This window comes from Mauremys reevesii, linkage group 2 (genome assembly GCF_016161935.1).
Source record: "Mauremys reevesii isolate NIE-2019 linkage group 2, ASM1616193v1, whole genome shotgun sequence".
Classification (NCBI taxonomy): domain Eukaryota; kingdom Metazoa; phylum Chordata; order Testudines; family Geoemydidae; genus Mauremys; species Mauremys reevesii.
In genome coordinates, this window is record NC_052624.1 from 262,992,588 (window position 1) to 263,280,945 (window position 288,358).

At 42.8% G+C, this 288,358-nt stretch overlaps 3 protein-coding genes, 1 long non-coding RNA gene and 1 pseudogene across 5 annotated transcripts; 3 read left to right on the plus strand and 2 right to left on the minus strand.

The window, feature by feature from the left end:
* Window positions 1-65,588: 65,588 nt before the first annotated feature.
* On the minus strand, window positions 65,589-80,983 carry LOC120396497. The gene is made up of 3 exons (XR_005593183.1): window positions 80,863-80,983; window positions 70,448-70,620; window positions 65,589-65,749 (listed from the first exon to the last, which is right to left on the minus strand). It is a non-coding gene; the product is annotated as an uncharacterized LOC120396497 (long non-coding RNA).
* A 14,492-nt stretch (window positions 80,984-95,475) lies between these two features.
* On the minus strand, window positions 95,476-167,012 carry TNFRSF11B (TNF receptor superfamily member 11b). 2 transcript variants are annotated; one of them, XM_039521440.1, is made up of 5 exons: window positions 166,946-167,012; window positions 107,419-107,788; window positions 99,811-100,005; window positions 98,660-98,884; window positions 95,476-96,539 (listed from the first exon to the last, which is right to left on the minus strand). In XM_039521440.1, the coding sequence occupies exons 1-5, from the start codon at window positions 166,952-166,954 to the stop codon at window positions 96,151-96,153; spliced, it is 1,188 nt and encodes a 395-aa protein (XP_039377374.1). In that variant the 5' UTR covers window positions 166,955-167,012; the 3' UTR covers window positions 95,476-96,150. The 2 variants fall into 2 exon arrangements, with proteins under 2 accessions (XP_039377374.1, XP_039377373.1); XM_039521439.1 differs by lacking the exon at window positions 166,946-167,012 and adding an exon at window positions 121,896-122,111.
* A 13,859-nt stretch (window positions 167,013-180,871) lies between these two features.
* Window positions 180,872-206,803, plus strand: COLEC10 (collectin subfamily member 10). The gene is made up of 6 exons (XM_039521259.1): window positions 180,872-181,125; window positions 193,698-193,769; window positions 196,211-196,282; window positions 201,054-201,107; window positions 202,237-202,332; window positions 203,777-206,803. Exons 1-6 carry the CDS (start codon window positions 180,978-180,980, stop codon window positions 204,163-204,165), a joined length of 831 nt encoding a protein of 276 aa, XP_039377193.1. The 5' UTR covers window positions 180,872-180,977; the 3' UTR covers window positions 204,166-206,803.
* Window positions 206,804-228,148: 21,345 nt separating this feature from the next.
* On the plus strand, window positions 228,149-242,455 carry MAL2 (mal, T cell differentiation protein 2). The gene is made up of 4 exons (XM_039521497.1): window positions 228,149-228,396; window positions 231,535-231,705; window positions 238,829-238,978; window positions 241,238-242,455. Exons 1-4 carry the CDS (start codon window positions 228,265-228,267, stop codon window positions 241,307-241,309), a joined length of 525 nt encoding a protein of 174 aa, XP_039377431.1. The 5' UTR covers window positions 228,149-228,264; the 3' UTR covers window positions 241,310-242,455.
* A 3,020-nt stretch (window positions 242,456-245,475) lies between these two features.
* LOC120397330 lies at window positions 245,476-248,561 on the plus strand (annotated as a pseudogene).
* Window positions 248,562-288,358: the final 39,797 nt, after the last annotated feature.

The following is a 288,358-nucleotide window of genomic DNA, read 5'->3' on the forward strand; positions in this document are numbered from 1 at the left end:
GCTGTGTTTTTAATCAATAGTCTCCATGCTTATCTGAGTCTGTACCCTCCATACATACTGATTACAACCTATGACATACCACATAAAAGACTAATAAATAACTTGCTGAAGGTCATATTTATTCAAACGGAAGGAATCAGATCAAGGATGACTAGTTTGGATAGGCAATAATATTATTGATACTTTCTTCTTCGCTGTGTACGTTACAAGGAATCCTATTTTTGAAGCATTCCTCCTTCCCCCACCCGCAAACTGCTGAATCCATTAATGATTTTCTAGTCTACTGTTTAAACATCAATATTTCCTCTAACCCACAGCTTCATGAAAATGCAGCTTACCAGAAGTTATTTTTATCTACCTGTTTTTAAGCGAGTTATTTTATATCTGAATTACATGCTAGAAAGGGTGAATAGTTAAGAGAGAAAATACCCGGAACATCTGTCCTCTTTAACATCCAAAGTTTAAGGTGTGGATCAGTTAAATTTAAAAAAAATATTTTAACACAAGCTCCCTCTTTTCTTCATTTGAACTGGATGGCCCAGGGTCAGATTTGTGAGGTTAGCACAGCTGGGATCACATTTTCAGAAGAAATCAGTATCGTGGGTGCTCTTTGAAAATACGAGTCACAATGGGTTGTCTGAGATAGGAAGGTATGTGGAGCTTATTCTAGAAAAGACCAAAGCAATATTGGTTGATAGGCAGAAACTTCTTAAGAGGGTGATCTCTCTGGCCGTTATCGATGGGCTGTGCACAACCCATTGAGAAGGAGTTTCTGTTTTGTTTTGTTTAAAATCTATTGTCTATAAAAGATATCAGGAGACAGATAAACTCTTAGGCACTGGGGAATTCTGTTACTATTTCCATGTATGCTACAGTAACAGATACAAATCATTTTATTTAATCTTTTATATTGTTAGTGTGTGTGAAAAGTATGTTTAGCCATTCATGTGTAATGTGCGTCAGACATTCTTATGTACAAATATAAAATTGGAAAAAAAACAAAAAAATGGAAACAAATAAATATTCGAAGTTTTCAGGCAATGAATAAACCAAAAAACACTACAACCCCCCAGCTCAGTTTATCCCCACCCACCATCAATCATCCTGTGCTAGGCAATATTCTCTCTTAAAGACAGATAAATTCAGGCCTTAATGGACATCAAGTGGGAGCAAGTTCCACTGACAGGAACCCCTGACAGAGAACACTCTGGCCTCTGCTCTCTGGGCTTCAACTCTGATGAAATCAAGCAACACCAATCCTGCCAACTGCAATGGACACTGCTGAGGAAGTGGGAGAAGTTCCCTAACAGCCAGTGCAATGATAGGCAGGCAGCCTAAAGTCATTTTCTATTATGTTTCTACAAGAGCTCCCTCTGGTGGTCACAGTGCTATTTTACTTATAGAATTCAAAAGCTGTCAAATAAATGATCCAACTTGGGTGCTTTCTGAATAGAACAGTACAAAAGTCAGCCTTGGTCTACCGCTAAAAGGTTTGCTGGCAAAATGATGTTGGTTGGGAGTGTGAAAAAAAATCATGCCCCTAACTGACATAGCTATGTCAGCATAGTTTAGCGTAGACACAGTTAAACTGGCAAAAAAGTACTTATTTCATCTGGGGAACTAGTATGAACTGTGCCAGCACAAGAATTCTTGCTGCTATAAGCTGTGTACTCACAAGCGGGGCCGCCTCCCAGTGCAAATGTACCAGTATATCTGTACTGACAAACCATTTAAAGTGTAGACAAGGCCTCAGGTTGTTTCACGGGCCCGGGCCGCCGGGAGGGGGGAGGCCCCCAAGGGGGGCCCCGGGGCTCCCGCCCCCGCCCCTCCTGGAGCCCGCATCACTCGCTGCTCCTGGAGCCAGCAGCGCGTCCGCCGCCCTCCGCGAGCCCCGCGCCGCCCCGCTGCCGTCGCGGGCCGGGGGGGGGCTGGCTGGGGGCAGGGGGGCGCTCGGGCGCTCGGCGCGGAGCTCCCGGCCCCCCCGCCCCCTCCTGAGCGGGCGGGCGGGAGCGGGGCCCCGCCGCGCCCACGCGGCCGCGCGGCGCGGCTTGCGGGGAGGCTGAGAGAGAGGAGGGAGCCGGGAGGTGGAGGTTGGGGCGGGGCGGGCGGGGCGGGGGCCCCGCCGCGGCGCCCTTCGGGCGGGCGGGCGCGCGGGGCGGGCCCTTCCCTTCCCGCCGCCCCCGCCCGCAACCACAAGACGGTGGGGGCCCCCTGCCGCCGAAGACCCGGGGCCCCCGGAATCCTCTGGGCGGCCCTGGGTTGTTTAATGCTTTTTGGGTAGTTGTGAACATCCTGAACTGTAGCCAGAGGCGGAGAGGAAGCCAGTGCAAAATTCAGAATATTAAGACAATAACCAGCATCTCACAGCCTCCACCAGTGCCCTCATTTCATATTAACAAGACTGATGGCAAGATGGAACCCTGCAGGTCCTGCAAGAGATCAGAACCTTGGGGGTGGGGGGAGATGAACAATTGCTTGTTAACAGTCTGTCTGTTCTCCATGAAAGAAAGGAACGGACTCGCTGTCAAGTAACCCCATCCATCCTTGCCTGGTCTTGCAAAAGAATCAGCAGGGCCTTGTGGACAGCTTTATTAAAGGCTTTTGAAAGATCCAGTAGAATCAGCATGGACTAAACTGCTTGGACCAGGAATTTCCTTTAGCAAAGGTTTGGATAGCGCATTGCATGATGGGGTGCCAATCCCCAAGTAGGGCCCTTACATGTGACTACAACACCACTAATAATGGACACTATAACTTTTCCCCATTGCCAAATATCAACCATCAAATGTATCATTGTGATCTGTACTATATGCAGACTTGAAACCTAAGTGATAAGGACTATAGCAGTTGGAGAAATCCAGATGCCCCTGGAGATGGCCATTCACGATCATCGTGATAAACTTCCCCAGAAGGGGAGCTTATAGGCAGGGGCGGCTCTAGGTATTTTGCCGCCCCAAGCACTGCAGGCAGGCTGCCTTCGGCGGCTTACCTGCGGGAGGTCCGCCGAAGCCGTGGGACCAGCGGACCCTCTGCAGGCATGCCACCAAAGGCAGCCTGCCTGCCGCCCTCGCGGCGACCAGCAGAGCGCCCCCCGTGGCTTGCCGCCCCAGACACGTGTTTGGCGTGCTGGTGCCTGGAGCCGCCCCTGCTTATAGGCTGATGACATAAAGAAATGGTTTCTTGAGGAAGAACCTAATCAATTACTTGTTTTAAAGCAGCAGGCTCCTTGTTCACACTGGAGAATCATCAGGAGTCCTCAATAGTGAGGAAAAAGGCTACCCACTGGATTGCACCAATACTGAGGAGCAAGGGTAAAAGCCTGGCTCCACAGAATCAATGGGAATTTTGTCATTGACTTAAATGGAGCCAGGATTTCTCCCCACAATTTGTCTCACAGGAAATCATGCCTACTCTACCAGGTCAAATCTAACAAAAGAAAATGGCATATTTGCCTTCTCCTATCGTGATGCTGTGCAATAGTACGGAGCAGACTGTCACAGTTCTGACAAATCTTAGCTGTAAAGCAGCTGGAAAACTGTTTACAAGAAAGAACTCATGTGTCTCTGAAAGGAGAGAGTCCAGATTAATTGGCTTGCACGTTACTTGAAGGAGTTCTGCTACTTGAGACTTTGCCAGTGCTATGATGCAGGGAATGAATCACATCTTAGGCTGTGCCTGCATTATCACTATTCGGAGAATCCCCCACATTTGCACTATCGACCATGCAGATCCCGTGGTGATAGTGGAAGTCTAGATTAGGAACAGGCATTTTAACCATGTTACCTAGACTAGCTCTGAGCAGGCTTAGAGGACATTGTGGTTAAAAATGCCTGTGCCCAGCCTATACTAGTGTGACCTACATCAATGGAAGTCAATTTACCTACCAAATTACAGAATTCCTCTATCTGACTTAAAGCATTTTCACAAATCATGAATTCATATCCTTGCGAGAGGCTACAGCTGGATTTTCTACAGGAACCTAATACTAGTCTTTACCATAAGACAGTTAACTCTCTCTCTCTCTCTCTCTCTCACACACACACACACACACACACACACACACTTCCTAGTTTCAATTTTTTTTTCTGAATAACACTCCAAAAATAAACCATACTAATATCACTAATTAGAAATTTGTTATTTTCCTTTAAAATAAAAGTAGTATAATACAGGGCCTACACCTTTATATATAGATATATGAACTTCACAAAATAAGTGCAGGGATTGGAACGTCTGACAATCGGAGATCATCTGCTTTCACGTAGGATCATTCTGGGTATTATATTAGATAAAACTTTTAATTGTACCGTATAACCAATTGTTTCAGCTCCACAATATTGATAGGGTGACCAGATGTCCCGATTTTATAGGGACAGTCCCAGTATTTGGGGCTTTTTTTTTATATGGGCTCATATTACCCCCCACCCCCATCCTGATTTTTCACACTTGCTATCTGGTCACCCTAAATATTGAGCACATACATAACTTCTAAATAAGAAAAAGCTGACAGCTTCTGTAGCTGTTAGGCTCACATGGTGTCTTTGGTTCAATGATGTAATACATCTCTCAAAGACATTGGCCTCCAGGCTACGATTCTTCCTTCATGGCGTTTTCCCAGTCTGAACCCCACTGACTTCTGTAAAATTACTGGAAACTGTATCGAGATCCATCCAACACACACATTCATTCTGGGTAACCCCTGGCAGCTCTCTTTCCTCTGCAGGGCTGGGCTGGATCTGACTGGTTCTCTATCAATCAGGGCACAGGGCCATACCCCGTGTCTCAACAATATATGTATTTACACAAATACATCTGCCTTACTTACTTAATTCTAAGCTTGCTTCTTAGAATAACAAGAGTAAGGCTGCAATCTTTCAGGCAAGTAGCAAACTTCCCTATCCCCTTAACTATAACTCATTGTTATATGAAAAAAACACTTATTTTCCTTCTTGGGACTAACATACAGGATAAATACCAGATACAGCAATGTCCAACTAACCTGTAAAATTACAGGAAACTGTATTGAACTACAACCGGGTTACCCTGGGCAGCTCTATCTTCTCCCTGCACAGCTGGGCTGAATCTGACTGGTGCTCATCCTGGCTACCAGTTTTGTACCCCTGATAAAACTCGCTAATGCTTGGTTAGAAGCTTTCAGCTTCTAACTAAGGATGCGCGTATGTACATGCAGGAATGTCTTCCCTCTGCACAGCTTTCCATGCCAGCTTCAGAACAGCTGCTGAGCATGGTTAACAACATCCCGCACCCACTCTAGTGTGCTGAAATAGCACTACTTGTTTGCAGGCATTTAAGCCTCTATATTGCTACCTTGTCTGGGAATGTTTCTATATCAACTCAGAGCAAGTAGAAACAGCAGCTGTAATTACAGAAATAATGGTTTTGGCCAAACACCAGAAAATAAGAAAAAAAAAGGGGGGCTGCCCCAGCGATAGTGCAACATTGAAATATTTGTTTAAAAAAATAAAACGAACATTAATGTATTCAAAGCTTTAGCTTCCATTCACAGCAAAAAGTGTCTGTGCCGCAGTTGGTCAGATTCAGAGGACATCTTCTGCTACCAACACTCTCAGCTTTCCCTTGCTGCCCCATTTGTTTTCAGGCCTTCTGCAAACAACACTCACCGCTTTCAAAGATGATGTGGTGCACGTGTCTATGTGGGGGCTAGTGCATTGACAGGCATTAACCAAAAGTTGATTACAAGATGTGATGGAGGTTGTGGGGCCCAGAATTCATACATATATTTTTTAGCACAGTAAAAATTGCTTGGAGGGAAATTGATTAAAAGGTGTGAAACCAGAGGCTGGATAAGCTGGGTTCTGAGCAGACAAGAATGTGCAGAATATGATCCCTCAGCTAGGCAGTTAAAAGATGGCTATTAATCATCATGAAAGGCCTTTGTAGCCTCAATAGGATATCTTAGTGCTGGTCCACATATATTTTTTGCACATTTTAATGATGTCCCTTTGAAATTGGTCTAGTTAAAGTGGTAAAACCCCCAAGTGTGTGCACTGTTATTCCAGTAAAGTCAGGGGAATAAGCTATCCTGGTGTAAGACGTCCTTATACGGCGCTGCATATAGAATCCACGCTATGGTGACTGTACAGATTAAATTGTATCAATAAAAAATAAAAATCATATCACCTAACTGAAATAGTTAAATAGGTACAAAAACTGTATGTAGGCCTTAAAGCAAGAAGTCCAGATCCTGCTGTGTGTGTAATTAACTGGAGACAACTGGGTTGGAAAACGGGAATAACCCTGGGCAGTGTAGGCTCAACAAGAAAGATCTCTGGACAGAGCACAGAGAGCCTCTCTCTAGACCGCAAGCGATGTTGGCAGGCTGAACAAGGAGTGCTCAGAGAGATGGGATTACTTTCAAGAGGGGAAAGCTATTTTGCTTTCTTTTTAACTCTGCAACTGAGCTGCAAATGCCTTGTTTGGTTTCTGAGAAGTGTAAATGCAAAAGCCTTTTCTTTCTTTTGTTAGTTTGTTTCCATTCCACTTTCTCTGTTTTTAATAAAGCTTAGCTGTTTTAAGATGGCTGTTGTATGGTTGTTTCATGCAGACATTTTGTCAGAGGCTGGCTGGCTGTTTAAGGCAAGCGGGGCTCAGCCTTGCCTGTGACCTACCAGCTAGCCCCAGCTGATGGCGATATGGTAATTTAATGATAATTGGTGACCCCAGCTGTGAAAGGGTCGGGAAAAGAATGTAAACAGAGTGAAGAGTGCAATTAGGAAGGGAGAGACCAAGGAGACAGTTCTCTGTCTGGGAAAGTCAGGCTGGATAAGACATACAAGGAGCAGGTCAGGCTCCTGTGCGGGTGGCACTGAGACAGGGCTTGCGTGGGTTGGGGAGATCCCTGAGGTAAACTGCCCGCAGCTCTGGGGAAGAAATCCTGCTGGACAAGAATCAGCAGAGCAGGAACTCTGCAAGGCCCAGGAGTAGACAGGCCCTTTGCCTAGTTTGAAGACAGACAGTCTTGGTTTCCTAATGTTAGTCCATTATCTGGTACAGTAACTCCTCACTTAAAATCATCCCTGTTAATGTTGTTTTGTTGCTGATCAACTTGGGAACATGCTACATTTAAAGTTGTGCAATGTGCCCTTCTAACATTATTTGGCAGCCACATGCTTTGTCTACTGCTTGCAGGAAGAGCAGCCCATTGCAGCTAGCTGGTGGGGGCTTGGAACCAGGGTGGACCAGCAGCCCCCTATCAGCTCCCCGCTCCCCTAAGTTCCCCGTGCAGCAGCTGCCTGCAGTTCAGCTGTGTCCCTCCCTGCACTGCCATGTGCTGCTCCTGCCTTCTGCCTTGGAGCTGCTCCCCAAGACCCCTGCTTGCTGTGCCAGGGGGGAGGAAAGGAAGAGGGGGGTTAATGTCAGGGTGTCCCCATCTCCCCTGCTCCTGCACCCCACTTACCCCATCTTCCATAGAGCAGGGCTCAGGATGGAGGGAGCTTGCAGCAGCTGCGGTCTCAGCAAGCTGATCTAATTAACAAGGCAATGTACTTAAGGGAAATGCGCATATCTCCCTCCATTCCTGCTGCTTTGCAGAGTGAGAGAATTAACCCTTGAGGGCTCAGCCAATTGCTAATTCATCATTTAGCAATAAGGGAAATATCCCACCCTCTGACTCCTTCACCTCAGCCAAGCTTCACAATCATCACCACTGTGTACCAGTATTAAATTGTTTGTTTAAAACTTATAGTGTGTGTGTGTGTGTGTGTGTAGTCTTTTGTCAGGTGAAAAAAAATTTCTCTGGAACCTAACCCCCTCATTTACATTAATTCTTATGGGGAAATTGGATTCGCTTAACATTGTTTCGCTTAAAGTTGCATTTTTCAGGAACATAATTACAACGTTAAGTGAGGAGCTACTGTACGGAGACAAAACCAGATGTGGTTTTGTCTGGTATCAGACGTGGGATGGCCTAATAAAGATCACGCCACTCTCCCTCCCTCCTCCCCCACAGCATAACCTCGCACACATCATGCACGCAAGGTTATGCCGGTGGGGGCGGGGCAGCACGCCCTTTAAGATGGTATCCTCCATTTGATGTGACCTCGCACACATGTACTTGTGAAGACACATTGAGGCGGTGGGGTCACATCGTTAGGAAGTACCAGAATGTCCAGTATTCTGTGACTGTGCAAGTGGCCATCCTACCCAGGAGGGGAAGCAAAGTAGAAGACAGTGTGGCCCAAAAGTGGCAGAAGAGTTTTAGTTTGAAGATATATTTGGATCTTTTCTTACCTTAGAAGGAGTTTGAACTTTTATGTGACTGACCTGAAGGCCAGGCTACAGAAAACCCAGACAGAGTGTAACAGGGTTCAAGACCTGCCCCTCTTCCTGGGGCCCGCTTGCTCTCCCCAGTAAGGCTCAGAGAGGCTTCAGGGTTGTGCAACACCCGTGTCTTTATTTACTTAAGGTTGTCCCACCACCAGTGTCCATCTAGATACAAGCTTTACAGGCAGAGTCAGCCTTCAGCTAGGATGCCTCCAGCTCCCTCCCTGACTGACTTTTTCCTTGCTGCCGCCTGCCTTCTGGCTCCCTCCCAGCCTTTATAGCCCTTGGCTTGTCAGAGCAGCAGGTGTTGCCAGTCCTCAGGCCAGCATCAGGCCTTTTCCAGCAGCCACAGTTTGCTTCCCTTGATTAGAGCTGACCAGGGCAGGGGCTAATTAGATGCTTTTGCACCAGCCCCCTACTACACAGAGAACTGGAAGAAGAAACAGGCTGGGAAAGGCCATTACAGGGCCAATAAAATGGCCACTAGGAGGTACCAGAGACAAGGGCCCGTTGCAATGCCTCTAGGCCCAAGAGGGTGCCCTTGAGGAGAGGTTTCACTATGACACATCCCCAGAGGAAAGAAAGAAAGAATGCTGTGTCTCTTAAGGAAAAGTGCTGGGGGGTAAAAATTTTCAGAAACATACATCTCTCACTTAGTTACGGTCAAGGGCCAGGGAAAAAGATGTCTGCTCCCACATGTTGTGGGAGATGTGTTACCATCACATACCTCAAAAAGTAGTTATCAATGGGGAATTCTCATTGAATGAGGGTATATTCAGTGGAGTTCCACAGGGATCAGTTACAGGCTGACCCTATTCAACATTTTCCTCAATGATATGGAAGTAAATATAAAATCACAGTTGATATAGTTTGTATATAACAAAGATTGGCAGCATGGTAAATAACAATGAGGACTGGGCAGTCATACAGAGCAATCTTTAACACTTGATAAGCTGGGCTCATTCAAAAAAAAATGCATGTTAATATAGCCAAATACAAGATCAGATTGAGGAACAAGGAATACAGGTCATACCTACAGACTAGGGGACTGTATCTTGGAAAGTAGTAACTCTGAAAACGATTTAGGGGTGATAGTGGACAAGCAACTGAACATGAGCTCCCACCAGTGCAAAGCTGTGGCAAAATCGGCTAATGCAATTCTTGGATGTATGAACAAGGGAGTAGTGAGTTGGTACTGGAGGGTGGTTTTACTTCTGTACAAGGCATTGGTGAGATACTGAAGACAAGTCTGGTGTCCACCTTTTAAAAAGCATGTTGAGAAATTGGAGAAGGGGCCAAAAAGAGCCACATAAATTATTTAAGAGTGGGAGAAAATGTCTTGTAGTGACAGAGACTTAAAGAGCTGAATCTGTTTAGCTTATCAAAAAGAAGATTGAAAGGTAACCTGATTATAGTGTATAAGTATCTTCAGGGGGAGAAAATACAGGGTACTAATTGGCTCTTTAATCTAGCAGAGAACGGCAGAACAAAAACCTGTGGCTGGAAGCTAACCCAGACAAATTCAAATTAGAAATTAGCCACAGTTTCTTTTTTTAAACAGTGAGGGTGATTTACCATGGGAACAAAGTACCAAGGTGGATTCTCCATCTCTTGATGTCTTCAAAACAAGACTGGATGCCTTTCTGGAAGACAAAGAAGTTACTGGGCTTATTTAGAAGGGAAAATGGGCGTAGTTCTATGGACTGATCTACTGGAATCAGACTAGATGATCTAATGTTCTCTTCTGGCCTTCAGCTATGCATCTATGAAGGAGGGGAGCCAAAAGCTCAAGCAAGAGATAAGAGTTGTTGGTGGTGGTGGTCCCATAAGGGCAGTGACACTGTAGTCTAGTGGACGACAATGTTATCCCTCCAAGGGTTCTCCTTAGCGGGACAAACATCTGAGACTACATCACACTCGTGCCCTGCTTACTCCAATGACTCGCATTCTACAGGTGCTAACTCAAGACCTTAGTCTCGGCTGTAAGGCTCTGTCTACAGTGCCTTGCAGTTTGGACTACTGGGGCGTGATAGCAGCGTGCACCAGAGAGCCACGGTGTAACTCCCCCGTGTGTATGCTGTGGGCTTGAACAGTTCCTAGTTCACATTAATGTAGTCCTGGTTGAAGAGGACTATGCTAACGCAAACTGGGAACTTTTTAGTAAGCCCCTGCAGTGTGCGCACAGGCATAGGCGCCAACTTCTGCTGGCACCAGTAGGTGCTCAACCCCTCTCTGCCCCCGGTCCTGCCCCGACTCCACCTCTGCCCCGCCACGTCCCCATTCCAACCCCTTCCCCAAAGTCCCCGCCCCAACTCCGCCCCTATTCCAACCCCTTCCCCAAATCCCTGCTCCAGCTCCGCCTCTTCCCCGAGCGCGCTGCGCTCCTGCTCCTCCCCCCACCCTCCCAGAGCTTGTTACACCACGAAACAGCTGTTTTGCAGCAGCAAGAGCTGGGAGGTAGGCGGAGAAGTGGGGATGCGGCACGCTCAGGGAGGAGGCGGAGGTGAGTTGGAGTGAGGGGGCAGGGAGGGGAGCTGGGCTGCCAGTGGGTGCAGAGCACCCATCAATTTTTCCCCACAGAGTCGGCACCTATGCGCACAGGGGAGTTACAGACAACACTTTGGTGTGCAGTGCTATTCACATCCCTGTCGTCTGAACTATGGGGCAGTGTAGAGATTCTAATATTGCTGGCCCAACCTTGACAACTAAGAGAGACTATATCTTCATTTATGACCCCCTCCTCTGGGATAATGCAGCTGCCAATGCCTTCTGTGGAACTGGGAGAGCTGGAGACAAGGTGTTCTCAACTGATGCCTACAGACTCTGGAATGACCTACCTGAGGAGATGAGCTCTCCCAACTGCCTTTGGAGTGACCCTCAAGACTCAGGTTTTTGTAAAAGTCCTTTTTGTGACCGAAAGGTGATAAACCTGAATAGATATTGCAAGCAACGCTGCTATATCATGGATAGGTGACGTGTAGGTTCCACTATGGATACCTCTGTGCAAATGTGAAGCACTGTATTAGAGAGACAAGGTGGGTAAGGTAATATCTTTTATTGGACCAACTTCTGTTACAGAGTTCTTCTTCAGGTCAAGGCAATTGGATCCATAGCGATAGGCACCCTAGACATAGATCACAGAGTTCTGGGGTTCACTTGAATCCAATCTACCTTCCACATTCCCCCAATCAGAGTGAGGCAAGCTGTGAGCTCAGTCTGAAGGAAATGATAATCAGATCAACCTTTTACTGGGGTCTTTACACATTGTGAAAAATACAGGGCACTAGACTTTTACTCTGTTTTCCTAGTCAGGGTCCAGCATTCACAAAGCCCCTGGGAAACAGAAGTTTTTTAAAAGTCAGGTTTCAGAGGGTTAGCCGTGTTAGTCTGTCTCAGTAAAAACAATGAGGAGTCCTTGTGGCACCTTAGAGACTAACAAATTTATTTGGGCATAAGCTTTTGTGGGATATAACCCACTTCATCAGATGCATAGAGTGAAAAATACAGTAAGCAGGTATAAATATACAGCACATGAAAAGATGGGAGTTGCCTTACCAAGTGGGCGTCAGTGCTAATGAGGCCAATTCAATTAGGGGGGAAATGGCCCATTCCCAACAGTTGACAAGAAGGGGTGAATATCAAATGGAGGGGAAGAATTACTTTTTGTAATGCTAACGAGGCCACTGCTATGGGCCACAGTATGCCAACATTTTTATGGCTGACTTAGAACAGCGCTTCCTCCGCTCTCATCCCCTAGCGCCCCTACTGCACTTGCACTACATTGATGACATCTTCATCATCTGGACCCATGGGAAGTAGGCCCTTGAGAAATTCCACTTGGATTTCAATAAATTTCCACCCCACCATCAACCTCAGCCTGGACCAGTACACAAGAGATCCACTTTCTTGACACTACAGTACAAATAAGCGATGGTCACATAACCACCACTCTATATTGGAAACCTACCAACCACTATACTTACCTACATGCCTCCATCTTTCATCAGAACCACATCACACGATCCATGTTCTACAGCCAAGCCCTCAGATACAGCCACATTTGCTCCAGTCCTTCAGACAGAGACAAACACCTACAGGATCTCTATCAGGAATTCTTAAAACTACAATACCCACCTGGGGAAGTGAAGAAACAGATTGACAGAGCCAGAAGGGTACCCAGAAGTCACCTACTACAGGATAGACACAACAAAGTAAGTAACACAACGCCACTAGCCATCACCTACAGCCCCCAACTAAAACCTCTCCAGTGCATCATCAAGGTTCTACAACCTATCCTTAAAGATGATCCCTCACTCTCACAGACCTTGGGAGACAGGCCATTCCTCGCTTACAGACAGCTCCCCAACCTGAAGCAAATACTCACCAGCAACTACACACCACACAACAGAAACACTAACCCAGGAACCTACTCCTACAACAAACCTCGTTGCCAACTCTGTCTGCATATCTATTCAAGGGACACCATCATAGGACCCAACCACATCAGCCACACCATCAAGGGCTCGTTCACCTGCACATCTATCAATGTGATATATGCCATCATGTGCCAGAAATGCCCCTCTGCCATGTTCGTTGGCCAAACCGGACAGTATCTATGAAAAAGAATAAATGGACACAAATCAGATGTCAAGAATTATAACATTCAAAAACCAGTCAGAGAACACTTCAACCTCCCTAGACACTCAATTACAGACTTAAAAGTGGCAATTCTTCAACAAAAAAAACTTCAAAAAAAGACTCCAACGAGAAACTGCAGAACTGGAATTAATTTGCAAACTTGGCACCATCAAATTAGGCCTGAATAAAGACAGAGTGGCTGGGTCACTACAAAAAGTAATTTTCCCTCTGTTGATATTCACCCCTTCTTGTCAACTGTTGGAAATGGACACTTCCACCCTAACTGAATTGGCCACATTAGCACTGACTCCCCACCTAGTAAGGCAACTCCCATCTTTTCATGTGCTGTATATTTATACCTGCTTACCATCTTTTTCACTCCATGCATCTGATGAAGTGGGTTATATCCCACAAAAGCTTATGCCCAAATAAATTTGTTAGTCTCTAAGGTACCACAAGGACTCCTTGTTGTTTTTAAAAGTCAGATTCACAAGAAAAAGTAACTTGCACAAGTGAAATTTTAGCAGTGATAGGCCTAGTCCAGGAGATGGCAGTCATACTGCATGCTGCTGCTATCTTAATTGAAAAATGAATCAAAGTAAGAAAAACTGGCCACATACAATAGGTGGAAATCTGCTTACACAAATCTGTAGACTGACTCCTTCAAGGTGCTGTTTTGTTTAATTTGTATCTGAATCAAATACTCACATTTCCAGGTCATAAGTGGGTTTTTCATGATCTGAAAACCAACCCTGTTGCTGTCTTAGCTGGATTATTTCAGTGACTGTAATGCAAAAATATCGGAATATCCAAGCATTTAACCTGGCAAACAGATGTGAGGCCACGTACTCAGAGCGACTGCAGTCTAGAAGATAGACTGTGATATACTCAGAATCTATTGTCGAAACTAATGAACCTGGCTGGATAGGACACATATCTGTTTATTCCAACAGGGTCTTCTATATCCCTGCTGAAGCCCTGAGGTTTTTTCCATAACTTGCCACCATCCTTTAGGGAAAGGAGAACCAGCCAGTACTCCCTTCAAAGCCAGCATGAAGGCAAGCCACTCCCAATATCCTCCAGCCCCTGGACTGGAGAAAGCTGCAGAACAATGCTGAATGTTAGGTGGGTCATTTCAACCTCCAAAAGCTAGTGGAAAAGGTAAAGCATACCCCATTCTGCAAAAAGTGAGAGTCTGAATTGGAAACATCTAGTTAAGAGTTCTTGTTTAAAGTTATCTCAGACCAGCCCCTTCACAGGGGCACAGGGAGATGGAGGTCTCAAGACAACACAAGAAATGCCATTCCCTACCCATGCAGTTGCTGGTCAGAGGCATAATGAGGAATGTAATCCATGTTCCCTCCTTTCATGAATAGTAGGGCTGTGAAAGGGGCAGGGAACGGGGGTTGGGGCATCCCTAGCTGAGACGCATCTTCCACCACACAGCTGGCAGAGAGTTGCCAATAGCAATGCCGATAGCATCTCTTCACTTGCCCCTCCTTTTTTTAATCGTATCAGACATATAGGTGAATCCGTCTATTGGCTCCCCTTTCTTTATCACGTCAAACATAAGCTGACTGAATTCACTTTCAAGGCCCTTCTTGGTCTATCGCCAATCTATGAGCAACTCTCATTCGCTATTGAGCTGTTGACACTCACCTCTGATCAGCCCATAATACCAGCCTCGATTACTCACTTGTTAAATTTCCAATAAAAGCACATATTCGCTTTCTCCTGTGCTGCCCCATATGCTTGGAAAGAGCTCCATGTAAACATCAGCAAAGTTACCTCCTTATCCTCCTTCAAATACTTCCTCAGAACTCCCCTTTTCTGTGATGCCTACAATAAACTCGACAACAGTTAAACCGCATGTGTGTAAAGAAGACTGCTTATCATGCTGACTAATATAATCTTATTGTTTCCTTGTGTTCCTCGGGTTATCTATCTCCATCTGTTATCTCTTATATTAGATTGTAAGCTCTGTGGGGGCAGGGATGGTCTTTTTGTTCTGAGTTTGTATAGGCCTAGTACAATGGGCTCCATGACTAGGGGTCATAGGCACAACAATAATAAAATAAAATAATAATAATAATTTGTAATAATGTTCTCCAAACTTCCCATTATAAGACCCTGTGTTCAGTTGCTTATAACTTCGTCAAATTTAAGTGGTTTGGGCTGAGATTTTTCATGCCAGTTGTCTGCCTCAGGTTGAATTAAAAAAAAAAAAATCACCAAAAAATGGTTTAGCTGTTTCTGAAGACAATATTAGGGGAAATACTTTGTTTTGCCAATGTTAATGAATTGGTTATAGGAATACTTTTTAAGAAGCTCTGGAGCCTCCATGTCTGCCGTTTGCTGTTTCCATGAACATTTGCCCTATTCTGGCCAATTTATAAGCCTTTGGAAAAATCTCAGTTCTCACATGCTCAGGAAAAACTTGTTGCAGTTTGGCAGCTAAATTCTCCAAAGATTCCATCTGCACTGAGCATGCTCCATCCCCTCACAGCTCCTACATGGTGATGGGACTACATATGCACCATCCCCATAGAGTGACTGGAGTATGCTCCATCCCAGGGTTGCAGGGGCTAAGCAGGACTTTCCCTTCAGTTGCTGCTCCAAGCAGCTTAGAGCTGGACACAGGAAATGAGAGCAGGGAGACCCTCTCCTGTGTTCTGAATGCAGGGGCACCATTTAGGGAAGTCAGGGGCAGGTGCCTGCCCCCTTTCCCCTGCCCCCCGAGTTTTGTACTACAGGGGTGCCAGGTTTTGGTAGGAGTAGCCCCCTGCCCTCCTAAAATGGAGCCCCTGTAGGCCAGCTCCATGGTGCAGCATGTCGGGCTCATGCTGCCAGACCCTGCACCCCTTCTTTGGGGAGTGGCACTGGCAGGGGCTGTGCTCTGCAATGTGGGAGTTGATCGTGGTGCTGCAGGTGCTGGATGGTGGTGGGTGGGAAGGGCAGAACGGCTGTGCAGCTGGCTCCTGTTGAGCTAGGTGCAGCTGCTGGAGGTAGGAGACTGGCTGCACAAAGTGCCTGGGGGGTAGGGGGCATGGGGAGGGGAGTGCAGGGGTTAGTGGGAAAGGAGGCACAGAAAGGGTTAAGGGAGAAGAGGTGCAGGAGGGATTAGGGGAGAAGGGGTGCAGGAGGGGAGTGCAGAGGTTAGTGGGGAAGGAGGCAAAGAAGGGGGATTAGGGGAGAAGGGGGCTCAGGAGGGTACTGCAGGGGTTAGGTGAGAAGGGACACATGAGCCTCAGCATAGGCGCTAGGAGGATAAGGTGTGCATAAGTGGGGCCATGTGATGAAGCATACATGAAATGTGCTAGGTCAGTGGTTCTCAAACTTTTTTACTGGCGGCCCCTTTCACATAGCAAACCTCTGAATGCCAGCCACACTTTTCAATATATATAACACCATTATAAATGCTGGAGGCAAAGCGGGGTTTGGGGTGGAGGCTGACAGCTAGTGACCCCCCATTAATAACCTCATAACTCCCTGAGGGTTCCCGACCCCCTGCTAGGTGCTGCACAGATCTGCTAGAAGGACTGCGTGGGGGTTAGCTCAGGATGGAGCTCTTGCTTTCCCCAGATCTGCTGTCTGGCCGTGCCCCACTGGCTCTGCTCACACTCCCTAACTTGTGTGCAGGGCTGAGCCCTGGCAGAGCGCTGAGGAAGAGAGGGCACCTGGGGTTAAGGTCTCATTAAAGTTGCTAATCACCAGTTGTACTGACGAGAGGGTGTTTGCAATTTAAACAGACTCATCCCTGGCCAGGGTTTCTCCGTTGACAAGCCAGGGTGCTGAGCTGCAGAGCCGTGGCTATTAGGAGGCCTGGCTGAACATGGCCTTGACACACACCTATGGGGCACTGCTCAGGCCACTCACAGGGTCGGTGCCATCCTGGGGCCTTTGCCGCACACAGCGCTGACCTCTGCCCCTTGGCTGTTGGGAAACCTTTGACCCTGGCACAGCTGCATGGCAGTGGCAAGGAGAAAAGGCCTCCCAGAGTCCCACGTGGCAGCGAGCGCTCCCTGGCACTCACGTGCGCTCAGCTCCATGGAGCTGGGGAGTCCCAGTCTGCAATTCCAGCTGAGGGGTCTGGAGAGTCAAGTTTTTCACAGCTACTGATGAAATGTTGGCTCCTGTCACTTACACGTGGATTTCAAATGACGCGGACAGCTTTTATTTGACCCTGTTCTATTATGTAACAACCTTTTGACTGCACTGAATAGCTCACTGGGCAGGTGAAGGAGGAACTCAGGGAAGTACTGCTCTGTTGTGACCATTCCCCAGCCAGTTGGAACCGCCACATGCCACTATGCTGCCCACAATAGCTGTGGCCGGGACAGCACCCCCATCGCCTGCATGAAAGCACAGGGCCCTGATGCCTGAGCTAACGGAGAATCTCTGCTGTCTGTTAGCAGCGTAGGGCCCATGACAGCCAGGGGAACCACAAAAAGGTCCTGTGTGCACATACACACCAGCCTGTTCATTACACACTTGCCAAAGAGTCAAAGTTTGCCCTCATAACTAGCTGTTCAGATCTTACTTCTGACATCAGCATAAGAAATCTCTGTGCACCAAGTGCTTCCACCCTGTAACTTCCACAGTCTTTGCTTGGGCTTGTCTGAGATGGGATATTGGGACCTGTCATTCCCAAATCTAGAATTCTCCCTCAAGAGCAATTGGCCCCTCAGTGACTGCGGCACCCCCTCCTCATTTGAGGCTTTATCCTGGTCAGGGGAACTGAAATGGACTCCTCCCATTCTCAAAGCATAGGTTCCTCCCTACCACCAACTGAGCTGAATGAGGGTCTTAATGGTTTAATGGCAAGACACCGTTGAACAGTTCTGACTCCACCTCAAGGCTCAGGAGTGGAATATCTTGCTGTATCATCTTCTAATTGTTCTAAATTTACATATAAACTTAAAATATGGCTTTAATTGGTATTTTTCCTCTCTCTTTATCTAGGAACTAGATACAGTGCTCCTGTCAGCTAATTTCTAAATTATTATCTGCAAATTATATATATATATATATATATATATAGAGAGAGAGAGAGAGAGAGAGAGAGAGAGAGAGTTATCAGATGCCTAAGTAGCCCCTGGAATCACAGTTAAAGTTGCCCCCCCAAATCTGAAATGGCACCCCATCTCAGTGTCCCCCCACTATCCTTCACTGACATCTAGGTAGCATGGAGTAGGAACCTGTCTGACTCCTGCGCAGAGAGGACAAGAGCCAGACCTGGGAGGCAGGATGAGTAAATTGGGACAAATAACCTGAGGGGAGGATGACTGAGGGCTGGCAAGGTTTGGGGGAGAAGAGAAAGACAGAGACTGATGAGGCAAGGAGCCTGGAGCCTGGTAGCCAGAAGGGAAACAGGAGTGGTGGTGATGGGGAGAAAGACTTAGATCAGATGAGGAGACTGAGTGTGGGGAAAAGGGTCAACTTGGAACCCATGTAGGTGAGGGGAAATAGATTGAATGAGGAGTTGGATGTGGGGTAAGACTGGGAAAGGAGACTGAGACAAGGCACTGGGATGATAGATGGAGACTGCGGTCATATGAGCAGCCCAATTGTGGGAGAGAGTTGAGATTTGGAAGAACACAGAGCGCCTGAGAAGCCAAGATGGGGTGGGGGCAGAAGACTGGGACAGGGAGTCAGGGTTGGGTGGGGATGAGGATGGAGAACAAGGGCCAGTTGGACAAGGAAGTTGGGATGAGGAGGCTGTGGAGGGAGACTGGGATCTAATGTATATATGGGTGGAGGGAGACTGAAATTAGCTGGACAAGGAGCCTGGGGATAAGGAGCCAGGGAGTCTGGGACCAGGTGAGGAGACTGATATTGTATGAGGAACTGAGGGGTAGGAGAGACTGAAACTGGCTAGGCAGGAGTACTGGGATAAGAAGCCGGGGGGCTGGGAAGAGACAAGGGCAGGAATGGACTTGAGGGGATGGGTGGAAGGGGCCAGGTTAGGGGTGGTGAAAGGAAGAGAACAGGAAAAGAAAAGTCTGTGACTGCTAGTACACATTCCCCTCCAGAGCCTGGAATGGAACCCAAAATTCCTGAGTCTCAACATCCCCCTGCTGTTAGCAAATATCTGTGAAACCTACTACTAAAGTATATCTCCTAACCCCCTCTAGTGCTGGTGCACACAGTGGATGACAACCAATTATTGCTATCAGCTACTCTGTTAGCTCAAGTGGCAGAAGACTGTGCTGTGGAAGGTTCATGCTGGTGAACCTTGTGGGTGTTAATGCGGATTCCACATGATGGAATTTCTGTTTGCTTTTTAAAATCCTTGGAAATCACACACAAAAATATATTAAAATAATATTGCAAAGTCAAGCACTCAAAAGTTAAGGAATGCTAGAATTAAGGTCATCCATGCAACCTTAATTCCGTTCCCTTGTGTATATGCATTCTGATACCTGGAATGACTATCTATTCAATATTCACATATTTACATATACCATTCATTCCAAAGTACTTTAAAATAGATACAAAACCACACACATATATAAATAATTTCACAAACCACTCAAATTCATCATGCTTTTGTGTGGAATACAGTAGTTATTTAATAATGCATAGAGACAATACACAAGTTTAGATTAAGTTAAAATACTGTATCTAATTAAATTATGGGCAAATTTTAGGTAAACAGAACACACTTTGGCCAGGACATTAGGACTAGCAACCCCACTCTTGCAAAAAAGTGCTGTAGGATTATTAAATGGTCCACGTTCTCAAGATTTTGTTTTTATACCTTATTCAAAAGACAACAAAATTCCATAGCAGTGTTTTAATGGTGAACTTTAGTAGAGCACTCTGAGTCAACAGTATTGCTTGTAGCACTCTGCTGTTCTATAGAGGTCTCCCATTCATTATTGGTCAGACCCACCTCTGACAGAAAATCACATCCCTAGGTGCTATCTAGATGCACCCAAGTAACAATTTTTGTATATTAGTGAAACAGACATCTTACCTTTCTGGCATGGATATGTATCCTCTTCCTCAGTTTCTCCTCAAAAATGGTCTACTTCCATACAAGACCATGACTTTGATATCCGATTAATTAGTAGGAGTATTCCAATCTAAGGCAAACAAGAGTCCAAAACTCACATTTTTAGGGATGGTCATTGAGAAAATTGTGTCAGGGCAACTTTGCAAATTTTTTGATTCCTTGGGTTCTTTCGTCCTGAGTCAATTTGTTTATAGGCCTAAACACAGAGTAGAACCTGCAGTGGTTGCATTAGTTGATGATTTAACAATGGATGAAGATAAAGTGTCCAGGCTGAGATTTATAGATCCATCAGCAGCCTTTGACACAGGTGACTGTGACATTTTGTTGGCTTGTTTGCTAACACTGGTAATAGTGGATGGAGCTGTGCTTGAGTGACTGCATTGTTTGAGAGAACCCCGTAGCTATGGGTAGTTTTTCTGGCCTAAGGATTCTCTTTTATAGGCTGCCACTTGGGTCTGTATTTTTACCCCTCTTGTTCAATATGTGTATGAGGCTGCTAGAAGGGTTAGTGAGGAAACCTGAGCTGGAATGCATCCAATGCAATGATGATACTCAGGTGTACATCACCACCACATCTGACCCAGGCTAAACAGTGGAACAATCACCCAGTACCTTGATGAGCTTGGGGCCTGCATGAGAACAAACTGGCTGCAACTCACCCCAGAGGAAATAATCTTGACAGGCTGGGAAAGTAGTCAGAAAAGTTGGCAGAACTTGTGTTGGTATAGGTTGTCTGCCATTTGTAAAACAGCAGCAAGCCATGATCTAACACCCTGGAGTTGTTCAGCTGGATGCTCAAGTAGCAGCTGTGGCCAAGAAAGATTTCTCCATCACTTCTTGGCAAGCTAACCTCCTCCTTTTCTCTCTGATGTAGTTCTCATCACAATTATCCACGCCTCTGTTACCTCAAAATTATATCTAGGATTGACATATAAAGTGTATGTAACACATTCTATGCCTATGTAACACACACACCACCTGGGTGTGGTGTTCTGTCCCATCTAGTAGCACCAAGATCACTTTGAGAGAGAGTTAAAATGAGTCTGCTCTACAGCCTTAGCAAAGAACCAGTTGGCTTTTAGCTCATGCACTACACGCCAGACGTCTACCCCTTTCTAAGTGCTAATTTGCAGGTCCACTTAATGGATAGCAGCATTCTGCAGCATTAGCTTTGACTTCTTAATGGTCTGCAGCTGTAGGTGTAACACTGACAGACTCTGGTGGGTGTTACACCTACACCTGCAGACCATTAAGAAGTCAAAGCTAATGCTGCAGAATGCTGCTATCCATTAAGTGGCACTTAAAAAGGACAGAATAGAAACACCAGGTTTCAGTCCCACCTTAGTACTCTATTCTCCACATCTATTCCTTTTCTTGCTTCACCCTTCCTGAGGGTTCTTCTCTAGCCTCCCTCTTTTTGGGCCTTGCCACAGCTCCTCCTGGCCCGAGTACTTCCTCAGTTCCCTTAACAGAAAACCATACAGGAGACCTTCTCTTTCCTTCCTCTGTAGAGGGAAGGCTGCTCATTATATTCCCTGGCACTGCTTCCCAGCATGCAAAACACAAAGAACTATCCTATTTCTATTACATTTGCATAAGGGAGGTCCTGAGAAGCAGTCATGCCTTGCAAGGAAACTGCAGCAACCTGTGAATCATGGAGTTGAGCTTTGTGTTGCGTCCCCCAATGGGAGTGTGGAAGAGTAGGGGTAAGTTGGAGCCTATAGTTGAGGTGGCGGAGTGGTAGGGGTAGAGCCACGGGGTTCAGGTGGTGCACAGAAACACTAATGGCAAAGCCTGCCTGATAAAAGGGAACAGAGTCTGTGCTGGGACTAGGGTGCATCAATACGCAGTATCTTCACTCAAGTACAGTTTTAATGATTCCCCATTGGCAAACTACTAACTGCATAAAACTCTTTTGAAAATGAGATTTGGGCTTCTAGATCAGTTAGGTGTTGCAACACTGAGCACAGCCATGCTTAAATAGCTTGAAAAATCTGGGCCTTAGAGCTTTATAGGTGAAAACTATTAAACCTGGAAACCAACAAGCCCCAGTGCAGATCATGAAACACCAGTGCTGTGTGCTCCCACCAGGGAGCACAGCTGATTATCTAGGCTGCTGCATTCGCTATCAGTTTATGTTTCTGGATTGACTTTAGGGGGCAGATCCTCAGTTAGTGTAAACTGTCATAGCTCAGTTGAAGACTATTTACACCAGGCAGCTGAGGATGTAGATGAAGGTGTTGAGCATATGTAGAGTGGAGTTTGATGGGGGTTAGAACTGTATAGAGGAGAGGTATTTTGTAGGAAATAGGAGGCTCACTTCTATTGACTCTTGTGGCGGGAGGCAAGAGTAAGGTGCTGCTTTTGTAACATGCACCATCGGCACCATTTTTAATGTTTGTCGAACTCCAAATAACAAAACATAAAAGATGAAGAGCAAGGCTCAGCAGATAATACAAACACATGTCCCTAGCTGAAAATGCTGTTTGAATGGCATACAGATCTTCATTTAATCAGATCACACCCCAGAAATGAAAATTATGGAATACAAGAACTCAAGCAGCTACAAATGACACAGGACCATGATTACATAGTGCAAGGCAAAATCCAATAGATGGATATCAGTCTATGAAAAACACAGCAGGCATAAGGCCAAAGCCCTTTATTTTCTTATGGAGGATACAGACCCACTCGTTGTGCAGCTTAGACCTCGGAAGTGGTTTGGGATTGATTGTGGCTTCTTTGCCATGGCTTTGGATAAGGTCTTGGTCCGTGGGCTTAAATGACGCTCAGATTGCATTCTCCAAGAATTCATCATTTTCAGTGGCTCAGAGAACTGGTCCAAAAATGAAATCCTGTGGGTCAATTGATGTTTGAAGAAGCCATAATTTTAAATTAAAACAAGGAACATGCAGTAGCTATTAGAAACTGTTTTCCGTGAACATTATAATGTGAATTAGCAATAGAACAACGTTTTGATGATCCCCCAGCTAAGCCTGGAAGTGTGGGAGATGGTTTTAGATAGATATGTTATGTGGCCAGCTATTTCAGAAATAAGTTTAATACTGTAACTAGTGAAGTCTGAAGAGTGTGGGGGGGTGTAGTCGGTTTCAAGAGTAGTAGGCAAACTTGTATTTGTTTTGACTCAATCCCCTGAAATAAATGTGGATCAGATAGTTAAAATTCAATTATGCTAGCTTCCATATTTCAACTGCTAAAACAATCCCCACAGTGAGGAAGTAAGTTCTTCTAAATGCTTTCAAGTGGGTATTAGTGCTGGGCACCACCAAAGGATGTTATCATCTTGGTGACTTTCTTGGTTAACAGAATGGTTTCTCTTTTTCCCCCCTAACTCCCACAAAGAACAAATGGTACCTGATGCTCGTTAAAATCCAAGACACCCAAGTGCACTGGGGTGTCTGTGGTATTTTCTGACTGAAAACCTCTCAAATGCTTGAAATGTTATGGGAAAAAGCCAAACAGATTTCATTATGCTAGAACTCTGGGGAAGGGGGGAGAATTCTCCTCCACTATACCAGTGCAGTGTAACTGAAAGAAGAATTTGGCCCATCACGTGTGCAGGGTTCTCCTTTAGGACAAAATGGGGCTTGCACAGTGAGAGAGTGTGAAGCGGGGGGAGAGGGGAAGCAGCTCCCCTCTGCCCATCTCCCCTTAACCCTTCCCCTAAATGCTCTCATAGGTGCTGGGTTTAATCAGAATCTTTAGGAACCCTGGAGCACACGGACAAAGAAAAGGGAGCTGGAGGGAATGGTAACCAGCCAGCAGGGCTAGCCAGAACAGGCGGGGAGTGCAACCTACACTCTCTTAAGGAGTGGTGCATCCATCACACACACATCCCAGCATGGAAAAGAACTCAGGATTCTGTGCCAAAAACAGGGCAATAGCCCAAGGCATGGTAGAGCTTAATTATGAAACAATGAGCTAGAAGTACATTTTACTTACAAATGTAAATTTGTTGTGTCACAGAAATATTTTTGTATCATGTGATGATTCATTTAATTGTATTTGTTATTTAAACGCTTCAGAACTATTTAACAAATTGTCAAGTATCAGAGGGGTAGCCGTGTTAGTCTGGAGCTGTAAAAGCAGCAAAGAGTCCTGTGGCACCTTATAGACTAACAGAAGTATTGGAGTATGAGCTTTTGTGGGTAGTCATGCTCTGTTAGTCTAAAATTGTGAATGTTTTAAAGATGGGTATATCTGCCCATTTTTCTTGTGATAAAAAAATATTTATAACACACTGGCTCTATGGATGGTAGAGCTATCATGGGTCAGCTTGTTAGGTGTCATGGAGGATGTAATTGTTATATGATATAGCACTGCTTTTGATTAGGTCTGTGTTGTCAGTGAAACAAAGGTCTCAGCTCTCTCCGTCCCCAACCCCCCACCATTCTCCTTCAAGTTGGATTGAAAGGGAGCAACATCGAGTAGTAGCAATTCTCCAATTCTTTCAATCCTATTAATGAGAGTCTGAAAGAAAATTGATTTATGACATTTACAGGATTAAGGCTCTGTGACAGGGTTAAGAGCAGAACATGAGAATGGCCATACTGGGTCAGACCAGTTGTCCATCTAGTGCAGTATCTTTTCTTCTGACAGTGGCCATTTCTAGATGCTTCAAAAGGAATGAACAGAAAAGGGCAATCATCAAGCAATGTATCCCCTGTTGTTGAGTCCCAGAATCTGGCAGTCATTGGCTTAGGGACACCCAGAACATGGGTCTGTGTCCCTGACCATCCTGGGAAGTAGCCTTTGATGGACCTATCCTCCTTGAAATTATCTAATTCTTTTTTGAATCCAGTTATATTTTTGGCCTTCACAACATCCCAAGGCAATGAGTTCCACAGGTTGACTGTGTGTTGTGAGAAGTACGTCCTTTTATTTATTTTAAAATGTGCTGCCTATTAATTTAATTGGGTGACCCTTGGGTCTTGTGTTATGTGAAGGGGTTAAAAAACAAAACAAAAACAAACCAACCAACAAAAAAACCACACACACTTCTAAACTCACTTTCTCCACATCATTTATGATTTTATAGACCTATATAATATTCCCCCTTAGTTTTCTCTTTTCTCAGGTGAATGGTCCCAGTCTTTTAAATCTCTCCTCATATGGAAGCTGTTTCATACCCCTAATCATTTTTGTTGCCCTTCTCTGTACTTTATCATGTTCCAATACAGGGGTGTAGCCAGGGGTGGGCTGCAGCCCACCCACTTAGCATCCAGGCCCACCCAAATCTGAACAGGGGTATGCAGCAGCCACACACAGTGAAGCAGCAAAGGAAGCGCTGCAGAGACACATTAGTGCCCAAGCTGTTCTGCCTCCCCACCCTCCTCCGCCTGGCCATATCATCAGTCCGCTAACACGCGCACAGGGGGAAAGGAGGCGATGGGAGCCACCACCCCACGCACAGAGCCTGGGCCCTCCCTCATGCAGAACGCAGCATGGGCCGTTTGTGCTGGGAAATCAACCCCATGCTCAGTGACGGGTGGCCGCCACATCTCCCCACTGCCACTGGGCAGGGAATGGTTGGGCCCCCACCGGCAGCTGCTCCGAGGAGAGCAGGGGTATCAGGCATGCATGGGTGCTGTGCTGGGTCCCTGCCAGGTTTGACAATACACAGCCTCATAATTGTTTTCAGCTTTGTGAAACTGGCCTTTTTAAAGCACCAAGTATATGTATCACTAGTCTGGACTTTATTCATTTTGCACATTATAAATGTATCAAGTCACAATAACTTGTACCTAGGTTACCAAGCTGAGTATGCTCAGCAGCTAGCAGGAGGTACTCAGTACCTCACAAGATCAGGCCCTTTGTGAAGAATTAAGAGTTGCTCTAAAATGAGATGAGCAAGTTTCATGATTCCCCCTTACCTTCAAGCAATTGGATGTAATAATGCTGGGGTTACTACCTCAGTTTCCTCTCTCAGGCCCCTTAAGGACTCTACCACAAGTCCATTATTACCCCTATTCAGGGCCAGCTTATTATCCCACATAGTGCAAGTAGTCCTCAAAAGCTGCCAAACAGTCCATTTAGCTCCCACAAAGCTCATGTAGTCCACAAGACACCTAGTACCCAGTTCAACATCACACCTCATACCCCAACTCTGGCATCCTCAGTCTCACATGAGCCTTCCTTTGGTCCGTGCCTATTCTTTTATCAAAACAGCGACCCCAGCCCTCCCAGTTGGAGTCTTTCCCAGATTTCTAATCCTCTGCCTGCGAACGTTCAGCAGACTAGCCCCTTGGATGGTTTCCTGCCCTCAGCTTTTCCCAGGAACTCCCACCAGGGACCTCCCCTCAGTCACTGCTGTCTTTCTCTCATTAAGTAGACCCAGATGCCACTCTGCCTTCTTAATCAGGTCAACCTGGGATGCACTTGTGTTGGCACAGGGGAGCAGGATCCACCTCATTTAAAGACACCCTGTGACACCAAGGCTTACCTTGATTTGTGTGGATGGAATTCACTCTGGTTCAGAGTGACCACACAAGGCCCAAGAACTCAAAAGTAGAGCTTCAGTAGCACAGGACTTGAGAAGAACACGAGGATTGTGTGAGCTTTTGCACTGGAGTGACTCCATCTACATGTGTGGCTACATTTCATGCCTTCCTATTTTTTATCATATTTATCTTGCTTCAAATGCTAAGATAGAGCTGGTCCCCTCCAAATATGTTTGAATGCTCTTACTCATTTTTCCCCTAAGTAAACTTAAATATTTATTCAGGGCTGCTGCTGGTAATCACGGAGTCCTAAAAAGCTCTCTTTTTTTGAAATGGGAGCTAAATCATTCCTCAATTGTGGGAACATGTTTGATTTCCTCCAGTTAATGTTATCATTGAGAGCTGTCCAATCTGAGCAGTTTGGGAAAAGGATTTACAAGTGATAAAAGTGTGTGGGATGTGCTTCTAACTCATTTTTTCTCAAAAGTTCTCAAAGCACTCTATCATGCAATAAAGTCAGAATTAACGATTATAAAGTATGTAATTGTTGTACCCATTTTACAAATGGGAAAGCGATGCAGACAAAAGTTTAGTGACATGCCTGATGGCAAAGAAATAATTTTGTGCGAGTAAAAGGATAGTCTTTAGGTCCCTTTCCAGACAAGCTTTTAATCATGCGCTTTGCTCTAAGCACAAGTAGCCCTATGGACTTCAAAGGGATTACTCACCTGATTAAAGTTAAACATCTGCTTAAGTATTTTGCTGGATCAGGAGCCTCTATTTTTGTTGCCTACAGCCAGAATGAAATGCATTCCCTTGGCACTGAATAAATAAGAGTTGGTAGCAGAATAAGAACAGAACCAAGTTGTCCACACTTCCAATCTTTTGCTTTAAGTGAGATCACAGCCTTCTCCAAGGAGAATGGGAAAAGAGCGCAAATAAAAGGCAAGGAACTCACTGAGCATTTTGTCCTTATTTACTTATTCTGCTGCATTTTATACACACATCCCATACTTTAAGCACTTAGACATATCATTCCAGGGATTTAAACAAAACATTTCTTCCTCACTTGCAAGTTTTAGAGAAAATACAGAACAAATGTATGGTCTCTCCAAACCTCAGACAATTTACTTTGGCTACCGGTGCGCCCACAGAAAGTGTTTTTCAATTTATATATTTATACTTTCCTTACTTAGTATTGATTCTAAATGAAGAAGAAGCCATGCTTGACGGGAAACCTATGAGTAAGGACATATGAATTAAAGAGTTTGTTTTATCTACCCACTTTCCTTTTACTGTTGCCAAAAAAAGAGAAAAAAATCCTTTTTATAGTTAAGAGTAATGGTGCTCTGCATATAATTATTACAATATAGGTTTGCCAGAACCTTCCTTTTTTTAGGCTTTGAGTATTGAGAAACCATTAAATTATTATTCCGACACCATTTTATTATTCACTTTTCATTATTCCCACACAACATTCTTTCCAAGTTTTATTTTAATCATACATTCACCATATTCACAAAATGTTCTTGTATTATTTGTCTGATCTGCCATTTTAACAATATCTGGTCCATTTTATTTAAATGTGTTAGTTTTTATGACTGCTTCAGGAACAAAAAAACCAGAAGATAGTTCTGTGATATTAAATGAGTTGAGCACTTTTACTGATCAGATTATAATTGGTCAACATAGCCATATTTGTAAAAGATCTAATAATTTTATTTTACATCCATGTCTTATCAGTGGTCAAAGTAAAAAGGCAGCCATTTTATTCAATGGATAAGTTTAAAACGATATTTTTGTTATGTCTGTGGGGAATTATAACAACATCAAACCAGCACTCCAGATGCAGGTTGCACTATATAATTAGGTACTCTAGATAAACATTACTGGAGAAGTTAGAACGGAATGAACTTTTATGGAATGGAAAGAAAAGGAATTATGATCCAATGGGAAGAATGCAAATCTGACCATGGCCAAGTAACAATGTTTTCTTGATGACCGCATTACCCACTTGTTTTAGTAAATAAGATATGCTTATAAAAGAATGCCATTTTTAAAATAAAATGCTCACTATTTGTTTTCAGCTTTCACCTTTATGTATATTATTAGAAAGATAGAGGACTTGAATAATTGCAGTTACACTCTTCATCCATAGATTGTTGAGATGCTTCACAGGGTGGGTTATGCTTCAGCAATGCTATTAGCAATTTGTTAGTATTTTACCATTATAGAGAGAGGCCCTAGGCTGATGTAAGTACTGTGGACATATTTAACAGAAAGATAAGTAGGAACAGTGAATGGGGAAAAATTGCACTGCAGATTGCAGCAGGTGTTTACAGAGGTGCTAGAACAATTTGTATAGCAGGGGTGCTGACAGCCATTGAACCACACTGTAAACCCTGTATATAATGGAAACCACTTTGAGCCACGGGGTGCGGCAGCACCCCCTGCACCTATGGGTGTTTATATCTGTAACTATCATTTATTATTCAATAGAATATCTCAAGCATGGCTGGGGGTTTGACTGCAATGTAGTGTTGTGGGCCAGATGCTAAGTGGACAACAAAGGTGTTGCTCCAATGTTGGTTATGCAAAGATAAGAAAAACAAAGTAGATACTGTGGGACATGATCCAAAGTCCACTGAAGTCAATGGAAAGGCTTCCAGTAACTTCAGTGGGTTTTGGATTAGGCCCTGTGGTTTCATAATGCATGGTTAGGGAGCTCAGTACTATGCAGATGGTCAATAATGCAGTGTGTATGTATGTGTATATATATAATTATTTATTTCATATATATATGAAATAAATAAAGTTGTTTGCTGTCTCAGTGTGAATCCACATAGTTGCTCACCTGTTACTTTGGGTTTTGACTACTTCTTCCTGTACCAAAGAATAACCAGAATAAGGCTGGTTGAACTGACAGCCTGAATTGGGTCATCTTGTTTGAGGTGAGGATATCATCCTCTAGCATCAACACTCCCCCGTTATACACACAACCCTCCTCACCCCATTTGCTCAGTCTTGGTGCACATGTGCAGGCTTAGCCCCTTTTTCCTTCACTTCAGTTTGTGGAAAGTGATCCGTTTCTAAGATCAGCACAAAAGAAATCATGTTTGCAGGTGAAATTAGGCTACAATAGCGGGGCTGAGTTTGAAACAAGACTATGTATGAGGATTAGATGGTGCCAAAGTCTTATGAGTTGTTCTTGCATAATTGCAGCCCACAGTGCTAGAAATGCTGCAATATAGCCATGCTCAGAGGCTTTCTGAACCAGAAGTTAGACCCTTCTAGTTTAGGTTCTGATGCAGTACTTACATGAACTGTAAGGGAGAATTCGGATCCAGGCACTCAAATCCAGCACCCACAGATATTAAAGGAGTTCAGATTCTAGGTTCTTTAAGGGAGAATTGGTCCTGTCGAACCTGTTAGAGTTCTTTAGAAGAGTTAACAGATATCTATTTTAATAAGCAGTAGGATAGTCTGTACAGTACCAAAGTTACCCAGATACATTCAATCACAGGATTCACATTTTATATTAGAACTCCAATGAATCTACTCTTGGGGGAAAACAGCTCCAACACCTATGATCAGATGCAAAGTGCACAGCTGGATGTGCTGGCTGGTGGGCTGTTGGCCTGAGTATCTGGTTATAGCAAGCTGTATCAACACAGGGGCAGATGAGTTATCCCCTACATGTCAGTAATACATGCAAGATCAGGTATGTCATGCACAGTAAAAAGTTTAGCAATCACCAAAAACACACAGTGGAGCTTTCTTCTCTGTGGCAGCTTGGCGGTCTAGTCACAGGCCCCAGTGGTTGTTATGCCCCATCACACCTCTCCTGTGAGAAGGGCTTAGAAATGACTCTAGTGAAGAATGTGAGAAATTTTGGGTTCCTGAAAGCAAAGTACTCTGTTTCAAGAGCAGAAGCCTCTGAAGTTCTCATCCCATTTTCATCCTCTTGTTTCTGTCAGTCAGGAAGTGATGATTTATTTTTAAAAGTATTGTATTCACCTATTGGTCAAAAGTAACTGGGCCATCTTAATTATCACTTCAAAAAGTTTTTTTTCCTCCTGCTGATAGCTCATCTCAATTGATTAGACTTTTCCTGTTGTTATGCATACTTCCACCTTTTCATGTTCTCTGTATGTATAAATATCTCCTGTCTGTATGTTCCATTCTATGCATCCGAAGAAGTGAGCTATAGCTCACGAAAGCTCATGCTAAAATAAATTTGTTAGTCTTTAAGGTGCCACAAGTACTCCTGTTCTCTTTTCCCCCTAATTCATGCTCACGCAGGACATCTTTCATCACCAAGACAGACTCATCCATCACAATACATTGTGAGCACATTTAAAATGTACTTCCTTTGTAATTATAGTTCACTTTTTGAAACTTTATAATTAGTTTTTATTTCTGGTGCTCTGTGGCTACAGAATTCCACCTGCTCATGATCTGGGTTAGAGATCTTGTGGGAGAGTATTGTGAAGCAACTCTCGGTCTGGAAGGCAGCTAGCAGATCCACTGTCCTTTTAAATCATGTGTTTGGCTATGATCTTCTTAGTGACTGACTGAATAGCATCAGTTGAAGTTTAGGGTAGAAAAAAGGCAACCTGGTAGATACTTTATGAAGGACCTTTTTGAATATTTGTGTAAATTGTAACTATTAATCTTTTAAATAGAATGTATAAATATTTTGTGGAATGGCCACAATCCAAATGGTGATGGGATATACATAACCAGAGGTCAAGGAGAAATATCTTGGCACAGATTAAGAAGATAAGAGAGAGGCTGTTCCTCAGAGTGGGGAAAAAAGTAAATAGTGGGGTAACCCAGGGATCAGTACTGGGTCCAGTGTTATGTTGACACATTAATGATTTGTGGGAGAAAGTAGACAGCCAGTGAGTTAGTTTTTTGATGACTAAGTGGTTTTCATTAATGAAAACTATGGGGGCTTGTGAGAAACTCCAAATGGGTTTAAACACATGGGGTGACTGGGCAATATGATAGTAAATAACTTAGCTTGGATAAATTTTACTGCCAATGTGCTTTACATAGTGTCAGCTTCTCCTTTGTATATTGAAAGACACGTTCAGGGAAAAAGGCACAGGGTATAAAACAACCTTTTAAATTACTTAGACGATGTCTGTCCAGTCTAGAGCTAAACCAAACAATGCTTGGGTTTGTGCAAGAGAGAGAACATATTCTGATATATTCAACAGAGGTATATACTCACCTGGATAGCTATGTCCACTGCTGGAAGCAGAGTATTGAATTAGGCAAACTAATCAGCTGATCAGGCAAATCCTCATTCTAGACCAGCGGTCCACAAACTTTTGAGGGTTGTGTGCCCTCCCCCACTTATCCTGTCCTCACCCACTGCCTCCCTGGAGCTGGGGCTGGGATTGGGTCCGCAGCTCGGGGGAGAAGGGGAGGGATGTGGACAGGGGCTGAGGCTGGGGCAGCAGCTGGGGTGGGTCTGGGGCCAGGAGTGGGGCTGAGACTGGAGATGGGAATGGAGCCGCAGCCAGGCTGCAGTGCAGGGCCGCCCAGAGTGGGGGGTCAAGTGGGGCAATTTGCCCCAGACCCTGGGCCCTGCAGGGGCCCCCATGAGAATGTCTGAAGCTCCCCCCCGGCCCCGCCCCCGCCTTCCCCCATCCCCTGGTGCCTCAGCGCGCCGTGTCCAGGAGCGGCCCTGGACAGCGCTGCAGCTGCATGGCTCTGGCAGGACCTGAACTCCTCCCGCTCAGACCCGTGTGGTAATGGGGCAGGGCTGCAAGCTCCGTCGGGCCGAGCAGCAGGAGCTCAGGCCCCGCTGGAGCCATACCACTGCAGTGCTGTCCAGGACTGCTCCTGGACACGGCTCACTGAGGCTCGGGGGGAGGGGGGGTAAGTGGCATGGTAAGAGGCTGGGGCCGGGGGGGGGTTGGATAAATGGCAGGGAGTCACAGTTCAAACTGTTCCGCAACACATGGGGTACATAAGGAATTTTTCAATTAACTACCTGTGATGGTTTGGATCACAGAAACCCTCTGGGAGCTGCCACCAGATGTGCCCAGTCTACTTCTACCCCTGCTTTCCCTGCCAGCTCAGGACTCCAGCACCCTGTCTTGCTGAGGCAGACACTCCCGTCTGCTCCAACAAAGACCCAGGGTCTGAATTACTTGCCACAAAGCTGCAGGCTTACCTGAAAGCAGCTAACAGAAGTGTTCCTGTTTTTAGCACTCAGATGCCCAACTCCCAGTGGGGTCTAAACCCAAATAAATCCGTTTTACTCTGTCTAAAGCTTATACAGGGTAAACTCATAAATTGTTCTCCCTCTATAACACTGATAGATATGCACAGTTGTTTGCTCCCCCAGGTATTAATACATACTCTGAGTTAATTGACAAGTAAAAAGTGATTTTATTAAACACAAGATGTAGGATTTTAAGTGGTTCCAAGTAGTAACAGACAGAACAAAGTAAGTCACCAAGCCAAATAAAATAAAATGCGCAAATCTATGTCTAATCAAACTGAATACAGATACGATCATCACCAGTTCCAGAATGCTCCCTTTTACAGACTAATCTCCTTTTAGCTGGGTCCAGCAATCACTCACACCCCTTGCACACTGTCCTTTGTTCCAGTTTCTTTCAAGTATCCTGTGGGGTAGGGAGGCTCTCTCTTTAGCCAGCTGAAGACCACCATGCAGGGGTCTCCCAGGGGTTTAAATAGACTTTTTCTTGAGGGTGGAGACCCCCTCCTCACTCCTATGCACAGTCCAGCTCCAAGATGGAGTTTAGGAGTTACCTGGGCAAGTCACATGTCCATGCATGACTCACAGTTTTTACAGGTAGCATCCATTGTTTACATGTTACCTTTGTAACCCTTCTGCCAGGCCGAATTGATAGCAGCAAGGGCCAGGTTCAATACATAGGGGTCCCTTCCCTACAACGTAATGCAAAACCAGCTCGAGCCCCCACCCAGTGACCTGGGAAAATCTTACACACACCCCTGGGCGCCTCGAGGAGGCAATACTTCCCCTCTCGCAAGCACAGAGTCTTGGTGTAGCAGAAAAGGTTTACTTACATGAGATAAACAACAAGCATTAAATTGGGAAAACACCTCAATTAGAGTTCATAGACCAAACCGTGAGCAAAGACCCTCCCCAGGAAATTGGGCCATGTCCTTTTTCCTGGGCTCTTGAGTCCAGCAACCCCCAAATCACTCCAAGACTCCAAAGTCCAATACCCCAAATGTCCCTAGAGTCCAGCAACCCAAAGTTCACCCACAGTCCCAAAAGTCCCACAATCCAAAAGTCTCTGTCCTGGGTCAGTGCAGCCCCAGAGTTCGAGAGTCTATCTGCAGAGGTTCCTGTCCCCACCCCCAGCCTGGGTAGAAAGGGGCACCTTACGTGGTCCGGGGCCAACTGCCATGCCTCTCCGTGGGGTTCTGCTTCCGCCTTCTCCACGAACTGCTCTGCTCTACCAGCCACTCCACTCTGCTCCTCCAGCCATCCTTACAAACTGCTCCGCTCCGCCAGCTGCTCTGCTCCACCAGCCGTCTCATGATCCGCTCCAGCCATCCCTGCAAACTGCTCAGCTCCACTCACTCCGTGGGTGGCTCCACTCGCTCCGTGGGCCGCTCCACCCGTCCCACAGCTGCTCCGCTCTGCCAGCTGCTCTGGTCCACCAGCTGTCCCGTGATCTGCTCCAGCCATCCTCACAAACTGCTCGGCTCCACTCACTCCATGGCTCCACAAACTGCTCCACTCCGCTCTGCCAGCTGCTCTGCTCCGCAGTATAGCTTCAGGCTCCCCCACTAGTTAGCACAGTACTCAGTGCTCTCAGCTCAGCAATTCCAGCTCTTTAGTGATTTCAGCTCACAGTAGGGGAGCACCAGTGCTAGTGCACCATTAGCCCAAAGTGAGTTCAGCTCAGTAACCTGTATCTAGATTCTTAAGGGAATCAAAAATCAACTCTGATATTCCACAGTGGAGAGAGAAGTGGGTGGAACAGGTGCTTCTGGCTCACACAAGACACCTACACCACCAGGTACAGATACCTATCCCCAGCCTCTCTCTCAATTCACTGGGTTTTGGAACCCATGTCCCTTGTCTAGCAAGTGCTATTTAGTTGATAGTGAAACCCTTTATCATAAAACAGTTTCGTAGTTCCTCATTTACTTAATCAGGGTGACAACACTTTATTCCTCCTGCCCCAATAACAAAGAAATTGGGGATCTCACAGCTGCGAAAATAACCATCTCTGGCTGCCGTGGGCTATGCTAGGTGGGGTGCGTGTGCCAATGCAAATACCTGAAATTCCTTTCCACACTCCCCATAATTCACCACCAGATGTCAGGGTAGAGCTCATCCTGACTCTGCTTACACCTTGAACGTCCTCAAGTAGACTCTTGTGTGGACTGGAGCTTTCCAAGATCCATCGTCTTTTAAGTGTCTCTTGAGTAGGTACTTAACTTCAACATTCCTTTCTCCAGGAACTGACCAAATGCTCTACTAAGGTTATTTAGAAATCAAGCCAGTCCACAGCCAATATTTATAACTTTGAATACAAAAATGATACATGCATGCAGATAGGATTAATAGATTCAGTAGATCATAACCTTTATAGAGATATGTTACATAGCATATGTAGCATAGATAGATTCAGTAGATCATATTCTAGTTATGTCATATTCCCTTAAAGCATTATGGGGTACAGCATCACAGTACCTAACAAAATGAAAGATACCAAGGGAATTCATTTGTTTGCAGATATCATCACATAGTCAATGATCGTAGGGGTCAGAAAAATGAAATGTATATATCTTTCAGGATTTGAGAAGAGAAAGCAAAAGAAAGCTAGACAGACACAAGAAGAAAAGGGAAAAATAACTCTTCACAAATTTCTTCAGGCACAATCCAAGTCAAGTCAGTTGACTGAGTTGAGCGATGCTGACATTCAAGGCTCTTCAGAGGTGGGAAGTGAAAGTGGTGTTGTAAGAAAAAAAGAAAAGGCGGTGTGTGAGGTATCCAAAATATTACCACATTCGGAAAACAATGTTATGGTTGTTGCAGAGGAAGAGAAGGAAATCCAGCCTGTTTGGATAGACAATGGAGAACACAGTGGTAACACTGCTATAACTGAGAAACTAGTACAGTAGACTAGTCCTGCTGCTGTAGATGGGAATAACGAAGAAGAGTTGTGCAGTAATGACCCAGCCTCTTGGAAGTACCTAGATATAAAGAAAAGAGATCTTATTGTATTGAAGGGTCCACCACATAAGACCGAAAACTTTCCTCGTGATTCTTTTGGCAGGAAATTGCAGATAACAGTTTTTTCTAAACATCTGAGTAATGGTGAATATATTGAAAGAGACTGGATGGTGTGGGGTAAAGATGCTGCAGCATTATTTTGTTTTCCCTGCAGTCTCTACAGAAGTGAAACTCAAACTAACCAATTACATCATTCAAAATTTGTCAAAGGTGGAATTCCTGATAATTGGAAAAAGATTTACAAGAAAATCAAGAGTCATGAAGAAAATGCTTTACATTTGAGCAATTACATTAAGTGGAAGGAATTATTTCAGACAGTGATAAAAGAGGCATTGATACAGCATTACAGCATAGTACTAAATAGGAGGAGGAAAAATGTCTTAAAATATTAACTGCTGTTGTTGACATAATTCTTTTCCTAGCAAAGAATAATCTGCCATTTTGCGGTAGCCATTCTACAGTTGATTATGATGACTGTGGGCATTTCTTGTCAACACTGAAGCTTGTGGGCAGGTACAATACTGAGGTGAAACAACATCTAGAGATGGTAGTTCAATGCAGAGAGTCTGGTCGAAGAATGCAGGTTCACTACCTGTCATGGCGTAGTCAGAATGAGTTCTTGAAACTGTGTGGGGAGAAAGTTTTAAACTCTATTCTTGAAGAGGTAAGAAAAGACTGATATTTCAGCATTGTTGTTGATGGTATACCTGATGTTTCACACACAGAGCAGTTAGTTTTTATTCTCAGATATGTGATGCAAAAAAATGGAAATTGGGATGTGCATGAAAGATTTGTTAAACTAGTAGATTTTGAAAAGAAGACTGGCTCAGATATAGCAGAACAGATAAAGAGGTTTTAAAAAGAATGTGACTTGGAACTATCTTGGTGCAGAGGGCAGGGATATGACAATGCCTCTAACACGTCAGAAAAATTTCAGGGAGTAAAGACAAGAATTTTGGAAGAAAATGCCCAAGCCTATTTTTCTCCATGCTGTGCTCACACGCTGAACCTCTGCAGCACCCATACTATGAAACCGGTGTAGAGGTAAAAACATATTTTGGAAATGTTCAGAAACGCTATAAAGTATTTTCTCTTAGCCCTGCGAGATGGAAAATTTTGCAGACCACTACAAATATATCTCTTCACTCTGTATCTAAAACTAGGTGGAGTGCAAGAGTTGATGCTGTTCGCCCCCTAATCAAGAAGCACACAGGCGTGCTGGAAAGTTTAATTAAAATTGTAGAGGAGCTTCATTTACCTCCCGAAATCCAGGCAGATGTTGACTGTTTGATTAAGTGGCTCAAGTCATTTGAATTTGTACTTCTTACTACAATATGGTTTAAAGTGCTTCAGTGTATTGATGATAAGAACAGGGTCCTACAGAGCACCAGATTAACAATGGAAGAGGGAGCTAAACACATGAGCACCTTAGTCAAGGAAATTCAAACAATGAAAGATTCTTGGCCAATTCTCCTGAGTGTCTCCTGTCAGCTGGGTGTTAACCAGCACTCTCCCTGCTCGTGGTGCCCCCTGTTGGCGGTTGCCCTCATCAGTCAGGTCTTCAGTGACTCAGCTCTCTTCAAGGTAAAAGATCCAACAGGGCCTGTTCTTGTGTCCTCAGCAATGTCTTTAGCACTTTCTCTGGGCTCAGTCCTCAGCCCCTTCTGGGCTAGCTTTATATCTGTGTCTGCGCTGGTATAAAGCAGTGTCCCCAAAGGTTTCTGCTCTGCGATTCACGTGGGCTTCTAAACAAGCCTTATCCCCTTCTCAGGGTTTAGGGCAACCTGACAGTGACAGGTTGGGGGGTGGCTGGGGGAGAGATCTGTGCGCACCCTAGCTCCTGACCCAGGGACCCTATAAATAGCAGCCACGTGTTGTTTCCTGCAATGGTTGCTGCTGATCTCAGGGCTGAAGTTCTTCCTCATGGAATGCCAATATCACCAGTACCTGTCTTCTGTATCTCCCTTAAACTCCAGCAAAGAGCATCTTCCTTGCTTCTCTGGTCCCTGCCAGGAACTGACTAGCTCAGGCCTTGCAGCTCCTTTTATCTGAGCCTTCTAATCTCTGATTGGCTGTTTCCCTGCAGCCCCTTTAGGCAGGCCTGTAGAACCCACCTTTACTCCTCCTTTTCTGGGGCAGGGTGAGGAAGGAAGGTAAGGCCCCCAGCAGGGGACCTCAAAGGTCACACAAACAGAAAAGCCTACAGGGCCCAATATGTGGCTACAATTTCATTCTGCAAGTTTTACCACCATGGCCAGTTCAAGCAAACTCTGGGGCCCGTGCAAAGCCACTTGATACACACTCCTTCACTCAGGTGAGAAGCCCATGACCTCAGCTCCAAACTCTTATGCCACATTAGCTGACGACAGCAGGAAACAGTCCCACTGCCAGTGGAGTGGAGTTTGAATAAGCAGAATACAGATACTGTGCTCAGATCTGGGTTGTGTGTTTGGATAAGGAGTTATAAGTGAATAGAAGTTTCCATCATGTAACAGTAAAAGGAGAAACCTGGAATGTGTCTGAACCAGGGCCGTGATCATGAGGGAACAATATTGCAGTCTCCTAGGGTGCTCATTTAGTCATACAAATGTAGGGCTGGAAGGGACCTCAAGAGGTCATCTAGTCCATCCCCCTATGCTGAAGCAGGACCAATAACTGGCTGTAATGGTTCCCCCTTGGGAAGTGTGGCCTTATGGTCATGGCTGTAACTCTTGACTGCTAAGGTGGTTGTGGGGAGGGGAGCCCGGGCCCTCCTACTCTCCTGGACTCCAACCCAGAGTCCTTTGGACTGCACTCCATGTAGGGGCATTCCTGATAATGGTGGTCTGATACCCACAGGAGAAACAGGCCTCCAGGTTAGCCCCGGGCTGCTGGTTGGGAACTGGGCCTCTAGGGATGTCTTCCCCCAGATACTTGGCCCCCTCGTCCTTTCTGGCCTTTGGGTGGGGAAGTCCCTTGTGGACCTCAGGTTTTATGCTTGGGCTGAGGTTGGAAGGCCTAGGGCTTTTCCTGGGCTCCCAGACCTGGGGTTGAGGGCTGGCTAGGCCCCTGATAGGCTGGGTCTTGGGGAGCACCCAGTCTAGCTTCTGTCTCCCCTGGTTGGCTTCTCTCTTCTGTCAAGGGATCCCTCTGGAGTCAAGCAATGGCTCAAATGTGGGAGTTTGGCAGCTGAGACAGCTCTGATAGTTTTCTATTAGTCGCATGGCGTCAGTAAGTGACTCGGATTGATGTCTCGACACCCAGTCCCTGCCCCCCTTCGGGAGGATTTGGGCAAACTGCGCCACCAGGATGAGTTTGGTCACCTCTATTCCAGTCTGCCCTTCAGGCTTTAGCCACCTCCAACATATATCTTGCAGTTTCTGGGCAACAACCTGGGGTCAGGCTCCAGAGGGTACCTCTTCCTGTGGAACCTCTGGCAGAAGGTCTCCTCGGTAATGTCAAGGTAGTCCAAGATGGCTGTTCTGACCTGAGGGTAGTCTTGGGTAGTCTCTGCTTTCAGCCCTCGGTACACAGCCTGTGCTGGCCCAGGCAGGTAGGGTGCCAGCAGGATGGCCCACTGGTCAGGGGGCCATTGGGTAGATGTTGCCACCCTCTCAAATGTCATCAGAAAAGCCTCAGTGTCATCCTCAGGACCCATCTTTGCGAGCTTCATGGGTACCAGTGGGGCTCCTGGGCTCAGGCTCAGGCCCCCAGCGGAGAAGCACCAGGGGACTCTGGAGGCTGCATTAATGCCATGACTTGTTGAACTAACCTTTGCTACTGTTCTTGTCGCTGGGCCCCTAAATCCCAAACCAGTTGCTGCTGCTGCTGGTTGGCCATTTGTTACAGGAGCTGTTGCTGTTGGTGCTGTTGCACTGCCTGCTGCTGGTTCTCAGTCATCCACTTCAGCAACCCTTCTAGCTCCATCTCTGCTGGTCTATCAGTCCATGTTATTCTAAATCAGGCAGTTTGGTCACCTGGTTCAGTCAGTCTCCCCTTCTCTCAGGGGTCGGGCATTATGAATTGTCCACCAATTTGTAATGGTTCCCCCTGAGGGAGTGTGGCCTAATGGTCATGGCTGTTACTCCTGACTGCTAAGAGGGTTGTCGGGAGGGGACTCCGGGCCTTCCCATTCCCCTGGGCTCCAACCCAGGGTCCTTTGGGCTACTGGTGGTCTGGCAGCCAAGAAGGCTGTCTTCCCTGGGTCTCTTCCTCCGGTCCACCCCCCTTGGGGTCAGTTTAGTCCAAGGCTTTCCCCTGGAGGGGAAACCTAAACCACAATAGGTAAGAGGGGGTTAGCAATGTAAACAATCCACAGGATATGTCCCTCTCTGGCTGTTTCCAGGGTGGGTCCCTTCCTTCTTAAAGGGAGGGCCCCTTTGGGGCAGCTGTATCAGAGTCTTAGGTTTCCCTCTGCTCTGCTGGAGCCGTGGGCTGCAGCCTACAAGTCTGCTCACCTCCAGCTTTGCCATCCAAATGAGCTAATTCCCTGATGGTTAACTGCTCCAGCAGATGGAACATTTGCTGCAGGTGTGGCAGGGTGGGGCTGGCTGAGCCCCAAATGATCCCTCAATCCCTTGTTGCCTAGTGTGGGGTTTGTACACCCCATCACACTGGCAGGTGTCTGTCTAACCTGTTCTGAAAAAACCTGCACTGCCAGGAATTCCACACCATCCTTTTGAAGCCTGTTCTAGTGCTTAACAATAATAAAACTCTTTTATTTATTCCTTTTTGATTTTCAGATCATTAAAGAATGCCTGATAGAGCCATACTGGCCTCTTCCTATCTTTTCTTCAGATCAGAATAGTTGGCAGTTGTGCCTTTAATGTTGTCTCCTTGAGAAACTGCCAGCTCCCCTGCACTCCTTTTGCCCTAAGATTTTCTTCCCCTGGGACCTTACCTACCAGTTCGGAGTCTGTGTAAGTCTGCTTTTTATAAGTGCATTGTCCTTATAGTTCTGCTGCTCTCACTCTTCCCTTACAGTCATGAAATCTCTCTCTTCATGATCACTTTCACCCACATTGCCTTCCACTTTCAGATTTGCAACCAACTCCTCCCTGTTGGTCAGAATCAAGTCTAAAATGGCTGCCCCTCTGGTTACTTCCTCCAGTGCAGCAGGGTGTGGAGGAAAAGTAGCTTCATGAAGCTAAGTGTTAATGATAATGTCCAGTAACTTATTGGGATATATAGGGGACAACTTCCCTAATACATTCTAATAAGTTATTAGACATTATTAACACAACTCCTTGGACATACTTTTTTCCCCACACCCTAATTCAGTGGAATATAAGCAGAAGACATCACACTAGCACTGGCAGGCTTTTCCACACACACCCCCTTTCCTCCTCTCCCTTCCCCGTATGCACATGAACAGCTGCAAGCATGAGACCTGTCAGACACTTCCAATCTCCCCACATCATTTCTTTGTTTCCAGCCTTCCTCATGTACCGGCACCCTTTTCCCAGCCCATCTGATCTCTGCAGTTTGATGCCTCACTCCCGCATCTGTCTCCAAGACACACAATAATATGTTGCTTTCATCTGTAGTTGTTTCTTTTGCTCAGCCGCTAATGCAGTTAATGAAAGGGTATTTGTTAAAGATGCTTTTATTAACCCCGTCGCTGCTATTCCTTCCATGTACTTAGTCTGATTATTTAGAACAAATAGCAGGACATTCCCTGTAACAATAAGAATATTTTTTTCAATAGTGGTAAATCTACTGAACATCCAAAGTCACTGAAGGAGCTAAAGAAAGCAACCATTTCTGTTGTTTTCCCTTATATAGGTATCAATATATTTTAATTTGCTTCTTTCTATTAACTGTGTTTCCTTGACTGTTTCCACAGCAATCTCAATTGTAATTATGTAAGAGTTAACTTGTTCCCCATGCCTAACATAACCCACAATTAGTTGTCTTGTGTCCATAGTTCATGACTCAACTCTGTGGTTTTTGTATATCAAAGGGCTCGGTTACCAGATTTTTTTATACTGTAGTACTTATGCCTCTATTGACAGAGGGCAGAAAAACCTGAGCACAGCTGTTTCATTTGAGGGAGTAAAACAACCAGAAAACCAGACAGTTAATTTTATGAAGAATTAAAGATCATACTTGGGTGCAATCCAAAATACTGCATAATCTTTTAAGAGAAATTGTTTTCTTGAAGAACATATATATATAAAGTCACTTGGAAACTGAGTTCAGGCCTTTTCAGGAGCAAATATTATCTTAATACTTTATTCTTAGATGATAGGAATGGACTTGAACTAAGGAGGGATTGCCTTCTCCACTGACAGGCTAAGTGCTGTATCTAATGCAGCAGTTCGCAGACCATGTCTAAAGGTGTTATATCCTTGGGGCAGCCGGTGTAGGAAGCAATCACTTGAGGCCAGAGAGCAGGCAGCTAACCAAAACCTCCATTTTATTTACATATATACAGAGAGCTCCTCAACCGGTTGAAACCGGTTGAGCTAACCCATAATAATCTAACTCAGTTGCCATAGCAACAAAACCATGACAACCAAATACACAACATATTCCTCCCCCCCTAATAAGAACATCCCCTAAATAAAACACACACTAGACTAGAGAAGGAGGGTAGACTGCCTCCATTCCCGGCTAAACCCTGGGGATTATTTTGCCCCATAACCGTGGGTTCGCCCTAGCTAAAGATCCAGCCGATGAGGAGGTCTTCTGTCTCTAGGTGGATTACGGCGAACTACTGGTGTTGTTGCACCCGAAAGCACTAGGGGCTCAGGGTCCGCAGCACGAACAGGTGAGGAGGGGGTATCAGCTCGTGCTGGGCAAAGGGGTATCTCAGCCGCCGGCAGTAATGGAGGAGAACAGTCAGAAACAGGTGACTCGTGATTCGATCCCTCACCAGAAGAGGTGAAGTCAGACCCCTCAACTGCAGATGGGTCCTGAGGACTGGCATGACCTGGCAACAGCTGATCTACATGTCGCCGCCAGGTAAGATTCTCTGCAGTCCGGACTGTGTAGGAAACAGGTCCTGTTTGAGTGATGACTGTGGCCGGAACCCATTTAGCTCTGGAAGTATAATTCCGAGTCAAAACTGGCTGTCCCGGGCTAAAGGTTCGGTCTTTTGCTCTGGGTGCCCATCTGATGACTTGATATTGCTGCTGATGTTGCACAATTTGTCGGGGTTCAGAAGGTTTCAGCAGATCAAAGCAAGTGCGCAGCTGTCGTCCCATCATTAGAAAGGCCGGAGATGCGTGGGTCGTAGCATGAGGTGTGTTTCTGTAGGAAAGTAAAAAGGTATCCAGACGCTTTTGAATGGAGTGATGTCCTTGCTGATTTCAAAGCGTTTTCATTGTCTGCACAAATCTTTCAGCTAATCCGTTGGTGGACGGATGATATGGTGCTGACGTGATGTGGTGTATCCCATTTGCTTTCATAAAATTTTGAAACTCCTGAGAAACGAACTGTGGTCCGTTGTCGCTCACAAGTTGTTCTGGCAGACCAAAACGACTAAAGAGTCCTCGTAGTTTTTGGATAGTACTCTCTGCAGAAGTGGACTGCATTATAGAGACTTCTGGCCATTTAGAATGGGCATCTATTGCCACCAAGAACATGCTTCCTTCAAGGGGCCAGCAAAGTCAACGTGAATACGTTGCCACGGGTTTTCAGGCCAGTCCCATGGGTGTAGGGGTGCCCACTGGGGTGCATTCCTCACACCCTGACATGACATACAAGCTTTTGCCTTCTCTTCAATAGCGCTGTCCAGTCCAGGCCACCAAAAATAGCCGTGCAATTTCCTTCATGCGCACTAGTCCACAGTGACCGGAATGTAGCTGTTCTAACATCTGTGATCTCAGTGGTGGTGGAATAATGACACGTCTCCCCCACAACAAACAACCAGATTGGACCGATAACTCCGTCCGCTTGGACATGTAGGGAACAAGGTCGGATGAGACCGGAGAGGTTTGTCGAGATGTTCCATGCATCACCAGGTCCATAACGTGGGACAATACTGGGTCAACGCGAGTTGCCTTCTTTATCTGAGTAGCAGTGATGGGTGTATTCTCTACCTGTTCAAAGTAGAAGATTTCCTTGTGGGCACTATCGTGGTGTTTGACCGCAAAGGCAACCTTGAGAGGCCATCTGCATTGCCGTGTAGAATGGATTTCGATATTTGATTTCATATGTGTGTGCTGAAAGTAACAATGCCCAACGTTGCATACGACTAGCAGCTAATGGGGAATGCCTGTGTAAGGTCCAAAATTGATGTCAGAGGTCGATGGTCTGTGAGAAGAGTAAATTTTCGCCCAAACAGGTACTGATGAAACTTCCGAATTCCAAAAACAATTCCTAATGCCTCACGTTCGATTTGGGCGTAGTTAGTTTCTGCTTTGCTTAGTGTGTGAAGCAAAAGCAATAGGTCTCTCTTCTCCTGAAGGCATAATATGTGACACGACTGCTCCCACTCCATAAGGAGGCATCGCAGGCCAATTGCAGTGGTAAGGATGGATCAAAGTGCGTTAGAACTTCAGAATTTAGCAATGCATCCTTAGCTTTGTTAAACGCAACATCACAGGCTTCAGTCCACTTCCAGGCCTTGTTCTGCCCAAGGAGCTCATGAAGTGGTTTTAGCAGTGTGGCTAACTGTGAGATGAACTTTCCATAATAGTTCAGGAGTCCTAGAAACAGCGCAGCTGGCTTACATTTCGAGGTGGGGGAGCCTCCACAATAGCTTTAACTTTTGCAGGGGCCTTATGAAGACCTGCAGAATCAATGATGTGTCCCAAATATTCAACAGAGGGCTTGAAGAATTCACACTTGTCTTTGCGAACTCGTAGGCCATACTCTTCCAGTCTTTGTAGGGTAGTCTCTAAATTCTTTAAGTGATCCTCTTCATTTCTTCCAGTGACCAGGATATCATCCAGATAGCACTGAACTCCTGACAAGCCACACAAGATCTGGTCCATAGCCCTCTGGAACAGGGTGGGAGCAGATGTTATTCCGAAGGGTAGGCGACAGTATCGATAAAGCCCCTTATGAGTCACAATAGTCAACAGCTCTTGGGACTTTTCATCGACGTGCATCTGTAAATATGCTTGACTCAGATCAATCTTACTGAACTTTTGTCCCCCAGCCAGGCCTGCGAAGAGGTCATCGATGTGGGGAAGTGGGTATTGCTCTGCACACAACACTGGGTTGACAGTGACTTTAAAATCACCGCAAATCCGGAGAGAGCCATCTTTCTTCACGATTGGAACGATAGGAGTGGCCCATGAGCTATGGGTAACTGGTATTAGGACTCCATTGGTGACCAGGCGCTCCAGGTCTGCTTCAACTTTTGGCCTGATGGCATATGGCACAGTTCGGGCTTTCAGATATTTTGGTGGACTGCCAGGTTTAATGTTCAATGTCACAGTGATTCCCTTCATACTTCCCAAATCATCTCCAAAAACAGCAGCATGTTTCCTTAGTATAGGGGTTAGACTGGTTTCTTCTTTAGTCATCTGGTGCACTTCTGCCCAGTTCAGTTGAATCTTCCCAAGCCAAGACCTACCCATTAAGGCTGGGTAGTTACCTCTCACCACAAACAGTGGCAATTTAGCCAACTGTCCATTGAGCTCCACCTTAACATCAATAGTGCCCAGCATAGGCACAGCTTCTCCCGTATACGTCTTCAGAACAGTTTTTGTTGCCTTAAGCGGAAGATGCTGTAGCTTTTCTTTATACACAGTCTCGGAGATCAGTGAGACGGCTGCACCGGTGTCCAGTTCCATGCGTATACGTTTGCCATCCAATAACGGGGTTACCCAGTATTCATGTGAGCCCATTGCCAAAGACAAAACATGCAGTGGCACTTCCTCTTGCGATGAGGTGTCACCTTGATCATCCTGGGTCTGCTCTAGGGTATGCAGGGTTCCTCTTTTTGTCGGCCAGACCACAGGCCTCTTTTTCTTTTGTTTACAGGCACACTCAATGTGTCCCTTTTTGCCACAGTGTCGACACACCAGGTCCTTACACCAGCATTCTGATGCCTGGTGACCCGGCTTACAGCGGTAACATTCTTGACTCTGCACAGTTTTGTGGGTCGGTTCTTGTGACACTTTTGCACCCTAGGGGGTGCACCGATGTATTGTGCCTCCCTTGTAGCCAGTTCCATGGAGACAGCAATATCAACAGCCTTCTGTAAGGTAAGCTGAGCCTCTGTCAGTAGGCGCTTCCGTATAGCTTCACTGTACAGGCCACACACTAACCTGTCACGCAGGGCATCATGTAACATTTCTTTAAATTCACAGTGTTCTGCTAGCTTTTTTAAAATGGCTACAAATTGTATAACTGTTTCATCTTCCTTTCGGTCTCTTTTGTGGAACCTATATCTTTCAGCAATTACCAGTGGTTTTGGGGAGAAATGAGACCCCAGGATTTCCACAATGTCACTGTAAGATTTAGTCTCAGGCTTAACAGGGTGTAGTAAGCTGCGTAGCAGAGAGTAGGTTTTAGCCCCTACAACAGTTAAGAATATTGGCACCTTCTTCGCTTCTGTAATGTCATTTGCAATACCAAAAAGCTCAAAACGCTCAGTATACACATGCCACTGCTCTGTATTCTCATCAAAAGGCTCCAGGGGCCTGGTCAGAGTAGCCATGATTTTTAGTTTCACTTTCACAGTCAGTGCAAAGAAGCAGCTTTTTTCCTTTGTTTGGTCTTTACCTTGACTTCTACTTCCTTCTGTTACTGGAGCAGCACCGGAATCCCACCCTCGTCGCCAGTGTTATATCCTTGGGGCAGCCGGTGTAGGAAGCAATCACTTGAGGCCAGAGAGCAGGCAGCTAACCAAAACCTCCATTTTATTTACATATATACAGAGAGCTCCTCAACCGGTTGAAACCGGTTGAGCTAACCCATAATAATCTAACTCAGTTGCCATAGCAACAAAACCATGACAACCAAATACACAACAAAAGGGTCTGACAAAGGTGACTATGAAAATAAAAAGAACAGGAGTACTTGTGGCACCTTAGAGACTAACAAATTTATTTGAGCATAAGCTTTTGTGGGCTAAACCCCACTTCATCGGATGCATAGAATGGAACACACAGAAAGAAGATATTTATACATATAGACAGCATGAAAAGGTGGGAGTAGCCATACCAACTGTAAGAGGCCAATCAGTTGAGATGAGCTATCATCAGCAGGAGAGAGAAAAAAACCTTTGAAGTGATAATCGAGATGACTGATAGAAGGTCTGAGGATATTTTAACATGGGGAAATATATTCAATTAGTGTAATGACCCAACCATTCCCAGGCCTCTTACAGTTGGTATGGCTACTCCCACCTTTTCATGTTCTCTGTATGTATAAATATCTTCTGTGTGTTCCATTCTATGCATCCGATGAAGTAGGTTTTAGCCCACAAAAGCTTATGCTCAAATAAATTTGTTAGTCTCTAAGGTGCCACAAATACTCCTGTTCTTTTTGCAGATACAGACTAACACGGCTGCTACTCTGAAACCTATGGAAATAAAATTTCAGATCCCAGAGAGGGCATTCTGTTTTTCTGATCAATCAAAAGTATGTGAATACCCCCACCTACAGGTCAAAACCTGGAAGTGTTGTCATTACCATAGAAGACCACAATTTAGTACCCTTTTCTCATGCTGCATCAAATGCAGCACTGAGCCCATGCCACATTTATAGTTGAATTCTGTTCAGTCAGTTTTCAATCTAAGGTATATATGGTAGGGGTCTGCAGACCACAGGTTGAATTTTCAAAATAGCAAATGAAATTCAATATTGATAAATGCAAAGTAATGCACATTGGATTACATAATGCAAACTATATGTATAAAATGATGGAGTCTAAATTAGCTTACCACTCAAGAAAGAGGTCTTGGAGTCATTGTGGCTAGTTCTCTGAAACATCCACTCAGTGTGCAGTGGCAGTCAAAAAAGCAAACAGAATGTTGGGAATCATTAAGAAAGGGATAGATAATAGGACAGAAAATATCATATATCCTCTATATAACTCCATGGTACGCCCACATCTTGAATACTGTGTGCAGATGTGGTGGCCCCATCTCAAAAAAGATATATTGGAATCGGAAAAGGTTCAGAAAAGGGCAACAAAAATTATTAGGGAACAGCTTCTGTATGAGGAGAGATTAATAAGATTGGGACTTTTCAGCTTGGGAAAGAGATGACTAATGGGGAATATGATAGAGGTCTATAAAATCATGACTGGTGTAGAGAAAGTAAATAAAGAAGTGTTATTTACTCCTTCTCATAACACAAGAACTAGGGGTCACCAAATGAAATTAATAGGCATCAGGTTTAAAACAATTAAAAGGAAGTATTTCTTCACACAATGCACAGTCAACCTGTGGAACTCTTTGCCAAAGGATGTTGTGAAGGCCAAGACTATAACAGGGTTCAAAATAGAACTAGATAAATTCATAGAGGATAGGTCCATCAATGGCTATTAGCCAGGACGGGCAGGGATGGTGTCCCTAGTCTCTGTTTGCCAGAAGCTGGGAATGTGCGACAGAAAATGGATCACTTGATGATTACCTGCTCTGTACATTCCCTGTGGGGCACCTGGCATTGGCCACTGTCAGAAGATAGGATACTGAGCTAGATGGACCTTTGGTCTGACCCAGTATGGCCATTCTTATGTTCTGAACTGACCTTCATTCAAGCATCCACCTTTATGGAATGAGAGAAATAATTAGGACCTGATGTAAAGCATTGTGTAGATTTATTTACGTTTATTATTGTACATTTATTGAGATGTGAGATGACATACCTTCACCTTATTAGAGAGGGGGCTAATGATACAGTTCCACATGAGAAATTATTAGTTAAATTGGAGAAGATGGGGATTAATATGAGAATTGAAAGATGGATAAGGAGCTGGTTAAAGGGGAGACTACAACTGGTCATACTGAAAGGTGACTGTCATGCTGGAGGAAGGTTACTAGTGGAATTCCTCAAGGATTGGTCTTGGGACCAATCTTATTTAACATTTTTATTAATGACCTTGGCACAAAAAGTGGTAGTGAGCTAATAAAATTTTTGGATGACACAAAGTTGGGAGGTATTGCCAATATGGAGGGGAACCGGAATATGATACAAGATGATCTGGATGACCTTTTAAACTGGAGTATAGAAATGAGATGAAATTTAATAGTGCAAAGTGCAAGGTCATGCATATAGGGACTAACAACAAGAATTTGTGCTATAAATTGGGGACAGATCAGTTGGAAGTGAAAATATGGTCTCACAAGGCAATGTTTTCATACATAAAGGAAAAGTTACCATTTCAAAAATAAGCGATAGCAAATGGACATTTTTAATTCAGGCTGTTTTGTGATTTTTGCATTCAGGAAAAAACTTGCATCTGTTTTCCATATAGCAAAATTAAAAGTAGGACTTCTCCATAGAAAGAAGGCTGTAAGTGAAAGCATGAATTCAGATCACAGTATCATATAGTGTTACATGAAACTACTAACATCTGTTGAATCTTAATCCCACTGACTAAAATAAATGGGGATATCAGATGTTAAATTAACTTCAGAAGAAAAAATCTCTAAGAAATCTATTGCATATCAGTCATCCGACTTCCACATTTTAATACCAGGAGCAGAATTTCCTTGCAATATTTTCTATTCATTGTTCTTTTTCAGGGTGCATAAGAAACAAAATAATTGATTTTTCTGTTGGGAAGAGACAATAATCAAACCACCCAAATATAATGGTAGGAAAACTGTACAAACTCACATGCAATTCCTAGGTTTTTACAGAGTGTGGAAGGACATGCAGAATAAATCTGATACACTCCCGATGAACTGGAATGTATTTTCAGCAGATGTGTCAAGATAGTGTGTAGTAGAACCTAGCTCTTTGAAGATTTTTTGGTACTAAAATAGAGCTGGCTGCTTGATTGGTGGATGAATTTTAAAGCTGTGCTTCCTAGTTGTGAAATTAGGGCCTGGTCTACACAACAGAATTAGGCCAACATAAGCTGCCTTGCATTGACCTAGCTGTGGAAGTGTCTTCACTTAAATTTTGCCCCCACCGACGTAAATGCCTCTTTACACTGATTTAGTAACACCAGCTCTCTAAGTGGCATAGAGTCACAGTCGATGTAATTAGGTTGACACAGTGTCACTGTAGACACTGCGTTACTTACATCAACTGTTACTGGCTTTCAGGAGCTGTCCCACAATGTCCCACGCTGACAATACAATCGATACAAGTGCTCCTTGGGAGAACATGCACTGCCAACACAAGGAGCCACATGTGTGCACACACACAAGCAATTTAATAATGCAGTGGCTGTATGCCGATGCAGGTTAGGTTGACATAATTTTGTAGTGCCAACATAGCCTAGGAGTTTGCACATAGGATGAATTTTACCCCTTTGCAGATAGCCCCTGAAAAGGAGGCCTGTGCACTACTTGAGTGCATCAGTGTGAATTTAAGCACCTTATGTTAGTCATCTGGATATGAAAGTTTTGGTCCATACCTCTCTGTAATCCGGTTTCCTTATTTGGAAAATGGAGCTATCTACCTATATCACAAGGGTGTAGAGAGACTTAGTATCTGGAAAGCACTTTGAGATCCTAAGAGAGGGTACTTTCAGAGTGCAAGAGTATATTACAATAATCAACTTTTTCCACAGTTAGATGAACAGAACCCTTGGACCTTTGAATTTTGCCCATTACTAGGGGTAAGCATAGCAGAGGACTGCCAGTCAATGCCAAATAATGGCCAAATGGTTTGCTCTTTCCAAAGCCATAAACTGAAGTGAGCTCAATGCCTATGGATGCCTGGAGAAGCAACTTATAAAAATAGCAGGCTGTTTGTGCTTGATCATTACACTCTTCCATTTCATAGGTAGTTAATGCTACAAGCAGTGTCTCTCTGTAATTGTGGTAGTGCACAATCACTGCTCTCTGGTCTGGTGGGGTCATTTGGAAGGGGTCATAAGCATGCTGTCTGTTAGCATTTAGTCCCAATAGTTAAAAACAAAAAAACCCCAACAGCTGTGGTTGTCCTAAAAGTGTGTAATTTTTGTTAGTTCCCTCTGAAAGACTGACAATCCTGAAGATCTTTTGTTAACATCCCAGCTTTCTAGGTCTTTCAACTGAGTCTGGAAGCTAACAGAAACTTGCATGGTTTCTCTTTTGTATACCTCATTCTCCATATTTCTTGCCGCTCCAGATTAGATATTTTCTGCTGCATTCCCTGTTGCAAAGTGATGAAGCCTTCCAACTTCTCACTTACCCCTCTATTTAGATGTCTATGCTCGGCAGTCTGACTTTTAGCAATGATGCAACTTTATTATAATAATACATGCTAATTTATAGGCTTCCATGCCTGACAGTCACTGGGCAGCTTTAACTAAAATAACTAAAAATGAGTTTGCAATAAGCCAGGGCAAAATGCCTATAAAAACATATCCAGGGCCAACAACATAAAATCCCCAAGCAACTAAACAAAAAGGGAAACAAGAACGTCAGGAGCCTTGCCCACAAATGTACCAGGGCATATATGGAGGGACCACACATTCTGGAATCAACGGAGAAAGCCCAGACCTCCTGACCACTTCAGGTTAGAATACAAGATTGCCAGCTGTCCATCAGTGTCTAAATTGCCATGCAAGACACTGGGCCTTCGACTGTGTCATGTGACCATAGAAAAGAGCAGCAGTAAGTCACTTTCTTCTAGCCCTGAACAAGGAACTTCATTAGGAAAACAGTGTTATCCTTAAAGTTACTCTGTCTCCCTTTGCTTCACATTCAATATCAGAATGTGGGCAGAAGTCAACCAGAGCCATTCATGGTCCATGAGCTAGATAAGGACCTTAGCTCAATCAAACCAGGCACAGCAGCGAGGCATGATAACATCTTGCCAGAATTCCATAAGTATCTTGGACCAAAGGAGTCACAGTGGCTCACTAACTTCTATATATGCGTCATTAATGAGAAGAAGCTACCATGCCCTTGGGATCAAGCAAAGATTATTGCCATTCTTAACCTGGGCAAGGACCCCCACAACATGGCAAGTTACCACCCAATATCATTACTGTCAGTGTGCTTCAAGGTCCATTGATCCTCCAATGAATCGCTCCAGAGTTGGACAGTGTCTTGCAGGTTGAGCTGGCAGGGTCCAGGAAAGGACATAGCACCTGTGATCAAGTCGGGCCTTGACCACATTTATCAAAAATGGTTTTCAACAAAACCTAAAGACAGGAGACATATTCCTGGATTTGACCGCTGCTTATGACATGGTCTGACCCAGAGGCCTTCTGTGTAAACTCAAAGTTGCCTCACATTGGGTGGTCAAAGTAGTAGAGCATTTTCTCCAAAACAGGGGGTTCACAGTACACATGGGCGACTGTTGCAGTTCCTGGAAGTGTCACATTAACGGGTCTTCCTCAAGGTTCAGTTCTTTCACCAATACTGTTCAATGTGTACATCAATGACTCACCAGCAACACTATTGTGCAAGTTTATGTACGGCGATGTCATCTGCTGTAGCTATCAAGCTCATTCCTTCTCAGCAATTGACACGGTCTTGAAAGATGATATGAAGCTCATGACAGACTACTGTAATTGATGGCACCTGCACCAAGCTTTTCTAAGATGGTTTATAACATATTTCATCTGTATAACACAAGCGCAAGCCACAAGTAAAATATTTTCTTAAACGGTCAATGCCTGCAGCACGACCCAAACCCAGTTTACCTTGGCGTAAAATTGGATAGGTCATCAACATACCACAACCACTTGAGGAAGACAGCAGCCAAAGTTAGCACTCGGAACAACTTGTTCAGAAAGCTGGCCAGATCAATCTGGGGTATGAGCGCCTGGATGCTTAGAACATCAGTCCTTGCTCTGCTATTCAACAGCAGAGTATTGTGCTCCTGTCTGGTGTCACTTGTCTCATTTGAGGCTGGTTGATGTAGAGCTTAACAAAGCTATGCACATTTTTACTGGGACTTTACGTGCCATGGCTGGAAATATTAGTAACAAAGCACTTCCTCTTATTCACCGTGAAGGGGTCTCCATCATGATCTTTCCTCAACCACCTCCCTGTTCGTCTGTCTTCTAGATGCCCTTTACGGTCACCTATGCCACCCCAGGACATGACGGTGGAATCTGCCTGGCGTAACAAGTGGTCTCTCGTCAACAACCCAACCATCTATCCACCAGGTTTTGACCTGTGTAGCCTTTTATTTTATTTAAAGAGAATTTAGTAATGTAGTATTACACCACTGTAGGTTCGGCTCTGCAGTGGCTACAGTTTCAAGCTTAACAGAGTGAAAGTCACCTCTGCTACTTGCTTCAGATTTAGAGTCTTTAGGAACACATAAAGACCAAGGGTAGTGATCACACCAGGGGTGGGCAAACTACGGCCCGTGGGCTGCGTCCGGCACATCAGATGTTTTAATCTGGCTCTCGAGCTCCCGCCAGGGAGCAGGGTCTGGGTCTTGTCCTGCTCTGGTGCTCCAGGTATGGAGTGGGGTTGGGGGCTTGCCTCGCTCTGTGTGTGCCGTGGCTCCATGCAGCTCCTGGAAGCAGCGGCATGTCCCCCCTTTGGCTCCTATGTGTAGGGGCAGCCAGGGGGCTCCGCACACTGCCCCTGCCCCAAGTGCCACCCCCGCAGCTCCCATTGGCTGGGAACCATGGCCAATGGGAGCTCCAGGGGTGGCACCTGCGGACAGGGCAGCTCGCAGAACCACCTGGCTGGTGCCATGCCTCCACATAGGAGCCAGAGTGGGGACATGCCGCTGCTTCTGGGAGCTGAGGGGGCGGCATCTGCGGACGGGGCAGCACGCAGAGCCGACTGGCTGCGCCTCCGTGTAGAAGCCGGAATGGGGACATGACACTGCTTCTGGGAGCTGCTTGAGGTATGCGCCGCCCAGAGCCTAGACCTCGTCCTGACCCCAACCCCCTGCCCCAGCCCTGATCGCCCTCCTGCCCTCCGAATCCCTCGGTCCCAGGCCAGAGCACCCTCCTGAATCCCAAACCCCTCATCCCCAGCCCCACCCCAGAGCCCACAACCCCAGCCACAGCCCTCAGCCTCCCCTGAACCCCAACCCCCTGCCCCAGCCTGGAGACCCCTCCCGCACCCTGAACTCCTCATTTCTGGCCCACACCCCCAGCCAGAGCCCCCACCCCCTCCTACACCCCAACCCCCAATTTTGTGAGCATTCGTGGCCTGCCATACATTCGTGGCCTTTCCATACCCAAATGTGGCCCTTGGGCCAAAAAGTTTGCCCACCCCTGGGCCGCACATATATTTACAAATACAAGGTCTAGTCTGTTTTACAAGTGTTATTAAAGTCACAGTTAAAGTTATGAATAGCCAAATATACAGCAATTTTATACAGACCAATGCACAAGTTACAAAGATGGCTATACTCACATCACATAATCTGGACACCCTCTTTTTATAATGTGATTTTGACTATACTTCATTAGCATTTATGCATATAGTGCATCCTGTGGTTAGGGCATGTGTTAGAAAAATGTGACTACCGAGTATCTTGTAAGCAAAAACATTATTCTTACTGTTAATTTTTTGCATGATCACCCATTAGTACCTCCTTTTCCCTTAATCTTGTGGCACAGGGTCATTCCCTGGTCACTTACTTATGTCTAGCATTTCTTAAATCTATGGCCTACTATGGCTAAGCTAAAATCTTGCAGGCCTCAGCCTGTAGGCCTTGCGTTTCAGCCCTATTTACTTAGACACCTAATACATAATTATCCCTTCTAACTACTGATCAGTCTCATACTTCTATAATCCTATACTTTAACTCTATTAGCATACAATGGTTATATATGACATAACACGATAAAACACCCAATAAATGAACAATAAACTAATTGACTACACCTGCCACGACACTTGTGGTCATCCCTTTACCAGTTTCAAACAGAATAGGGCAATTGTGTAGCCAATCTCTTCAAACGGGATTTCTCTAACAACCCACAGTATAGATGTGGTCAACTTCAGACATGATGAGTGCCCACCAACTTACTTCGATGGCAGGCTGATGACGATGCTATCAAATGGCTGGGCACACTGTGCATACGCTGAGAGACTGGGCAACATCTGTTTAGATGCTTTCCCACACCCTTGCTGCCACATATTTAAAGCAACAGTACATGTACCCTAACAGATGGCCCAAGTGGTCCTATATTATTTGAGGTTAAATATGCTAATTGCAGAGTATGGGTTTTACTGACTCAGTCAGAAGAATTCATCAGGAAGAGCCACTGGGTTTAATAACAGAATGACGAGTCAGGGGGTTTGGATTCTGTTCCTGGTTCTGCCACAGATTTCTTGCCTGCATCAGTGTGTCACTGTCACTCAAACCCTTTGTGCCTCCATTCCTTAACCTACACAGTGAGGATAATAGTCCTTGCAATACTTATTTCAGAGGGTTTAATTCACTCTGATTTGTGAATCTCTGAGATGCAAAGTTTGAAGGTTCTACAAAGGTCCCTAGACACTTTGGTGTCCTATGCATCAGGTGCATTTTGGTGCCCCAGGCCTCGGGGGGGGGGGCAGGAGCAGTCTTGAGGAGCAGGGGGGAACTGCCCCCCAGCACAAGCTGGCAGAGTGGAGTGAGTTGGGGCCGGGTCGCTCCACTTCCTGCTGCCCGGTGATTGCAGGGCGGGCCCAACCCCGTACTCGCGGGGCGGCGGGAAGTGATCTGGCCCCAGCTCTGCTCACTTTGCTCACCGCCTCACTAGCCACTCATTCGCTAGCTGTCAGTCACCTTCTGCTGCCACCTGCCTCTCTGCTGTGACCGCTGCACATCAGTCTCTTAGTGGTTTTTAGGTGGAAATCTTGTTTTAAAAGAAAAGCTACTCAAGCAAATGTTAACACTAAGGAGGACAAGAAGATTCGTAGGCCAGTACAATGTTTAATGGCTACTTACTGAGTCAGCAATTAATGACTGCAAGAGAGATTTTGCATAGGGCAGGAAAAACCTTGGAGACAGCTCTGTAATCCAAAGGTAGCAAGAGCAGCTTTATTCAAAGATTTTGACAATGGTCTGCATGTAGTACTGCATACGGTGTGCACCACTGAGCATATAACAGAATCAGGAAATTCAGGCAGGGCTAGGGTGAGCAGGTGTCTTGTTTTCGACCAGAAAGTGGAAAGGGGGATTATAGAATCATAGAATATCAGGGTTGGAAGGAACTTCAGGAGGTCCTCTAGTCCAACCCCCTGCTCAAAGCAGGACCAATCCCCAACTAAATCATCCGAGCCAGGGCTTTGTCAAGCCTGACCTTAAAAACCTCTAAGGAAGGAGATTCCACCACCTCCCTAGCTAACCCATTCCAGTGCTTCACCACTCTCCTAGTGAAAAAGCTTTTCCTAATATCCAACCTAAATCTCCCCCATTGCAACTTGAGACCATTACTCCTTGTTCTCTCGTCTGGTACCACTGAGAACAGTCTAGATCCATCCTCTTTGGAACTCCCTTTCAGGTAGTTGAAAGCAGCTATCAAATCTCCCCTCATTCTTCTCTTCTGCAGACTAAACAATCCCAGTTCCCTCAGCCTCTTCTCATAAGTGATGTGCTCCAGCCCCCTAATCATTTTTGTTGCCCTCCGCTGGACTCTTTCCAATTTTTCCACATCCTTCTTGTAGTGTGGGGCCCAAAACTGGACACACTACTCCAGATGAGGCCTCACCAATGTCGAATAGAGGGGAATGATCACGTCCCTCGATCTGCTGGCAATGCCCCTACTTATACAGCCCAAAATGCCGTTAGCCTACTTGACAACAAGGGCACACTGTCGACTCATATCCAGCTTCTCGTCCACTGTAACTCCTAGGTCCTTTTCTGCAGAACTGCTGCCTAGGCATTCAGTCCCTAGTCTGTAGCAGTGCATGGAATTCTTCCGTCCTAAGTGCAGAACTCTGCACTTGTCCTTGTTGAACCTCATCAGATTTCTTTTGGCCCAATCCTCTAATTTGTCTAGGTCCCTCTGTATCCTAGCCCTACCCTCCAGCATATCTACCACTCCTCCCAGTTTAATGTCATCTGCAAACTTGCTGAGGGTGCAATCCATGCCATCCTCCAGATCATTAATGAAGATATTGAACAAAACCGGCCCCAAAACCGACCCTTGGGGCACTCTGCTTGATACCAGCTACCAACTAGACATGGAGCTGTTGATCACTACCCGTTGAGCCTGACAATCTAGCCAGCTTTTTATCCACCTTGTAGTCCATTCATCCAGTCCATACGTCTTTAACTTGCTGGCAAGAATATTGTGGGAGACCGTATCAAAAGCTTTGCTAAAGTCAAGGAATAACACGTCCACTGCTTTCCCCTCATCCACAGAGCCAGTTATCTCCTCATAGAAGGCAATTAGGTTAGTCAGGCATGACTTGCCCTTGGTGAATCCATGCTGACTGTTCCTGATCACTTTCCCCTCCTCTAAGTGCTTCAGAATTGATTCCTTGAGGACATGTTCCACCATTTTCCCAGGGACTGAGGTGAAGCTAACTGGCCTGTAGTTCCCCAGATCCTCCTTCTTCCCTTTTTTAAACATGGGCACTACATTAGCCTTTTTCCAGTCATCTGGGACCTCCCCCAATGGCCATCAGTTTTCAAAGATAATGGCCAATGGCTCTGCAGTCACATCCCCATGGATTTGTGCTCATCCAGCTTTTCTAAATAGTCCCGAACCACTTCTTTCTCCACAGAGGGCTGGTCACCTCCTCCCCATGCTATGCTGCCCAGTGCAGCAGTCTGGGAGCTGACCTTGTTTGTGAAGACAGAGGCAAAAAAAGCATTGAGTACATTAGCTTTTTTCACATCCTCTGTCACTAGGTTGCCTCCCTCATTCAGTAAGGGGCCCACACTTTCCTTGACTTTCTTCTTGTTGCTAACATACCTGAAGAAACCCTTCCTGTTACTCTTAACATCTCTTGCTAGCGATAACTCCTGATCTACTGAGCGGACACCCACAGTCCAGTTACTATGGGCGGAGGGGGGAGGCAGGAGGAACCAAGTCATCACATGCACCAGCCCCTACTCAGCCCCTCCTACCTGCATTGAGCAACTGCAGGTCCCAGCCCCGGCTCTGCAGGTGAGTCCCTCCTGAACCCACATAGGGAGGGGGGGAGAGAGGGCAAAAGCAGTGAGTGATGGAGGGAGGGGCCTTGGGGGGAAGGGGCAGGGCAGAAACAGGGCCTCAGGGGAAGAGGTGGGGCAGGGGCAGGGACAGGTCTTCAGGGGGAAGGGGTGGGGAAAGGAAGGTTCCAGCATTCCTGCTGGAATGTCCAGTTTTTAAATATTACGAAGTTGGCAACCCTAGGCAGGGCTCTAGGCTCTTTACTTCTGCACCACTGTCAAAGGCACCTGAGGCAGAAACACTTACAGAAGAATGCTGACTACTGGTATTCTGTGCAGTGTGGTTACAGCCGTGTTAGTTCCAGGATATTAGGGAGACAAGATGAGTGAGGTAATATCTTTTATTGGACCAATTTCTGGCGATAAGAAAGACAAGACAATGGCTGAATGTTGCCCTCGTTTATTAGTGCAACCTCTATTTGTTTTGTTTTTAAATGGGGTTGCATAGTTGTAACTCAGGACAAACGTTAATCCCAGTCTTGTTGCAAAAATGGTTTAAATATTTCTTCTGTAGCAAAGCCAGATGGAGAGAGAATTGTGGTGTGTTTTTTTTCTTGAGTACTTTGAAGGAAAAATCAAATTTTATTATAGATACCTTAGAGAATGATTACTTCAGCTTTTTATTGCTCCAGTTCACAATATATGAAACCAGCTCAACCATCTATCTAATCATACAAAGGCAATCAAAAGCACATTACATAGAATATATGATTCAACACAGTGCAATATAATACAATTCTAACAATCCAGAAAAAAAATAATTTGGATTCTCTGGCCTATCAGACTTTCCTGACCTATATGTAGCAAAGATTTGATTAGTGTTTAGTTCTCATCCAGCATTTGTTTCCCTGAGCCAGAAACAAAAACAATATTACGTTAGTGTTGGGAGGGAACAGAACTTACTTTGGTCTCTGCTTTTTCTTTTCAATTGAGTACAATACAGCAAAAACAAAGCAAGCTTAGAATCAGAGGAAACATGCTATAGGATAGGAAGGACCCATGTTCCAGTAACTTTATTAGTTGAATGGTAACTAATGTGTATGAAACTATTGTACAATTCTTGTATACAGTGTAGTGTAACAAAATGTAAATGAATGTTTTGAAAGTGCTGTTATTGTTTGCTGACAGACCTTGTTGAAGCCAATGGGTATGACAGGCATTCTTTCAAGCTCAACAGAAGGAACAATCAAGCCCCTTTATGTAGTGATAATAGGTAGAGGCTGTGGGGCTACCAGCTGAGGCAGGTCACTGCTAGTCCATGTGGACTTGGCAGTTTCCCTGGCTGCAAGCACAGGAGCTAGGATTGGGTACAGGATGTATGATGTGTGTCTAGGAGGTACCAGTAAGCCAGGAGAAGGAGTTGTGAGTTTCTGCCTGAAAGGAACAGCTTCTTGGCATAGAGCTTGCTAGAATGGCAGATTAGGGGCCTTCTGAGCAAGGATACCACCTACTGGTGGTAGTTTCTATTTTGTTCAGGGAAATAGGACCTTGTGTAGATGGGTTTTTGGTTGGTTTTTGTAAACAAACAAGATCACACTATGAATATCCCTGACTCATGTCACCAATTTTCCCGCCGAATGGAAACAACCCTGCAAGGCTCCAAATATTGGCTAACCACTAAAGGGACAATAACATGAAAACATAGATCCAAGCAGTTACGTGTTAAGTAAACTAATTCTATTGCATCTTAACATCCATCCTCATGAGTCTTGTAGAAATTCTTTACAAAAAAGAAGATAAAACCCCCTGATTAATGCTTTTCCTTGAACTGCAGCATCACTTGAACAACTATTAACTTCACACATTTGTGCCCCTAATTACCCTTGCTTGTATTTTTTTTTAAAGCTGAATAGAAACAAATGTATAGTTTACTTTCAGTAAATATGAACCTGAGACTTTATCTGATTTATATTGTGTGCGACCTATTTGTCATCCAATAAAGAAATGGCTTTAAAACATAAGGAAAATGGAAAGAGAATAGCTGTCAAATAACAAATGAAGATAATGTGAGTGTGTATCTGAGCCATTCTTAGTTTAAGGCCTGATTATACTTAGCTCCATGGGTAAAGAAGTGGGGAGGGTGCCAGGAGATCTAAGGAAGGAATGAAGTCTTTGCACACTGGAAAGCATTTATGACCTCTGTCATAAGTACACAGTTCTCCAAACAAAAGAACTTTCTGGATGCAGAGTTAAGGTTGAGGATTTAAACTTGAGAGAACTAGGGATTGTTTAATTACTATTTTAATGCCAACTGTCACTGTGCCTCAATGGGTCACAGCTGAAGATGCCACATTCAGGACAAACTAATGAGAAATAGGGCAGACTCGCCCCAAACTAGTGGTTATTCTTATATTATACCAAGCCAGTAACGAAAGTAAACTTCTGTCTCGCCACCCTGGTTAACAAGGAGCACAAAATGCATTCTCCTTAGGCATTCCAGCCTTTATTTCACCACCCAGACAGTAGACTTTATGATGAGTGGTTATTGAATCCCAATTTAATCAAACAAAGGATTCTTCTGATCTCAAGAGATCATCCACACAGCCAGGTCAATATATAACTCAGATCTTACCCAATAAAAGAAGAAGAGAGTTAATAATGGTTAATAGATCATATACATACAAATATTTGCAAAGTCCTTAGATCAGGTTTGTAGCAGTGAATGAATAAACTGCTAGCTGGTAAAGTCTCTCTGGTAACTTCCAAAAGATTGGAAGATCCTCAGTACATAGTTCAAAATGATCTTGTTAGTTGTAAATCCACAATCCAGAGAATCGGGGCAGGAAAGAGGCAAAATGGATATATCTCAGGGATCTTTTATACCCTTTGCCATGTGCCTGGAAATTTGCTGGCTCAAACAAAGCTCACAGCCCAGGTGCATGGAAAGTTACTGGCTCAAGATGGAGTTCAGGGTCACATGAGCATATCACACGCTTTGATGACTAACAGGGGCAGCCATTACCCATACACTTGCTAAGGCATTCACAGGAAGGCTTAATGGGCAGGATGAGTTTCTTCTATGGCCCATGGTTAGAGTGAAGTGTCCTTAATGGGCCATCAAGTTTGAAAAGTCCATTCACAATGGGCTGGCGAGACTGGAAGTAAACTACCTTGTGGTGTTACCCCAGGAACAAACACATTTGAGATACAGATACATAGCCAATATTCATAACTTCACATACAGTGACGATATATAGATTTGAACAGGATAATCCTATTTAGCAAATCATAACTTTTCCACTGACAGCTTACATGACATACTTTGTACAAGATTTGTTGCAATTGTATAACAGTGGCAATATCAATTTTATAAGTGGTCATATTCAACCATACAGAATCACACCAACCTTAACTCTGTCCCACAGTGGTTCTTTCTATATGTAATATGCAGGTAGGTTGTGTGCTGGTGAGAACTGTAGGGGATCTAATTAAAGCTGTGCTGTGCCTTTCTATAAAGGTAGAAAGCTGAAAGTCACACTTCAGTTAGTTTCAGAGAAGACAGGTGGTAGCAAATGTGGCTGCTCCAGGAAATGCTGAACTGCAGACCACATTTTACTAAAAACAAATCATTGATCCATGTGGTCTCTAAATATCCTGATTTCTTCATTCAAGATACTCCTGGAAAATTATATTCTTGAAACAAGAGCAGAGGTTGTGTAATCCTATTTAATGTAAAGCCTACATGCAGAATTTAAAACTTTATATTAAACTGACTAACCCACTAAAAAGGGAAATGAATTTTTATTTCCCCTGAAGCTAACCTTCAGGATTGAGGAAGAGTCATAAAGTTAATGGGGAAGGTGTTCCCTGTGTAATAGCAACAAAGCTATTCAGTTACACTGGCCCCACAAAGCCACCGGGTAATTTAAAATAATAGAACATCAAAAAACAGATTAGCCTGTTTCCCTGTAATTTACAAACATAAAAGGGAAGTGACATGGTAATTATAGACAAATCATAAACTTAATTTTTTAAAGTTGTTTCAGCATGTTTCTTTATTGCTATTAATGTGTCAAAAGGAAACACAGAACGTCAAGTCAAGGGTTTTGTTCAAATTTGAAACAGGCAGAGGAGAAGTTGTAGGCCAAGAGTAGCTGATGAACTATATGTAAGCAGCGTCTGCTGAATTCTTCTCTAACAGCTAGCTGGGAGGGAGAGAGACTTGAAGAGCAATCTGTATTTACATGAACACACAATCTGCTTAGATGTTCAGCAGATAGAGCAGTGTGTTGCTCAAAGTGATCAACTTTGGCTGGTGGTGTGTTACAAATCACCTTAGTACTGAATGCAGGGGTAGTGAAATGCGGTTACCAATGTTGGCATTATTGTGAATAAAGGGGAGCAGAACTGTACTTAACCTGTCCCAAATGAGGGGGTTGCCCTCACCTGAAAGGACCTCATTAAGCCAGGGCTCAAATGCCAGAGCTCTGTGAAAAGCAAAAGGCGGGTGGGGACATGAGTCCTAGGTAGGAGGTTGCAAGCCTTCCCCCAGGGTCCTCTCTAGATTGGTTTAACCTCATGGTACTTGCTTCTTCTCACCTTCTACCATAGCCTTGGTTTAGCAGCTTTCAGACCATAGCACAAAGCTGCTCAGAAACTATAATTATAAATACCCAGGTAAATATTTACTCAGGTATTTCTTCCTCCTCATCACTGAAATAATTTATTTCTGGGGAAATCTATGTGCCAATGGGCTGGGGTCTCATGGTAGGGATGATTCATTTTACCACCTGGAGAGAGTTTGTTATGGTGTCCATATGTCAGGGCAGTGAGATAATCCATTGTTTGAATATATTTATGCAGTTAAATGTTATATTGCAGTTATTGCATAAATTGCCTTTGTTGTTAGAACTAGTCATTCAACCCAGGAGGTCAAATTAGATTATCATGATGGGCCCTTCTGGCCTTAAAGTCTATGAGTTCAGCAAGACACAAAAGCCCGTGCCTGCCTCATTGCAGTCAGTGAGACAGTTCATGTGCTTAAAGAAGCACACGAATTGACAGCCATATCTGGCCCTCTTTCTACAAACCAAACTGCCATTGACATCAATGGGAGAGGGGAGTGTGTGTGTGTTCGGTGTCACAAGGGCAGGATATGGACTTTGACTTCTAACATGTTCTTTGTTGTTTTGCCAACACCCTTCATTTCATTGCTTCTGCTTTTCCTGCAGGCTTCACTACTGAACTGGTGTCAAAACTGATGTGGGGGAAAATGAAGCATCATAGTGGTCATTGCATAAGCAAAAGTTTGGTTCCTTTGCCCTCACTTTAAAATATATGTGCTTAAAGAAAGGCCCCGCTGTTCTCAAACTTGATAGCTGGAGACACCCATCTGCTCCTACTGTGTCCTGCATACTGATGTACATGAAGCTCTTGACAAAAAGCTTTAGTAGTGGCAGTCATAGTAGTACAAAAGGGTAGTGTGCACTTTAGGAAGCTACAATAAAATGACGCTTGGAACATTAAGAAAATAACTTCCTTTTTTGAGGTATTTTGATCAATCAGTTGCATTCAAAGTTACAGTGAAGCACTATAGGAAAGTTTTATATCCCTCAGTTAATAGCAATCCAGGTCACTCACTGCATCAAAGTTAGTTTCTCATTAGGTGCAGTTAGCTTATAGGTCTGATCCACTCTCATACCCTGGCAGAAATTCTAACATACTGAATTGTAGTTGAAGAAAATGCATTGATTTAAAAAAAAAAGTGTAAATGAGATGAAAAGTAAGCTAGAAAGGCACAGTGGCTTTAATTTGCCAAGCATGGCTTTTCTGTAAATGGATAATCCAAGTCACATATACCAAATACATTGGAGCTAATTCCTGTCATGCTGATCTTAAGCTTATTGATGTCAGTAGATCACTCCTGACTTGTATTAGTGTGAAAGGGGAAGCAGGTCTACTTCATATTGGAAGTTTATACTGTTAGTCAGGATGTGTTTAAGTAGCTATTCGGAGTAAGACCCTATGGTATGTGGATGAACAGCTGTAGAGGAAAACCAGTGCTGTTCATTTCCACGGGATTCTCAGTTATGTGTAGATGTGAGTTGTCATTCATAGAAGCAATGTCATTCTGTGTAAGTCTTATATGCAACACTATCTACATGGGTGCTTATCTCAGTTCCTCAGCACCAATGGGGGTTATGTAATGGGTTGGGTGACCAGACAGCAAATGTGAAAAATCGGGACAGGGAGCGGGGGGTAATAGGAGCTTATATAAGAAAAAGACCCAAAAATCGGGACTGTCCCTATAAAATCAGGACATCTGGTCACCCTAGTCATGGGAGAAATCATAGCCCCATTGAAGTCAATGCTAAGATTCCCATTGACTTCAGTGAGACCAGGATTTCACAGTATGGGCATACAGAGAAAAGACCCTGCTGCTGTGTCTTCATCAAGAGGCTGCTGGAGTGTTGCTTTCTTGAAACATGAAAAGAGACACAAGAATGGGGAGAGAGAACAGGTTGGCCACGTTAAAGCTGGTAAATGCAGATTCATTGCCTCCAGGGAGTCTGGTTTTGCACTATCGTCCATGAGTTTTGCTCTCCGAGCTGAGTGCCCCTATTTAAAGGAGCTTTACGTGGTGTAGTCTAGATTTTCACCTCCAGTGCACCTTCTTGTGTCAGAATGCAGTCACTCCCTTTGTCCATCCTGATTCCACAATGACCTGCTTTTTCCAATGCCTACCCCTCAGGCCAGGTCACCGCTCCGTCAGTTCCTCTTCTGGTGCTAACAGAAAAGTCCAAAACCAAGAAAGCCCAAAGTCTAATGGTCTCCAAGTCCATCCTTTGGTCTCTGTCTGAGATTCATAGATCTTGTCTCTTTACTCTTGATGCCTGTACTTTTCTCTCATGATCCAGGAGAGTGGTAGGGGAACCCAGGCCCACTCTCTCCTCTGGGTTTCAGCCCAGACACCCTGTTTTAGGTGCTAAGGACTGTTCTTTCAATCCCTCAACCACTTCCCTGGGCTGCTCCTACCTTTGCCCTGTTTGTCAATGTCTTCGCCAGATCTGCAGACTCTCTTATCCCCACCTTGGACTTGTAGTTCTTCACAACTTCTTCTCAGCCAGCTACAGAGGCACTTCTCCAGAGATGCTCACAGACGCTCTGACAGCAGTTGGGAGTAGTCCCTCTGTCTCTCAACTTAAGGGACCAGTATCTCCCTCCTCCAGCCAGGAGCTGGTCTTTCAGCCCTCCTTCTGGAGCTGGGGTTATATTTCAGGTAGTCTCTCTGCTGCCTGCTTTGGGACAAACAGTATCTCCCTCTTTGAAACAGGAGTTCCCTCCACATCCTCTTCCATGGAGCTGGGGGGAGTTGTTTAGGTCAGCTACAAAGCCTTAACCAGATTAATCTTCAGCTGAGCACCCTTTCCCAATTAGTTCCCCAGCTTAAAGGCTCAGCAGGCAGCCTTCCCTACTGATGTCTGTCCTACTGTCTGGTGGGAGGAGGCAACATATATGCTAGTCCCTGTCTCCCAGCTCATTCCCAATTGGCTGGGTGAGAGGGGAGTGTTGCCTTCCACTCTGCAAGGTGCCAGGTCCTAGGCCCATAAAAAAAGCAGTGACTGACTTTCTTCCAAAGACTACCGTACTTATTCCCAGGACCACCTCCTCTCCTCTATTACCTCTTATTTCCCAGGTCTTTGTATACACCAAAAAAACCCTCCCAAAATCTTAAAGGGCCATGCCACCTGACCAGGGGTGGGCTGACTGCTAGGCACCACTGCCATTAACGGGCAGACTACACCATAACATACAGACTGTGTATTATTGTGAGCATCATGACAAAAATAAAAGAATTGGCACATGCCTTGAGTCCTCCATATCCAAGGATGTCAGTTAGCCAAGGAGCTGAGAGCCAGTGCCAGGTTGTCAGCTCAGGCAAAGGTTTCACTGGTTTGGTTCACATGCAGGTTGACCTGGTTTCTGCCCGCAGAAGGTTCAAGTCTATTTGGAAATGGCACAAAAAATCAGTGCGGAAGTCACAGGAAGGAAGGAGAACAGAAAGAAGGAGGTAATGAAAATAGGCACATGTAGTTACATCATTAATTACAAGAAGGCTCTTTTAAATAAACAAAAAACGTTCTCTCTGTTTCCCACCCTGTACCTGGAGTCATTGGTCCAGATCATCCCCCTCATATCCTGTATGCGTTTTGAAGGTTCTCTCCACAATCCTAAGAACTAGGAATTTGGGGCCAGGATCTCAGCTGGTATAAGGCAACACAGCTCCACTGAGGTCAGTGGAGCTAGACCAGTTTACATTAGCTGAGGATCTGGCCCTGTGCGTTTATTGCAGATTAAGGAAACAAATTGCAGGCTGATGGCTTGCTTCTGTATCAGAAAAACATAACAGCAATTCAATAGTGGTCTTGCTATCTAAGGTGCTGCAACAGGTTTTTCATTTTACTGGATAGGCTTATGGAGCTGGGCAGATGGTGACCTGCAGTTTTCCAGGGAACAAACCCACTGCCAGTGATAGGAGTGATATAATGGCACCATGTGGAAAGAGCAAACTAGCAGGCAGTTCATTTGTTATAAGAACTGTCTGAAACACAGGAGTGACTGAGAAAATGTTATTAAAAGGAACATGCAGATAGAACCAGCATGAGACTGGGACAGGCACAAAGAATTAAGCAGCACTAAATTACATGAAGGCATCCCAATGAAACCAAAATTAATATCCCTACCAAGAGGCAGCCATGCTATTAAGTTTAATTAGGCCTAAATCAGTTCTTAGGGAGACATCCAGTTTAAAGGCTTCCCACTTAAAAAGCGTACTGTACATTTGAAACAGGTTGGTACAGTCAGACAAACCTGTATGATTTCTCATTGAAAGTACATGTAGATCTTGGATCTAGTTATTATTGCTTTCTGTTTTGAAGGGCTTGTCTTCACTGCAGAGTTAACTTGAATTATAACTCAAGTCCTGTTCATGTATAAAACCCCCTTAACTCATATTTGGTGATACTTTTATCCAGTGCTTAATTTGTAATGAAAAAGGTGCCAGGGCTCAAGCAATGAGGTGCTGCGGCTCAAGCAATTTTTTTTTAATTTCATAATGGATGTGGCAAGCCCAGAGGTGCCGGGGCTATGGGCTCAGCCCTGGCAAGTCCTGGCACAAATTAAGCACTGCTTTTAACTCAAGTTGACTGGCCTGTAGGAGAGTATAGGCTACAGCTTGAGTTATCTCAGCTCATCAGCTGCTGACACAAACAATCCATGTAGCCCAAATTCTGCACTGTGATCCCTTTTCACTTGAGCTAGACTAAGGCCATGTCTATACGACGACTTGTGTTGGCAAAACTTATGTCGCTAGGGGTGTGAAAAAACATCCCCCACCAAGCGACATAAGTTTTGCCAGTATAAGTGGTAGTGTGCACAGCGTTATGTTGCCAGGAGAGCTTCTTCTGCCAACATAGCTACCACTGCTTGTTTACGTGGTTTTATTATGTCGATGGGAGAGCTCTCTCCCATCAGCATAGAGCGGCTACACGAGCAATCTTACAGCAGTGCAGCTGCATTGGTACAGCTATCCTACTATAAGCTTGCCAGTATAGACATGACCTAACTTGAGAGGAGTTCACTGCAGAGCTAACTGGAGTTATCTATGACTGGGTTAACACAAGGCCTAAGAGAAGATGTGGCAAAACCAAAAGGAAAGATAAGTACAAGTGCAGTGCGGTCTGGTGGATAGAACTCTGAACTAAGGAGTCAGAAAGTGTGGGTGTTCTTCCTGGGTTTGCCACAGACCTGCTTTGTGAACCTTGCTCAAGTGACTTCACTTCTGTGCCTCTGTTTTTCCCTCCCATCCTTCACCATGTATATTTAGATTCCAAGCTCTTCAGGAAAGAAGCTGTTTCTCACTATTGTTTGTCAAGAGCACTATACAAACAAATAATTAAAGAACAAGAGATGCTGTACAAAATGGTCTCCTCCTGAAGATACAAGATATGTATCCCTTCTGGGAACATAAAGTAGTAGGTTCACCTGATGCCTAGGGCTGTGAAGAGAGAAGTAAATCTGTCTCATGGATGATTTCAATATTTGGTTTTGTTCCAATTGAGAACGAAAACCCAAAATTTCAAAATTCCCCATAAAAGGTCGGGAAGCCTTTATGAAAAGGCCAGGAGTTCTGGGGAAGTCCAGGCTGGCAGGCAAGCTACTGCGAAGCAGAGCAGGTGAGCTGCCAGGAAACCATGCAGGATTCCGAAACCTGGGTTCTGTTGGAACTTAGTCACAAATCAAACTGCCGCAATGAAGCGTTTAGACTGGGTGGGGCAAAATTGACAAATCCCAATGAAAAAGTGTTTTGTCAGAATTTTTTCTGACTTGCCCTACTTATTAAGGGTTCCCAGACTGTTCTGTGCAGTCATATGGTCTGAATTGCTATTGAAAGCACCTAGTGAGAGACGTGTTATCTTCACATACCTTTCTCATGGTAAGCTCAGTATGTTTCAGTCTAATCAAGGCTATTCTTATCAGGGCCTGTTTATCAAAAGTATTACTTAAGATCACAAAGGAACCCTGGTAGGACCTCTGACTTTCATATTCATTTTGCCTGATTACAGCATGCATTGCCTCTTAACAAACAGAGGGTTGAGCTAAAAGTTGTATATTGTCTATCTCTGTAATGTTTTCAGTATTTGTTATAATTGATTTCTTACTCGTTTTAGGTCTCATATTTTTGTTTGTTTTCTGTATAGACAGATTTTCCATGTCTAGCCTCCTAATTAGATAGAATCTGTATTTTACATATATGGACGCTCTTAATGACTGAATAACAGGCTTTCATGATGAATGATTTCATTCTTAATTTGTTTTTATCAGTATTTTATCTTAGTAAAATACAGAACAACAAAAGAGTAGTCTAAATATATAGACAAGTATATTTTTAAAAGTAAATAAGGCTTTTTCTTGGAAGAGAGACTCAGTGGATAACTATAAATTTAGGGAGTGTCTAAAAAAAACCAAACCCCAAGACAAACAGAACTGCAATCCTGCATATATCCAATAAACCACAAATTGCTCCAATTTAAACATACGGAGCTGAAGTCTGATTTCAATGCAATGCCTGTTAGAACTATATTAGTACTGTATTGAAGAATTATGGATTGAAAAGTTCAGCGATAACTCCAGCTGACCTGAAATTTCACATTAGTAAAAAAATGTAAAGCTTAAAATAAGATAGGTTAAATATGTCTGTCTGTCTTTGAGCAACTTTAGCTCATGTGTTAGGAAGGTAGACAGTGCTATCACAATAGCAGACATTGGGACTTCTGGGTTATGTAACAGGAAGGAAATAATATTTTTTTGTCCAATGAAAAAAAAAAAAGATTTGCCCACCCTGATGCTAAAAATGCAGCTGAGGCAAGTGCACTTCTGAACTAAACATAAATAAACACACTCGACACCACAATAAGATCTCTTTTCAAATCCATTTTATTATACAAAAACAGGTGACTCTTTGGTCAAGTACAAAGTTGAAAAGCCAGTGAAAGAGATAAGAATGGAGACAGTTCTTTTTTACTCAAGTCTCATTATGTTTTGCAGACATCTCTTCTGTTTCTAGTTCACTGATTAAAACAGTCACCAGTAAGTAGATTTTTGCTTCGACTTTCTGGAGTCAAAAATGAGAATTTTCAAAGGTGTCTAGACTGTAATTGGACACTTCATGGGTGTGAGCTTGAGAGGTGCCAAGTACCCACCGACTGGGTATTAAGGACGTTCAGCTCCTCTCAGGAATTTGTCCCTAGTTATTGTCAAAATATGTATAACTGAAGAAAGATATTGTTATGAGGAATTATTACAATTCAGTTAAATATAGTTCTGTGATCACGTCTTTTTTAACATCTTTCTTTTCTATTAAATCATTTCAAACTTCTTTATTCTGTCTTCTCTGGCTCTGTGTCCTCTGCACCTCCATGGTAAGTCTTGGCCTTGAACCTCTCCCCACCCCACCAGCGGTGCTGGAACAATTTTTATAGTGGGAGTGCTGAAGGTGGAAACCATGTACTTGGGGTTTTATTACTGATTCAAGCCGGGGGTGAAGCAGCACCCTGAGGGTAGGTCTATACTTACCGCGCGGGTCGATGCGGAGAGTTCGACTTCTCGGAGTTCGAACTATTGCGTCTAATCAAGATGCGATAGTTCGAACTCCCCACGCGCTCCGGTCGACTCCGGAACTCCACCACCGCAAACGGCGGTGGCAGAGTTGACCTTGGAGCCGCGGACTTCGATCCCGCGGCGTCAGGACGGGTAAGTCAGTCGAACTAAGGTAGTTCGACTTCAGCTACGCTATTTGCGTAGCTGAAGTCGCGTACCTTAGTTCGACCCCACCCCCGTAGTGTAGACCAGGCCTTAGTTCCAGCACCTGTGCCCTCTGCTTCAAAGCCCTCCCTCTCTTTTCAGTCCTCAGCCCCAGCCCCAGGATTTGATGAAAGTCTTTATCTTCCCCCATCCCCTTCACAATACATAGTATTGCCAGATATTGTGAAGGACCATTCCTGCTTTTTGTTACAATAAATAGATTTCCTGATTATCTGAGGGACAACTAAGCTCCCAGAACACCCGGGTTAGTCATATTTTAAAGTGAAGTACTGTATCTGGTAAATTCACACACATCTCATGTGGCTTCTAATTACTTACTTTCAGTGAGGCTGCTTGGTGAAGACAGGCAGAAGCGGCTGCTTTCTTCCTACTGCTTACTTTCTTTTTCACTGTGTCAGTAATTCTCAGCTCTGATTCCTTCCAGTCTTTTTTCCTTCCAAGTTCCAGTTCTGTCTGTGCAACTTCAAAGCAATCACTGGTCACTATGAAAACTAAGGAGACATCCCAAGTAGTGCTTTGAATCCTAACGCCAACAGGCGTTGGTACTTCTATACATGCAATGCACTGACAGCTGCTTAATACTATAGAGTCCTTTCACAACCAGCATAAAAAACCTTTTTCTAATAAGCATGTGTGAAAGTAGAATGAATTATATTGTAAAACTAAGAATGGATTAAAGAAATGTTGTATGTACCTTTAAGCAGAAATAAGAAATGTTGAAATATAGGTGCCAGGAAAAGAAACATTAGGCATAAACAATGGTGCTAATGGCGAAACATTAACAGAAGATGGGTAATAGTTAGTAAGGAAATAAGATATGCATGCCTAGCCCAGGTAAACTTATCTGATTCTGCTTCCTTTGTTATCTTGTTAAGTTCTCACCCTTTTATCTGTATAAATAAGATAGTTTGTGTCTTGCATGGTGCTCACATTATCTGGGTGTTATTAGCAGAGCGCTGTGCTAATAACACAGAGTGGTCTGACAAACTGTGAGTCCTGAGTCTAACTTTGACACATGAAAACATCTCATACATTCTGTTATACAGTACAGCACACCATGCATACGCTCTGCTTACATAGTACAACGCATCATTGTGATGGCATATACCATTATGTTCACCATTTTTACAGAATTATTACAAACTCGGTACAAAGTATGCCTTGTGAGGTATCATTTGAAAACTCAATCTGCTGAACATTATTGTCCTGGTAAAATATGTGTATCAACCTTGTATATAAAGTTATACGTTTCTACTGTGTAACGTGTTCCAGAGTTAGAAAGGCAGGACCAAACCAGTTCTTCAGAGGCATTAGTATCTGCAGACAGGTATCAATAAAGTCAAGCGGATTATCTCTTACTGCCTCACATCCACAAGGGACTGTCTGTCGACATGTTTCAGCAAGGATGTTTCTAGCACAAGAAATTTAATTATAAAGAGGGGAGACAATTGCTTGACCTCACTCTCCTCCTTCATCTCTGCTCATGACATCAACAACACTCAAAGAATGGAACTCAGGGTTGGGGAAGACCTGGCTGGGAGGCTTTTCAGACAGTACAGACTGCTGTATGCTTATGGTGAGAAAAACCGTTTGCTTTTAAATTCACTTAATTTGTTGAGTTAGGCAATTAGCTTGCATTTTATCTTTTTATTTCTTTTGTCACCAATCCTGACTTTTATGCCTCATTACCAGTATCCACTTAAAATCTTTTTCTTTCTGTAGTTGTTAAACTTGTTTTACCCTTTTATCTTAACCGGTGTGTTTGGATTAAAGTGTGTGGGCAATTCCATTTAGGATTATAAGGCTGGCGCATATCATTTTCCATTGATGAAATGACAGACTTTATATGAGCTTGCATTGTTCAGCAGTGTGTTGGACAGTAGAAGATGCACATTTCTGGGGGTAAGTCTGAGACTAGGGAGCTTGTTGGTATTGCGCTGCAGTTTAATTCATGAGTGGCTAGCTAGTAGCACTCAATATTGTGTAACTGGGAGCAAGTTACATGCTGGAGACTGTGTGTTAAGTGGCCAAGAGTGGCTGTTCACACAGTAATGCAGTGTAAGAGGCACCCTAAATTGGAGAATTGGGGTGACACAGCTATTCAATAGTCCAAATTATACCTGGGGTTATGTCACAACCATACATAAATATATTGCATATCCAGTCTTATTCTCCTATACTTTATCCCACTCTTTTCACCACCATTGCCTTTCCCCCCTCCCTTCTGAATCTTTGCCATCTTTCTCACATACCCAATGTCCCCCATCACTTTCAGCCCTCTTTTGCTCCCCAAAAGGCAAAGAAACATAATACCAGAGAGGCCCATTAAAAACCATTTAAGTTGTTCTTCAAGATAAGCCAGTTAAATAAGCTGCTATAAAAGAAAACAAGAGTACATTTTTTTTCCGGAACAGATGCCAATGAAGAGAGTTAATTCTTCAGATGAGAGGACACAACTTGCAAAGTTTGAATCCAGATCTGAACTTTCCCAGACTTGAGAGGATGAGGGGTGGGTCCAGGATGTTGGCCCAGTTGGTCATAGAAAAAGGGCCATATTATAAAGTTCAGATGCTGATCCCAACTTTCCCAAGATTCAGAAGGTGAACTAGATCTCTACTTAAAACCTTCACCTTTTAAAGCCTTTACTTTTTCCAAAACAGTTTCTGTTTAGCTCCAATGGGGTTCCTCTCCCAAGCACAAGTATGTTCTTATTCATAATTATATGAACACTCACAGGTCAATAACCAAGAAGATCATTGTTTAAGAAATAACTAGCTGCCCTTCCAGCCCAAGCTACACAGTTTATTTCCTTCAAATCTTTCCAGATTGGCCACAAAATTGACAGTTATGTATTATTTATTTGTAGCATGACAGGCGGCAGACAAAATCAGAGTCCTCATTATGCATTGTACGGAAGGAGATGGACCCTTTCCTGAAGAGCTTACAGTTTAATTGAAGACAAGACACAATAGGTGTAATACAGGGGTCCCCAACGCGGAGGCGTCGCCCCCGAATTTCTGCAGCCTTTCAGCGGCAACGCCTCTCAATGACGCCGCTTGTTGCCGACAAGTGATGTCATTGAGAGGTGTCGCCGCTGAAATGCCGCAGAAATTTGGCGGCATTTCGGCATGTGCTCCACCGCCGCCATGGTCCTTTGTCTGGCACCCGCCAGACAAAAAGGTTGGGGACCACTGGTGTAATACATAGGAAGGAATGTGAGTGTAATAATGATATGAGGACTTGCTTACAGAGACCTGTTATCTGTCCAATTCAGTGGTTCCAAATTATTTAGAGTAGCTTTTAAAAAAAAAAGTATATAATAAGCCCTCTTTCCATGGACACATTGCGCATTGTCAGTCATGCTGTTTGTACGGAGCACTATCCTGGGGGATTTCAATGGAGCAGACTTCAAATTAAGTCAATGTTTACCTCGTATGTACAGTTGCCTTTGTGAATGCTGAAACTGGGAAGGAAAAGAGTTAGCTTGACCATTTTCCCACCCCACAAATGCAGGTATGTTCCCTAGAGTGTGTTGGTTCTTCCCTAGTTTGTCTACTTTAGCTTTAAATGGTTCAAGTGATAGGGCTTCCAACATTTTCCTTGGAGACTATTTCTGAAAGTGTCCCAAAAATAATATGAATGCTGTCATAAACAGATAGTTAAGGATTAATGCCTCTTTTACCTGTAAAGCGTTAAGAAGTTCACCTAGCCTAGCTGACACCTGATCAGAGGAACCAACGGAGGAACAAAGTGTTTCAAAAGGAAGGAGGGAAGTTTTCCTTTGTTTAGTCAGTTTCAGTTTCAGCCAGAGTGAAAAAGATCAAGGAACCAGCCTCTTATCAGAGTAGTAAGTTTTAGAAAGGAATAAATAGATTTATGTTTATTTCTTTGTAACCTGTCTTGTGCAATTAGAGGAAGAATCAAATTGGGTATTTGGGTATTTTTTGTGTAACTAAGTTTTTGCCCAGGGGAACATCCTCTGTGTTTTGAATCTGTTGTCTGTGAGAGTAGCTGGTATGCTAATCTTTCCCAGAGGGTTTTCTTTTACCTTTCTTTTCTTTAATTAAAAGCCTTTTTCTTAATACCTGATTGATTTTTTCCTTGTTTTTAGATCCAAGGGGGTTGGATCTGGATCCACCAGGAGTTGGTGGTAGAAAGGAGGAGGGATGGTGAATTTCTCCTTGTTTTTAGATCCAAGGGGGTTGGATCTGGATCCACCAGGAGTTGGTGGTAGAAAGGAGGAGGGATGGTGAATTTCTCCTTGTTTTAAGATCCAAGAGGTTTGGATCTGTGTTCACCAGGAAATTGGTGAAGTCTCTCAAGGCTACCCAGGGAGGGGAAGGTTTTTGGGGGAAAGAGGATGTTCCAGACACTGAGAAATCTGGATGGTGGCAGCAAGACCAGATCTAAGCTGGTAGTTAAGCTTAGAGCTTCTCATGCAGGTCCCCCACATCTGTACCTTAAAGTTCAGAGTGGGGAAGGAACCTTGACAAATGCAAACTGCATTATGGCTGTTTTCCAAAGGCATGGTTACAGATGAATTTTTTTTCTGTTAAAAGTTAAGATGTAGTAGAGGTCTTTTTAAGGAGATTGACTTTTTGCATAATCTATCAAAGACTTGGATACGGCTGTACATGGAGGCAGTTTGCTGTCTTCCAGGCCTTTGCTTAAACTGCTATGAGTTCTGCCTTATTACTTCTGCCCCTATTCTCCAAGCGCTTTTGAAGAGCTCTTTGTGTCAGTCCTGGGTGTGTGTGGAATAGTTGCTTTCAGCTGGTTTTGTAACCCTTGGTCTTGAGGTCATCCAGATGCCAGGACAGTCCTTGGACCAAGTCTGCTGTGGCTTGTGATGGCAGCCCACAGCCACAGGAAATCTTTGGGCAACCAGGTGTAGTGGTCGCCTACTCAACCCCTCTTTTCCTCAGCACTGGGAATCCTCCAGCTGCCATATCTATTGGCTCTATGGCTGTTTTGGAGGTGGAGGCAATATCCATGTGGTAAATCACAGATGCATGTTTTTATATATGTTATGTATACGTAAAGTGATAAGTAACAATCAGCACGGATTTGCCAAGAACAAATCATGTCAAACCAACCTAATAGCTTTCTTTGACAGGGTAACAAGCCTTGTGGAGGGGCGGGGGGGAAGCTGTAGATGTGGAATATCTTGCCTTTAGTAAGGCTTTTGGTATTGTCTCACATGCCCTTCTCATAAACAAACTAGGGAAATACAACCAAGATGGAGCTACTATAAAGTGGGTGCATAAGTGTTTGGAAAACCATTCCCAAAGAGTAGTTATCAGTCAAGCTGGAAGGACATATTGAATGGGATCAGTTCTGGGTCCAGCTCTGTTCAATATCTAAATCATTGATGAAGATAATGGCATAGAGAGTACCCTTACAAAGTTTGCGGATGGTAACAAACTGGGAGAGGTTGCAAATGCTTTGGAGGATAGGCTTAAAATTCAAAATGATCTGGACAAACTGGAGAAATGGTCTTATGTAAATAGGATGAAATTCAATAAGGACATATGCAAAGTACTCCAATTAGGAAGGAACAATCTGTTGCACACATACAAAATGGGAAATGACTGCCTAGGAAGGAGTATTGTGGAAAGGGATCTGGGAGTCAGAGTGGATCACAAGCTAAATATGAGTCAGTGTAACACTTGCAAAAAAAAATCATTTGGGGATGTAGTAGCATGAGTGTTGTAAGCAAGACATGAGAAGTAATTCTGCCGCTTTACTCCAGGCTGATTAGGGTTCAACTCTAGTATTGTGTTCAGTTCTGTGTGACACACTTCAGGAAGGATGTGGACAAATTGGAGAAAGTCCAGAGAAGAGCAACAAAAATGATTAAAGATCTAGAAAACATGACCTATGACGGAAGATTGAAATAAGTGAGTTTGTTTATTCTGGAGATGAGAAGATCAAGAGGGGACATAACAGTTTTCAAGTACCTAAAAGGTTGTTACACGGTGGAGGGAGAAAATAATTCTCCTTAACCTCCGAGGATAGGGCTAGATGCAATGGGCTTAAATTGCAGCAAGGGCAGTCTAGGCTGGACAATAGGAAAAACTTCCTAACTGTCACGGTTGCTAAGCACTAGAATAAATTGCCCTGGGAGGTTGCCTCCATCTTTGGAGATTTTGTTAAGAACATTGCAGGTCACAGAACCTCATCCACCCTCTCCTATAATAGACCCCTGACCACTGATTGTGGAGTCTCCATCATTGGAGATTTTTAAGAGCAGGTTAGACAAACATCTGTCAGAGATGGTCTAGATAATACTTAGTCCTGCCATGAGTGCAGGGGACTGGACTAGATGACCTCTTGAGGTCCCTTCCAGTCCTATAATTCTATGTTAATATGATAGTGCCAAATAGCTTTCAAAGCAAAGTAAATGGGGTGACTGGAAGCTACAGGGCCAAAGTGCAGCCCTTACTCTTGCGAGTAGTCTAATCAGTCTTCAGACAGAACTCATGCAAGTAAGCCACACCTAACATCACACCTAACAGACTGAGCCCTACAGGCAAGATAGGCAGGGAGACACCTAGTTTGAGTATCTCAGGAGGGCTTCAGTGTGAACCAAGTAGCTGGCCATCAGGACTGAGGTGGCTGTGCACATACTCACATGTACATAGTTTCCTAAGGACTTTATCAATGGAAACTTGGTGCCTAGATAGTTTAGATACCTACAGGGTTAGGTGGCAGCTGAGCAGGGGTTTTGTGAATGCCAAGGGTGCCTAAATGTTGGATTTAGTCACCTAAGTGCCATTGTGAATCTACAAAAAGAACAGGCGTACTTGTGGCACCTTGGAGACTAATGAATTTATTTGAGCATAAGCTTTCGTGGGCTACAGCCCACTTCATCAGATGTATAGAATGGAACATATAGTAAGAAATATTTATACATACAGAGAACATGAAAAGGTGGAAGTAGCCATACCAACTGTAAGAGGCTAAATAATTAAGAAGAGGTATTATCAGCACGAGAAACAAAACTTTTGTGGTGATAATCAAGATGGCCCATTTTAGACAGTTGACAAGAAGGCGTGAGCATACTTAAAGCCTTTAGAAGTCCGGGTGTCACTGAAAGTTCATGGAATTTAGGCACCTAAGTCTCATTGCTAAAACTGAGTTAGCTACTTAGGCACCTAAGTGTCTTAGGCCTTGCAATGCTGAGAGAAGCAAGGCCTAAATACCTTTATAAATCTAGGCCTATGTCCTTATGTTAGATGAGAACACTCAGGCTGAAAATTTTCTCCAGGCATTAATTCACATAGATGGCAAGCCAGCTTCTGAATGCCCAGCCCCAATATTCCAGGGTTGAGCCTACAGGCCTAACCACAGAGGAAGGACAGAGAGCCCGTTGAATGGAACATTTCCAGGCTATGCTCAGCCAGCCAGACCCATTAACACGCATTGACAGAAGTGAAGAAATAGCGAACTTATATCACTAGAAGTAATAGCCTTGGAGGAAGTAACAGACCACAAAGCAACTGAAGAGTTGTAAAGCATCCATCTATGATAAGATAGATGCTGACGTGTTAAAAGCTGGAGAGGAAGTCACAAGCTTATTTGCAATAAATGGAGAGGGCTGACCCTCCTATCTACATCCTATCCAAGACGATAGTGCAAAACACTTTTCCAGGTGCAAACTGCTGCACCCACCTGTTGTCTCTCCACCCATCATCCTCTCTCACCCTGCAGCCCCTCCAATTCCAGGAGCTACAGCTTCCTTTTTGTGACTTGGCCCTCAAGCCAGGTCACTGTGGCCCTGCCCTTCTGGGGCATCAATGTCTTTCAGTGCAAATTGTCCCAGGCAGTCCATTAGCCACTGCCTGGTCTGTACCACTTTCCCAGTGGCTGGTAGGGGAACCCGGGCCCACCCTCAACTTCACATTCCAACTCTAGTTAGCAGCCAAGGTCTGTTCCATCCTGGACTTTGCTGCCTTTTCCTTGAGCCATTCTGTACCTTCTGATTCTCCTCTCTTCTCTGGGTTTGCCAGCGATACAACTCCCTCCTCCCAGGAAGTAACTGTAGGCTATTTGCCTCTACAGCCCCAAAACACATCTTCCATCTACCAGGGAGTAACTTCAGTCTACTTCCCTGCAGCCCCTTTCTGCTCTCAGCTCCTGAGCTTTATACAGGCCCCACCTGCTCCTGCCCGATGGAGCCTTATCTCTAATTAATCCCTGTTCCCTGGCTTCTCCTCCAGGTGCAGCCTGGAGAATAAATTGGCTCTCCTAGCCACCTTAACACCTTCAGACTTTGTGTGGGGTGGACCCTCCATCACAAGCATAAAAACAGAAGTGGGTCTTTGTATCAGTATGCAGAAGACCAAGACTGTGGAATAAGGGGAGAATGCACATGTGTGATTGATGGATAACAGTATGAAAGAGCGGATGCTTATCTATCTTGGATGTACAATATCTGCTAATGGGCAGCTCACTAAAGAAGGGAAGGCAAGAATCAGTAAAGCTAGTGGATCATTTTCCCATCTGTCAAACTTCTGTAAGAGTTAGATGATACATCTACACAGTAAAATGAGGTTGTACAACTCTATTGTCTTTCCAACACTATTGTACACCTCAGAAATGTGGCAGATGGCGGAAGTACACAACGGGAAGCTGAATGCTTTCCACCAGTGTTGTCTGCAAGTAATCTTGGGGGTTCATTAGAGAGGCTGTGTAATCTGTGCAGAAATGTTACACTGCATGGTCAACGGATTGCAGACTAATTAATATGACAGAGATGACTACAGTGGTTTGGCCATGTTATCAGGCTACCCCATGGCAGAAGCACAAATTACATCTTAGATTGGATTTCATCTGGAGAGAAGGAAGGTGTGGAGGACAAAGAATGACCTATGGCAGGATGATTGAAAAGGATGCTGCCATCATGGAGACAACTTATGATGGAGTCAAACATTTTGTTGTGGATAGACAGCAGTGGGGAAAAAATGGGTTTCCTCATGTGCTACTAGACACACCAGATTCTAAATCTAAACAAGTCTGTGGGATTATTCATGAGTGGAAAGTTTATTGTATTACTCACACCTCTTGTATGAAAGGCCATAAACCACCACTTTAAGAGACTGATATCTAGTGTGAAAAAGAGAAGTTTTAAAGTATCAGATAATTTCATATGACATCAAATAATAGTAGCCCTTTATTGTCTGTTGATTTTATTATACCCAGCAACATGACTCATTTCTGTCTGGAAAAATTAATGTATAACTCAGGTGAAAGAAGCAGAATGAGAGAGTGAATAGCTGACTTTTTTCTGTAAGGGTCATTCCAATGTGGTATTTTTGACCTCCTACCTAGTTTTGTAACTTTGGAGTAGACTTGTTCTAGATCTTGTTATGAAAACCACACTGGGTTAGAATGCAACTTGACAAGCTGGTCTGAATAAGAGGCAAGATGTAGCTACACTGTTCTAAGAGCAGACAAGAAAACAAAATTGCAACTTAGGGCTTGTCTACATTTTAATTTGAAAGTTAATTCAGACTAAGGTAGAGTGTGAAGTAAAAACTAATACCTATTACAGAATAACTCCATGTGTAGAAAAGCCCTCAGAGACGGTTCCATTTTTGTCATAGAGCAGGTGCTGCCCTTGTCAGTGACTAAGAGGGAGGAGGTAGAGATCCTCTCAATCCCTGTCCTTTACAATCCCCTTCCTTGTAGTAGGTGGTATCAGACAAGTAGCCCCTGACCTCCTCACCGCAGGTAGACTCACCATATGAACAGGTTTGTTCAGGAGCTATTGCTCCCCCTGCATGCAAAGTATGGTCTGTGATAATCTAGCCATATATAAATCCTAAGTATTGTTTGCCAAGTCATACAGTATATCATAATGAGAAAACACGTGCACCCAAGGCCCCATATTTACATTGCTCAGACTATTAGCAGAACAGTAAAGAAAGCAAAAAGATAAAGTTGAGAATGTTACTTTTATCATGATAAAAGTAGACTGGTGGAGGCCTGGGAAAGTTGGCTATTTAGGAACTTTAGGGGAGATTTGCTAAAGCACCTAAAGGAGTTAGACACCTGAATATACCACCCACTAGTTTCTTAAGCCATGCACTGTATGTAAATCACATGCAGCTTATTATATACTCATTTAATGGGAGAAACTCCTAGAAAATATCCAGACTACACATACAGAGTAAAGTGATATTTTACATGCTGCATCCCATTATTCCAGAGAAACAGATCTATTCATTCTTTTCAGAAGCTTCAATAAATGTATTGCTGATTATTTATAAATAAGGGGTTTCCTGAAATTTCAAGCCACAAGCAGCCCCTGAGTGAATTGGTACCATTCTGTTTATTGTAGTCGATTATAACAGGGCTCAATTTGGCCATTTGTGTTTAGAATGATAAATCCAAGCCACTCTGTTTTCATATTCAAATGAACCACAACTCTAAATCTTCTGGAACTCCAGGATAATGGTATTCGCAGCAATGCTCAAAAGAGAGTATTTAACTGTAGTCAAGAACATGTAATACATTAATTTTAAACACTTTTTCCCCCTCCTGGGGCATTGGGATTAATCTGCCATGTAAAAAGAAACAATTTCTGATAAGTCCCAAAAATACACAGGAAAAAGTGATTCACCATCTACAAGAAGGATTCAGCTTAATTAGTGATATCATTTCTCCTCCTTTCATAAAGAAACTAGTCACTAGTCTTTTTCCCCCCTGGAATTCCCCACTATTGTTACCAGTGATGAAGCTACTGTAGCAAGAGCTCTCAGGTGGTGACTGGAATTCTAGCCTCTGTCTTCTTATCTTGTCTACACAAGATGGTTAGATCACCTGTAACTCCTGGTGCCTTGTCTGCACCATTAGTGCTGCACCAGTAGGAGGAAAAGAGCTATTGTAGATTAGGCCATAGCACCTGATTTGTCTCTCATGCTGTTGTCAATTAAGAACAACTCCAGCAAGATTAGAATCAGGCTCACATAGAACGATTAAGTTTCAGCTTGCAGTGTATGCAGACAGAAAAGAGGAACCAAAACTAATAGAGGGAAAGTCTGCAGAGACCAGACTGAAACCCTCCACCTTGACATAACCCTTCAGAAATTCTGAATGCACAGTGAAGTGTCTGTCTATGATGAGTCAGAATTCCCCTTTAAAACAATCATTAACATTTGTCTATGAATAATGAGTAGAAAGCCAGTGAATCTGATATCTGAACTGTAGCAACATTTCTTTACTTACTTTTCAGTGTTCTAGACAGTGGTTCAATATGACTCCTATATGTAAGCAGGGGAACGGTCCCGCTATTGTGGGGAACTTTCCTGGCTTCTGCACTACCCCGGTGAAGTGGGCTAGTGAAAGGATCTGAGCCCTCGCTTCCACTTCCTTTACCCAGAGGCCTCCCTGCCCTCGAGGACTCCCCTTCCACTCTCCTGTCTGGCAGAGTCCTCGTAACCCCAACAAGGCTGGGCCCAGGATTCCTGGAGGGCTCAACCCCCAACCCTGCTGTGGTCACTCAGGACAGGGGTTGGGTGTCCCCACTCCAGGGTACTCTCTCTGCACTGGGCACCTTCCTGACCCACTGATCATTTCATACAATTTAAAGCAAATACAAGTTGTTTAATTAACAATTAAAAAGGAAAAATGGGACAGGTTAAAGGAAAACACATCACGCTGCTCTGTGGCATGGAACATCACAAACAGTCTCTAAAATGTCAGGGCAGTTCACAGTCTGTTCCCTGTAGGTCCCAGGCCTCCTTCTCAGGCCCTGGCTGTGCTGCAGGGACGCTGCGGGTCGGACACTTGCTCTGGCGGTGGCCACACGCTCTCAGGTTGTGGGTGGCAGGACCTTTCTTCCGAGCATCGCCCCCACCCTGTCAGGGTTACAATCCCCCCACGGTCTGGCCTGCAGAGCCTTTTGGCTGAGGCGTCTCCCTACGCTGGACCCACTGCCCAGGGTTCCCCCTCGCACTCCCCAGCTGCTCACCGCACCCAGCTCCGGACTGCTCCAGCTTCAGCTCCACTCCGCGTCAGTACGGCTACTGCTGCTACTCGGCCTTCAGCTCCCTGGGCTGCTTCTCTGGCTCTGGTTGCTGCAGCTCTGCTCCCAGGACAGGTCTGCTCTGCAGGCTGCTTCTGTGACTCTGCTCCCATCTCTGACCTGCTTCCTGGGCTGCTTGTCTGGCCCCTCTGGCTCTGGTTGCTGCAGCTCTCCTCAGGGCAGGTCTGCTCTCTCTAGGCTGTGCTCTGGCTTTTTGGGCTGCAGCTCTGCTCCCAGCAGCTTAGCTTGGGGCCCTGCTCTCTCCTTAGCTCAGCCTCACTCTGTCTGACTCAGGCAATTCCAGCTCACATGGGGGACAGGACCTCCCTGGCCCCCTGACTCCCTGATTAGCCTGTCCACCCTGTCAATCAGGCTGATCTAGAGCATTGGCCTCGCCCCTTTTAGTGCTGGGAGCTAGCCAACCAAAACACCCCCACTGAATGTTAGTAAGGGGGCAACAGTCCCCTTACATATATAACATGTTGAATGGCTGAGTAGGTTCCCAACATTTTAATTATGGCTTGAGTAATCCTATGCAGTACACTTACATTTAAAGTTAAATTGCAGCCATTTTGTTCAGCCCCACAGTCCAAGAGCTGCCCTCTCACCTCAAGTAAACTTTAAAAATAACATTTTTAATTCAAATTCTCATGTCTAAAAAGCTAGTCATCTTTCTACAAGCAGTGGCCTTTGTAACGCTGAGTTCTCAGACTGCCAATGGCAGAGATATAACACTTATTTACAGCCTGCTGTACTATGACTTATCAAGTATATTTTCCAGACCCAAAAGTATTACTTAAATCAATGAGAATTTGAGGGTTGCAAGGAATACAGGGTAAGATCCTTAAATTGTAATAAATCAATTTTTAAAAAACATTTAAACACTACCATTATGTGTGATTGTGAAATATATAGTTGAAGGAGGTTGGAAACTGGCTTACTCTTTGGTGCAGCTGACATCAACACTTTATATCCTCAAACTGCAAGATGTTCTAAAACCTCAGTGGTAACTAGCTCATTTTTCAAATCCAATTCTGATTTTATTCATGGCAAGAAGGACTGCTAACTTTTTCAGAGAACTGATCTGAATGTGAGGAGGAAAAGTGTTCTTCATTGCTTAGGACAGTGTTTCCCAAACTTGGGATGCTGCTTGTGTAGGGAAAGCCCCTGGTGGGCCGGGCCAGTTTGTTTACCTGCCGTGTCCGCAGGTTTGGCCGATTGCGGGTCCCACTGGCCACAGTTCGCTGCTCCAGGCAAATGCGAGCTGCTGGAAGTGGCGTGGGCTGAGGGACGTATTGGCCGCTGCTTCCAGCAGCTCCCATTGGCCTGGAGCAGGGAACCGCGGCCAGTGGGAGCCACGATCGGCTGAACCTGCGAACGCGGCAGGTAAGCAAACCAGCCCGGCCCGCCAGGGGCTTTCCCTACACAGGCAGCGTCCCAAGTTTGGGAAACACTGGCTTAGGGTAAGAACAGAGATAGGCCCCAAGCTACAGTGTTCGACTTTAGGCACAAGTTTCATCAAAATAAGACATTCACAGGACCTCAGTAACATGCATTCATGTGGAGAACATGTAAACATTTATATCACAAACAGGTCTACTCTCACCCTTCCTTGCCTTTATTAACACTAACAGACCATAAAGTTCAGCTCAAACCTGCTTTCCCATGTCTGTGTGCTTCTTCCTCTCTAAAAAGCCACTCTCCCATTTCTTTCTATATGGGTTGGATAATGAGCCATCTATTTCAATGAGTAACCGGAGCCCCCTTAATCCCTTCCTGACAGGGTCAACAGTTGCTAACAGGATAGGATGTTTCAAGCAAACACTGCCAGCTTGTTAAACCTTGCTGGGATTTTTTTTGGAAAACACCACACACTTGGCACATGAAAAAAAATTGCTCTTAAGAAGTATTTGTATGTACCCCAGAGATAGTTATCGCTTATATGGATGCAGTAAGGTGGTGAATTCCACTAGAGGCAGAGAAATCACCCCAAGCCTCCCTTCAGTTTTGACCAGAGGTTTCCTCCATCTCTGAATTAGGGTCATTTAAACTAATTTCCTTTTAAACAACAGTGAATATCTTCAGAGCCCAATATTAAAGCCAAATGTGCTCACACAAAAGAGGAACATAGCTGACTAGTAAATAAGAGCAAGAGATACTCCTTTTTTAATTAAATTCGAAATGCTGCACAAGTAAGCCACTTTGGAAGTGTGAATTTATTTCTGCACTAAATGTTTTGTTGGGAGTCTGAAGCAGAAAATTGAATAAGTGTTTTCAGTGCTGTATAAGCTTTGCCACAACTCTATCCTTGCCAGAGATTTGTCAGGCAACAGGATTGAGATTTTCTTATCAGATTTGTTGTTGCTCCAGAAAAACTAGAGCATATGTTCTATAGTAACTACACTGGGGAGTAGTATAGATTCTTAATAGAGGTGCATTTTCTTAGCTTAAGGCTTTTCCTAATCATTATCACTCACATAACCCAGGTATTTGGTTTGTCTGATTCTCTTTATTCTGTGTACTAAGCATGCTCCTCCAGTGCTGTGGTTTATACTGCAGAGAACTGCTTTAATCACTGTGTTATTACAGTGCTGCATTCAAAATTTGTTCAGTCTCTGCTTAAAGATCCAAGTATCAGTCCTGATGGAAAAAAGAGATTGGGTGCAAAGGCGTGCAACTACAGGGTAGCACAAAGTAGTAGCTCCGCCGCAAGTGTTCCCATCACAAGGTACTAACATGAATTTGGAGCTTTTTTGGGAATTGTGGGTGTGACCATCAAGAGGGCGGGGGGAGGCTAAAGCATATAGCACTCTTGGTGGCATTCTCCACTAGCAAACTCATAGTGGTGCAAATCCCTGACAGAGTTAACATTGCTCCTTGTGGTATTGATTTGTGTCTTGCAGCTTCTAACTCAGTGATGGCAGGATGCAGCAGGTATGGCGGGGGTTAGGGTGGGGTCAATGGTAGCACATCTACTGAGCCAGTCACACTGCCGGGGTGAGAAGGACAGGGGACAGGGAAGCTGGCATAAGGGTAGACACATTAGACGTAGATCTAGGAGTTTGGGCCGGTCTGTTCCTGCAGATCTCCTGCTTCCAGGAGGTTTTCAGGTTGCACCCACTCTCCATTTTGTGCTACCTTTAAGACTGCCTTTGGAAGTCATGGATTTATTCAAGTAAATTTTCACCTTCCACACATGGAATAGAACACATGGCCCTATGAGAAGAGTAGCTCCATATTGTGACTCACCAACTGTAACCAACATCTTGTCATTTTAATATCTCAATCTCAGTACTGAAGTATCTTTCCAAAATCCTATTATTTACTGGAGAGTGACTGATAGGAAAATATTGATCAATGTCTTTAAATTACATCCATATTTCCTTTATCTTTAAAGATACATAATCTATTTGGAAATCTTTTTAATGCCTTTTGAGCCCCAAGAAAGCAGACACAGACTTATTATGTGAGCAGAATCATTTTAATGGAACAAATAATACATAACCCGAACACTCAGTACTAACTGTGCTATTCATGGATTGTCATACAGCTTATTTTAGTTTTTGAAAAGGCAGCATCTCTTTGTGCATGTAGAAATATTGTCTGAGAATGTTTAATTGAAGGGCAAATCTCAGTTAATGGCAGTTGGTTCTGATTTTTGTTAATTGCTGTAAACAAAGGCTTTTCAGTACTTCCTCAGGCAGAACTTCTACATTTAAGCATCAGTCTTAGTCAGACTTCCCTCTCATCTCCCTCCCCCACCCCCTTTGTTTAGTCTGTGATACAAACTCCCTGCAGATTATGCTGTTGGATTGTGAGTTGCAAGTTTAATGCATTATGACAGGGAATCAATAATTTGTTATGAAAGCTTTCTGAAGGTACCTTGAGGAATTCTAAATGTGTGATACGTTCCCGATAAAGATATGCAGAAATGGTGCTTTTTTTAAAACTCTAAACCCAACAGTGCTTCTGGGATTATGTAGCCATGTAAAATTCCAGTATCCAACTGTAACCCACGTGCCTAATAGGGAGATAGCTCTTTATGAGCTCTATTGGGCAGGGATAGAAGTGAATGTGTCTGGGTGGTTGGTGCTAGGCAGCTGCACAATTAGCACTGCACATCCAGAAGTTTCTGGAATTCGATGTGGTAGTTTTGGGTATGCTCAGTAGGTTCCCTGTAGCTGGACTCAGACTCCCCCAGCTGCACCTCTTCCGCCCCCCCCTCCCCGGAGCCCAGAGCCCCACTGCAGTCGCCGGCTCCCGCTCCAAGCTAGTGCCCAGCCCCGGAGTGCCCCCAAGCCCTCCCCAGCCCCAGAGCGATGGGAGGGCGGGTGGCATGGCCACAGCCTCCCCAACCCCGGAGCACAGGAGGGCGGGCGGTGCAGCCTGAGCCAGGGCCACCTCACAGGGTCTGGAGCCGCGCGGAGCAAGTGGGAAGCGGGGGGAGGAGGGAGGAAGTGGGGTTTGCTGGGGCAGAGCATGGGTGGGGCCACAACTGGCTTCCCTCAGTCTATGTAGGGTGACCAGATGTCCCGGTTTTATGGAAACAGTCCCAATTTTGGGGTCTTTTTCTTTATATAGGCTCCTATTATCTCCCACCCCCATCCCGATTTTTCACAGTTGCTGTCTGGTCACCCTAATATGATTCCCACCGCCCATGCCATGAGGGCACGTAGTCAGGGCAGTTACTTTACAAAAGGCCATGCGCCCTGTGTGGGCTGGGAGAAGTTGAGCCACAAGAGCAGAAACCAGGAGTTTTCCTTAACTCTGAAGCATTTTGCAGCAGGTTAGTTATATTGTTAAGCCTCCCACAGGGAAGCCCTGGCAGAGTGAATTATAGAAAGAGAAAATTGGGAGGGAAAAATAATTTCTTTTATTTTAATTGTGTACTTTGAATGTTGTTTGGTTTTCACCAAACTATTTTAGTTAAAGTGTCTCAACTAATATGATCCACCAACATTTCTTTAAATGTGATCATGAGGAAGAGTCCTATATTTTGTTATTCTCAGTTTTGTATTTTTCTTGTAACAGAGTTTTTTTTAATCTATATACTTAACTGAGTGGTTGGTTAACCTGTCAGTTGACTGGCCAGCAGTGATTTCAGCAGAGGAGAGTCTGCCTGAATCCCAACTGAAGATTCCGACAAGCAAGTGGAGAGAAGATGTTGCTTTTTGACTCTGCTGAGTGTATAGATTTGGGTGATCAAAGACTTTAACTGAGACTCAGGTGAATTCAACCTAAGCTTTTGGGAACTCTGAGTTTCTTCTCAATGTGTTTCTGTGGGGACTGACCTGTTTTTTTATTTATGTTTATGTATAACTATGAAGAGAATGTATGTGGATTATAAAATAACCATGTTGTGTTGTAAACATTACATTGTTATTATTATTATTTATGTTTCTTCATCATAAGATTTATAAAGTTGATAATTAAATTCATTCCTTTTGGGTCTTGAATGCGGGGAGGTTGAGCTCTGTTATCCTGGAGCCTGTCCTCCTGTATAATATCATAAGGCCATAGAACTTCCCTGAAACAAGTCCTCTTTGAACTAGAGCATCTCTTTTAGAAAAATAGCCATGGTTGAGTTAAAAATTGCCTGTGATGGAGAAGCCATCACCACCATTGGTAAATTTTCCCAATGGTCAATTGCCTTCACTGTTACAAATGTATGCCTTATTTAAAATTAAATGCAAATTATAAACAAAGGGCCAGATTCTCTTCTGCATTCAGGCCCCTTTGTGGTGGACCAAAGAGGCCAGAAAATACCAGATTTTGGCGTCTGAGGCGTCCCTTGTTCTAGTGGATTCCCCAGCTGGCAAAGCTGGCTGTTATTTATGTGTAGAGGGTCATGGGGCAGAGCACTTCTGGGCTTCACACAGTCTCAACTGGCAAATGGTCCCCGCTGACCACAGCCAGCTGGCATCGTGTAGAGCATCCTCAGTGTAAAAACAGTCAAGCTAATTTGTGCACCTCCGACCCCAACATCTGCGCCCTCTTCTCTGCTGTTTCCCGACCATCTTTGACAGCTTTTGCTTCTCTTTCCCTGCAGAGGAGAGGAGCATCAAGTGGTACTGGCTAGAGTTGGCACTCCTTGTCAGCCGCAAACACGACGACTTTGTACAATAATCCAATCACTCTGTCAGCTTGAGTGTTATTTTGCAGTGTGAATGCTCTCACTTGAGCCATGCTATCTCTAGAGCAGTGGTTTTCAAATTTCATTGCACTGCAACCCTTTCTGACAACAAAAATGACTACACAACCCCATGCCATAGGGGGCCCCACGAAGCTAAGTTGCTTGGGCTTCAGCTTCAGCCCCATGTGGCGAAGCTCTGGCTTTGGCAGGGGACTGGCATTAGACTTGCTGGGGCCTAGGGCAGAAAGCCCAAGCCTGAACTCTAGCCAGGCCACCTGGGGACAAAGCCCGAGCCCTGCCACCCGGGGCTTCGGCTTCAGCCCCGCACGACAGGGCTTGGGCTTTGGCTTCAGCCCCACGTGTCAGGACTTGGGCTTTGGCTTTCGGCCCTGGACCCTAACGAGTCTAACACCAGCCTTAAAATGAACTCACGACCCACTTTGGGGTCCCAACCCTCAGTTTGAGAACCACTGCTCTAGAGGAATTAAGTCAATGCAGTGATGACATAGCCTATGTTGTAATTTCAACCCTTTTCGTATTAAGTCTAATTTAGCTCTTGTGGTTTCTGGACAGTATCATGCACACGAACAGCACTATACAAATAGTAAATCGTTGTCACCATTAATTAAAATAAAGCACACTTTTGCAGCTTTGCATTTCCGGGCAGAATTCTAGGCATCCAGAATGAAATATGATTTCATTGCTGGGAAATGTTTGTTTATTTTCACATTGAGTGAAGTCTTTTTTCCTTGATTAAGGAGGAAAGGGAAAATATTCTCTAGAACATGCCATATTCCACAGTTTTTGACCCACACCCTGTCCTCTTCATGTATATAATATTGCCAAAGCCACACTCTCTCATCATGTGGTTGCGTTTAAATAACCTCCTGGGTACCGAAGGTCATGATGATTAAAAAAACAACCTGCTAGTACGAAAGAACTTTTTTTAAACATGAAAAAATAAACAAGAGAAATCCCACGCAAACTTGCCATAAATACCAGGCATAATGATGACGAAAGTGGAATAAACTATTTTTATGTATTTGGGGTGACCAAACAGGCCTCACTCAAGTTCTGCTTTATTTTTCAACTTGAGAGCTCTGTGACCAGTCTAGACTTGTAAAATAAATAGTGTTATTGCACTCTTATCAATCATGAAACATAATCCTGTAGCCCCTACCCATATGAGTAGCCTCATTTAATCCACTTGGGCTACTCACATAAGTAAGGACTGAAGTATTGGTCCCGTATATTTTGTATCCATATTTATTTAGCAGTAGAGTTGTTAGTGTTGAATTAAGGTATGGAAGGACAAATTCAAAACCTTTCCTTACAGTTATTTCTCCAAAACTGTATTTTGGCATGGAAATTTCTCATCTTTGGCCTGAGGTCAAAGTTGGCTATTTTTAGAAGATTGGAAAAAATCCATTTAGGTATTTTAAAGTTAGGCAATCAAGCTTCCAAAAAAAGAATCTACTTTCCCCACCTCTCTGTGTTAGTTTATAGCTATATTTATATCTATATCTGCTTATAGGTAAGGCTAAGATTTTGTCACAGTTATTTTTAGTAGAAGTCACGGACAGGTCGTGTGCAATAAACAAAAATTCACGGAAGCCCATGACCTGTCCCCGACCTTTACTAAAAATACCCTGAAGGGGGGGGGGGGCAGACAGAGCTCTGCTGGGGCTTGCAGCTGCTCCAGCCCCATGGCTCCTCCTGTGGCAGGGGCTGACCCAACCCCAGCTGCTGCTCTAGTGGGCTGGGACTGCTGCTCCGGCAGCTTTACGACTGGCCACCGGTCAGCTGTTTCAGCAGCCCTGGAGCTGGCTGCAGGTCAGCTGTTCCAGTAGCCCCGTGGCTGGCCGCTGGTGAGCTGTTCCAGCAGCTGCTGCTTCAGCAGTCTGGGGCTGATAGCTGCTCCAGCCCTGCCCCAGAAGAAGTCCCGGAGGTCACAGAACCCATGACCTTTGTGACAGAATCGTAGCTTATTTATAGATATCTAGATATACCTAGATAATGAGTATGTGTAGGTGATAGCCCCCTACGATAAATTTCAAAGTCAAGAAATAAGTACATTTATCATGCACTGTTGATCACCTCACTGGATCTGACTGCTCCAGCTATCCAAATCGCTGAGCAACTCTCAGATAGCCGACATTATTTTTAAATCAACCTGCATTTATTATTTGTATTTCTGTAGCAGCTAAGAAACAGTCATGGGCCAGGACCCATTATGCTAACACTGTACAAACACTAAACAAAGTCAGTCCCTGCGCCAACATCTTGTTTCTACCTTCTCCCCCAGATACAGAATTTTCCTTCCACTCACCAAAATTTACCCCGTTCCAGAGGGCCAAAATTCAGGTCTGCACCAGTGACTGGTTTTCTATATCTAAAAATGTCAGTTCTTTGAAGAGCCAAGATATTGGGCCTTAAACTCACAACCTTTTTTTAGATCTAGAGAATATTGGTGGGACAGGTGGTAACTAAGGCCCAGATTCTCAAATATATTTAGGCTCCTCATGTCCATTGATTTAAATGGACATGAGGAGCCTAAAGACCTTTGAGGTTCTGAGTCTAAGGCACCTGCCTTTACAAGCTGAGGGATATGAAAAAACAATCCCATTAAAAACTGTTTAAATAGCTCTATAACAGTCCTGAAACCGCTTTCCTGTAACACGTGGCATATATAGAGTTCAAGAGGGTGTGGTGTGGTGTGGTAGAAAGGTTTGGCTGGAAGTTTTCTGGGATGACCAGCATAGCTCACTCCTGACTTCACCACTGAGTAATGTGCCTATCCCAAGTGCAGGCTGGTAAAACCTCAATACAGCTCTACCTCATCGGGCATTCCTCCACTCAGAGAAGAACCACAGAACCTGACCATGCTCTTAGAAGTCTGTATAGCAGGAATTCCCAACTCGCGGGGCATGGCCATAAGTAGGCGTGTCCATCTCTATGGCCTGTTCTAGACAGCTCCAGTGCTGGTCACTTCCTCTAACTGCGTCTGTGGACCTTGAGTCTCTGACCCTTTTCATCTACTAGGTGGTGCTACCTAGTGCAGCTTCCAACAGATTCTGTGGCAAGAGGCAAGAAACTGCACCTTATAGCACTGGGGAGGATGGGGATGGGGATGGGGATGAGCCATGTCAGGAGTAACTTTAAGCAGGGAGGGAACATCACTCAAAATGGAAAGGGGCAGAGGGGAAACAGAACCAAGGTGTAAATGCACTGTGACTTGTCCCCAAAATGGAGGGCAAAACTAAGAACAGAAGAACAAAAAAATGGTCATACTGGATCAGAGCACTGGTAGATTCCTACTTTTGTCCTATGACTGAAGAGGTGTTAATGGGCCACTCTACCCTGAATGGTCCCTTACAATATTTGCTAACTGCTTATGCTAAACAATCTGTTCCATCTTGCATTTGCTGTGAGGCTGGGACAGGAGTACCTTTCACATGAAGAGATCTATGTGGCTCAAAAGCTTGTCTCTCTCACCAACAGAAATTGGTCCAGTCAATAGATATTACCTTGTCTGCTTTGTCTCTCTGGACTGTAATTGCCAGGATGCCTCTGGAGTCTTTTTAAATTTGGCATTACAATGGCTATCCTCCAGTCATCTGGAACAGAGCCTGATTTAAGTGATTGGTTACATACCACAGTTAGTAGTTCTGCAATTTCATATTTGAGTTCCTTCAGAACTCTTGGGTGAATACCATCTGGTCCTGGTGACTTATTACTGTTTAATTTATCAATATGTTCCAAAACCTCCTCTGTTGACACTGCAGTCTGAGACAGTTCCTCAGATTTGTCACCTAAAAAGAATGGCTAAGGTGTGGGAATCTCCCTCACGTCTTCAGCCATGCAATGCAATGCAAAGAATTTATTTACCTTCTGTGCAACAGCCTTATCTTCCTTGAGTGCTCCTTTAGCACCTTGATTGTCCAGTGGCCCCACTGATTTTTTGACAGGCTTCCTGCTTCTGATGTACTTAAAAAAATTTTGCTGTTAGTTTTTATATCTTTTGCTAGTTGCTCTTCAAGTTATTTTCTGGGCTGCCTAATTATGCTTTTATATGTCTCTCTCTGTCTTCAGTGCTGTCCCCCTGCTATTTTCTCCATTGCCCCTCCCTCATTCCTAGTGTTGTGGGTCCTCAGTTGCCACCACTGTACCTCAGTCATTGCCCCTGCCCTGTCCCCCATCTCCTGTTCCTGTGTGGTTTCTCGGCTGCCTCCCACATCCCCATTCCCCAGTGCTGCCCCTTGTGATGTCTCATAGTGCTCTGTCTAACTGTCCCCTCATCCCACTCATGGAGGATAGTCCCATCAATGGCTATTAGCCAAGATGGTCAGGGACACAACCCCATGCTTTGCGTTTCCCTGAACCACTGACTTGCAGAAGCTGGGACTGGAAGACAGGGGATGCATCACTCAGTACATTACTCTGTTCTGTTCATTCTCGCTGAAGCATCTGACACCAGCCACTGTTGGAAGACAGGATACTAGGCTAGATGGACCTTTGTTGTTACCCAGTATGGGCCTTCTTATGACAGAGAGTGGGGCGAATGAGAGAACTGAGAAATGAGGGCGCAGCAAGCAGAAGAGAAGCAGAGAATGGGAAGAAAAGGAATGAGGTAAAATCAGGAATAAAAAATGAAAAGCAAACTGTATTCTTTCAACTTCATGCACCATCCCCACTAAGAGAGATTTTGCAGGGCAAATTATCCCCTCAGCTAGAGTGGGGCTGCACAGGTGTAACTGAGCATGACTGGAAGGCCCTGGGATTGGCACAGATGGAGCTCAGGGTTGTTTACCTTGTGTTTGCCTTGAAGGCTAGAGTGGTATGGTGTGTAACGGCACCCCTGCTTATAGGTCTGCTGGCATTTCCTTCTGCTTTTCTTCTCTCTCCCTGTCCTCTGACCTTGCTACTCCTTCCAACTTCCTCACTGTCAGTTTGCACTTCATTCATATTGCACCCTATATGTAGAAGGCTCTCCCACTATTGCTAGTGCACACCTTCTCTTTCCTCCTTCAAAACCTTCCTTGAAAACACAGTTTTCCTGAGCATCCTTTCCATTTATGTTCTTGCCTTATGCCTCCCTTATTATGCTGGGTCTTGTCTTTCTATGTCTTGTCTACTTTGGGCAGTACACTCCCTGCGGAAGGCAACAGCATGTCCTAGGCATTGTCCACTCATAATATTAAGTAGATTCCTTAGAGAATTAAGTTTAATTGATATAAACCGGGTTTAAACTGCTTTAAGAATGCCCTCACGAGTATGCACCTGTTTTAACTACATTGCGTAAATAATGCATCTTTAGTTAAACAGCTGCAACTTTGTATTTAGGCAAGGAGGAGATTTTTTTAAAGGCACAAATGGCAGTTAGATGCCTAGTTCCCATTGACTTTTAATGAGAGTTAAGTGCCTAACTGTTCTTTGTGCCTCTGAAAATCTCCCCAAGGTCATACTCTATGTTGTGCGAAGCATTGTGTACATTTCCAGTGCTATTTAAATTATAATAATCATTAATATTTCACTCTGCTATAGAAGTCCAACAGTACGCATTTTGAAGATGAATGTTGTTAAAATAAAATACCTGTTTAAGAAACAACTGAGTGTTCTGCTTGTCTATTAGTGCTTTTAAATTGACTTTGAAGATGTTTTTAATTGTATGGCAACTTGGCACTGTAACCGAAGTAGCAATTGCTGAATTGTTTCATGGATTAAATTGATCTGGATCAGGTTTCTTTAAGACAAATATTTATGGAGAATGTGTTGGATTTCACTTTATAATGCTGTAATGGCATGACTACTACACTGATTTTAATGCCTTTAATATCCAAACAAGCTTTTACACTTAGAAAAGTGTCTTGAAATGATATGAGGTCTCTTTTTCAAATCATCTGACTCTCTTTTTTGATGGTATTTTAAGTACTTTTATTATAGTTTAGTTCAAACAACTTCTGTTATACTATTCATTGTAAATCACGTACATGTTTTTAATGTGTAAGAGGAATCTTTTTTGATAAAAATGATGCCCATAACCCATATTTTCAAAGCAGAACTACACTAAATTAGATTTTAATCCATCTCATTCAGAATATCAAGGAGAATTTATTCCTGAATACTTGAACGTCAACAACAAACATTTTAAACACGCCTCAATTCTGAGTTCTCTAGAAAGAAATTTCTTCTGATGCATATTTCCAAATCTGTTGTACATTGCAGTAGCCTCTTTCCTGTTCTTTGCTTAATGTATATAAAGTTTTCATCACCTCTAGTGTAATAATAATTCTCATTTGGGACTAAATGCTGCTGTCCCTTTCCTTCCCCTGGCTCACCTCACCCTGAGTGAACAGGCTTTGTATACACAGTGTAGTTGTAGCTGTGTTGGTCCCAGGATATTAGAGACCTGAAGAAGAGCTCTGTGTGGTTCGCTAGCCAACAGAAGTTGGTCCAAGAAGCGATATTACCTCACCAACCTTGTCTCTTTGTATAGCTGGTTTAAAGGGGCAATCAGGCAAGCAACCCTCTCCAGTCCTTTGACCTAAAATAGCCCAAGCCGACTGGCTGCCACTGGTATAGCTCATGGGCTTTTAATAGCACCAGGGCCTTTGCACACTCCTTACTCACAAGGGTTAGGCCTGTGAAGCTGCATAGTTGTGGTGCCATATCTTCATGCTTCCCTTTGCATTGACATTGTGGAATGGGGCATTCCAATTCTTTGAGGCCAGTGTATCCTCCCTTCTTGAATTCTTAATCTGTGGTATGTTCAAAGGTTGTGAACTCTGCAAGGATTACTATGGTCCAAACTGAAATCAGGCTTCAATGGGGTTGTACCTGCTTGCGTTGTGTCAGATCTGTTTAAGCCTCACCATGAGCCTGATGCTCCACTTCCTCGTACCTTGTATAATCATTGACCCTTATGTAGTGAGTGCACAATGCTACCAGGTGAGAATACTGGTGTTATCTAATCCTTTTGCATTTGTGTTGTTCAGGTATCAGTGACTACACAAGACACAGGGCATTGGGGAAACAGGCCCCATATCTTCAAAACAGGGAGCAAAATCTACAGGAAAACATCTGTGTTGGGTTTGTCCATTTCAGATGAGAAAAACCACATAAACAGACAAAAGGTAAGCTGAAAAAATTAATTGTTTTATAAAATAAGATCCTAGAATCGTATCTGAACATCCAGTTTTTAAATATAGTACATTCACTTTCTCTCAGAATATTTAAATATTCAGGTCATTTATGGTATATTTCTCATACTATTTGAGTTAAAAACTTTGGATAAATTAAACGACACCTACCAAAAGATACCACAACTTATACACATAAAACTATGTAACAATTTAAAAAATATCCACAAAGTAAAGAAAGTAGGATCTCTTAGGAAATGCTACATAATTTCTGCTTAAAAATATACTTGATCATTTTAGTCTATCTTGAAAATATAGTTTGTATTTCATTTCTCTTTCTAAATTTAAGTCTCATATAATTTCCATTTAAGTTAATAAATATGTACAACAAAACCCTTTATATCAATGAATATAAATAGTAAATACTGTATTAGGCCTGGTCTAACATTCTTTGCTCACACAATGACTTCAGTGGTACTTTTCAATTTTGGATGCCAAAGGCTGAAGATCAGGACCTAAATGTCATCAAATGATTATAGCTTTTACAGAAATGACTTTATAATAAAAAAAAGCTCTAAGCTCTGAGAGCTTAGAGCCATTCCAGTCATACATTCCTATAAATAGTCACATACAATGTAGGGGAACAATGTTCTACGTTAATTACTGCTAACAGTAATTAGGGGGAAATAGTGGAGAATGCATGGAAAAATATCTTCAATTAGACGCATCGTTTTTTTACTGATTGGACTTGGTTCCCTATCATTTCAAAAAAGAGTTTTTGGTATAATTGGTACATTTTAAAACTGTGAAGCAACTTGACCACCTTCTTCAGACTTTGGATAGGTTTTTTGGGAAAGTGGTACGCTTTCAAATGCTTCAGCCCATGCGTTAGGGCCTTAATTGTGTCTTGATCAGAGTTTTTTATTCTCCATAGGTTAAGAAGCTTTAGAATTTGTTCTGTAGGTTTGCACAGCTTCATGGTGTGCTGAATATCTTCTTTTCTTACTTTCTTTCCCGGTAAACTCGCCATCAGAATGTTGAGATGTTCAAAGGTTAGATTAGCCTGGCCAATATATTTTAAAATGCTGTTTTCACAGAGATCAATATCTACACAAAACAAAAAGCAAGGAGGGACATTAATATGATTCATTACTATTTTATAATGGCTTAAAACAAACTCTAAAGTCAGAAAAGCACATGTACCCACTAAATGTTTCCTAGTTTTATTTCCAAATAACCCTTTTATCATTGCTGTTTTAAACCTCTCTTACAAAGCACTTAAGCACATGTGTAACTTTTTTTTCATATAAGTAGTCCCAAGTTACGCACATACTTGCTATCATACATTTATTTGTACAATTTTGTAATGTGCATTTTGTCAGATGTACAGTGCATGCGGCAGGGCTCTGTGTCTTACATTGCGCTACACAACTATTTTAGTCCTGATATACAGGAAATGCCTAGACATTTTAGCTATAACTGTCTCTGGTGCTTCAGTTTCAACATAGCACCAGGTCTAGCACAGACACGTTACAATGACATAAACAGACATAGATTAAAAACGGTTTCTCTAGGACACCATTTCAAATCCATTCCTTATAGAACAAAAGTCATTCAAATCTGATGGTTGCTGATGGTGGCTCATGTGAAAAGGGTTTGGTGGTTTTTCAGTGAAAACTCCAGCAACAAGTGTTAACATCACAAAAACTGCCATCATAATCTCACCTTTGACACCGATGGTGGCAGTTTCAGCAGAGAGGTGAAGGAATGAGTAGGGATCCTCTTTCCAAGAAGAGAAAAGCATGTTTGCAGGGGTATGTATGAGATTTTGACTTGCCAGTGCCCACACTATTCCTCTTTGTGACTATCTAAAGGGTTTAGGTCTCTCAAGCCAGCACCTATAGTGCCTTGCTTATACCTAGGGCCCTATCAGAGTCACGCTGCATTTTGGTCAATTTCACAGTCAGAGGATTTTAAAAATCATAAATGTCATGATTTCAGATATTTAAATCTGAAATTTCTCAGTGTTGTAACTGTAGGGGTCCTGGTGGTGGTGGTTGAAAGGTTATTGTAGGGGGATTGTGGTATTGCTACTCTTACTTCTGCTGCACTGCTGCTGGCAGCAGTGCTGCCTTCAGAGCTGGGTGGCCGGAGAGCGGCGGCTGCTGGCCGGAAGCCCAGCTTGGAAGGCAGCACCACTGCCAGCAGCAGTGCAGAAGTAAGGGTGGCATAGTATGGTAGTGCCACCCTTACTTCTGTGCTGCTGCCTTCAGAGCTGGACCCTGGGCCAGTAGCCAGCACTCTCTGGCCACCCAGCTCTGAAGGCAGTGCAGAAGTAAGGGTGGCAATATCACGACTCCCCTACAATAACCTTGCAACTTGCCTGCAACCCATTTTTGGGTCGGGACCCAGTTTGAGAAATGCTGGTCTCCCCTGTGAAATCTGTAGAATATAGGGTAAAAGCACACAAAAGACCAGATTTCACAGTGGAGACCAGATTTCACGGTCCATGATGCATTTTTCACAGCCATGAATTTGGTAGGGCCCTACTTATATCATATACTGTGAGCCCAAGTTTCCCCTGAACTGTACACACCCAGCTCCCACTGACTTCTATAGTTCTTGCTCTCATGTAAATGAGGGCAGTATGGACCCTGAGTATCACAATATTTCCTACTCTTATGGGCCCAAAGGGGCATTGATTTACACTCCGTACATATTACTCAATGGGGTCACATAGACTGCAAGTCTGTGCAGAATTTGATCCTTTCTGTTGAACATAAAGAGTTACGTTCTGCACACAGTCGCACCTACACAGCTCCCATTGGTGTCAATGTGAGCAGTGTGCTCACAAACCAGGGCAGAATTTGGCCCCAGGAGATTACAAAAGTGCTATTTGAAAAGTTACTTCTAACTGTGTTTGCTATGCTGTCTGAGGGCTGGTCTACACTGGGGGGGGGTTGATCTAAGATACGCAACTTCAGCTACGCTATTTGCGTAGCTGAAGTCGAAGTATCTTAGTTCGACTTACCTGGCCGTCCTCACGGCGGCATGTCGACCACCGCTGTTCCCCCATTGACTCTGCTTACTCCTTCTGCTGAGGTGGAGTATGGGTGTCGATTCGGGGATTGATTTATCACGTCTAGATGAGACACGATAAATCCATCCCCGATAGATCGATTACTACCTGCCGATCCAGCGGGTAGTGTAGACGTGGCCTGAATTACCTTGAATGATCTTCTTGACCATATCCTGTTCTTTGTTTTGCTGCTTCCATAATTTCAACAGTTGGAACATCTGTTCTTGAGAACTATGTTTTTGTTTAATCCTTTCTATATTTTCTGCATTAATCTTTGTCCCAGGCAAACCGTCCGTTAGTACATTCAGCCAGTTAGGAGTGAGTTTTTCAGGAACAGCAAACCTGAAAAGTGCTTCCTCGCATAGGGTTACATCTAAAAACAAATAAGAGAGAAAAAGATAAGTTAAGTTGTGGAAGTCAAGGCTAGGAGGGGCCAGCAGATCATCTAGCCAGTGTTTCCCAAACTTGGGACGCCGCTTGTTTAGGGAAAACCCCTGGTGGGCTGGGCCAGTTTGTTTACCTGCCGCATCCGCAGGTCCGTCCGATTGCAGCTCCCACTGGCTGCGGTTTGTTGTTCCAGGCCAATGGGAGCTGCTGGAAGCGGCATGGGCCAAGGGATGTAGTGGCCGCCGCTTCCAGCAGCTCCCATTGGCCTGAAGCAGCAATCCGCGGTCACTGGGAGCCGCGATCAGCCGAATCTGCAGACGCGGCAGGTAAACAAACCGGCCCGGCCCACCAGGGGCTTTCCCTAAACAAGCGGCGTCCCAAGTTTGGGAAACACTGATCTAGGCTGACTTCCTGCACATAACAGGACACTAATCCCCACCGAGTTACTCCTGCACTGACACCAATAACCTGGATAGACTAGAATGACAGCTTTCAGGAGAGACTACACTATTGTATGCCACAAGCACAGAACAGAAGGGACCAAGGTACACCAATGCATGAGGCCCCTGCAATGATAGTGAATTGATTTGGTAAAATAAACCAAGATGATCCAAGCAAGTGTCTGAATTCTTCTGAAATTGTTTGGCCCTGACAAAACATAGAGGGTCCAGAATTGTAAGAAAAACTATTTTAAAAACATGTTTAAATTAAGGTACTGGTCTTTATTTCATAGCACTATAGGCTTCTTACCCCTTCTATATCATCTAATTGACAGTCACTAGAATTTTACAGTTTGCCCATCACCATAGTATCTGAGCACCTAACAGGTTTAATTTTTACCATAGCCATTGCTAATCCCATTTTAATAGTGCTTGTTGGGATACTTACACTACACTTTGGCATTATACATACCTATTCCACATTTTTGAGCTGATGCGTCCGTGTTTTCATGACACACGTTGTCACGAACCGCATTGCCATTCAGTGCTATTTTATGACCCAGTGCACTGCAGTTTGTGTGTTTTTCGCAGGCTGCTTTGGATGAAGTTTCATTTGAGAAAAATCCTTCTGGACATCTCTGGCAAATGGTGTCACTCTCAGGGGTGCCTTTAGAAAAACAAAACCCACTACCTTTTACAAAAGATACATATTGTGTGTGAGTTTTTGTGCACCAGGAAAGAAAATATCAAAAAATAAACCATGACTTCAGATTTTCATGCTTTCTCGCTCCTACATGAACACTCGCTTGGAAGATATTTGTATAATTTTGAAAACTTTTCTCTCAAATTCAGATGCTTGTGCTACAGAAGTATGTTAAATAATGTTTTTAAAAACATGGGCTTCTCATCCTTGCATACATTTGTAAATTAGCTTCAGATAACTTGACTCTATTCAAATGTTTACAAAAGGTGTCTGTCTGACTTTCAGTTTTCCTCCATATTGATTTTTTCTGAGAATCAATTAACGGGCACAAAACATTGGTCCAAATTCTGCTCTGTTACATCTGTGCAGATAATCCCTAAAATAAATTACTCTGGTTGTAACTGAGTAGAATTCAGCCCATTTCTTTAAATCTGTTGCAAGCAGGTTCTTCTTTTTGTGCGTGTTCTGGAATATAATTTAAATACAGTCTACATCAGGGGTCGGCAACCTTTCAGAAGTCATGTGCCGAGTCTTCATTTATTCCCTCTAAGTTAAGGTTTCGCATGCCAGTAATACATTTTAATGTTTTTAGAAGGTCTCTTTCTATAAGTCTATAATATAACTAAACTATTGTTGTATGTAAAGTAAATAAGGTTTTTAAAATGTTTAAGAAGCTTCATTTAAAATTAAATTAAAATGCAGAGCCCCCCGGACTGGTGGCCAGGACCCGCAGTGTGAGTGCCACTGAAAATCAACTTGCGTGCCACCTTTGTCACGTGTGCCATAGGTTGCCTACCCTGGTCTATATATTGGCCTTTAAATTAAAACCATTCATCCATGGTGACTTTCCTCCCTTTCTTTATATATGCACATTTGTGGAAGCTTCTCAATACATATTTTTAATTTCTCAAATATGAAATTCCAAAGTTTTAACAAATTATGCCATTGCATAAACTAAATGAGTTTCCAAAGCCTTTAAAAGTAAGTTGTTGTTCAGTAACATGATAAATTCAAGATTACATATTGATCCCTCTTTCTTGGATTGATTATATTATTCTATACTTGCCTAAAATCTAATAAACATGTATGATCAGGAAAAGTATATAGACAGTATTTGCCCTAACTGCTATTATAAAGAATATATTTATTGTCCCACAGTTAAAGAACTGAGACAACATGGAACATTACTGCACCGCATTGACTGAAAGGGAGAAAATTAATGCATGAAACTTAAGCCAGGCAGCTACTACAAAGAGTCTATCAAAGGAAAATCCCGGCTCAAATCAAAGCTCATACAATATATCCCCAATTCAACAGTACATTCCTATTTGACAAAGCATTTAAGCATGCTCTTAACTTTAAGCACATGCTTAAGTCTCCTTGAAACCAATGGGACTTAAGTATGTGCCCAAAGTCAAGCACATGAGTAAATTCTTCATCGAATAAGGATGCACTTAAAGACATGGTCCCTTCTGACCTTTAAGTTTATTAGTCTATAGTCTATGATTCAATTCTTTGCTAGAATTGAGGACTATATTTGCATTTGAAAATGCCTCCATCTAGTGTATTTTAGGAGTACTTGCTGTTAAAAGCTAAATGCACAGAGGTTTGCGTTAAAATAAGCAAATTCACCTTTACTACAATTTTACATTTCTAAGACTCCCTTAGAAACAAAAGTATATGAATCTCTGAGTTTTCAAGTAGCCAAGAAATAAAGAGTTTATTTATATATACTCAAAAGCAGAACTTCTGCTTTCACTAGATAATGAGTAAAAACATGTGCAGGAGAGAAAGAGCTCTCCTTGTTCATATCTGAACTTCAAAAGTGATTCTGTACAATTACTTAAAATAAATTAATTTTGCAATAGACAACCCTCTAAAAGATAGTCACCGAATAATGGACCACAGAAGGTTACATACAGGTTTGCCTTTTTAATCTGCTAATATTATGCAATGACAGCTGCCAGAAACAATATGAAAGTCCAACTGACAGAGATCTGCACATTTCAGATGATCAGGCATCAACTACCATTGCTAAGAGAATTTCTGGTGGACTTTCCCCTACCACAGATATGCTGCTTTTTCAGGTTGTTCCTTCCAAAAAGATTAGCATCTCCATATTTTGGGAGATGGAGTTAGATTGTCCTCATTCCCAGAAATACCTGCGGGGGTGACAAAGTACATGGAAACTCCATGCAGAGTTTCTTCTGCATCTTCCTCTGAATGGGAAAGGAATAGGGTGGGTGATCTGGAAACCCAGCAGAGTCCTAGGTTCTACATGGTTAAAGCAGTATGGCACCTTTTGCACTGCTCCTCCAGCCTCCCTCCCTCACTTAGAATTTGTGCTGCCATTGACTGTCCCCTGGTGCCCGCTTGAGGGGAATAGCAGGTGCAAAGTGAGAGCCAACACTGCTTTGATCTGCATTAACTCCCAAGTGGATTTCTCTTAGGAAGTCTGCCACATTATTGGGCACCATAGTGCAGAGAGTGGCGAAAGCTTGGTTTGGATTTGACAGGATCAGATCTCAAAGATTGTTCTTGCAAAATGGTCCAAAATGGCAGAAACATTGTACGATCAGGTGATCTCATGTTATTTATGCCATTTTGAGGTGAAATGTCCTGAGAATAGATGTTACTGTGTTATTTCAGTTGCATCCATACCCAAACCAGAAAACAAGCCCCATGTAGTTTTGATCTGACCTAGAATCAAAATTATAATGGCTGATTTAGGTCAACAGACTAAATTCCTGTTCTTCTTTGCAATTTGAAGGTACTTTGCTTTGAGGTTCTAATCAGGGCCGCCCAGATGGTGCGGGCAAGTGGGACAATTTGCCCCAGGCCCTGGGCCCCACAGGGGCCCGCGAGCCCTGACCCGGTGGCGGTCCGGGCCTTCAGCAGCATTTCGGTGGTGGGGGGCCCTTCAGTGCTGCCGAAGACGCGGAGTGACTGAAGGGCCCCCCACCGCCGAAATGCTGCTGAAGACCTAGACTGCTGCTGGGTCAGTACAAGCGCCACAGCTCCCCCGTTTTGCTCCAGGCCCCCTGAATCCTCTGGGTGGCCCTGGTTCTAATTTTGGCCCAATACTAGTTCCTTATCAGTCCTTCGAAGGAACTCACATTCTAGTTAAAATGAGTTTCAAAAGTAAGAGGCATATGTTATTAAAACTACAAAATACCAAACCTTAGTAAATTACAAGAACTAAACAGACCAAAGAGCACCAGTGTGAGAAACAATCTGATCAGTTTACAAAATACTTTAAAATAAGACATTTCCAGTTGCCAGAATCAATTTTGTAGGAGAAAGAGGCTATATATGCTATAGTCCAAATATAGGAACAGTCCCAGAGAAGGGTGAGGCCCTTTTGTATCCAAGAGGAACAAATCATGTGCAATGAGCTCTCTTGGATGGCTGCTAAATTAACAGCGTCTAATAGTCTGACAGTAGGATCACTTCCCAGAATAAATATGCTTTGATGGTGTAGTATACCTAATATTTGGCCAGGAGGATGATCTCTGCTTTGATTCCCTTGCCACTGAAAGATGTATAGTGTCACCAATGCATGCCTCATAGCCTGGGTGCCAGGACTAAGATCAAGGAAGGAAAGTATACTTAATATACTTAATTTTATAGTGCTATACTTCAATGGATCTCAAAGCACTTTACAAAGATGGTTAATTGTCCTTTATCTGCAGTAACAGATATGGAAACTGAGGAGCAGAGAGATTAAGTGATTTGCCCAAGGTTACACTGAGGCAGTGGCAACTGGGAGCAGTAGTCAGATTCCGATTCTCCAGCCTGAGTCCCAGCCACTGGACCACATTGTTTCCATATGTGATTATGAGGCATATTTTTGATAGACTAAGGCCACACTCCACCCTCAGTTACACCAGTGCAAACACATTGTCTTCAGTGATGTTGCATAGACGTAACTGAGAAGTGGTTCACTGTCTTTGAGTTTTCCAGCGATTGCCTTGTCTTAAAAACCTGAAGATTATAAAAGTAATTGTGTTGCCTTTCTTGTTTGAGGCCTACTTGCTTTTTAGTTGATGCAGTCTGCTGTAGTTTGGGAACCCATCTCTCCAAAAGATTATGTGATTAGATCATTTGTCTTCTTCTCGAAGCCTAACACATTTGGCTTGGTCTTGGATTGATGACTTCAGTTTTGTTAGCCATTATTTTATTACCCTTTGATGGATACAGTAAGTAGGCTTCCCACACAACCTAGACTTCTTTTGTGGGTCTTCCAAATGGACATCCTTGTGTATTTTGTTTCAGTCCCCTTGAGTCTTGCTTCTAACCTAGCTGTAAAAGCCACTACACCAAACTTCTTATCTAGCAATGCTTTTGCAATCTGCGTACCAACGAATAGTGTAGCTCTAAAAGCTTCAGACAATACTTCATCAGATGCTGATGAGTGGAGACCTGGATTTAGTTCATTGGCTTCAGATTTGTCTTTAAAGTTTGGAAAACTGATCACATTCCAGAAGATTGGAAAAACAGCTGCATCACTCTTTTTTTTTTTTTTTCAAAAGAAGAGAACAATCAGCTTGCTCAAATGATAGGGGAATACTGTTGTTGTCTGTCCCAGGGCAGGTGTGTATGATCATACTACTGAACTGACTGAAATACTATCTCAACCAAAAAACGACGAGTATGGTTTCTTTACAGGTCAACCTACAGTCCATGCAATATACGGTCTGCAAAATGTTATTGAAAACGACTAGAGTGACCAAAGGAAGTTAACATGTCATTTATAGACTTTGTAACTGCTTTTGACCCAGTGTATCAATCAGAATTGTGGATACTGCTATACCGCTATGGAGGGCCTGAGGACTTAGTGGGCCTAGTGGAGGACCTGTACCACTATACATTTAGTCATATGAGGGTGAAAGATTATATTAGAGACTGGTTTTCAGAAGAATCAGGAGTACTCCAGGGATGCGGTCTCTCGTCTATATTATTTAATGTTCTAATAGACAATATGATGACAAAGCTGCTTGGGGCCAAAGCAGAAGGTGTGAAACTTAAAGATTCATCTTTAGAGGATCTTGAGTATGTGGATGATATTGCCTTATTTGGAGAGACTACTGACCAACTACAGCTAATGCTGGAAGAGCTGCGACAAACTACAGAATCTATGGGATTTAAGATCAATGGTGATAAACCAAAGCTAGGTATAACTCCTATAAAATGGAAACAAATGACCTGCTGATGTTGTATGTAGATGGCAATAGACTGAATGGGTGAATAGTTTTGTCTATTTGGGTAGTTGCTTGACAGCAGGAGGTTCAATAGCCGAAGAAGTTACACATCGGTTCATTCTTTCATCAATGGCATTTAAGCATCTTCAAAGACCTCTGTTTGGGCAGCAGGGTGTCTGTGTGACAACTAAGATATGAGTGTTCAATGCAGTAGTGATGACAATTATATGGAGCAAAAACATGGTGGTTAAAAACAACTATGGAGAGGAAACTAAACAGTTTTCAGTATAAAAAATTATGGCACTTTCTTAACAGCCATTGGTTTGATTTTGTCACAAACAAAGAGATACTTAGACAATCCTGGCAAGTTGCAGTCTTGCACCAGTTGAGAACAAGATGACAGCAATGATGTAATTATGTCCAATGTGCAGAAGATACACTTTTACAGAAGCTTTGTAGGTCTGAGGTCAAAGGAAGCAGAGCACCGGACTGACTACAACTGAGATTGGAAGATGCAATTTTGAGAGATTTAGGAAGTCTAAATCCTCCCATACTGACTCACAGGAAGAAGACTTGCAAGGGACCACTGAAGAAAGAAGTCTGTTCTACAGGCAACCATGGCTACATCATAGCCATGTGAATCTGCTACTGCTACTGTCAGAAACAGTTTATTTGTTTTAATAAAGGACAAATTACCTGACTGATGGATTGCTAGACTGAGTTGTTTAATCTAGTATGCACAGCACAGCCACATCAATCAGACCAGATGTGGACAGCACCACCATGCATCAACAATAACTCTTTAACCCCCCTCTTCTGTTGCATAAAAAGTACAAATACACATATGTTGCTGGTCACATCTAAAACCCTGCTGTGTATTTACATCATCCACAACCATACAGCATACATGCACATCTTTGTTCAGGTGGAACACACAATGATACAGACTCCAAAGTAATTACTCAGTGCTAGGAAGATTGATTTTTATACCAAATCCATAAGGAGCTGAATGTTCAAACTTTGGATCCTCTTGGGCCCTCAGCTCACTTCTTTCAAACATACTCACTGGTGGCCTAACTCTGCTCCCACTAAGGTCAATAATATAACTGTCACTGGCTTCAATAGGAATAGAGGTAGGCCAATGCTAACTACTTTTGAAATTCCCGTTCATTATCCTTTGTTTTTCTGCTACTAGAGTTTCCAAGTTAACAGTGATACTAACTATGGCCCCAAACCTGCATGGATCCTTATGCCCAGAAATCCATAGATTTTTGCCTGCATGTATCTCTACACCCAAAATTCAGTGGGATTCAACACAGGCATAGAAGTCTGTGCATGTAGATCCTGTTGCACAATCAGAGCCCATGAAACAATTAAAATGCCATCTAGATCTATGCAGTAGCATGAAGGATATGGTGTAACTATGATTAGGCAGAATGCCAGCTTCCATTTCTTTTAGGCCACATTCAATGTTGGCACTAGACTGGGCCATGTCATTTGCAGGATGACAAAATATTTTGTTTCAAGACAGGAACTTAGTCTTAACAATTTATTTTGTCTAAAATGAAGAAAATGCTCCATGGAAACAACATTGCTACAGCCTTTATCCCTCCCAGACATACAGCATGTTACCAGCTTGTTTGACAAAGAAGTAGTTGGCTGGTCTTTGGATGATAATAATAATGGTTTCTCTTGCAGTTCCCATTTAGGACACCGGTAATTAATTATTACCACATTTTGCTCTGACTCTAGAGCTACATTAATATTGTTATAATTGTGCTCTTGGTGCTGTATCAGTTAATGCTTCTGGTGTTTGTCAAGATACACAGTGGCTTGAAACAGCAGATTTCAAAATGACAGAACAGAAATACTGTATCCCAGATAATGTTCCTTTAAAAGAGGCTATCCATCATGTTTCTCATTAGAGTGAAATTTGCTACATTTGTACTGCCATTAAATTACACGTTCAGTAGGAGCAGAGTATTCCACTGAGAAATGTTTCTTTGGCTATTGTCCAAAGCAATGTCACAACGGTAACAGGTTGCATTAGCTTTGCCATTTATTAGTCTGTAATTTCATCTGGACAAGCTTGTTTCCTAATCTTTAAGTGCCACAAGTCTTTAATGCTTTGTACAGCTCTAATTAATTCTGTTGCATATTGAAAGCAGATACGTACCTGGTTGTACTACACCAAATCCAGGAGGACATTCTGTGTGCCTTAAACAAAATTCTAGCTCAAGGTATCTCCCTTCAGTACATTCACAGATGCGGTTCTGTGTACTGTTGCATTCTTGCTTCACATACTGCAGCTCTTTGCACACTATGTTGCAGTACTGGCATTCATCGTTGTTGTTCCAGTCCTCTGCATAGTACTGATCTGGACATGGTGCACATTCAGTCTTTTTTGTAGCTTTACAGTGCTGTTTTACATAGGTTCCTGGTGGGCACTGGTCACACATGAGTTGGCGAGATGTTAATGGGTCATAATGGAGATACTTTGGGAGAGCGGTTTCTTGAGTTGTCCACTTAACAGAGATATCCAAGAACTAGCAAAAGAAAAATAAAATATTGTTCTCTTTAGTTCTATAATACTGCACAGCCAAAAAAAACCCCTACAGTTTTATGTGCTTATGTATCTAATCATGTCTGTCTCTTCAAAGTCATTAAAAAAAGACGTACTGCAGCAATATATAAAAATATGAACCACCTTTCCTACTCTCCAGTTGCTACATTATCATCGAAAATTTAATATTTGAAAGAAAAACCAGGCATTCCGTATTACAACTATTAAAATATTCTGGAACCAACAAAGTCCACACTAACCCTAACCAATTAAATAGCATGATTTTACCATGATACCCCTCTATTTTCCTGGGTCTATTCATTAACTAACAAATGGACTTACCCTGAAAATCACTTCAGCCGTTCTTTGCAGGAGAGGGCTCTTAGGTTGTAAATGCTGGGGGAACAGGACTGTGGATTTGGATTGTCTTCTCGCTTACACTAGTGTAACTCCAGTGGGCCAAGGAGCAGTGCTTGTTTGCTCCAACTGTGGATCCGGCCCACTGATTTCAGTAGAATGGCTCCTGATTTACACTGATGTAAGTGAGAGGAGAATCAGGCCATCTGTATCGTGAACCATCATGCACACTTCTAGTGCAACAGAAATGCTAAATATATTATTGTACTGTTGAGCAATTTTAATTATGCTGTGATAGAAAAAAGCTACTAGGTAGATCAAAAATCAAAGGACACTCCTTTCCTATATTTATTGTTAACAATCAAATAAATGTAGCAGCATGCTTTTTTTAAATGCCTTTCATTTAACCTAGCACTGACATTCAGTCACTTCTGCGATAAAATGTAACTGCTATTTAATATCCAACAGCAACACTAAACAATAGTTTTAGACAGATGTGAAGAATGTTGCAGCTAACTGAAATTGCAGGGAGGCTTTAGGAGAGTAGAATTTAATCTCCCAAGCTGGAATGCCCCAGAACACTAAGGCTAATTCTTCCTGTCATGGGATCTCAGTTTTATGCCTTATCCAAAAGGCACATGCACCTATAACAATAGTAACACTATACTGGGAGCTAGCTACCTTATGAATAATCAGTTCAACTTCCTGCAGTCATTTGAGGAATGTCATTATTTTGTCATCTAAATACTTTTTTTGGGGTGTAGTTTCTCCAGTAATGCATCAACAAAATGTATGAGTACACTTGTTTACTTCCATGCATAAAGTGCTGGGATACACGTGATGTCAGTAGGTATGGGCACTCAGAAAGCTGCTCCAGCCAAATATTGTGCATTCTGTTCATTGCTACTCTTTTAAATATTGTTGGTTTTACAAACGTTATATGAATCAGTTCCTATGTATTACCTCTGTTTGTGACTATTTGTGGAAAACAAGCATGTGTGTGTTACTGAGGGATTCATCTTCTAGAATGGATTACAATGAGAACTGAATATGAAGCTTTATACCAGGAGAACATTATTTATTTAAAGTATATTTGGTTGTCCATCAGTGGTGCTGGATTGATAGCTCTAGCGCCATAGTTCTCTGTTGGCACAAAGAACAAATGTAACACAGGCAATGGCAACACAAGCTTCTCCACCCCATCCCACCAATGTGCCCTTACCCTGACCTTGAAGAGCCATCTCTAGATGTAAGTGGTAGCTCACATTCTATGCCCATTCAGCATTAGCCTCCGTATTGAGGCTTCATTCAAGTGAACCAGATTTGCACTCTACAGAAGCAAAACTCCCTCAGGCACAAAACCAAAACTGGGAGATGGGACACTTGACCATCACCTGATTATCATGTTGGTTTCCAAACAGCTATTCAATCAGGGGTGCTGGATTAATTTTTATAGTGAGGGTGCTGAGAGCCATTGAACCAAACTGTCAACCCTGTATATAATGGAATCCACTTCAAGCCTGGGGGTGTGGCAGCACCCCCAGTGACCCTAGTTCTAGAACCTATGTATCAGATTGTACCGACTTTTGGTCACCGCTGCCTTGTTAGGGGTCAGAAGGCTTTCTCTGCCTCCCCTGATTTACCCAGTCCTCCATTAGGAAATTTATGGAAGTGCAGCACACATGGATGGCACATGAACCCCCAATTCAGGGAGGCTAGCCCCATGCCCCTTCCCTTACACCAAGACCGTGCCCCCACTCCTTCCCTCCACTCTCACCTGCTGGGGCCAGAGGAGCACCAGCCAGCCTGCCCAAGCCACCCCGGCCCGCACACCCAAGCTGCCCCGAGCCCCGGCTGGCCAGCCTGCCCAAGTCACCTTGGCCCACCTGCCTGTCTGAGTCCTGGTTGTCCAGAGGAGCACTGAGTCCCACCACAGTCCGGCCTCGGGGCCGTGGCGGGAAGCATTAGTGGAGGTTTGGGGAGGCTTAGCCTCTCCCAGCCTCCGTTACATGCCGCCCATGGCAGCATAGCTTTCATAGGTTCATTCATAATTTTAAGACCAGAAAGGACTGTGAGATCATCTCGTCTGACCTCCTATATAACACAGGGAATAGAATTTCACCCAGTTACCCCTTCATTGAGCCCAATAACCTGTGCATGACTAAAGCCTGTGTATTTCCCTTGGGGTTTAGAGAGCACAACTCCTTTAAAACCTGAGACAGAGGAAGGCCTGATTGTTCCAAAGGGAGGGGAGTTACGGTAGGGAAAGCCACAGGAGAGTGTGCATTTCTGGAACTCCAGACAAGAGACCCAAATCAAGCAGGCCCTCACGTACAGAAGCAGCCAAGAACCAGCCTGAAGCCTGGGAGGGACAGAGCAGCCAACCAGGGATGCCCCAGGACAGGAACCAGGAGGAACACTGTGCCAAGAAGGAATCACCTGAGAAGGCCAAACTAGAGCCAGACCCAGTATCACTGTCACCCAGCGCTGCATGGGGCCATGAGTACTAGGGCTTGTGACCTTGTGTTGGGAATAAGGAGGGAAGTTACAGCTATTTAAATGGGGAGGTTGTTGCACTGTGTGGATTTACGCAGAGCAGTAGAAGAGGGCACTGGAGGGGTTTGCTGGGGAAAGTTTACTGGTGCGGAAGATGACCAGGAAGACCCACTGCTGGACTGGAACTATGCCCAGGATTCCTAACCTCTGAATCTAGATGCAGTGCTCAGTGTCTATCCTTTTATATTGTGGTACCACCAGCCTGATGGGTCCTCGTGTTAAATGAAACCCTGTTTTACTGTTCCCCCTATCTTTTCCCCTGTTGTTTTTCTCCGTTCATCCCTTAGTAAATAAATATTTCCGTTCCCTATATTCATTGTACTATTCCACTGTATTGTGTGTGTGTATTTACTCTGAGGGATTTGGAACAGGTGTTTCTGGGGTGGAAACATAGGTACTGGAACTAGGAGTTGAAGTGGTTTCCATTATATACAGGGTTTACAGTTTAGTTCAATGGTTCTCAGCACGCCCACTATACAAATTGTTCTAGCACGTTGGAGTGGAAGGGAGTTTCCCTTCTGCATTCCTACGCGCGTGCCTTTTCTTGGCTGGAGCTGCCCACAGAGCGGACTCCATGATGGTCACATGTCTTTCAGAAAGGCATTCAGTCTTCATCTGAAGACATAATAAGAAGGAGAATCTACCCCTTCCCTCAGTACTTTGTTCCAATAGTTAATCACACTCACTGTTAAAAACGGGTGCTTTATTTCTAATTCGAATTTGTCTTGATGATTTACAGCTCTATTTTTCTTAAATGTCTGGATCTGATTCACAGAAGCTATTTAAAAAGAGGGTGTAGTACATTTTTGAAAAATGAATGGCTGTTCACTGATGAGCCACATACCCACCCTTGGTAAACCTCTGACTATTACTCTAGTAAGAAAAAAGGCTTGATAATCTCATAAATAGTTGCTGTTAACAGTCCAAGATTCCTTTTAGGGTTTGTTTTTCCCTTCATCAGACAGCTCATTTAGCAAGAATGAAACCACCCTCCCAAATATCCTAAACACTGGCATGGGCATACACAGCACATTAGAGCGGCATTTGTCAGACTTCAGTGTGGGGTGGAGAAACTGAAATGACAATTCTAAGCCAAATGCTGTAATTTAGATGTTTATGGAGCTCTGAGAGCTTCAGATAGTACCCAGTGCAGATGGGAAGCTGGCATTATGTGAAAATTATTATGCAGCTTGAATGGAAATTACAGCGGGTCCTGGGTACAGAATATCTCTACACTGTAATGCATCCGAATGCTTCCATAAAAGACAAGCCATCTCTTACTGCAGTTGTAGAATTTTAGCGCTTACCATTCTTCGCTCTCTGTGCACACAGGAGCACATTTCCCAGAGTGCTCAGCACCCAGGAGTTCCCCTTGTGACATGTATGAGTAAGGAGAGCAGGGTTTGGCCCATTGTCACTAGCTGCCAATTTCCACAGAAGACCATATAGGGGAGGCAAGCATGAGATTTTGTTGTAGGGGTTGGGCCAGTTTTTCAAAAGAGCTCAGCTCCCATAATCAGGGCAGATGGCAGGGGATACAGTGAGGAAGAGAGGGGGCACAAACTGTCTTGCAGGATCTGGTCCTAAATGATGCAACTCATTAAAAATGATAAGCAAATTCTTCCAGACAGGTTCAGAGGGGAGTTAATACAAATATAGCTTTTGGGACAACCGAGGTCCATTCTGGTGAGGATAAAAAAACCAAATAGACCTGTGCATGGGTCATACTCATTTGAATCTCTACCCTGGTAAGCACAGATACCTGTGTAATATTGTAGTGGAGCAGCACTCATAATAATCTAAATATGGATATAAAAGAGAAAGAAGACCATTCAGCAGGCCAGGTTGTTTGTTTGCTTGCTTGTTTTAAAAAGAAAAAAACATCACAGGCACTAGGCAATATTCTTCTTCTTCTTGAAACGCACCTTTAGACATATAAATGAAATAATCCAGACTGTCACTCATTGGCTCACCCTTAAGTACATAGTACCATGCTATTCTGTTTCATTAAAGGTTTTTAAGGGCTAGTCTACACTTACCAGCCGGGTCGACGCGGTGAGTTCGACTTCTCGGAGTTCGAACTATCGCGTCTAATCTGGACGCGATAGTTCGAACTCCGGAAGCGCCGCGGTCGACTCTGGTACTCCACCACTGCAAACGGCGGTGGTGGAGTCGACCTTGGAGCCGCGGACTTCGATTCCGCGGCGTCTGGACGGGTGAGTAGTTCGAACTAGGGTACTTCGAATTCAGCTACGCTATTCACGTAGCTGAACTTGCGTACCCTAGTTCGACCCCCGCCCTTAGTGTAGACCTGCCCTTAGTAACATTACAGGTATAAATCAAATTTGTGTCTCAATGTTCTAGCAGATATTACACTTAGTTTGAACCCAGTGCCATGTTATTCATCCATACATTCAGAGAACATCATTCCCATGTCTCATTGCCCTTTACCACAGTTCTGTAGGCCCATCAAAATGACCCCTTAAGACTGAGGCAAGGAAATCTATTGTTCAGAGGAATATCTTCAACTTAAGATACAACACTTTTGGCATTCTGGTCAGAACTGTGAAAACTGAAGGCCTAATGTTAAGCTTCTGAATCCACAGTTAGGTGTCCACCTGAGTTTCAGAAGTGTTATAGAAGAATGTGCAGAAAGGCACTACACAGCATTATTATTATTTGTATTAGAAAAGTGCCCAGGAGCCCTACTCATGAACCAGGACCCCATTGTTGCAGGTGCTGTTCAAACACACAACAAAAATACAGTCTCTGCCCCAAAGAGCTTACATTTTTCTGCATCTACTTGATTTTGGGTCATTCCTAACTTATGTGTGCATGGTGCTTTATATAGCAGATGGCTCCCCCAGCCAACCCACACTGGGACTAAGCCTATTCTTCATTCAGGCAAAACTCCTATTAATGTGAAAGGCCTGTGGCTAGAATAGACTGAAAGAAAATATTAAGCACCCACCTCCACCCATAAGAAACAGGCATTTTAGACTAAATGAAAGCACAGCCTCAGTTGTTGGGCTGGTGGCCTAAACAGAAAAAAACAGTATATTGAATTAACTATATCGATGAGCCAGAACGTCAGTTGGAGTAAATGGGGCATAGTTTCATTGATGTCAGTGAAGCCCCGTGACACTAGCTGAAGATGCAGCCCATCATTTTAACTCCAGAGATAAGTTTGATATATTTGCAAAAAGACCGAGGAGTACTTGTGGCACCTTAGAGATTAACAAATTTATTTGGGCATAAGCTTTTGTGGGCTAAAGCCCACTTCATCAGATGCATGCAGTGGAAAATACAGTAGGAAGATATATATACACAAGGAACATGAAAAAATGGGTGTTGCCATATCATTTTTTCATGTTCTCTGTGTATCTATATCTATATCTATATCTATATCTATATCTATCTTACTTTATTTTCCACTGCATGCATCCGATGAAGTGGGTTTTAGCCAACGAAAGCTTATCCCCAAATAAATGTCTTAGTCTCCAAGGTGCCACAAGTATTCTCGTTCTTTTTGCTGATACAGACCAACACGGCTACCACTCTGAAACCTGTCGCCATGCAAGGCATTGATATATTTGTTATCTGAAAAAACACAAAAAATTGACAGACTGAAAACCTCTTGTTTGAATGCCTATTGGTTAATGGAAAGTAGTGACTTGAATTCACTCACAGAACTTAGAGAAAAGATGGGAAATTCAACTACATTGCATATGCCTGACCATTTTTGTAAAAACAGTGAAAATGTGTCCTGCTCTGAGCAAAGATTTTAGAGTATTTTAGATCTTAGATGGCATCAATACTGAAATTGAAAGGCTTTTAGGAGGATTTTAAGTAGGGGGAAACAGAGCTTTAGTTAGGGTTTTTTTTAAAGTTAGACTTTGGACTTTTTACTGTTTCATGGTACTCTAAATACAAAGGGTAAAATTCTGGACTTTTAAACTACTACAAGTCTATTGACTTCAATACAGTTTCACTGAGAGCAGAATTTGGCACTAGATCACATTAACTCATGACTACTTAACCACCAAATCCAAAACAGGCACGTTTTACTTTGAAGGAAAAAACAGTCTGTCTTGAATTTATGTAAGTGAGTCAGAAATAATGGTTGAGAAAATTATAATAAATGGGCATCCAGTTAATCCCTTACTCATAGATTCATAGACTTTAAGGCCAGAATGGACCATCATGATCACCTAGTTTGACCTCCTGCACATTGCAAACCAGAGAACCTCCCCCATCCACTCCTGTAATAGACCCTACAGGCACTGCACAAGGAGTTTACCGTAACCAGTTATGACCCAAATCATGAACTCAAAAGTTAGCCTCAACCTTTGTACATATAATGACTATCACTTTAAATCACAATTGCCATTCAATGCTACTACCAGACACAGGCTCTGAAAAAAACAGTATTAAAGAAAAATATAGCAGAGGAAAAAACACTAAAAACACTGGACTTAGCCTTTCAAAGTACTTTGTTGGATCTTTGAGAATCCTTTCAAGATTCCCCTGATTTCTATGCCCAGATTTAAAGCCCCCCTGGCCACCACCATTCAGACCAAACAGTGCTGGACAGGACTCTTTCCATTAGTAGTCAGGGCTCCCCATCTACCATCCAGAAGATTGATGCAAAGTGCCACATCTCCCTTCCAGGAGCACACAACCATGGCTGGCCCAGACCCTCATCCAACTCCCACTGAAGTCAATGGAAAGATTCCCATGGACCGAGGAGTGGGAAACTAGGACCATGAATGGGACCAATATTTATTGCACAGAAAATCAGGGCACTACCTGAAAACAGCCAACCGGACACAGCAACTTAGGACTGATCCTGTAGGGTACTCCTGAACTCCTCCAACATCCTCTGAAGTCAATGCTACTGAGTACCTTGTGGGACTGAGTCCTTACACCATAACTACAAACTCAGCAAGTGGACAAATGTAGAGCAACTGGTGTTTTGCTACAGAGTAAGGTCAATAGAAGTTATTTCTCAGTGTGCTGGAACTTAAGGCTCAATTTAAACAAAAAACAACAAAAAAACCAAAAAAACAAAACCCAATTCAATTCTGAAATGATACTGGTAAAAAAAAATAATTGTACACCAAAAATATCTCATGCCATATGCATTAGAAAAAGAACACTATCCACTCATCTTGTGGGTGAAATTCAAATTGATCTCTGATGTCATATCATAGGTCCAATCCTATGAAGGTTCCTATCGGACCCTAAAGGTCCAATCCTACTAAGAGGTGCTATACATCGCACAGAATTTAGATCTCTTCCAAGAAGATTTGGGATCTTAAAGACTTTCATATAATCTTTGAATTGATTAATGGCATGAAAAATAATGAAGTAATACATGATTCTTTAGCCATAATTGGTATGCCCAGAAACCCTCTAAGGTCTATGTCTAACTTGGATGATTTTTTAAACAAAATTTCAAATAGTTCTATCTTTGTGTTCTATGGTTTGTTTAACATATTTAATGCCTTTTAACTAATCATTCAAAATTAGTTACAGAAGCCTAAAAAGCAATCCTTTGGCAGTGCCACTCAACACATGGGCCTAGAGCAACATTTTTTCATACACACTTTACATCAATCTGCACAAAGAAGTCAGAGGATCTGCCAAATGCAACCTCAGACAGTTTTTTTTCCTCTGAGCCTCTAGAAGAGTCTTATAAAGAGAAATAAAGTGATCTTATTACTCTATTTCAGACCTTGGGCATGAAAAGTAGTACACACCCTTTCCTTTTATCTTCAAATGTCAGACAAATAACTGCTTGCTTTTCCCTGTTAAATTAAAAATGAAATACAGCAAAAATACAGCAAATACAGCAAAATCCTTCAAGCATTGCTCCCTTAAATCACTTCGTTGGGAGAAGGGAAAGTAGCTTTTCAGAGTATGAAAATATTACTATTTGGTTTGGCTTTGTGGTTTGGGTAGCAGACCATCGGAGAATGTTTAATTTACTGAAAGAGATAAATCTGTTTCTGTTTTGAATCCAAGTCCATCCTGAAGCATATTTTCCTACTTGATAAATTATGATTCAATTTCACTTTGTCAAAAATGTTGCCAGTGTTTGTAATGGATGCAAAGTAGAATCTCAGAATTCTGTGGCTTTGCTTTTCAGAGTATTTGAATGAAGTGAAAACAGAGGGCTAAATCATGCCATCAATTCCTAAACAGAACTCTCAATTGAAATCAATGGGAAGGTCCTGCTTAAAGTTTAGTGGCATAATACGGCCTATAGTATTGAAATACTGTACCTGAAATGACATTAAAGAGCCTTCATGCTACTAATAGTTTAGTGAGTCAAAACAGCACATAGTGAATTGCCAAACTGGATCAGATCAATGGTCCTCTAATCCTATCATCCTGTCTTTGGTAGTATGCAAAATTTTTCAGATCGGGGAAGGGAATGGAGGGAGAATCCTGTCACTTGGCTAACTGATATACTAAAAGCATGGGCCTAAACTTCCTCACTTTCCTTACTACTAAATCCTAATTACTTCAAAGACTTCATTGGGACTACTCACCTCTGAGTAAATTCAACAGAATTTGACCCCATAGGGAAAATTTCTTTTCCTGAACTCCGCTCATGATTATCTCATACTCTGAAGCAGGAGTCTTGACAGACCTTGTACATTTTATCTCGCCTGTTGTAACTGCAGGTGCTATTCTTATTTATATATATATCTAGTGCTTTTCAAATCTTGCTGAGCTTTTTATCCACGAAATATCTTATGGTGGTGAGTCCTGAGATTTCATTATACATTGTGTGAAAAGTCTTGTATCCACTTTAAATGTACGTCACAGCCTTTTTTCATATACTCTTCACAGGGATTGCAAAATTCTCTTTTCCACTGTATATTAACCTCTTTGTTAGAAACTGGAATACCTTTACCAGTGCAGGCAAACAAAGAATGATTGATATCTTATTCCATCTACATCATTAAAAAATGAACATCAAGTACCTCCCAACACTCTCTGTGATACCACAGGTTATTGACTGTGGTGTCTCAAATACTTGTACGTTTACGTGTTAATAGGAACTATGTTATGTTTCCTATGGGCCTGATCCTGGATGATGCCAAGTAACCTCAACTCCGAAGACTTCAATGGTAACTCAAGGCAGTGGACATCTCAAAGTATCAAGTTCTAAGTAGGTAACTGTTAGATCTGTACAGACATGTGGTCTTGCTTCGTGGAAAATGTTCCAGGCTTTCTTTCTTGTGGGATTGCACCTCTTGATTGTTACTTTTTTGGGGAGTGTTATTAATCCAAAAGCGAAACCCATCTGAAAACACCAAGCTTGACTTGCTTTGCCATGAAACACTTGTAAAACGACTGAGGTTTGCATGCTTTCCACCCAAAGTCCTAATTTGTCATGGGTGCACTTGAACCTCAGCCCAAACTCAGCAAACCTTTTGGCAAACAAAGGCTGCATTTCAGGTGTGCAATAGAAGCTAAAACCAAGCAGGTTTTATCTGGTTTGGGATTGCTTCATAAAGGTTTTGCACAACTCCATCATCATCATTTATTTTTATTTTTATTTTATTTAATTTTTACATAAAGGGCTTGGGCCCTTTGGAGTTACTGGGATGTTTTCTGATTGGAATGGGAGCAGAAGCAGTCCCAGAAAGCACTCAACAGCCTAAACTCAATGTTGAATTCTTCATCTAATCTAACTGCAGCATATTCAGTACAGTATTCTCCACATCTGGAAAAATGCAAAAGATACCCTTAAACTGCAAATGGAATTCAACAGCTATATGACAATATATCTATATATCTATATATATCTATATCTATATCTATATATATATATATATATATATATATATATATATATATATATCAATTAACAGAGCCTTCCAGCTCATCATAGGATCAGACCCTAATTGCATAAACTGAGATCTCTTAATTATTGACTTGTCCAACTTAATCTTTTAGAAATATATCTAGCCTATACTTTTTTCCCTTTTACGTGAGAGGGAGTAGGCTGGTGGTTAAAGCACAAGGCTGAGAACCTGGAGATCTGGTTCGTCTCGCTGTCTCAGCCATACACTTGCTATATTAACCCAGGCAAGTTATTTAGGGTACATATTTTCACACTTTGTTACCTAGTTCACTTGAATGAAAGGTGCATGTGCTCAGCACCTCTGACAACCAGGCACTTACTTAGATACTGTAGCTAAATATGAATGTAGGTGCTAACTATAGGCACCAGTATTTGAAAGCTGTGGATCTTAACCTTTGTCTCAGGGCTGTCTACATGGCAAGTTACTGCGCTACAAGCCAGAGCATGAATCTCTATCACACCGGTTTGCCACACACTACCTTGCCATGTGGACACTGCTACAAGTGCTGTGCTATGACAGTTTCAGAGTGTGTTTTAATGCACTTCTACTTCAAAGTGTGGTACTCTATCCACACTCAGGGACATTCACTGCACTGTAGCAGTGTCCACACAGGACATTACACAAGCCAGGATATGAATCTACAGTACTCCAGCTTGCCACTCAGTAGCTTGCTGTGTAGACAAGCCCTCAGTTTCTTTGTCAGTGAAATGAGGTATCTAGCCTACTTTAGAGAGCTTTTGTTTCGTCAGTATTTACAAATTTACACCTTTACTTTAAGAATTGTAGATAAAGGCTCTCTGGAATTCTAAATTAGTATTATTCCATTTTCAGCTGTCTGAACAGACAGCTGCTCTTGGGTTTGACAAATAGTGAACGAAATAGTCTTCATAGCTACGATTCACAATCTCTATGAGGATGAGGAAGTGAAGAAAAAAAAAACAACCAACCAACAGAACATCTCTGGAAAGATGCATCAGATCTGCAAATCATGTATTAATCTCTAGTTAAAATTACCCATCTTATAGTGATAGCAGGATTTCCGCGATAACCTAAACCTATGTCATGGGTATGAATTCATGTCATGGATACATGCAGCCTTTACACTGAATAGAATTATTACTGCTACAAACCAGGAAGATGACATGGTGGGCAATGTAATCTCTTTGAGGAAAGATTAAAGAGGCTAGGACTCTTGAGCTTGGAAAAGAGAAGACTAAGGGGGGATATGATAGAGGTATAAAAAATCATGAGTGATGTGGAGAAAGTGAATAAGGAAAAGTTATTTACTTATTCCCATAATACAAGAACTAGGGGTCACCAAATGAAATTAATAGGCAGCAGGTTTAAAACAAATAAAAGGAAGTTCTTCTTCACACAGCGCACAGTCAACTTGTGGAACTCCTTACCTGAGGAGGTTGTGAAGGCTAGGACTATAACAGCATTTAAAAGAGAACTGGATAAATTCATGGTGGTTAAGTCCATAAATGGCTATTAGCCAAGATGGGTAAGGAATGGTGTCCCTAGCCTCTGTTTGTCAGAGGATGGAGATGGATGGCAGGAGAGAGATTACTTGATCATTGCCTGTTAGGTTCACTCCCTCTGAGGCACCTGGCATTGGCCACTGTCGGTAGACCGATACTGAGCTAGATGGACCTTTGGTCTGACCCGGTACGGCCATTCTTATGTTTAACTGGACCAACTTCTGCTGCTGACAGAGACAAGCTTTTGATCTTGCACAGGGGGCTCTTCTTCAGGTTTGGTCAGGAAGATGGTGAGTTAGTAGCAATCCTATTCAATATAGAGGCTGAATCATGACCAAAGAGAAATATAAATGAGAAAGCATCAAAATTGCTACAGTAGATTAAAACAATGGCTCTAGTTTAAAGTCACAGCAATTTCTTCCAAATGTTCTCCTGGTAACTTCAGTGTTCTATTTTTAACAAACAAACAAAGTAAAAAAAACAAAAACAAAAAATGAAAAGAAAACTCAAACCCCAGAGGGCTGCAAAGCCCTGGCTACCTACATATGACAGGCACACCAAGAAAAGGGTGTCATATCAGAGATCCAAAATAGCAGAGAGAGAAGTCAAATTTAGGAGATGGGATAAAGTGGAGCACTAGTAACAGGATACAGTAACATCTTTTTGGCATTTTTTTCACATTCCTTGGTGCATTAAAGTCTGTTGGTGATATCAGTGCTGCTCTAAAATGAAGATCAAGTTTAATTTAATTGTAAATTATTAGTTTAGAAAATGTACCCATTTATTATATTACAGTCAACTAGGAATCTATTACATTAAAATGTTTAAACGATACTACATTCTGACGAACAGATAGGAAGGCAAGTTGGTAACAAGTTATTGCTGACATTCCACAATTCAATTTGCTGACCATAAACATAACAATTTTTGCTTTTCCTCCAGCCCCCATTAATTACTTCGGTTTATTTTTCAAAAAACTCTTTCAGGAAATTCTACCCAAAGTAATACACATGTATTACTCATCAGTGACTGGAAATCTTGTAATTTATTTTACATGCATATACACACACACATGCACTTTAATGAACTTTTAGAATAAGTGTAACTCAGTTCTAACTCCATCAGAGATTACCTGGAGATTAATGCCACGATGTTTGCTAAGACATTCTAGAAAGTTACTGTATATCTGTAATAGTCCATTTTTATAACAACCAAATACTATTTAAATATTTATTACACAGTAGAAGTTTGTACACATTTTAAAAATGGATTTAATGCAATTTTAACTTCCAAACAGCTAAATAGCTAATAATTCATCATATGTTTGTGTATAGAAAGCAAAATTGAGCAGTTTAGAAAGTCCTAAAGCAAGAACGTTCTCCCAAGACCTGGAGATACTGATCAGCATTAGTGCAATAATAACCAACACTGACTAGGAAGATTAGGCACATACGGAGTTTTAATAAGTCATAAAAGAAATATCCCCAGCTAAAAAAATCCATTGCCAGCTAATATATTTCATGCTAATACAAGAGCGATGGGAGCCTGGTAAGACAGGGGACGAGTACGACAGGAAAGAACATGAATGCAAAGCAAATGATGCCAATCCCTTCTGTGATAGAAGTATCTGCTTTTCTCCTGACGCTGGAAGCGCCTGCCCCAGTTTAAACCTTACCACAAAAGCCCATTGTGATGAAACTGAACAAGTTTAGCAGAACGAAGAGCGAAAAGAAAAAGGCGAGGGAAGAGTGGATCTGCAGCCTGCCCTCTCAGCCATCCAGAGGCTCCTGTCTGCCTCAGCGAAGGGACTTACCACAAGCGTGCAGCACAGGAACTTGTTCATTGTGGTCGGTGTGAGAAACCTCAGGGAGCTGGGACGCCTAGACAGGGAGTTAGTGGAAGCTCCGGTCCCCTAGCTGCCTGCTGCTGCCATCCCCCCAACATGAAAGGCACGGTATATATAGCCCCTGCTGCAACAGGAAGCATTAGCTCAGCTTTGATCACTCATTCCCTGTCCATCACCAAACTGGTCGTGTCTTTTTTTTTTTTTTTTTAAGGAACTGTAAAACTTGATGACTTAATGGAAGCCTTTCCGAGCTCACCACAGGCTGGGAAACGTAGGAGGGAGTGTCAGGGGCTGGCCTCTGACGGGCGGTGTCTGCTGCCTGCCTGCCTTGCCCGATCTCTAGGGAGGGGGAGTCACTCACCTTCAGGCAGGGCAAGGGCGAGTCATCGGCCGCCCTGGGCTAATAGGAGGCAGGTTTAAAAATATCTCCTCCGTCCGGCCTGCGGTGCAGAGACCTCTAGCGCTGTGCATCCGCCGGTGCAACCTTCCCAAAGCTGTGGAGGGCGGGGATCCTGCAGGGCAGGGCGTGGGTAGGAAACCAGGGGACTCCACTGATCTCCCCTTCCTTCTAATGCAGGAAAGTAACAAGCCACCTCCTCTCTCCCCATCCACCCTGGTTGGCTTGGCCGGGGGCCTCAGCAGTGATTTTCCTGGGCAGTGAAGTGGATGGGCAGCCTGCAGGTGTACAGGCCTCTTCAGTCCCTAGGATGCAGGGGAAGGCAGCACAGGGGGGCTTTGCAGAAGGCGTGGGGGAGTGCAGTAGTGGTGGAATTATTTCCTAGCTGTACAGGGCTTGGAACATGCAGAAGTTCCAAGGATAATGATAATTCTTCCTATAAGTGACTCTAACCAGAAAGGACAAAGACATTCATAATCTGAAAAAAACAAAGGCTCCAGCTGTGGAACCTTTACACTGGCAAGCACTTGCTCACAGGAGTAGCCCCATTGATGTCAGTGGGGGTCAGCACTCATTCATAGTGAGCCTGGGTCTTTTCTTCACTACATTTGACTGAAATTGAAATGGATGGCAGGGTACGTGCATATGTGAGTTTTTTTCTGTAGGCACCATAGGTCCCATTCTGCCTTCCTTGTGTGCCCCAAACTTTCGGAGAACTCCCAGGAGCTCCGATTGCTCAGCACCTCTGGAAACCAGGGCAGTTTTGCATGCACAAAGAATGCAGGATCAGAGCCAATTGGAACTAAGAAGATTTCCCTTAAAAAAAAAAAGCAGCAGGAAGTATATGTCCTTCCCAAAACCTGTAGATATTGTGAAAGGGGGAAAGAGTGGGGCTAAATTCTTACACCAGGGAGGAGAAATTGGCAAATTTCTCTGACTCCTTGGTTTTAAGTTTCCCTATTTAAATTGGAGATTGTGGTGAAGATTAATTATTTAATGTTTGTGAAACTTATTGAGATGAAATCTTAGTCGTAAAGGTGCTAGAGAGATGCAAAATACTGTTATTCTTCACTCATGCTGACTACTGAGCACCAAGCCTGTCACTGTCCTTTGGGCCTGTTTAACGTGAATGGGAGTTTTGCCATTGACTTTGGGGAAAAAGTTTCAGCTCCTTAGATCCTAAGTCTTTGGTATGCCCTCTGCCCCGCTCTAGCAGGATGACTTTTTCAGAAGTGTTCCAGTTTTCTCATTCTGTCCCTCCATAAAATACACAATGTCCAAAAATATTTTGGCGAGGACTAAAATCTAATAGCTTTCAAATGCTGGGAGTAAACAGTGAGCCTAAATCAAACCCATTATCCATACCCCAAACTTTGGGGGGAACTGGGATAGAATCCATCCCTAGGTATGGATTGACATTTCACATATCTCTCTTTCTAATGGACCAAAACTTCATACATGGACACTCCAACTTTGGAGTGTTTGAAATCCGGATACCAATTTGGCTCTGAATTTTGCAGCTTTGCCCTATTGGGAGTTGGCCCACAAAATTGTGGGGGGGTTGGCAAGAACCCAGGGAGGTGAAAGCTTGCACACTGTGTGACAAAAGCTCCTAAGCAGGAGAGGCATTTACACTAAGTAATATAACAGAAGTGACCACTTTAACAGAGCAAAGAAAATATATCTGAATCCTTCTGCACACATGCAGGAACCATTTCCTAGCAGAAATTGTGTCATGATGTTATTAAATTAGAAATCAATATACTCAATTACCCCCTTCAACACCTGATATATAGTGTAAAAATCTGAGGAACTTGAACGAACGATGATTTGTTTGTAAGTAACTGTGAGGAAACAGGAAAAAGGGGAACAGAAACCCTGGCACTGAGAAGAGAGGAAATGCTTCTGTTATTTAGCCATGTAAGAGCTAATTGATGATTTATGCACCTGGAAGGTGTGTTGCAACGATTCCTGTAATATTTTACTTGTAGTGGTTTCTATTCCCTTAACACATGTATTATCATATACTAGATCTATATTTTAACCTACATGTTGGCAAGGCACTCTGGACCAGATCCACAGCTGATACACGTTGGTCTAGTTCTGACTTCAGAGGAGCTACACTCTGACTCACACCAGCTGAGGATCTGCCCCCAAATTTCTTCTGGAAAACAATATTTTTTAAAAATGGGCCATATTCAGCCATATTCAGTGGGCCAGCTGCGTTGGAGAGGGGCTTCACAGGGAAGCCAATTTTAAACCATAATTTCATAGCAGCCTCTCCAGCACCAGCTGCCTAAGACAGGAATTATAGATATGTCTACACTGTAATCAGGAGGAGTGGTTTCAGTTTACGTAGGCATACCCAAGCCAGCTTTGATCTAAGGGTGGTTTGTTTGTATGTGATAGGGGAGAAGCTGGAAAAGGGCAACAGAAACCCTAGCACTGAGAGGAGAGGACAGGACGCTGTGTACGTGCTTGGGCAGCCAGCTTCTGCCACCACCCATGCTACCACATCTCCACCGCTATTGTTACTCGAGCTACCTTTGATCTAGTTAGAGGAAAGCTATCTCGAATATGTCTACATGTATTGCAGTCACACCTCTTTATTGCAATGGAGACATACCTTAAATCTGGACTGCTCCCCGTCCCAACCAGCCTCGCTTTAGCCCTTCCTGGGTCAGTCCTGCCCACTTTGGGGATTTTATCATTTAGTTCTGAGCATCCCAGGGAAGCAAAGGCTGCAGGAGGCTTACACTGCTGAGTCCCCTCTCCTGGTTGTGGACAGGAACCCAGGATGTGGGTTCGCCCCATGTCTTGAAGGTGGATGAAGTTTCCTGCTCCCAACTGAGAAATGCAAAGCACCAAACTCATATTTAGTTTCAGCCTATGAGATACTTACTGATAGTATGAGAGTAACAGAACAGTGTCACAATTTCAATGGAATGTTTTTTCTGCTTTATGGACCTGAATGAAAACTCACTGAAGTCAGTGGGAATTCAGGGAAGTTCTATGCCCTGTGCTATATAGAAGGTCTGATTAAATTATCACAATGCTCTTAGAATCTATGAATCTGTGAGTCTTTTCACTTACTTCAGTGAGTATCTTCCCATCTCTAGCTGTCTGCCATGAATACTCAGTCTCTGTGGTCCAGGTCCTCAAAAGTAATTAGGGTCCCAGGTCCTACTGACTTCAGCAGAAATGAAATCAATGGGAGGTAGACAACTACATCCCTTTGAGGATCTGGGCCCATCCCAACAAAATGACAAAGCCCATAGGAGCTAATGCAAATGTTTATTTACTATTATAGCTTAGAATACATACAGTTTATTGTTCAGCACCTATCGGGGGTTTTCTAGGGATGAAAGTCTCTTCTGCCATGCAACACACTAGCACAAAGTTTAAAACAACATTTTAAAAAAACTGTTTAGCTTAAAGTGTGGTTATGGTCTGACAAGTGACCATATAAAAATGGCATCTTTTTCCTCAAAAGTTCTGCTCCCTCTGTGTTTTCAGAGTCAGATCTGCTGACTTTAGTGAAAAATGTTTTTACTATGTTTCTACTCCCATTATCACTGAAAACCTAACACAATTTTGAGTGAGGGAGCTGGATTCTCTTTGAGGTCTCTGATCCTCCCCAGAATTAATTAAGTTGCACATGCAGGGCCAAAGTCTGCCTAATTTAGGGAGGGCAGTGGGTTTGGCCAGGGGTAAAGGAAGGCAGCATTTTGCTGACAGAATCTCTTACAGATGGTGGTGCATGAACTGGAAAGCTTTAACTTTTGGATCGCATGGTGAGACCATGGCTGGTAAGGGGGAAAAAATCTTTATACCTGAGCATATTTGACCTGGAAAGCATGGACCAACAATAAATACAGAATCCCACGATGCCATTTTTAGAGTCACTTTTCAGAGCAGAACTACAAGGTCTAACCTGCAGTTAGAATGTTTTCACAACTGCCATAACACATTCCCACTTTGCCTTTGGGAATTAATTAAGATGTGCTTTGCAATGCTTGGACTCATATTACAAGGTAGCAAACCCTGTAATAAAGACTTGTCCACATAACAACCAAACTGCTTTCAGCAGTGTTTTACAAGTACCATGTTTGTGACCACATCCCATAGGAGGGTGTTTGAACACAGGTTTAAAATTATTTTTAAAAGTTAATTGCTTTTACTTCCCTTTCCTTAAAGTGGTTTAAAAGTTGTAGGATGAAAAGACGCTTACACATTAAGATTTCCTCTTTCTAGAAATAAGTTTAACATATTCAGTGTGCATATAAAGAAACCCAAGTAGTTCTTACAGGAAAAATGGCTGGTTTACATTAAAAAAGGAATCGATAAACAATTATGCAGGGAGCAGGAACTATGGAGAGAGCAGGAATAAGTAATTGCAAGAGTTGTATCAATACATAAAACTTCCATATTTCAGGTTAAAGAGTGAAATCTGTTGCTGCTGTATGTTTTGCTCTAGAATGGTGTGCTTCGAGTGGGATAGCAGTTTATTGGTTTAGTAGTAGTCATAGACCCAGTATCCAGTATTTGTCTTTCCATAGCTCTAATTCTCAGTATTTGTATTACTGTTTTGTATGTTATGATTGTTATAAATCTATTTTTCTTCCTGTGCATCATTATAATAACTGGGTCTATAAATGGGTTTGCTCTTTAAGCCTGTCTGCTATCTGGAAAAATTCAGAAGTCCAGACCAGTGACTCGGTGCTGGTAGGTGAATGTTGTGACCTTGAGTCATCTCAGGATCTCAATGAGATATTTGTGGAGTTCAATCAACAAACAGTGGGAAAATTCTGACTTCAAGCACAGGAGTCGCTGTTCACCAGAGATTACATTTAAAAGACACCAAGAGCTTCACCAGTAATAGATTTATGTCCAGTTAAGGAGGGAGGATCTCAAACGGATACATTGTGCAAAGCAAGCATATTAGTAACTGCAAGCAGAGAGCAATTTGGAATTCTACCAACCATTAGGCTCATCCCTTAAAAATGAACAATTCTGCTAAAGTTATAATAGGTGGTGATCTGAAATGTCCAAGAAGAACTTTCAAAATGGAGCATTGAAGAAATGGCACTGTTCATTTGGTAGAAAATGGAGTGGGGCAGGGAACACGGGTAAACATGGTTCAGATTCTGTCAGTGAAGTAGAACAATTACTCCAGCTGTAAAATTAGGTGCATCGATATCATGCCACTGTAGTGACTATATCCCAGTATAACTCAGGGTAGCAGGTCAGAGGGAGAGGTTTTGATTCAGACATATATTGAGGGAATAGAAGAGGAGTTTTTAAAATCATTAATATCATTATTGTAATAAAACTTGTGCTGTATAACAGAGAACTAAGGCTGGCTGTGCATATATACAGACTAAGCGGATGTATTGGTTTTAGCTCTATAGTTTGCTACTCCTTTTTAGCAGACTTGCCTCAGTTTTTCAATTGAAGCTTTACCTCATTTCTCTTGGGAATACTAAAGGGCAGATATGTGGAGCAAACATGCTTAAAGGAAAAACTCCTCCTCCAAACTATGCATTCAGGAAGGCAAAGATGATGCTTGCCCCATCAAGGCAGATCTTGATGTGGGATCATAGAATTTGAAGGTCACAGTGAAGGAAATGAAGGACATAATCATAAAAAAGTAGACTTGGTGCATAAAATATTAGATATCAGCACATTGTCAGCCATAGGCAGTGAAATACAGACATTCGTAAAAGCTTCAGAATGCAGAAAGTAATGTACTCCATTCTATTTAGGTTCTTACATGGCATCCTCACTGCAGTATTTGATCACATTCAATTTAGAGGACACTCTGGCTACCGTGACAACTTTAACAGCTGTAATTAGAATTTTTTTAAAAATCACTTGAAGAGAGAGTGCAAGAACTAGAAAATAAGGCAAAGGCAGGGCCGGCTCTAGACCCCAGTGCGCCAAGCACGCGCGTGGGGCGGCATTTCCCCGGCAGGGCAGCAGGCAGGTCCGGCGGACCTCCCGCAGGCATGACTGCGGAAGCTCCACGGGAGCCGCGGACCAGCTGCAAGAGGTCCCGCGGAGCCGCAGGACCAGCGCCTGGCAGCGCGCCCCCTGCGGCGTGCCGCCCTACTTGGGGCAGCCGGCTTCTTAGAGCCGCCCCTGGGCAAAGGTAAGAATCTGAGAATACTGAGTATATCAGAGGAACCAGTTCTGAGGAAATGACTCTTTTATTTACTCAGTGACGAGCTGATCTTTTTGGCCATGTTTTACCCCTTGAACTGATCTGTCTGAAAGTGGACAGAAGCCATCCTGCAATATGATTCAGAGAGACTGAATCTGGTCAGACAACTTTCATTTCTTGTGCAAAATCCAGTTTAATAATAAAACCCATGTATCTGATAAGCAGGAATTTGTCATTAACCAGATCAACATATATTCTAGTTACCGCAGATGCTCTGAAAGAGGCAGCATATTTATTTTTAAATCTATCAAAAGTAAACAATACTGCAACTGAAACAACACAAGGTTTTTCATTTTAGTCTTTACTAATTTGCTTGTGATGATGAAAATCAGGACACTGACTAAGGGAGATGGTCCTATTAATTCAAGATCAACTGATATAACTTTATTGCCATCAGTCTGAGTCCACTCTGTATGATTGTCTGATAAGGAGATATTGCAAGTTTTCTCCCTCTCCCTTGGATTTCAGCAAGCAGGATGGCATGCTTCATTAAAATAATTGACTCCAGGGTTTTGCATGGACGTCTGAGAACTCATGCTACAGTATCAACCATGTGTTCACCATCATGTCTGGGTCTGGTTTGAATACCCCTGTTAGGTGAGCCAATAGGGTTACCAACTTTGATTGGACAAATTCCTGTAGGTTTCATCACATGACATTATCTTTAATTAAAGATTAATCTTTAATTCCTGGAGACTCCAGGACAATCCTGAAGGGTTGGCAACCCTGTGAGACAACCATCCACTCAGATATCTTAATGGAGGGACTATACCATTCTGCTCTGGAACTGTTTTTGTTTTTGTTTTGTTTTTTAAATTTTTTGATGGCCTTGTGGAGTACTGTGGTCTCCTGTTGGTGTTGAGGAATGTCCGACCTTTGCTGCCAGCCAGGAAGATAATCAGTTAGACACCAGCTATTAGCAGTTATTACAAGGGGCTGCGTTTTGGTTCTTATCCCAGGAGGCCCTGTGGTTTAATAGAGATCTGTGAATGCTGAGGTAGTTGGGGCAGAAATTGGATAGGAGATAGGTGGAGTGTCACATGGAGTCTGATCTCCCTTATGGGGGCGGAGACAACGTAAATAATGTTACTGTCCAGACATTTTAAGGAACCAGCTGTAATAAAAATAATATATATGATGCCAAGGATCTCAAATAGGTGTCACATCATTCCTGTGAAGAAGGTAAGTAACATCATCTCTCCAGTGACTCCAGACACCACATAGCATCCCCTTTGTCTCCCATCCCCAAAATCCATTCCTCGCAGGCCTACTAAGTTCCTCTACCTTGCCCATTGAGCTGCAGGGTATTTTATGTACATTCAAAATGAGGATCTGCTTGATTGCATTCCCTCCCCTAAGCTGCACATGCAGTTTTCGTTTGCCGGCCCCTTTGGACTGTTCATTAAAATAATTCACTCCAGGGTTTTACATGGAGATCTGAGAATGTCTTCCTCTGTGTTTGTGCAGCTTCTAGCACAAAGGGCTTTCCATAATGACAGAGGCACAATACAAGTAAGTAAATAAATGCATAAATAACAGGTGATCACTAATGTGCTTGCACATGCTGGACCAAACTCTGCCTACAGTGACACCCTCCTGCCCTGCTGACGTCAGTGGGATTGCCATGGTGTGAGCCAAGACAGAACACGGATCTTGAGCACAAAATGAAGCTGTGCCACATGAGACAAGGGAGCAATAGTTATTTGAAATGCCATGCTGTGCCTGCTGCAGATAGAGCACACTCTGTGTAGTCAATGGTCCGAAGACTTTTCGGCACTTTTGCCTCTGGTCACACATCAGGCATAATAAAGCTTTTGTCCTTTGGTTGGCCCAGAAAATTCAGAAAGTAGAAGATGCAGGGAAAAAATGTGGAAAACATTTCAAACTCCTCAGGAGTGTTGGTCCAGAAAAAGCTGAGCGATCTGCATAGTAGTAATTAGTTACAAAAAAATAATTTCTTTGTTCCTGGTGACTGGACACCTCTTTTTGTTCAGTCCATCAGTACCTTGCAAGGTTTTACCTCTCGGATTGTGCAAAGTGCCATGGGGTGCATTGTCAGCCAGGAATAGAGCACTGGAGTTAAGATACTTGGTCTGGTTGCCGGCGTGATTGAGCAAAATAACTATGCATCGCTGCACTTTCTTGCAAACTACCACGCTCTCGTTGAGTCTCATGGATCAGGCCCTAGGAGAAGGTCATCAGTTGCTATGGGCCAAATTAGTGAAGCAGCAATCCAAGTTGTGGTGCTGAGCAGTAGATTCCTCCAGGGGAACAACAAGTAAAAAGATTCTCTCTCCAGTTTGCAAAGAAGAAACAGATTTTCTTGGAAGCTGCAAAGGGGAGAGTAGCTGGTGAACACACGTATCTGAAGGTGAGCCTGTGATGATTTGGTGTAATCTATGTACAATGTATGAATTCTCTTGGATTATTAATTCTTTGTCTAGATCTATATCAAACTCCGTTTTGATTGTAAGGCTAGTCTGCCTTCTCTGTTGTCTTTTTACCTCTATTTTGGGATGAAATTCCAAGGGGCGGTGACACAGGGCTAATACTGAAGGTTTGACCTTGCTAGTTTTCTTGTCAAATGGAAGCACCTTAGGACAACAAAGGTGGACAAACCAAGAAAACTGGTCCTGGCAGGTGGGCTAGTAACCAGGCAGTGGGCCAGCTAGTGAGGGACTTAGAATCATAGAATCATAGAATAATAGAATTCAAGATCAGAAGGGACCATTATGATCATCTAGTCTGACCTCCTGCAAGATGCAGGCCAAGGAAGGCGAAACCTCCAGGGCCACTGCCAATCTTCCTGGAGGAAAATTCAAATATGGCGGTCAGCTGAACCCCGAGCATGCAGGCAAGACTCTCCAGCTATACCCTCTTGAAAAATGTTATATCATATCATTGACCCGTTGTACTATTTACTTCAGTGTGGCCCTTAATTGACCTATTGACTAAGCCCATTATCCTATCATACCATCCCCTCCATAAACTTATCTAGCTTAATCTTAAAGTCATGGAGGTCCTTAGGCTGTTCCAGTATTGCACTCCTGGTGGTTAGAAACCGCCTGAATTTCCTGACTGACAATTTATATCCGCTTGTCCTCGTGTCCACATTATCACTGAGCTGAAATAATTCCTCTCCTTCCTGGTATTTATCCTCTGATATATTTAAAGAGTGCAATCATATCTCCTCTTATCCTTCTTTGGTTAAGGAAAACAAACCGAGCTCCTCAAGTCTCCTTTCATACGACAGGCCTTCCATTCCTCGGATCATTCTAGTGGCCCTTCTTTGTACCTGTTCCAGTTTGAATTCATCCTTCTTAAACATGGGAGACCAAAACTGCACACAATACTCCAAATGAGGTCTCTATATAACGGGACTAGCACCTCCTTATCCCTACTAGAAATACCTCGCCTAATGCATCCCAAGACCGCATTAGCTTTTCATTGCCTACTCATAGTCATCCTACGATCAACCAGGACTCCTAGGTCCTTCTCCTCCTCAGCTTATAACTAAAATTCATGTTAGTCATCCCTAAATGCATAACCTTACACTTCTCACTATTGAATTTCATCCTGTTACTAATACTCCAGTTTACAAGGTCATCCAAATCTCCCTGGAGGATATCCCGATCCTTTTCCGAATTGGCAATACCTCCCAACTTGGTGTCATCCGCAAACTTTATCAGCCCACTCCTACTCTTGGTTCCCAGGTCAGCAACTTTGAATACCTGACAAAGCTGGTCTGGAGGTGTAGGGGGGCTTCACATGTGGGTGGGGGAGTTCACATGACACAGGGGACTGAGACTTTATAAATGGGGGATTCTCTCACCAGACATGTTAGAGGGAGGGAGACGTGGCCAGAAGCACAAAGCAAGGCCTAAGGGCTCTGATCTAAGCCCAAACAATGCTCCAGAGTGGTGAGGAAACTGAGACAGGGAATTGTGTACAGGTGTTTTATTTTTTGGTCTGGATCAGTATCTCTGTTGTGCTATCTCAGTTAGAGTAAATTGTTTCTGCATCCCTTTTGCAAAGCCTGTGTGTTATGTGCTTCAACTCTCATGTGTCCCTGGAGAGGTAATCTGTAAGCCAGAGTGTGCTTAAGGTTGGAGCGCTAGGAAAGGGGGCACATAAGCAACTGGGGTGTCATGGGGGTCAGCACTGGTCCTGGTGACCTATGGCAGCTGCACTGTGAGGTCTCACCTCTGTGAAGAGGTAACAGGCAAAGTCTTGCCAGAGAGTGGGCCCCGCAGAAAGTGACAGTGCTGGAGCCTTCTCGGATCAAGTGACGTTTAAAAGCGCACAGGTCCAGCGTGTGGGACACAAACATAGCGGCCTGGTAAGTGTCCAGCAGGGGCGATTCAGACATCTCTGTGACAGACCCTATAAGCTTGATCTTTCCTGAAACCTTGCTCTGCATTGTCAGCTCCCTCACTGCCATGAGGGTGATTTCAGCCCGGGAAGGGGAGACCCCAGCTCCTTAACCAGCTGCACTGCTGGGAGGGTGTGGGGCAGAAGTGTCTGAGGAAAGTAAGAGAAATGGGGAGGAGTGGAGGAGGGGGAGGGAGCGAGAATGAATGTCTGGCATACAGAAAAGAACAAAAACAGCAGGGAAAAGCATTTTTATCTTCAAGTGTCTAAGTGGAGGATTACAAACAAGAAAGAATGTATTTAAAAACAAAAAACAACTCTCAGCTAAAGAACTCGTTTTTTCCGCTTTAAATTCTTTGTACTGAAGGCAAGCTAAAGTAGGGCAATGGGGAAAAGTGGTCCGATTTGTTGTGAGAACTTCTCTCCAAAAAGAAAAGGCATTTCTCATGAGAAAATGGCCTTTTCTCTCTCTGCTTCCTCTTCTCATATTGCATTAAAAAGACAACGTCTGTGAAAAATGAAGGAAATATGGAAATGTATAGGAACTACTACAGGTATCTCATTTTTTGCCATGAATTCTTTTAAATAATTTTCATCTGACTCCAGAGTAGTTTGTAGAGACACAGAATAGTACGTGTGGAACACCAGGCGAGAATGCAGAATGCATGCTAATGCATCAAAACAACCTCCCTGAAGCTTTGTAAGCCTGGAAAATCCTTCTGCAACATAACTACCAGTTCCCACAGGGCTTGCCTATATCCTCCTGGAAAAAGCCCATCAGAATTGAATAGAAAATGATGATTTTTTTTCTAAAGGCTTTTTGAACTGTTACAATAATTACTACAGAATCCTAAGGGTTTCAATCTCTATCAACTCTTATAGGGTTTTTCCACAATAGCAGAGTCAAGCTTACTTCAGGGTAGAGTTGTGGAGAATGTAAGCCAGGGTAGAATTTGGCCTTTTAAATGCAAAGGATGAATTCAAAGAGTACAACTATGATTAAATGAATAAAACAGAGCAAAATGACAGGCATTTTCTCCCAAGATAAGCGGTGGAAGCCCTGTGTCACTTGAATCATTTTACACTAGTCTGTGGGTGACCTAAAAAGTCTGTTCTCCAGTTTCTAGGGCCAAACTCTGCTCTCATTTATAACCTCTGCTAGCTTAATGAACTCATTGGGGTGCACAGGTCAGAATCAGTGCCAAAATGATTTGTTTCTTAACAAAATCTAGTGCTGTTACTTAGGATTCCCATCCTGCTCCTCCTCTCACATATACAAGGAGTAACTGTATAATTTCAATCTAAATAATATTTAATTTACGCTCAGGAAAATAGCAGCAAGAAAGAACAAAAGTAAAGTTTCCATGAGTGTGCATAGTGCATGAGTCTCTTCTCCATAGGCTAGTGCAGCTCTGAAGGCAAAGCAGCTGCTGCCATTGCTCCCAAGCAGATTTAGTAGTTTCAAAGCTGGCATTCACCAAAAACAAAGGCGTCACAGTTCCATAGCTAAATGCAACAAATTTACTGTTTATAAACCTTACAAGCATATGGCACAGGTGGCTCTCAACCTTTCCAGACTACTGTATCCCTGTCAGGAGTCCGATTTGTCTTGTGTACCCCAAGTTTCACCTCACATAAAAATTACTTGCTTAAAAAATCAGACATAAAAATCTAAGAGTCACAGTACACTATTACTGGAAAATTGCTTACTTTCTCATTTTTTACTATATAAATATAAAATGAATCAATTGGAATATAAATATTGTACTCACATTTCAGTGTATAGCATATAGAGCAGTATAAACAAGTCATTGTAAGAAATTTTAGTTTGTAATGACTTTGTTAGAGCTTTTCATATAGCCTATTGTAAAACTAGGCAAATATCTAGATGAGATGATGTACCTCTGGAAGATCTCTACGTACCCCTGGGGTACATGTACCCTGGTTGGGAACCACTGGCATAGGTTATTTACAAATGTTTGTCACTCACAGGTCTTTTACTGTGCCAGGTCTTATGCTTGGCCCCATGCTTCCCAGGCCTAGAGTGCTGTGGATTAAGTTTATCAGCTTGTGAGAAGGAGGGAGAACTTTACATTGTTCCCACGATTCCCTCTGCCTGACTGCAAATTGGTGCTGACAGGCCCTGGTGTTTTGTGCATTAACTGTGACAACAAAGAGATTTATACAAAACCAAACTACTGTTTCAATTAGAGAGTACATTTTATTTCATTGCAACGTGCTCCTTGGTGTTTTGCTCACTAAGTAGGATGACCTCCCCTCTGAATATGTCAGCCATCTGTCGAAGGAGTCAATATCCCTGAGTGTCCACAGCCTGCACAGCTCAGAAAGCAGAAAACAGACACCTTGGGCTAAGCAGGTCGATGCAGTTAAACAGAGATGTTTGGTGCTCAAAGCAAGGGTTATAAAAGCTTATAAAAAACTACAAAATACATTAATGAAATTTCTAGGAAACAAATTTTCTGCATTTAACCCTTGGATTCAGGGAATGAGGACCAGTACTGACAACCCCAACTGTTCAAAAGTCATGAGTGAGGCCCTCCAAAACTTTGAAATTGGCATAAAAATCATGAGATTTTTGAAATACATTTTTGGTTCTTTATCTTACACTCTTCTCAGAGGCATTCAGGTTCATATTTTTAACATTTTCCCCCATAGCCACAGACATGCCAACTCTCACAAATTTATTGTGAGAAATGCAATTTCTAAGTAAAATTAAGCCTCGTTCATGATCTTGCAATAGAGCTCTCAAATGTCAGGGGTTTGGGTTTTATTCAGTCGCAAGATCATGAATGAGGCTTAGTTTTACTTAGAAATCACTGTCAACCTTGGGCGGCTGGGGCTCCAGCCATCAACCCTGGGCAGCTGCTGTCCTGCCAGCCTTTGAGGTGGGAGAGGGGACCCTACTGCAGTTCCCCCAGGCCTGGGAAGGATGAAGAACCCTAAGAGGCAGGGCCGTCTCCAGGCACCAGTGCAGCAAGCAGGTGCTTGGGGCGGCCAACGGAGGGAAGCCTTTCGAAGGGAAGGACCTGCCGCCAAATTGCTGCTGAAGAATGAAGTGCCATTGACATAGTATTTGTGGTCTCAGAAATTTTTTTTATTTTTATTTTATTTTTTCCGCTTGGGGCAGCACAAACGCTGGAGCCGGCCCTGCTAAGAGGAGCAAGAGAGGTGAGGCAGGAAGGGCTGAACTATGGCCTGCAAGCTGCAGTGGGGGTATGAAGTGAGGAGGGTGGGGGCTGGTGGGGTGCGGGGGCTGTATGGATGGTGGGTTCTGAGCAGATGGGGTGAGTGCTGGGAGGGTGAACTAAGGATGGTGGGGGTCACTGGAGTAGGGGGGTTGAATTGATGGGGTAGTGATGATGGGGGCTGGGAGAGTGTACTGAGCAGGGCTGAATGAAGGGGGTTGGATGGGGACAGAACTGATGGGGGACAGGATTAATGGCTGGGCAGATGTGGGAGTGAGAGCTCTTGCAGCAGGAGCCAAAATCACCTTATCCAGTACATGTGAGAGAGTGGGCAACGTTCATTATCACATGCACACACCCTGGGGATGGGCAGGGGGAGTTCAGAAATCAAGAGACTGACCTAAAAATACAGCATCATCTTTTTAAATAAATATGTTATGATTTTTTAAGCCAATCTCATGATTTTTGGGGGTCCGACTCATGATTTTTGATCTCTTGAAGTTGGCAATACTGTAACCATGGGGCCAGAAACTTACTTTATTTTACCAACAAAAGCTGAGATACTAAGGTTTTCACATGACTCCCAGGCTTTAACAAGAACATCGTATTCCATGGGTGCTGGCAAAGCTGGAGGAAGATACTTGGGGCTATACTATCAGAAAGTTCACATTTAACTTTTTGGACACACTTTTATAATGGGTTTAATTTGTGCTTGCAGAGCCATTTACTTGCCCCAATTGAGTGGCTAGGCAGGCAGTTACCTCATTTGTATGTGAAAATGCAGGATTTGCACTCTCTTTCCTTTTCTCCCCTTTTATGTTCTTTCTATAATGAGCTAAACACCCAAGCCCTATGCACCAATTAAATTCCAGCTCAGGTCTCAAAACAGGGCTTAGGCGGGACGTAAGTGGTGCTTAGGTATTGTGTTTGTCTGCTATACAGGGGTTAGTTTCAGTCTACATAAGACCCTGTTTCAGCAAAGTCTGCCTGTCTAACTTTACGTAGGTGAGTAAGAGCCAGACATAAGGGCTGGAGCACCCACGGGGAAAAATTGGTGGGTGCTCTGCACCCACTGGCAGCCAAGCTCCCCGCCCCAGCTCACCTCTGCCTCTGCCTTCTCCCCTGAGAGTGCCACTGTCCCTGCTTCTCCTCCCAGTGCTTGCCACAGCCAAACAGCTGTTTTGCGGCGTAACAAGCTCTGGGAGGGAGGAGGAGAAGCGGGAATGCGTCGCGCTCAGAGGAGGAGGCGGGGAAGATTCGTGCCGGGGTGGGGATTTGGAGAAGGAATCCAGTAGGGGCAGGGAGGGGGCAGAGTTGGGGCGGGGACTTTGGGGAAGGGGTTGGAAGGGGGGGACGGGGTGGAGTCGGGGCGGGGCGGGGGTGGTGGGGGTCAAGCACTCACGACGCCAGGAGAAGTTGGCACCTATGGACCCAGATGCTGTAAAGCAGTGGCTCTCACCCTTTCCAGACTACTGTACCCCTTTCAGGAGTCTAATTTGTCTTGTATACGCCAAGTTTCACTCACTTAAAAACTACTTGCTTAAAAATCAGACATAAAAATACAAAAATGTCACAGCCCCTATTACTGAAAAATTGCTGACTTTCTCATTTTTACCATATGATTATAAAATAAATCAACTGGAATATAAATATTGTACTTACATTTCGTATTTAGCCTCCTAATTTCCATTGAAATCAATGGAAGTTAGGAGTCTAAATAACATACAGGATGTGGATTCTGTGCTAAACATTATCACTCTTTTGGTTAAAGACATAAGAAATATAATTGACTAACTTTATTGACATCTGATCCAAAAAATGGCAATCAAAGCCTTTTTAAAGGGGGTGGGAGCTCATATACTTTATTTCTGCCAAAACAGGACATACACACTCGCCTTAGCAAAACTTACTTGCTTTTGCTTTTTATATTGCAAGTTACAGGAAATTAAATAGTGCTTCACATTTTTTTTCTAGTGGTAACACCACAATAAATTCCAAACTGGCAAACTTTCACCAAAAATTCAAATAGGAAATTAACAATTCTGAAGCAATAATGGTTTTGTAATAAATGCTAACGGACAATAAAACTGAGGCCTGGGGAAATCATGTCTGTTTAATAGCTGCACATATCAAAACACATATTAAAAGTTACAAGCAAGTAAAAATGAAGTGTGATGGTTAGTGGATTTCTGATCAAATTGTATTTTGCTTGTGTCCTTGCATCATCTCTTCATAGGGATCTTTTGTATTCTTGTAATGGGTGTGGGCATTTCAGACATTTCATTTTGCCTCAATGCTGCATGTTTGAGCTGTTGTTGGCCTGTTCCAGGACATTTTAATAGAACCACATTTTGTCCCTGTTATTGTATTTACAGTGACATGTTGAAATGACTGAAAATACCCTTAGTGACAGTGAGACACATAGGATTTTCCCTCCCCTGGAGATAATCTAAACAAACAAGCAAAATACAATTTCATCACAAGCCCATGAGAGTTGGAGTTGGTTCACCACTCCAGAGGCAAAGAAAAGGAAGTTCAGTCTCCATGACCATTCAGTCCTCTTTTTCTCTGCTGAGACTGCCAGTAAAGATGTCAGTTAACACCTGTTCACTGCAAACTGGGCTGACATATTCAAATTTGTAAGAGTTAGGACATCAAACATCCACAAGACTAGTAGCTTTCCGTGACTAGTGACCTGGGCTGGATTTGAATCAGCAGCTTAGAGGTGAACAGCTCTATATCCCCTTTCCAATCCCATCAGGTATTTAGTCCTCCAGTGCTTCATTTTTTTAAATTAGAATTTTGCAAAAAAAATCTGGTATGTATCATTAATATTAAATATTGTTTTACAGACTTAACTTATTACTATAATAATACGCTGCACTGTGTTCAGAGTATCAGTTAACAGATTCATAGATTTTTAAGACTAGAAGGGACCATTAGATAATCTAATCTGACCTCCTGTTTAACTCATGCCAAAGAATTGCACCCAATATAGAGCCCAACTTGTGTTTGACTATAGAGTATATCTTCCAGAAAGGCATCCAATCTCAATTTGAAAACATGAAGAGATGGAGAATCCATTACTTCTTTGATAGTTTATTCAAATGGTCAGTCACTTTCAACATTAGTAACAGACATATATTTCCTAAGTACGTACAGAGATATGTACGATATCTTTATATTTTAAATATACAGTTTCTCTTGATGTCATTCATAATGGTCTGAAGGCCTAATCTAATGCTTATTGACATCAAGGGAAAGACTCCCACTGCCTTCAACGGGCATTGGATCAGGCTCTGAATAGAGCTGACATATCAAAATCATTGTCGCTTATGTGATAAACCTTAGAGCAAATGCCTCTATTAAGTTCCTAAGAGAGAGTGGATGAATGTTAGATGAAATGCTGCCCTCTTATGGTTCTATAAACAAATGTGTCATAACAAATTGCAAAAGGTAAAAACCCCTAATCTGAGTTTTGTTTTGTTTTTTAACATAGGCTAATAGATGCTGATCCACAATACTTTGGCATGTATATAGCACCGACTGCCAGTCAACAGGCTTAATTGTGGTAGCGGAGGTCACCAAGGGAAGATCTCATTATTGAGCCCAAATAAGTAACGTGCTCTGGGTGATAACACCCATCGCATAGGAAGTACTTACGGTTCACTAGAGGTAGGTCCTTACCAAATTCATGGAAATGCATGAAAAACAGGTCACGGACTGTGAAATCTGGTCTCCTCCTGTGAAATCTGGTCTTTTGGGTGCTTTTACCCTATCCTATGTAGATTTCATGGGGGAGACCGGTGTTTCTCAAATTGGGGGTCCTGACCCATAAGGCAGTTGTGGGGGGGGGTCACAAGGTTAATTTAGGGGGATCATGGTATTGCCACCCTTACTTTTGTGCTGACTTCAGAGCTGGGCAGCCGAAGAGCAGTGGCTGTTGGCCAGGTGCCTAGCTCTGAAGGCAGCACCCCACCAGCAGCAGCACAGAAGTAAGGGTGGCAATACCATACCATCAAAGAGTCCTGTGGCACCTTATAGACTAACAGATGTACTGGAGCATGAGTTTTCGTGGGTGAATACCCATGCATCCGACGAAGTGGGTGTTCACCCACAAAAACGTATGCGCCAATACGTCTGTTAGTCTATAAGGTGCCACAGGACTCTTTGTTGCTTTTTACAGATCCAGACTAACATGGCAACCCCTCTGATACTTAATACCATACCATGCCACTCTTATTTCTGCACTGCTGCCTTCAGAGATGGGTGGCCGGAGAGAGGTGGCTGCTAACTGAGGGTCCAGCTCCGAAGTCAGCAGCACAGAAGTAAGGGTGGTAATACCATACCATGCCATCCTTACTTCTGCGTTGATCATAGTGGCGGCTCTGCCTTCAGAGCTGGGCTTCTGGCCAGCAGCCACCTGCCTCTCTCCAGCTGCTCATCTCTGAAGGCAGCATCACCGCCAGCAGCAGCGCCGTACTGCAACCCCCCCTACAATAACCTTGCAACACACCCCTCCCGACTCCTTTTTGGGTCAGGACCCCTACAATTACAAGACCATGAAATTTCAGATTTAAATAGCTGATATCATGAAATTTATGATTTTTATAATCCTATCACCATGAAATTGACCAAAATGGACCATGAATTTGGCCTAACTAAAAGCCAATCTCATTTCCAATACCGAGTGCTCCCTTTTAGCCTTTCCTCTGCCCCAAGGGTGTTCTTAAAAGTCCTGGCAGTAGCGGCTGCTTTCCTCCAACCTGGAGCACAAGTCACTTGCTGGTTTGAACTAGAGTAAATAGTGGCTCCTCTGTAACTTGACATCTTTAAACCATGATTTGAGAACTTCAGTAACTCAGCCAGAGGTTAGGGGTCTGTTACAGGAGTGGGTGGATGAGGTTCTGTGGCCTGCAATGTGCAGCAGGTCAGACTAGATGATCGTGCTGGTCCCTTCTGACCTTAAAGTCTATGAGTCTATGACACACAGTTGACTGGTTCTTGTGCAGACCCATTTGAGGTAAGTTTATCCAAGATCACTGCTTTTTCTCAGATTTTATAACTCAAGGGTGGATGGAGTGTGGTTGTGTGTTGATCTTATTCAGAATGGATGAAATACACCAAGTCAAAATGGTGACTTTCCACATGTGGCTGGGCTGGGACAGAGGAGGGGTATTGAGGGGGATGGAATTTACTCCCCTCCAGTTTAGGGATAAGCTCTGGGGCTGCAGCATAGCCCTCCCATGTCCATTACCACAGTCCACAGGATAGAAAAGCAACGTCTTCCCATCTGTGCCCCCTCTACACTGACTGGCAGCTATTCAGTGTGAGTGAGCCCAATGATCCCAGCCTGCCTCTCTGTGCCGATTTATTCTCAACTACAGTTTGGCAGCTCCACAGATTTCCTCTTACTCAGTGTTATTGTAGGAGTCCCCAAGTGTGAAGAACTCGGCACAGACTCTCCACCCGGGGATAAATTTACCCAAAGAGCAGATACTGGCTGGAAAGTTTGGCAAGTTAGATTAATTAGAGTAATTTATCAATATTCTTAGGTGGCAGCATTCCAATTTGGAAATCAAATTTTGCTTTGTTTCTGTTTGGACTGATTAAAGTCACTTTACTGGCTCTGATATTTTGGGGGCCTGATCACGCAAATATTTACAAGGTAGTGTAGTGCTTGATACCATGAATTTTTCCCTCTTGTTGCATGGCTGACTGTATGATGAGAGGGCCAAAAACTAATTTCACAGGATTTTTTATGGAAGGAGGGACGGGAGCTCACTGAGCAGGACTTTAAAGGGATTATTCTTGACAGTTAAATATTGTATTCCCTCTGCTGCTTTTGTATTTGATCTAATATGTAGAAGCAGCAAAACATGCAGGAACATATGAAGATAGATGCTGGCATGCAGCTGATCTAACTTGTTGGCAGAGGACCCCTGCTGCATAAGGGAATCTAGTGGTGGAGCTGATCCACTGTAGCAGCTCCTACACCAGCCATCTCAGAAACCTTGGTGTGGGTATGTCCAGGGGAAAAGAGATCAAGGCTGGGATGTCCCGATGCCCCAGCAACCCCCAGCTGCCTGAAGGGCTGAGGGATGTTGACAGCTGTTTGAGCAATCTGAGCCTGCTCCAAATTATGCCAAGTTCTGGGCTGGTGCAGAACCAACCATGGGCTCAGTGACTCCTCTGTGCCTTCCAGCTGCACTCTTAGAGACAGTGGAGATTATGTCCTTTTATTGTCCCTGCCAACAGCTGAAATTTCACATTACGAAGCATAACTTCAAAGGGAAAGACACAGTACGGTGGTGTCCTTGGAAGAGAATTCTGCATCTCATTTTTTTTATGTAAGGAGACACTGGGTCTATAGTACAGTGTGACCTCATAGACCCTGAGCTCACTCATGTCCTACATACTGCACAGATCCTCATGAGTGAAACCATGAAAGCAACCACATCAGATGTTTAGACCACTGAGGGCTTCCAGGAAACATTATTACCCACAGTTTTCTGTCACTTCCTTACTAGAAATAACCAAATTCTGCCTTGGCTAACTGCTAAAATATATGTAGCTGAAAGAAAGATTAAAATATAACTAGTCATTTTATTCAAAGGTTCATAGATTTTAAGGTCAGAAGGGACATTAGCTCATCTAGTCTGATCTCCTCAAGCTATAACATTTCACCCAGTTACTGAGCCCAGTAATTTGTGTTTGACTAAAGCATATCTTCCAGAAAGGCAGCCAGTCTTGGGGTATGTCTACACTTCAAACTGGGGGCATGATTCTGATTGAGCTAGTACACTAAAAATAGAATGTAGCTGCAGCAGCACAAGCAGTGAGATGGACTAGCCGCCCCAAGTACACTTGATGGGTTGTCTAGCTCCTCTTACTGTTTGTGCTGCCACAGCTACATTATTTTTAGTATGCTAGTTCAATCTGAGCTAGTGTGAGTATGTCTCCTCTAGTTGGGACTCACCCCACCCCCCTTTATTTGAAGATTTGAAAAGATGGAGGATCTACCACTTACTTTGGGAGTTTTTTCCACTAGTTAATCACCATCACTATTAAAAATGTGTGCCTTATTTCTAATATGAATTTGTCGGGCTTTAATTTCCAGACATTTGTTTTTGTTCTCGCTTTGTGGACAGGACATTTCCATTCATTTCATAGATTTATGATCTCCCCACAGGTATTGCTGATGAGGCGTTTTAATTGGAATCTAAGCATTTGTTCTACAAAATGGTCTTTCTTGTTATTAGTTGCAAGTATAGTGCATCACAATGTACTTGCTGTTCTCTTGTGGGGCATGCGAACAGATGAAACAGTTGCACTAAGAGAGGAGCTCCCCTCACTCTCTGTCATTAAGGATGTGACTAACCCACTTTTCAAAATCGTGTCAACGCTGTACCAAATATTAGGCTGTACGTTTTGTTGGATGCTATATATGAATCTGAATAATACCGATCACATTTTTAAAATGCCTGGTCTATGGCTAGATTATAATCTTAGAAGCCACAGGCCAGTGAACAAACCATAACTGAGTGACACAGTGCGTTCCGCAAGGCAATTCCCCTTCAGCACAGGCTCAGCTTCATGGCAGGGCGCTATTTCAGATTTGGGGGGTGGGGAGCAATTTTAACTGTATTCTTGGAGCTGTTTAGGCACTTGAAAACTCTAGAGTTTTGGCAGATAATTTAGCAATTAGCTGACAGGAGCCCTATATCTAATTCCTTTATAAAAGAAAGAAAATTAAATGAATACTAGACCCACTAAGCTCTAATAACAACATGTTCTGACATCTTGTGGCAAGTCACTTAAGGGACAATGGTTTTGTTTAAAATTTTAATCTATATTCTTACTTTATTACTTCCTAACAAACCTAACAAAGAGTTACTACACACAGACTCTATTATGGAGCTTTAGTTATGTCTTTCGTTACTTACTGGGTAGGTGGTGGAATCTCCCGACAGGAACAAGCAACACTTCACAAGAGACTCGAGAAAGGCCTGCTAAACTCTGGAACTGTGCCATTCACTGACACCAAACCATGAGTGAGGTTTAGTGGATGGTGAAGAGAGAGGTGACCTGGTGAATGGATATTTGCCCACTGGACATTTACACCATCAGGTGGGGAACAGAGTTAATGAACTGCCAGAATAAATCAGGGCCGCCCAGAGGATACAGGGGGCCTGGGGTCTTTGGCAGTGGGGGCCCCCCGCTTTGGCGGTAATTTGGTGGCGGAGGGGTCCTTCCGCTCCGGGACCCGCCGCCGAAGTGCCCCGAAGACCCGCGGCAGGGTCCTCCCGCTGCCGAATTACCGCCGAAGACCCGGCACTTTGGCGGTGGGTCCCGCTTTGGTGGTAATTCGCCGGCAGGGGGTCCTTCCACCCCGGAGCGGAAGGACCCCCCACTGCCGAAGACCCGGAGTGGAAGAAGCTCCGGGGACCCGGGCCCCACAAGAGTTTTCCGGGGCCCCTGGAGTGAGTGAAGGACCCTGCTCCGGGGGCCCCGAAAAATTCTCATGAGGGCCCCTGCAGGGCCCGGGTCCTGGGGCAAATTGCTCCACTTGCCTCCCTCTCTGGGTGGCCCTGGAATAAATGGACTGTTGTCATGGGGAAGTGTTTTATTACCATTCATATAGATATTATTATTGTTTTCTCAAGCTGCTGCTGTGTTCCCTTTCCCCAAATAAAGTTTTCCTAGTTTCATACAGACTCATTGCTTATGAGTGGGGAAGTATTGCATGCTAAGGGTACCCAGAGAAGGTATTTAGTGATCGCAATCATTCTGGGCGGGAGCTAGAGCTGTTGGTGTTTGTTAGTTTTTAAGTGGGATCTCTAGCTCTTTGAACCCAGCCCTTGCTGAGTGCTGACAACACCTGGCATAAGGGTTTCACATAGAAAGTCACTTTCTTCCACCACTGAACGGACCTGTATTAGGATACAGAAAACTCTCACTATCCTTGCTTCTCTGCAGAATGTCTTCCTAAAATCTTCCCTAGCAACCTTGCCACTGGTGCCTGGCTTTCTGTAACAGATTTAGAGAAACAATACACACTATCACAGAAGACATGCTGTATTGCTTAACTAGATATGGGATCAAGCAGCATAATTCAGCTCTGGGTTCATATTTCAAATAACTGAAAGTTTAGGGATGTTTAGAGTCAGTGAATTACAAAGAGGCTTATTGCAAACTTTCAGATGTATCAGAATCTGGATTTTTCAACATATCCAAAGTCTAGGGGAGTTCATTGGAGATTTTTGTTTGGGGTCCATCTCTAAATATAACCAAAAATCTCCATTGCATTGACCCAAATCCACTTCTTTGGAATCACAACCTCTTTATTACAGCACTGGACAGTGGAGCAAAAAATAAAAGATAAACAGAAACAAAGAATCTGAACCTGTATTTGATGCCAGAGTGTAAGTGGCACTTACTGGTGTACTGAAGTGTGCTAGTATGTGGTCTTTCTGAAACTGTGTGTAATAAAAGCTAATGTGGATCAACTTGCTCCCCTAACACCCTGCCATAATATGTTATTGCTAATTCCCAAGGATTATAGCAGTCCCTGGAACTCCCTAGATGGCCCCGAATGTGTTGCATCCTGCCAGAAAACCAACAAATAACTCTTAATTGTGCTCTGTGGTGATCCCTTCCTAGAATGGCCGTGTGTCTGCACTGGCTGTCCTACAACTTTTCAGCCAATGGTTGCACACCTCAGGCCATGAACAGCTCTACTGCTGCAGCTGTGCCACTGTAAGGTCTCCTGTGTAGCCACTCTATGTCAACAGGAGAGAGCTCTCCTGCCAGCATAATTAAACCACCCTCAGTGAGCGGTGGTAGCTATGTCGGCGGGAGACGCTCTCCTGCTGACATAGCACTGTCCACACCGGCACTTTTGTCTGTGAAACTTTTGTTGGTCAGGGGATGTGTTTTTTCACACCCCTGACTAACAAAAGCTTTAAGGACAAACGTGCTAACATAGACAAGGCCTAAGAAAACGGAATTGTGTGGAGGAGGAGCTGCTGAGAAAACGTCTTTCTAGCTTTTTTAGATTTGCTATGCGCTAGGTGAAACCTTATTAGTAGGTTAAGACCTCATTGAGATTGGTAGGTGTGAACTCACCCTCCGATTAACGCCTGTAAGGATATGCCCCATCCTAGGACAAAAGAAATATATGAACATGCCCAGGAGTTTGTTGCTAAGTAGTGTGGGGTGGGAGAGTGAGTGAGAGAGAGAGAGGCAAAAAGCAAGAAGGCCAAGCAGTAGCCTGAGAGCACAGTATGAGTCTAGAAAAAGCTCGAGAGAGATTTTAAAGAAACTGCTCTTTTTGTTCTTGGTTCCTCCTGCATTCAGACTTGGACTTGGTACATTCCTTGTAAATAGGTGAGATTGTTTCAGAAGATAATACCTGACTATCACCAGTTTCAGCTCCCAGCTGGAACATTCCCCAGGGCCCCAAACTTTGACTGGCTGCTCGGGTTGAAAAGGGGCAACACATTCAATATGGACATGTCACAAGTAGCAAGTTAAGTATTAAGGAAATGAGGGCTTGAGCTGGATAAGCTCTAATGATGGGGGGAGGGATAGCTCAGTGGTTTGAGCATTGGCCTGCTAAACCCAGCATTATGAGTTCAATCCTTGAGGGGGCCATTTGGGGATTGGTCCTGCTTTGAGCAGGGGGTTGGACTAGATGATCTCTTGAGGTCCCTTCCAACCCTAATAATCTATGACTCTATGCCTGTTTTAAGGAGCTGGGAATTTGGCCTATAATAAAAACACTGACCAAAGCATCCTGTGTTTGCTACTTAACACCAATTCAAATTTACCCAACAGTGGAATCATACTGGTCTAGATAATACTTAGTCCTGCCTTGAGTACAGGGGACTGGATTAGAAGACCTCTCAAGGTCCCTTCCAGTTCTATGATTCTATAATCACTTTCTTCATGTACTGGGCAAAGCTTTGATCCTGGCTGGATCCTCAGCATTCTTTTGCTGAGGACTCCCTCAACTGGGAATCTGTTTATACGAGACATAAATAAATATGAGACATAAATAAATATCCTGTGCTTTGCTGAAATTTAACAATTTCCCTTGCATCCGAAGAAGTGGGTATTCACCCACGAAAACTCATGCTGCAAAACGTCTGTTAGTCTATAAGGTGCCACAGGATTCTTTGTTGCTTTTACAGATCCAGACTGACACAGCTACCCCTCTGATACTTGAAATTTAACAGTTGTTTTTTAAGGCAACCTCTGGCACAAGTTCCCACCTTTTCTAATTTTCTCCTTAATATTTCCTTACTGAAAAAGCTTCATTGTTGCCTTGGATTCAGATTTGTTTATGCTTGTGCTTTTTCCTATGTACTAGAGGGAAAAAAACAATTTTCAAAGTTCTTTTAGCATTTAGATTCCAGATGTTATTACTTCTGTGAGATCATTGCACATCCCCAGCCTTTTCACTTTGAGGATATTCTTGTACATTATAATAAAGACAACATATATTTTGCAGAATGCACCAGTTCCAAACCCTGAAGGTTATAACAGTTCATGCTCTGGTTTGTATTTTACATCTGTTTTCTAAGAACTTTAGACAGAGTAGGGAAAGGACACATGGGGCTATTTGGCATGTTGACTATTTTTTTCTAAATGACAGAAGAAGGTTCCAAATGAGACTTGAGAGGTGTGAGAATTATTGTGAGTAGAGTTCAGTACTTGAAAATAGTGACTATATATTTTTATATTGAATTTCCATTTCATTTTATTAAAAAGAAATGGCTGAAAAGAGAAATCATTGAGATGCATAAGCCACTAATTATTGTGGCTTAAAATGCATATATAAACAAAGACATTACTATATGTTAGATATAAAATGTGCATAATTTAGCCAACATAACCGATAGAGTTGAGCACATAAATCACAGCATATAATTTACTCAAAGTAATGTTGTTTAAGGCGCTGTAGAAGTGCAAAGCATTACATCACATTCCATTTGAGACACCTCACTATTCTGGAAAAATACTTAATCAGGACATCTCCCCAGGAACTTAAGCCCAGTGTAATTTAGTAGCTGATTAATGGGGACGGTTTATTTCTTTAGCTACCATAGTCCAACCTCATGGACTTTCTCTTACGCTGATTCTATTTATCACAGCTATCTCTCCTTTATTAGTTATGATTAGAACTGGGGGAACTTTTTGCAATGAACAGTGTATTCAAGAAATTTGGACCCCTTTTGTTTTCATGAATGATCTGCAAACTGACTTTGATTTTAATTCACTTGTTTGTTCAGAATTATTTGATGAATGGGTTGAGAGAACATATTTCACAGCCACTATAGCTTTGAGGGTTTACTATTCATGATGGATGAAATCTTGGCCCCATTTAAGTCATTGGGAGTTTTACCATTGACTTCAGTGGGGCCAGCATTTCACCCAATGTGCTTTACACAGTGTGTGATTGGTTAGATGATATTATTTCTGCTTCCTGATTGGATGATTCCAAAGCCCACATAGTTTTTAATGAGAGCTATGTTAATGTAACGCTGACAGATCCTGGTCGTCGGTGGGCAGGATCAAATCTGGGACCTCTGGAGCTTAATGCAGGAACTAAAAGCCATAGGGCTGTTAGCTAAGGTGTAATGCAGACTCATTAATCTCTCTCTCTCTAAGTGGTGTCAGTGCCACTAGATGGGACAGAAAACCACACTCACTCTCAGGAAGTGTGTGGGTTACATATTTCCCCTAGCTGAGGAAGCGCATCCAGAGCTTCAGAGACTTTCCAGTTGAAATCCTCGATGAGCCCCCACTTGTAACACCGACAGACTCCACTCATTGGCGGGCAGGATTAAACCTAGGATCTTTAGAGCTTAGTGCATGAACCTCTAATCCGTGAGCTAAAAGCCATTTGGCCGTTAGCTAAAGCTGTACAGCAGACTCAATCTCTTTCTCTAAGGGCACATCTTCACTGGCAATGTTAAAGCACTGCTGCAGCAGTGCTTTAACGTGGCTTGTGTAGTTGTGGCACAGTGCTGGGAGAGAGCTCTCCCAGCCCTCTAAAAAACCCACCTCCACGAGGGGAGTAGCTACCAGCGCTGGTGCACTGTCTACACTGGCATGTTACAGTGCTGAAACTTGCTGCGCTCAGGGGGGAGTTTTTTCACAGCCCTGAGCAAGAAAGTTGCAGCGCTGTAAAGTGCCAGTGTAGACAAGCCCTTAGTGGTGTCTGCCACTAGATGGGAGAGAGCACCAGACCCAGGAAGTGTGTGGGTTATATTAACACCTCTGGCATAAGCAGTCAGACCTCACACAGAGGTGCACACATAACGAATTTCCAACAGTTCCCTTTTCCGCTATTTGTGGGCTCCTCCTCTGGCTCCACTATTGAAAAAGGTGCCACTGCTACCACTTCTTCCCATTTGCTCCCTAGCAATGCAGTGGTTATGGTCTTGGACTGGGACTCAGGAGATTTGGATTCTGCCATAAGCTTCCTGTGTAGCTTGGGCAAGTCAAAGAGGTGTTAAATAAACTATGATCCCCGCCCCCTGCCCCCGGGGGCAACAAAGTAAGTAACTTTAAATGACACGAGGGTGAGGGGCTCACTAAAGGTTTGTCTTCCCATACAGTCTTTAATGATGACTGTACTATGCCGATAGGATTGCTTCTCCCATCAGTGTAGTTAATCCACCTCCCCGAGAAGCAGTAGCTATGTCAACAGGAGAAGCAACATAGTTATACTGATATAGCTCTGTAGTGTACACCTGGCCCAGGACAGGAAACATCTTGGATGCAGGGATAGAGTAGTTAAAAAAAAGTTCTATTTTAAGAGAAAAATTTTAATATGTATATGTAAGGATTCCCTCCCCACTCTGAACTTTAGGGTGCAGATGTGGGGACCCGCATGAAAGACCCCCTAAGCTTATTTTTACCAGCTTAGGTTAAAACTTCCCCAAGGCACAAATTCTCCCTTGTACCTTGAATTAGGTAAATGCTGCCACCACCAAATAATTTAAACAAAGAATATGGGAAAGGACCACTTGGGGTCTTATTTCCCCAAAATATCCCCCCAAGCTCTACACCCCCTTTCCTGGGGAGGCTTGAGAATAAACAAGATGAGCACAGACCAGCCTTGGGCTTTTAGGATACTAAAAAAACCCAATCAGATTCTTAAAAAAACCCAGAACTTTATTAGAAAGAAAAACGGTGAAAGGAGTACCTCTGTAAGATTAGAATGGAAGATAATCTTGCAGGCAATCAGATTCAAAACACAGAGGGTTTCCCTGTAGGCAAAACCTTAAAATTACAAAAAGAAAAAAACAGGGATACCCATTCCCCCCAACACAGAGAAATTCACAAGCCAAAACAAAAGATAATCTAACGCGTTTCCTTGCTAAATACTTCCTAACTCTACAGGAGTTGGATTGCTTGCTTCTTTGATCTGTCTCTGGCAAAAGCCACATGGAACAGACAGAACAAAGCCTTCCCTCCCCACCCCCCAATTTGAAAGTATCTTGTCCCCTTATTGGTCCTTTTGGTCAGGTGCCAGCTAGGTTACCTGAGCTTCTTAAGCTTTTATAGGTAAAAGGATTTTGTGCCTCTGATGAGGAGGGATTTTATAGTACTGTACACAGAAAGGTGGTTACCCTTCCCTTTATATTTATGACAGTATACATAATGAATTACAAAAATCTCGACTGTTTTAAAAAAGAAATCCTCTCCAATCAAAGCACAACATTGTATGGACTCATTTAAAAAAAGTTTATGGTATCTGATTGCTGGAGCATTTATTTCTCCAACAATTTGGTTGACAGACATTGTGGTGTTTCTATTATGATCCTGTCATGCCAAAGTCAGAGGGCAGAGTCCTTGGGACAAGGGTGTTCACACGCACACACGCAGAGCCCATTATTAAATATTGGTTCCCTACATAGATATTTATAGACCGTAAGCAAGTCATTCTTTAACCTTCTCTTTGTTAGGCTTAATAGATTGAACTCTTTGAGTGCATCACTATAAGGCAGGTTTTCTAATCTTTTAATCATTCTTGTGGCTCTTCTCTGAACCATCGCCAATTTACCAACATCCTTCTTGAATTGTGGGCACCAAAATTGGACACAGTATTACAGCAGCAGTCACACCAGCGCCAAATCCAGAGGTAAAATAACCTCTGTCCTCCTATTAAAGATTCGCATTTATGAATCCAATTGTCCCATTAGCTTTTTCAGCCACAGCATCACAGTAGGCACTCACGTCCAGCTGATTATCCACCCCATGCCCAGTAGGGCATCTAGAGTACTTAACTTATTTCTCATTCAGGGAAAGACTGTAAAATTTAGGCATAGCGTAAACTTTAGGAGAATGATTAATGTGCTTTGTTTTGCTTTCAGATGGTTACATTTTTGGAAGGTAGGTGGTGGAGTGAAGCCGCAGACAGCTTCCTTTCAGCAGCTAGGAAGAGAGAAAACCTAAAAAGCAGTAAGTAGTATGCCAAGCGCACTCCAAGGCTTTTGGTGCACTGTAGCAGTGACATTAGCATGTGGCAGCAAGCATGCTGTAGATTCACGCCCTAGCTTGCAGTGCAGTAACTTGCTGCGTAGTTGGCAGCAAAGTATCCATCCCAACAGGACCCAGGTATAGTAAACATGGGATTCTTCTTTTGGGTTTCTGAACATATACAGACATAGTAGCTCCCTGGAGCTCTAACCTACAAAGGGTAAAATTTGCCCCAGTGCAGAGGAGCCCATGCACTACTTACATCCTCATAATAGGTCTTAGGTGGGACTGAAGTTCTGCATAATCTTGTGCTGCCTCCTGAGCAGGTGTGAATACACTCAGACTGAGGTACACTGGGTCTTCTTAATGCCTGGCAGACGTAGATTGGGTTGCTGATTACACTACAACAAAGGGGAATTACAAACTACTACAGTACAGCCAACTTCCCTCCATACCCTGCTTGCAGGGCCGGCTCTAGACCCCAGTGCGCCAAGCACGCGCTTGGGGTGGCATTTTCCCGGCAGGACCGGAGCTGCCGGACAGCGGACCATCCGCAGGCATGACAGCGGAGGGTGCGCTGGTCCCGCGGCTCGGGTGGACCTCCCGCAGGCATGACTGCGGAAGCTCCACGGGAGCCGCGGACCAGCTGCAAGAGGTCCCGCGGAGCCGCAGGACTGGCGCCCGGCAGCGCGCCCCCTGCGGCGTGCCGCCCTGCTTGGGGCGGCTGGATTCTTAGAGCCGCCCCTGCCTGCTTGGAGTCTGTATTCTCCTTCTGTAGTTTGGCACTCATTCACTCTCTTACTATCCCATCATGTGATTTTTGTGAAAATAATACCAGTTCCATTACTGGGATCCAGTGACCAAGAGTATAAATTTAACAATCAGGCCGTTATTCCCTCTTTCATTATGGGATTTTCCCAGATTGTCTCGGCTATATTTAGTATTTATGTGTCATGAGTCACAGTGTCCACCTGCGGTGTCCATAAACAGAATTTGTAAATAGCACTGACTGATGTGACTCAAGTATTTAAAAAAATAAAAAAGTCCGGTTTTAGCATGAATTCAAATATTGTTGGCAGTTCCAAGAACCCTGTGTGTTTCAGGCTCTGGGTCTAAGGGGGTGGAATACTGGAAAAGGCATGCGTTGGCCTGACTCTCAGTTCTGTCTGTGCTGGTGGCAGTAGTGCTGGCAAAAAAAGATGATTGTTTCATAATATGGCCAACCCCTTTTCCAGAGGATATTGCAGTCTGTTTAATGTGTAACATGTGGATGAGGTCCTAGTGTGCACACTCTGTTTTGATTAAATCTTATCTACACTCAAGTTATTCCTCTGAAGTCAGGGCAGCTGCACAGTGAAATAACACTTGAGTCGCTGTGTTCTCACGGGTGCTGCACTCACTCGTGTGTGGTGCTACGTCTGCTGGGGGCAGACCCCAGGGTTCTTTGTGCTGCAGTAAGATAAGCCACTCTATGAATTCTTTCCCATTGAACTGTGGAAAAACTTGTCTTTTCTTTCAGGAGCACATGGGGGAAATTGTAAGAAAGCGACAAGCAGCACTTGAGTGGAACTAGCCTGCATCCACATGACAGAGTGGTCATTTTAGAAGCTGATAAGGTGTGCTGCCTCAGAGGTGTGTTAACTCCAGCTTAGCCTATACCCCTGGATATCCAGCAATTCAGGTTAAAAGCATGACCACCCTTGAATTAAGGGGCAACGTGGCAGGTATAACTCAGGTTAATTTTGCATTGAAAACAAGCCCAAAACCACTTCTGAAACTGGGATTTAGGCTCTTAAGCCACTTAGGCACTTTAAAATGTTTTATTCTTTGCTGGAAATTTTGGTTCCACCTACCCCCTCTTGTAATCTTTGCAGAAAGTCAGCAAATAAACAACTGTCCCATATTTACAAATGATAATGAGCCTGGACCATTTATTCAGATACATGTGTTAGGTGATACATGTAAGCATATGGGTCCATGTGTTAGAAGGATGTATTTGCACAACCAAAAATCATCACAGGAATAAGATGTGACGTTATTGATATAATCTGGAACCATATAGAACATGGTTGCAACCAAGGTCCTGTGATGGCACCAAATCTTATGTAAAGGGGGTCATATAAGGTGTCTAAGACCACGTTATGGGTTGCTGGTGATAATTATGCTGTCTATATGTATGTATCATTTTGTAGTTGAAGTTATGAATATTGGCTCTATACTGTCTGTACTTCAAACTTATGCTGTGTTTCTGGGACACATCCCAGACAAGTTGGTGTTAGCTCTGCCTAGCCTGCTTGATGGCCCATTAAGGACCATCAGCTGTACAACTGACCCATTGAGAGAAGGCAGATACGCCTTGTAACTCAGCAAAGTTTGTAGGGACTTGCCCATGTGACTCCAGACTCCATTTTGCTGTAATTTTCCACAGTAAGAACAAAGAGATGTTCTTACACCTGGAAAAGCCTATATAAGGCTGATGCCTCATCTCCATCAGGTCTTCAATCCTGCTTCTTACTTCTGGAGGGACTTTGCTACAAACTGAAGCTCTGCACAAAGGACTGAATGACCCATCCCAGCGGGGAATGTACTCCAAAGACTTCATTTGAACCTGCAGTTTACTTCATCACTGCTACAAGCCTGAAACTAAGAACTTTGCCATTACTGTATGTAATTGATTCCATTTAACCAATTCTAGCTCTCATCTATATCTTTTTCCTTTTATGAATAAACCTTTAGATTTTAAATTCTAAAGGATTGGCAATAGCAAGATTTGTGGGTAAGATCTGATTTGTATATTGACCTGGGTCTGGGGCTTGATTCTTTGGGATCGAGAGAACCTTTTTCTTTTATTGGGGTGTTGGTTTTCATAATCATTCATCCCCAGGACGAGTGGGACTGGTGGTGATACTGGGAAACTGGAGTGTCTAAGGGAATTGCTTGGGTGACTTGTGGTTAGCCAGTGGGGTGAAACCAAAGTCCTCTTTGTCTGGCTGGTTTGGTTTGCCTTAGCGGTGGAAAAACCCCAGCCTTGGGCTGTAACTGCCCTGTTTAAGTGATTAGTCCTGAATTGGTGACAGTAATGGGAGTTCAGGCAAAGATTCAGGGAAAAATATGCCCCTTAACAAATGAGGCCATATGAAATGAGGGGAGGGATAGCTCAGTGGTTTGAGCATTGGCCTGCTCAACCCAAGGTTGTGAACTCAGTCCTTGAGGGGGCCATTTAGGGATCTGGGGCAAAAATCTGTCTGGGGATTGCCCCTGTTTTGAGCAGGGGGGTTGGACTAGAGGTCCCTTCCAACCCTGATATTCTATGAAATTTTCCTGATAATGCCAAAACTCACATGAAACAAACTCAAAACTTAGATCATGTGTATCAGAAGATCTGCTCAGACTCACAAACCTTTTGAACTCATTCCAGTTTCAAGCAAATATGACACAGTGTGGGCAGGGGTGGGCAGCGGGGGTGGGGGTGGGACAGAAGAAGAATTGCATCAAAATTCTGTAAAATGTACCAGAACTACATGTTTTCATTATGAAGCCAGAGGAAATGTGATGCTCTTGAAGCATTTTTACATTGTTTGGATTCACTTGACCCTGAAACTCAAAGCACAAACATCAGAAGTTGCAAAACCTCATAGATCGGGACCAAAAATAAACGTGAAGTAATTTGCATGAATCTCTGTGAGCCGAAACCACAAGTTTCACACAGGTCAAGGAGGGCCTGATTCTGCAAGGTGCTGAGTGCTCTCAGCTCTTAGAAGTCAGTGGGACCAAGAGGCACTTGACATTCACCAAGATCAGATCCGTAATGAATATCAGTAAGAGGGTGTTTCCCGGGAAATGCTTTGATTAGGAGTAGAAACCAAAACGCCTACTCACAGATAGTGACATTAAAAAAATCCCCAAGGAACTAGCAATTTGTAACACCATAATGAATGCAATGCAGGCAGCTGGTCTAGCCAATAACATGAGGCATATTAATCTGAAATTATAGCAGCATCTGATGGCACAGCAATAGCTATGGGTCCATCAACTTTTCCATTATTAACAGCCATAGAACTCTGCTGAAGGGGAAGATTGAGTGTACAGTTTTTCAGCCTCAAAGTAGTTTTAAAATTTCACTGAATTAATTTTTCATTTTAAAAAAAATGTCTTTGTGGCATTAAGGGAAAAATTAAATCCAAGTTTAGCAGAACGAATGTTGCATGTCTTTAAAAAAAAACATAACAAACTTTGCTTTTTTAAAAGAAAGTTGCAATGCTTATTATTCCATAATGGAAACCTAGAGTCGTCTTATTTCAAAAATAACTTGCCAAGTATAGAATCATTGCTCATTCCTGATGAGAGCACTTGCTGAGAGCTCCTCTTCCAGACGTATGTGGCTGATAATTTGCTGGAAATGCTAAAAAAATACTTAAATTAAAATATAGTGATCGGCCTAAGTTAAGACATGTAGAGGTCTTGTCTGTTTTCTCTGCTGGATGAAGAATGAAAGTTCATGGGGTACTTTATTTGTAATCCTTACTGAGTATGATATATAACAAAGATTATTTGTATTGATTGGCATAGCAGAACCATCAGAAGCTTTTTAGACTGTTACTCTTATGATAAGGCTCACAATGGGCTGGACCTTTTCCAAACACAAAAGGTGGCACAGTCCTTATCTAAATGAGCTTGGAAACTAACAGATACAACATATAGGAATCACTTTATCAGCCACTAAAATGCAGCCAGACACCTCGGATCAAGCGGAGCCAGCCACCTCTAGAAACACGGCAGCTATTGTAACAGTGCCAGCCACACTACACAAATTGAGGAGAAGGAAGTAAAGAAGAAAGTGCCTTAGCCAATTAAAGCAACAGGAGGATGTATGTAATTATCCAGATATAATATGGCCAGGAACCCAAGGGAGATATTGCTCTTCTTGTGAAATGTGACAGCTGATCTTTTATGGTCAGATGGTAGTTAAGTCTCAGAACCTCAGTGTTAGGATTTACCTGGGAGGTGCAACCCCAGCAGCACAGCAGAATATTATTTCATTTCTGACTCAGTGAGTGAAGATGGTCACCTTCTGAGTCACCGATACCACTTCCTGCAACACTGAGTTTTTCCTTCCAGGATTCCTGTGCATGTCTGAAACTACGTAGATTATGAAATTCTAGGGAATCGAAGTATATCTAACATCTTGGTCCAAATTCATCCCTGGTGGAGTGTATTTGACTTCAATAGATTTACAGCAGGGATGAATTTGGACTGTTTTATTTACTCTGATCCAAATAGAACAAGCAATTGTATAGAGCTAATTTTAGAATATTCTTCATTTTTGTTTGGTTATGTTAAAGTGATGTTGGTAGTGCCACAATCGTTTAAGGGATGGTCTGTGCATTATGACATTCTCTTTCAGAGTTTTATAGTTCTGCTGTGCTTACTGTGCTAAGGTCTCAGCTCAAGAGCACATTCTTCGTAACAAATTTGGGGAAACAATTGGGTCAACATTTGTTATATGGAAGGTTAAGGACATAAAGTAAAAGGAGTGAAGCCTTACACATATGCTTAATTTTCAGCAGTTGTGTATTTCTGTTGACTTCAATAGGATTACTCATATTGCTGAAGTACAAAACACCTCCCCTTTAAAATTGTGTTACTAGTTTGCAATATCTTAACTATAAAGGGAAACTTGTGTGAAAGAATGATGGGGAAATGGAGGGGAAGGCAATGAAGAAAAGATCTGCTGACATCTTGAATCTATTTGTCAGTGTTTACGTTGCCTTGACTGCAAATACTAAAACCCCACATCAAATATTCAAAGAAACTGCCTTACTCGAACAGATCCAGTAAGTTGTATGCCAATGGAAAGCAAAGGGCAATATTTTTTCACAAGCAAGTGTGCCAACATTGTGTCATTTCATCTACTGGGCTGTTAGCACTGATAAACAATGGCTGTCATATTAAAAGGAAAGTTTATTTTCTATCAAACATCCACAAAACCACATTTTGGCATTTGTTTATTCACTGTGTGGTCCATTTTCTCACAGTAATATCCAGAGTACAATCACCCAATAGCTATTCATCCCACAAATATTTTCAACACACTATAAACTACCTATTAGATGGTTTTAATATTTACTTCCTGAGTAGAATGGAGAGAACTTGATATGGAAAGGTCTGATCATTCAAGCCCTCTCAGAATGGAACAGCCACCATTTCTGTGTTCAGGGCTGCTGGAACAATTTGTATAGTGGGGGTGCTGAGAGCCATGGAACAAAAATGTAAACCCTGTATATGATGGAAACCACTTCAAGCCTGAGGGTGAAGCAGCACCCCCAGCACTGCTAGTTCCAGCGCCTATGTCTGTGTCATGTTTTGAACTCACTGTATGGATGATTTTTACAGGTTTTAGTTATTATGCAGAACTGTTACATAAGTGTGGCATGTGGAACCCTACTAAGAATAAAGAACAAGTAGCAGGAGACGTGCCAGTTCCTCAAATACTGGTACAAAAAACTCTTATGGGGAAAGTGAACATACAAGCTCTCTCTAATTAAATCCACTGAACCAATTGCCCAACCAACAATCACTTTGACTTTCAGCAGGCTTTGGATCAAACCCTCAAGTGATAAAATCCTCCCCTGAAATGGCATATAGTGCTCTCTCTCATGTTTGGCATGAGAAATTGGAAGTACCGCAAGAATTATTAACAGAAATTCTTGGCAGATAATTTGAACAAAAAACAAACAAGGAAAATCAAACTTTTTGTGGACATAAAAGACTGAATGTGTTGAATAAATTATTCACTATTAATAATTAAGTCTGCTGCCATGGTAAGGCTTGCAGGGGCACATTACGTATGTAACCCTTCTGCCAGGCTGAAACAATAGCAGCAAGGGCCGGGTTCAATACATATGGGTCCCTTCCCTACAATGTAATGCAAAACCAGCTCGAGCCCCCACCCAGTGACCTGGGAAAATCTTACACACACCCCTGGGCACCTCAAGGAGGCAATACTTCCCCTCTCGCAAGCACAGAGTCTTGGTGTAGCAGAAAAGATTTAATTACATAAGGTAAACAACAAGCATTAAATTGGGAAAATACCTCAGCTAGAGTTCATAGATCAAACCGTGAGCAAAGACCCACTCAATGAAATTGGGCCCTGTCCTTCTCTCTGGTCTCTTGAGTCCAGCAACCCCCCAAATCACCCACAGTCCCAAAAGTCCCACAATCCAAAAGTCTCTGTCCCGGGTCAGGCAGCCCCGGAGTTCGAGAGTCTACCTGCAGAGGTCCCCCTCCCCAGCCTCGGTAGAAAGAGGCACCTTACGTGGTTTGGGCCAACTGCCCTGCCTCTTCATGGGGTTCTGCTTCCACTAGTCATCCCCGCAACTGCTCAGCTCCGCTCACTCCGTGGGCTGCTCCACCCGTCCCACAGCTGCTCCGCTCTACCAGCTGCTCTGGTCCACCAGCTGTCCTGTGAGCCGCTCCAGCCGTCCTCGGAAACTGCTCGCTCCACTCTGCCAGCTGCTCTGCTCCACAGTATAGCTTCAGGCTCCCCCACTGGTTAGCACAGTACTCAGTGCTCTTAGCTCAGCGATTCCAGCTCTTAGTGATTTCAGCTCACAGTAGGGGAGCCCAGTGCCAGTGCACTACTGGTCCAAAGTGAGTTCAGCTCAGTAACCTGTATCTAGATTCTTAAGCGAATCAAAAATTAACTCTGACATTCCACAGTGGAGAGAGGCATAGGCAAAACTGGGGCCTCTGGCTCACACAAGGCGCCTGCACCACCAAGTACAGATACCTGTCCCCAGCCTCTCTCAATTCACTGGGTTTTGGAACCCATGTCCCTTGTCTAGCAAGTACTATTTAATGTAGGTTGAGTCATTTCTGTCATAAAGCAGTCTCATAGTTCCTCATTCACATAATTAAGGTAACAGCACTTTTTTTCCCTTCCTGCCCCAATAACAAAGAAATTGGGGATTCCACAGTGTGAAAATAACCATCCCATGCTGCCGTGTGTTATGCTAAGTGGCGTGGGTTTACCAATGCAAATGCACATTCCTAAAATTCCTTTGCCCACTCCTCATAATGTACCACCAGATGTCAGGGTAGATCTCATCCTGACTGCTTACAAGTAAAAATGTTGAGCACAGTCAGATGTCGGCCTACATTTTTTTGTTTAAAACAAATGTTAAATGGCTGGGACTCTTATTGAAAACAGTTATTCTCAACAAAAGATTGACCTATCACTAATGTCATCATCAGTATCATCAATGGGTACAGTAGATATTAAAGGAAGAGTCCTAAGGAGTATGGGTGAAATTTTTCCTTCAGTAATGCACACACCAGTCCCACTGATGTCAGTGGAAGAGCTGTGTGTGTAATCAGTGGACGAATTCGGGGTCCCTAGATATCAGGGATGCTTGTTAGTTTTGCATACTCAGACCAATTTGATCTTAGGTGTGTTTTCAACCCCTCTTTTCTTTCATCCAATCCATGGTGCTCTGGATGGAGAGAAGAGAGCATGCAAGAGGGAGTTCTTGGGAGTGGCCCAGTAATTCACAGCAAAACACCTGAAAATTCTTCAGAGGTAGCCATAGGTGCTGGAACTAGGGGTGTTGGCTTGAAGTGGTTTCCATCATATACAGGGTTTAACAGTTCAGTTCAATGGCTCTCAGTACCCCCACTGTACAAATTTTTCCAGCACCCTGCAGATAACTCTCCAAGAAAGGAAAGGCCATCCCAATACCCACTCAGTTATTATCAGCTAAATAAAGTAAAGTGACTATTTCTGTTCAGGAAATATCAAGAGAATCTTACTTTGTATGAGACATTAAGACAGAACAAATTGCAAATGGAAGGTTGTGGATTCATATTGGCTGTTGATATTCTACAGTTTGTGTAAGGAAGAGATAATAAAATCAGTCCAGATATGATATCAAGAGATGTGACCAGATTAAACATTAAAGGTCCCTGTTTCCTCAGGTTTCCACGGTGCCCTAAACAGGGCAGGTAGGAAAGTGTGTCCATGAATCCATCTTCCCCTGCATTCCATCGGGAGCAAAGCTTCATTCTGCAAGAGGTGTAGCAGTGAGCAGGCAGAGGCTCTGCGCTCACAGCCCCAGGGAGTATTATGGCACTGGGGCTCCTTTTATTATGGGCTATCAGCAATTTGCATAGTCTCTCCCTAAGACTGTAAACTCCTCCAGGTAGGGATAGTATCTGTCCTCATCCTTTTCACAAGCTTTCTCCGTGTTGGATCTAAGAAAGCCACCATGAAGCAGTGAAAATAAAGTCACACTGTCTGGCCCCTCTATTATCTATTTCCCTTAGAAACCAGAATCACAGTGGTTTCATGCCTTCCACACCCACTCAAGAGGGTAGGATTTGTTTCAGAACCATACACCACCCTGGAAATGTATCATCTTGGGGTGACCCACTAGAAGAAAGATCCCACAAGCTCACCAGGGATCGGTCAGACAAAGGCACTTGAGCGAACACAATAATCCCTAAGTATCAGAGGGGTAGCCGTGTTAGTCTGGATCCGTAAAAGCAGCAAAGAGTCCTATGGCACCTTATAGACTAACAGACGTTTTGCAGCATGAGCTTTCGTGGATGCATGCATCTGACGAAGTGGGTATTCACCCACGAAAGCTCATGCTCCAAAACATCTGTTAGTCTATAAGGTGCCACAGGACTCTTTGCTGCTTTTAATAATCCCTAACTAATTTTGCCCCCACCTTTTTATTATTATTATCATTAGTAGATTAAGTTTCCAAAGCACCTGTCACCATAGTATCTCAAGCAACATGAGGCTGACAAGAGGGATACATTTTACAGCAATCTCTTGTCAGGTCTCAAAGTCAGTTTTAAACACGTATAGTTGTGAATGTGAGGCGGCCATATGCCTTTGGACATTGTATCAAAAAGCTTCTACTGAGAAAGTGTGAATATACTAAGATCTAGTGAATGCAAAAAATATTTTATACACCTCTACCTCGATATAACGCTGTCCTCAGGAGCCAAAAAATCTTACCACGTTATAGGTGAAACCACGTTATATCGAATTTGATTTGATCCACCGGAGTGCTCAGCCCCGCCCCCACGGAGCGCTGCTTTACCACGTTATATCTGAATTCACGTTATATCGGGTGGCGTTATAACAGGGTAGAGGCGTATTTACTCAGTGTTTGTACACTGATCAAGAGCTGTTTAGGCAGGGCCTTTTCTCAACAATTTTACTGGGTCTTTTAACCACTACTCATGCTGTAGTAATCATAGAATCATAGCACTGGAAGGGACCTCGAGAGGTCATCTAGTCCAGTCTCCTGTACTCATGGCAGGATTAAGTATTTTCTAGACCATCCCTGACCTAACCTGCTCTTAAAAATCTCCAATGATGGAGATTTCACAAGCCCTCTAGGCAATTTATTCCAGTGCTTAACCACCTTGACAGTTAGGAAGTTTTCCCCTAATGTCCAACCTAAACTTCCCTTGCTGCAATTTAAGCCCATTGCATCTTTTCCTAGCCTCAGAGGTTTAGGAGAACAATGTTTCTCCTTCTTCCTTGTAACAACCTTTTAGGTACTTGAAAACTGTTAACTCAGTCTTCTCTTTTCCAGACTAAACAAACCAATGTTTTCAATCTTCCCTCATAGGACATGTGTTTTAGACCTTTAATCATTTTTGTTGCTCTTCACTGGACTTTCTCCAATTTGGCAACATCTTTTCTGAAATGGGGCACCCAGAACTGGATATAATACTCTAGTTGAGGTCTAATCAGCACTGAGAAGAGCGGAAGAATTATTTTTCGTGTCTTGCTTACAACACTCCTGCTAATACAGCCCAGAATGATGTTTGCTTTTTTCGCAACAGTGTTATACTGTTGACTCACATTTAGCTTGTGATCCACTATGACCCCCAGATCCCTTTCTGCAGTACTCCTTCCCAGGTAGTCATTTCCCATTTTGTATGTGTGCAACTGATTGTTCCTTCCTAAGTGGAGTACTTTGCATTTGTCCTTATTGAATTTCATCCTATTTACCTTAGACCATTTCTCCAGTTTGTCCAGATAATTTTGAATTTTAATCCTATCCTCCAAAGCACTTGCAGCCCCTCTCAGCTTGGTATTGTCCACAAACTTTATGTGTGTACTATCTATGCCATGATTTAAATTGATGAAGATATTGAACAGAACCAGACTGAGACCTGATCTCTGCTGGACTCCACTCGTTATGCCCTTCCAGCTTGACTGTGATCCACTGATAACTACTCTCTGGGAATGGTTTTTCAACCAGCTATGCACCCACCTTATAGTAGCTCCTTCTAGGTTGTATTTCTCTAGTTTATTGTTGAGGAGATCATGTGAGACAGTATCAAAAGCTTTACAAAAGTCAAGATATACCACATCTGCCCCTTCTTCCCTATCCACAAGGCTTGTCATCTTGTCAAAGAAAGCTATTAGGATGGTATGGCATGATTTGTTCTTGATAAATCCATGTTGTCTGTTAGTTATCACCTTATTATCTTATCTAATTATCTCTGGAATCTCACCCATCTTCCATGACTTTTCGAAGATAATCGCTAATTGTTCTGATATCTCCTCAGTCAGCTCCTTGAGTATTCTAGAATGTATTTCATCAGGCCTTGGTGACTTTAAAACTTCTAACTTGTCAAAGTAATTTTTAACTTGTTCTTTCCCTATTTTAGCCTCTGATCCTATCTCATTTTCACTGACATTCATTTAGGTAATTGCTACTAAAATGTTTTGGTGAAAAAAGAAACAAAAATGTCATTTAACACTTCTGCCATTTCCACATTTTCTGTTATTGCCGCCCCTCCCCCATTGAGTAATGGATCTACCCTGTCCTTGATCTTTCTCTTCCTTCTAATGTATTTGTAGAATGTTTTCTTGTTACCCTTGATGTCTCTAGTTAGTTTAATCTTGTTGTGTGCCTTGGCCTTTCTAATTTTGCCCCTATATATTTGTGTTGTTTGTTTATATTCATCCTTTGTAATTTGACCTAGTTTCCACTTTTTTCAGGATTCTTTTTTGAATTTCAGATCACTGAAGATGTCCTGGCTAAGCCATGTGGCCTCTTCCCATACTTCCTATGCAAACTACACAGTGGCATAGTTTGCTCTTTTGCCCTTAATAAAGTGTCTTTGAAAAACTGCAAACTCCCTTGAAATGTTTTTCCCCTTAGACTTGCTTCCCATGGGATCTTACCTACCAACACCCTGAGTTTGCTAAAGTCTGCCTTTCTGAAATCCATTTTCTTTATTGTGCTGTTTTCCCTCCTATCATTCCTTAGAATCGTGAAGTCTATCATTTCATGATCACTTTCACCCAAGCTGCCTTCCACTTTCAAATTCTTAACCAGTTCCTCCCTATTTGTCAAAATTAAAGCTAGTCCAGTCTCTCCCCTAGTGGCTTTCTCCGCCTTCTTAAATAAAAAAAATTCTCCAATACATTCCATGTGCTGGGCCCAAGAAGGTGGTATAAGGAAGCCTGACCTCCCCCAAACTCCTCCCCCACTGCTGCTCTTCCAGCAGCTATCAGCCATGCTTTGGTGGTAGCATGGGCCCAACCTTGGAACATTTGTGTTCAGTTGCTACTTTGGCAGGCTGCCAACATTTTCCTGCGCAGTGTGAGTGAGATGGGAACTTGTGAGGTTCAGTGTTGTATATCAGCAAAACCTTAGCAGAACAAAGAAAAAGGCACTTCTCTAACTCAAGGCCTGCTAACAACAACAGAGGTGTTAAAGATTATCAAAAAGATCACAAGAATTTTTTATAATGGAAGGTGTCAGGCAACCTAAATAAACAGGGCAGCTACATGCTCCCCTTATAATTAAATGAATGCAAATTTACAGCCTATTATAGTGTCTTGGATTAGAAAGATAGGCTGAATTTCCTTCTTTGAGCTGGTCAACAAGCATGTGGACAAGGGGGATCCAGTGGATATAGCATACTTAGATTTTCAGAAATCCCTTGACAAAGTCCCTCACTGAAGGCTCTTAAGCAAAATAAGCTGTCATGGGATACGAGGGAAGGCCCTGTTATGGGGCTTGGCTACACTTGCAGGTGTGCAGTGCTGGGAGTTACAGCTGTCTTCGTACAGCTGTGTAGGGAAAGCGCTGGTGTGTAGCCACACTGACAGCTACCAGCGCTGCAGTGTGGCCACATTTGCAGCATTTGCAGCGGTGTTGGGAGTGGTGCATTATGGGCAGCTATCCCAGCGTTCAAGTGGCTGCAACATGCTTTTCAAAAGAGGGGGATGGGGTGAAGTGTGACAGGGAGAGTGGGGGAGAGGGAGAGAGAGAGAAAGTGGATTTTTGGAGCCGACACTGTGTCAGCTCCCTGCCTTGCAAATTCTGACCATTTCCCCGAGCCCTCATTCACTTTTAAAAATGCAAATAGCCTGCAGACCAGATAAGCAGCTGCTCCCACGGACTCCCTTCCCTCCCCCACCGTGCTGTTTCTCTCCTCAAGCAAACACTAGCTGTAGACATTCATCCCCCTGCCTGCCTCATTCACAGCAAACAGGAGCTGTGTTTGTTTTTTAGATAAGCAGCTCCGGGAGCCCCGAGTTCACAACAAAACAAAGAGAGGCATCATAACAAAACAAAGAGAGTTCTTTAGTTAAAAGCATTATGGGAAAATTCTGGAGGCCAATTACAGCGCTTTTGGTGGCCACACTGGCGGAGCAGCACTGCATTACCAGCGCTGCAATAGTTATACCTGAGGCAGAGCAGGAGTACAGCCAGCGCTGCAACCAGGGAGATGCAGCGCTGTATGTGCCTTGCAAGTGTGGACGGTGAGTAAGTTGCAGTGCTGTAAACCCACCACCAGTGCTGCAACTCTCCAGTGTACCCAAGCCCATGGATAAGTAACTGGCTAAAAGATAGCAAACAAAGAGTAGGAATAAATGGTCAGTTTTCAAAATGGAGACAGGTAAATAGTGATGTCCTCCAGGGGGTCTGTATTGGGACCAGTGCTGTTCAACATATTCATAAATGATCTGGAAAAAGGGGTAAACGGTGAGGTGGCAAAATTTGGAGATGATTCAAAACTACTCAAGATAGTTAAGTCTAAAGCAGACTGTGCAGAGGTACAAAGGGATCTCACAAAACTGGGTGACTGGACAACAAAATGGCGGATGAAATTCAATGTTGATAAATGCAAAGTAATGCATATTGGAAAACATAATCCCAACTATACATACAAAATGATGGGGTCTAAATTAGCTGTTATCTGTCAAGAAAGAGATCTTGGAGTCATCATGGATAGTTCTCTGAAAAGATCCATTCGATGTTCAGCGGCAGTAAAAAACGCTAACAGAATGTTGGGAATCACTAGAAAAGGGATAGATAATATTTCCTCTATGTAGATCCATAGTATGCCCACATCTTGAATACTGTGTGCAGATCTGGTCAATCCATCTCAAAAGAGATATATTGGAAAAGGTTCAGAAAAGGGCAACAAAAATGATTAGGGATCTGGAACATCTTTCATATGAGGAGAGATTAATAAAACTGGGACTTTTCAGCTTGGAAAAGAGATGACTAAGGTGGGGATATGATAGAGGTCTATAAAATCATGACTGATGTGGAGAAAGTAAATAAGGAAGTGTTATTTACTCCTCATAACACAAGAACCAGGGATCACAAAATGAAATTAATAGACAGCAGGTTTAAAACAAACAAAAGGAAGTATTTCTTCATATAACGCACAGTCAACCTATGGAACTCTTTACCAAAGGATGTTGTGAAGGCCAAGACTATACCAGGGTTAAAAAAAGAACTAGATAAGTTCATGGAGGATAGGTCCATCAATGGCTATTAGTCAGGATGTGCAAGGATTCAAAACCATGCTCTGAAGTGTCCCTAGCTTCTGTTTGCCAGAAGCTGGAAATGGGTGACAGGCTGGAACACTCGATGATTACCTGTTCTATTCATTCCCTCTGGGGCACCCGGCATTGCCCACTGTTGGAAGACAGGATACTGGACTAGATGGACTTTGGCCGTTCTTATGTTCTTCCTGTTAATGCTAGCATATTAGTATAAAGGTGGAATGGGGAGGCCACTTCTAGTCCAGTTAAAGTCAATAAGAGTTTTACTGTTGCCTTCAATGTGAAAACGTTTGGGAGCCCTGATCATTTTGGATATCTGGCCTCCCTGTATAAATCAGAATATTAGATATACAGTGGGAAAGGCTGCATGTCTGCATTGAATATTTCCAGAAAAGAGATCCTTATTCTCAACAATTGCAACACATTCTCTCGCAATGAGCTTTGATGAGGAAACATCCTTTCAAAATAAATTATTTTTCTTACTTGGTTCATCTTTGGGGATTGCCAGACCTAGGTCTTTCTTGACTCAACAGACCACCAAAAAGTTCAGAGAAGGGACCTTCCGCATGACTCTTCTGCAAAAGATTTGGATTTTCCAAATGGCAGCTTACAGTTACATGCTTCTTTCTTTTTCAGTCAGTCAGTACTGCAAAAATAATAGCAGAGAAAACAAGAGATTATGTTAATAGTTCCCAAATGACTAAAAAGAACACATAGATGCAGATGACAACAGATTTTCTTATGAAGCCAAGAAGAGGTGCATTTTGAATTTAGGAGAAAAACGTTTGTAACATTCCCATTTATAGAGATATATTGGAAAGTTTGTGTTCAAATAATTATCTTTCAATTACTGGCAAAATTCAGCATCCAGCACAGAACATCTGATACAGGTTATAGGGAATTTGCCTTGTGGAATTGGCTAAGAAGTTTAAAATCCTTTTAAGGAAACACATCTACATAACTATTTTTTCTTGTAAGGTTAAAAAAAAAAAACCAGACTGATGCTCTTCAACCATCCAAGAACATCTGTATAGTCAGCACTGACATTTTCCTTTCTGTGATAGATTTATTAGAATCCTTGCTTTTACTGACCACTTTAAAGTATAACCAAATCCATAAATATCACTCTCACTGACCAATTTTTGCTGGTCTCCAGCAGGTTTCACCACATAATCAAATGCACAGGGCTGTATTCCTGCTAAGACAATGATGGAACCAACTGTATCTGCTCCCTTATTTGAGATGTTGCTAACATATAATGTGAGTTTTAATATTAAACACAACAGCTTCTCCTTGTGATTTCTCCCTAAGAAACTGGCTTCACTCCTTTGTTTCACATGGGCCTCAAGAGCTTCTGAACTAGACTAAACTCAGATCAATGAGCCATGTCAGAAGGAAAGCCCTGAAGGACACAAAATCCTGTTGCCTGGCAAAAAAAAGTGTAGAACAGTCTTCATGAGAAACAATTCCAGATGATTCTCAGGATTTGTATTACATTATTTGCTATTTGTATTCAGTTTATTTCCAAAAACAAAATGAAAAATCATATCTAGGGCTTAACATTCACAAAGTGTTGTACAAATATTAATTAAGCTAATGATATCTTGGTGAACTTCATACATATTTATTATTTCTGTTAAACATATGGGGAAATTGACCCTTATTAAACTCTATAGGAATGTTCCATAGATATTAAACCAATTGGAATCTATAGAAATTGAAGTGAGTTATAGCTATTAGTCTAAAAACATATCGAATTTAGCTGAGAACTACTGTCTTTTAACAGTATTTTTGCACTATCCTATAGAAATCTGTAGCATAGCTATAATTTTCTATTATGTTTTATGGGATTGCCCAAAACACTCTTGGAAAAGTTAACCTTTTCTATTAAATTCTATACAATTTTTTCCATTAGGGGAAATTCAAACACTGAGTTGCTCAAGGTTACATAAAGCAATGTAAAGCAAACCCAGATCCAAGCACCCTGAAACTTTGAAAAAGTACAAATTCAGGTGCAGATTCATAGATATTAAGGCCAGGTGGGACTATTGTTATCATCTAGTCTGACCTCCTGTATAATATAGGCCATACAACTTCCCTGAATTAATTCCTGTTTGAACTAGAGCATATGTTTTTTAGAAAAGGATCCAACCTCGATTTAAAATTTTCCAGCAATGGAGAATCCACCACAACCTTGGTAAGATGGTCCAATTGTTAATTACCTTCACTGTTAAAAATGTACACCTCATTTCTAATCTGTATTTGTCTAGCTTCAACTTCCAGCCACTAGATTTTGTTATACCACTATCTCCTAGATTAAAGAGCTCTATTAATCAAATTTCTGTTCCCCATGTAGGCATTTATAAAGTATGATCACATCACCTCTGAACCTTCTCTTTGATAGATTAAACAGACTGAGCTCCTTATGTTGCTTACCACTCCTTTACTCATTCTCTTGGCTCTTCTGTGAACCCTCTTCCAATTCATCAGCATCCTTCTTGAATGGACACAAACTGGACACAGTATTCAAGTAGCAGTTGCACCAGTGCCAAAAACAGAAGTTAAATAATCTCCCTACTCCTATGCAATATTCCCATGTTTATTCATCCAAATAGTTCATTACTCCTTTCAACCACAGCATTGCTCTGGGAGCTCATGTTCAGCCGGTTATCCACCATGCCCCCCAAGTCCTTTTCAGAGTCACTGCCTCTCATTATAGAGAAGACCATCCCTTAAGCATGGCCAATATTCTTTGTTCCTAAATGTATTACCTTATATTTAGATGTACTAAAACACATTGTTTGCTTGCACCTAGTTATCAAGCAATACAGATTGCTCTGTAACAGTGACCTGTCCTCATATCACTCCCCTAGTCTTTGTCATTGCAAACTTTATCAGTGATGATTTTATGTTCTCTTCCAGGTCATTAATAAAAATGTTAAATAGAATATGGGCAAGAACCAGTCCCTGCAAGACTTATCTAGAAACACACCCATTTGATGATGATTCTCCATATACAATTACATTTTGAGTAATGATCAGTTAGCCAGTTTTTAATCTATTTAAATGTGTGCCATGTTGACTTGGTATTACACTAGTTTCTTATCAAAATATTGTACAGTACCAAGTCAAATGCCTTCTAGGAGTGTAACTATATTACATTAGTGTTATTGCTTTTATCAGTCAAACTTGTAATCTCATCAAAAAATGATAGCAAGTCAAAAACTGATATCAAAGATCTCAAGATCTGGATCCAGCCCTTTTAACTGAGTCTCCTTGACTAAAAAGCAAAGGTGAATCAAATAAGAACAACCAAGGTCACTGAAGTCAGCCAGACCCCATCTTGACAGTCTCTTCACATTAAAGGTAATACCAAAGACACCAATACAGACAGCTGTGGAGTTGTCATGTGCACTATCTACTGCAGTGAACAAAATCTTTGGACCTCTGGACTATTATGCCAAGAAAAGTAGTAAACAGAGATTGGTCACAATATGTTATGGCAAGACATTCCCCATCACAACACATTTTGATTTAGCTAGCAGTATAAAAATATCCTTTCTTTGAGGAAATGTGTCTGTGTAAGAATTGAATTTTTAAGTTTAAAGGGCAAAAAATATTTCATTCTTATTGACGAACATCCTGTGCCATCTTTCTGTGAGCATGTGGTGTGACTGGCTTCTAATACTCTATGGTTAAATTGCCCTCTGCCTCCCTAAAGCCCCTCTACTTACTTATTACATTGATTTATATAGCACCAGCATATTCTACTTACTTTGCAGACAAACATGAAGACAATATGCTGGCCCTGAGAAGCTCACAATCTAAATTCAGTTTAAGACCATAATCCTGCAAAATGATCCACACAGGTAGACCCCTGCACCTTCCTGGATTCGGGATTATATGATTATCATCTTCACCTCCTATCCTATCAATTGTTGTGTATTGTTGATGTGAACTGGTAAACAAGGTGCTTTCTACCCCAGAGCTGGCTGGTGAGTAGTGCTTTGGGATCCTTGAGGATGAAAAGTGATGTATATGTTGTAATTGAGATATTATTTTGTATGGACTAATGGCATTTTGCAATTGGCCCTAAAATTATTGATAAAAAGCTGATTACCACTAAGAATGCCATTGATTCATTTATGTATTCATGCACACACACACACATTATATATATATCTAGAGAGAGAGCGAGAGAGAGAGAGAGAGAGAGACAGGATCCAATGACTGAGAGCTGAAGCTAGATAAATTCAGATTAGAAATAAGGAACATTTTATGTATTTATTTATTTATTTATGCATACAATGAGGGTAAATAATCATTGGAACAATTTATCTAGGGATGTGGCGCGTTCTCCATCACCTGACATATTTAAATCAAGATGGGATGTTAAAATACCTTACAGCTCAACCAGAAGTTATGGGTTTCATGCAGGAATGACTTGGTGAAATTCTGTGGTCTACATTACACAGCAGGTCAGGCTAGATGATCATAATGATCCTGTCTTTCTTTAAAAAAAAATCTATCCATATTTTCTGTAACCCCAGTAATGAATCTAGGCACCCCTCTGGCATTTTTTTTTACAATGCTTCCATTTGGTTGCATGTGTCACTAGAAAGAACTAGTTGCAGACAATAATTGTTTATTGAAAGCAGGGAATTACTATTTGGAACAAAGTTTGTTTCTAAAAAGCGTGCCATATAGGTCTGTATTCTTTGGAAACACAGAAGTTGTTCCCTGTGACACATACTATTTGCTGAAAATTTACGGTAGACTGACTCATGCAGGTTTATATTGTGCTCCATTTAAATACTATTTTTTGGTTAAGTGGTAGCTATTTCAGTGGTTACCTTTTGGTTTGATGGTTTGTTTTTTTACAGGGTAGAGAAAGTTTACCCAAATTATAAGCCACTGCCAGTATAGGGAAAATGTCATCTTGACATTGATTTCTTTAGGGAATGAATCATGCAGCCATATAACTTAGCAGCACTGTCTGTCTAGATTTGTGATGATTTTTTGTTTCTGTTAATACAAAGTTTGTCACTTGAAAAAATGTGTGATGTCTGGTCTTATGTGTATTTATAGTTTACCCCATGTTTACTAACAATTCTACTATGTGTGTCATTCATGTCTGGCATACGCATCATCAGTAGTTCCATTTCAATATAGAAACCCATAATTTAATTTTATATTTTGTCCATATGCATCATTTTTGTGGCTGCACTTTGTCTATGATGAGGTATTATAAGAATGCATGCTTAATGATGGAAACCATAATACGTTCCATATATAATAGTATATGGTTATTGTAAAATGATGTTTGACAAACATTTATGATTTAGATCATTAATGGCTGTCTGCATCACCGATATGACCCATTGAATCACTTTTTAAAAAAACAATGACACACTTCTTTACAGATTCCCTTTAGCTCAGCTAATTCAAAGAAAATCAGAAAACCAAATCTTTAATCAGGATAAATTCACATTCTAAACAGTGAATAGGATTTAAAGGATTTCTTGAGGCCAGAATGTGCTACCTTGAATGACCAATTAGGTAGGTATTATTCTTAGGAGTAAGAGCTGTAAAATCAGGCCAGCAGTAAACTCAGCACAACATATGTTTCTAGTCTCTGTTTTAATCCTTTGCAATTGACTGATAGATGGATTGTGTCTTCTCATTTATCTTTCATTTCTTTTAGATCAGTTGGTTTCTTTGTTTCCCCTCTTTGTCCTTAATTGCTTGTTTTTGTTCATCATTATATAGAGAGTGCTTGGTGCTGTAAGACATATAGGAGGTCAACATGTGTTTGCAATCTCAGTTTAGGACTTTATTCAGCTAATCACATCTCTTACCTGTCACCCCTTAAAGCTCAGGTTTCCATTACTTTCTCTGGTGCTGGCGAGGTGTAGAATGTCAAGACACACCATCCCCACACCTGTGTATGAAAGAGGTCCATTCTAATGACCTCAGAGGGAGTCAGCCCAGGGTGGTACTGAGGGCACATTGATACCCATATTCAGGGAAAGTCTCTCAGGGATAAATGACTCATTCCACATCCTCCATAAAGTGAAACACGTGCTTCCTGTGAATGCCTTTTGGTTTCACTCATTCCTTAGTTTAGAAATCATAGAGAAAAGACTGATTGCAGCAGAGGAGCTGGCACAAGCAGCATTAAGCAGGATGTTAATCTAAGTCCATCTTCAGTGTCCATCTGTGCCCTAGTGAAATTGGCATACCACTTATGTGAGTAGGCACTACGCCATCCTACCACATGGGTATTAGAATGGGTAGCCAAGCAATCATGTGCATACATTGACTGTGGGCAACAAGGGCAGGATTCCAAGCCCAGGAATGCGGACACAGCTGTATGTCTTGCTCATGTGGACAAATTCAGTAGTTAATGAGCCATGTCAACAACACAGAGATAGATTCACTTGAGAGATCAGCCAAACTGCCTCCACCGCTGTGCAAAGTGAGTTTTTTGCATCTCAGGGACCAGAATGTGTGTTGCACAAGGACAGAGCAGGAGAGGGAGAACGACAGTCAGAGATTTCATGGTATTGCTTTAATCATTTTGTCACTTTCAGCCCCTGTGAATCACCATAATTCTTTGTGTGGGAAATAGGCATTTAAAAGGGAACATACCAGGTATGTGATGCAGCATTGTGTGTGCTTTTTATGGCACATACCTGTTACGCACTGTGGATGGGAACTGGTTAATATTAGAAATGGCCTATCATCGAGAACCCAGACCCTTGGAAGAATTCAGATCCTAATCTAGCTCTGAACTATGCAGTTTATGTCAAGTTCTAGTTACTACCCTAGGCTTCAGGTCTCTTCACTGGAAACAAGGAATTAAAATATATCTAAATTAGGATAAAAACACATTAGCATGCAGTGCTTTGGATTAGGCAATATTGGTAAGAAATGTATAATTCCTAATGTAAAGTCCTAGGAGTGTGCCATGTTCTGGACCTTGAACTGAAAAAGAGTGTGGTTCATATTAATAAAACATTGTTCCAGCTGGATCTAGATAAGAAACATTTGAAGAAATTAAGATGTTGGATAAGATTTTACTTACGCTATCTCTGTCTGAAACTGAGTTAATGTTATTTCTAAATACAAATTCCATTACCCATCAGCTTAGAATTTGAATAATTTAAGAACGCCAAAGGAGATGGCTGAAATACTTCTGTGATTTATGAACATTTCTTTTATACCCAGGACTAAATCCATAAGTGCAGGCAATGGATTAATTGTAGAATAAAGCAGCTGGGGGGAAGGATAGCTCAGTGGTTTGAGCATCAGCCTGCTAAACCCAGGATTGTGAGCTCAATCCTTGAGGGGGCCGCTTAGGGATCTGGGGCAAAATCAGTACTTGGTCCTGCCTAGTGAAGGTAAGGGGCTGGACTTGATGACCTTTCAAGGTCCCTTCCAGTTGTAGGAGATAGGATATCTCCATTAATTCACCTAAATGTATATCATTTGAAACATGAGGGGGAAATAGCTTGTAGTTTTGGTTATCCTATCCCAAGAACATATTCTGAAAACACCTGCTATTTGCTTCACATTCCAATAGCAAAATTACTAATCAGAAGTACTTTAATGAGACCCAGAGATAAAATTTATTTCTGTCACAGATGGCTGGACAATGTCTAGAGAGGTATGAACTTCTCCAGAAGCAGAAAATCACTACATACTAGTACTGAATTGTACACAGGTGTGCTATGCAAGGTGACATTATAACAAAGCCATGTAGTACAAACAACGATTGTATAAATCAGACACTGGGACTAGAACCTGGTCTTTCAGATCCAAAATCACAGACCTCTACTACTTAATACAAAGGGGAATTGTATCTACTGCTAGTAGTAAGTCCCTTAGCCTCTGTGTGCCAGCCACTAGATGGCTGTATAAGACACTCATAAAACATGCACAGAGCTGTAAGGGGGTTTGTGTGACAGAGCCAATATATTACACAGTACCCCCATGCTGCACAGTGCTGGGACCGAAGAAGCCTTCAGCTAGAACACAGACTGTGCTAGACCTGGACTATGGTGGAGTTGGAACTGTGTTAGCTAGAAGTCGATTTAAATAAATATTTTACCAGCAGGATAACAACAGTGTCATAGGCCATATTTTGCCAAACTATGTTTCCGGAGCCACTACCACCCTGGAGCCGCTCCAGGTAAGCAGTGCTGGGCCAGAGCCCGCACCCCAAACTCCTCCTGCACCCCAACCCCCTGCCCTGAGCCCCCTCCTGCACTCCACCCCCTGCCCTGCTTTATTTCTTAGAATTCTGAACAATAACACAAAAGAACCCAAAACAGAAAGCACAACCCACTCCACCTGACTCTAGCCTGGCTCTCTGATCATGGACTCTGCTAGGCCCACATACCTTGCTTCTTTACAAAGCCCTCTAGTCTGCAAGCAGGACCAGAAATAACCTCTGAACATTTTAAGTGATAGTTTACAATTTTAACACAGTTTATAATACACCACTATGTGTTTGGTTGCAACATTTAAAACAAAGGGGAATAAGGCAGGACACAGCTGCCAGAATGCTGGAAGAAGGAGACAGGAACAGAGTTGGCTTGAGAAGCTGATGGGCTAACGGTGCTCAGTACGCCTCTACCTCGATATAACGCTGTCCTCGGGAGCCAAAAAATCTTACCACATTATAGGTGAAACCATGTTATATCGAACTTGATTTGATCCGCTGGAGTGCACAGCCCCCCCTGCCCGGAGCGCTGCTTTACCACATTATATCCGAATTCGTGTTCTATTGGGTGACGCTATAATGGGGTAGAGGTGTACTATCATTGCAGTTCTGGAAGTGGAGCTTTCACTGAGGAGCTTTGCTGTTGGTTTTGCCACTATTGTTCGAGGTAAACAGGACTTGTATACATGATGGGTGAAATTTGGCCCTATGCAGAGAGGCAGCACAAAACTTAGATGTTAGGATGAAATTCAGCCCTGAGCAGAGAACCAGCATAAGGTCTATGCCTTGTTCTGGCTCTCTGCATAAGGCTGAATTTCAGCCCCCTGTCAATAATTTCTCTCCCAGCAATGAACCAACCTTCTCCAAAGTCCCAAACAGCGCCTATCCCCCAGTGGAGGGCAGGGGCACCTCCTGGCACCAGTGCGCCAAGCGCGTGCCTGGGGTGGCAAGCCCCGGAGGGGCGGCGTGCAGGTCGCCGTGAGGGCGGCAGTCAGGCTGCTTTCAGCAGCATGCCTGCGGGAGGTCTGCTGGTCCGGTGGCTTCAGCGGTAATTTGGCAGTGGGGACGCCGAAGGCGTGGGACCGGCGGACCTCCCGCAGGCGCGCCGCCAAAAGCTGCCTGCCTGCCATGCTTGGGGCGGCAAAATACATAGAGTCAAGTATCAGAGAGGTAGCCATGTTAGTCTGGTTCTGTATACCATACTGACTTCTTGGCAAAAATGCCACCCTGGAGGAGGGGACAACAGTGAGCTAGGGTGTATACCATACTGACTTCTTGGCATTTCCCCCTTTCCCCTCAAGATCTTTGGCCTGTCTGTGCTTTAATATATTAAAATAGATGTTTGTCACCCTACACTTAGCTTTTGTGGAATAGAGGAAAATGCTCATTTTCTCAGGGGGATTCTCAGTTCCAATCTTTTGTGCATGATTCCCTTCCTCCCCCTGCTAATACAAGGGTGGTATCATCAAGCACTGAGAGGGATACTTAAAGATACCAGGTTAATTCCAGTATCAGAGGGGTAGCCGTGTTAGTCTGGTTCTGTAGAAGCAACAAAGAATCCTGTGGCACCTTATAGACTAACAGACGTTTTGCAGCATGAGCTTTCGTGGGTGAATACCCACTTCTTCGGATGCAGGTTAATTCCATTTAGGTTGGAAGCAGTGCATTTCCTGCTATAAATGGAGGGCTGTTTCCAGCTATAAAAATTTTGAGAGTTCTACCTTGCAATTGTTTTGTTCCTTGTTCATAGTGTTTAGAGATGGGTCTCAAACCAGACCTGTGGATCTGAACTCATGGGGAAGCTCAGATTCAGGTCTGGATTCTGCATCTGGCCCCTGTGTTAACAACGTCAAATACTAGAACTCCGAACCACCTTTTGAGTGTTCAAATTGCTGATCTGGATCCTAATCCTGTGACTCAGGCCCATTATTAGATTTTTGAAGGGAGAAAGATATGTGAAGGGGGGAAAAAAGACAGCTGAGATAGGGCTTCTCTCTCAAATGTAAACAGAGTTAAATTTGTGTCATGAAGCAGTGGGCTTAGTTTTCTAAAGGAGGCATGGTTCCCAGAAGGAATTACATAAATATTTATGAAAATGAAGCAGGAAATATTTTCCCAGGGTAGGACACTTATTCAGTGCTACATCAGGTCAGCAAGAGCTGGAGGCTATTTTGTAAGTCATTCACTGGAACTCAATCACTGCCTGCTTGTTTGCTGGGTTCTGTTCTGACACAGGAACAGGCTGCACTCTGACTAACACAAATTATGAAACAATTGCAGCTTTTCACTTTATATTTTAGAGAGAGAGAGAGAGAGAGAGAGAGAGAGAGAGAGAGTCATATCTAATGGAACTTGGAATTCCTTTTTTTTTAAACAACCCCAATGTTTGGCAGTATCTATATGTGTTTCCATGGAAAACCATAATGGTGACATTAGTTAATATCAGACCTTTCATGGAGTCTCATGAGAGTATTATTGTAGCCAACAATCATTTTTGGTAACAGGAAAAACTTGAAGTGCTCTGTGGCCAATTGCTCAAACTGACAATAGGGATGAAATTAACCTAGAAACGTCCCTGTTAGTGTGGTGTGATTCTTGGGAAATGTGAATAAGCATGAAAAGGGCCTGGTGCTGCATACTTTATATATCCCACTGAAGTGGGCTTTAAGTAAGAACAGACCATATGTTATCTTCAGGCCACATGTTTGAAGAGATAATAAATGTAGGCTTTGATCTTGCAAATCCTTGCACGCTGCATAACTAAGGACATGAGGCTGTGTCGTCCCAGTGCAAGCATGAGCAGAGGCTACCAGTAGCTTGGATATGCTTGAACAATGCAACATAAGTGGACCCACCAAACAACCGACGAGGCCAGAATGGATGTTAGGCCATTGTCACCAAGACTGCTGGGTCATGTGTAGCCTCTTGAATATCATGTTGGAAGTTATATAAGACTATTGCAGACTATCTTAAAATCGCTATTTAATTGACTGTACAGGCAACAAGACTTTGGAGGAATTCTTGTCATTAGCTGTAAAGTGCAGTACTTTTTGGAAGCTATTTGCTAACACTCAAAGCGTTGGTTGCTGCCTGAGTCTCTGACGAATAACATAGTGTAGAGCTGCTGTTTACAGACTACAGCCACATAAAGCAAACGTTTCAAAATATGACATGGTGTCAGAACACACAGGGTCAGATGTTGAATGAGAAATCAATGAGAATTAGGCACCTAAATCCCAATCTGGGCCTGAGAGCTTTAAAATACCTTCCCCCTTCCCCGTCCCTTGTGTGCCATATCATACTATTCTATTTCCCTCTGTTCTTTCCTTAAATCAGTTCCAAGCTTTGACAGTATTGGAAATAACTCAGTATCTGACATGGCAGGAGGGACAGTCTTGACCTCAGATACTGTGGTAGCAGGGCCCATATAAGTACCATTGGCAGACATTTTGCCTTTGAACACCTGCAGACCCCAGTAGTTGATCAGTACAGGTATAGGGAAGCTCCCTGAACTATTGAAGTCTTGGGCTAGAGCTGCTGCAGGTGGACCCTGAGCACTCCGATCTGAGTCTTACCTGTGATATAGGCAGGATATATAAACAGTTGAGTCCAGTCACAGTATGTGGGACTGTGCTAACCAGTCAAGTTGGCACTAGCATCTGGCCACCTATTGGTAAACTTTATAGCTACCTGAGCAGGTTGTTGTTTGTACTGTATGTAGCATATTGACTTTTGATGGTTAACATTGGAGGAATATTAAGGTAAAGGTAACACTCAGCTCCTGAGGGAAAGGCTTAGATTCTAAAAAGGTAACATGCGACATAATGGTGACTTGTGTACAGCTGATGGCAAATCTACAGACCACTTCATGATTTTCTTTTGACTATTCTCAGCGGTTTCTGGTAAAACGTTCTTGCTGCAGGAAACACAAACACTGGTTTGTTCATTTTTTTCTTGCCTACAGACATCTCTCTTTTCCTGAGTCAATGAGAATTAAAATGCACAATGGCTGATGTACCTCATTACATCTCAGTCACCACTGAATTCTCTGAGCAAATGTTTGCCTGCATCACTTCCCCTATCACTGTTTACTGCTGGGGAATATCAAACAATTGCTGGAAGATTTCTCAGTACCACTGAGCAGATTCTGCCATTCACATTGGTTTGCCAACATGCCTCTTTAAAGCCATCCTCAGAACCAACCACACTACCTTCCTGCTCCTACACCATGGGCGTCTTGTGCTTAAATGGACTTTATGCTCAGAAAATGGAAGTGATGTGTCAGAAAAAGGAAAAGGATAAATAAAACGAATGTACAACTTACAAAGTGATAGGCAAATTCACAATGCAAATCACAGTCAAGCTTCTTCCTCGGGGAACTCCATCCACCCACAATCCCAATTCTTATTTTTCCTGCATGCCCCTCTAGCTGTGGTGTATTTGTTTTCATGCCTTCCATCTTATTTAGATTGCATGCTCTTTGGGACAAGGATCTGTCATCTTATATTTCTGAAAAGCACAGTGCACACCACAATAATAAAGAGAGAGGGAGTGTTTTGAAAGAAGCATGGCAACCCATGACAAGCCTGGCTATCAGAGGTGAAATCTTCACTCTGCTGAATCAGTGGGAATTTTCCAATGTGGCCAAGATTTCTCCCCCTCCCCCCCACGTGCTTGAGATCAAAGGCCTCCAGCCATCAAAAAAGAGTAAGTACCTTGTGTAACTGCACACTTCCGTATGGGTGCACTTGCTGCTATGTTATCTGTATGTCAAAGCCTGCAGGGATATACAATTAATTTCTCTTTAAATAATGAGGAAAGCATCTGAAAAGTTATTTCTCCTCTTTAATATGTTTTCGCTTAGGATGGGCACAAACAAACGTGTGTGTAACCAGCACTAAATTACTCAGCTCCAACAAATTAGCCCCCCTTCAAGAGCAGCTCTCCTCTTATTGAGCTAAATTCATCCAGGATGTATTGGGACAAAAGTTAGTAGAGTCCCACCAGAGATTAATATGAGAATCCATCTGCCTTTGCTCCCTACCTGCCATGATTCATTGACATTGTTACTATGTTTTTTATCTAATTAAGAGCTAGAGCCTGCCTTTTTCAGGTAGGGTTGCTCTGGGAAAAGGTGCAGTGGGACCACACAGTAAACAGACGCCCCAGGAAGAATTCTTGTGATTGCCAGAATTCCTCCAAGGAATCACACACTAGTTTCTCTACACAGGGGGTTTTACACCCCTTTGTCTCTGTGTTTGAGCTTCAAACCCACAAACTCAGAGCAAAACTCGGAGAACCGTGTCACATAAATCAAAACCAGCACTAACTGAAAACCTCTTTCGCAGTGCAGCTGAGAAAACAAAGACGGGATGGGCCTGGAGCCTGAACTACTCCATTGCCTATAGAGGTCATCTCTCCTGTCTGGCAATGGGATGCGTGGGCTAGAGGCAGAGTGGAGAATTTTGCACTGCTATTGCTTAAACTTTAAGCCTCTTCTGTGGCGTCAGTCCTCAAGGTTGTCCTTCTGGATCTTGTCCGTCAACAAAGCCAGGGAGGCCACAGAACAACCACTACAACAGTCTCCAGGTGCTAATAGCAGCCATGGCCTGTGGATTCTGGCTGGCAGATCAGCTTGGTTCACAGACCCCCTGCTCACACCCATCTCTCACCCTTCCACCATGCTGCATGGAGCCACCAGAGAATTTGCAGCATGGCATGCAGGAGGTGTGAAGTCCCATTCTATGATTTCTCCTTGAAGCAGAGCTGCAACCATTCTATTGCTTTTGGGGGATTTGGCGGGCTTTTGTTGGCATATGTCCCTTACCTGTTATAATGAGCATAAATTAATTTCCTTACATAACACAGAACAAGCATCTTATAATTAATTGACATTCATTTGGATAGAAAATCAAAGTCTTTCTCTTCTGAATGAATGGAGTGTTGGGTTTCCCCATTATAAGTGTAAAAAGAAAAGGCTCATAAAAACAGAGATCGCCTCATATATCCAAGACATTTCCTCTGGCCAATGCAGCTAAATATTTCACAACTAAAAGATAAATTAGAATAAACAGCTGTCACTGTTAAATAAATATTCTGGACAATGTATCATCTGTGCAGGATACAAAAAACCGAACACATCAGTGACCTTTTTCCCACTTTAGCTTTTTTTCAAGTGTAAGCTTCCAAGTCTTTGCTCTGCCTCATTTAGTGAAACATTTATTTTAGAATCAACTTGTATTTTTCAAGACTGAAACAACGAAAGGCATTTCCTGAGGAACTGCAAGGATGAGCAGCATGAAAGGACAACAGTGGAGGACATGTGGAACTTTAGTAGTGCTCTTTATTTTTCAAGTTCAGATTTTTGGTTTCAATGTTGACAATCAACCTGCAACAGATGTCTGCTCGACACACACCATTTTACCTGGACCAAAAGGTGAGCTAGTTAATACCAAAGCTGATCAGAGTTGAAATTGTGAGCCAGGAAGGGATTTGTGGTGTGGGATGTGCATCACCAGTGGGCTGGAGATGAAGGATCTGAAGAACTGCAGATCTAGCCAAATGAAATGTGTAGGGGAAGATGGAGGGGAAGTGGAGAGAAGGGCTGCAGTGAGGAGACTTGAGAATTGTGGAATTTTTTTAAAAGGTTACTGGAACCAACTCCTGCACTTTCATATAAAGTGTTTTCAAACTGGGGTATGCATACCTCTCGGGGTACACGAGCTCTCGTCTGAGGTACGTTGGAAAAATTCTGTAATGGCGGACAACACCTTTTATTTAGTAAGACTTGGCAATCTAATCAACATTTAATCTCCTTTCAATTAAAATTGCAGCCGCTGTGCAACTCAGAATCAGAGGTATTTTAAACTGTGAGGCATGCCCCCCTACGGGGCACTGAGGAATGTTTGGGGGGGCTCAGGCCAGCCCTGCAAGGCAGAGCTCAGAGAGGGAGCACCACTACCACGCCCTGACTCACCTCTGCAGGCCACCAAGCCTGTCTTGGTTGGGGGGGGTGGGAACCAGGGCCATCCTTAGGCATACGCAGCATACACGGCTGTGTAGGGTACCCAAAAATTTGGGGCACCATTCCCTTACTGCCTGCGGCTGGAATCCTCTCTTCTCCAGCCTCTCCCCTGTGCTGGGCTGGTGGGCTTCTCCCCACCCCTAACCCCGCCTGCTCCCTCACTCGCTCCTCAGCCGGCCAGCGGCGGGCTCCAGACTCCGTTTCTGCTGCCCTGGGGAGTCCAGAGCGGTGTGGCCGGTCACTGGTGGCGCCACCTGGAGCGGAGTCCCTCCTTGGACCCTGTCTGCCTGTGCCACTTGGTCTCCAGCAAGGGCCGGACCCGGGGCCAAGACAGGAGGAGTGAAACTTCCACGAGTCAGCGGGAGTCCGGGGGCCTAAACTGACAGAGCGCTCACTGTCTCTCACACTTCCCTAACACACACACACACACTCTCACACCCACATACACTCTGCCTCTCACGAGTCACAGTCCCCCAATACAGATTGTCACGCGCACACAGTCTCACACTCCCCAACACACACTCTGTCACACAGTTCCCCAACACACAGTCACACACACACATATACTGGCGCCCTCTCTGTCTCTCTCAGACGCACTGGCTCTCTCTCTCTCTCTCACACACACACACACACACACACACACACACTTGTATAATTGTTGTTGTTATTACTGCTTGGTACTTCCTGTCAAAATGCTCATGGTGAGCCAGGAGTGGCTAGGGGCTGCAGGAGGGCCGTGGGCTCTGGCGAGATGCAGCCCCCATGTGACAGCGCGAAGCCTGCCTTGAGCCGCTGCGTACAAAGCTCAGTGTGTGTCAGTAATGGCAGCGGGGGGAGGTTCTGGGGGTCTGTGGGTGGGGGTGGTGGCTGTGCCCCCTCTACACACTGGGGTCAGCAGCACTGGCTGGGGACTGCCTTCAGTGGAGCATAGGGGCATCAGTTTACTAATATTACATAGGGCCCCATAAATCCTAAGGATGGCTTGGGGGGGCCAGGGATGGTCACACAACCAAAAATTGTATCACACATGGGGGCTCAGCTCAAAAAGTTCAAACTCAAGTCACTGCTTGCCCCCTGAATGTTCCTCCATGGGGGCACACCCCACCGTTTGAAAACCTCTAGAAGCTGCTGCGAAATGGGAGGCAGAAATCTGCAGGGGGCACGTGACCCCCATGTGCCAATCCCACACAACACCTCTTCCTATCTTAGAAGGGGGTACATGGTAAACTACATTATTTGAACACCACTAATATAAACTTAATGTCTTCTCCAACTTGTTTCAGCTAAATTAGATCGCTCCTGTTCAATGTATGTGTTCCCAGGCAGTTGATATACAAAATAATAACACAGTGACTTCCCTTAAAAGCAAGCATTAACCAAGTGACAGCTGATGGTTGCGCTAGTTGTTTCTACACTTAAGGGGGGAATACCATCATAATTCTCACTGTTTATAAATGCCTACTTATAGATAGTGATCACTGCAGCACATATCAGACTTGATCTAGGCGCTCCTGTTGAAGTCACTAGAGGCCTCACCATTGACATCTGTGGGATCTCGATCAGCTCTCTAGCATATCATTCTTTCACCTCCAAGACACAACAAATATCTGAGGCCAAATTCCATGCATCAGCTTACGCAACTGAACCCATGTAACCTAACTGAAGTCAGTGGAATTGCCTGGGGTGTAAATCAGCCAAGAACTTAGCCCATAACAAAGATATATATCTTTCAGTGACAGTTTTAAAACATTTATTCCAGGCAATGGCTATTGAAGCTCAGACTACTGCTGCCTTATTAGTAATTTATTATATTTCTCTGTAGGCTACAGCATAGGGGAACAAATGCAAGTGATTTATAGTTTAAACAGAAAAGAGACTTTATCAACATAAAACCATTGCTGCAGACATTTGTTTTTATGATGGATTATTCAAATGAATGTTGCTTAAAGTACCATTTTTAATCATCACATTCATTTCTTTAAGATTGAAATCTGATGTTTAACCTTTGCTGAGGCAGTATAAACACAGGAAGACACAATGAAACCAGAGGGAGTGGTACAAGTTTGTTTAGTTACTATCTGCATAATGGAAATGTACATGCTTGGAAGAGAGAGTTTGGCTGACAATAATAATAAAAGACATACCTATCTCCTAGAACTGGAAGGGACCTTGAAAGGTTATTGAGTCTAGCCACCTGCCTTCACTAGCAGGACCAATTTTTGCCCTGTATCCCTAAATGACCCCTTCAAGGGTTGAACTCACAACCTTGGGTTTAACAGGCCAATGCTCAAACCACTGAGCTATCTCTGCCCCCAATTAAAATATGCCTGAGTGGGCTATGTCTACACTAGAGACCTTACAGCAGCACAGCTGTACTGATGCAGCTGTGCCGCTGTAAGATTGCTCATGTAGCCGGTCTATGACATAATTAAACCACCTCCAACAAGAGGCGGTATCTGTGTTGGCAGGACAAGCTTTCCTGCCAACATAGTGCTGTGCACACTACCACTTATGCCCATATGTTGCCCAGGGGCATGTTTTTTAAGTTTTGCCAACATAAGTGGTAGTGTAGACATGGCTTAGTGACACCACATCATGAATAGAGCTAGGATATAAGTCCAGGTCTCAGGCTTGTTCCTTTGGTCTCATCCAGTAGGGACTAGGCGCACTCAGTGTAACCCAAGCCTGGTAATGAGCAAATCCAGCAATTGTGATGTTTGGTCTCTGTTGCTTCTTGGCCTGAATAATGGGTTGGCATGATGATACCAGGGGAGGGGAAGAATAAAAGGAGTATATTGAGAGGATGCTTAATGCTCCTCATAACTAGAATATTAGTATTTTCAAAGGGCTGAATGGCTCAAGACTAGTAATTGAACATGGAGCTCATCACCTTAAGTCTCTGCTTCAAATCTCCTGTCGAACAGGTGACAAGTGACCATCTGACAGCATTCTACTCTCTATGGGAGATGAATCTGTGGCCTCACTCCAGTTCCTAGTGGACAAGAGCCCATGTTAGAAAAGTCACAGCTGGCTTTTACTGGCATGACAGCCTCATCTGCAGTCCAAATGAGAATCTAAAGACTGAATGGAACAATGTATGAACTACTCTCTTTTCTGTAGAGAATCCTCTCAAGGTCAGTGATGAGGCACATTGGCCAAAGAGGGCATGAGAAAGTTTGAGTACTGCTGCCCACACTGTACCTGTCCTGTGACTAGAGGACTCCAGACACCAGGTGTTCTAGCTGTTACAGCACTAAATCCACCAACAAAACTTTCCTACTGTATTTCTAACTGTAGTATCTCAAATGAAGGTGTCTCTTGCTTTTAGCACCATCATTATCTTTCTTTTAAAAATGCTGTATCTGTGGTGCAGCCTGTTTTCCAGTCTTCAGAAAATAGGCAACTCTCCGGCTTCTTAGCCAGTTTGTTCACATTTAATCCCTCTACCATCTCCTTTCTACCATCTAGTGGCAGGCATCATAGCATAATTTATTCTGCTGAGAGATCACACAATATGCTGGGCAATCACTTTGTAGCTGTGCCACCCACAGGCTTTGTGCTTCTCCTGTGACATAATCTACCTTTACCGTAAGAGGCCTGTAGGTGCACTGAGTGCCTCAGATCCTATGGCTTCACATTAAATTGAAGTTGTACTGTGCACTTGCATCACTTTTAAAGTCCACATTTCCTACAGGAAATAGCAGCAAGAACTTACAGTTTTTCATGTGCTCTGTGTGGAAACCATCTTTGTTCAAAAAGGGCCAGTTTTCATGCAAAAATTATTTGCTCAAAACGTTGGTAACTTTTTTTACTCTCAGAACAAGAGATGTCAAATTAATTACTTAGGTAGCACAAGGGGATATGAGGGAAAGTGACACAAAACGGAGCCATGAAAAGTTGACTGGACAAAGCGCTAGACAATGTACTGAAGGAATGATTCTGCCCTGGGCAGTAGGGATGGACTAGGGGGCCTAATAAGTCTTTACCATCTTTAATTTCTAGGATAAAGCCCTAGAAGTTAGTATCTATTAGAACGCTTTGTTATTAATAACTTAATAGACATTAAAGTCTGACCTCTAGTGGTCATGAATGATATCTACAATGCATGCTTTAGCGATGGACTAATTTAGTATTCCTATTTGTTTTCTCCATCTTTCTGTTCGCACACCCTTTTTTCTACTGTTGGTGCAGACAGATCAGTTATTATGTTTAAAAGCACTATATGAGCAGATGACCAACCTTTGCATGCATGCTAACACACACACACACACACACACACACACACACACACACAGACAAGCAGGCAATCTTCAACTGGTTTCCAGTTTCCTCGCCAATCTAAAACTCAGCTCAGGTATGCAAAGAAGGCTACTAATTATTTTGATGAACGTGGGCCAAATGTTACTGCAATCTGGTCCCGCCTTTCTGAGAAGGCTTCATCCTTGATAAATTCTAATAGGGTTCTATAAAATTTCTTCAGAATAAGCCTATAGAATGTCATCAAGATTGATGGCCTCTCTATAGAATCTGTAAACTCACCAGTAAAATTTAACAGCAGATTATAACCTTACTACAGAATTCGGTATTTTGGGCCAAAATTTCTATAAGAATTTGGAAACTTAGATTAACAAAGTGATTAGTGATGTTGGATGTCCAACTTGGGAGACATTAAAGGGAGCTGATTTTTAGAAGGGCTGAGCAAACACTCTTTGAAAAGCAGGTTAAGGTGCCACAAATTGTACCCCACCCCACCCCGCAAAAAAAATTCCCATATCCAACACCGCTAGCCAGTTTTGAAAATTTAGGCTATTATTCAGGATTAAAAATTATAAGACAAGGACCAATTCCTGGATTCAACTGATCCCCTAAAGGGGGAAGACTACCCTAACTATATACACAGTAGGCAATTTAAGTGAAAAAGTCCTTTGGGGGAAAAACTGGACCTCATTCAATGCAAACCCTGCTGACTCTCACTTGGTTTCACTGACGACGTCAGCCCAAAGCAAAGCCCAATGGATGCAAATCCATACAAAAAGAAGACAGGATAAAATTTGCACAAACCTCTGAATTAAACAACCCTAATTTCATCCAGTTAGAGCAATGAGCCTCTGAACTGAATGTTGTGATCAATACTGTTATTAGTGGAATGTGGTTTCCAGATTTATGTGGTTGTTTATGCATCATCCATAAAAATTACACAGAAAAAAAAGTTTTGCAGAGTACACTGCACTGAGAGGTTCCTTAAGCACATATTACAGCCAGTGTGCACCGGGTCACTTTATTACCTTCCTGGCATCTCTAGCTGATGAGATAAAGTAACTGACATTTCCCAGACAGCATCTGTATTAATCAAGTCTAAACCACTAAGACACATTGAGCCAAAAAAATTCCACAGAAACCTCCTGGGATGGCTTCTGCTGCTTCTTTCTTTCACAATAGCCTGTTCTCTCACACCCCACACTCCACATCATCACCAAGGGATGGTTAGGGAACTTTAAGCCTCCGCGGTTTTCACAATGCTGACCTCTCTTGGTTCTCTTGTGTCCGATGGTTCCTTCAATGGTCTCTCCCCTCTCCTAGGCAGTCTCAAAATTTTCATCCTTGGCTTCTTCCTCTTCTTCCTGAACCCCCTCTCACGGTGATACCATCCTTTCATACAGCTTTAGCTACCATCTATGAACTAAGGCCCCATAAACCTTGCTCCCCATTTCTGGGATGTCTCACTCTATCTAGTCCCATATCTCAGTCTGGATGTCGCACCACCAACTTAAACCTAACCAGGCCAAAACTGAACTCCTGGCCTTTCTTTGAAACCCTCCTCTCCATTCCCCTCATTCTCTGTCACTTTTAAACACATCATGATACCGGTGTAATCTTCATCTCTTATCACCTCAGTAGGACAGCAGGAGGCTGATTTTTCAAAAGTGCACTGCACAGCTGCTATTGACTTCTTTTGGAGGTGGAGATGCTCAGTATTTCTGCAGACCTGGCCCTAGACCATGCCAGCTCCCTAAGGTCTCAATCCAAGTCCCATAAAGTCCATGGTAGTCTTTCCTGGAACTTCAAAGGGAGTTGGATTGGGCTCAGGATGAGAATCTGGACTGGATGAAATCTGAAGAAGATTACAGGGAGTTTCCCTGTAGCAATGTTTGGTTTTTTTAAAAAAATGTTTTCCTTTAATTATTCTGACAAATGTTGCTTGTAAACTCTCTGACATGGGTCAGTGCTTCAAAGTAACATTTACTGTGGTCTCCAGTACTGCTGTCCATCTCTCAGCCTTACTAACTGAGCTTACACAATTCTCTTTCTGGAAAATCTCAAACTCTGCCAGAAACCGACGTGCCACTGTCCACTTTTCTTGCTGAATATATAAATGACCTTACCACATCCCATAGGCTGTCCTAACCCATAACCAGTGTTCCCTGTCAGCACCTCATATGTTTGAGCTAAAAAAATCCTATAAGTTCAAAAGTTACTTTCATCCAATTTCTTACGTATTTGGAATGTTGAGAGCTCTCTTTCTCTCTGCCCTACTCCGCATGTAGTATATGTGCATTCTTTTTACAGAATATCTACCTGAGCGAGGTGATATAGATAAACTCAGAACATGAAGGGCCGGATTCTCTTATCACTTACACTGGTTTTACATCAGTGTAACAACATTAGTTTGACTCCCCATTCAGACCAATGTAAATCATGAGTCCATGGAGTAACATCATGAGGGCAGTGACAGGAGAATTAGGCCAAGAGTTACACCTTTGTAAAACACATGTAAATAGAAAGAGAATTGGGCCCAATGTGTAAATGTTTTTTCTAATATTTACCAAAAAATTCCACCCAGAGGCCCAGGTTCTCAGCATAGCTCTATTAAAGTCAACACTAGCCAAGGATCTGGCCTATCGATCCTCCTGGAAATCAGGAGTACAGCTGGTCAGGAATTTTTCATTGGAAAATACCAATTTGTTGAAACAGGTCTATCCAGGTGGAACCAAAGAGCCAGAGATGGGAATAGCCCATTTAGGGCCCTCACTTGGCATGTGGGAGACCTAGCGCCTGATTTGGAGCCAGAGCTTCAGCCTGGGTCTCCCACATTGCAGGTAAGTGCCCCATTCACAGGGCTATTGAGTCGATCTCTCCTGTTGGAGCTGAGCCATTTGTATAGATAATTAAATATTTGGGGGGGAGGAAGGAAGAGAGCAAAAGTGATACCTACACTATAGCCAAGGGGCTCAGACATTCATCTGTGCTGTGAGGAAATCTAAGTTCCAGTCTCTACAGCCCCATGGGATGTAATCATGTATTCAAAATGAACAGCTCCAACCTGTGACACATAGATGGTATAACCTGGTGGGCTAGCTTGCCGGGGATGAAAGCAGAGACTTGAAGTAAGTTATTGGCTATTCTAGAAATGGAGCAGGGGTTCTCTTTTTTGTGCAATGAGGTTTTTGGGTGGTGGGAAGGGGTGTTCTCACCTCTTCAGACACATTTCCTGCTGTGTCAGTTTCATCCTGATGTGGAACAAACAAACAAAACTTTCAGAAACTTTGCAGACTAGGATGATTGTTTTCCAGCCAGTCCTAATCAGCAGTAACTCTACTGAAGTCAATGGGTATACACTGAGTTCTTTAAACTTTGAATGGATATTATTGGGCTTCTAGCTACTAAATGGGAATGGGATAGGAGAGAGAGGAGAACGATAAAATGATATTTTTTTCTTGTTAACTGTTATTTCTATATTGGCAGTGCCCCTTTAAATTGCACAAAGGTTCTACTGATTGGTAGTGCTCAAGTCACTTTCTTGGGAGGTTTTTTGTTTTTGTTTTTTTACCTCATCCCTTGTCAGTTACAAGTAGAAGTGATCTGGTGGCTGTTAAAGGTCTAAGTGCTTGTAGCTTTTGCTCTCCTGGCTCGCACAAATGCAAGAAAGCTGAGCAACTTCTTGTTCAGTATGTTCATTTTAATAGCTTGGTATTTTAAATTAGTGACACATGGCAAGTGGATCAATTTAATGGAATACTAAAAGGGTACAGAAGACAACCATGCTTCAGCTTGATGCACTGATGTGCCAACACATAGGAGTAGAAGTAAGTCACCTCTGGCAGGGGCAGCTCTAGGTATTTTGCCGCCCCAAGCACGGCAGGCAGGCTGCCTTCGGCGGCTTGCCTGCGGGAGGTCCCCAGTCCCGCGGATTCGGCGGCACGCCTGCGGGAGGTCCGCCAAAGCCGCGGGACCAGTGGACCCTCCGCAGCTATGCCACCAAAGGCAACCTGCCAGCCGCCCTCGTGGTGACCAGCAGAGCGCCCTCCGTGGCTTGCCGCCCCAGGCACACATTTGGCGTGCTGGTGCCTGGAGCCGTCCCTGACCTCTGGGCAACCATAGTTTAAAGGAAACAATCTGTTAATTGGGATAGAATTGAACCTACCACACAGCCACCTTTGCCTCCATCCCTGAATACTACCAAGAGCAGATCAGAATGTAGGCCAGGCCTTAGACTGTAAGCTCCTCAGGGCAAGGACTCAGTCTTCTTTTTCTGCAAAGCAACATGTACACTGATGGTGCTGTACAAAGAAAAACAGTAGGATGTTCTGATCCCAATCCAGAGTTGTGATTCAAGCCCCTCTCTGATGTGAACATAAATACCATTTGCAATGTACAGGCTGAAATAATGTGAGAGGATAAAAAGGTGCAGGTGGCTTGTACATATTAAATCACAAGAGATGATGAGGGACTTGCTCATTTAAAGAAATGCATCCATCCTAGTCCTTCCAACACAGTGGCAAACCACAAGAGGGCAGCATCACTTAAGACTTCACATTTCAAAAGGAAACCTCTACAATACTTTCAAAAGAGGAGCGGGGGAAAGCAGGGGACTTAAATTCATAATTCTGCTAGATAGTAAAAACCATGGCCTGAACATAGACACTGGATTTATGGCTTAGTACAACAATCCATAACCCACTAAGTCCCTTGTTTTGACCTATGACTGCAGAGCTGCTCTACATTGAATGGTCCCTTACAATATGTGCTAACTACTCATTATGCTAAACAATCTGTTCGACCTTGCATTTTGCTGGGAGTTCCTTTCTCAGACCTGAAGAACAGCTCTGTGTGGCTCAAAAACTTCTCTCTCTCTCCAACAGAAGTTGGTCCAATAAAAGATATTCCCTCACCCTGCTTGTCCTTACTTCCTAGTCCAGGCCTTCCTTGCTTCACAACAGCCCATCTACGAGATAATTAACAGGGGGAATGGTATGGAAAGTAATCAGAATTAACATTCAACCGTTATAATCTCAAAGCTCTTTACAAAGGCAGGCAAGTATCATTTCCCCATATTCTAGAGTGGGAAACTGAGGCACAGTTTAGTGAACTGACTCCCAGTCAAGTGCCCCATACACCAGATCACCATTAAATCATTGACAACCCAGAACTCTGAATGCATGCTGCTCATTAGGTACTCTGATACAGAAGGAACCATTGCAGCTTTTAAGAACAAGGAGTACTTGTGGCACCTTAGAGACTAACAAATGAATTTGAGCATAAGCTTCATAGGATGCATGCAGTGGAAAATACAGGAGGAAGATAAATATACACAGAGGACATGAAAAAATGGATGTTGCCATACACACTCTAACGAGAGTAATCAGTTAAGGTGGGCTGTAATCAGCAGGAGAAAAAAACGTTCGTAGTGATAATCAGGATGGCCTATTTCCAACAGTTGACAAGACGGTGTCAGTAACAGTAGGGGGAAAAATTAGCATGGGGAAATAGGTTTTACTTTGTGTAATGACCATCCACTCCCAGTCTTTATTCAAGCCTAATTTAATGGCGTCCAGTTTGCAAAATAAATTCAAATTCTCCAGTTTCTCGTTGGAATCTGTTTTTGAAGGTTTTTTGTTGGCGTATTGCGACGTTGAGGTCTGTAATTGAGTGAGCAGGGAGGCTGAAGTGTTCTCCAACTGGTTTTTGAATGTTAGAATTCTTGATGTCTAATTTGTGTCCATTTATTCTTTTGCGTCAAGACTGCTGGTTTGGCCAATGTACACTCTTTGGGAGGACTGGGGGAAAGTACCTGACAATGACAAGCATTCTGTGGAGCAGCGACCATCTTTTATTATGTGTGCACAGTGGCTAGTGCAGTGGGGCCCTGATGCTTGATTGATGGCCCCTAGACACTGCCACAATACATATAATGCCAACATTCCCACTAACTCCAGGACTGGACCCAAAGGCTGATCTGGATTTTTAAAGGGCCTAGCTTCCAGACATGTATCTGTATGGGCTTTATGAAGCACCTTTGCAGAATCACTGCAGAGATCTTCAAGAGAAAGGTTCTTCAATGGTCCCTTATTTGCTAATTGAAGGCCATGGCGTTTCTGTATTTGTTTTGTGACAACTGCTTTTAAATATCCAAAACAATGTTTATGTAAATGAGCATAATCCCCATCCAGCATATGCATGGCAGGCTCTTGTGCACAGCCACCCTTAGGGGTGAGTTGGGGTTTGTCTTTATTCTGCTACCTAAGCAATTAAATAACTTGAACAAATCCATGGGCCTGGACTGTACTTACTGACTTCACTCACTGACAGTTTAGCACATTCCTCAGCCATATTTTCTCCCAGGCTGTTTATCCCCAGGAGTTCCTGTCCCTCCTAGCAGATGTTCTCGCTTTAATCTCAGCTTGACACTCAACCTTTTATTTTCATCATTTTGAGCTAATGAGCCCTGGTCTGACTGCCAGCATAAGTCACCAAAGTCCCAAAGCTTGACATCCATTCTGTCAAAGCTGGTCTCAACCGCATATCAGCAGTTTAGTCACAGAACCAAATCGAAAAGCCTGCCTCATATAAAGTACGTACAAACTTCATTTCTCTTTTGGCACCATCAGGCGCAGTTCAGAAACAAATGATGTGAGATCAGAGCAGGGCCCAACTCCCCAGCTTGTTTCCCACATTTTCATTTGGCTCACTTGCTGTTTGTATTATTGACCTCCCAATCAATAACAAGGCAGTCTCCATTTTTTTCTATTTGCTACGATATGTAGCTGTGTACATCAGAGGAGACGTTTTTGCTTGTTGTTTTAGTTTCGGGTTTTTTTTGTTTGGTTGGTTTTTGCTACTCCAGACTGAGCCTAAGGAGATCTGGGTTCAAGGCCTACTTCTGCCCCAGACTCTGTGTGACCTTGAGCAACTCAATTATCTGGTGCCTCCAATTTCCATCGGTGAAATGAGATTATTTGTGCCACCATTTGTCTGTCTTGTCCACTTAGAGTGTAAACGCTTTCCTGCAAGGCTGTCTCTTACTATTGTATGTACAGCACCCTGTGTGCAATGGGGCCTTTGTCTTACTTGGGATATCGATATGCTACGGAAGTAAAGTTCAAGGAACTTACTGCCGTGGACCTTCCCTGCAGGGAAATTTCAGAGTCATGTGTGGGAGTATTTGCAAAACCCAAATTTTATATGCAGACACACATACAGCACGTGCCAAGGGTTGATGGGTTGACTTGCTGGGATCTATGGTTTGCTCCATTCCAATTTCTACAGCTATCGATCTATCTACCTTAAGGTTTTATACTGCTGTCCATCACCACAGTATCTGAATGCCTTCCACATAAATCACTAGAAACAGCCAAAGCCCTAGTGCACTCTGTGGTATTTCTCCCTTTTTGGAGTCACAGCTCTGCTTGGGATAGGCCTTTATTTTGTTTTTTGTGTGGTGAGGGTTTAGAGGCAAAAGGGAACGTAAATGTCATTGTTATGATGGGAAGGTTCTGTCAAAGCAGAATGTGTTGCAGCATTTCCTGAAGCCAGTCAGACACTGGCTAGACCTGCTCTCCTCTGAAGTTTGTCCCATATATATCCACTGTACCTTCAGAATGACAACTAAAGAAGCCAGTAGTGTCAGCCAGTCAATTTTACTTTTGGAGAAACACATGGTTATTGAACTGAGTTGGAGCATGATGTTTTATTTTATGCTTTTTAAGGGGATGACGGTGAAAAAGGAGATCAAGGAGAGGTTGGAAAACATGGAAAAGTAGGCCCCAAAGGACCAAAAGGTACGTATGGTAGTTTTGATAGTGTTGATATAGGGATATTAACACAAATAAAACAGAACAATATGTCAGTTGCTAGTTATGATAATACCTTGGACTAATGCTGTACCAAGAGATCTCATAATATTTTCTAAACATGAATTGATTAAGGCTAACATGCCAGAATTACTATTAATATGGGTATTACTATTGCTCTTCTATACCATAAGGAAGTCACAACTTATGTCTGACTGCAAACAGTCGTGTGACAGGCCAATAAGTTTCTATTGCTGCAGTTCATCATGACTGAGGCGTGTGGAAGATGGTTAGCCGATCAGATCACATATGCACCTCCTGGCCTCACGGCTAGTTCATCAAAAATAACCTGGGCCCTAATTTCATCTCCTCTTCAGAATGTGAACGAGAGGAAAAACTGCAACATGTCTGAAATTATATGGCTATAATGGAGGGATTTCCATTTAACTCTGATTAGGAACATTCAAAGCCACATGTAACAAGACATAGCCTGACTTCATATTTCAATATACATCAAGGTTTTATTGGCCCTTGAGTCAAATACCTCCTTAGGTGAAACCTAGGCTCAGAGTTACCTCTAGGTCAATAAATCTTAACATTTATCTCACCAGAAGCCAATATCTGTGGAATTTTCAAATTTACAGATGAGCAAACTGATGCATAGGGGCCCAGATCTCAACGGTAGTTAGGCTGCTCCCATCCATTGAAATCAATGGAGGGTAGGAGCCTAAATATCTGTAAGAATTGGCCAAACAGCAAGTCACTATCTAAACTGGGACTGGAGTCAAGGCCTCTCAGCACTCTGCTCTATTAGACACACCCCCTCCTTGGATAATGAACAGTACGACAGCATTCTGAGGCAGAGAAAAGTGCTGCTAATTACAGAGTTCAGAGTAAAGCTTATTTGGGTGTCCCATCTCATAGTTTAATCAGATGTTTTTGCAATACTGATGCATACACACGTTCATTCTCCCATTTGGCAATGGGCTAAGTATATCAGGACACTAATCCGTAGCACTGTTTTATATTTCATAGCTAGAATATTTTTTAAAATTCTGTTTACTAGCTGTTATAATTAATACATCCTCTAATTCTGTATATACATGGGCTACATAGGAGCATGTGTGACATTGCTTCAAATCATAAAATAGTGACAAGTCTAACGCCAGCCCTGGTGACCCTATTAAAACGGAGCAGATCAGAGGGAAAGGGATTAGTTAACGTGTTTATTAAATGTTTTTGCGGCATTAAAGTCATATGTGTAGATGGAGAGCCCACAAAACTAGGAGCTCATAATTTAGCCAGCCAATTTGCAACATAAAACAATGGCAAGTATAAAGGTGTGTATTACCATTGGACTCTGTGCACCAGAAAAATCCTGTAATGACATGCAGCAAAAACACTGGGCCACATTTGGCAATCCTAACTTTTACCGCAAGTAAGGACTTCAGAATTTGGTCCGGTAAAGGAAATCAAAGAAATACTTGACAGGGGTTCTCAAACTTCATTGCACTTTGACCCCCTTCTGACATGACCCCAGGAGGGGGGACTGAAGCCTGAACCCACCTGAGGCCCATCACCCCAGGCAGGGGGACCAAAGCTGAAGCCTGAGGACTTCAGCCCCAGGCACTGGGACTCAAACTTCAGCTTTGGCCCCGGGCCCCAGCAAGTCTAACGCCAGCCCTGGTGACCCTATTAAAACGGGGTCATGACCTACTTTGGGGTCCTGACCCATAGTTTGAGAACCACTGAGCTATTGGCTATGGATTTGTTGTGTAGCATAATTGATATATGAATAACTAAAATGGGTTTTAATCTGTATTTTCAGTATAAAGGGTGATGGCTCCAGGCATGTCAGTTGAGAGTTTTAATAGAACAAGAAGTTCTGAAATGTCATGCTGTTTATTCCATAGTACAGAAGTTCAGAACCATCCATTAGTATTGTCCTAATACCTCCAGACACATAGGCCTTGCAGTGCTGAGCAGACAAATCCCTAAATACATTTAAAAATTCTGGGCCAGGGAGACTGAGCAGGAGGGGAAAAGATAGGCGATCCTCTGCATAAAATCAATGGGAATCTTGTTTAAATCTTTTTTTCCAGCATGTAAGCTACATTTCTGATGCCTGCTAAGAACTTGTCCATTACAGAGATTGGCAAGAAGGATAGAGAGCCCAATTTTTGGCCAACACATTGGGGACCTCCAGAGCTAACAGCATGAGCTGCTATGGAGCTAAAGAGCCAAAGCTCTCTAAGTGGGGATGTCACAGACTCATATCCCTTGTGGATCAGCCCAGAAGAGGACCAGTAACACACATTGCTTCATTGCTCTTGCACGCTTTAAAAAAGTAACAAATCATCTAAAGAATTAAACAGTGTCCTGCAAATGGGTAAAACCATTCACCTTCTTTTCATTGCTTTCCTTTTCAGGAAACAAAGGAGCAGTGGGGGATAGTGGGGATCAGGGAATGATTGGGAAAATTGGCCCAATCGGTGGAAAAGGTAATTTGTGTTTCATGTTACTTTTTTGTTTTTTTGGTGAAGGTACATATTCAATTATGCCATGATTTGTATGTTTTTAAGAATTACAGATATTAAGTACAAATAATTCAGATTCAAATAATGTCTGATTTATGTTCCCCAAATATATTTACACAAGCTAATTGGGGATCATGATACAGTTTGGTGTGTGTATGTTCTAGCTAAGCTAAGAAAGCTGATCTCTTTTAGATTACAGAATAAAAAGCATAGGGTGAAATCCTGGCTCCAATATGGCAAAACTCCCATCGACTGCAATGAGGCCAGGATTTTACCTGCTTACTTTCAAAGCTGAGGCTCATGAGTCAATATTCTGCTGCTTATTATTCATGCCTAATGTCTGGACCTGGCTAACCACCTTGGTGTGCAATGGCCAAGCTCCTTGCAGGAGACCTAGATTTGGCAGTGATTTTAGGACTCATGTTCTGACACCAATTACTTAGTCTGAAAACCTATCCCTTGTATATCAAGGTAGAATATAACTACACCTGTCAGAAGAGGCCCTCAGTTTTCAAACTATACACATACAATTATAAGTTTCAGAGTAGCAGCCATGTTAGTCTGTATCCGCAAAAAGAACAGAAGTACTTGTGGCACCTTAGAGACTAACAAATTTATTTCAGCATGAGCTCACGAAAGCTCATGCTGAAATAAATTTGCTAGTCTCTAAGGTGCCACAAGTATGCCTATACAATTATAAGTTACTGCATAAATACATCAAAGAAACATACCTATTGTTTGGTTTAATTTCCACTTAGGCAGGAAGGAAAGGATCAAAACTTTTATTACCCCTGGTTACAGCGGAATGGAAATGTGATACAGCTATCTGACTGTCTGATGTGCTCTGAGGTTTAATTTTTACTATGGCTTGTAACAACCAATCATAAAGTGCAACATCTGTGTACTCAGCTTTATTAGTGTGTGGTTCCTGGGCACTAGCATTGTTTGTCTTTGTTTTTAAGACAAAACTGTAACGATGCTGCCTCTGGCGGGACACAACTGAGAGTACCAATTCAGGACAAATTGCTTAGAGCAGGGTAGTTACAGCCCAAGGCTGGGGTTTCTCCGCCTTTAAGGCAAACCAAACCAAACCAGCCAGCCAGACAGGACTTTGGTTTTACCCCACTGGCTAACCATAAGTCATACAAGCAATTCCCTGAGACATTCCAGTTTCCCAGTATTACCACCAGAGCCACCCATTATGGGGACAAATGGTTATGAAAAATCAATGCCCCAAAAAAAGAAAAAGGAGGTTCTACCAATCCCAAGGGACCAAGCCCAAGGCCCAGGTCAATATACAAATCAGATCTTACCCACAAATCATGCTGTTGCCAATCCTTTAGAATCTAAAATCTAAAGGTTTATTCATAAAAAGAAAGAAATATAGATGAGAGCTAAAATTGGTTACATGGAATCAATTACATGCAGGAATGGCAAAGTTCTTGGTTCAGGCTTGTAGCAGTGATGGAATAAACTGCTGGTTCAAATCAAGTCTCTGGAGTACATCCACAACTGGGATGGGTCATTCAGTCTTTTGCTCAGAGCTTCAGTTTGTAGCAAGGTTCCTCCAGCAGTAAGAAGCAGGAGTGAAGACAAAATGGAGATGAGGCAGCTGCCTTTTATAGTCTCTTCCAGGTGGAAGGACACCTTTTTGTTCTTACTGTGGAAAATTACAGCAGCAAGATGGAGCTTGGAGTCACATGGGCAAGTCACATGTCCATGCATGACTCAGTTTGTAGGCCGATGCTATTGTTTACATGTTAGTTTGAACGTCCCAGGAAAGCTCAGATGTGGATTGGCATCTCCCAAAGTGCATTGTCAGTTAAATGTTTCTTGATTGGGCACTTACTGAGAATAGTCCCTTCTCAAGAAGCTGACCAAATCCTTCACTGAGGCTACTTAGAATCAAACCACATTGAGATACAAGTACATAGCCAATATTCATAACTTCAACTACAAAAATGATGCACACATACATCTAGCATAATCATAATCAGCAAATCACAACCTTTCCATAGACACCCTACACAACAACCTTTGCACAATATTTGCTGCAAATATATAACAGTGGTTGCAACAATGATCTATACAGTCACAGGTTATGTCAATAACATCACAAAAACACCAAAACATCTGTTTAAATAATCTGAAAGAACTATATGGACTTTGCAAGCAAATAAGAAAAAAAGGCAAGTCTAACTTTTGGCTTTGCATTACTGAGTCTCAACCTACAGCCTTTTCTAACATCAGTTCCCATTGGTTTCAATGGGAGACATGGCTGAATAAAGATAGTTGCACAAGGGGAATGGAGAGCTGCTTTAGATGTCTGCTGGGGATTCCCCTGACACAGGGGGAATACCCCCCTGGAGTAAAGCTAGTGTATGCTCCCAAGGGTAGGAGCAGGCTGGAGATGGGTAGAAGATGGAGTGATCCCTAGCTGACTGCTGTAGCCCATGTAATTGAGAACAGCTGGCCCTTAGGCTCCCAAACAAGATCAAGGGAGCAGAAAAATAGCTTAGATCTCCCCCATCTCATTGACTTCAGTGGAATTACTCCAGATTTATACAGCATTTGCAGAATGTGACACCAAGGGACAGATTTTCAAAGATATTTAGGCACCTAACAATGCAGGTTGGCATCTAGTCAGATTTTCAAAAGTACCTAAACATGTAAGGTGCCTAACTCCCATTGATTTCAATAACTTGCCAAGGTGCTTTTGAAAATCCCACTAGGTGCCTATTTGCATCCTTAAATATCTACATACCTTTTAAAATCTGACCCCAACTTTTTAACTCAAGCCAGCTCTTTGTCTAACATAGTAACTGTTATATTTACTCTCTGATGGTCAAGAAAGAATTGAAAGAAAATGAGGAAACAAACAATTTAAAATGTGTTTCTGTTTCCAGAAGCAAAGGTAGTTCAAGCTAGATGGAAGAAATTGCTGCTGGTATTAGGGTTCAGTTTATTGCTTTAGATGTTCCAGGGGTTTCCTGTCACAAAACTGAGGTTATACCCAAACCAAGAAATGAATGTATTTTATCATGCTAACTTACTATATGTCTGTGATGAGGGCAGACAGTGAGAGAGAATTTTTGGCATCCCAGGTTAAAAATAGAAAAGGTCATTCTGAAAATGGGGGAACTGGCTCTGATGCCAAAGTATCCCATTCTTTATTACCAACATTTGTAAAGAATTTGCCCACAGCAAGTGATTCTTTAATACGGCTCCTTATACCATTACAAACAACAGCCAAGATCTTCGAAACGGTGACTGGTATTTTTGCATGCCTCCGTTTTTTAGTGACTAATCTGAGACACTTTAAAGGGGCCTGATTTTAATGAACATCTGCCCTCTGCAAATTAAGCCCCTTTAAGGTGCATCATTAAGACACCTGAGAATTGTGGTACCCAAAATCACTAGTCACTTTTTTAAAATGCTGGCCAATGTCTATTATTGATTTTCATGAGATAAGAAGTCACTAGTGTTATTATGTACTTACACTGGTGTAATTTTGGGCTTCTTCACGGCACATTACTGTGAGAATCTACAGAACACTGGAAGTCTTTGAATGTGTCTTAGTGTACTATGCTTTCAAGTAATAATAATCAGTCACACTCGGGACTTTCACTACAGTGCAGCTATGTCCACACAGGGATGTTGATGTACAGCAAGCTGGTGCACTGCCAATTCACACCCGGGCTTGCCTAAGAGCACTAATTGGCCCATAGAATTTAGCTTTTACTAGATATATTAATATCCTTCAGTATATGAACAGAAGACCCAAACCCATTCATGGTTTAACGCTATAGAGTATTAGGTGCTTTAATGAAATTTTCCAGAATTTCCATCTGTCTGTACAAAAGGGAGTCAGTTATCTTTATTTAAAATGTTCATAAGCTCCTGATGTCTTCCAAAAAATATAATTATATTAAGGAAAAGAAATAATGTAAAAATACATGGTGTGAAACTACAAGGTAGAATTAATATTAAGCAGGGTTTGATCTCTGAACTAAAGATGCTATTTAATCTATCAGAGAGAGCTGAAATGAATTTTAAATAAAGTCAGGCACTTTTCTGATTCAAACAATTGTGAGTGGCTTTGAAATAAAGCTGCTCACTCATCTTTTTGTATTAGTACAACCAGTTAGATATGGATCATTTGAATGATTTTCAAAATATGAGAAACACAATAAAAATAAAAAATATCAAATTTATATGGATTTATTCTGAAATGATATGACGTCCCCTACCTACCTCAGCTAGAGAGCCGTTTGCCAGCGGTGTGCATTGCTTAATGCATCCATGGAAATTCACTGGGTTTTGTCAAACCAGCCTTATCCTGTATCTTAATTTTACATGATGTAATCCAGTGCCATATGGACTCAGTCCTGCAAGATGGTGAGAGAATTCCCACGGACTTGCTGACGGCTTTCAGCATCTCTTGATCCAGCTATATAAAGGACATTGTGCAGCTCCCCCTTAAATTGAGTGGGTACCAGGCACCAGCCACCCACAAGAGGCCTGAGCTATCAATGGGTCAGCTATTAAAGTTTTCTTCTTCTTTTCATTCACCAGAATTAATCATAGATTGTTTGATTTGGCACATCTGCTAGAACAGCACATTAGTGTCCTTCTGCCAAATGCACACAGCTAATACGTTACTAAATAAATTTCCAACATGTTTTTCAAACGTGCTCTCCTGAGATATGGGAACATATTTTTTTTCTTCATTCAGGTGACAGAGGAATCAAAGGTTTAACTGGGGTGTCTGGAGGGAAGGGAAAAGCAGGTACAGTATGTTAGTTACCACTACATTTCCTGATCTGTGTCTTTCTACTAAGGATGATTGAACCTGCTGGAGTGCTGGGGTTTCCTGACATTTTGTAAGTTTGGGGTTTCACAGAAAAACTGAGATCCATGAAATGTTTTCCACCCTTAATTTAAACCCTGTTTCTTTATCGAGACTTTTTTTTAAGACAAAATATAGATTTTTACTAAATGGCAGCTTAGGCTGTGCAAACCATAAAAATTCTTGTGAGAAATCAACTGCATCTCTCCTCTTCCTGGGAGCAGCAGAAGAATGAAATAAAATATACAGCACCCCAGAGGTCATATTTTATCAGGCCCAAACACAACCCAAACTTCAATGGTTTCAAGTTGTCATGGTTGTTAGTTATTTCTACTGCACCATAAGTGCACAAGAGAGTTTATTGACATAGTCCCTCCTCCAAAAAGTTTCCAATATAAGGGCTCAATGCTCTTTTCTATGTCCCTGGTAGAGAAGAGTTTATGCCTGAAAAGGGGGAATGTTCCACATCTGTAGCATGTTCATCCCTTTCTCTGACCTAATAGAAGTTCCCCAGCCCAACTCTCTGGAGCAAGAGTAGGGTGGGCTGGGAAGCCAGCTGGTCTCCTCTGGATATCCCCACCCACAAGTGACGCCAGTGGCTGTGTTAACTTACCCTGCTTTTACTTCTCTGCCATAGGGGGATAAAGTTATAGGGAAAGCTGTGATAGGTGAAGTCCTGGCTGGTGGATCGCAGAATAGATATGAGGGGCAGAGGATATGGTGATTAAGGGGGTGAAACCTCCTACAACTGGGATGGGCCTCCCCTACCCTAGGAAAGAATTGTTCTTTTTCAAGATCAGAGATATGTAAGTGGGTGAGAAAAATCTAAACCGAAACATCAATGAAAAGTTACAGTCCCATGTTAAGGAGGCACAGTCCAGCTCCCAGTTAGGTCAATCAGAGTGTTATCATCAGTGGGTGCAGCACTGGGGATAAAGAGATGCTAGCTTGCCACACGTCAGCAGTAAGTCTTCTAGAAGGTCTGACAGCAGATTGGCAGGTCAGGCAGTACCATGCACCCACCCTTCATTCCCAGCTGGTGAATCAGGTGTTTTCTGTGTTGTATCAGGCACAGTCTGTGAATGTGGGAGATACCGCAAAGTTGTTGGACAACTGGATATTAATGTTGCTCGACTCAAGACATCCATGAAATTTGTCAAAAATGGTAAGCTTCAGCATCATTTATTTTACAGCTCCCATCTTTTTATTAATGATTATTATTGTTATACTAAGGTAGTGCCTAGAGGCCAGGGCCCCCTTGTGCTAGGCACTGTAGAAATATATATAAAGAGAGTCCCGGCCTCTAATTGCTTCCTAAGTGTAAGATTATAGACAACAGGGTGATACAAACAAAGAGTAAAGGATGCACCAGGGACCAAGGAGATGATAGGTACTAGCATGAGTGGCACTGGGGCACAGCACACCCACTGCCCATTGTCAAGTTTGTAGTAGGCATCGCAGCAGAGAAGAGCTAAGGAGGGATTTGAAGGAGGACAGTGAGATGACTGTAGATATTTACTAGGAGCTGTGCCCAAGCTTAAGGGGTGGCCAGGGAGAAAGCACAAAGTTGCTTGTTGGAAAATGTTAGAAAATATCATTAAAGACCTTCAGCTCTGATTCTCCATCGCCTGCCACCTGGGCTAGTCACTTCCACGTGGGCAGCAATCAGAATGGTAGCACTTCATAGGCACTTTGACTACCCTGACTATACAAGCAACAAGTGTGTGCCAGTCTGCTCCATGGTGTGCAAGGGAAAAGGAGGACACAAGAAACCTCCTGCCCCTTCCAGCTCTGCACAGGAGCTGGGTGTAATTGGAGTGCCAGTGTTCACGCTTTCCTCGTGCCCCTGAGGAGTCAGATCCCAAAAGGGGATAAGCCTGGACACCGAGGAAGCACGCTTGTGGTCAGAGTTGCCCAAGCAGGCAGTTCGGGAATGTGCTGTACACCCTGAAGAGACAGAAGAGTGGCTTCTTGGCCCCAGCACACCTGGGAGCTCTGGGTAGGACTCCACACTATGCACAGTGCAGGCTAGTGCTTGTCTGGAATGACTGAACCCTCAGAGGCCTGGTTATCAGAGATGCTGAGCACCCACAGCACTCTTTGTAGTCAATGGATATTGTAGAGACTCAGCAGCTATGAAAACCAGTCCAAATTCAAAGGCCTAGCTTTAGCCACGCAAGAACACTGGCCTCCACTTACACTGAGAGGGCCCGAATGTTGTTAGTGTTCTCGCTTTTGCTTTCTGGAGTGCTGTGCTGGCATCTTTATTAAGTCACAAGTGAAGTGAATGTGGTGATCTCATCTAGTTGCCCAGGCTTGTTTGTCCATCTGGGACCACGGCTGCAGAGAGGCCCAGAACTGAAAAGCCCAGGGAGATGCCGAGCAGTCAGCACTGAGGAGCACTATGCCTTGCCCTCACTTGTATAAGAAGCATGCCACCCTCATTAATATCATTCCCTGTTCAAGCCTTCATCATTATCACCAGAAACTCAGTTGTGGGAAACCCATTTCCCAGCTTTATGGGCTATTTCAACTGTTGTTCTGTTTAAGGAGAGACTTGTGTACATTTTGAGAGACCGTTAATAGGATGCTTGTTTTTCTTTCTAAAGTAATAGCAGGAATCAGGGAAACAGATGAGAAATTCTATTACATAGTCCAAGAAGAAAAGAGCTACAAGGAGGCCGTGACCCACTGCAGGATCAGAGGAGGGATGCTGGCAATGCCGAAAGATGAGGCAGCCAACGCACTGATTGCTGATTACATCTCCAAGAGCGGCCTCTTCCGCGTGTTCATTGGGGTGAACGATATGGAAAAGGAAGGGCAGTTCATGTATGCAGACAACACCCCACTGCAGAATTACAGCAACTGGAAGGAAGGGGAGCCGAAGAACACGTCTGTGCGTGAGGACTGCGTGGAAATGCTCAGCACGGGAGAGTGGAATGATTCAGAGTGCCATCTGGCTATCTACTTTGTCTGTGAATTCAAGAAGAGAAAATAAAATGCCAGAGTGCTTGCAGGGCAGCTTCTGGACCTGCAATAATTTCTCCTGATTTATCCATTAGAGGTGATGCTCTGGGCAGGGCTAGGAGGGATAGGGCCTGATGCTGCACTCACATACACTGGTGTAAAGCAGAAGTAACTATGTTTAAGTCAGTGGAGTTATACTGGTGCATGTGGAGTCAGAATCAGGCCTGCAGAGGGCTCCTGGCTTCCCAACTCATGGGGAATTTCAGTGATTTTTATTTGGGGTTTAAAGTTCTTGGGCTAAATTTAGAACCAGCATGAATGAGTCTGACTCCATTGTTGGAGTGACAGTATGTGAATAATGGGGAAAGTAACTGGTGGGACAGCTTATTGAAATGTTGCACAAACTCCACCGAGGGAGAGAGTGTGGCTTTTAGCCACACCAGCACTGCACTAGGGGTGGCGGGCAGCACCAGATGGTAGACTGCACCAGGGAGGCACAACATTTTCTGCAGCTCCCTAGTTGTGTTACGGAGTGGAGGAGTAGTGTGCAATGTCCCTTTAAGAGCTGTGAAAAATCTCCTCTACTGTCCCTGTGGTAGCTGGATGGATATGCTGGCTGGTATGGAGCATCACTCCACCTGCTCCCCACCTCTGTCTGCCCAGTTGCTCTGAGGTAGGGGTTACTGGGTCGGGGGCTCCAGGGGGTGCTGGACCACTGCATTGTTCAGCCTTTTTCTTTTTCCAGTAATTGGCTGGCTGTGGGTTTTGTTGGTTTGGTTTTTGGATTCGGTTTTTTTTCCTCAGCCGCTTGGAGGATGAGAGATGAGCACCAAAAATGTTTTCTGCCCTGGTCAGCTTAAGGCTAGGGCTGCTCCTGCTTGCATGGGCAAGTGGTCAGCAATGAAAGCAAAGGCTTTGCTATCAGATCCCAGCTATTTATTATTCTACTTTGTCATTTACCTAAGAGGCCAGATTTTGATACCCTTGCTGGTGCTTCCTCCCTGAGTACTCCTGGCGAAATCATTGGGGCTGCCCCAAGACCCTCTGTAGGAAATACTCCAAGATCATTTGGAGATCGGGCTTGATTTTAACCAAGATTTTAAAGGTGTGTGGGATATAACATTTTAAAAAGTGATTTAGGTGCTTAGGAGACTAAGGCTATGTCAACACTACTGCGGTAAGTTGACCTAGGCTACGCAACTCCAGCTACGTGAATAATGTAGCTGGAGTCAATGTACCTTAGATCAAGTAACATTTGGCAGGAACATTTGTGTAATCTTTTCCTTTATAGAAAATAAAAGAGTTAAATGTAAAAATATCCTGCCTGTGCATTTGTACAACATTATGGTTAACATTATGGTTAAGATTTGGTTACTAACTTTTTATTAAAGATAACCAAAATTTAAGGCAATACAATTATTTTATTAATGTATTAAAAGAAAGGTTGACAAGACAAAAAGTAGGTGAAAACAATGGAGTTGAGACTCAGAGTAGTTTAGTTACAGTACAGTGGGAACACCTAAAATGTTTATTCTGGTCCTAGAGATATTCACAATTTCACAGATATTCCCTGATTTTGGGAAATAGATATTTAGGACAACCACTAGAACTGGAAATGTCTCTAGAAACAGAGTGAACTTGAAGTGCACCTACTGTAGATTTTTACATACACTGTCTATAATGTATATATAGTAAAACTTATACCGATGATCTCTTTATTAAAATCATTTTAGCCTGTTTGGCCCATCTTTCCTCAAACAGTTCAGCCATTAATCTCATATCGACAATAAATCGTTCCATTTCCTTTAATTCTTTTATTCTGTTCAACCACATGTTGACAGTTGGTATTTGATTTTGCAGCCATAGTGATGAAATACATTTCTTGGTCACAGTCAAAAGACTTCTAAACAGGTACCTGTATTTGTTTAATTTCAAATAAGATCTTAAAGGTACACAAGTCAGAAAACCCAGCCATTATAACAATCACATGCCATGCACTAAAACAACTAACAACACTATGTTCAGTAATAAAAATAGCACCTATGCACTGAGGGAAGTGGACAAGTTACATTTGCTTTGGAAAGCACTGGTCTGGATTTTCTGGCGTTTATGTGCTTATATTTTGCATTTAATTCATATTTAGTGTGATCAAGAATGTTGTGAAAGAAGGAATGAGCAGGATCAAACGAGAGGCATAATGTTTGTTGCTTTCTGTTTGCAAGGGAAGTGAGAACATCTTGTAAAGGTATTTTTGAACTCTTCCTGTTTAATCACTAAGTACGGTGTGCCTGACTCTGCAGTCATCCCACCCCACCCTCTGAGTTTCTCCATGCTGACATTTCCACATACTGAGACAACATTTCACTCTAATTTTTATTAGAAGGGTGGGGCTGATAACGTGTATGTTCCTGTCTTACAGACAACGGTGGCAAGGCAGGAGAACAGTAAAGCAAACTAAAGAGAAACCACAAGGAGGATTTGGTGGGGTGAGGGGAGCTTGCATATTCTTAGGCTCTGATTCAGCAAAGCACTTGCACAGTGCCCAATTGTAAGTGTGTGTTAAAGTCCCATTGAAGTCATGTGTGTAAGTGTTTTTGCTGAACAGATGGATTTAAGCATGTGCTTAAAACAGTCCAGTGCTATTTATTCTTTTGGTCTTATTATTTAAAGTGTAGAATGATCAAATACTATTTAAAGTAGACAACAATTAAATAAATGTATCCTTTACGGTTTCAGAAGTCATGAATCCTGTTGCGACTATTTCCTTTCACCACACAATTGAAACCTATTTTATCTTATCTACAATTCACCTGACCTATTTCCCAGCTTCATGAAAGCTTTAGAGCAGTGTTATTAATTGTAGTTACTTACGTAGCACCAGAGGACTGCACACTAGAGCTTTAAAATGCATGCAAATGGTATGGGAGCACTGCACTTCACCAAGCTACTTACCATCCAGATTGGATAAATATAAACCAAACAACTGAAAGGATAAAGGGTGAGGCAGAGAGCAGACTGAGTCATGGTTGATCAACAATGGAGGATTAAGCAAAAAGCTGTGAGTCTTAAGGAGGAATTTGATTGTGGAGTTGGAGGAAGCTCAGCACAGAGTCATACATGGAACAATTTCCCTCTTCTATCGAGTCAACTTCAAGGTCTCGCTCCTTATCCTGAAATCACTCAATAACCTTGACCCAGCAAAAAAAAGGAGATGGCCCAAAGCTCTGTGCTTAACATCATGGTTGACAACTCAGCTGCTCTGGTACAATGGAACTAAGGGTAAAGCTCATCTATGCAGGAGATCGCTTTCCTAGGGACCAGTCCATGACTGTGAACTTAGCTCCCAGAGAAATGAAAGACCATCACAGACATCACCATCTTTTACTACGTGCAAAGTGCAGTTTTTTGACATTTCTTCTTCAATATCAAGAGAGCAGTATGAACATTTAATAAACAAAAAATAAAAACAATAGCCCACCTAAATGAAACACTTCACTGAACACAATTATCCTCCTGGAGAGATATGAGAGAGAGAGAGAGAGAGAGAAACGTAACCGCTGTTAGTCATATCACTTAATGCATCAATCAAAGGCAATCAGATATTAGGTTCTGTGGGTGGTATAAGAATCTATGTAGAATAGAATAGAATATGGAAATGTGAAAAAAGCCTGGAGTTAAGAGTTGGGGGGAAGGGAATTAAGGAAAGGAAACTAAGCAGAGCCCAATAATTTGTTTCATTTATGCATAATTTGTGTTTGGCTAAAGAATATCTTCTAGAAAGGCATCCAGTTTTGATCTGAATACATCAAAAGATGGAGAATCCACTACTTTCCTTGGTAGTTTGGTTCAGTGACTAATCACTCTCACTGTTACAAAACTTATGCCTGATTTAAGTTTGTCTGGCTTCAGATTTCAGCCATTCCTACTTGTTCTGCTTTTCTCCACTAAATTAAAAGAGACCTTCAGTACCTAGTATTTCTTCCATTAAAGGTACTTGTACACTTTAATCAAGTTACCTCTCAATCTTCTTTTTGATAAGCTAAATAGATTGAGCTCTTTAGTGAGACAAGGTTGGTGAGGTAATATCTTTTATTGGGCCAACTTCTGTTGGTGGAAGAGACAAGCTTTCAGATTTAAAATGTTTATTAAAGCTAATGTTACAAAAATTATATAATACATAGGTTGGGAAAAGAGTGTCTGTACATCTGGGTATAGTGCTCAGATTATCCACAAATACAAAGTTTGTTTTTAAAAGTCATATGATAGAGTACATAATCAGCAATAACCCAAATTTAGGTGAATAGATTTAACAGTACAGTTTAGATATTAGAATCCAAATACTCAGGTACATGACTCATGAAAAGTTATACAGAGATTTGGTCGTGGAAAGCAAAATATATCAATGAGTGGAGATTCTCAATTACTGAGGGACAATTAGGTTGGTTGTCCATTTATAAAATACAATCCATGAGGAAAGTACGTGTTACTGTGTAGCTGCAAGCCCCATTCGAGAGTTTGGCAGCTGCGACACAACGCCATCCAAGATCACCTGACCAGAGCCATCCCACCACCCATGGGGAAGGTTGTTGTAAACTCCACCATCCCTGGAACTGACAGCCAACTGCGACTGGACATCGTCATCACCAACGAGGATCGGAAGAAGATCATCATGGTGGACGTCACAGTGCCATTTGAGAACAGGACCCCGGCCTTTCATGATGCCCGAGCTCGAAAGGTAGAGAAATATGCCCCTCTGGCTGAAACCTTGAGAACTAAGGGTTACCAAGTCCAGACACATGCACTAATCGTCAGAGCCTTAGGCGCATGGGACCCCAGGAATGAGCGAATGCTGAGAGAATGCAGAATCGGTCAACGCTACCCTCAGCTGATGCGGCAACTCATGGGGTCAGTCGCCATCAGGTGGTCAAGGGACATCTACATAGAACACATCACTGGACATCGGGAATACCAGAAGGGATGAGCTGGAGTGCTGATGAGGAATGCAGTCAGGAAAGTAACAAATACACAGAGCTTTTCAGGTCTGCAGAAAGGTACTCAGAGCATTAAAGCAACATACAAGGTGGAACAAATTGTTTAGGAGAAGTAGTTAACACATATTCTTAGGGTACGTCTACACTTACCTGCCGGTTCGACGCAGAGAGTTCGACTTTTTGGAGTTCGAACTATCACGTCTGATCTAGACGCGATAGTTCGAACTCCGGAAGCGCCGCGGTCGACTCCGGTACTCCACCTCGGCAGAAGGAGTTGGCGGAGTCGACGGGGGAGCTGCAGAGTTCGACCCCGCCGCGTCTGGACGGGTGAGTAGTTCGAACTAGGGTACTTCGAATTCAGCTACGCTATTCACGTAGCTGAATTTGCGTACCCTAATTCGAACCCCCTTCTTAGTGTAGACCAGGCCTTAGGGACCATTCAAGGTGAAATGGCCCTTTAACATCCCTGCAGTCTTAGGACAAAAAGGGAGTTAGAAGATTACAAATTGTAATAAGCGGTAAATCCAGTGCCTTTATTAAGACCATGATTTTTAGTGTCTAGCAAAGTTATGAATTTAAGTTCCCAGGCTCATCTTTTGAAGCTGTTGTGCAAGTTTCCTTTGAGGATGAGTACTAAGAGATCAGATACAGAGTGATCGTGTCGTGAAAAAAGTGTCCACCCACATATGATTTTTTTTTGTCTTTTATCATTTTCCTGTGAGCATTCATTCAAGAGAGTAATGATTGTATTTTTTCACCTACATAGTTATTAGTGGCGCATTTAGTGCACAGGATGCGGTACACCACATGTTGTGATGGCTATGTGTAGGACCCAGAGATCTTGAAAGGTGTATTGTGTGGGTATTTATCATTGTAGCAACGGGGCTATGTCTGCAAGTTTTGCATCTGTTGTTGTGGCAGGGTCTGGTGTTGCTTTGAGTTGGTGGGTCCTGGTCTGTGGGGAGCTTGCTTCTGATGATGAGCTTGGAGAGGTTGGGGGTTGTCGGAAGGCCAGAAGAGGGGGTTTGGTAAAGATTTTTTTCAGGGTGTGGTCTATTGAGCTCTTTAAGATCAGTGTAAGGCATTTTCTCCAGACTTTGAATAATTTTTGTGTCTCTTTTCTGCACCTTTGCCAATTTTCAACATTCTTGTTAAAATGTTGACACTAGAACTCCTACTCATTATCCCCCATTCATACATCCAAGGATCAGCAAATATGACCCACTTTTATCAGAGCATGTTAAACATGTTCAAGAATCACAAGATAGTCAAAAGCACATGCAAACCCATTATCTCTCCACACGCATACAAAACGAGTTTACTGAGCTATGTGGGTCATTCGTACAAACAACAATTCTTGATGAGATTCGAAATGCCAAGTGTTTTTCAATCATTGTTGATGCCACTCCAGATTGTTCTCACAAGAAACAGACTACTATGGTTATTTGATATGTTAAGCTTGCAGATAGCTCAAAATTTTCAATTGAAAAAAGGTTTATTTTGTTTGATAATTTCATGAGGAAAAACTGGGGAAAAAATTGCTGCTTGAATAATTCTAGAAGGTTTTAAGTTAGATTTTCAAGTCTGCATTGGTCAAGCCCAGGCATAGGCAACCTATGGCACGTGTGAGCTGATTTTCAGTGGCACTGACACTGCCTGGGTCCTGGCCACCGGTCTGGGGGGCTCTGCATTTTAATTTAATTTTAAATGAAGCTTCTTAAACATTTAAAAAACCTTATTAACTTTACATACAAAAATAGTTTAGTTATATATTATAGACATATAGAAAGAGACCTTCTAAAAATGTATTACTGGCACGCGAAACCTTAAATTAGAGTGAATAAATGAAGACTTGGCACACCACTGCTGAAAGGTTGCCGACCCCTGGTTAAGCCTATGACAATGGATCTAATATGGCTGGGAAGTACAAAGGTGTACAAGCAGTCCTGCTTGAGCATAATTCAAACTGTATTTGCTCCAACCATGGAAACCACACACTAAACCTTGTAGGTGTTGACTGTGCTGAATCATATAAGGAGGCAATTATTTACTTTGGAACTGTTCAGCAAATGTACAATCTCTTCAGCAGCAGTCCACAAAGATGGGAAATTCTAAAGCAATATCTTCCTGTTTCACTGCATGGGATGCCCAAAACTAGATGGTCTGCACAAATTGATGATGTTCAACCAGATGGTGTTAAACCAGGCTTTAAATGAGCTTGAATCTCTCAATCTCGCGGCTCAGGCTTGAACTGAACTTCAGTCTATTCAGAAGCACATATCCAAATGTGAATGCATTCTGATGTCATCTTTGTGGATGAAGCTACTTACAATGATCCACCAAACTAATCTGGTAATTGAAGCCCACAATGCTACACTTGATGTTGAGAGGGATAACATTGAGAGTCTTATGATTAACATTCAACAGATTCGTGAACAAGGGGATGTGATCCTGACTGAGTCCAAATTAGTAGCACAGAATATTGCCATTTCATCTGAGTTCTCCACCAGTCGCAACTTACCTACTGAATCTGTTGCCGAGCAGCATTATAGGGTCAATGTCTTCCTTGTCATCACTGACACTATTCAATTAGGTTTAGCACGTTGATTTGAGTCACTACGACTAATTTGTACTCTTTTGGGGTTTCTTTGGCAGTTCAACAAACTGAGTAATGATGATCTACTTTCTGCAGCTGAACAATTTCAGCAACTGTACAACCAAGAAATCTCAAAAGATCTCAGTGACAAGGTCATCTTCCTCAAACAAATATATTCCATGAACTTTAAACTGGATGGCAAGCCAAAGGAATTGCTTCAGGAAATACTTGAACTTGGACTCTCTGGGGTGTTTCCTAATATCACAAATGCATTGCATATTTTTGTCAGTTTGCCTGCATCAGTGGCTTCAGGTGAACACACCTTCAGCATGTTGAAGCAGGTAAAGAACTATCACCATTCAGTTATGGGACAAGAGCATTTGAATGGGCTCACCATACTTAATATCAACTGTGACATTGCATGAAAGCTAGATTTTTCCTCAATAATTAGTGCATTTGCACAGAAAAAGGCTAGAAAGCATTTGTTAAATCAAAAAATATTCAAATTATGTCTCTCTCTTTTTGGTGCTTTATTTTGTTTTCATGTGTCATCATTTTTTATTTTTATTATGGCTAGGGGGCTCAAAAGCTGGAAGTGGCCCAGGCCTCTCTGGACCTCTGAGAGGGCCTGAGAGTAACAGTAAAAATATTAGTGTACCAGGGAACAAAATAATTTTTAAAATGGTATCCTCTATTTTTCTGAGTCAGATGCATTGCTATGCCCCTGATTAGATCATCTCAAGACTGACCTGGAATGTCTGGTTCTGTGGCCAAAGAAATAGCAGTATGCACTGCCATGAACATAATTCAGTCTTGATCCTGCCCCATTTCACATTCCAGGATATCAGAGATGAGAGCAATGGTGAGGCTTCTTTTAGCTTGGAGATAAAGAAATAAGGTGGGTGAAGGAGGGTCTTTTATTCAGGGGCGGCTCTACCTTTTTGGCCGCACCAAGCAGTCATGCGCGGGAGGCGCCCCGGAGCCGCGGGAGCAGCGGACCTCCCGCAGGCATGACTGCGGAGGGTCCGCTGGTCGCGCGGCTCGGCTGGACCTCCCGCAGCTGCGGACGGTTCGCAGGTCCGGCGGCTCTGCTTGAGCTGCCGCAGGCATGCCTGCGGGAGGTCCAGCCGAGCCGCGGGACCAGCGAACCGTCCGCAGTCATGCCTGCGGGAGGTCCCCCGGAGCCGCGGGACGAGCGCCCCCTCCGCAGTCATGCCCGCGGCAGGTCCGGTCGTCCCGGGGGTCCGGTGGACCTCCTGCGCATGACTGAGGTAGGTCCGCCGGCCCAGCCTGCCGCCCCCACCCCGGGAAAGGGCCGCCCCACGCGCGTGCTTGCCGCGCTGGAGTCTGGAGCCGGCCCTGCTTTTATTCATGCTTTAGTGAGTTCAGTTTATTCTTGTTCTTTTTGTTGACCGCCATAGCTCAATTCAGCTGAGATGTAATATCCAATGTTCAGTGCATTCCCACTTTTTACATAGTTTTCCAGACTGGGTTATCTGAGTCACAATGAGTTCTCTTGCCTAAGGTCAGGCAGTAAATTTAGCCCAGGGTTAGAATTTAGGTTTCTTTTGCCACTCATGAATTGGCTGGGCCAAATGGCTTTATGCTAGGTTATATAAATAACCATATTCAATTATTCTCAGGTGGACGATGTGACTATGTGGAGAAGGGTATGAGAGCACTCAACTAGTTGCCTTTAGCAATTTACACAATATAAACAATTTCAGGGCAAGCAAACAAACCTATTAAATAACAGAAATATAGGATGACTTTTTTGCTATTATGTACAATTTATGGGCCAAACTTTCAGCACATTAGTCTGCCCCTCCCCATCGATTTTGTACCCGAAATAATTTGTGGGTGAAACTAGAGTCATCTAAATGTGTTCGTAGGTAAGCACAGGGATTATTAGACATCGAAATGACAACCATAATTATTTGCAGGAACACAATGGAGGCCATTGTATAAAAATGTTGCCTTATATATTTACATATAAGTTCAGGCTACCCTGTTCATGAGTATTTATTTAAGGTCCAGTCCTGATCCCCTTCCTCAGGAAGGACTTCAGTGAAGTGTGGAATTTTGCTCTGGATCACACCTGTAGGGAGGGGTGAAAATTTCATATTAGTCTATGGAAAAAGATGGAAAACATCAATTGTTTCCTATCTTCAGAACCCTTTACCTAAAATTCTAAGGACAGCCACCCTGTTGCTTAGGCTACACATGCATGGAAGCATCATTATCAGCACCTGACATGAAAGCATGGGCAGGGAGAGGGAAGAGAAGAACAGAAGAGATGAAAGAGGAGACTAAAGGAATAGTAACAGAGTGAATAAGGCTTTCCAAAAAGGAACTTAACACTGATTGCCTTCAAGACACTTAAAATACATTCAATATTTTCCTAATTTTTTCCGTGTAAGCAAGTGATGTGGTTGCTGTTGGTTTGTTATGGATTGTAGCTAGAAGTGCAAATGGTCCATGAAATGCTGAATGCATGTGGGGAAGTGTTGTTAAGACAATCTCTCTGTTAAGATGAGATCCATTATTAAAAAAAGGTTAGAGAAGCCACAGCCTTTTCCTCTCCAGCAATTCCTTACATACTATATGTGGTTTTTACTTCCCTGTACCAGGAGACAGACTAACAAGAATGCAAACTAACTGGTTTACGTTTTGTGAAAGGAACCAAAAAAAAAAAAATCAAACCTGTTTGCTTTCTTTTGAATTAACATGTACCTGATCGAATGCCTCCTCTTGTAAACTTCTCAATGACTGAGAAAATCAGCAGAGAGAGAGAGAGAGAAAAAAAAAACCAATGTGTAAGGAGCTGAGATTGGCTTTGAGCTTTATAACCTCCTAGCAGTGATGCTTTAGATAGGCTTGAGGAAGCATTTTCATAGCAAATTCCTGTTTTCAGTTGTTTATAAATATTTCAGTAAACTGAATTCTGAGCTGAAGCTTCTGCAGCATTTTCTCCCAGGTTGAATCCTTTATACAGGGTGGACTAATCGCAGGTTTGCCACAACATATGGTCATCATTTTGCCATTTCTGAGTTATCTAATAGTGAAATAACAGTGTTTTTCATACTTTATATAACTTTCAGAGTCTTTCTGCATTTGGAAAAGTGAAAAATAGCATTTTGTTACCATCTGAAGCTTGCCATGTACATACGGCCTGGTTTCTGAACACCTGACATCCCCTCTGAAAATCAGGCTCTAATCACAGAAGTGTACACTGGAAGGGACCTCGAGATCATCGCGTGACTGAGCCCCCCTCTCAAGGCAGGAAGTTTGTCAAACCTGTTCTTAAAAACATCCAGTGACAGAGATTCCATAATCTCCCTAGGCAATTTCCTCCAGTGCTTAAATACCCATCAGGAAGTTTTTCCTAATATCCAACCTAAACCTCCTTTGCTGCAACTTAAGCCCATTGCTTCTTAGCCTATCCTCAGAGTTTAACAAGGACAATTTTTCACCCTCCTCCTTGTAACTTTTTAAGTGCTTGAAAACTGTTATCGTTAGAGTTGCCAACTACCCAATTTCTTAAAACCGGACTCTACATACTGGTGTGGGTTGATGAGCTGGTGCCCCCCGTCCTCAAGCCCTGGGCCAGGCTGGTGGTGGCATTTGCAGGCAGCGATCATGGGAGGGGACACTGGGGGTGTTGTCAGTCTATCTGGGCGAACCAGGCCGAGATGGGGAAAATGCCCTTCCTTACCCATGCTGTGTATGCAAGCTGGAGGCCAGGCTCTGCAATGCCCTGAGATTTAAGGGTGCTGGTCCCCACCTTCCTGGGCCGGGACGAACTCATCTGAGTGGCACAGGGAGGGAGACGAAGTGGGAGCTGGTGCTGCAAAGTCACCTCTGCTCTGGGGAGAAGGGTCCGACCCACATGGGATCCCTGTCTCGGGTTGTGGCTCTGGTCCGTGACTTGGAGCCCCTGGAGTGGCTTCCCACAAAGATGAGTGTTTCTGCAGCAGGGGGTGGGGCAGAGCTGGGGAGCAGAGTTGAGGATGGAAAACAGGACACGATCCAAACACAATCCTGCGGTGTGGATTGGCCCTGACCTGGCTCACAGCCTTGCTGCCCCCAGCTCTCTGTAAGTGCTGTGCTGTGGTCACACATGCTGCGGTGGTGCGGTGGGCTGTGCCTGCCCCCCCCCCCATTCTGGCACCCCTGTGGGCAGTAATTTGTGTGTCCGGTCAGTACTTCTGACTGGACACTGTACTTTTAGACTGAACTTTCCAGTTGAAAACCAGACACCTGGCAATCCTAGTTCCTCCTCAGTCTTCTCTTCTCCAGACTAAACAAATGTGGTATATTCAGGCAATGGGGTATACTGGCCCTTTAAGAGTAGAAGAGGCCAGAACACCTCACTCCAGGAAGCTGGAATGAACAAAGACCCAGGAGATGGAACAGTCCTGGGGAATAAGCAGTTGGATTGGAGAAAAACCTAGAGCACTGCAACTTTAAAGGTTTGGGACTAGGAGCCCTAGGGTCGGGTGGGACAGAGCTACCCTCTCTTCCAGCCAATCAAGAAGAGCTCTCTAGAGGGGCAGTATATAGTCAGGCTTCTCCCTCAGAAGAACAGAGATGATGCTGGTAGGAGAAGGAAGCTAGAGCCAGAAGGCTGAGTGCAAGGTAGAAATAGCTAGGAGTGGTGACACTGTAAAGAACAGATGCTGGCAGAAGAAGAGCTCTGTGTGGGTGGCAGAAGAGCCAGGGATAAGTGTGAACTGTTGGGTTGCAATGCAGAACTTTATGTCTGAGCCATTAAGGACGATGTGGGACTGTTTGCAGTCATTAAACCAGCCCCAAGTGAAGGATAGTTCTACTCATGAGAGACTGCATAGAACTCAGAAGGAGCTCTGAAGATGGAGAACAGAGGGAGGGTGCTGCAGAGGGACTGAGCACTCCCTTGTGGCCAGAAGAAAGTTGCAACCCTGTATTACTCTTTAATTAGATGTCTGAAAAGGTTTGCTTTAGAAATAAAAGTTCATGTGCTGTATGTGACTTTCCACTCATTGCCCATTCCTGCAATGGGTGTGAGCACACAGAGGGAGCTCATCAATTCAAAAGACATGGCTACAACTTGCAGGATCAGATGCTAAATTTACAGCTATCTTCCAAGTTGCAGTACTCGTGCATGAGTCTATCTGGAATCTCACACAATGAACCCAATTTTATGCTGTTTTACATTCTATGTGACTCTGCTGAGATCACTGCAGTTGCCCCAGGACCTAAGTAGCTGGCCCAATGGAATCAGTTCCATGTGTTAATTCTACTGTGTGATTGCATCCATACAAGAATGTTCAAAGGATCCCTCTGGGTGGGCATCTTATGACTTTCACACTGAAATAAATCCAATTTATTTTCTTTTTAATCTTTTCATTTTATAAAAACAATGCATTTAGAGTAAAAGTTAAGTTAAATGCAACATGACAGTGTTACTGCTGCAGACACACAAAAAATCAAGAAATTCAAAATTATGGTTCATACAGTGCAGCGATTTTGCAAAGCAGCTAGGATGTAGCAGGATGTATTTTGTGTTACTGAAATTATACCATAGATGTATGTGTGCAATGAGACTGAGTTACCAGTCCTGGGCTAGATTCGGTAACTCATTGTCTCATTGCACACACACATTGTGGTATAATTTCAGTAACACAAAATACTACAGATGCATGAAGGTGGACGATTTACAGTAACTCCTGGAAATACAAATGAGTAAATTCTTAGTTAGAATGTTGCATTAACATCAACATCATGTTTTCTTTTAAATGAATTGAATACCACACAATAAAGAAAGATGATGTGTCTCCAGAGACAAAAGAGAGCTGAAGTATACCAGTGAATCTGGATTCACCACTGCGTTACTCTATTTTACACAGTTCAGCAACACTCACATGAGAGGAATTGCACTGGCGTAAAACTAGAATGATGCAGTGGTGAATTAAACCCAAAGTACACATTAGGCTAGATATACTGGGAGACTCCAGCTGTTTTGTGGCACAAGGCAGCTATAATCCAAGTTTAACCATGCAGTTAAGCTGGCTTTATGACTGCTTTGTGCCACCAGAGCAGCACAAAACAGCTGAAATGTACTGGTGAATCTTCTCATAGCATTTTGTTTTTGAATGAAGACTGTTGGCCTGATCCCACAAACTCCAATGACAATGAGTAGTAACTGAAATCATTAGGGCTGGGCTCCGATGTTCATGGTAAACTGAAAGTAACCACACACACACACGTGCGCACATAACATGATGTTTCATTTAATTATGTTTGTAACTATAATTATTATTTACCATCCTACAAAAAGATAGATAATCAGATAATGCCTGATTATACATACTTGTTATCCCTTTAAACTTAGCAATTTTTATATATAGACTCATTCCTTTACACAAAACTACTTAATGGCTATTTTAAAACCTTGAAGATCATCTGTGGATTGGCATACCTGTAACTTTCCCCTCCTTGCTTTTTCCTTCCTGGACTCATTCATCACATTAAATTGAGCAATCTCATTATGCTGCTTTGACTTCTATTGGATTTTTAGCTAGGTCCCTGCTGAATTAAACAAATAGTCTAAAAAAAGTAAACAAACAACAATAAATATATAATGACTTCATATTAATAGACTGTTCATCAGAACATTAGATACATGTTCCTGTCTACTGGTAAAATCCAGAAGTAAATATATTTTGATTAGACTAATCAGTATGTGACTGGTGGGAAAATAATCATAGAAATCAAAGACTGAAAGGGATGTCGGTAGGTCATCTAATCCAGTCCCCTGCACTGAGGCAGTATTATCTAGAGTCCATCCCTGACGAGTGTTTGTCTAACCTGTTCTTTAAAAACCCCAATAAAAGGGATTCTACAACCTCCCTAAGTAATTTGTTCCAGCGCTTAACTATCCGGACAGTTAAGAAGTTTTTACTAATGTCTAACCTAAATCTGCTTTGCTGCAATTTGAGCCCATTACTTCTTGTCCTCTCCACAATGGTTAATAAGAACTATGTAGCATCCTCTTCATAACAACCTTTTATGTATTTGAAAACTGTTATCATGTCTCCCCTAAATCATCTTTTCTCCAAACTAAACAACCCCAATTTTTAAAATCTTTCCTCATAGGTCATGTTTTCTAGGTCACTAATCATTTTTGTTGCTCTTCTCTGGACTTTCTCCAATTTGTCCACATCTTTCCCAAAGTGTGGAGCCCAGAACTGGACACAATACCCCTCCAGTTGAGGCCTTATCAGTGCAGAGTAGAGTGGAAGAAATACCTCTCCTGTCTTTCTTACAACACTCCTGCTAATACATCCCAGAATGATGTTCGCCGTTTTTGCAACTGTATTACATTGTTGACTGACATTTAGTTTGTGACCCACTATAACCCCCAGATCCTTTTTGGCGGTATTCCTTCCTAGAATTCCCATTTTGTATTTGTGCAGTTAATTGTTCCTTCCTAAGTGTAGTACTTTGCATTTGTCCTTATTGAATGTCATCCTATCCATTTCAGACCATTTATCCAGTTTGTCAGTTCTAATCCTGTCCTCCTGCAAGGACGGGAAAGCTATCTTAAAAAGCCAGCTGATGACCACCTTGATGTAAGAGGAATCCCTGGATGGTGTAGCAGTAGCATAGCCAATTAGAGTCTCTAGGAAGCCTGTCAGAGGGAAGGGGACATGGCCAGATTGTAGCTGTTCTCCAGTCATCCCTGGCTGGTTTATAGCAGCCCTTTGGCCGCTTTCAGTTGTTCTGGGAACTGAACTGGCCCCCAGCCAGCCCCAGAACTAGTGGAACACAAAAGGTGGTGTATGGATTTTACTCCACCCTCTCTCTAGGTCCTGTGCCAAGCACAGTTCAGCTGGATCAGGCCCATAAACTTCAACAGAAGTACTCTGTTTTATTCAGACCGTGCAAGGAGATTAAAATGAAACCAAGTGCCCGGCCACATGTGTATTAAAATAAAGCTAGCATCATTGCCCCATATAAAAATCTCAATCACCTGGTATTTGCACACTGTAATCCATGATGTCTGCTAATCTAAACATGATATCGGTGTGCTATCATCATCGGGTTGGCATTTAATTTACAACCTATGCAATAGTTAAGAAACAGGATCTTTAATATCTTTTATGCCTTTTAGATCATTCACAGTTTAAATGCATGTTTCAGGTCAGATCTCAGTTTGTGTTAACTGGCATAGTTCCATTGTAGTCAACGAAGCTGTGCCAACGTATATCAGCTGGGGAACTGGATCTTCATGTTCAGTTGAGTGACAACAATAGTAATTGAGGGAATAATTTAAAAATCTGAAACAGGATTTGTTGTGTTTACACGGTACATTGGCTTTCTACCTATGTCTCTTTTCTACTATGAAACAATTCAGTTTTATGGTAGGCTAAAGAGACTGCTAGAAAACCTTCCAGACTCATTTTATTCGGAGAAGAAAATATGGCCCATAGTGTACCTCTGTAAAGGGTTCTCTTAAATATCTAATAGAAAATAAAGATGAGTGTCAATTAGAAAGCTTTCTTCTGGCTATGCAAAAGACACAGAGCTTGCTTTTGATTTCACACCAATTTACAATGATTTAACTTCCCTGACTTCAGTGGAGCTACTCCTGATTTTATACTGGTGTGACATCAGGATCATGCCCACAGTTATCAGACACATGCTAAATAAATTGAAGTTTTAAAAAAAACAGTTTGAGTTTGCTGTGGTCTTGTATTTTTATGATGACAAAAATAATAATTGGATTAAGACAGATAATGAAAAATTCAGGAAAGCTGAAAATGTGAAGGGCTTTTTTGTGATCTTTCTGCAGAAAATGAAAGTAACCAGGAAAGGGAGGTGGATCCTAGAGTGGTAGAATGACTCACTGGACTATGATCTGTTTGTTTTAATCAAGCTGTGTGCATACAGGTCTAACTGTGGGCAAATATGGCCAGTGTCTGACCCATAGCTGTGGCCACGTAGGTGCCTACTTCTGCTTTTTTGTGTTGTTTTTTTTTTAATTATTAACCTGCCCAATCCATGATGGCCTTACTTTCTAGGCATTGCAACGTGAGACATAAGAGATTACAATAACTATATATACATTTCGGGGGGTGCTGGGAGGTTTAGCGAACATGTGTAAACTGTTTGGAACATGAAGTGTGATATATAAAAGTTCCTATTATTACTGCTCGTGATTAGTGTTACTTTTTTTTTTTAAATCTTCGGCTGCAATTCCAGCATTATCATAGTATATCCAACTATCAGGAAATACAGTGCAGATTCACTGAACATATAAGATGTGCTGTCTTATCTCATGACTGTCACATTCACCAATAAGATAACACTCACTACTTTCAACCCGATCATTAAGTACTGCTATGGTTTGCAGTTCGAGCTGCGATATTTTTTGGCAAGCACCTCACTGGAGTCAGAGCTTTATGACTTTTAGGTTAGGACATGCCATAGCTTAGGTGTTTTGGCCAGACACTGAAATTGCTAGGCAGTTGTCTGCGAGGGCCCCATGACTGGGATGCTAAACAGTGTCAGATAAAGAGCAAACAGTTTACGATGGTAAAATGAGGGACAACAGGAAAAAATCCAGACACACCACATCCTTTTTGGGGGGAGCTGGACAGGATTTTACATAAAGTGCATGACTGCCCACCCCTGGCAGCTCATGGATCGTGCTGATCAGCCTCTCCCTCCACAGCCTCCCCCCCAAGATTGACCAGTAAGACTCACTGGGGGATGAGCACGAGGAGGCCGGTGAAGAGCTCTCCCCAGAGGGCCAGGATTTATTCGGGGCTCAGGACCCCGATGCCATCCAGGATGAAGATGAACCCAATTCCTGCCCTGCAGCAACCAAACAGCTATCCAGACCAGGACTGAGGAGGCTGATCCTATGGAGGGAACCTCAGCATGTACATTTTTTATAATTTTTGTAATTATTATATAAGTCTTAATGTATTATTATTATATTATGCTACACTGCCATGCTAGCTTCTGTTCTGGGTGCCCTTGGCCATACCTGTTGTAGGCCAGATGTGGGTAGAAGCCTTTCCAAGTCTGAGGTCCCCTCCTCCCATCAGCCCATACTGTCCATTCAGTCTCCACACCATTACCCAGCTGGAATAGTCGCCATTTTGGAATTAGCCTCCATCTCATGCTAAAGCCATGAATACTTACTGTTTTCAAGCCCAGGCCAAGAAAGGCACACGCCCATATACACATTTTCCTTTCCCCTTTCCCTCCGCTGTCCTGCTTGGCAAAGGCCACCCTCACTTGAAAAAAAACCAATTCTTGCCACCTCCAAAAAGGGGGTGGCAGCATAGCACACCTGTGCCCTCTATCCCACCCCCTCCCAGGACAGATTCAAATGAGAAAAACATTCTTTTATGTGAAATGCAAAGGTTTATTGACATGAAGAAGAGCTCTGATTAAGCTCGAAAGCTTGCCTCTCTCTCACCAGCAGAAGTTGGTCCAGTAAAAGATATTATCTCACTTTCCTTGTCCCTCTAATATCCTGGGACCAACACAGCTAGAACAACACTGCATACAAAGGGTTATTGAGACATAGATTCCAGCGAAAGAAATTTGGTTAGTGTTCTCACTTTAGAGGAGGTAAAAGCTTGCAAAGCTATGAAGAGTACAACTCCTCTGTAACATGCATTCTTACAGACTGTATGAATGCTTCAGGCAACCATTGAGGAGCCCTGTTTTTCTCTGAATTTTCAGCATGTCTGCAGGGGAGATAAAGTAAAATCTAAGACTGAGAAATTGTTCCATATTTGTTCTGAGATTGTGAGGAATAGCTGCATGGTCATCCCCGTCCCTGGAATAACTCACAACTCCTTTCCACTCCTGCAGAACTTCTAGCGAGACCATCTTGGTGAATAATTTCCCAGCGTATCTCACTGGTCTGCCCCTTGCCTTTTTTGAGTAGGCCATTCTCTGCCTCCTAGACACCCGGTACAGTGTGATGTCATCCAGAGTCAGGACAGCCTAAAGGAGTTGGAGAGGGGATAACTAGCCATCTCACCCCCAGATTCATTCTGCTAACCCTTCCAACATCATATAAACACCTCCAAGGGATAGAAAAACTGCACTTCCAAGGGATAGAAAAACTGCAAAGCCAGACTGGAAACATAATTCCCACGCCCAGCCTCCAAGGCACAAAGGCAAAGCCACGTAGCATAAACTGCACAGAGAAAAATCCCAATCCTCAATAAAGTCTCCTATGTTATATTTTAGTTTTTGAGAGTGGTATTTCATTTGTTGGGGCTTGTAGGAATGTATTTTGTTGTTAGAATACTGGGTTTATTCCTTGTGAACAGAGTAGTCATTATTCTCCAAGAGACAGCACCCTTTGTGTGCCAACCACAGAGGAGTCACCTGGGGTGGAGGCACCAGGTGCCAAAATAAAGATCCTAGGACTGACCCATGCGAGGAGAGGGCAGAAGCCACTCTGACTAGCAAGCACCAGGGAGCAGGCTTGAGCCAGGCCTCTGGAGAGAGGCTACAGTTTCCCCGCTGGTTAAATGAAAGCATTCTTTGTAGAGCTAGAGATCATTGCTTTTTAATATATTGTTTCATACTTAAAGGCTGTTTTCATTTTCGTTTCAGTTGATGGTTCATTTCTGTTTGTTACATAATTGTTTAATAATAAAAACCTTTAAAATTTAATTAATAAGGAGTTGATCACAGTTCTTTATCTCTGGCCAAGCAGCCTGTGAATGGCTTCATTAGCCAGGGAAGCAGAGGATAAGCTGGGTCTCCCAGGATCACCAGAGCAATGTTCACACTATTAATGTCCATAGCATTCCCGGGGCAAACAGTCCATTAACTTAAATATTCTGAGTTCCAAAATATTCTAGAATCCTAGACCCTTCCAGACCACCCAACATTTATATCCATAAACCTGGCATGGTGGTCGACAAGCCCTTGAAACTCCATAGGAATACCCTTTTCTGTTTATGAATTCTGAGCCCTGATGGCAGGGATGTGGGGAGGGGGGGAATAATAGGCATATAGGTTGCTTCAATTGCCCCAGTACAGTTTGGAAAATCCCATGCTTACGAAGCCATCAATAACCTCCTGAGCATTACCAAGCTTATAAATTGGTATGACAGTAGGCTTTCCATGGCATCACACACTTGCAAGACAATGGCCCCAACAGTTGATCTCCCCATGCCAAATTGGTTTGCCGCTGACCGGTTGCATTCAGGGGTGGCCAGCTTCCAGATGGCATTGTGACACACTTGTTCACAGGTATCAGGCACCACATGTTGGTATGATGGTTCTATCACATTTTGGGAAAACTACTGCAGACAGAAGCTCAAATATTTCAACTCTTTACATACATTCAGTGCACGTATCAGTAAATAACTAGTCAAAGACAAAAGGATATACTACATAGTTATACTGGGAATCTAGATAACTGATGATTAATTAATTCAAACATTGATGCTTATTACATCTTCTAGATAATCTATTTAGCATCACCTAACGTATGTTCTAAAAGAACTTAAATTAAATAAGCAGAAAAATGGAAAATTCAAAGGATTCCCTCTTTGTTGACAACAATATATGCGATAATTTTAAATCAATTAACCTACTTTTAAAAACCAAAGTGTCATTCTATCAATGCCATCACACCACTAACCATTGCCATTGTGATGTAGAGAAAATCATGGGTATGAATTTGTGCTTCACGCTCACACTCCTTATGAATAATTTTGTCATCTTAAAAACTACAGCAACTAATTTTCAACTTCAATGACAATCTGGAGCTTTACACCATGCTGAAATATAAGATACATGAATAGTGAGGGCAATAGCTATCTAGCAGTTTAGAGCTTGTTTGCATAAATTTTTTAAAACAATGGTTGAAGAGATAGACCTTGCTAAGTACTGTTATCAATACACTCCTGTCATCTTGTTGATTCTATAGCCAGCCAGATGAAATAGCAGCATCAGTTCATCCTAATAAGACGCCAAGAGGTGGTTGTTAACCTGAAAACACTAGTAACCAAGATGTCCAGCATAAACATCTGCCTAAGTCACTGAAACTAAATTTTCAATTTTAAACTATTTTATTGTACTAACCTACTAAAGAATTTAACAAAATTTTAAGCAGGAATCAAGACACATCAAACTCTGTGTGTATGTAAATTATCACAAGCAATAATGTAATATACATGGCCAAACTGGGATGTTTCAAGATAAATTCCCTATTTCCATTTAAACAGCTAGGATTTAAGCTAAATCCTCCGCTAACTCTGATTTGGGCTCAGTCACATCCTCTGCATGAGCATCCAAAGGCAAAATTTGGGCATTACTACAGAAAACAACTGTGATTTCAGAAGAGCTTTGCTAATTACGACCATGGCTTAAAGGAATGTGCAGGATGAAATTAATGTTATATTTAGAACAAGTGAAAGGAAAAATGGCATCACATAACACATAATCAGCCTGTAGAATTTGCTGCTGCTGGAGGTCAAAGGCCAATTCTGTGGCTCAGTAATAAAAGAACTGGATAATTTTATGACCAAATCATTAACATTTCTACTTATGCAGGATAAGATAATGATAATTAAATCACATGGTTCACAGCATACACTGATCAGGAAGAAATCCACCCACACATACTTCTCCCCAGGGATAGCATTGCTCAAGTGACATAATCTATTGGATTATGGCATACTAGTAAACCAATGACTCACCAGGACTTAACTTTCAAAGAAAATTATAGCCAAAGAATGACCATTATGATAGTAATGGAAAGAAAATAAAACCTGACACAAAATAGTCATTTAAAATCACAGTTTCAGAAGTGTCACAAATTGTATATGCTCCAATTATGAGGTACCTAAATTCAATGGAAATTCTGGGTCTCTCTGTGACAGGGTGGGATATTCTGTACCAGACTTTGGACTCAATTTTGTGTGGCTTAATGAACACATCTAAACTTGTCTAAGGCATTTTATCATATAACACTGCAGACGGTGCCTGCTCAGGAAAGTTGCTTGATACCTCACAGAAGGATGATCTGGTCTAAAACTACACAGTTAGGTTGATGAAAGCTGCCTTGCATCAACCAAGCTGTGGAAGTGTCTTCACTTACATTTGGCTCTGGATGATGTAAGTGACTCTCTGTGCCAATTTAGTAACGCCACCTCCCCGAGTGGCGCAGAGTCACGGTCGATGTAATTAGATTGATGCAGAGTCACTGTAGACACTGCATTGCCTACATTGATTTTACTGGCTTTCAGGAGCTGTCCCACAATGCCACACGCTGACACTACAATTGATACAAGTGCTCCTGGTGAGAACGTGTACCGCCGACACAAGGAACCAGGTGTGCACACACACAGGTGATTTCATAACTGCAGTGGCTGTAGGTCAACATAATTTTGTAGTGTAGAAATGGCCTGAGAAGCTGTCAATAGAGCAATCGATGGCCATTGGCTCTGATTCTCTTTCTACTCCCTATCCCATGGAACAATTGACTTTCTGTACTGGAACCCACGGGTGGGGGAAGGGTCTGGAATATCCCAGGGGAGAACATGGCAAAGAGAGAGAGACATTATTTAAAAGGGGGTGCAACTCTGCAGGGGGCTGATCATCGCCATTGGAAGTATAGGCACCGACTTCCCCTCTTTTCTGTGGGTGCTCGACCCCCCACTCTGCCCCCAGCCCTGCCCCCACTCCACCCCTTCCCCACCCCCATTCTAACCCCTTCCCCAAATCCCCACCCCAGCCCCACCTCTTCCCCCTCCTCCTGGGGGTGGGGGGGAGGAGGAAGTGGGAAATGCTGGGAGGTAGGCAGAGGTGCAGGACGCAGCATGCCTGGGGGGGGAGGAGGAGGTGGGGCAGGGGGAGGGGAGCTTGGCTGCTGCTGGGTGCAGAGCACCCACTAATTTTTCCCTGTGGGTGCTCCAGTCCTGGAGTCGGCACCTATGATTGGAAGTAGGGCATGCAGGAGAGAAAAGGACAGGGGGAATCTGTCCAGCCTGAGACGCTGACAACCCTCCAACTCCTAGTGAAAACAAACTAAGAAAAGGGGCATTTCAGGCCTTTTTTTTTTATTATTTGTCAAAGATCTATAACTCTTGAGTGCTTTTAAGAATTAAGGGAGTGTGGTTATAAAATTCCTTTGCTAAACCTATAGGTGCTTTCTTGCGACACAGTCCCTGAAGGAGTTAAACTAGCAGGGCAGAGCACCCACAACCAAGTGAGACACTTGAGGGTCTGTATGAAAGCAACTAGAGGGCTCAAGAGGTCTAAGGCTCTGGTTTGGTGCTCTAGGGCTGCTGAACTATGGAGTCTCATGTCTCAGTGAAGGACTCAGACAAGTGATCTGGGCTTGGGAATGTGCCCTATAGACCCAGAATTAGAAACAGTGACTAGCCTCAGGCCAGATACAGCTGGTTTAGAACAACAGTTCTCAACCAGGGACACATGTATCCAAGGGGGATGCAGAGGTCTTCAAAGACTATCAAATTTATTTGGGCATAAGCTTTTGTGGGCTACAGCCCACTTCATCGGATGCATGCAGTGGAAAATACAGTAGGAAGATATATATACACACAGAGAACATGAAACAATGGGTGTTACCATACACACTCTAAGGAGAGTGATCAGTTAAGGTGAGCTATTACCAGCAGGAGAGAAAAAAAAAACTTTTTTTAGGGGTAATCAAAATGGTCCATTTGCAGCAGTTGACAAGAACCTGTGAGGAAGGGTTGGGGGGAGAAGGGAATAAACATGGGGAAATAGTTTTACTTTGTGTAATGACCCATCCACTCCCAGTCTTTATTCAAGCCTCATTTAATGGTGTCCACTTTGCAAATTAATTCCAATTCAGCAGTCTCAGGAACACCCTGGGGGCCAGGGGCTACAAGAGTCCATACCCATGCTCCAGGCTCCATGGAGGAGCTGCCAATGGCTCTGTGGGACCAGGGTGGAGGGGCAGGCGCACTGGGGGGTTCCTCCCCCTCCACAGGTGGTAGCTAGTCCTGCCACTTGGTGTCAGGGCAGGTCACAGGGGCACACGAGGGCGAGGAAGTGAACCGTGTGGTGCACGAGCAGGTATAGTGGTTTCCTTGGCATGGTTTGGAAGCGAACCGGCTGCAGGGCAGGCAGCGGCTGGGATTGTGGCAGGAGGGGGCCGGGAGGGCTCGCAGAACAGGGGCCTGATGAAAAGGGCCGGAGGGTCTGGGGGGTGAGGGGCAGGTGGGGGTGCCTGACCCTGAGTTGGGAACACCCCGTGGCCCGAGTCTGGCTCATCGCCAGGGGCAGGGGGCTGACGCTGTGTGAAGCCCCCGGAGCAGGCGGCGAACCGGGCCTGCCGCTCCCAGGCGCGGCGGCGGGGCGGGCGGCGCGTGCAGCAGCCCCCGGGCTGGGGACGGGGCGGCGCCCGGCGCAGGGGCTGGCCCAGCGCTTGGGTGTTGCACACACGCTTCCTGCACCTGCTCCGGGCGCAGCCTCCCCACAACCTGCGGCCACGTCCGGGCCAGGCTCGCTCCGCGGCAGCATGTCGGCCAGGGGGGGCTCCATGCCGCCGCCCCCCAACCCCACCGCCTACTTCCCCGCGCCCAGGATCACGCTGCCCGTGGGCTTGGACATCCTGCGCACCTACTCGGGAGCCTTCATCTGCCTGGAGATCGTGAGTGACCCGGGCCGGGGGCTGCTCGGGGAGGGCAGTGCTGCTGCTGGGCAAGGGCTCCCCGCTCGCCTCTCCTCCGCCCCCCATTACCGCCCCCCTGTTCCCTTCCCTTTCACTCGCTCCTGCCTTGAATCCCAGCCCCTCCTCCCAACAGAGCCTCAAATCCTTCCTCCGCCGCCCAGCACTTGTTGCGCCGAGCCCGGGGCGCCTGGCCTTCGCTGTGACATTCCCGGAGCAGCCGGGCCGGCGTCCTGCACCCACAACCGGGGCGGGGGGTGGGGAGTGCACACCTGCCCGTCCCCCGTGTGCGGGGGCCCAGGCTGCTGCGAACAGGCGGCACCGTAGCCCTGCCACCGGCCCCCCACGCTGCTAACCTGCCATTTTGTAGGTGGGAAAGGTGGTGGCAGCATCATGAGGTTCTGCTCCTGGAGCAGGAAGCCGGAGAGCAAGAGCAGACTCTGCATTCCCCTGCCAGGAGCTATTCCCCAAAGGAGGAGCCCGGAGAACTGGAGCACTGGACTTTATGCAAGGGGCGGGTGAGGGGAAGAACAGTCAGTTGGGGGAATGAATGTGTGTAGGGGGGGCGGGGGGAGCTTCCCCATGCCTCCATTTTGCCTAATCCCTTGTTTTCCCACCTCAAAGCTTCCCCAGGAAGGGGGATCCTGTCCATCATGCAACACCAGAGGTGTTTGTTCTCCTGATCTCCACGCAGATCTGTGTTTTTCACAGCTGTGTCTTGGCTCCTGTTCCCTTTTAATTACGGGGCAGCAGCCACAGACCACTGTGTATGTATTTTGCACTGCTTTATTTTAATCAAGACAGTCTTGATCCTCCACACGTTTAGATCAGATTCAGAAGTCCAAGGAAGTAAAAATATAGAGTGTATTCGTTTTTAGGCCCCCTCAAACTCTAGCGTGCATGCTTAACCTTACTGGCATGCCCAGTCCCATTCGGACTACTCGTGACCTCAGCATTAGGACAAGGGTAAGAGTTTGCAGGATCAGCATCATGATTACTAACAGGTTAGAGGTGAAATGCCGGCCTCATTGAAGTTAATGGCAAACTCCCATTGATTTCAATCAGTCCAGGATTTCACCCAGAATGTCTTTCTTCTTACAGTCACAGATTTGAATACTTACCTGGGCCCCAGTCTTTCAAATGGATCCCTATAGACATGCCTTCCCCTCCACACAGGGCCCTGACTTTTTTCAAAATGGCCTCCACACTGATCCAAGGATCCAGTTGCAGGACTGGAGCCCAGATCAGCAATGACCAAAAATTAACTGCTTGACGGATTTGCCAGCTTACGTAACAGGTGCTGACGTTCTCAGGTTATTCTTGGTGTTTCTCTGATATTGGGCCTGCCCACAAGCACAGTGGATGTTTAAATTAGTAACCACGCTACCAGTCTCAGCAGTGGGATGTTGCAGGAAAGATTGTGCTTGTTACTACCCATTAAATGTCTGTTCTCTGAATAATGTTCTGAGCCTCCAGTGCTATAAAAGTTGGAGAAAACCTGCTTCCTCATAACAACTAAAACCTGAAGAGAAGCCCTTGAAAATACCAGTAACTTGAAGGCTGATAATACTAATCCATGGGAATGCTGAATGCAGGCTGCCAATGCACTTTTACATCATCAGCCTCATTTTATCCACAGATGGTTGCATTTTATACCAAAGGAGACCTACTTACTCCAAATGCAGGCAACTTCTGAAAATTGAGTCTGAGGTCCTAGATTCAGAAGAAACTGGGCAGGCATTATTTTGAAGTTGTAGTTCTTGCAGTCTGAAAATTTTATCTCCAACTTAATACTCTGAGAGGGTTGAATTGGAAATGGTAACTCAATATAAATTTTGAGCAGTGCGCAGTTAGTAGATGAGTTCTATTTCAATCAAGTTACGGCTTTCTGTATTACAGGAACACATTTCAGGAAGCAAGTATCACTCTTACAGAGATCTGTGTTTGATTGAAGTCATGAATTGAGAAGATCAGTGTGCTGCAACTTTGTAGGACTAAATTCTGCTCCTAATTATATAGATCTTATAGTTTTTTTGCTGCAGGATGGCTACCTTTACATCTGCTATTGTATGTCCAGGGAGGTTGTTAATTATTAGGAATGGCAATATACAAAAACCTGTAGGAGAACACTTCAACCTCCCTGGACACGCAATAGCAGATTTAAAGGTAGCCATCCTGCAGCAAAAAAACTTCAGGACCAGACTCCAAAGAGAAACTGCTGAGCTTCAGTTCATTTGCAAATTTGACACCATCAGCTCAGGATTAAACAAAGACTCTGAATGGCTTGCCAACTACAAAAGCAGTTTCTCCTCCCTTGGTGTTCACACCTCAACTGCTAGAAGAGGGCCTCATCCTCCCTGATTGAACTAACCTTGTTATCTCTAGACTGATTCTTGCCTGCATATTTATACCTGTCTCTGGAAATTCCCACCACATGCGTCTGATGAAGTGGGTATTCACCCACGAAAGCTTGTGCTCCAATCCTTCTGTTAGTCTATAAGGTGCCACAGGACTCTTTGTCGCTTCATTTATCTGACTTTCATGACACAGCAGACTAGCATAGTTCTGCTAGTTTTTTATATTTTACTTTTGTTTGTTGCTTTTTTTTACTCTCTTGGGTATAAACAATAAGTTCTGTATATACATTTATAATTATCTCATATCTGTATCTGCTGGGAGCTAACAAAACTATATATGGGTATAAGATTTAGTTTTCAATCTCATTTACATCCTTGGCATACCAGTTGCAACAGATATAGATTTATTTATTTCTATTTTAGGATAAATGCATTTTGATAATATTTTCACTTGTCCTGTATTGCCTTCAAAATCAGATTTCAGTGAAACTTTAGAAGCAATTAAGTGATTTAGGAACCTAAATCCCATTTTCAAAAATGATTTACAAGCTTATGTCCCATTGACTTTCAATTACTTTGCCTTTTGAATAGCTAAGTCACTTTTCAAGAGGGGATTTTTTGAATATTTTACCCCAGTGCCAAAAATTGCACCAGAAAGTTTTTTTTTTTTAAATAAATGAACTGTTAGTTCTTAGTCTGGAGGGGCTGGCCAAGATTCAGCGTTAAGCCATTATTCTCATCATGGTTTTGTTTTTTTCTACAGCTGTTTGGAGCACTCGTCTGGATTTTGATAGCTGCCACTAGGGTTCCGCTGCCTCTGCTGCAGGGATGGGTGATGTTTGTGTCAGTGACTGCTTGTTTTTTGTCCATCCTCTTCCTGGGCGTGTTCCTTTTTAGTTATACACACAGAATTGCTGTGGACTGGAATCAAGTGGTAAGTTTTTTCCCTTGTGGGCATGATTTTATGAGAAAAAAACAAACTGATCTTACTCTTCATAAGACTCTTAAGGTCTGATCCAAAGCCCATTGAAGTTACTGAAGAAATTCTAATTAATTTTGATGAGCTTTGGATCAGGTCCTTAAATGTTGTTCTAATGTTGGTGCCTGGCTTTCACATCATGAATGGCCAAAGCATGGCCTGCAGCACAAATATAGTTCAGAGTTCTTCAGAGACTCTTGTCTGCCCTGTTCTTTTAATTTGATGGTGCAGCCTGTGGAACTACAGGTCCCAGCATGCAGTGCTCAGTGTTCATTCAATCACATGGCAAGATTCTGCTAGTTATGATGAAGCCTTACATGCTGAAACCAGTAGTCCTCTGAAGCTGTGCCTCCATATTAAAAAAATAAAAAATAAAATAGACAGCAGTAATCTGATCCATTTTATGCAAGTTATATGCCTATCTCAAACTATTGGAAAGTTACCAATTGTGTCCCTCAATGACTTATAGTTTGTGTTCTCTTGTATTATTACCTAAAAAATGTGTTCTTGTGAGGTGAATGCTCAGAATGGGGAGTTTCTAACAGCCTAAAAGTGGTAAAATACAATTCTGTATCATTCTATTTTTTAGTATTGTGAGACTGTTTGAGTGAGCAATAACAGGCAGAGAAAATACACAAAGAATCAGACCTTCTAGCAATCTTTATGGTATTAAAATGCAGTTATGCCTAATTTGTCAACACCTTCATTAAATAACCTTTCTTCTGTGTGGCTCATTTTTATTACTGGCAATCATATTGCTTTTAGCCAGATTTGTATGTTTCAGTATAAACATCCATGGTTGTGCATCCCTTGATATCCAAGTAACTGTGTTGAGAGTCCCTAGATCTGTGCGAATCTTGAATCAAAGGTCATAGAACTTCATAAGTTTGGGGTTTGAAAGATTAAACTTGTGTAATGAGTCCATTAGCAGTGATAGTCTGGATTCTGTCCAAACAGACTTTAGCACCATAGCACCAGTGTTTCACTATACATACAAACAAAGTACAACTTCAACTCTTAAATGGAATTAAACCACAAATCAAGTTAAGCTTGTTAATGACTTTTTAATGCTTTATTCACAAAATAAAAGTCATGATCCAGGGATTGTGAGACAGATGTTGGGGAAACTGCAGGGAATTTCACAGAGGGTGGTTAGTGTTGTTCAGTGGCAGTCACATCAGTTAATATGCAGGAAAGCACATAAAGCATGTGCATTACTTTTAAGCAAGTGAATAGTGTCATTGGTTTCAGTGGAACCAATCACAGACTTAAAGTTCTGCACATAATTAAGTGCTTTGCTGGACTGGAGCCATAGTGCTTTTTTTGCATGTTCAAAGTACTACACAAACATTCATCCCATAACTCTCCTTATAAGTATGCATTATACATTATTCACTTTGTCCTATCAAATGCTTGTTGGATATTTTTATATCTGTAGGATAAGGAATTTTGACACCTCTCTGTGATAAACTGAGTGCTGCTGCTGGAACTTCCCTTATATGAGAAAAATAGTAACAGGTGCACATCATCTGTGAAAGCCATGCTTATGATGTTTGCCTGTGATTTTTGTTAAAAATTCCCCGTGATTAACAAGTCAAAGAAATGGGATATGAACCTTTTATACCTAGTTCACTGGCTCAAAATCCAGTCCAGATCACTAATGGCCGAAAGATAATTACCATTTGGCCACAGTTCAGCATAGTACCTGCTGGACCTAAATTTGTCCTGTAGTATGCTGGACCTAGATTTTTTTCAGCAAGATACCATGACCTCTCCATTGCTGAAATCTATTGCAAATGGCAAATTCTGTGGAGGACTTTGAAAAAACAAGGTTTTTTAATCTGATTATATAAACTCATATTTTTAATTTTTTAAATAAAAAGATAGTATACCATGTTGCTGTTTGATCTAACACTTACATTGGAAAGTGTTTAAAGAAAAAGATTTTTGTAGTATTCCTTATGCTGCAGAAACTAAAATTTGGCATGGAATTCAGAATGGCTAATTAAGGCTAGTGGTTTGAGAAGGCCAAAAATGGGAAAAGTCCAGGCATATTATTTTAATTATTATTGCTTGTCATGGAAAATTATAAGAGTCCAGTATCTTTTATTTTGAAATAAAAATATTTTAAAACCCCAAAACTCCACTCTCCTGGATGCAAATGAGTTGCACTTTTAGGGTAAGATTCTACCAACCTTACTCCGAGCTTACTTCCTGCTTCCTTACTTACTTCCTGCTTAGCCATATTCAATCTAGTGTGATTACTCATGAGAGTAAGATACTAACTCAGCATGAGTAAGGAAGTTGCGTTGCTCCCAGTGATTCTCAAACTTTTGTTTGACCCCTTTCACACAGCAAGCTTCTGAGTGCGACCCTCCCTTATAAACTAAAAACACTTTTTAATATATTGAACACCATTATAAATGCTGGAGGCATAGCAGGGTTTTGGTGGAGTCTGACAGCTCTCAACCCCCCATGTAATAACCTCGTGACCCCCTGAGGGGTCCCGACCGCCAGTTTGAGATCCCCTGCTTTATACTGAACAAGATATGACAAAGACCATAGACTTTATTCTCTGCTGCCCTACATATTGTGTAGTCATTTACATCTGCACAAACTAGGTGTAAGCTACCATTCCATTCTGATCTGGTGGCATTTTACACACACTTCACACAAGATTTAAGTGATTGTGCAAGGTGTAAGGCAGTGGAGAATTGGGCACTATGCTTTTTTTATTTAAAAATCCTAACAGTAAACAGTTAGGTTTTGGATCACAGGCATCATGTTCTGGTTAGAACTTTACTGTTGATACATATCTTCACTGTACCTATTGCCAGGGAAGTTAGTGGTCGGCATGTGGATGGAGGAAACGGCAAGTTCTCTTTTTAAAATATCTCTTCTGTGTACAATTAGGACTAAGATACTCACTGAACAGTATCGGGGTAGCCGTGTTAGTCTGTATCCACAAAAACAAAAAGGAGTTTGGTGGCACCTTAAAATATTTATTTGGGCATTATGGAATAGGGATTATAAATTCTATAGTATGAGACAATATATTCATGTAATGTTTAAGAAAAGTTTTGTAAATGGGTCCCAATAGTTCATGGATTAGGGGCCCAATCTTATGGGGCTCCAGGGACATCTGTATAGATTATTTAGGTTAATCTTTCTATCTACCCAATGGGACTCAGTGCAAAGTCTAGAAGATACCATCAGAGATGCTTAGTTTTGCAGTTCTCCAACTGTGGATTTGTGTCTCCAACAATAACACACTTGTTAACAGCAAAAATGTTTTTTAATAAATAATATATATAGGTGAGAAATAACAGACCTCAACCCTGTTGTCCCTCTGCAAATTTGTGTACACAGAGTCAATCCCTTACCGCTCTCTAAAAATGAAAAGTTTCAAAAAGTTCAATGAATGGAAGATTGTTGGGGGCGGAATAGATCTGACAAGGAGAAGAAGTCTGGCGATAAATGTGAGAAGGGAGGGACAGGCAGTAGAAACAAAAGTGAAGCTGAGCACCATATTCCAGAAGCCTTGTGGTCTTTCTGAGTGTAGCCTTCATTGATTTGAGATCTACCATATCATTCTCTCACTAGAAGGGAAAATCTATAATGATAGTAGGCTGTAAAAGAGACCCAGTTTGGAAATATTTTAATGAAGTTCCTCTACCTGTGGGTAAGATAGGCATGCGTGCAAAATGCAAACAGTGCAACAAAGAAATGCAAGGCCTCGTTGCCCAAATGAAACAACATCATGAGAAGTGTTCCTTCTCAGGAGGAAGCTGCGTTGAAGATGATGAAAGGAACATGTCTGAACATGCAGGATCTTCAGGTTGGTAAACTTTTTTTTATTTCATACTTCTTTCTTAAAGACTGCCTGTCTTCCTTCTGGACTATTCTTGAATTCTCATGTTTGAGCAAAAAATATAGTTAGTACTCTATGGTACTATCATTTTAGATGCAGTTGTGATAAAAAATAAATAGCTGAAATAGGCAGAACTTCCTTTTACAATTTCACCTTTAAAGTAATACTGTGTGTCAGTGAATGCAATGAGTAATACTAAATGAGCAGTATGACAATAATAATTACATAACTGCATTTGACTTATTTTGTTTAGGAGAATCCATCCTCAACATACAGGATTCTGAAGACTATCCACCTTCATGATCACCATCATAGTTTCAGAGTTATCTGCCAATAACTTGTTTCAGTCCCATCATGTATGTCACATAGCCACAGTATATCACCAGTAGCAAAAAAAAATCTCCATCATCCAGAAACAACCATAGCTAAGTTTGTGATAAGAACCAGCAGATTACAAAAAGAGGTAATTGATGGGAAAAATTGCCTGGTTTGCTTATGCAACAAACTCTCCTTTCCGTATGATTGAGAACCCGTGCTTCATTAACATGGTTCAGTCATTAACACCAGGATACAGTCCACCCAACAGAGCAGATGTTGCAGGCAAATTGCTGGATAAAGTGTATGAAGGAGAAATTGAGCAGTGTGCAAAAGGTCTAGAGGGTAAAATTGTTAACCTGAGTCTTGATGGGTGGAGCAGTGTGCACAATGGTCCTGTTGTATGAGCTTGTGTGAGAACCAGAAGAAGGGAATGTCTTCCTTACAGAAACAATTGATACATCAGGAAATGCACACACAGCAGAATACTTACAAGAAGTAGCAGTAAAAGCTAGAACAAACTGAAAAAAAATTTCAAATGTCTAATACGCAGCTTGGTCACAGACAATGCTGCAAATGCATCCAAGATGAGAAGAAATCATTTATAAGAGAGTGAAGAGAGTTCCCAAGCTAATAACATATGGTTGCAGTGCTCATTTGATGTACCTCCTAGCTAAAGACTTCAGTGTTCCAGAAATAAAGGCTAATGTTGTTGAAATTGCAAAATACTTCTGTAACATCCACTTTGCAGCAGCTGCTCTGAAAAAAGTGGGAGGAACCAAGCTAACTTTCCCACAAGATGTGCGATGGAACTGTTTTGAGCACTATATCAAGAACTGGCCTAATCTGATGATAGTTTGTGAACAAAATCGTGAAAAAATGGCCCTGGCACAGCCAAAGTTCTCAACATTGGGCTTAAGAGAAATGTTGAACACATGCTGTGTACCCTGAAGTCTGTTTCTGTAGCCTTGAACAAAATGCAGGGAAATAGCTGTTTTATTGCTGACGCTGTTGAAATTTGGAAGGAACTGAATGAGATCTTAAAAAGAGAAATATGCAACGAGAGAGTTAAATTACAAGCATTAAAAAAAGGAGCAGGATAAGCACTATTTCCAGCTCATTTTCTTGCAAATATTCTCATAATCGGTACGAGGGTCAAACCTTAACTGCTGAAGAAGAGGAGTTGGCTATGACATGGACATCCAGCAATTATTCCTCCATAATGCCAACTATAATAAACTTCAGAACTAAGGGTGAACCATTCAAGAAATATATGTTTGCTGATGATGTTTTAAAGAGAGTCACACCAGTGAACTGGTGGAAGTCACTTAAGCACTTGGATTCAGAGACTGTTGAAGTAATAATCTCACTTTTAACAGCAGTAGCTTCTTCTGCCGGCGTAGAAAGAATATTTTCTTCCTTTTGGACTAATTCATTCCAAATCGTCTGGGACCTGAAAAAGCAGGAAAGCTTGTTTTTCTTTTCCAGATTATGAACAAACAGGAAAACAAAGGTGAAGATGACTGAGTTAGCTGCAGAAGCCAATATTTTAAGTTTCTCATGTTGACCTGGCTGACATAGTCAATTTAATTTTTTTTTATATTTCATTTAACTATTTTAGTTAAAAACTATTTTAACACAAACAAACCTGATTTTAAGAAACTTGAATGTTTAAGTAAATTCAGATTTCATTTGCATGTTTTGTTAAAATATTATGTTTGCTGTTGAAGAAAAAAATCCAAAATACATAACGTCGTTGTTTTAGTTAAATAAAACAATTTAACTGTCTGGTGATGTTCTCCTCCTAATACAGCATGGCAGGAAAATCCTCCAAATATTAATGCTTAACCTGTTGAATTGGAGATAGTTCACCTCCCAGTGACTTCATAAATATTTGCTTCAGTTACCTTTGATAAATGAAATAACCAAACAGTCATTCATTTTCTAATATAGCTGTAAAACTAATCTGAAATGTTTTTCAAAATAAATCACTTAAAAAATATATAGTGTGTACCTTCTAAAAATGAAACCTACATCTGTCTCTGAGTTTGAAGAATATGTATTAAGGTTATAACAACCAACAAGAATGCACTTTTATGTAGAAATCCATGATTAAATCAAGTCTTCCTGACTAGTGATTTAAATCATGATTTAAATCAAATCCACCCTGATTCTGTACACTGTGTGTTTTACAGAATAGAAATAGAAATATTTTAGAGAGGTTTTAAAAGCTTTATTGTATCCCTCAACCTGGAAAGTCAGACTCTTAGGGCCTGGAGTTGAAATGTACAGGACTCAGGAGAGAGAAATTAAAACTAACACTTAAAACACCTCTTTAAATGAATGTAAATAGCAAATGTTTGTATACACAAATGTGCACAATATAGTGTGTGTGAGAGATAAGTAATAGGATGTGTTTTGTGTTTTACTATAAATATGGCATGCACCATACTACTTTGAAATAGTGGTTCTAGTTGTTGTTTTTTTTTAGTAACAAAGTTGCTGGGTTATTATAGCCATTATTGCAAATGTGCCTTAAAACATGGCAACATAATTGCTGACCTAGATCATTTAAGAGGTCAAGCTATATTTATTTTAAAGATGTGGGTTTTGTTGTTTTGTTTTTATAGTATTGCAGAGTAACATAACTGAGTTGTTTCACTTTGTATACTTTTTTAGGATATAAAAATTAAAAAAGCTTCTTACTATGGTGTGTTTCATTGTAATATGACTACACTCTGATGCCATTAATTTTAGATGAATGATCTGAACGTTTTCTATGTGGCACCTCTAAGCTTGCTTTTGTTTGCACTGGAACTCAGAGATTAGTTAGGAAGAATGCACATATCGAGTCAGTTACAACATAGATTAAATCTGTCACTTTCTTTTCAGGATTTTCTTTTCCATGCGGCTACTTTTGTCTTTTATTTTGGAGCCTTTTTACTGCAAGCAGCAACAACATCTCTGCATAATTATCGACTTCCATCAAATGTCACTATGTTGCTAAGTGATCAAGAGTATAACATAAGCATAGCAGCCTCAGTAAGTATTTTGTAGATATACATCAAGAGATGGAAGTCTGTTTTAATCCTTTTTAGCTACCCAACTAATCTAATGGCTAACTAGAATGTTAACTTTTTGGGAGAGGGACTGTCTGTTTTTGTGTGTTACACAGCACAGAATAGTCACATATTGATGATTTAATTTTTTTATTTCTCCCCCACCCCAGTAAGTTGTTACTGTGTGGTAGGTATTAGCTTCACTACAGAATAATGTTCTTTATAAGGGAACATTTAGAGTGAGTCATAATAGTCGGTGGAAGTAAAGGCTCAATTATTAATTGTGCTGCCTCTTCCATAGATGTGTGCCAGTGGGTTTAGCACAAGGGATTGGAAATACTGTTCTTAGTTTTTACACCTTCTAACAGTGTCTTGTTTAGATCATGGGATCATAGACATTTATTTAAGCTTATTAAAAACCTCTATATGTGTCCATCATAAAAATTAAAATATACAATACAGAAATGAGAAAGGACTGCTCAACCCACCTAGACATAAATATCTACCAGCTGTTATGAAGATAAAACAAACAAATTGCTCCAGTGCATAGCCCATCCTCTCTGAAAGGCAAAAAAAATAAAAATATGGATGAGCTTTGCAGCTAGACAAATGCAGGCTGCAGTGGGTCTAGCTGTGAAGAATTAGTTTCAAAGTCCAGGAAGCTCACTGAGAGTCCTCTACAAGCAGCATCCTCCCAGTTATAACAAGGCAGCTCCAGCTGATCCTAGCTGTGGCAGTATGGCATGGGAATAGAGATTAACCATGTCCCAAATCCGTCAGGTCTGTATAATAGGTCGGCATCCTAAATTCTACCCAGAAACTTATGAGGAGCCATTACAGCTCCTAGATGTCGGATGTAAAGTTCCACTTAGTATGCAGAACTCCTGCCTTTCTCATAGTTCTGCTGAGCTGTAGTGGGTTGGGGGGCTCTTGTGAAGCTCCCCATTGGACTCTTCCAGGCTGTAGGTGGGGAAGAAGCTCCAGTCTCTAGGCCCCTCGCAGTGCTGATGGGATATGGGGAAGAAAAGCCAAACAGAAGAGCACTGTCCCCTAGCTCCTTCACTGCTGTTCCCCAAGTGTCTTAATTAAACTTAGTGTGTATGAAAATAATTATCATCTTGTCACACATTCATTTTTGCTGCCATTAACCAAGAAAGTGTTAAATAAAGACTGCATAGAGAAAACAGAAAAAATAAAGCCCTGCTAAATATCTGCTGTCAAGACAATGACCTTCCAGCTGTTGATATTATTGATTAAAGCATGTGTGTAGGTTCTTTTTAAAAAAGTAATAATCCCAGCAGTTATTAGCATCTGTTTTCCAGACATTCATCATCTCACTCAAAGCATGTGTAGTATGGGTTATGGGTCGGGATGTAATAATCTAAATGACTCCAAATACAGAGAGGAAGAGTCAGGCCTCCATCATTCTGACCTGGAACACATCAGAAAGTATTTCAATTTAATAAAAAAAAATCCCTTTCTAGTTTCCATCCTCCCTAGTTCTTCACAAATGAATTCATAGAGCCATCTAGTATAACTTCTAGGATGAACGCAAACATAGATTTCACCTTATGATCCCTGCAGCGAAACAACTTGTGATTAAGCTAGAGCACATCTTACAGAAAGACATCCAGTCCTTATTTAAAGACTGTAAGTGCTAGAAACTTTACAACATCCCTTGGTAACTTATTCCAGTGGCTGATTATCTTCAAGGACCAAAAAAAAAATTATTGTGCCCATTTCCTTATTTCTACAAGTAAATAATAAATGTTGATGCCATATTGTTTTAGTGGGAGCTTTCTCCTCAGCTTATATTTGCTGGAGGCAGATGCATTAACTTGGAGATGAATGAAATTAAATAAGAATACAAACAAAAGCCAAATGACTGTGTGCATCCTTGATAATGAGAAAAAACTTAATTACAAGGTATAAAAATAAGTATTTAAGAGGGTTGCACCAGGACCTAGGTAAAAGACCTACTTTAGTTACAAAGTAGCAAAGTGATGTCAGGATTTGATGCTTTTGACACAATGTTGTCAAAGCCATAGCACGTAGGCTCTCGACCAGAGGGTCATGATAGGGTCACAGGGGGTCACAACCAATCTTCATTATGGCTTTTGAGCTAACGGGGGGGAGGGGGGGGGATTCTGAAGCTTCCTTGTAAAATGTGGTTATGGGAAAAGTTGAGGAGCACTGGAGTAATAGAAATATCATGTGTTATTCATCTCCTTTTCTTCTGCAGATTTTTGCCTTTGCAACTACTATCTGTTATGGTTGTAGCACAGCCCTTGCATTAAGAAGATGGAAACTATAGCACTTGAAGAGGTTAATGGTTCAGCATTCTAGTTTAGTTTGTGTAATTGTGTATAAGATCAAATTAAATGACACTTGTCTTTCAAACTATAACAGAATTCCAAAAGGCTTTTATGTATAAACTCTATTTTAAAAATGTTAAAAATGCAGATAAGCTCATATTAGAATTACTTTAATTGAAATAATCTGATTGTTTTTTACTTATTATATGCTAATTAGAAGCATTATTCTACTATCTATATAGTATTCTACAGTTTAGTGAGAAATAGATGCATCATTAGCCGACAACTGAATTTTGGTGCTAAACAATTAGGAGGGAGGAAGTGGAAGGTAAACAAATGTGTTATGTGCACAGGCAGCTAAAAGCTACAAGTTGCAATGCCTATGGTTAATTATTATTAAAAGCCCCACTCCTGCAATAAGCTCCAAGTAGGCAGAATCCTTGGGTCTCTGCACAGATTCAAGCATCTGCCACACATTGCTCCTAGCAGGATGAGGACCTAGCTTGACTTTTGTGAGATTGCCTTAATATTTTTTAAAGCAAAACTTAAAGAAAAACTATTTTAGTTTCCTTCCAGTACAATCTTGTGAAATACTTTACAACCATTTCTGGCAGTGATGATTTGATCTTTTCTATAATTGTGTTGTATTCCTTAGTAAATACAAATTGTTTAGTACTATTGGTCTGTAGTTTCCTATATTCACAGATTTAGTTCTGTCAATTCTATTTATATTGCAAAATGTAAACAGTGCATTTGTGTTGTGTATATCTGTGGTATGTTTTGGTTTAAAACAAAGTATTTGCACTGTTTCACCTTGCTGTAAGTACAGTTTTTACTTCATGTGGTACATTTGTTGTTTACTGTATGAGCCAATATTGTTTGAATGGAATATTACAGAATGTTGAATTCTCTCTGATCTGAATTTTTGCATTGGTTTATTTGTTGCATCCTAAAGCCCCAATCTTGCAAAGGAATCTTTACATGGGCAGATCCTTATGCCACTGCAGAGTCTTGCTGAAGTCAGTGGGACACCGTTGGACTATAAGGATCCACCCAGGGAGATGCTTTTGCAGGAATGTTGAAGTCTGATCAAGTCTGCTTTGAATATCCCAGTTATGTAATGAAATAAATGAGGTATAAATGTACCAAACTTAACTTAACAAACATGTGTTACACCGTATCACTTCCCTCCCCCATTATCACTATTTAGCAGATATTTAAAAAAAAAATGTAATAACTTTTAGTTCTTGCAAAAGTGCCAAATTGTTAGCCTCAGAGACTGAAGACCCCTTGTCATCAATAGAAAAGCAACAATGTAAGCTTCCTTACAATACCCTCCTTGCATTTGTTCTGTAGAGACCACTTGCAAGTGGACAGGGTAGTACACTTTCTTGCCTACTCAGGCCTGGTCTATACCTAGAACTTAGATTCATCTAGCTACATCACTCAGGGCTGTAAATTCACTCCCTCTGGAGTATAGTTAGGTCGACCTAACCCCCACTGTAGATGCAGCTAAGTCAAAAGAAGAATTCTTCTGACAAACTAGGTGCCACCTCTTGGAAAGGTGGATTACCTACGTTGATGGAAAACCCTCTTCCATCGATGTAGGAAGCGTCTATATCATAGGCGAACTGTGGGCCAAATCCAGATCACCAGATGCTTTTGAACAGATTGAAAAATATTTGTATTTACTTATTATCATTATTGTTATTTTTTATTATTTTCTCTGGAATCTGGCCCTTGACTATACCTTGACCAAGTAATTTGGATCTTGATAAAAAACAGTTGACTACCTCTGGTCTACACTATCGCTTCAGCGCTGTAGCAGTGCCATTGTAATGCAGACATGGCCTCAGTCTCAGCATGCCAACAATGGTGCTGGTGCTGAAGATGCATGAGGATCTCTGCTGGGAACCTAACTCATTTGACATGTGCAACTGAATCACTGTCAGTAGTGACAACTTTCAGTCAGTACTGGCCTGGGCCAATTTTATATCAATGACCTGGAAATGAATGGCACCGTCTCAATGCTCTGAGCCATTTAACTCTCCAGAACTATTGTAATAAGTTGATTTGGTACATTTCATTTTCTGAAAATGTCTATCTTTCTCCCTCTTTGCACTGGCTGAATCTTCAACTCTTTACTCTCATCTAATGTGTATTGTGATTTTAAATTTTGTCTCATGCAATATGGCACAAAACAAAACACTGGATTTCATATTGAATAAAATAACTTTACACAGATGAACAGATGAAAGGGATTTCTCCCCAAGATATAACAGTGACTTACACTCAGCTGCATTAAATGCTTTAATCCAGTGTATTTGATACTGTGGTTACTGATAGATTTTCATCAGTTGGATATTGGTACAAAGAGTAGAAATCTCAGATATGTGATTAAATTGATGCTAGCTTTAGTAAAATAATAAGCATTCTTGAGAGGGTACTTGCACAAAAATCACAACACTTGTAACCGTATAATATGGAACAGAGAATAAAATGGTGAAACAGTAAGACTTGGACTGTATGAAAGGTGACACTGACTCTGGGGGAGAGGACAGTGCAGATATACATGGTGATGGTGGGAAAGAACCACACTTGACAGATGCTAGTCAGGTCCCTTAGTGCACCAGTGAAAGGTTTTCACACCACCGCAATGTGTGGGGTATTAGAACCTGTTTAGTGTAGTGAGAAATGGCTAATCTCTTCCCTTCTGCTCTAAGAGTCAAAGACAGGGAAAGGACCGAGTTGGAGAGGAAAGTTAACCTCTTGAAACAAGAGTGGTTTGCTTAGCTAATAATAGAGGCATATTTCCTGCCCGCCACCTGGAATTGCAGAGGTGGTTCTGAAACAGGGCTCAGCATGATGTGGGAGTCTGTATCCAAACATTTTGGGGCAGGGGCAAGGTAGAATGCAGTCCTTCTGATGTTCATTACACATGATGATTATAGACTGTGAGTGAGTGTCAATATAAAATAAGACAAAGACATTTTATATTTAAAAAATGCATGCGTGCACACACACACACACAATCCCTAGAGCTCAGGGCTATAAGCAGGCCTCTTCAGAGAATGGAGCAGTAGAGAAAAAACGGAAGGAAAGATAAGGAGTTCAGTTTTGGACACATGAGTTTAAGCTGAAGTGAAATATTCAGGAAGATATGTCTGACACCAGAAACAGTATTTGCTAATAAGACGTGAAGTTACAAATCTGTATCAGAGGGGTAGCCGTGTTAGTCTGGATCTGTAAAAAGCGACTAACAGACGTATTGGAGCATAAGCTTTCATGGGTGAATACTCACTTCGTCAGAACATCTGATGAAGTGGGTTTTCACCCACAAGAGCTTATGCTACAATACATCTGTTAATCTATAAGGTGCCACAGGACTCTGTCACTTTTCACAATTCTGTATTATCTTTGATACCATAGCTATCTTCTGTGTCTAGAATGCTGGCTGTGGGGTATCTTGGATACCACTGCTTAGTAGCTCGTGGTAAATATTTACTTTTTAAGGGTGACCTTTCTCAGAAGAGTATAGTAAGAAACAGTACTTTATTGCTAAAAGAAGAAAAAGAGACTACATTCTAGAAAGTTAAGACTTTGTTAAAGCCTATTCATCAGATGAAGCAGCCAAAATCACTTCCTGCTCAACCTATTTTGTTTAAAATAATAATTTAAAATATGCAAATAAGTGTACAACTTGCAATGTAAAGTAGCATGTCTTTTCCTAAATCACTTTTATAGCATCCACACATGTGCTAAGTCCTTCATAGAAAACCCTTGAGATCAGTCCCTGCTCCAAAGAGCCTATAGCGCAAATGATGGACATGCTAGACAAATGAAGATGTGCAATAATATATACCAGAAAGGGGTGAGGAAGGACATGAGTCACAGATATCTTATTAAATAGTTATTCAGTTTAGACTTCTATATATTGGTCTTGATGGTTCCAGTGGGAATTCTTTATTGTAAAAACATTAATTTCTAAGTAATGCTGCAAAAGTATTTTTTAAATCTAGAACCTGAAAATTTCTTCTCTTGGTCATTTACTAAGAAAATGAGTTTATTAATATACAAGGCTGTTTAAAGTTTATCAATAAAAATATGGCCGTTTTCTCTCATTCTTACAAATACAGATTTTGACAAATCTGTTATGCCTTCCAAGATGAGATGTGTTTGTTACCGCAGGAAACAAAATTACACCTCAGATTATGGCCATTTTCTGGTTCTTGCATCTGACATCATGCTCAAACCTCCACTAGCATTAAGTATTGGGAGGAGGGATAGCTCAGTGGCTTGAGCATTGGCCTGTTAAACCTAGGGTTGTGAGTTCAATCCTTGAGGGGGTCACTTAGGGATCTGGGGCAAAAATCAGTACTTGGTCCTGCTAGTGAAGGCAGGGGGTTGGACTCAATGACCTTTCAAGGTCTATTCCAGCTCTAGGAGATATCTCCAATTAAATTAAAAAGGAAAATTCTTCAACATTTGGAGGTTGTCTCCTCTATTAGTATTTTATATAGAACCATACATGTGCACTGCTGTTTTACACACAAGCACTTGCTATCCTGGAAGATGCCTCAAATGACATGTCCAATAATCCTGAAACATTGCTTAAAGCATTTGACTCTTCTGAACTTTCCTGGAGACTTGGGAAATACAAATTCCTTGCATGTGGGAGTTGAGATCTCAGGGCCATGATCTGGTTACATGTTCTTAATTAGTTTATATAAAAGTGAAGAGATTTGATCATATACTGGAATAGACCCTCTTGCAAAGGTTGGTGGGCAGATGAGCACTGAACAGTGTAAATATGCAGGAAAGAATCAGTCTGGAGATAATGAGGTTAGTTCAATCAGGGAGGGTGAGGTCCTCTGCTAGCAGTTGAGGTGTGAACACCAAGGGAGGAGAAACTGCTTTTGTAGTTGGCTAGCCATTCACAGTCTTTGTTTAATCCTGATCTGATGGTGTCAAATTTGCAAATGAACTGAAGCTAAGCAGTTTCTCTTTGGAGTCCAGTCCTGAAGTTTTTTTGCTGCAGGATGGCTACCTTTAAATCTGCTATTGTGTGGCCAGGAAGGTTGAAGTGTTCTCCTACAGGTTTTTGTATATTGCCATTCCTGATATCTGACTTGTGTCCCTTGATCCTTTTATGTAGTGACTGTCCAGTTTGGCCAGTGTACATAGCAGAGGGGCATTGCTGGGACATTATGGCATATATAACATTGGTGGACGTGCAGATGAATGAACCGGTGATGATGTAGCTGATCTGGTTAGGTCCTGTGATGGTGTTGCTGGTGTAGATATGTGGGCAGAGTTGGCATTGGGGTTTGTTGCATGGATTGGTTCCTGAGTTAGAGTTGTTATGGTGTGGTGTGTGGTTGCTGGTGAGAATATGCTTAAGGTTGGCGGGTTGTCTGTGGGTGAGGACTGGCCTGCCTCCCAACTGCTAGCAGAGGACCTCACCCTCCCTGATTGAACTAACCTCGTTATCTCCAGACTGATTCTTGCCTGGAAAAATTGGAAAGAGTCCAGCAGAGGGCAACAAAAATGATTAGGGGGCTGGAGCACATGACTTATGAGGAGCGGACGAGGGAACTGGGATTGTTTTGTCTGCAGAAGAGAAGAATGAGGGGGGAATTGATAGCTGCTTTCAACTACTTGAAAGGGGGTTCCAAAGAGGATGGATCTAGACTGTTCTCAGTGGTACCTGATGGCAGAACAAGGAGTAATGGTCTCAAGTTGCAGTGGGGGAGGTTTAGGTTGAATATTAGAAAAAACTTTTTCACTAGGAGGATGGTGAAGCACTGGAATGGGTTACCTAGGGAGGTGGTGGAATCTCCTTCCTTAGAGGTTTTTAAGGTCAGGCTTGACAAAGCCCTGGCTGGGATGATTTAGTTGGGAATTGGTCCTGCTTTGAGCAGGGGGTTGGACTAGATGACCTCCTGAGGTACCTTCCAACGCTGATATTCTATGATTCTATGATATTTATACCTGCCTCTGGAAATTTCCATTACATGCTTCTGACGAAGTGGGTATTCACTCACGAAAGTCAGAAAGTCTTAAAGGTGCCACAGGACTCTCTGTTGCTTTTTACAGATCCAGACTAACATGGCTACCCCTCTGATACTGAACAGTAGTGGATGCACTGAAACTCTGGTTTCCTAAACTCCAACTCTGTTGAGTCCAGATGTTCAGAAATGGTCAAAGGGTATGGTAGTGTGACTTTTCTGGTGATTTTCCTCTTCTTTGGGGCTGTCACCAATCCCTACAGGTCCATCCAAATCCTTCTGACCTCTTTCCCACTTGTGTAAGTCAAGTATAACTCCACTGAAGAAAGTGATGTTCTGTCGTGGTAAAACTGCTGTAACTGGCAGAAGAATCTGAGCCAGTCCTTCTAAAAAGCTATGTCCTTCATAATGACTGCACCGCAACATTTAAAGGAAAGCGAAACAAAAATCAGTGCTGGGGAATCTCAGATTCGGTGTTCGCCCAGAGCAGGGACAGGGGCCGGGGCGGCGGCTGCGCGGCCTACACCGCCAAGCGCTGCGAGCCTCAGTGGTTTTGTGAGGATGCAAACAGCGAGGATGATGTTGAAATTCTAACTGCCAAAAAATTCAGAGGTGATTTGGCGTACAGACAACAAGAGTTTCAGAAAGCCCTGTATGAGTACTCAAGCTGCTTGCTGCTGTTACCTTCCAGTAACGTTGCAATGAGAAGAGATGTCCAAGAGGGCCAGGCTCGGTGTTTAGCTCACCTAGGAAGGCACCAGGAGGCTCTGGATATTGCAGAAAAACTGAGAAATGGGGCAACTAACACAGATCATTTAACAACTGTCCTCAACCTGCAGTTTGCCATTTATTGTCGCCTGAAAAAAATATAGAGAAAAAGATCACATGCCTACAGCAACTGATTTCCTTACATCCTTTTAACCCATGGAACTGGAAGCTACTTGCTGAGGCTTATATGAGCTTTTTACAGACTCTGCCTCCATCATTCATTTCAGAAATGAAACATCTTCAATGCAAAGATTGTACTGCAAATGACCACGTTTTCCAAACCTCACCAGGACTGTTTGGAAAAGAAATGAACCTTCAGTGTCACAAAACACTCAGCGGGAGACAAGACGTTTGGTCAACACTTTCTACAAAAACATCATCTCCCTTTTGCTTCAGAAAGCACATGGAAACTCATGCATACATTCCACTTCCTCCAATTATTACATTTGCATTACCATGCCTTTTAAGTGTTTAAGTCTGAGCCTAAATAACAGTAACATGTTCCTGAGCTTGGTCTCATCTCTACTGGCTTTTCCAGCTGGTTTGAAAAAAAGGCTTAAATAGTCTTCAAACTCACTTTTAACCCCATTTGGTTCCATGGTTGATCTATACACCATGTTGGAGTTTTGAGTATCATCCTACTACTATTCATTCCCTTTAATGCTGACTGGTCATTTGTCCCTTTCAGCATGATTTGAAAACTTGGTTGCAGTGAGCCCTCTGGATTTGGTTAGTTAGTGACGAGTCAAGAATGTTTAATAGTTTGAGAGAAAAGGTGAGTGAGATAATATCATTTATTACACCAACTTCTGTTAGTGAGAGCTTGTGTCTCTCACCAACAGAAGTTGGTTCAATAAAAGATATGACCTCATCCACCTTATCTCTCTAATATCCTGGGACCGACATGGCTACAACTACAGTGCCTACATCATGGGCCGGCAACATTTCAGAAGTGGTGTGCCGAGTCTTCATTTATTCACCCTAGTTTAAGGTTTCGCGTGCCAGTCATACATTTTAATGTTTTTAGAAGTTCTCTTTCAATAAGTCTATAATATATAACTAACTACTGTTGTATGTAAAGTAAATACGGTTTTTAAAATGTTTAAGAAGCTTAATTTAAAATTAAATTAAAATGCAGAGTCCCCAGACCAGTGGCCAGGACCCGGTCAGTGTGAGTGCCACTGAAAATCAGCTCGCATGCCGCCTTCGGCACGCATGCCGTAGGTTGCCTACACCTGGCCTACATATAATAGCTTGAGGACCAAGCTGGGAGGAGTGAGTGCTGTTGGCTGCTTTTCTTTTATCTTACAAAGAGACCCCAGAATTTCAAAGTGACTTCACATAAATGTTGATTAAAAGCGCAGATGTTTTTACAATGTCTTTTGTGTCACTCACAGTGTGTCACATCTTTACCTAGTAAAACTGAGAATAAAGATAATGGTAACAAAACAAAAAATGCAGCAACATGGTTGCTATGCTCCAGAACACTCTTTACTTTTTCTGTTAACAGTGGTCCAGGCAGCCATTATCACCACAGCTTGTTCAGAGCACCTCTAATTTTCACAGAGCTAAGTCAACAGACACTTTACCAACTGGCTTTCACTTTGAAGTATTGTTCTATCCTGCTGCTACTCTTTCTGTATATTTAAATATGGCATCATAATCCTATAATGACAGACCTCATTGCTGTCCCTTTATATCCTTTTACTACAGGAGGGATTAACACCATTCCTCTAAAAAGTATCTTCAAATTATAACACTCAGCTTTCTGACCCAAGCAAGTCAGAAAAGGAAAGCGTCTTGGGGGGGAGGGGGAGAGATGGTGAATTTAGGGCAAAAAACACCAATGGAAACTATTTTACTTTTCAAAAATGTTGTGAAATCTACATGATTGTTTTCCCCCAATGGGCTACGTCTCTCTTCATTTATTTATCTAGGGTACTTTTGACCCTCTCACTACTATAATACCAAGCACCTCAGTCTTCACAGCCCCCTTGCGAAGTAGGGCAGTGTTGTTATTTCCATTGTACAAAAGAGTAACTGAGGCACAGAGAGACAGCAACTCGCCCAAAGTCACACAGGAAGTCTGGTGGTAGAGCAAGGACTTGAACAGGTGTTCTCTGGCCCAAGTTAGCTAGTGCTCTAGCCACTGCATTATCCTTCCACTTAGCATGGCTCAGCTTTCCCCCTCAAGCTCTAGCAATGCTGCTTTTCCTCAGCCATAGCAGGATTGCTGCTGACAGTAAATCCAGCCAGGCTATGAGGTGGAGCACCTGTTTATGAAGGATTATGAATCAGAGGGAGACTCAAGTTGCAAAATTGAGATTCACACATCAAACGATCCAGTTTAAGGATGTTCAGAGCCAGGTGTTGGCTCAGTCCATTATAAACATAGGGGCCAGATCCAGATTTGGGTCCAAAACCCAAAGATTCTACCAAAGTTCAAAAGAGTCATTGATTCTGGCCATCTCATCTACCTCCCGCTTTCAAACAGGTTTGATGAACCACAAACAATCTCTATAAGAATCTCATTGTCTGCGCTGGTTCTTTGTGACTCAGTCTCAGTGCAGCGAGTGCCCTGCCAGGGCACAGCCCCTTTCAGTTCAGTTTAACAGAAACCTGATGCAGTCTCAGACAAGAACCTTGTCAAACTCCCTTTTCAAGGCACTAAAGCAGTTGGCTCAGGTTAGCAGTAGGCACACTTTAATTCCTTCCTCGCTGCAGAGTAATTGCAACTGCTGAGCTTGAAGGAACTATGTGGATATTTGTCTGATCCGGTCACAATTCGTTAATATTCTCAGCAAACTATGGCCTGCAGTGAAATGCATGCAGTCGAATCCATGTCAATGGGTCTCCCTCAGGACACAGGGGTCCTTCTGCCCGCATCTTATTGCAGGATCACGCCCTATATATTATGCTTTTCCTGCTGGCCATTTGTTTTTAACAGAGCTGACATTTTGTAGATATCTGATAACATGATGAGAAAATTCTGTCTGCCCTGCACTCCAAAGCTTGGTTTGTACATTACTTTGCTATGGATATTGTTTTAGGGCAGTGATACTCAGAACTCAGTGGTACTGGAGCCAAACTAAAGCTCGTTACCCAAAAGAGCCACAGTAGTGTGAATTCATTGCTATGAGAATAATATAGATAAATAGTAAATGAAACAAAGTGACTGACCAAGTATTCTGCAGTTGGTTAATAACATAGTAAAAGCATCCTGGTTGATTTAATAATTAAATCACACAGTGTTTTAATAGCATGTGATGCAAAGAACCACAGGAGACACATTAAAAGGCCACTTGGAAGCCTCAGTCTGAGTATGACTCGTTTAGGTTCAATAAGCTTTATGAGCAAAGTTAATGAGGTGAGAAGCTTTTATAAATCCTTTGCTATGGTTTTGTCTGAATGACAGTAACACCCATTGTGCTCTCTCACTGGAATTACTTTTTGAAGTGAGAAAGGCAATTGAGCATTAATGGCATTTTGGGTCATGTAGAAACCAATATTTTCATGAGAACGTATGATATGGGTGTGGTATCATGGGAGTGGCACACCTCATGGAAATCATGGAAACGCATAAGCTGGTTCCTCCAAAGTGACATACACTGAGCAACAGTCTAAATGGGGGACTTTTACAGATTTGGAAAGCAGGATCAGGGCCTTCATACTTGGTCCAAAGAAAAACAGAGGCCTCAGACTAAGGGCTAATTTCTCAGGAGGAGTAAGTTAGTTGATTTACAGCAGCTGAAAATGTGCCCCATAGTTTCTTTTTATAAAAAAAAGGCTGAGTATGAGCTAGCAGATAGATTTCACTTATGTACTTGGGCCAAACTTTGCTCTTAGTTGCATAAATGCAGCTTCAATTGACTTCCAACTAACTTCAATGGGAATTTCACTAATGCAAGTGAGACCAGAATTTCCCCTCGACATTTCCACTAAATAAAGCAGCCCTTTGAAGCAAGCGATGACAATTTAATCATGGTCTCTTTCTTAAATCCCCCGGTTCTGAAGTCAGGTCATTACATCAGAATCTCAGCAGTCATTAAAAACAGTTTCAAGCCCTCATGGCGGCGAATAAATGTATGAAAACATGAAGGCTCAAAGACCAGATGGCAAATAAAAACAACCAACTTTTATTATTTTTTAAATAACGCTATTTAAAGCTACCCTCATGGATCATAAGCGCTGAATGCTTGGAGTTGGCAATACTGAAAAGTGCCACTAGAGGAAGAGTCACTCAAGCTGCTGAACCTAAACTGAACTGAGCTACAAAGAATGACTCCTTCTAGGATCCTTATATGGAACTAGGTTCTTCTCAGTGGTATAATGACAATGATGCAAGTGGTGCAGTCACAACAGGGCCCACAAGATTAAAGGGGCCCAACAACCTGGGACGGGGGTGGCTGGGATAGGGGAGTCCCTCTGCGTGGGGCGACCCCAGACCCCAGACTTGAGCAACCACAAAGGACACAGGGAGAATGTGTGTGTGTGGGGGGGAGGAACTACATCATTGGAGGCTGTGACGGGCTGAAGTGGGGTGGAGACAGGAGACACACACTCTCCCTGACAGATGAAGAGCAAGGTAAAAAAACTGGCTGCTTAGCATGGAGTGGAGAGAACTGGGGAGGGTTAGGGAAGGGAGACCTTGCGGGAGGGGAGTTGGAACAGAACTGGGTGGAGCTGGGGGGCTGGATGACTGGGACCAGATGTTGAGGGTCGGAGAAGGGGTTGGAACAGAGCCTGGGGTTTTGGGAGCAGAGCTCAGGGGCATGGGAGAGTTTGAAGTGGAGTTGTAGGGAACTAAGGATCAGGGAAGTGAGGGTCATCAGGGGAGCTAAAAGGGCCTGGAGGGGTGATTCGATTGGGGATGAGGAAGCTGAGGATTAACTGAAGGAGGCTGGAGGGGGGTGAGGGAGAGTGGGGGTGGGGCTGGATCAGAACTGGAGGGGAGCCGAGGGGGCTGAGACTCCATAGCGGGGCTGTGAAAGAGATGGAGGGAAGCCAGGCAGGATTCAGGAAGGTTTGATTGAGGCTATGGAGGAACTAGACAGAAGCTGGGTGAGAAACTAGGCAGGATCTGGGGATCTCTATTGGGGCTGTAGAGAAGCTAGAGGGGGCCAATTTTGATATCGGGAAGGGGGCCCCTAATCTATTCTTCCCCAAGGGCCCTCTGGGACATTGCTGTGCTACTGGTTCTTCTGAAGGTGACTGGCACACACCAGACACCAGAGCAGTCAACTAAATGTCTCTAATTAAGGTACTTTGGGGCCCACCTAGGCTCCATGGGATTAGGTAATAATGACAGATTCTCCTTAGTAGGAATTAGGGGTGTCAAGTGATTAAAAAAACTAATTGTGATTACAAATATTAATCGTGATGTCAAACAATAATAGAATGCCATTTATTTAAATGTTCTGGGATGTTTTCTACATTTTCAAATATATTGATTTCAATTACAACACAGAATACAAAGCATGCTCACTTTATATGTATTTTTATTACAAATATTTGCAATGTAAAAAACAAAAGAAATCATATTTTTCTATTCCCAAGTACTGTAGTGCAATCTCTTTATCATGATAGTTGAACTTACAAATGTACAATTATGTACAAAAAATAACTGCATTCAAAAATAAAACAATGTAAAATTTTAGAGCCGACAAGTCCTCACAGTCCTACTTCAGCCAATCACTCATACAAACAAGTTTGGTTACATTTGCAGGAGATAATGCTGCCCACTTCTTGTTTACAATGTCACCTGAAAGTGAGAACAGGCATTCACATGGCACTGTTGTAGTCGGTGTCACAAGATATTTACGTGCCAGAGGCGCTAAAGATTCATATGTCCATTCATGCTTCATCCACCGTTCCAGAGGACATGCGTCCATGCTGATGATGGGTTCTGCTCAATAACAAGCAGAGCGGACCAACACGTGTTCATTTTCACCATCTGAGTCAGCTGCCACCAGCAGAAGGTTGATTTTCTTTTTTGGTGGTTTGGGTTCTGTAGTTTCCACATCTGAGTGTTGCTCTTTTAAGACTTCTAAAAGCATGCTCCACACCTCATCCTTCTCAGATTTTGGACAGCACTTCAGATTCTTAACCTTGAGTCAAGTGCTGTAGCTATAGTTTAGAAATCTCACATTGGTACCTTCTTTGTGTTTTGTCAAATCTGCTGTGAATGTGTTCTTAAAATGAACATGTGCTGGGTCATCAACCTAAACTGCTATAACATGAAATATATGGCGGAATGCAGGTAAAGCAGAACAGGAGACATACAATTCTTCCCCAAGGAATTCAGTCACAAATTTAATTAATGCATTTTTTTTAACAAGCATCATCAGCATGGAAGCATGTCCTCTAGAATGGTGGCCGAAGCATGAAGGGGCATACGAATGTTTAGCATATCGGGCATGTAAATACCTTGCAATGCCAGCTACAAAAGTGCCATGTGAATGCTGGTTCTCACTTTCAGGTGACATTATAAATAAGAAGCAGGCATCTCCCATAAATGTAAACAAACTTGTTTGTTTGAGTGATTGGCTGAACAAGAAGTAGGACTGAGTGGACTTGAAGGCTCTACAGTTTTACATTGTTTTGTTTTTGAGTGCAGTTCTATATTTGTAAGTTACACTTTCATGATAAAGAGATTGCACTACAGTACTTGTATGAGGTGAATTGAAAAATACTATTTCTTTTGTTTATCATTTTTACAGTGCAAATATTTGTAATAAAAATAATATAAAATGAGCACTGTACACTTTGTATTGTGTTGTAATAGAAATCAATATATTTGAAAATGTTTAAAAACATCCAAAATATTTACTAAATTTCAATTATTATTCTACTGTTTAACAATTTTTTAATCATGATTAATTTTTTTGAGTTAATTGTGTGAGTTAACAGCCCTAGTAGGAATAGGAACAGGACCAGCTCAGATATTTTCTCCAGAAACAGCTATCTGCATGGGTCCCATGAATCTAACTAATGCATGTTGGTATAAAATGTATACAAGAATACTTTGTGAAATCTACTTTTAGATTTATAGAAGTCTTCCACATATGACATTATTTTTTTAAAAATAGACAAGATACAGTATTGACCAATGTAAATCCCACATATTGTCCCTCTAGTTAAATTTAGCCACACACCACTACCTCCTCTGGCAAAAGCCTGAGAAAATATTTCACAATTACACCATGCCCCTAATATCAATGGATTCAGTCTTTATTAGATTAGCTGGAAAAGCCAAATATCCTCAATTCAAATCTAGGGGCTGTTACCGGAAGTGCCCTAGCTGATCAGCCGTTGCAGCAGTATACAAAGAATATATTTTTATGCAGTCAAGAAAGAACCAAACCAAATAATGTAGCAATACATAGGGGTGTAGGTATCATACAGTGAAAGCTAGCAGTGATTTATGTTGCTATATAATTGTATGGGTTTAAAATACCACATTCTGGACTGACAACTATATATTCTCAAGTGACAGAGTAAAATGAGCATAAATGGATTTCTCATTAATAGACTAGCACTTTTCACTAGGGAAAAAAATTGTATTTTGATTCATACAGTAACGGCATCAGTAACAAGAGTGAATTTACCAACTTCCCCTCCCCCTTCATATTTTTTTTAAATTCCAAAAAGTAGGAAAAAAGTAGTGTGACATTTTGTATAATTGAGACAAGGTAGGTGAGGCAATAGCTTTTAGAAGTTGATCCAATAAAAGATATTACCTGACCCACATTGTCTCTCTAATATCCTGGGACCAATATGGCTACAACACAGCAAAGTATGTACTTGAGAAAGTGCAGAGCAGATCAATTATGATCAGTAGGTGGCGCTCTAACCATACATAACATTTCACTCCCTGCAATTATGTAGATCCATGGATTTTTTTTTTTATGTCATACTTCTTGATTTACTTGCTGTTATTTCTAACTAACCAAAGCTGCCAGTCAATCACAGTACTCGTTTTAACAACTATTTTTACATTTTTACTATTTTTACATTTTAACAACTTTCTATTATAGATTTTTTAACGTTACAGGGTTTTCATTTCAGACTTTTGTCCCAGATCCAGCATAACATCAGTGTAATACATGATATTATTTCCAATTTGCATTGCAGTATTTTCAGGACCGCACTGTACAAATATATAGGAAGATACAGGTCATTGGGCTAAGAACTTACAACCTAAGGTAGATATCCTTCACTCGTGTACAGATAAACTCAATGGACTTGATTCTCCTCTCACTTACATCTGTGCAAGTCATGTGTAACCCCTTGAAGTCAGTGGGGTTGCACCAATTTAAATCCAGAGTGAGTGAATAGAAAAATCAGGCCTTATTTGTTTGCAGGTTTTTTGTTCTATCCTACCGTTATAAATTAGGACCTTGAAAGTGGAGTGAAGATTTCAGCTAAATAAGTTCAGTCACACTATGTTCAGCAAACTTGTGGCTTTTTCCAAAAAATGAAGGTCCTAAAGTTGATCGTTATTTGCTATAGACTGACCTACACACTTCATTGTTATATCACCAAGGTGATGAGTACATTCCTCAAATTTGTCCTCCTCCCCCCCAGAATTTTTTTAAAATGAATTTAGCCAAATTCATTATTTTCAGGTCGTGCACAAATTGTATTTCCCACCCTAAACAGAGCATACACCTTCTTGAGTTGGGAAGTCTCAATAACAGCTCTGGCTGTTGGTTCTGCAAAAAGCAGTGAAAAATAGGTAAAATCAGATCCTATTTCCATACACAATTTTGGGGACATTAAATGGCTACAATACAAGTTGTCCTGGTCAGTCAATAAAGTTCAGTCTTATCCATTTGCTCCTTCAGTGATTTTCTTTGCCTTCACTTCTGACTTTCCCCAAACAAATTTATCTGCAGTGACAAAGCCTGAAATTAATGAAGTCCAAGTCCAAGCTGTAAAGTTCCCAGTTGGAGATTTGAACTTTGCGTGAATTTACCTTAGTTGTCAACTAAGCGTGAAAAAAGGCAATGCATAATCTACACGGATGTCTGCTGGCACTGTAGCTGTGCATTTTCCACCATACTGACCTGCTCTGTCAAACTGCAATCAAAATGATCCAGAATGTACATCATAAGATACAGTCACGTGTACCAGAGCGCAATGTGTGAAAAAATAAGTGTGGAAAAAGCTATATTTGATTTCATTTTAAAAAGCTATGTTAATAGGACCTAATTAAGGTTGCAAAATGAAGCACTCAAAAGTTAGGAAATGCTTGATTTAAGGTTGCTTGTACAATCTTATGACACAGTCTTAATTACATGATCACAGGCTATTTTTTCCACAGGCACCCTTCCTCATTCACCTCCCTGCATGGATGGTGTCCTGGGAGTGAATCAGGGTTGTGTAGTGAAGGAGGCTGTTGTCTGTAGGACTACACTCACTGGTACAGAAATTGCAAGATGTGCAGAGAATGACACACACTGGACAGTAGGAAGCAAGATTATGGCCTTGTGGTTAATGTAGCTCAATACCACCCAAGGGAACTGGTTTCTATCCTTGACTTTGATGCAGAATTAAGACTGTAAGAACGGTCAGACCAAAGGTCCAGCTAGCCCAGTATTCTGTCTTCTGACAGTGGCCAATGCCAGGTGCCCCAGAGGAAATGAACAGAACGGGTAATCATCAAGTGATCCATTCCCAGCTTCTGGCAAACAGAGGCTAGGGACACCACCCCTAGCCATCCTGGCTAGTAGCCATTGATGGACCTATCCTCCATGAACTTATCTAGTTCTTTTTTGAACCCTATTTAGTCTTGACCAGAGTTTCTAGGTGATGCCAGGTAAATCACTTAAACCAAATTTTTCACAGATGGTTAATTAACTACATCTTCACTTTCTGAGTGCTCCACTTGAGACAGTTAAGGCTGTTTTTTCAGGAATTTGTAAGCTATTTAGGTAAAAGTCAGGCATACATCCCCAATAATTGGTGCAAACCTTGCCTCAGGCCACTCCTTTAGATGCTGCTACCAATAACAAATTTCACTTCCATCACATCAGAGATGCAACCAATTCACCATCATTCAGATGTTTAATTCACTACAAAAAAGGCCTTTGAGCAGGTCATTTTAATAATTGACATTGTCCAAAAGCTGGTTTATTAGACAAGTGATATATACTTAGACACTAAAAAGCAACTTCAAGCCAAATGCTACTTGTTGATTTCCAGTTGTATACATTTTAAAAGTGTCTGTGTCATAACAGCCTAAAATAGGGAAAGAACAAGTTAAAAATTACTTGGACAAATTAGATGTCTTCAAGTCACCAGGACCAGATGAAATGTATCCTAGCATACTCAATGAGATGACTGAGGAGATATCAGAGCCATTAGCGATTATCTTTGAAAATTCATGGAAGATGGGAGAGATTCCAGACCAGTGGAAAAGGGCAAATAAAGTGCCAGTCTATAAAAGGGAAATAAGGACCACCCAGGAAATTACAGACCAGTTAGCCTAACTTCTGTACCCGGAAAGATAATGGAGCAAATAATTAAGCAATCAATTTGCAAACATCTAGAAGATAATAAGACGATAAGTAACAGTCAGCATGGATTTGTCAGAAACAAATCATGTCAAATCAACCTGATAGCTTTCTTTGACAGGATAACAAGTCTTATGGATAGAGGGGAAGCAATAGACATGGTATATCTTGATTTTAGTAAAGCTTTCGATACTGTCTCGCATGACCATCTCATAAACAAACTAGTGAAATACAACTTAGATGGCGCTACTATAAGGTGAGTGCAAAACTGGTTGGAAAATCATTCCCAGAGAGTAGTTATCAGTGTTTCACAGTCATGCTAAGGGCATAACAAGTGGGGTCCCACAGGGATCAGTTCTGGGTCTGGTTTTGTTCAATATCTTCATCAATGATTTATTCTAGATAATGGCATACAGAGTACACTTATAAACTTTGCAGACAATACCAAGCTGGGAGGAGTTGCAAGTGCTTTGGAGGGTAGAATTAAAATTCAGAATGATCTGGACAAACTGGAAAAATGGTCTGAAGTAAATAGGATGAAATTCAATGAGGTAAAATGCAAAGAACTCCACATATAAAGAAACAATCAGTTACACACAAAGGAAAATGGGAAATGACTTCCTAGGAAGGAGTACTGTGGAAAGGGATCTGGGAGTCATAGTGGATCACAAGCTAAATATGAGTCAACAGTGTAACACTATTGCAAAAAAGCAAACATCATTCTGGGATGTATTAGCAGGAGTGTTGTAAGCAAGACACAAGAAGTAATTCTTCTGCTCTACACCATGCTGATTAAGCCTCAACTGGAGTATTGTGTCCAGTTCTGGGAGCCACATTTCAGGAAGGATGTGGACAAGGTGTGGATGTGGATAAGGTGGATAGAAAGCTGGCTAGATTGTCGGGCTCAACAGGTAGTGATCAATGGCTCAGTGTCTAGTTGGCAGCCGGTATCAAACAGAGTGCCCCAGGGGTCAGTCCTGGGGCCGGTTTTGTTCAACATTTGTATTAATGATCTGGATGATGGGATGAATTGCGCCCTCAGCAAGTTCGCAGATGAAACTAAGCTAGGGGGAGAGGTAGATATGCTGGAGGGTAGGGATAGGGTCCAGAAATACCTAGACAAATTGGAGGATTGGGCCAAAAGAAATCTGATGAGGTTCAACAAGGACAAGTGTAGAGTCTTGCACTTATGAAGGAAGAATCCCATGCACCGCTACAGGCTGGGGACCGACTGCCTAAGCAGCAGTTCTGCAGAAAAGGACCTGGGGATTACAGTGGATGAGAATCTGGATATGAGTCAGCAGTGTACCCTTGTTGCCAAGAAGGCCAACGACATATTGGACTGTATTACTAGAAGCATAGCCAGCAGATCGAGGGAAGTGATTATTCCCCTCTATTTGGCACTGGTGAGGCCACACCTGGAGTATTGCATCCAGTTTTGGTCTCCCCACTACAGAAGGAATGTGGGCAAACTGGAGAGAGTCCAGCAGATGGCAACAAAAATTATTAGGGGGCTGGGGCATATAACTTACCAGGAGAGGCTGATGGAACTGGGGTTATTTAGTCTGCAGGAGAGAAGAGTGAGGGGGGATTTGATAGCAGCCTGAAGGGGAATTCAAAAGACAATGGAACTAGGCTGTTCTCAGTGGTTGCAGATGACAGAACAAGAAGCAATGGTCTTAAGTTGCAGTGGGGGAGGTCTAAATTGGAAATTAGGAAACACTATTTCACTAGGAGGGTAGTGAAACACTGGAATGGGTTAGCTAGGGAGGTGGTGGAATCTCCATCCTTAGAGGTTTTTACGGTCAGGCTTGACAAAGCCCTGGCTGGGATGATTTAGTTGGTGTTGGTCCTGCTTTGAGCAGGGGGTTGGACTAGATGACCTCCTGAGGTCTCTTCCAACCCTAATCTTCTATGATTCTATGACAAATTGGAGAGAGTCCAGATGAGAGACAAAAATTATTTAAGCTCTAGAAAACATGACCTATGAGGGAAGATTGAAAAAATTGGGTTTATTTAATCTGGAAAAGAGAAGACTGGGAGGGGACATGATGACAGTTTTCAAGTATGTAAAAGGTTGTTACAAGGAGGAGGAAGAAAAATTGTTTATCTTAACCTCTGAGGATAGGACAAGAAGCAATGGGCTTAAATTGCTGCAAGGAAAGTTCAGGTTGGACATTAGGAAAATCTTCCTGTCAGGGTGGTTAAGCACTGGAAAAAATTGCCTAGAGAGGTTGTGAAATCTCCATCACTGGAGATTTTTAAGATCAGGTTAGACAAACACCTGTCAGGAATGGTCTATATAATATAGTCCTGCCATGAGTGCGGGGGACTGGACTAGATGACCTCTCGAGGTCCCTTCCAGTTCTGTGATTCTATAACCTTGAAAGATTCCAGGGAAAAGAATGTGGCCAGGATGTTCAACTAACATAAACCTAGTCTAGCAACCTATCCCATTTAGGTTAGTTCTACTTGGTTGGCCCCAGTTTGACTGAGAGTTTCATAAGCCTGAGGTATCAGTGGCACAACACAAGAGGCTGTGTTTTCTGGAAAATGAAATCAAGATGATTTCCTGAATTGCCCAATGTGCCCCCTCCCGACCCTGCGCCACTCTCAAGGAGGCATGCCTTAACTTTGGCAGATCCACAAAAACAAAACATGTTCAAAACACATTGAACAATGAGGATAAAACAAAACAAGCATGTGCAAGATGTGAGATCATGCCGTCCCCCAGGCAATAAAAAGTAGGAAAGCTAGGAAAAGACATAACAAGTACTTGCCAGCATGGAAAAGAATGAAGCAGTGGCTAGTTCCAAAATGGCCACTACAGGGCTCTGCTCAGTTGGGTTTGACAAATTGAAAGGACCAGCTGCAGATAAGCATCCTGGGGAGAAGGGATAGCTCAGTGGTCTGAGCATTGGCCTGCTAAACCCAGCGTTGTGATTTCAATCCTGAAGGGGGCTATGGAGGGATCTAGGGAAAAAATCTGTCTGGGGATTGGTCCTGCTTTGAGCAGGGGGTTGGACTAGATGATCTCCTGAGGTCCCTTCCAACCCTGATATTCTATGATCGGGGGGGATCTTTATAGCAGGGAAAACCTGCAATGAAGAGAATGAGTAGGAATTAAGATGTCCTTAGTAAAGGTACTGAGCTTATTATTGCCATTAGGTTTGGCAATTTCTGATTGCGGAAAACCAAACGCCCTTGCCCTGCCCATTCCCTCATGCTGAGGCCCCACTCCCAGCTCACTTCACCCCACTGCCTGTTGCTCACTCCCTCCCACCCTTTCTCATTTTCACCAGGCTGGGGCAGGGAATGAGGGGTTTGGGGTACAGGAGGGGGATCCAGGCTGGGACCAAGGGGTTCAGAGTATGGGAGGGTGTTCTGGGTTGGGGTAGAGGGGTAGGATGTGGGAGGGGGTGAGGGCTCCAGCTGGGGGGGTGCAGGCTCTGGGATGAGGCTAGGGATGAGGGGTTTGGAGTGCAGGAGAGGGCTTGGGGTTAGGGTGCAGGGGGTGAGGGTTCCTAGGTGCAGGGGCATCCAGGGGGCCTCCACACCCTGCCCCTACCCATAGTGCAGGTGTCACCCCAAGCACTAGCTCCCATTGGCCAGGAACCACAGCCAATGGGAGCTGTGGGGGCAGTGCCTGTGGACAGGGGCAGTGTGCTGAGACTCCTGGAAGCCCATGTGCCTAGGAGCCAGTGGGACATGCCAGCCACTTCCGGGAGCTGCACAGAGCTGCCGCCAACCCGACTTTTAGTGGCCAAGTCACCAGGGTCCCTTTTTGACCAGGCATTCCAGTCGAAAACTGGTTGCCTGGCAACCCTGAATGCCATAGTGCACAATTTATTTAGTGACAATTAATATTGGTTTAATAAGATGTTCTGATATAGATAGTATTACCTCCAAAGCAACTATGTTAAAAGAACATTAAGGTTGCAAAGTCAAGCACTCAAATGTTAGGAAATGCCGGAATTAGTCACCTCTGCAACCTTAAGTAGGCCTCCTCTGCATATATATTATGATACAGTCTCTAATTACAAGATCACATATTTTCCACAAACCCCTGCCTCAGTCAATGTACAGGGTGGATAGTGCTCATGAATGAGCAGCTAACTATTCAAAGTTTGGTTTTAGCCTCAATATATGGCTCAAGGCCTTATTTATGGTACACTATTCAAAGCCTACTCTGAATACAGGATTCCAAATTACCTCAGGGGCTTTTCTGTGATGCTCATCACTATAGTATCCAAGTACTTCATAAACATTAATTAGTTTATTTTCACAGCACCACTGTGAGATGAGAACAAGAAACAATGGGCTTAAATTTCAGCAAGGGAGGGTTAGGTTGGACATTAGGAAAAACATCCTGTCAGGGTGGTTAAGCACTGGAATAAATTGCCCGGGGAGGTTGTGGAATCTCCATCATTGGAGATTTTTAAGAGCAGGTTAGACAAACCCCTGTCAGGGATGGTCTAGATGATACTTAGTCCTGCCATGAGTTCAGGGGACTGGACTAGACGACCTCTCGAGGTCCCTTCCAGGCCTATGAATCTCTGATTCTATGTGAGTCAGCCATTAGGAGCAGATAAGATGCCCACTTTGTCAGGGGGGGTTCACAGCTATTTATTGACAGCAGAGGAATGGTGAGACTCAAGAATCTTGGGTTCCATTCAAGGTTTTGGAGGGGGGTATTCTGTACTGGTCACAGACCCTTTTGCCCCTGTCCCCCAAGCCAGTTCCTGTTCTGTCTCTTCCCCAACTCCCAGCTCCTCATCCCAGTCTCCCCATCAGCTCCTGGTCTGAGTCTGTCTCTTCACTGAGTCCGTTCCAGTCTACACCCATGGGATCCCTCATCCCAGTTCAAATCTCCTTGCCCAGTCAGTCCCAAAGGGTTATAAATTGGCCAAATTTGAGCAGCTTTTCTCAGAAATAGCAAAATCTACATGCCTGACACAAAGGCCAGCCCTGTCCAAATTTCAAGCTTTTCCTCCAAAGCATGGAGGCAGTAGAACTTCTCAATAAAATGGCTGTAAGGGTTTTTTTTAACACAGGCAAAACAATGAATTTTTCCCTTATCTCCTTCTCAGAAATGACTTCATCATTTTTTCTGAAACGTTCCAAAATTATTCTGCCTAAAGCAGACAACCAACAAGGGAAATTCCAATCTGAATGGTTAAAGCTGGCAAAGTTTCATTAGCACCTGAAAAGAGATTCTTATCCTGGGAAGTGTTGGGCAACCCTAATAACAGGCAGGGCTACCAGCACTCCACCTATAACAACATCTTTAAATCTTTGACTTTTTGAATGGCTTTTCAGACATCAAAGCAATAATTGCTTGAATGGGCAAAATCTAGGTGGGCCCCAGATTCTAAGCTGTAGAAACACCACTGAAAATCATGCTTTTTACAGTAATGTCTACATACCAGTAAGGACAAATGCTGTCCTCAGTTATAGTCTTAATGATGTTCCACTGATGTGCAGGATGGATTTGACTCTGAGACTGCATGACTAGTAGAAGTGTCAGCTATTGCTTTAGAATTCCTACTATCCACTGTAAAGGGAGGGTAAAAAGAGGGATGAAATGAGCACTCAGTCCAAAATCGAGTTGTTGAGAACAAATTAATCAAGGAACCAAAGGACGTAAAGAGAAGAAATTCTTTAACTGCTTGTACACCACTGCTAGGAGCCTGGGTAACAAATAAGAGGAGCTGGAAGTGCTTGTTTCTGAGCATAAATTTGATCTAGTGGGTATTATGTAACCTGGTGGTGTGTGATGGGATACAAACCATGCACCAGCATGGAAGGGGTTAAGGAGCTGCTTTGGGCTAGGGTGGCCTCACCCCTCCATACCTGAAAATCATGGTAGGACTGCAGGAGGAGTTAAATGGAGGGAACACCACTCAGATGGGAGGGAAGCAGGCAGTTGAGCTCTCCAGCTCCCAGAGGGCGGTCTGACAGCCAACAGAGCCTTTGCCCTGGCAGAAAGGAGGGTTCAGATCTGCTGAACTAAGAAGAAAAAGACAGAGACTTATACTGGAGGCTCAGTGGACTCTGGGGTGGACTATGATGCTGCCAAGGCCCTCTGCAGTAAGAGAGGGCAATATCCTCACTGAAGCCACCTACAGGTTTTCTTTCGTTCTTTCCCTTTACACTTTTATTTGACCTCATTTGTTGACATGGACTGTTTTGTTTGTTTCCCCAGGAACTCTGAGAGGGAAAGAAATGGTCAGAAGGCTTTGGCCACAGGGTAGAGCACTGGCCCCACCAGACAGATACACCTTGGCAGTTGGACCTGCAGCCTTGCACTCGACATGTAGCTCCTAAAAGGGACGCTCTGCCAAGGACAGCTTTGGGACGGGATTGTTTGCATGACTAGAGTGTTAAAATCAATGGTTATGACCTACTTAGGAAGGCTCAAGTGGGCAAAAGAGAAGCAGGAGGGAGACTTTATGTAAAAATGGCATTACCTGTTTCCCAGTCACTGATAACTCAGAGGAAAATGACTGTGACTGCTTATGGATCAATGTCTTAACAGATGAAGCAAAAGAAGGAGCATTAGTTGGTGTCTGCTACAGACTACCAAATCACACTTGGGAACAGGATGACTGGCTCCTTAAGCATCTATCTATAATATAGGAAAAACAGCTGTGTGGTCATGGGGGATTTACTTCAATTTGAGGTCTCTTGCTGCCCATATTAAAATATCCTTGGAATTTCTGAATATGATAGATATATGAATATGACAATTTCCAAATGCAAAAATGTTGCATCCAACATGGGGGAATTCTGTATTAAGCTCATCTTGATAGATAAAAAGAATTGATCTCAGAACTTAGGTACAGTGATTATGACTTGATCACATTTGTAGTTTGCAAATGTCTGAACCATAAAGCACCAAGTATATATAGTGCTTTAAAGGGCCAGTTTCACAAAGCTGAAAACAATTATGAACCAAATCCACTGGGAAGAAGAATTTAAAAAGAAAAATGTAAATGATAACCGGGAATGGTTAAATAATGTTTTACTAGATTCTACAAATCCACAGTTGAGAAAGAAGGCTGTTCTGGCTAAAAACAAAACAAAACAAAAACAAAAAACACACAAACAAAAACAAAAAATACCTGGCTTAGAGGGGAAGTAAAGGGGCAAGTATAATTTAAAAAAAAAACAAATGGAATAAATGAATATAAATCAGAAGTTAGGAACTGTAGAAAATTGATAAGGGAAGCAAAGGAACACAAGAGCCCTCAGAGAGTCTCAGAGCCTGCACTCCATCCCAAGCCCAAATGTCTACACCACAATTTTATAGCCTCACAGCCCCAGCCCCACGAGCCTGAGTCAGCTGACCTGGGCCAGTCATTGCAATGCCAAGGGTCTTTTATCGCAGTGTAGATGTACCCTAAGGTTTTGATTCTCTGTTCCATTGATTTCAGTGGGAGTTCTGTGCATAACAAACTTGTAGGATCAGGCCCTAAAGTATGGTAGGATTCAGACAAGTGACTGAAAATGGCATTCTTACTGACATATTTATTGTCTCTCAATCATTTCCCAATCAAGTGTGCTCAATTTAAAAGTAAAAGATGGGACCTGGCTCTCCATGGCCTTGATCTTTGTGTACTTATTTTCACCTCTGTAAAGTTACCACATTATAATGATACCATTTTACATCCCCTTTGTACAGGTGTAAATGGGTAAGTCAAGCTAGGTTAGTTTGTGTTTTTTCCTTTTTCCACATCAAGACCACCACTGACATGTTCTGTTGGCCAAATTCTATCCTCAGTTATGCCTGGGCACCTCATTGATTTCAATAGGGTGCACAGGATTAACTGATTGGCTTTTAACGGGAACCTAGGTTATGATTTTCAATATTAACTAGTGATTTTGGGTGCATCATTTTTAGCATCCAAATGGAAACATCTTAAAGTGTCCTCAGTTTCAATAAGTCCTGAGCACCCTCCTCCCTACTCCCACCAAGGAAGCTAGGGTTCTTTATAGTATCTCAGATTGGGCACTGATTATGCACAGGACAGGGGTGCTGGAACAATTTGTATAGTGGGGGAGCTGAGAGCCATTGAACCAAACTGTAAACCCTGTATACAATGGAAACTGCTTCAATCCAGGGAGTGCAGCAGCACCCCCCGCACCCCTAGTTCCAGCACCTATGGCACAGGAAGTATAGATTCTGGTCCATTCTCTCTTTAACTATGTAGGCTGTACAGGGCTAACAGGAGCAAAAAGCAAGAATAGCTTATTTTGTCAGCATCAGCACATACAATTCTGAATATACACAGACGCCGGGTCTACACTGGGTGGGGAGGGAGGATCGATCTAAGTTACACAACTTCAGCTACGTGAATAATGTAGCTGAAGTTGATGTACTTAGATCTACTTACTGTGGTGTCTTCACTGTGGTAAGTCGAAGGCTGTCACTCTCCCGTCAACTCCGCCTGCGCCTCTCTCCCTGGTGGAGTACTGGAGTCGACAGGAGAGCGCTTGGCGGTCGATTTATCGTGTCTAGAGTAGATGTGATAAATTGACCCCCACTGGATCAATCGCTGCCCATCAATCTAGCGGATAATGTAGACAAGCCCAGGGAAGAGATCTCATGGGTAAGAAAGTGCCAGCATTACACAGTCACTTTCAGAATAGAGCTACACTTTTACCTCTCTGTGTCTCCGTTTCTTTGAACTGAAACAATACTCACCTACCTCACTGTGGATTTTCAGACTAAATATTTTAATAGATGTAAAATGCTGTCAGATTCTTGGATTGCTATAGAAATACAAAGCAGTATTATTATGAATGAAAAGCACACCTGCTTTTTATGCAAAATAAAGACAGATTTCATTCCTACTGTTTCCATAGTGCAGGGTGAACCAAGATCTGTCCTGATGATGTGGTCTCCGGTGTGTCCAGTTCGGTTGGCTATTTAAGAGGTCCCCACCCTGGCTACTCCTCCCATGGCCAAAATGCTGATGCACATCCTGCTCTGGACTGCTGGGCCTGCACTACATACAGTTCCTGGAGTGAGCTGGCAATTGTCAGAAGGGCAGAGTGTTCTGAAGCAACACAGCCAGTGAAGTAAAAAAAAATGGAATTAAAATATTTCCTATCTTTAGAATTTGAAAAATATTGACTGTTCCAAAGGTTAGAACATTATAGTGTGCTCTCTGTGGCTTGCTCCACAGCTCTGTCCAAGTTTTCCCTTTGATGTTTTGCCCATAGTATAATAAACTTCACCAAAGAAAAGAAAAACAGCTCGTCTCCTTGAGAGCAAAGAACAAAGTGGCTGGAAACATGAATTGAAACTGTAGCCTGGTTTCTGCAGCAGCAGAATTTCTCACATCAAATGTCATAAAGGGATACCACAAACAAAAACAAAACAAGAGAAAGCTGCACCAGATTGGTGGCCTACTCTGTTTGGTACTTGGATTGTTTGGACCTGGTGGGAAATGACATATGTGACCTGCTCTTCTGATTTACTAGTAGCCCCAGAATTGGATAGAAGACTGTTTCTTCATAATTATGTATCTTAGGTGTTTTTCTGTTCAGGTTTCAGCTTCCAGCAGTATAGGCTTAAAAGTTCCAGCTAATTCACACCCAAACAAACCAAAAATATGATTTCAAAAAAGCAAACAGCTCTGTCAAGGGCAGAAACCTCTGGGCAGAGGACTCTTCTTACAAAAAACGACCGCTTTAGAGCCCATTGACATGAATGGCAAAATTCCCAATGGCTTTTAAAGAAGAGAGCAGCAGCCTTCTGTCTAGCCCATCCTGGTCATTCCCTACATCAGTTTCTGTTTGTGGATTTTTTCCTCTCTGTGGTAATTTCTGTCTTATTTCATAAAGGGGCTTCTTTGTGATACGTCTTCTAATATTGTTGTGGGATCTTGGATTTAAGCTAAGTGCCAATTGCTTAAAGAAGTTCAACACTGATCTGTTCCGACAGGAAAAGAAAATAAGTTGGATGGGCACTCTCACGTCTTTCATCACTCTGCCTGACTGTTATTGCCCTGCTCGCGTGGGGGTTTGTGAGACTTGTAATAATAAAACAGGCTGCAGTTGATCCTCTCAATTTTGCACTTGTGCAAATCCTTTCTACTGATGAACAGGAAGCATTAAACATATAAGAAAAGCTGGACTGCTTCAGCACTACCACGGGCAGTGTTACTTTTTGGGCATAATTTTCAAAAGCGCCTAAGTCCCATAGACTTATCAAGGAACGTAGGATCCTAAGTCACTTAGGCACATTTGACAATCTGGCCTGTCATTTTTGACATAACAGATTTGGTTCATTAATATCAAGATGTTAGGGTAGAGACCAAAGTCACATTTCTGCCAGTGATCAGGCACTTCTCTGCTACGCAGCTGCAGTGAAAGTTACACCACCCAACATGGTGGATAAATGATTCAATCTTCTACTGCCTTGTGTTGCTTGTGAGGCACCTGTTGTTGCCAAGAAGGCTAACGGCATTTTGGGCTGTATAAATAGGGGCATTGCCAGCAGATCAAGGGATGTGATCATTCCCCTCTATTCGACATTGGTGAGGCCTCATCTGGAGTACTGTGTCCAGTTTTGGGCCTCACACTACAAGAAGGATATGGAAAAATTGGAAAGAGTCCAGCAGAGGGCAACAAAAATGATTAGGGGGCTGGAGCACATGACTTATGAGGAGAGGCTGAGGGAAGTGGGATTGTTTAGTCTGCAGAAGAGAAGAATGAGGGGGGATAGTTGATAGCTCTTTCAACTACCTGAAAGGGGGTTCCAAAGAGGATGGATTTAGACTGCTCTCAGTGGTACCAGATGACAGAACAAGGAGTAATGGTCTCAAGTTTCAGTGGTGGAGGTTTAATTTGGATATTAGGAAAATCTTTTTCACTAGGAGGGTGGTGAAGCACTGGAATGGGTTACCTAGGGAGGTGGTGGAATTTCCTTCCTTAGAGGTTTTTAAGGTCAGGCTTGACAAAGCCCTGGCTGGGATGATTTAGTTGGGGATTGGTCCTGCTTTGAGCAGGAGGTTGGACTAGATGACCTCCTGAGGTCCCTTCCAACCCTGATATTTTATGACTATCGCTTGCCCTTAGCATGAGGAAGCCTCATCTGTACCTGCTGGGGTCAGCTCCCTGATGCTCCCAGCCACAGGCAGTACAAATGCTCCCCTCTCCGCTCATGTGGGCTGTGCTGCCCCTCATGCAGGTTAGCTATAAGTGCACTCCAACCCCCACGTCCTCTGAGCGGGGTCCACCTCTTATCCACTGGACACTCCCTGAATACCAGACCCACTCTCCCCAAAGGGACAGTACACCGCAGCTCACCTGTTACACCTTGGAACACAGCTCGCTTAGCGCACAGCACTTAGGTTTGTTTATAGAGAAAGCAAATATGTTTATTCAACAAAGAACAGAGATTTATATGATAGCAAACAGGACCATTGGAAACAAAGGGTTACACATCAAATAAAACCATAACACACATCCTAGAGCCTAAACTCAACTCACAAGATGCCCTCTTGTCTAATAAGGTACGGCTTACCCCAAGGTCCTTTTAGCATTTGTCAACCAGGCTGGCTGAGACCCCTCTTTCATGAGGTCAAGCCCACTGGCACCTTGACTCCCCATAGTGAAGGACGTCTGCTTGTCTTTCCACACCCCTAGATATGTCAGCTCAGATCTTTGATCTTTACATGAAAAGGGGGTCCCCACCACCACCTTCTGTTGTTTACCTCTTCCTGTTCATTTTCCTTCTGAAGTCCCCGCAAGATCTTCAGTAATATTCGACTCAGTATGCTAATAGCCACCCATTGTAAGCAGGGCCACCCAGAGGATTCCGGGGGCCCGGGGTCTTCGGTGGCTGGGGGCCCCCCGCTTCGGTGGAGAGTCGGCGGCGGCAGGGGGTCCTTCCATTCCGGGACCCGCCGCCAAAGTGCCCCAAAGACCCATGGCGGGGACCCCCCTCCGCTGAAGTGGGACCCGCCGCCGAAGTGTAGCCCCCACCGCGGGTCTTCAGGGCACTTCGGCGGCAGGTCCCGGAACAGAAGGACACACACCCCCCCACCGCCAAATTACCGCTGAAGACCTGGCTGCACTCCGGCGGCGGGTCCCGCTTCAGCGGTAATTCAGCGGCGGGGGGGTGTCCTTCTATCCCGGAGAGGAAGGACCCCCCGCCAGCGAAGACCGGGAGTGAAGAAGCTCCGGGGGCCTGGGCCCTGCGAGAGTTTTCCGGGGCCCCCAGAGCGAGTGAAGGACCCCACTCCAGGGGCCCCGAAAAACTCTCGTGGGGGCCCCTGCTGGGCCCGGGGCAAATTGCCCCACTTGCCCCCCCCCTCTGGGTGGCCCTGCTTGTAAGACACACGATATGTGAGATAAGTGTCTTCCACCATTTGTCTGGCAGAACCTGACTTAAGGCATATTACATCTGCCTTTAACTACAATGTTTTAGGAATATAATTTCCTAGATATATATATATCCTTATTTTCTTAATGTTTTTCCAATATTTTTACTGGGGAGAAATCAGAGCTGCGGAACCAGATTATCACTACATGCTGGCTGCTTTTCACCACTCTGATAACGCAAAGCAGTTATAAGGTCAGTTTAACCAGACAGTTAAAGCCCTGTTTACCCCCATGGTGTGGCAGAGAAGGGGGGATTATGTGAGGCTATTCATTCAGAGTTTGTCCCTGATTTCCGCCTTCTTCCCCCGCCCCCCGCCCCCACTGGAGTGGGGTTGGGTGGGTGGACGGAGGGGCGGGCGGGCCTCCCTGCAGAATATGTCATTGGGCCATCCAACATATCTATCAGGTTCCCTGGGGATCAGTGCAGATCAGAGGGAGGCCAGGCACCCAGAGAGAGCCCACACACTTTGTGATGGCTCTGAGCCACCATTCCCTGGCAGCACTAATGAACCAGAATGCCAGAAACCTAGTGTCATCTGTCTGGTAAATGGTCTCTAATTATTGTCTGGTCAGAGTGACCAGTAACCATTGTAATCCTCTAGGGATAAAGATTAAAGCTAGAACAGAGCCCCAGCTTTCCAGTGGTGCTGAGCAATTTATTTGTATTCAGTGAACTTAAATGAGATCAGACCTTCAAAAGCACATCATTCTCATGACCATGTTACTTCCTCACAACATGCTGTAATGGTGAGCTGCTTGTAGTGGCCTTTGTTTCATGGGGGTAGCAGCTGTGGTGTATACTAGCTGAAAGCTTGGGATTCCAGCTTTCAAATGGCTGCTTCATCCCCATTTTATGGATGGGTAAATTGAAACACAAAGTTTAAGTGACTTACGGAGTCAGTGGCAAGAATAAAATAACCCAGGAATCCAGAATCCCCATTACCTGTGCTAACCATGAGACAACACTTCTTTCATTACAAAATTCCATTTGTCTGGCATCAAATGCATTGATCTGAGCTCATCTAGTTAAATTACATTTAATATCCTGTGCATCTGGAATGACCAGAGGATGTTTGATTCCTTGATGCTCAAGTACACTGTGTCCTGATACAAACAATAGAATTTACTAGGAGCTGGGGAATCCTGGTGCCCAGTACCACATCATTATGTGCAGTTTGAACTGTACAGAAAGCCACAGGACTGTGGTTAAAGAGCTCTGCTATCAGGGTGTGAAATTTCAGCCACCAAAGTGTGTACAGGTATAAATTGCACACCCCTGTCAAGTCATTTTTCTACAAGCTCCCCACGGAGTACAGACACTGGGCTTTGAACTAACAGGTCTGCATCCAAGTCAAAAACAAAACAGAGTGCTGATTCCAGTGTTATCCTGTTCCTATGAAATCACCTTGACTGTCACAGCACCTTACTATTAGGCATAGGCATAGGCGTTGCAGCTGACAAACCCTGAGATTTATAGTGGTTGTAAATTAGCACATCAAAATAGGGTTACTAGAACTGAATCAGTTCTCTAGAGAACATTAACCCAAACCTCAATGTTTCAAAAAATTGCCAGACACCTCTGACACCCAGCTGTTGCTTTTAGTCTATTTCTCTGTTATGATGTATGTTGAATTGCCAGAGTGCACAGAAGACAGAGGAAGATTCTGTCTCTGCCCCCAAGGCCTTTACTGTCTTCTGTATACAGAGAAACCATGCAGTGTAGGCACAAAGCTCTGAATGACCATGATGCTCTTATCTCAAAGTGATGCACACAGAATTTCATTTACATACTTTGTCATTTGAAATAGCAACACCATTTTCTGGCCAAATCTTGGCTCAATGATGTCCTCCAGCACCGAGCTGGCCAGAACTCCACAACCAAGCCTAGTTCCACAGCCCCCTCAGGATCAGCTGTATAGTAGCTATGCGGCTACCAACTTCTTCCCTCTGCCCAAGGATGACAAAGTCTATGGCTCCATCCCCGCAGGTCCTTGAAGATGATGCTCAGGCTCTGAACCTGAATATAGGAAGTGGACAGGGTCAGGTTTCTGTGTGATAGGGAGTGAGGACCTTAAAGGGACATTGTACTTCTTATGAAACACTAATGGTGCTGCCAGCTGAGAAGATAGACCATACTCATTAGGGTGAAGTTCCTCTCCATGTGACAACATAAACCATATAAGCTCCCATCCAAAAGGGTGCCTTGCATAGTTATTTGCCTCTATGGCCTCTGCATGGGGAAAGGAAAGGGACGGAAATGACTGGGAGCTGAAGAGGGATGCTTGAGTGTAGAAAGTCTCATCTGCATTAGCCCACTGGTGACTTTATTGGTCATGTAAGTGAAGCAGACATGGAGTTCCTCTTCATTTGGGCCAGTCTGGAGATGGTATTCATTAATGTCAAGGGCTAACACACTCCTGCTTCCTGCCTAAACACGGGTCAGGACTAGGCCCTGTGTAAGAAACAACATATGACAAGGAGTGCAGTTATGAGATAACTTCTTGCCTCTGATATATAATGGGGTACAAGGCTTGAAAGCCAAGTGTCTCCACACAATAGCCAATATTGCAGTTATATTGCAGCTGATATCTCTGGAGTTTGTTATTCCACTAAGGGCTTGTCTACACTTAGTTTGCAACAAGCTGGGGTATAAATCTACCCTTCACTTACCTGCGTCTCACTAAGTGTCTGTGTGGACCCTGCTGTCGCGCACTGAAAGTTCCCTAGTGCGCTTTGATCTACCCTGCTTTGAAATGGGAATAGATCAAAGTGCGCTACGGAAATTCTAGTGCACAGCAGCAGGGTCCACGTGGACAGTATTACACCCCTCTTGCCATGAACTAAAAGTTCATATGGACCAGCCCTTAGAGAATGCCCTTGTTGTATTTTAGAGTGAAGAAGAGAGTCTGAGGAAGTAGCTCCAAGGTGGATGGTTTCTTCCTCAGTCCCACCTATTGTCCCTCTGTTGCCTCTCCTGGCTTTCTGCCACCAACACACACAAACCTAACTCCCGCATCATGTCACCAAGAGACCTCATTAATCTACCCAGGCTAGCTTAGCCCTGTCATGTGGCTAATTGCCTAGGGAAGTCTCTATCATCATCTGCAGCTGTTTTTATTACATAAAGGGGATTGGTTGCTCCTTCTGCTGAGCCTGAAAGAGAATGCATGGCAGACCCATTGGTTTTAATAAGATCTGTGATTGTCTTTGGATCTAAGACCCACCAGCTGGCAGCCATTAGCACCTTTCAGTATAATATCTCTATGCTTAGCAGCTTCCCAACTTTGGACACCTCAATGGGAATTAGACATCTGAAAATCCCAGGAGCAGGTCATTCAAATCTTGACACTTTTCAAAACCTCGGCCTCGATGCTAAACTAAACTAAAGTCAACTCAAAATTATAAAACTCCCATTCAATAACTTAATGGATCCATCACTGAACAAGCTTGCCAGATAATAATTGGAAAAGTAGTAAACCCAAATGAGACTTATTGTCAGCCAGTATTAGCCACATTCATTGCCCCATCATCTCCTCAAGTAACTGTGCAAAATGGGGAGCTTTATAGCCCAGTGTGGGCTGCTCAGGGCTGGAAGAACACACTTTTTCTATTTAATCTTGCCTAAAACACTATTGGCTGAAACTAGAAAAGAACAGTAGGTTTCTCATCTTTGGTAGATTGCTTTTTTGCGGGGGAGCAGGGGACAGAGACCCTCCATTTGTTTTCCCATCCACTAACTTTCTAATTTATCCTTTTTGGGGGAGGAGGTAGGTAGCAAGGTGGCTGGTGTTTATACTACTTGGCTGTGAATTGGGTTTGACTAGTTGGCTTTTCATTCATTTTGAACATTTAATATTTGCTATTTACTATAAAGTGTTAAAATGCCTTGTGTTGAGTGCCCTAAACATGGATCAAATTAATACATAAAAATATTGGGCCAAATTTTCTGTGGGCATAACTCCACTAACTTCAGTAGGGCTATGGCAAAAGAGATTTTTGTGCCGCTATCTTCACATAGGGCCTGAACAAATATCCACTGAAAACAACAGCAGTCTTTCCATTGACTATAGAGAGCTTTGGATCAAGTACATAATGCATACAGTGGATCTTTGTCACATAAATACCTCATGGAATGTTCTCCTAAACCTTACCTTGTGGAGAGTGTACTGCAAGTTTTACACCCACAAAGGACCATGCTAGTGTTAGTACTGACCTGGCTAAGAATAAAAGAAATGATTAAGAAGCCATACCTTGTACCTGCTCCAATACTGCATTCTGCATCAAAGGCCAAAATCGGAAGGAATGAAGGGAGTTCACTATTACTTTTTCTAAGAAAATGCATTTTTTATTAAAAGCAGAAGGTGAGTTAACGGCACCATCCTCTTAAAAACAGCTTAAATTTTAGCATCAATAGTAGAAATTTATGTACTGTGACCAGGGTACGTGTAGCGCCTCTCCCACCTTTTTTAATGTTCATAAATAAAAAGTTCAAGGTCAATTAATTATGACTGATGAATGTTCTGCTTTTCAATTGCTTCCGTTTTGCAGGGAGTTCAAGTTTCCATTGTATTTCCCTCTGTGTTTCCACATTCCGGTAGGATATATTTTATCTGAATTAAGTCTTACCTTATTTATTTGGGAAGAACAGAAATTCCGCAGAATAATTGAGTATGTGATTGTTTTTAAAAACTGATTTTTCTTTAAAATAGCTAACACGTCCTATTATTTTTTCCATTTTGAAAGAATAAGGACACCAGAGTTTCTGAAGTTTCTATAGAGGCTAGATCAATGTGAGTTCCACACACAAAGGCCTTGTAGATTGAGCCATATAGCTGATTAATAAAAGACACTTTGGTGTATGCTTGAGCCTGGATCTGACTGGACAGATCCCTGCTGCCATGCATGGCTACATTGACTTCAGTGGGACTCCAAACAGGTCCCAAAGTCTGCCTGCACATAACAGAGTGTGGAATGGGGGCCTTGATTATCCAGAGGTTTAACTTTAGCCCCAGCTCTAGAAAAATAACTATTGCTCAAACAATGTATCTAAAACAGTGAAAGTTTGGCAAATGAGTCTTGCCCTTTCAGAAACTTTGAAAATGGTAGCATCAACCATTGTGAAATAGGCTGTATCTTGTTCAAGGGAGTCTGACTCAAGAAAAATGAAGAAAGAAAACCACATACTATTTTTTCTCGGGAACGTTGTTTTCTTTTCAAATTAAACACTTTCTACCCTACATCGAACATGAGCCATTGTTGACAGCAAATACAATACATCTTACTAAAATGTGAAAATGTGGGAATTCTCTGCACAAAGCCCTTGCAGGATTGGGCCCTAATAAATGAAGAACTGAACTTTTCCATGACTATTTTCTAAAAACTCCTGCCATCCCCAATAGCAATATCAGTAATTTGTTGAAATGTTTGCTGTTATTTTGGTACTGGCTCAAATAAATTCCTCTGCTCAGTCTTATCATTTTATTCAAACCATGCAAAGGCCAGTTCATTAATCATCTTTCCTCACCTACTGTATATTCATCTCTTCACTCACCATGTAACTCAGATACACAGCACTTTATCCTGGTCTGCAGGCAGTACACAAATTCCAAACTATATGCCATGGGCTTGATTCACCCAAATGGGTGCAGAGAGAGAAGAATTACACCAAGTTGCATTTGCCCACTCCATGATGATGCAGCCCTGAGGCAGGACAACCACCAACCATTCCTGAATTCTGACAGAGAACGGTTTTGATTAATGGTCAGGTCTGCAAAAGAGAACCACTGGGGGAAAACTGCCATAGGGACGTGCTTAATTAGTGCATCACTCAGGTTCCCTGGTCACAGTTTTTCTGGTGGAGGAGAGGGGAGAATGGAATTGATACAGGATCCACCAATACATTAATAAATAAATCAGCTGATGCATTTTTATTGGGGTTGGGGGAAGTGACTTGAAAAGTGACATGACAATGGCATGCGGTTAATATTTTAACAGAATTCTCATGAACTTAATCTACCTTCAACTGCTCCAGGGGAATGTGGGCTTGTAGAAAGGGCTGCTGAAAGATTAGGAGATCTATTCACTTTTACATTGAATCCAAACATTCTCTCATTATTGTCACCAAGAAGGAGGTGGCATTAACTGGCAAACACAATAACATGCAAGGCATGTTCATAAATCCTAAAGCCAGAAGGGACCATTGTGATCATCTACTGTAATCTTCTGTATAACACAGGCCATAGAAATGCCACCAAAATAATTTCTAGAGCAGAGCTGTCGGAAAAACAGCTCATCTTGATTTCACAATAGTCAATGATCGAGAATCCACCATGATCCTTGGTGAAATGCTCCAATGGCTAATTACGCTCACTGTCAAAAACGTACGCCTTATTTCCAGTCTGAATTTGTGTAGCTCCAACTTCCAGCTATGGAATGTCTGATGTGGGTCTCGCTCAATCTCTCCTTAACAAGGTGGATAAATAATGAAAGAGGCATTGGAGTGAGGGCATTGGACCCTGAGTCTCCCACATCCGGGGTCAGTGACTACAGGCTGCAGAATCATTCTCATTACTGTGCCTTCTCTCTCTTTCTCTCTCTCTCACCCAGGTGACTCTTCAAGTATTTATCCAGAATGCAATAACTTCAACAAGAGAGACTGAGGGAATACACACATCAGTCTATCGCACAGCCCAATGGTTAGAGCACTCACCTCAGATCCCTGTTCAAATCTCTTCTCCCTGTCAGGGGGTGTTGAACTGGGAGTCTACCACACCCTAGGGGAGTATCTAATCATTTGGCTAAAAGTTAGCTCAGCCTCACCATGCCTAACTCCTTTTGTGCATCCAGAGCTAAGTGCCTAAATCACTTTTGAAAATCAGACTTAGCGACCCAAATCACGGAAGTGTACCCTTGAGTGACTTAGTTGTTCTCTGCTTTTCACATCCCTGCCTTTGTACTGTTAAGCCCTCTATTATGAACTGGGTATCCTGAGTTCTTAAACAGCTTTGAATAATTTACTGACAGAAGCATGTCACCTATTATTCCAGTGTGAATTGTATGACACTCAGGTGTAAACAGGTGGCAGGAAGACATAGGTGCCACAGAAAAAAAAAGTGGGTGCTCAGCACCCACCGCAGCCCCCCCCCAGTCAGCTCCTCCTCCTCCCCGCCAGCGTCTCCTGCCTGCCATTGATCAGCTGTTCAGAGGCATGCAGGAGTTGCTAGGGGGGGAGGTGCGAGGGTGGCGTACTTGGGGGTTGGAGTGGAACTGGACGGGAAGAGGTGGGGTGGGGTGGGGTGGGGAGGAAGTGGGGGCTGGAAGAGGCAGGGCAGGGGTGGGGCATTGGGAGAAAGGATGGAGTGGGGCAGAGCCTGGGTGGAGCGGGGAGAAGTACCCAGAGAAGTGCCATTTTTAAGTACCTAGATCAGGGGTCGGCAACCTTTCAGAGGTGGTGTGCCAAATCTTCATTTATTCACTCTGATTTAAGGCTTTGTGTGCCAGTAATACATTTTAACATTTTTAGAAGGTCTCTTTCTATAAGTCTATATTATATAACTCAGCTATTGTTGTATGTAAAGTAAATAAGCTTTTTAAAATGTTTAAGAAGCTTCATTTAAAATTAAATTAAAATGCAGAGCCCCCTGGACCAGTGGCCAGGACCCGGGCACTGTGAGTGCCACTGAAAATCAGCTTCTGTGCTGTCTTCGGCACGCGTGCCATAGGTTGCCTACCCCTGACCTAGATGGATTCATAGATTTAAAAGGCCAGAAGGGACCATTATGATCATACAGTCTGACTTCCTACATAGCACAGGCCATAGGAATTCCTCCAAGAGGTTCCTGCATCAAGCCCATAACCGCTGGTTGAACTAGAGTATGTCTTTTAGAATCTTGGGTATCTAGATCAATAGTTACAGTTCTGCAAGCTTTCCTCCTATTGAGTGGTGCTTACTTATTCTTGACTTCAGTGGGACTACTCGAGTGAGTAATTGCTACTCAGTGTGAGAAAGGGTTGAAGGACAAGGTCCTGGGTGAGTTGGTGATAAATCTATGTGCAGAGGAGTGTACAGTCTTCTGTCTATATTCAAATATGCGTTTTTCACTGATAAACTGACATGAAGCAGTTGTTACATAAACTACATCCATGAAAATGATAGTACAAACTATGGGGTGGGAATGAGATACATCTGAAACGTAGGTTTTTGCTAGATTTTAAAATATTAATTCTAAAAATTAAGTACCCAAAATAGCTTTCTTGGGGGGTTCAGCTTAAAGGTTACAAGCCAACCAAAACATCTGGGGTTAGCACAGAGGAGTCCACTTGCCATAAGAAATAAACAGAAATAAACCTAATCACATTTTTCTAAACATTCCTGATCTACTTACACATTTGGGGGTTTCAAACAAGTAGTTCTAGGTATGATCTGCTGATTTATGATCATACCTGGCTTAAAGCTTCCCATAGCATAACTGCTCCCTCCCTGTTCACCTCTTTCCCGGAGAACCACAACAGACACAAAGGGGAAGTTTTTTCCCCATTTTAAAAAGGTTCTAGCCTTCCCATTGGCTCTTTTGGTCAGGTGCCCACTCCCTTTCCCTTACCTGGGGACTTTTTTAACCCCTTACAGATAAAGTAAGCAGAGAACAGCCACCAAGAGGGACTTTATAGCTTACTGGCTGGGTGGGTGTCCATAAAAGGGAGCTACCCTCCCCTCCCCTTCATTTATCACAATAGTAGTTAAGTGGTATGTAAACCTTGTACTGACCCTTTGCAAAGGAGTGGATTACATCATAATACACTACTTCCTGCTCTTTAGTTCTCTGGGTAATTCCTGATCTCTTTAAACATTCCCCACCGCCCTGGGCCCTCACTCATGTTCCTGGTGTTATTCCTTCAGTTCTCTATGATGACTTCTGACTCGTCCTGCTGCTTTCCTGTTCTCTGTAGTGCTGCCCTAGCCCTCACATCTTTCCCTGTCATCTCAGCTGCTCCAAGAGAAGAAGGAAAAATTATCTGTGACATGCAGCTCAATTCGTTTATCATTCATTTCCTTTCACATATTTTACCTGATATTTTGAGAAATGAGTCTACTGTGCGCGCGCACACACACACACGCACACGCACTTTGAATCAGATCTGATGAGCTCCATCTCCTTTTCCCTTATTAGGAAAAAATATGGGCAAGAACTAGAGTTATGGTGTCAAGAATGTGACTTTGTATAAGACAAAAATAACTCTGTCAGTTACAATTCAAGCCATTAAGATCTAGCATTTCTGTGGTCGGTAGGTAAATTCCATAATGAACATTTTTAATTAATTTGGATATGCAGCTAGACATAAATTTACACATACCTATTTTTATGGACAGGGATATTGATCTTGGCACGACAATAAATTCCAGTAATATCTGCCCTCAGAATAAAGCCAAGACAATTCCAGCCCATTTCTTCTTCATCTTTAAAATTTTTTGCCAAAACCATCATTTTGTTGGCTACATAATTCTGATTTATATTCAACAAGAGTAGTAAAAAGCTTTTATAGAGGAGATGGCCAGAGTGACATTTGCCTATAAATCACAGTGACTTTTACTGCCACAAGATTCTGGTGCTCGGCTTCAAATTCTACTGTGTTGTAAACTGCGTGGACTCAGCTGCATTCTTTATGAATGAGAAAGATATTTCCTTTTTCACAATGAGCCATTCCACATTCCAATCAGTCTCAAACAGATAATTATATCCAAAGAAAAGGAGAAGTTTTCCAAGCTGATACAGCAGCCATGGGAAAACAGGTTCAGTGTGGGTGCCACTCTGTACCACATAATATTTTGTATAAATATACACTATTCAGGCATGGTGGATGCTGGACAGGAACCTCACCCTCTGGTGTTTCCTACAAGATTGCAGTTAGTTGGTGTGGATTCCCCTTTGGCAACAGATAGAACGAATAGCTCGAAAATGGGGTGCATCACAACGGAATTATAATCAGGGCAACATTATTATTTGAGGCAATTTCATTCAGCTATTATGCTGGAATCCAGAACCATAAAGTATGCCTAAGCCTTCCAGTACTTTCATCTGTTATTGAGAATTGGGAAATACTTGTATTCGCCTCACGGCACCCAAGAAAAATGGAAAAAACACTGAGGAGTGTTGAAATTAAAATCCTAACCTGTTTTGGGGCTAACAAATTACAAAATATTAGGCATTTATTTCCTAACTAGGACTGACATTTCTGTTTTCTACTCCCTTCGCTCTTCTGGGTTGAGAACTTTCATCACTAAACTCAGATGTGTTGTGGATGGAGGAGGATCAATATGCAGATCTGGATCTAGATTAGGTTAAGGTGAAGTCCCAGCCACAAGGCCAAACCATGGCTCAAGATCTGGTTCAGCAATGCCAAAAATCTCACAAACTGGTGTCTTGCAGCTGCAGCCACATCTGAAGCTGACCTAGAAAGCAACCTTGTTAAAGTACCAACTGGATTCAGTGGATTCAGATCGCTGTCATTTTACCTTTCTTTCTTGGTGACGTACATGTGAGCTGACTCCTGGTTACAAAGGTTAATGCCCTTGGGGCCACAAAATAGGATCGATCTCCAGCCAATTCATGAGATGTCATCACTAGTCTTGTGATACTTGTTTTTCTTAAGGCCACAGATTCTGGAGTCGTGATTACAAGAGAATCGCAGCTTTCATTGTTTTAAAAAGTAACTTTCTAGCCCTCACAATTGCAGTGAAAGTCTTGAAAGCTTGAGCCCTAAGGACTCATGCACCAAAGGGCAAATAAAAATAAATCAGAATGTGTTGTTTTTTAAAATGTCATGATATGGGGGGGAGGGCTTGACTCATGACTTTTGAACACCAGTGGATGGCCATACTGAGTCTCCTATCGGGACTCCTGTATGTTACATCTCTGTTACAAAAGAAAACTTCCCCATTGTAAAACTGCCTATAAAATATCAGCGGAGGGCAGTAATTCTCTGCAGCATGACTACGCGAAAGAGCACAGTACACTTGCCTCCATCACTTCAGTGCTACACCTGCAGTGAACTATGTGTGCAGTAACCAAATTGCAAAGCTGTATAAATAACACTCCATCATTCAGCTTCAACAGCCAGCCTCAAATGGAAAAAAATCCACATTGTATTAATAATAAGGGAACATCAGAATGTTCAGAGTTCAATCTGTATAAACATCCAAAAGTTTAGAGATCTCTGACCTGTCCAAACCTATGGAATCATTCTATTTCCACACAATCCTCTTCCCTAATGGCTGAAATTCGATGGCCTGCGCCATGCAGGAGGCTGGACCAGATGATCATAATGTTGTGCAAAATTATAACAAGAAACCAAGAAGGATGTAGATGTCATGATACATAGAATGCTTGAGTAGCCAACTTTAATTTGTGTGATGATTTCAAAATTTGAGTTAAATCTAATAAAATGGTCATGAAACAGTTTTCAGTTTTTACTATGGTGCCATACAGCCCACCTTCACCCTCACAGTCTCACCCCTCATTGGCCCTGACCCCCCATAAATTCAAACACCCCCCCATTTCAATTCCTGGGGAAAACACTTTTGGGGGACATGGTAGGGGGACAGTCGCAGCACCACCCCCACCTCCACTCCACTGACCATTTTCTGAATGGCCTAATGATACATGTCAAAAATAGCTTCAGAGTAACTGACACTGCATTTTTAACAAATGAACTATTTGTCCAAACAATTTTTTTCCAATTTTAATTGTTAGTTACTTTCATGGCTTTCTATTCTTCCATCCTCAGAGTTCTGATAAAACATTTCCTGCTCAAGCCAATTTTCTTTGTTTTCTCTCCCTCTGTAAATTTAGTGCTAGTGAAAGATATCACATTGGACCAGCCTTGCACATTGAATTCTGATTTTTATCTGCAAAATGAGTAGGCTTGGCAGAATTTGGTTTTTATTTCAATAGATAATATCAGTGTTTATTTTTATTTTAATTAATTTAAAATTCTGCAGCTATGCAAAATTACAGGGAGTCAGATAATTATTTAAAGACAATAGACACTGAGAATCAAAAATTAAAGCTTTGTACCCATTAAAAAACAAATTGTCAACATCATATATCAAAATATGCAATATGTATATATCCTCAAATCAAACGCTAAGAAGCCCTTATGCAGCAGTTTTCTTACTTTGCCTATCTGTAAATTTTGATTATTATTGATGGAAATATTCTTCTGGCGGTTTGTGTACATGGTGAGATTGACATTTATCAATATTTTCAGAAAAAATCTAACCTTCCAAGCCTACGAATAAGTCCTCTTGTTTTCCCTCTCAAAGTAAGCTTCCCCTCCCTGCCCAGCCAATCAAGCTTTGTTAATGCTCCATTTCCCTTTTCTAATGTTAGCTATTCCAGAGCAGAAGGTTGGAGGATGAAGATAGGTTTGATCCTGACAAAGTGGCTGTGGTTTTCATTAAAGATCATGAGGAACAGGGTCCTGTTCAAGGTGGATTATGGACCAAAAGAGGTCATAGAAAGGCTGCCTTCTACAGTCAGACAAAGCAAGCCGTAAGGAGTTTGAACATAGAATATAGAGAGCCATCTGTTCCTGTCAAGCTGGCGTGCTCAGTGAAATACGTAGGCAAAGATCTGGCAGGCAAAGACTGTTTCTCTGCCAGGTTCTTTTCAGTGGGTTCTTTTGGGGAGTTATTCTAGGCACATCATCAAGTCAGATAAATTTGGGCAAGTCTCTGGGCATTGTGGAATGTCAGAGTTTTTACTTTCAAAGGGAGCATGCCAACCGAGTGCCCAGGTACCATGGTGATGCTTGCTTTAGAAATGTATGTGGCAATAACAATGAAGTAATTATAAAAGAACATAAGCGTCTGAGTGTGTTGTCACAGAATTTCCCCCCCATACATGGGTAATGGCTCTCATCCCTTAATATCTCTGCTAAGCATCCTAAGGTAACTGCACTATACCTGAACTAAGGGTCTGGGGTCAGACAAACACTCAGATTGGTCAATAGTTTGGCTGACTGAACGGAGAACCGGGTGTGGCAGTTTGTGGTACCATTACAGAAAGGCATCCACATGGCTTTGAGTTACCATGTGTCTGTGAAAAATTTCCAGTCAGAATTATCCAGTCTGATTATCTAATTGGGGATGAGAGGTAAAAGGACATCATCAGCATAGACCAAGAATTCATAACTGTTCAAGGCAACTTTACTATCCTCTATACCCATCTGGAGTCTGATATGCACCATGGGAGTTTCAACAGAAGCAATGGGAAAGGAACTTGTCTGATGCCAGGATCAGACCTGCAACTCATAGACTAAGCCTATTTCTTAGGTATTGAAATATATTGTCAATATCCATTTATCACCTTTCCCCCTGAAACAGAAACTTAAAAGGGTAGGTAAATAGTTATAATTTAAAAACCTAGCCCTAGGGACAAAGTCCATTCTTTACGTCCAGTTGATTCCTTGTCCCTGCTGCTGAAACTGTCAATAAGTGTGCCATTTATTATGTAAAAGCAGCAAACAGTCCTGTGACACCTTATAGACTAACAGACGTATTGGAGCATGAGCTTTCGTGGATGAATATTCACTTCATCGGATGCATCACCCACGAAAGCTCATGCTCCAATACGTCTGTTAGTCTATAAGGTGCCACAAGACTCTTTGCTGCTTTTACAGATCCAGACTATTTATTATGGTGATTTTTGTAATGGACAAGAGTACAAGAACTGGACAACCACCTTTCTATGTCATTAGTGTGAACAGTCGTTACACAATCATTTGAGTCAGAACCATGGTCCTGACTGGCCTGGGATGGATTTAAACTTGTAACTGAGAAGCAATGAGTTTACCATTCTCCACTGAGCGATGCAGTCTCCACATCCAATTACAATTTTACATGCACAGTATTTAGCATTCCTCACTTTGTCAGAAAGCACATGAAAGAAATTCCTTAGCTAATTTTAAAAAGATGAATGCACAAAGTTCTGATTACCAAATGGGACAGCCTGATGCCAAAAAATGCACCCAAAGTATTACGCTCCTCTGAATAATATTTCCTCACAATTCAGGCCTCTGTTTCCATGTTACTGAAACAGCAAAAAGAGAAATATTTGCAAGCTGTTTTGATTTTCTTGAACAAGCCATTAAGCAACAATAAAAAGAGGCTGTTATAGTTGCTGTGCCATAATGGAATGAGTTTGTCTCTCTCTCCAAACTAGCAGAGGTATTCTGCAAGTCAGAATCTCGAGAAAAAATGTTATATCCAGAGCCAGAAAAAAAAGTCTTGCAGAAATGTATAAATAATCTTTTTGTTTCATCTTAGCTCAAGATTTATTCCTTTGGGGTTTTTTTCAATCCTTTAATCGATCTTTGAAATAAAAACAGGGGGCCAAAACTTAAACTAACATAGATTAATCACACACCTAGCAAAATTCGTTGCATTTACTTTTTGTTTAGCTCTTGCACAGACTGTTAAAAAAAACTGTAAGGAAAAAATGTAACTTGCCTTTAAGCATATGATGAGCATGATTCTGCAAGGTGCTGAGCACTCCCACATCCCTTTGAACTTCAGTGAGAGCTGAGGGCCTTCAGCACGTTGGACGAGATGCCCAATGTGACTTTATGCTGTACATATCTTGTTCTCCATCTGTTTGTGGATTATGAATTACTGCATTTCTGGAGGCTATATATTCAAAAACTGATTTACAAATACACAAACCAGGGACCAGTTGTGCAAACTTCTGATGCAAACCTGTTAAACACTGACTTTCCCTTTTACTTACTATATTTTCACTAAGCAATAGATTGGAATGAATTAAATATATGCCTAGGCCAAATTTCTGGCCTCTGTTAAACACCAGTGCAAGGTGTGTATGGATATAACTCTGTGCAGAAGCTTTAATCATATGTAATCTGTCCTCACTGCAGCTGCTATGCTGATCTTGGGGTTCTATAATCAATGTGGCAAAAAATTGTTTTTGGGTAGCCAGCTATGCAATCTTTAACGGGATGCCCCTCCAAACAACGCAGTTTCAGAAAATATTTCTCAGGAAAAAATATCTCCTGCCCACATTAGTCAGGGAAATCTGCTAGAGCCGTATTCACAATGGCCATGCTTTAAAGCATACTTGTTGCAAGGACAGTGTCAACTGGGCAAGGCCATAGAATTATCTTGTTTCTAAATCAGAAAACAAAACCATATCAGTCTTTAGGCCTTCAAATAAAGCTAGACAGCAAATTCCAGCTGAGAAATCAAGCTTAAGATGCCGAGGCAACATTTTGTTTAAACAAACAATATTATTAGTTAGTTAATTAGTGGAGGGGGGGGAGAAGAAGTGCTGTGGTGTGCTCAGAGCTGGAGAAACATAGAAGAAGTGCACAGTCCTGCACTTAGGACGGAAGAATCCTGTGCACTGCTACAGGCTGGGGACCAACTGGCTAAGTGGCATTTCTGTAGAAAAGGACCTGGGGATTACAGTGGATGAGAATCTGGATATGAGTCAGCTGTGTGCCCTTGTTGCCAAGAAGGCTAATGGCATATTGGGCTCCATTAGTAGGAGCATTGCCAGCAGATTGAGGGAAGTGATTATACCCCTCTTTTTGTCACTGGTGAAGCCACATCTGGAGTGTTGCATCCAGTCTTGGGGGCCCCACTACAGAAAGGATGTGGACAAATTGGAGAGAATCCAGCAGAGGGCAACGAAAATGATTAGGGAACTGGGGCACATGACTTATAAGGAGAGGCTGAGGGAACTGAGCTTATTTAGTCTGCAGAAGAGAAGAGTGAGGGGGGGTTTGATAGCAACTTTCAGCTACCTGAAGGTGGGTTCCAAAGAGGATGGAGCTCAGCTGTTCTCAGTGGTGGCAGATGACAGAACAAGGAGCAATGGTCTCAAATTGCAGTAGGGGCGGTCTAGGTTGGATATTAGGAAAAACTATTTCACTAGGAGGGTGGTGAAGCACTGGAATGGGTTACCTAAGGAAGTGGTGGAATCTCCATCCTTAGAGGTTTTTAAGGTCCGGCTTGACAAAGCTCTGTCTGGGATGATTTAGTTGGGGTTGGTCCTGTTTTGAGCAGAGGGTTGAACTAGATGATCTCCTGAGGTCAACCCTAATCTTCTATGATTCTAAAATGATCCCTCTCCAGCAATTAGGGACCTAAGAAACTGATCCTGAGAGGTGGTGGCCAAAAAGTCACATTGAGTTTAAGGTACTCAGAACCTTTCAGTTTCTTGGTCTATCGGTTGGTGATATTTTTCAGTGAAAAGACTTGCCTTGACTTCAGCCAACATTGGATCTGTCCCATCAGATGCAGGATTAAGTTGTGTGATGGCCACAATCTTAGCTGGCACTAGGCATTGAACTGGGAACTGCAAAAGCTAAAATGCATATGTCACGCTAGCTTGAGCTAGTGCAGCAGTTCTCCAACTTCATTGCACCATGACCCCCTTCTGACAACAAAAATTACTAAACCATCCCAGGAGTCAGAAGGTCAGGCTCTCTAGCTAACTGCTGTAACAAACTCATATCCTTTGTGGATCAAGCACAGACAGGGACAAAACACATGCTGAAACAATGCAGATATCTGTGGGCTCTCATCAGTGAAGGGCTTCTTAAATAAATAAATAAACAAACAACATAAACCAAGAATGATAAGCACATTCTTTAGCTCTTTTCTTTTTCTGCACTCCTCAGTGTAGTGATGTTACATAATAGCCTTCATTTGTAAGCTACCTTGTGATTTAAGGTGCTAGATAAATAATAATCTAGTCTTTATTTTTATTAATCCCCTATTTTATATTTTCATAGCCCTGCATCATTTTCTTTATATGGGTCATTTAAGGCTTCATTGTAATGAGGGGGACATCCTCTCAAAGTATGCATCTTTTGCTGATAGGCATTTGACCTGGAAGTTGAGACAGGACAAATTCTGGCTGAAAATAAGGGGCTAATTTTTAAAAGTGAGGGCATAGTAACCACTGGAACAGTTTGCCGCTGGAGCTTTACTTCACTATCTACACTTGAGGTTTGCATGAGTGCGACTACACTAGTTGCTGGTCACTGATGAGTTAATCCCAAATGTAGTCAATGATGTGGCCAATCACAATAGTCACGACAACAGGAATCTGTACCCAGACACAATGGCTACAGCTAGAGTAGGTGGCAGCCAGTTCCAGTGCTCAAACGTTGTGCTATCTCAGAGGAAAACTTGTATTGTTATAATGATATGCAAAGTTAGTGTTCACTTCATCCAAGAAAGTTCTGCTTCATTATCACACTCTCATAAAACTGGCAGTCAGATCCTTTGGATTCTTTTAAAACAACTGTGAGCTTTTCATTTAGAAATGCTAACGTTTTA

Excerpts from the sequence above, each read along its gene's own strand:
- TNFRSF11B (XM_039521439.1), bottom strand. The coding sequence starts at position 121,925 with ATGAACAAGTTCCTGTGCTGCACGCTTGTG. Across the intron at positions 100,006-107,418 it reads ATTTGGTGTAGTACAACCAG|GCACCCCTGAGAGTGACACC; the intron begins GTACGTATCTGC and ends GTTTTTCTAAAG. Across the intron at positions 98,885-99,810 it reads AGCTCAAAAATGTGGAATAG|ATGTAACCCTATGCGAGGAA; the intron begins GTATGTATAATG and ends ATTTGTTTTTAG.
- COLEC10 (XM_039521259.1), top strand. The coding sequence starts at position 180,978 with ATGAGCAGCATGAAAGGACAACAGTGGAGGACATGTGGAACTTTAGTA. Across the intron at positions 193,770-196,210 it reads AGGCCCCAAAGGACCAAAAG|GAAACAAAGGAGCAGTGGGG; the intron begins GTACGTATGGTA and ends TTTCCTTTTCAG. Across the intron at positions 201,108-202,236 it reads TGGAGGGAAGGGAAAAGCAG|GCACAGTCTGTGAATGTGGG; the intron begins GTACAGTATGTT and ends GTGTTGTATCAG.
- MAL2 (XM_039521497.1), top strand. The coding sequence starts at position 228,265 with ATGTCGGCCAGGGGGGGCTCCATGCCGCCGCCCCCCAACCCCACCGCC. Across the intron at positions 228,397-231,534 it reads CCTTCATCTGCCTGGAGATC|CTGTTTGGAGCACTCGTCTG; the intron begins GTGAGTGACCCG and ends TTTTTTCTACAG. Across the intron at positions 238,979-241,237 it reads ACATAAGCATAGCAGCCTCA|ATTTTTGCCTTTGCAACTAC; the intron begins GTAAGTATTTTG and ends TTTCTTCTGCAG.